Source organism: Talpa occidentalis, unplaced genomic scaffold, assembly GCF_014898055.3.
Source record: "Talpa occidentalis isolate TD23 unplaced genomic scaffold, MPIMG_talOcc4v2.1 talOcc4.6, whole genome shotgun sequence".
Taxonomy (NCBI): Eukaryota; Metazoa; Chordata; class Mammalia; order Eulipotyphla; family Talpidae; genus Talpa; species Talpa occidentalis.
This window is the reverse complement of record NW_023604972.1, coordinates 114,404,208-114,692,565: the sequence shown is the minus strand read 5'-3', so window position 1 is coordinate 114,692,565 and position 288,358 is coordinate 114,404,208. Positions and strand designations below refer to the sequence as shown.

Sequence of the window (288,358 nt, the reverse complement as noted above, 5' to 3'; positions counted from 1 at the left end):
AATGTATTGATGAACATATAATATTCTTATTTTTTCAGGCAAGTGATTTTTTTTTTATAAAGCAATGCAAGAAGAGAATAACAATTCACTTGTCTTAGGGGGTCATTCACCTGGTAAACTTACTTATCTATATCATAGCTAAGAACTTATAGATAAGAAGAAAATGTCTCTTGAGAAGTTAAATAAAAATCCTAACTCTACATCAAAACTTATGTAGCTTCCTAAAATATATCTTCACATCCTATTTATCAAATCCTGTGGATTTGTTTTATTAAATTTTTTCATTAAAAATCTAAATAATCTTGGTGGTTATGATTTCCTGATCTGTAGCTGATGGGAGACACTGTGAATAAATTGTTTGCCTGGGGGATATGTTGTAGGTGTGATTTGGAGTTTCATTCAACTGCAGTTTAGAGGCGCAGATTGAACAGGACTTAATGATAGGTGAGAAACAAGAATTAGGGACAAGGAAAGGATTCTGAAATCAAGCAAGAAAATATTTTAAATGGCAATAATCTGTAGCTATCCATAGCATCATTGCATCTGCTAAAAACACTTCATTTTATTTATTCTTTTCCAAAAAAATGTGGAAGTGTGCATTTTAGAAGGATTTGTATACCACATGACGAAAATATGTGACAAATATTAAAAGAATCGTCAGTTTTCTGCTAAATCAGTCACATAGAATACCTACTGCCAGATACTGAATGAATAAATGGAATACTGCATTTTTTGTTTAACTAGTAACTTGCATTGTACATGCTCAAGTTAGTTCCAATTAGCTCATTTATTAAACAGCGATATATTGTTGCATTTCCAAAATATTTTCCATAATAAAGTCAATAATTCTAATAAATGGCAGGGAACCCAGAGGTAAATAATACAACACTGTTTCCCCCCAAGTGCTTACTATGTCCTTCTATTTTGTACTATACATATGTGGTTTCATTTAAAATTTACAACAGGAGGAAACTGAAGTTTTAGAGTTTGAATCAAGCTAGTAGTATAACTGAGCCTATTTCCAAGCCCAGGTTTGCATTACTAAGACACAGTATGTTTTTCACTGCAATGTTATATATCCACAAGGCTTCTGAATTCTAGTGATTGGCATGAAACATTGAAGCCCTTTAGGGGGATATGTATCGGGTTCATTCAATTGGCTGCTTCTGCTCTTCATTCACTTATCTACTCAAGTGCCAAGCTGCTCTAATCTTTTATCTTTTTAACACTTTCCACTGTCAGAGTGTCTGCAATTTGCTGCCTGGCACTGCTTGGAATAAGAAACAGTTGTTGATACTGTTGCCACCAACCCTATTGTAAACCATTTTCATTGTGGTCAGCTCTGTCACCACTTTCTCATTCTTATAACTCACCATACCAATTGATTACCTTTCTTCTTCCCTAAAAGATCTGTCTACTGTGTAGCTTTTACATGTGAATTGTGGATATAATCTAATTCAAGGTTCCACATTATTCAATAAGAACGAGGATCAGAGTCCACTAAAAATGCCTCAATTTTCCCACCATTTTTGAACCACATTTGTAATTATTGGATATATCAGGACCACTTCACCCATCCAGACTCTTCTTAGGCATATCAGACTAACTCTGGGAACCTAAGGGTTTCTGAAGGCTTGTCTCCTGCAAGATATAAACCTTGCCATTTATTGCTATAATCAGTAGTTTCCAACTGCGACTCATTGAAATATCATCCATTTAGACATTCTTTGAATAAGATTTTTAGATCAAATGAATTTGGGAAATGCTACATATACTAAGGCATTTTGGGGCAGTATTTAAAAATACTTGATATTTTCTAAATTAATACACATAGTTTAAAGCTACAACAAAACTGTCTTTAATTAGAGACTAATTTTCATTGATAAAAGTTAATTCTCATTTACATAAAGAATTATTGATATTGCACACTAGTTGTCACTCTTAATGTCTGTAAGACACATCACAAAGAACTATGGATTTTTAAGGGAAGGATTTAGTGTCATCAACTTTAAATATAACCCAGAAAGATAGCTTGTTATCACCACCCTACCCAGTTCCCGCCTTTCTATCTCTCTTTTTCTTTAGTCACTTTGGACAAGCAAATCCTAATGGTAGCATGCCATTGCAACAAAAGGTGATAACAAATCTGCTCAAGTAGACTAAGCTCAAAGTTTAAACTGCTTTTGCTCTGATCATTTCCCACTTTACTACCTAAATGTTGCTGATAGAATTAATTGATTGTTTCAGGGAGAGGAATTCACCATGTTAGTTAAAATAAAATTTAAAAAGCAACAGCAAAAAGACTATTAGAACTCAACATCTGTAACTTGAGACAGTGTTGGAGAATATTAACTCCTCACCTCTTTTCACCATGAAATATAGTCAGTGAAAATATGTCACAACTACCTTAATGTAATAAAGGCAAATTAAGAACCTAGTTTTTTGTCTTTTCTTTCAATGGATTTATATGAATGAGGTTCTATCAGTAGATATGGAATTGTGTATCACTCCTGGCGTGTCTATGTAACTTGAAGTTTCCAGATTACACAGGAAGAAAGTTGAGAAAAAAGGAAAAAGGTAATTTTAAAAGTGCATTTAATTCGAACCTTGTTGTACAGCTCTTGGTAAAATTTTCAGCTTGACATAACTTTAACCTCTTACAATCATTACTTTTACTTTATTTTGAAGTATTATTATAATGTTTTACAATGGTCGGTATTTTCTTTTGACTTCAAGTACAGGGCAGCATGACAAGGGAGCAACGTGTCTCCACAGATTTATGGGACTACTTTCAAGATTTTAGATAAGACAATGTTTAAATGAATGGGATGTGGCAGGAATGTGTTAGAAAAATGCTTTTTCAGACTTTTTCACCCTAAAAATAAAGCATCGGTTTCTTAAACACTGTAAAGCTTGGTAAAACACTGTAAAGCTCGGTAAATAAAATAGTATTTAAAAAATTTTAAGTTTAAGAATAAAACATTTCTAACTCTTAACCACATTTTCGTGTTCCTCATGTCCTTCAAAACTATGGTCTTGGCTATGCTGGCAAATGCTCTAGTTTAAGCTGTACTTAAAGTGGAAAGCCAAATTGTTAAAAATGTTGATTGTTCTGATTCACTGCTCATTAGAACCACTAGCATGAGCGGTGCTCTGAGAAGGTCCACATGTCTCCCATTCTCAATGCTTCTTCCCAGTTGGACAAATAGGGCTCGCTCTATCTTTGCACACATCTACCCCAACCCTGCCCAAAGGAATGTTTTATGTTACACATTTGACAATCTATATGTACATAAAATAATAAATCATTATATTCAACTTCAATCTTTTAAAAATGATCAATTGTGATATAATCATCCCCATTCAAAAGATGGAAGTCCAGATTAAGAAAAACAACTAATTTGCCACAGTTTTACTTTGCTGGTATTTTAAAAGCCAGATGATCTAAGAATACACACATTTACTTATCTCACAAAGACATAATCACACTGTCATCCATTTCTGAACCACAAAAGATGGATAGTACAACATGGGCTTAAAATGGATTCATTAATTATCAAAATAGATAAGTGTTTCATCAGGTATATACAGCAGATAACATTTATCTTTTCTCATAGAAGAAAAGATTAAAGTAATTCTTCTATACATATTGGGAAGAAGAAAGCTCACTCTGCTGACTTTCATAATGTGACACTAGATAATATGCTTTGCCGCAGATGGCAAAGTTACACAAACATAGATACAGATGACTTATTTCATATTCAACTCGGGCAGCTGAATACAAGAGGAAAGTCATTCATTCCCACCATAAATATTATACAGTATTTATTTTCTTTCTTTACAAACATGGAGTCACCATAAAAGTCTCAAAAAAAATGTTAAAGATTTTACTTTTTCTGACATACTTTTCAGAAACTGCAGCGGATCCCCCTCCTAGAATTTAGCAAGCTGTCAATCGCATTGGAAAGGGCACTACATCTAATCTCCACAGTGACCATAGCAAAGGAGGGCATTGGCCTTTAAAGGGAGTTAGTCATCAATAGTTACATATAGATTCTTTCTGCATACTAAGAATTATAGATAAAAAATACTAATTTTAATTTCTTCTGGAAATTAAATGTCTATGAAGATTTTTTCATTTTTTTCACTATTAAAATTTGCTTTTATGTCACATAGTGTTTTTAAACTCAAGAATTCTATCTACTGAAGTCTGTTTAAATGTTTCTGAATGGAGAAAAATAATAGTTTTAAATCCTGACAATTTTTGTCAAAAACAAATAATTCGGGGGAAATGCACCTATCGGTAAAATAGATATGAAATTTATTTTCCTTTGGAAAAGAACCTTATGTTGTTTAATGAAATAGGGTCATAGCATATTTCGTATGCATTACTAAGACCATTGATAAAATAGATAGCACAAGTTCATTCATTTGCTTTTACATGAGCAGCCTCCAGTTGCTAGATTGTTGATGAGCACTTGACTCTTGATTATGTTTGTTCCGTTTCCATATATCATATTGTTGAGTTAAGGAGCACTCAGATCACATGATTCAGCATATCTGTCACCCTTTCCAAGTGTCTTTACTAAGACTGGAAATATCCTGCAATGCTTTCTATCAAGTGAAAAGCAAATTTTATGTGTAAGAATTGCATGATTCTATTTATACACTTTAATTGGTTTACCTTCTGTGATATTACTATCAGTTTATTCCTGCCATTTGTTAACTTTAAGTGATCTCATTCTATAGAAATGATCTCTGAAAACTGAGGTAAAAAAAAAAATTTGCCTGCTATTGATAGTTTTTATTTTTTTTTTATTGATAGTTTTTAAATATCTGATCAATGCAACATTTATGTATTTGTGGCATCCAGTTTAACCACATTACCTCACTGTCATATTTACACTGATTAAATTCTATGCAATCAAGTAAGTTCTTTTAAACTTAGTGTATATTGTGATACTGATTATGCCAAGCACTTTGAATCGTAACACTATCGAGTACATAAAACATAGCATTCTACACATATGTATAATTCACTAAATACTGTGTTGCTAGGGTGGAGATCTGAGAAATAATTCAGTTGTTAGTAACTACAGTCACCGATGCCAACCTTAGTAAAACAAGTTAAAATAAAAAATATCAGAAATGAACAGTCAGATTTGTGTATTGTTTAATTTTAACTGCACTCTAACAGTAGAAGTGGAGTTTACCCTTTGAATCATTATCATTTGAGGACTCGTATAAACACTGATAAAGGACTCTAGGGAAACATAAATGACAAGAATGCTCAGAACAGGAATAGAGACACTGGTCACAGTTTGGGGAAGACAAAGCTTTTCTTGCTAAGGTTGTACTGACAGTTTTGTGTTTCAATAGATTCTTAATGTTTTAATGGCATTAAAAATGAGATGAATAGGTAAAAAAAGGAGTTCTGCTTATATTTATTTTGTTAAAGTTGAGGTAAATTTAAAAAATATATTGTCTTGAAGTTACTTGACTTCAAGTACACAAATGTACTGGGTACTAGAAACACAATTATACGAAAATTTATGAATTTTTGAAACACTATTTTGGCCAATAACAACCTCTATACCAAAATTACCCATAGTTTACCCCTTGATATTGTTGTTAATTTTGGGCTGTTTAATTAAAATATTCAAATGTTAATTCTGTGAAAAGCATTTTTTTAAAAATGAATTTATTGAAATACCAAATTTTATACTCAAAGAAAATTTTAAATAATGAATAATGATACATTCACTTTGAAAATAATCTTTCTAAAAACCTTGAAACATTTTTTCTTTTATGTTCTATCAAGTCCTCTTAAATATTCTTATCTATGTGTACGGAGCTGGATATTTTAGTTCTAATTCAAGGATTAATGTGCATGAGGTTGTGAAAATTTACGAGATGTGGAGAGCTATTTTATTGATCAAAATGCATATTTTTCTCCTCAGCAAATATATTCCTTCACTTTACAAGTCAGCGTAAATAACGAGCGAGTACTAAATTCACTAATTATGTTAGACTTAGCTGGCAGCAGATTGAGTGACAGCCGATTTTCTGAATCTCTCTCCTTCAGCCTCTCTGCAGATTACAACTGGCACCTTCCCTTATGCAAATGAACATCTAATTAGAGACACCTCCCAGTCAATAAGCCACTTTCTTATCACCAGTTATATTACCTGACAAGCCCTTTCTTTCCAGTCCTGGCCCACCAAGAATCTTCATTCATTTTTCTCTTCTTCTTCTCTGCAAAGTGAACTGATCCCGCATAATCCCTGGAATAATGTAGTTTCTCTTGTGGAAGAGCAGCTTCCCTCTCCCCTTTTACATCAAGCTAATGGAGCCAGTAGGTATCCTATTGATCTTTTCTCTATATGGTTTCCACAAGGATTTGACAGACTTCCTTACAGGTTAAACATCCAGGCTTTCTGAAGTGGCTATAAAGCTTTGTTTTTGATTTTTCTAACTTTTTTTTTGAAACCCTTGCTCATCTGTAATCTTTAAAAGCTCAGTTGATGCCATGCAGAGCAAAGCCTTATTTCTTTGCAGAACTAATCTAGACACTGTCTAGTGTTGAGTACAGTTGTCTGATTCAAATCTTCTGTTACAAAGCAGATGACATCTAGCTAGATGTCACGAGAGGAGCCTAACAATGACAATTCACTTATCCCTTAGAAAGAATCAATTCTCCCACAATGCATCTGTCAGAGAACTCTCACTCAGTAAAAGCAATTTTTCTAGCTGTCTGACACTGTAATTGCTCTTAAATTTTCAATGAACGTTTTACAAGGACTCCCCTGAATCATGATGAAAAACTTAACTTTTTTCTAAAAATGAGAGGCTGACAGGATGAAAGAGGTCTTTCTCTTTAAAGCCTTGCTTGCTTGAGTAGGAATTCTTTCATATCATCAACAAGCTGTTGAATAGAGGATAGATTACTTTCCATTTATTTCATCAATCAGATTAAAGGCTCTCCTTCACAATGCCCTTTAAACAAGAGCTGTTTATGATGTCCTCCCAGGTTTGGCTTTAATGTAGTATTAAATCACTATGGACAGTGGAGTCGGTAAAGAATATAAATATGATGAAAATCTGACAACATTTTAGTATTGCATATATTTTGGTCATTATCTTCATTCTTGTCATAAAAAAAGGTAAACAGAAGAAAAACAGCTATACATTTCCATTCTTTAGTCTGAAAAAAAATCAACACAATTTCCTTTTATGGATCAGTAAGCAGAAATCTCAAGCATAGCTGTGAGTTTTTCTCTCACAGGCCAGTAATTTAAAAGAAAAAAAAATAATTTGTAAAGAAATAGAGATTTCTTTATTTCAATTCTCTTCTATCTATGGATTTATAAGTTTTAAACATAGAACTCTAAGTCCATGTATTCTTTGTGAATTCAAACGATAGGAGGTATGGATTATCCTGTATTGTAAGATTTTCCAAAGTAAAACAGGACCAAATAACTGTTTATGAATTTATCAGTGACATGGTAGTCTTTTCAGAGAAAGCTGTATGTGCAAAAGCTATTATGTGTGAATTTGTGTATTTGATGAGCAAATGACATCAAAATTTAGTAATGTACTTTGTACCTCTCCAATGTATGATGGACCTGTACAAGGAACAATGCAATGCAGCAGATATTTCTCTTCAAAAATTAAGTTTAAATGTCAATCAATCATCTGAATTATCACAAATGAGAGGAAAATTGTAATATAGTTGTAGAATAAAAAAGTGATATTGTAGAAGGGCATGTCATAGCCATATTATCCCATCTTCTCCCATACATGCAGCTTCTGAGTAACAGTTTTGGCATTTTCCCACCTTCTGTTGGAATGTCTTCTGGAATTTCACTATATTCCTAGCCAGTTGATATATTTTCAAAAATTTTTATTTGTCAGTAAATAATTTTCTATTACCGATTCCAGATTATTATTCTGTATGCGATTACCCATTGTTTTGGTGGCCATTATTTTTATATAATCTGAATTTTAAAATATATAATACTTGAAACAATAGCTATTAAAATATTTAGAAAACTATTTTCTTGAAGACAGTTCTCTTGTCCTCTCTACCTTCTCTTTTTATTTTATTATATTTTATCAAAGAAATATTGCAGTATGACAGTATGTAAGTTTTTTAGATGTTCATTATTGAGAATCAACATGTGAGTCTACTACATTAAGGTTTGATACTATTCATCATTATTGGTTCCTATACCACTTTTTCACCTACTCAACATAACAATTTAATAGGAACAGATCACCCAGGTATTTTACTATGTAATCATATTGGATCCACAATCTATGACAGGTCGCTTATTCAGAGAAGGAAAATAAGGCACAGCAAGATCCAATAAACTGACCAAAAGAGTCAACATGTAAGGTCAGACTCCAGCGGGCGAGTCAGGAGAGGTCGGCTGTGCCATGTGGGTTGCTCCCTGGCCGGCTGGGAATGGAACTCATGCTGCAGAGGCTGGAGATTGCCTCATAGTGCAGTGCTTAAACCCTTGCGCCACCAGGGAGGCCCCTGTTGCTAGTCTTTTTTATTTTTATTTTTTTTTTTTAGAGGCATGTTTATTTGTTTGTTTGTTTGTTTTGTTTTGTTTATACATGCACTGGGTACAGTCAGAAGTGCGGGAGGGTGAGAGAATTCACCAGAGCCAGGGTGGGGAGCAGAGCAGGCAGAAGGACCGAAGTACACTGCTGAGGGTAGCAGCGGGCAGCAGGAGAGGTCTGCGCGCCATGTGGGACCCTCCTCTGGTGGCCGGGGAGCAGCCGGGGATCGAACCGGCGCTGCAGAGGCCGCGGGCAGCTTCGCAACCCAGCGCTCAACCGCTGCGCCACCGGGGAGGCCCTGCTAGTCTTTTTTATACCACCAACCCTTTTCTGTTTTATTTTTGATTTTTTATTTCTCTAAATGAGGGAACCATTAGAAAAGTGGGTGTGAGAAAAAATGGTTAGCTCTAGTTGTGTTATAATCAGGAGGTGGCTGTGGATATGAAATCTGAAGATGACTGACAGATATTTCATATATGTGTGTGTATGTATATATATTCATATATATAGTTTTTATCAACTAATACATTTTTTTTTCTATCTCTGCCTTCTTTTTCTCCCTCTCTGCCTCCTTTCTTTTCTTTCTTATTCACACATTTTTGTTAGCTTTTTCTTTCCATAATAAAACTGTGATGTATTATGGCATTCATGTCATTGATAAAATGTTCACAATGGGTAGGGTTGAAAACTGCACTCTTCGACATTCTTCTTAAAGACTTTCCCACTGGCTAGTGTCAATCAATTAATTGGCAATCTTTCTGTCAGTTACCAATTCCCCTGGATAAATCTAGTCGTCAAATTCACTTTTCCTCAATTTGTCAACAAGAATCTCATTAAAGTCTCTATCAAATGCCTGTGTGTTATATACTGTGTGTATGGAATTATTCTATCAGGACCATACCAGAAATCGTGGCTAATTTTGTATGATCTGTTTTAAGTGATTCATAAAAGAAAACAACTTCTTTTGTTTCTCATTAAAAAATGTATCTTATTCAAGGTATAACTTAAACAGACATGAACCACTGGTTTCTGTCTGCCCCTAGTAAATAATATGACTTATACTTTCTGCATATGCTTTAGAAAATCCTAATTCTTCTCAAAGACTCTACTTTTAGGTACTGATATCTTCATGGGGTTTTGGGAGTGAGAGAGTAATTTTTCAACTATGATTCTTGAAAATATCCTTAATTTCATGTATATATCTTTCTGCTTATTATCTTATTTCCTGGGTTAATATGCTCATTTCTTTACCCTTGTTATGACCAAGTTTGGGTAGATCAGTTGGGGCAAAGAACCTTGTTAGATTTTATTTCCTTCAATTAATGTATTCTGTTCTTTACTGTTTTCAATTTTATTACTAAAACAGAATTTCAGTGGAAACTGTTTCTTCTGTCAGCACCTGCCACGTTACAAAGATTTACCTGTCTGAGAAGCACTTGGCAATGGTCTGCTATGGTCACCACTCTTTTGCATCCTCGAGTAATTGTTTCATTTAATAATCCTGTGTCCTATGTTTGTAAACTCTTCCTTGCTACTTTTCTCTTAGCAAATAAAATGGAGATGTAAAACCAAAATTGGGAAAGAAGTAAAACCATAAATCGGTTCAGCAAAGTGGGAGGGTACCAAATCAATACACAAATATCAGTTGCCTTCCTATATGCACACAGTGAGCAAGAAGAGGAAAAAAAATTAAGAAAGTGATCCCACCTGTACTTACACCAAAAACAGTTAAATACATTGTAATAAACTTTAAAAAAAGGAGATAAAGGACCTATACAAAAAGGGAATATATACAATTGGGACTACGTCGAACTGAAAAAACTTCTGAACAGTGAAAGAAAGTGTCAGTAAAATAAAAAATTGACCTACAGAATGAGAAAAAATATTTGTAACCATACCTCTGAAAAGGGACTGATTTCAAAGACATATAATGTAATATATTGAATGCATACAACTTGACCAAAAGAAAGAAAATCAATCAAAAAATGGGCAGAACTAAATAGATACTTCACCAGAGAAGACATACAGATGGCCAGTAGGAGCATGAAAAAAATACTCATCGCTTATTGCAGGTGAAATGTAAATCAAGAACACAATGAATTACCACCTCATACTGGTGAGAATGGCCCATATTAAAATGACCAGAAACAACAAGTGTTGGTGAGGACATGAAAAAAAAGGAAAACTTCTACACTATTGGTGGGAATGTAGACTGGTCCAGACCCTATGGAAATCAGTATGGAGGTATCTCAAAAGATGAAAATGGATCTACCATATGACCCAGCTATTCCACTCCTAGGTATCTAACTGAAGAATACAAAAACACTAATTTGAAAGGAAACATATACTCCCATGTTCATTGTAGCATTATTTATACTAGCCAAGCTTTGAAAACAACTTAAGTGCCCAAATAAAGATGAGTGATTATACTCACATCATTCTATTATTAATTTATTGTTTGTGATTTTGTAGACACAATTACCATCAGGAATAATTTTATTCATTATTTTTATTTGTATAGTATTAGTCCACTATAACTTATTTACAATTCTGAAATCTCTAATTCTCTGTAAAGAAAACTTGTTTAATTACTTTATTTGGTGGCTTAGTTATTTTATTTATTCATGTGAATATATATATATATATATATACGAACATACATATATACTTATGGTAGAGATATATTAATGCTTTTAATTACAATGTTTTGTCTTATACCTTACTGAAGCTGCTATTATGTATACCACATATGGATCATATTTTATTTCTAAAATATAGAGTACCCCCAAATCTCCAAACATATCTGGTATCAAAATTTTCAGGTAGGTGATTGCCAAACTATATCGTATTTGATGAAGAAACATAGATGTCCTGGTTTTCATCTAGATTAGAGACAAGCTTAAAGTGTCTTTGGTAGGAATATTTTGAACTTTGTCCAAAATAAACAAGTAGTTGATCTGCAATGGGGCAGTGAGAAACTGATATATAGCTAACATGGATATATTTAACCATTGGAACAGTCTTTGCTAATATATGTTAGCTGTGAGTTACCCATTTGAGTCAAGCAATTTGTGCATATATTATTTTTCTGATAATGTGACTGAGACTTAGAGAAGGTATGTGGAACTAAGTCCAGTAAAATCAACTGACCTCTATAATCTAAAGTATTTATTTTGTCACTCAATGAACTACTATCTGCTGTCTCATCTTTACTGCTAATGATATATATTTAGGAGTTATTATTTCATTTTTGCATAAGAAGATGTAATCTATTCAACCTATCTCAGTATGCTGAAATTTTTTAAATAATAAATTATAGAGCATCCCTAGAACAGACATTTCCAATTGTGAATACTCACAACAAACATTTAGGGGTCATAGATGAATCCTGTTTATGGTCTTTATTTATTATGGGGTGAGAGACCTTTTTGAGATGTAGTTATGAAATTATAGATGTGCTTTTCTGATTTTAAATTTCCAAAGAAGATTCTCTGTGTGTTTATGTTAGGGTACTTTCAAAAGTCAACCAGGAACATTCTAGAAATGAAAAATGCTTAAGCTCAAATCCCCTTATATTACTGTTAAAAAAAAAAAAAAAACAAAACTGCAGACCAAGCAATTAGAATGTTGTAGTCCTTAAAATATGAGGCCATATTTCTACTTTAGCTAATTGATTTTACATCTGGCATGTTTAAAGAATTTTCGAAACTTGAATAGTGTCTTTGTTTGCACCCTAAAGGCTAAAAATGAATTCTCCCTATCATCATCCTTAAGGAGAAATAATTTGCTTAAAAACATAAAGCTATATCAAAAATAAATCTAGGCAAAAAATTTTTAAACATAATAAATAGGAGTGATGTTTTGAAAATACAAGGTGGGATTAGAAAGCATATCATGTATTAAAAAAACAATGAGTTAAGTTATGATAAGAAGAAAGGCCAGGACAAAGTACCCATGGATAAAATGGCATGTAAGTATTTTAAAAATTATAAAAGAAAATGAGAATTTCTAGTTTTAATTTAAAAACTTTCTTTGTGATAAGAAGAGACTATAATTCACTAAGGTACATATTGATGCCAAGTAAGAAGAGCTTGTATTTACTGTGTCCTTATAATGGGATAGGTGTTGTTTTAAACATTTGATCAATATTTACTATTTTAATCCTCAGAAACACCCTATGAGGTAGTTTGATTATTACCTTCACTTCACAGATGGGGAAAAAAAAAAAAAAGAACCAGAGGCACAAAGAGTTTAAGCACTTGCTTACAGTCACATGGGGTGATGTGGTAGAATTGGGACTCACACCCAGGCAGTCTGGCTCCAGGGCATGTGCATTTAAACTTTATGATATATGGCCTTTTCCAGTATTGAATGCTGACTCTGCCAGAGTAGTTTTAAGGGATTTATATGCATTATATCTTTCAAATTCAATAGAAAAAAGGTAAAGTGGAGGATCATGGGTCTATCCTACATCAATACATGCTCAAGCTGCCCATGGCCATCAGAACCGTCACTCCGGCTTCCACCACAAAATCATTAGGAGAAGAGTGAGATATTTGTAGAAGTTTCTGGCACTTTATTCTCAGAACCATTTCCTGAACACATGTCTTGAGTAGTTTTAGCCAAAACATATAATATTTCCAGGTGCCTCTCTATTAAAAACTACCTTGAGTTGTTCTATAGAATCGGACCATCTTGATTGGAAAAAAAAAGTCTTTAACTCAAAGAAACAAACTTTTCTGTTTTCTTATTTTTCTTGGCATTCTTTTAAAATTCATTTGATAAAGAGATTGAATGATTCACCAGGTTGTCATTGGATTATGGTGCAAATTCTTTATACATCCTGATTCATTAATATTTTTCCCAAAATTTTAAAATTTGATTAAATGGTCACTGGAGCTATATATCAAGATGACTTGTGAGTACTGAACAATGTGTGCAAATAGAGTTTTATAAACTTGTACATGCAAAATATGTAGATAGCATTCTTGGGGTCTTCTACCTTCAATATTTCTTAGAGTAGAAAATATATGATAGAGGAAGTTAACTGAACTTCCCAATAACTTAATCTGAATATTTCATTATTTTTATATCAATGGTATAAATTTATTCCTATCTTTGGTAACAAATTAATAGTGTCCTTTGAAATAAATACCTCAATAAATTCCTTCAGAAAAATTTCAAATAGAATTTTTAAAAATGACATTTCTTGGGGGCAATTAGAAAAGCTATTACTGTGTTAGAAAGAATGTAATGTCTGATGATGAGAAAATTTGAATTTCAACTGTTTTTTGATTTGTACATTAGCTTTTAAAAATTAATATTCACACAGAGTGGAGAAAGAGTGGGAGCATATTGAATCGAAATGTTCTCATGAAAATCAGTGACTTTTCAAAATCTTCTAACTCAATTTAGGCATAGTTGACTGAGATGGCAATATGCATATTACAAAGTCTGAGAGCTTGGAGATAATTCTAAATCCTGAATGTCTTTGAATTACATATTCTGCATTTGTGGTTTTTAAAGTTTAGAGTAAGTACTACTAATTAGGAAGCTATATCTGCTGTAACAAAGTGTTCCTTAAAATGTTGGTATTACAACAAGTACTTACATTTGTTACTCATACAAATATAAAATGAATTCAACTGGAACTTTCTTCCATGTGGTGATTCAGGGACCAAGGCTCTTCTAATGTCTACTTCATGACCCAGGGCCTTCATGTACTGGTAAAAAGGGGAAAAATGTAAGCAAGAGTATTATCCATTTTCCAAAAGTCTCAGTTCATTAGAAAAAATTAGTTTCATTTCCATATCTATATGAAAGGGAAACTGGAAATACAGTGTCTTTCTTTACAATAATCTTCCCAGCAATAATCTTTTTTTTTTAAAGATTTATTTATTTATTTATACAAGCACTGGGTACAGTCAGAAGTGTGGGAGGGTGAGAGAATTCACCAGAGTCAGAGCGGGGAGCAGAGCAGGTAGAAGGACCGAAGTACACTGCTGAGGGGAGCAGCGGGTGGCAGGAGAGGTCTGCGCGCCATGTGGGACCCTCCTCCGGTGGCCGGGGAGCAGCCGGGAATCGAACCAGCGATGCAAAGGCTGCGGGCAGCTTCGCAACCCAGCGCTCAACGGCTGCACCACTGGGGAGGCCCATTCCCAGCAATAATCTTAAACCACAGAGGATAAGAAGCATTTCATGGGAGCTAGCTGTCACTGTCACAGATTCTCACTGAAATGTATAATGTGTTATTTAATTCTTTTCAAAATATTATTTTGTCATTGTTCATTTTCTTTTTTGATTTCTTCTATAAGCCAGCACTGTGATAAGTATTGGAGATAACTTATGAAGTTTACAGTGTATTAGGGAAAGTTCTTAATAGTGCTATTGTAAACTAGTGTGATAATTACTATGGTAAAAGTAAGCCCCATGGGAGATGTGAAATAACATAGATGGGACATCTGTCCCAAACAGAATGATTTGAGAAGTGTATTCATTAGGATGGGAAAACAGAAGCCATTTTAAGGCCAAGTGAGTCAGAGCAATAAAATAGACAAAAACAACGGTGGTCTAAGTGAAGATATTGGCAAATTGACAAAAGGCCTGACCACAGATTAAACAGAAAGAAAGGAGAAATATTGCATGAGTGATTCTGGGAAAGGCAAGGGTGTCTGGTTTGGCAGCTGAGTAAGTGTGGCCATTCACCAAGTTTGGAATGCAGGAGAAGTAACACACTGGGAAGGGTGTGGAGAGGGAAATAGTTTGAACATGAAACGGAATTTCCTTTTGATCATGTGTACAGAGAAGAATGATAGACAAAAAAATGTCTATGTGTGGAACCAGGAGAGAGATAAGGGCTAAAGTTATAGATAAAAATGATTGCTATATGTATCAGAGTTTGCCAGAGAGAAATAGAACCAATAGTGATAGTGTGTGTATGTGCTTGTACGTGTATCTGCATGTGATTTATTTTAACGATTGGTTCACACAATAACAGGGGCTGGAAAGTCTAAAATCTTTAAGGCAGTCTGGCAAACTAGGCAAAAATTGATGCTATCATTTTGAGGCCAAATTCCTGTTTCTCCAGGAAACCTCAGTTTTTACTCTTATGGCCTTTCAATTGATTGAACAAGGCCCAGCATGTTATAGAGATGTTAAAGAGATGTTTAAGATGTTCTCTTACAGTTGACTGATGGTAGATAGTAACCACATCTGCAAAATACCTTCAAAGCAACATCTAGATTAGTATTTGATGAAATAACTGGGTGCTATAGGCCACTCAAGTTAACACAGAAGGGGCCTCCCCTGGTAGCGCAGCAGTTGAGCGCTGGGCTGCGAAGTTGCCTGCAGCCTCTGCAGTGCCGATTCCATCTCCAGCTGCCGGCGAGGGTCCCACATGGTGCTCAGATCTCTCCTGCCATGTCCGTTGCTCCCCTCAGCAGTGTATTTCGTTAGTCTGCCTGTTCTGTTCCCCGCTCTGGCTCTGGTGAATTCTCTCACTCTCCCGTGTTTCTGACTGTACCCAGTGCTTGTATAAATAAATAAATAAATAAATAAATCTTTAAAAAAAAAAAAAGTTAACACAGAAAACTAGCCATTATCCTATGTAAGTGACACATGATATCATCAAGGAGAGAAAAGAATAAATAAATACCAAAGCAGTTAAAAGCTTGGACTTTGAAACAAAAGTTCACCTGGGTTCAATTTTCATTTTTACTAAGTTTATGGGTTGGTTTATTTCTGTAAGTCTTGGTTTTATCAACTACAAAGTGACAATAATAACATTATACATCTTTGAATTATTGGATGAAATGAAACAGGATATGCAAGGAATTTGTCACAAAGTCTGACATGTATTAGTGTTCAATTAACAATAGGTACAAAATAGATTTTTTTAAAAATGCAAAATTTATAAAGATGATTATATACTCTGATAAAATAAAGTCAGTATCAAGGAAGAAGTTGAAGATAGCTAACAAAGAATAATGAAGTAAAATTTGGTATGTGAGTGGACAGAAGAAAGTGAGATGGGCAATATATATGAAAAGATTAGTTTTGAACAAAAAGATAGGGAAGAAGTTGAATGTGTTTATATATGCTGATCTTGATTTCTCCAATAAAAATAAAGATTATTTATTGAGAGATATTGATAGCTTAAAAGGAGGTGATGTTTCTGTGAGTGATGGAAGATAGATTTAAGAAGGGTGTAATACAATGCTAGACTCAGCTAAGTTCTGTATTGCTGGCTAACTATAAATTCTTTTAGGGAGGGCATATCTGTTGCCATTTTCTGGCTGTTTGGCACACCTTAAGTAATTGGTAAACATTTCTTTAATTGAAATACTGTTTTTTTTTCCTACTTGCAGGCTACTGGGGGTATGGAAATGGAAAAACAAATGGGATAACTGATTTGGCTTTCCATTTGCATACCCCCAGTAGCCTGCAAGTAGGAAAAAAAAAATATTAATTAGTGCAAGTGGAAAATACAAAGACATATTTAGCATGGTGATATTTGTCTTTGAATGGCAATAATCAGTAAAATAGTAAATGGACAGGAAAAAGGGCATTACAAGTGTAAGTGCATTGGAGACCACAGAAGATGGGAGGCAGTGGTTACAGACTGGTGTTGGAACAGAAGATTTCAGAAGGAAACAAAGTGAAATAAAACAATTAGTGCAGTGATGAAAGTGGGATTGAAGGGAAGGAACTGGTATCTAGAGAGTCACAAAACTTGGTCTTTGTGTCAAGAAAGGTGAGCAAGGATGAAGGGCCGTGGAGGACATGGTAGGAGCATTCCCAGTGATGGGTAGGCAGGGAGAGAAATGGCATCAGAAACCTGCAAGATGGCTCCCAATCCTTCAGCACCATGATGAAGGTACTTGTTCCATCTCAGTTTTGCACTCCTGTGTGGTGTTGTCTTCAATGCCAAACTGGACATATCAGATCAATGGGTAGAAGACCATATGTTTTTATTTCCTAAAGCTATTTTAGGAAGGTCTATATGTCTTTCCACAAATTCCATCTGGCTAACAGTACTTCCTGAATTGACTAATTTTACTGATTCTGTTTATTAAGATTTATTTTTATTTATGCATACAAGAACTGGGGTGTAGGCCAGATTTGGAGGGGGTCAGAGGATTAACCAGAGACAGAGTGGGGAGCAGAACAGGTGGATCTACTGCAGTATACTGCTAAGGGGAGCAGTGGGCAAGACAGGAGAGGCCTGTATGCCCTATGTGGGTTAGCTCCCTGGCCAGGGATCAAACCCAGGCCAATGTAGTAATAGCACTGAGAGTTAATTCCCTGTGCCACCAGGGAGGCCCTTGAGTACCTTCTTATCAGTAGTTGTCATCTAATCTTAGAGGTGGGTGACAATCAACAAAATATTTTAAAGTTAAATCTTGACTCAGAATAGGGTCAGAAAGCATATAAAAAAGAGGATAATAGTGGAAGAATCAGGAGGAAATTGGAGAGAATAGGAATGAGAGTACTGTTTCATGAATAGTCACATCACCAATTCAATAATATTGTAAAGCTATGTAACTTCACAATAACTGCTATTAACAAGAAGATTATGTGTCAAGATTAATGATCTATATAGACAATACAAAAAATCTGGCTGCTATACTTTCATGCAGAGTTTTCCATTGATTAACAGATGTACTTCTTATGTGGATGAATACTAATGGAGAATATATATGTATGTATATATTTCCAAGATATTATTCTTTTCATACCTTTAAATCATTGTCAAATGTATAATACTTAAACCCATTTAAAATATTATGGAATGAATTTCCATTTGTTAAATACTACCCTGGTGACCTGAAAGAAAATCAATATTGCTTGCAAAAGTACTTAATTTATAACCAGGAAGTAGCTAGTAGAATTTGCTAGGATATGTTATCAACAAAATATTCATTAGGAGAAATAAAAAAGGAAACATATACTTTTCCATAACTTCATAATCAGCGTGTGTGTGTGTGTGTGTGTGTGTATGTAATCTCATTTTCTCACATTATTGGTAATACGTATAATAAAAATGTATTGCCCATAGGAAAGGTGCATATTCTTAATTGACCAATCACTTTTGTCATTTATAATAGCCTATCTATCATATATCATCTTTCTATCATCATCATTTAACCATTTTTCTTCTGCAGATATATAATTCACCTTATCAAAAGCAACACCACCACCACCAACAAAATAACTATATGCTTGTGTCTAAACTAAAAGAATTCCTGGGGTTAAACTCACAAAACTATGTAAAGAGGTAAGATTGAAAATGGCATGAAGCATAAGAGCATAGATAATTTCAGACTGAGTAAATAAGGTCCATTCAATTTGATCTTCTATCTCTGAAACTAATCCTTGCATCTAATTTAGAAAAATCTAGATAGAATATTCATGATCACATAAATAAATATATATATATATTTCTAATGTTCCCCTATCATTTGTTAATAATTATTATCCTACCCATACACAATCCTCTCATTTCATAGGATGAAGAGTTGTATCTTTTTACTTTTTAAATTAAACTTTGTTTTCTTTTTCCAACTGAGTATTTTGAGCCCATACAAATATCCCTTTACTTTTTTTCCCCAGGAAAGAGTAAGTCACTATATATCCCCTTTCATTTTTTTATGGTTTCTAGTGATAAGTGGTCTCCATCTTTACCTTCTCCACACTTTAGAGTCCTACTATAATAAAATTAATCCTTTTATCCATTAGCAAAGAAAAAACTTACGCTTTTCTTTGATATATATTCAGTCATTCTAGGTATAAATGCATCATGAGAGGATAGCATTATGTCTTTTATTTCTGCCATCTTTCCCAAAGCTGCTTAGGATATATAGTGGTGATATTTTCAGGCAGTCTGACATTGTGGGAGGCAGCCGTTCTGACTACTTGATCCTTATCAAATTAGAATGAAGCTTGGATTTTATGTCCCTTTACCTACTTGGAAATTATTTCCCCCTGTCTGATTATTCACAAAAATCTTCTCAGGAATGAATATAGTAAAGAAAATTCCTTGATTTTCTTCACAATTTTAAAATTTTATTCAACTGTATTGAATAAAAGAAATAAAGATAATGTGGGAGAATGAAGTAGGTATGTTTTTCTTCACTCATTTAGTGGGCCAAGGTGACTATAAGAATTTACCCTCAGAGATTCCCTATTTTTTGACTTTATCATTTAGCAAATATGTCCCTCAGTAAAAAGAAAAATAAATCCAAAGATGAAACGTTGATGTAATTCCAAGACCTTTTCCTTAATATTTCATATCAAGGGTGGACAGATTATTACTTAACTGTAGATTCTGGAGCCAAATGTCCAGTTCCAAATCCCGACCTAATCCCTATGCATTCTTAGGAAGGGAGGGCAGTGTTACCATCTCTGTAACTTTATTTTCCCATTTGAAAGAGAGGAAATGGTAGATATGAATAAGGATGTTGTGCATCTAAAATGAATTGAAACATGGGAAGTGCTTAAAACTTTGCCTACAATGTGGTTAATATTCAATAAGTGTGGGTCTCTTTAGTTCAATAGAATAATACAGAGCAATTCTATAAAAACAGTTATGAATACAATGCATGCAATTTTAAAATCCTGGTTATATTTTTATCTTCTCTTTATGAACAAAAATGTTTGCAAGTTTGAAATTCTGAGAGTTCCAGAGTATTTTTATTGATAAAAATATAATAAAATAAAAATTAACCACCTTGAATAAAATAAACATTATTTGATGATGGTTATGAAAAGTGGTATCTAGAAGATATTATTTACTCATTATCATAGATTTTCCTACAATAAAATACTTAAAACAATTTTTAATAAAATAAAATAATTTTGAAGTTATGCTTACATGACAACTGAGTGTGAAATATTTTTAATGTAATATTAACAAAAGTAATGACCTGATGATACAAAACACATGGAAATGATACTTTACAGGTATATTTATACCTTTGATACCTATATAGATATTCTTAGACATAACAAATACGAGTTCATGGCTTAGGGATATAGCTAGATATTGGGAAGTTGTCACAAATAAATTCAAATGAAATGGTTTATTGTTCTTTGTCATGTGTAGGTACTCTTGTAGTGCCTTAGGAAAAAGGCCAATGTTTTGAGTAATTATATATACATGCTCTATCTATATGTATATCTATATCTAGCTATCTAATTTAGCTAATCATTTAATGTGAACTGACTTGTGACATCTTTCCAACATCTAGCTATGTTCCTTAAAACATGAACTTGTATTTGTTATGTCTAAGATACAAATATGATAGAAAATTTGTGGATAGGTAATTATGATGATATATCTGCATTTTTAATTGAACTGTGGAAGTAAATATCTGAAAAATGCTATTTAGAGTCCATATATTTTCCTTGACCATCTAGTAAGCAGCTTCTTAATAGGTACACAGGTTTTACTTAATGAGAAAGAAAATGCATCTGTGTGCTCCTGCAAACTAAATTTATATAGATAACTTTACTGTAAAATAAGACTTTGATGAGATAAATGCTTGAAAATAGAAGAACGTTCAGGAAGGAGAGTGACAATAAGTATCATTTCATGATAAAGGGATAAATAAAAATATGTAACATGGTTTTGTGGCAGATGAAAGTCTGTGTTATTGTAAGCAGCTTATAGATATCGGCACATTATTTACACAAAATGAGTACTTGTTAAAACACTACCATACAATAGATTAATCCATCTCAGCTTCAATTAGCAGCCTCATTTATTACCCACCAAGCTGTGAGACTGCAAGGTGAGGTTAAAGTGTCACTGAGGGTGTCTTCATCACTACAGTATCATTGCCTTAAAAGGCACTGACCAGAAGGAGCAGATGACCTCATTTCAAAATTATTACAGTACAGAGAACTCAGTTTCAAGATTATAATTCATTTTCTCATGGAATATTTCAAATTTATTATCACTTTTCTGACACTTAATGGCTAATCGTTAAGGATAGCCACTTTAACATAATATGAATACGCATTTCTCCATAGGTAATACAACAGTTCCTGCATTAGCATTATTGACTAAGGTACATTTAACTTCTTCACTAATACTTAATGGAAGGTTAATGTATAAGTCAGGAGATTAAATGGCTTTTACTTGAAACAAGTATATTGATTAAAATAACAGTGAGATTTTTAAGGCTGATGATATAAAAACAGTCACACATTTCAATATTTTATTTAATATTAGGAGCAAATTGTGGGACATACCAGATCAAGATTAGTGGGAGTAATTGCATTAATTACTTGTGGAAGTAATTCTTACTCATAGTTAACAAATGGATATTGTATATAGAAAGGCAGCAAATCATCCTGGTTAATTGTACTGTTAGAGGAGTCTCTCTGTTTCAGAATTTCCATTGTTTCTTGCAATGTCCTCCAGGTATGCTTTCCTTGTGTCTTACACCTGGCACCATTGAAAGATAAAATGACCTTCCAAAAATAGAGTGACTATTCAATGTCATTGAAATGTAGCCCTATTTCCTTTCCCCCCTGCATCCTATTATTATTTAAATCAGCATTAAACCTAATACATCTAATGCTTGCAGTGAATTAGCTAATGTTACTTTAGCATTTCCTTTCTTTGCTCAATACACAATATTCCACCAAATACAGTAGACTAACAAATTGGCCTTGTAATAGTATGACACATGATGCCCGAGACTATTCACTTCTTTGATTCTGTTTCTGCCTAGGAATACTGGATTACCTCATCTATTCATCTCTCCTATTTAGTTAGCAGAGTTACACTTGCAGAGGCTTGCTCAGTTTTAACCTCAGCTTTGTATTGGAGGGATTTGATCTCAAGAAAGTCACCGGGGTCCATGTAAACATTGTGCCAGTGTAACTGCCAGGAAAGAACACATGGCAGGCTTGCAGAGTATTTAAGTACAGGGTGGTAAATTAGGAGATAAAATTCTAAATATATACTAAATATATAGTATAATATGAATGCGATTTATGACAATAAAACTGTTAACACTTAAATTGTTCTTAACATGAGCCACAGTTGTTCTATGTGCTTTGGGTACATGAAATCATTTTCAACTCAACACAATCTCATAAAAAGGTCATTTTTACAGTCGCTAATTCACAGATGGGAAACTAAGGCTCAGGAATAAGATACTGAGACTTTCAGCTAGTCCATAAATTGCCCACAGTTATGCAGCTGATAAGAGGCTGAACTGGGAGTCCATCCTGGACCCTGGGGCTCCACAGGGCAGGCCCTTAGCCAGATAGCCATACCAATTCTCAGTACCTGGAAACAGAGAGTCTTCAGTCTCAATCCCAGTGCTGTCATTTACTAACAGCTTGTAGGGTAAGTAAAGTGTCAGGCTTTTCTGCCTTCCCGTCATTAGGACTGATGATGGATCCGTGTGGTCCTAAATGCATGCCTAATGGCAGGCACCTGGAGTAGGGTGTGGGCATGCGTAGGTGGGTACACCTGGGCTAAGACTGGGCTTATAAAGGTGCTGTCACGGGGACGCCAACAGAGCAAAAGAGAGCCTGGGAGAGAAGGCTGGAGAGCCCAGAAAGAGTGAAGACTTGCTGGGGGCTGGGAGGCCTACCAGCCTCCTGGACCCCAGCACCCCTGCCTGCCGTGTACCTGGTAAACTCAATAAAAACCTGAAAAAGCCACCAAGGGCTCCACAACTCTCCTTTACCCTGCCTGCTCTGTCATAGAGATCCTGCTCTGGCCCTTCCTGCCACTATACAGCTTCATGTTTTGGTATGATTATCATATGAATAGATAATAACAATATCTACATTAACAGGTTGCTGTGCGAAGAAAGCAAAATAATAATCCATATTACTAGTTTAGTGTGCTAGCTGGCCCACAGCAAAGTCATAATGAATTATAACTCTTGCTGTTATTATAATTTTAACTTATATATTCAACATACTTTTTACTGAGTTAATGTTAAGTATCTGCTAAGCTTTAGTAAATATGAGCTCTTGGGCTCATGGTTTAATGAAGGGCAACAGACAAATAAACAACCAATTGCAAATGAATAACTGCCATCAGAGATGTATTCAGGCCCAGGGGAGAAAGAGAAACATCTATTAGTATCAAGGAAGGTTTCATTAATATGGCATGTTGCATATTGATACGGCTTACCATCCTAACATTTTCTCTAATTGAATAATGAACAAAACAGCCAACCAATACATTGAAATTTATTCAATTCATCTCTTGATTTGAGAAATCAGGGACTAAAGGAACAACATTAGATCCAAGTTTTATATGCTCTTATGAATGAATTTGATGGATCGATTCTACTAAAGATTTTAGTGATATCCATCATGCCTTTCTAAAACATGAGAATTTTTGTGATATATGAACAATAACTTTGTTCTCAAAGTTTCTTTTGGTTTTGATGTAAATTAGATTCTTGTGAAACATTTTCTTATTTTTAGATTAATATCAACATAGGTGAATTACAAGCAATAAAAAAAATCAGACAGTCATATCATTTTACCAGAAAATTGGTTAAAATATAATTTTGAAGGATAAACACAGTTTATGCCCAAGGCAATTATTTAAATGTTATTAAATAGTCATCAAATTGTTTTAATAGATTTTTTTCCCTTTTCAGAGTATGAATGGATAAACAGTGATTTTATTATTAATGTGTCCTGATGAACAGGCTCAGGTTCTGAATTCTCAAGGATGATTCTATTTGAGTAAAGAACAGTCCTTGAAATAGAGATTTATTTAATAAACCAAGGTTTTAAATAAGCATTTTAGAAAAAAAATCACTCATAATTAAAAGTGAATTTTCAATGCATCCATGAAACATTCTGGATTGAAAAACATTTTAAAAATATGATTTCAAAGTTTCTTCCTTTTCCTTATTTGTTATACATTTATACTCATCACTGGATATTAGAGAAGAGGTGGAAACAACACCTGCATATATTTAGCCATCTCACACACAAGCTTTCTTCTGTTTGATCTATTGAGATTTAGTTCACTTAGACTGGGGATCTTGGTTCCACTAAGATTTCCAATACCTAAATCTAAGAGCAGCTTCTAAATGTGCCAGTAACTAGACCTTAAACCTTATCCTGGCACCAAAAAATAAATTTAAGTTGGAGTATTTCCTATACGTAACATAAAAGCCATGCTCTAGTTCTTGTCTCTTCATTGCCCATGTTTCATTTTCTCCAATATCCCATCTTCTTTTTTTTTTTTTAAGATTTATTTATTTATTTATTTATACAAGCACTGGGTACAGTCAGAGGCGCGGGAGGGTGAGAGAATTCACCAGAGCCAGAGCCACTGCTGAGGGGAGAAGCGAGGGCCGCAAGAGATGTTTGTGTGCCAGGTGGGACCCTCGCTGGTGGCCAGGGATGGAACCGGTGCTGCAGAGGCTGAAGGCAGCTTCGCAACCCAGTGCTCAACCGCTGCGCCACCGGGGAGGCCCCAATATCCCATCTTAGTGGTTCTGGGTTAAATTGTGTGCCTGATATTTCATAGGGAGTCCTAACCCTCAGTTCCTCAGAAGACTGTAGTTGGAGATAATGTTTACAGAGGGAATCAAGTTAAAAAAAATGGAAACATTTGTGTGGGTTCTATTCCAGTGTGACTGGTGTCATCGTATCAAGAGGAAATGTGGACACAGACACAAGGTAGAGGATATGAAAACACCGGGAGAAGACAGTCTATAAGCCACAGAGAATGAGACAGGAAAGATCCATCCCTCACAACTCTGGGGAAGATCCAGCCCTACCTACACCTTGACGACAGATTTTCTAGTCTCCAAAACTGTGAAATAATAAATTTCTGTTGTTTAAGTCACCCAGTTAGTGGTACACTGTTATGACAGCCTGGAAAACTAAAGCATCAGCTGAGCCTTCATGATTCTGTTTAAGAACACATATGTTCATGAGCCCTCAGAGTTAGTCTGCTATATCATGTGCATTTAGAATCAGTGTTTCTTTAAAAGAATATTTTATAGTTTCTATATTATGGAAATACCACAAGGGAAATTTAAAGATATCTGAATTGCTTCCTGAATATTTACATATAGGCATTTAAATATATCTATATAGAACATATCTAACATTATATATTTGTGACTGTACTATGCCTAAATATATTTCTATCTACACACATGCATACATATACACTTAGTAGTACATATATTATATACACATGCACACAGATATATACAAACTTAATATTATAGACATAATTTCTATATATATAATTAAATATAATTAGTAAAGGTGTCTGATAAAATACAGGTACCTAGTGAAAATATTAATACATAAAAATACATTTTTAGTTTGAGTCAAATATCCTTGGAAAAACTTGGAACTAAAAAAAGGTTGCTTATATGAAATTTAATTTTAACTTGGACACTGTACTTTCATTTACTAAATCTTCAAACCATATTTACTAGTAAGGCATTTATTTATTTTTGCTCTTATATCTCCCATCATTATTTTATATTAATTTAAAAATTTTTAAATGTAGCATATTTTTCTTACATTGTTTTTAATTTTCAGATAATATATGATTTCTCCCCTCAGGTGTGATCACTATAGTTCTCCCACCAGCAAAGCACCCATAGTCCATAACCATATTCCTTTGGGCTTTTTTTTTTATGCTTAGTGGTATTATTATTAATAATTTAGACTTGTGTCAAATGGAAATGTTTCTTTTTTTCCATCATCTCTCTGTAACAAATGAGTCTCAAATCCAGGACTTCTACTATAGATAATATCATGATCAATTTTAACCTCTACATTTAGAGGATAAGCTTTGCTATATCTAATTATTTTTCATAATATAAAAAAACCCTGATTTTCTTCTAAATCATATACAGTGTTGTAAACCAATGCTATCTCAACAGAAAAAAATATATAAAAAATGTGAAAAATTAAACAGGTTAAAAATTCATAAAAAATAGCAATATAATTTCAAAGTTTAAAAATATTTTTTTCTGTCAGTTTTCTGCAACATCTTAAAAACATCTTGAAATGTATAATACCTGAATAGGAACCTTTAATTAAAAAAAATAACTGAAGCATACAGAGTGTAATTTATATACTAGTATAATCAAAGACCTTAAAATATATCATCCTGGGGTTTATCAAAAAGAATTAAGGGGGGGAAAGTGAAATAATTCAAGGGGGAGCTCCAGGCATTTTTATGTTAAAAGACTGAAAAACTGAAAGATAACAGTTCACACCACTATAAAATAGCTGTTAAAAAACTGAAAATACTAAATATCAGAAGACTGTGGAACCCACAACTCTCCGATGCACCAAGTAGAGGTTTATAATTACACAACTTTGTTGTTTCGTTTCTTATAAAGTAAAACATTCAGGTACCTTGTGGCACAGTAATTCCATTAAAACATGTGCCCACAATAGACTTGTTCATACAAATAACATTCCCTTTATTATAATAGCTTAGATTTGAAAATAACCCTCAAACATCCAGAAAAATGTATCAATGAATTGTAGTGTGTTTATAGAAAGGAATACTACTTAGCGACAGGGAAGAACAGATTATACTCTTAACACAAAGGGTGAATCTCAAAAATAACGTGCCAAATGAAGAACCCATACACAAAATAGTGCAATTTGTTGATTGCGCTTATATGAAACTCTAAAATACGTAAAACGAATCTACAATAGCAGTTATTAGAAAGTGGCAGTGGGCACAAATGGAAGGAGGATTGGTTTTGGCAGTAAAACGACAGAAGTAATGGAAGTCTGGGGTTACCAGAGTGATGGTTACCTGTCTATGTATTTCTTACAATTTATCAAATGCCCATTTAAATTCTGTACATTTTAATGCATGTAATTATGTCTCAATACAAAAGAAATTTGGGGTGTAAAATTGATCAAAACAAAAAGATTTAAAGCAGGGCCTCCCTGGTGGTGCAAGGGGTTAAGCAATGCACTATGAAGCAATCCACAGCCTCTGCAGCAGGAGTTCGATCCCCAGCCGGCCGGAGAGAAACCCGCATGGTGAAGCAGACCTCTCCTGACTCACCCGCTGCTCCCCTCAGCAGTGTATTTCAGTCAGCCTGCCTGTTCTGTTCCCCGCTCTGTCTCTGGTGAATCCTCTCACCCCCTGAATCTCTGGCCTGCACCCCAGCTCTTATATGCATAAATAAATAAATCTTGAAAAAAAAAAAGATTTAAAGCATTTCAAGGTTTGACTTTAATTTCCAAACAACTGTGTTTGTTTTAAAATGACTCATAAACAGTTTAAAGAATGAAATGATAAAGCAAAAAGATGAGTCCTTTCTTTGAGGGCTGTTTTCTTGTCAAATTGATAGGGATCATTTGCTAGGACTGAAATAAATGCTTTCTAAGATGTGTTCTCCAAGTGTTTTTAATGCATTATAAAACTTGGCCATTCTTAGGTGAAAGGATCTTGAATCTTCAGAATGTCCTTTTATAGAAAGTTTGCCTTCTGAATAAAAGGAATCTTCCTCCTTTATAGACACTCTCATTTTAGTCACTCTTCCTGCTGTTTGTTTTATCAGGTCAACATAATTCAATACTGTAAAAGTAGGTATTATAGATTGCTTCTTTCTTTTCTTGTGGTATATAGGGTATATACTTGCTCTCAGGTAGTATTTAAACACTACATATTCATGACTCCATTTAGGGTTCTTTATCGAGTTGCTTAGGTCAAAGCTCTAATCTCTAGGAATTCATAATCTAAAATAATTAATAAATATTCAGGACCAGTTATAAATGATGGTAAAGACATAAAATTGAAATGGTATCAAACCTACACAACTTAGCAGAATCATTCTGGACTTATTCCTAGGCATGTAAAGTAGGACAGTGAAGCACCCCCTTACCTATATTTCAGTTGCTTTTGGAAAACAAAAAAATCTAACTTTTATAAACATTTAAATTCCTTACATTTTAAATAGTTTAAATGCACTTACTTCTTTAATTCTCATACCAAACCCTTAAAAGGATTTTATTTGTCCTCATTTAAAGATATTGAAAATCAGGAATACAGAAAGAAAAGAATAAAGATAATATTATCTTCTTTAGAGGAGTATTCGAGAAAGTTTTAAAATATGTGAATTGTCTTAGCCTGCTCAGGCTATCAGAACAAAGTTCCATATACTGGACATCTGAACAATAGCTATTCTCAGTTCTGGGGGCTAGAATATGAAATCAGGGTACCTGTGTGATCAGGTCGTAGGGAGGCCTCTCTTTCTGGCAATGGACATCTGCCTTCTCTGTGCCCTCACCGGCTCACAGGGAAGAGAGGAAGACCTGGTTTCTTCCTTCTAAAAGACACTAATCTCATGAAACCCTCCCCTCAAGAACTCACATGAACCTAATTATTCCTAAGGACCCACATTCAAAAACCATCATATTAAAAATTAAATATAGGAATTTTAGGGAACACACATTCCAGTCCATAGCATTCATCTGTGAGAGAGCATATACATCTTTGTGTGTGTGTGTCTGTGAGAGAAATTTCATGACAAAAACTATTCACCTATCTCCAATTATTATGATTTTTAAAGATTCCCAAATCCCTGAATGGTGTCCTTGAGAACTCCTAATGCTGCTTCTAGAAATCCCAATCTTATACTGGATAGGGTTCCTCACTGGCAGGGGTGCTGGGGTAGAATTCATTTATAGATCACTATTTCTTTAAAGGAATTGACCTTGTTTTCATATTGTAGATTAAATATATGTAATAGAAAATTTCTGCATTTGAATGGTAATTGGAAGAATGTGGGTTTGGTCATTTTGAAATTGCACACTAGAAATAGCTTTGCATAAAAGGATAATTATATTACAAAGAGATACTTAAGCACGTATAGAAGAGCCATAACTTTATTTAAATGTAGTTGATTGCCTGGGATAATGGGAAGTTTTTATGACTGAACTTTTCTAAAATGTACTTCTCATGCATATTTTTTTTCAGAGTAAATATTTGAATAGTCATTTAAAAATAATTTTGAAAAATGACTTTTTATATAAATACTCCTAATATTGCATTTATTTTTATACTACATTTAGGGTTTTTAAAACTGCTGTGATCAACTTTTCTCTTTCCTTTGATTTGAAGTCTTAATTAGCAGTAGGAAATAATTGCCACTAAGAACTTGACACTTTGAACTGTAGTTTTATGTTACTTCTGTTCTGGAAGAACAAGGGGGAGATGTCATCAAAATCACATTTATAACTTACTTCAGAAATATCATTAAGACATTTTTGACAACATCTCTCATATATATCTATATAAACATTATTCAAACTTGATTGATATCTGATATTCATTACAGTCGATATATTTTCATATCTCATTCATTATGAATGGAAAAAGAGTCCAAGGACTTTAGCTCAGTCAGCCATGTCCTTAAGATGCTATTTCTCTTAGGAATGATCTGGACTCTGTACAAGTGTAGACTGCAAGGTGGTAAGAACATGGTGTCTGGAATGACTGTCAAGACTCAAGTTCTAGTTCACTCATTTCCTGTATCACTAAATCCACTTAATGGATTTAAATTTGTTTTGCCTCATTTTATTCATCTGTAAAGTGGACATAAATGAGATAACCTCATCATTATGGCATATGAGTACCTGGCACATAATAAACAGAAAGTGTTTATTCTTACAATGATATCTACTGACATCAGTGTAGGTAAACTTGAAGAAATGTATATAAAGGTGGAACAGTTTCATCTTTTTTTTTTTAAAGATTTATTTATTTACTTATACAAGCACTGGGTACAGTCAGAAGTGCAGGAGGGTGAGAGAATTCACCAGAGCCAGAGAGGAGAACAGAACAGGCAGACTGACGAAGCACACCGCTGAGGAGAGCAGTGGGTGGCAGGAGAGGTCTGCGTGCCATGTGGGACCCTCACCCAGTGGCTGGGCATGGAACTGGCACTGCAGAGGCCGCGGGGAGCTTCGCAACCCAGCGCTCAACCGTTGCGCCACTGGGGAGGCCCGGAACATTTTCATCTTAACTGAGGTCTTCATTTCACTTAAAAGAGTGTCATAGTAATAGGTTGGTAGGAATAATACATTTAGAGTGTTCCATGTTTACCTTTCAAGTAATGAAATGCTAATTAATCCACCCTGTAGTCATTAAATAGTGATAATACTTGTATTAAATTCAAACAATGTAAATTATAATTCTTATTATACTGGGATAGGGGTGATAAGATTTAGACTTGATTAGAAAGAAGGAGCACAGAGGATCTGACTAAAAGGAAGAAAGTGGTATGTAAAATTATTTATGGGACTCAACCCCCAAAGAAACGGACCAAAGAGGCCACTAGCAATGGCATAGTTAGTTAGGTGTGAGGTAGTCAAAGGCAGAAAGAAAATCAGTCAGGAGACAGAAGCCCTGTAGTATTTGTTCTAAGTTCACTTTCATTTTGCCTGGATGTTCTGCATGAGTTATGTGAGAGCTACACACGTTGGTGCTTCCACCAATGAGCTTTGGACAGAAATTTTTTACATTACGTCAGGTTTACATTATGTCTGTATTCTTTTAGAAGTCCTGTCCCACATCTGCAACTCAGTCTGTCCCTCCTTGATACCGCAGAGCAACTACTGAACATGCTATCATTGTATCAAGTTGGTAAATTTCTCTTTCCTTGTGTATCTCTTCCACTCAAACACAAGCTCATAAATATGTTAAGGGAGACACTGGACATACCACATGGCCAGGCACATAATAACCACTTACTATTGTTGAATGAACATATCAATCAACTCTTCTCAATCCTAACAAACTTAGACTTCATGTTATATGCTTAAAAAAGCAAACAAGAAATTGTGGCTATGTGGCTACCAACACTTCGAGGTTGTGCTGGCCTTGTGAATAAAGAAAGCACAGTAATTTGGGGGAGAATCTCATCCCCCTAAAGTACCTACAGTGTTAAAGCTCCATCCCTTGGGTTCAAAAAGTGGATGTTGGATTTTTAGGAGACCTCTGTCAAAATGTAAGGCAGGAACGTCCACACACTAGTCCTTTCTCAACTAATACTTTCTTTAGTTTTACCAGTTAATGAATGCAAAGATTTGCAGAAGTGAGATGGTAAAGGCAGGTGCTATTTTCTGCACATATGCTGTATAGTGAGTGTGGTTTGGGATATGTGAGGGGAAGAGTGGATGTGTGTTTACTATGGTATGGTATGTTGTGTGTGTGCGGTGTGGTAAGGTGGATGGCATGGTGTGTGTGTGGTGTGTGTGTGCATTCTAGGTGGGGATATGCTGTAGAGACTAGAGGGCATCATCTGACATGGAGGACCAGAGAGAGGATAGGCAGCAGGTTCTAGGATAAAGAAGATAGCAAAACAATTCTCATCTCCACAAGGTACCTCAAGATGGCCATGGGCCTCCTCCGGTGGCGCAGCAGTTGAGTGCTAGCCTGGGAAGCTGCCTGCTGCCTCTGCAACGCCGGTTCGATCTCTGGTTGCCAGCAAGGATCCCATATGGCGCAGCAGACCTCTCCTGCCACGCCCGCTGCTTTCCTCAGCAGTGTATTTCGTCAGTCTGCCTGTTCTGTTTCCCGCTCTGGCTCTGGTGAATTCTTTCACCCTCCCGCGCTTCTGACTGTACCCAGTACTTGTATAAAATAAATAAATAAATCTTTAAAAAAAAAAAAAGATGGCCTTGCTTCTGTGTGTCTTCTGTCTCATGGATTTGTATGTGCACTCACCTTTTGAATTGAAACAACTAATTTTTCACTTTTGATATAAAAAATGATTCCTCTTCCTTACTTCATCTCTCATCTTTATTGATATGGTCTTCAAGGACTCATATAATTGCTCTCATCATGATTCTAATTAACCACAGGAATTTTTAAAAGGACATAGTTCTCTGCCTTCAAATCCAAAATGAACAAAGCAAATTTCCTTTTTTCTCTCCAAACATTTTTTTATGAAACTATTAAAATGAGAAAACTGTACATTTATGATTCTCAATTTCATTTCCTTGGATCCCTATATTTAGTTTTATGACTTCCTTTCAAATAGCTCTCGGGATCCCCTTTCTGTACCGGTTACAATTAATTGCCACTGTTCTAATGTTGCACAGCCAAATACCCCAAATGGCCAGACAGAGTAAGTGAGTAATACAGTCCATGCAAAAGAAAAAAAAAAATCCTATTTTATTTACATTAAAATATCAAATTTCATTTATAAGCAGAGCCTATTTGAAAGCCAAATTTAGCTCTCTGGGCATTCTGTTCACAGAACCTGCTTTGTGACGATGTGCCCTGTGTGGACACTGAGGAACCCAAGTTTAGAAAACATCCACATTTAGAGAGATTTCTGCTGCCACTGTCTTGGAATACTCTGAGCTTTGAAAAATGAGTCCCACACTATCATTTAGCATTGGGCTTGAAAATTAAGCAGCTAGAGCCTCCTTGGTGGCGAAGGGGTTAAAGTCTCAGTGCTATCAAGCCATTGCCAGCCACTGCAGCATGAGTTCGATTCCTGGCCAGGGAGCTGACCCGCGTGGTGAAGCAGACCTGTCCTGTATCGCCTACTGTTCCCCCAGCAGTGAATTTCAGTAGATCCTCCTGTTCTGTTCCCCACTCTGTCTCTGGCAAATCCTCTCATCCCCCATGCCTCTGGCCTTCATCCCAGCTTTTGTATGCATAAACAAGTAAAATAAATCTTAAAAAAAAAGAAAAGAAAATTAAGCAGTTGGTCCTGCTCAAAATCATTGTTGTACTCCGCCCTGAATTACTGAAACATCACCTCAGCTTGTGGCTCTACCACTGGGGTTTCTATCCTCAACCCATATTACACAGAGCTCGGGGCCTGATTTTTGCAGATACCAATTTTATTATTTTGGCCTCTGTTCTGCTATGCAGTCAGAGCTCCTTTGCTTGGTGCGGATGTCGTTGCAAAGTTAACCCTTCTCTACATTGTGTCCTGCGCTTCCTAACATCCTCTATTGCAGTCAGGTTGGTCTCACCATTTTATTGCTACTTAATCCTAACTCCAGAGTACAGTTCATGCTTCTCATTAGATCTAAAAATGTGACCTTCCTTCTTTTCTGCAAAACATCTTTGTGGGTTCCTATGAGCTCGCTACTAGCTGGCCACTCATGGGCAACTGTGACCTATTTGCTATCTACAAATCACAGCAAATAATTCCTTGACTACCTACAGAGTATAGCTCGTATCATGAAACAGCCCGGGGACGCCCAGGCCGCTATTGACCTGATTACGTGACTGTCTCCATGGCGGTCTCGGGATAACACTGTGTGTGATGGCATCATACTTTGCTGATACAAATGTCTCTTCACGTATGGTGTCCCCTTCCCTATCCCTCATAAAACTTTGTTCCCCATTCCTATCCCATCCTTTGGACCCTGTTCCTCATACCATTGTCACGTGATCAGCTTTTACGAGCCTGCATGCTTTCAATAAATGGCACACTAACTTCTGCTCAAGTAGCAGAGTCTTGCTTTGCAAACCTACTCCATGACTGCTGTCCCTCATGGCGTTCCCCCACAAAGTGGCAACAAATTTCCTGTCCCAACACATCTTCAATATTTTAGGCCTCCCTCTGAGTACTCCACAAAATTTTCATAATTATTCTCATCCCTAGGCATTTATCCAGCTTCAGATTTTCTAGAATTGTTCCAGCATTATACTACTTATCATGTGTTATCAACATGAGAATCATACAGACCTAATGAACACAATCTCAAAGGAAGCTCCCCAAGAACCTGAAATTCAGATAAGTATACCAACAGTCATGATAAAGAAGGTCCGTAAATGATACCAGGGGATACAGATACTACAAGTGTGTTTCATGAAAATTCACCTGTTCCACATTATAAATTCTCACAGCAGAATAATACAAGCAATCTATAATTACCAGCACAATGCTAACTTACAATTACTCGTTTGATAATATTTTAATTACTGAAAAATTTTGAATTGCAGTAACACTAGTTTATAACACTGTGTATGATTTAGAGATACAGCTTCACACCTATTCAAATGCATATTGCCAACCTATACCCACCATCAAGACTCCAAAGTATTTCACCATTGTCCATTGGACACTTCCCCTTTGCTGTCCAGTTTCTGCTTCTACCTCTGGTTTCTCAACTTCACATTAACATTTATGGGGGCTGTTTTTGGCCTGGTTTTGTGTAACCCTTTGTTTATATCCATATATGAGTGACACCCTCTATATTTGTCTTTCTTATGGCTTATATGACTTAGCATAATCACTTCCAGTTCTATCCATGTTGTCCTGAGCTTTCTTTCCTCAGTCAAGGATATATTCCTCTGCCCAGTTAGCTCTCCCCTCCCTATTAGTAGTGCTATGGTTTGTACTGTAGCCTCCCCATGGGTTAGGCATTTTTCTCCACCCAACTATAGTTTAATGACACATGAATGACTCAGGTGTGTGCTGGCACAGTGCATGCTGGTCATCTGTTTACCCCCAAGTCATGAGACCCTCTAGATATAGTGCCATTTTGGGATAATTTTTAAATTATTCTCCCAGGAATAAAGCAAGGACTTTTCTCTGATACCATCTTGGTCCAGTCTCAACACCTGCATTGTGATATTTTAATATGTTGTATTATAAGTTTTTGCCAGGTTAAGAACCTTCTGTAAAGTCTCAGTTCAACTAAAATGCAACTAAAGTCCATTTTAGAAATTACAGAAGGTAAAACACACTTTTCTTACACACACCAAAAAAGAGCTAATAGAACTGAAATTAAGCTTTGAAAGAATATCCAATAGCTCTTCAGAAATATCTTGATGATTTAAATATAAATGAACTGGAATTACATGGATTACAGTCCCATTGAAATATTTATGTGGACTAATACTTGGCAAACTGTTGTTCAGTTTTGGCAGCCCTAAAATGTGGAAAAAAGTAGTTCAAGATGCTTTGGCAAAATTTAAACATCACAGAATTATCCAGTTTCTTATTGCAGAATTTGCCAGCATTATATCCCCAACATGTGGTCTTTATCCCTAGTCCATATACCAAGCACAATAAACCTGTCTGGGTGGTCACCAATGAGCTTATAAAGTTTGTGTATTTATTTGCTCTTTTACTTTAAAAAACCTGTTAGTAGGAATTGAATGTAAATGAATAGAGTGACCAAAGATTTCAAAAACCACGGATTTGTAATATATTCCATAAAGCTAGAACTCTTTGCAAGGGTTTTATAATTATTAATATATAACATGCCTTTCTAGAAGAATTTGATTAATGTAAAAAGATATAAAGCATCAAGATGAATGTTAGACTGAAGTTCTTGCTCCAGAACAAACAGCAGGTGGTCCAGCCATAAGGTGTACATATGGCTGAGACACAGTGCTCCCATGAATTCTGCTCCAAGAAACGCATCTTATAACCCATGGGGAATAGAGTTTCTGCCATTGTGACCGGACTTTTGGATCTTCCTATAGGCAACAGATGCACACAACATCTTTGCATTGAAGAGATTTCTCTTCTTTGAGTCCGCTCCTCTCTTCAGTCGAGAAATTGTTCCTATGACACCCTTATCAGATTATGTATTTCTAATTCACTAATACAGCTAGATCTTCTATTCTTACATATTGAACATTAATTATACTCTGTTACATTAAATAATCCTTTTAATTCCTTATTATGTACATAAGTGATTATGTATACGCAGATTATATATTTTCCATACAACTAATAAATTGGATTCCCATGTTCATTTTTTTAAAAGATGTGATTATATTTACTTACATATATGTATACATATATGCTTACATACACGTGTATATATAATGTAGAAGGATTAAAAAATTACATTCAGCTGTTTACTCTTGAGTAATTTTTCTCCTTTACATGTTCTGGTTACCCATAAGGATAGTGTTGTTACTCTCTCACCACTCTAGTTCAAGGAGAGTGACCACATATCCATACACAGGTATAGGGATTTATTTGCAGGAATGCATTGCACTGATATAATTATTTGTTGTCTCAACGTGAACAATAAATTATATAGTCACCAAATTTCAAAAAAACATAATCATTATTTGACTACTATAGTCACTTATACTCTATCTACTTTCTTATATCCTAATTAGAAATGAGTACTGAAGAGTTAATTATTGTCAAAGATGACCTTTACAAATGTTTAAAAGAAGCCATCTTAGACACTTCAAATTAATTTCCCTTGAACTATGTCAGTGTACATTAGCAGAGAAAAGATGGCAAAGCAGTTTCTTAGCAAATATCATAATCTAACTGTATTATGCTGGAGTAATTATATTACATTTTAAACCTATTATAATGAATGACAGGGAATTGTTTTTTAAGAGAAAAAATTAAGATATAAAAGGAAACCTAATAAAAATATAAGAATAGCTAACAACTCTGGAGTCAAATTCTCCCTAGCACACTTGTCAAATATACTTGTCACTCCTGATAATATATTGAGGTCATATGATGATCATGAACATCTTCAACCCAGTGAGGTTTTTTTACGCAAGTGTGTTTCTCCTGCAATTATGCTCAAAAATATTTAGATCTCCAAAGTTCCGAAGTCCTCAACTCTTTGTCATTTCTTGGTTATACATTTCTCTGAAGGCAAGTAACTTGAAAATATAATTTCTTGAGTGCCTTTCCAGCACTGTTATATTATCTCAAATACCCAAGGAAGACAGACTATGTTTTCCTTTGGCAGCTCTTTAGCTCACTCATTACCTGTGTGCTGATGATTATGGGCTGGTTCTACCTTACCTTTCAGATTCTCATTTCCAGTTGTTCTGGAGCTTCAAAATCAACTACTTCTTCCTTCATTGTCCATTCCTTTTGTGGTTTCTTCCAGCCCTAGATGGTTGAAAGAAATAAATCCTAAGAGGACGAGTCTCTTCAAAAGTTGAGAAAGAGTCTAATCAATCTTACATCATAACCTGAAACAGTAAATAATTATCTTGTGTAAAGTACAATTTTCCACATTAAGAGTGACTTGTACATTAAATTTTTCAGTTATTGTTGTATTTATTCACTTTATTCCAAGAAGAATCAATTACATCTTAGATCCTCAAATTCAGCCTAGCCCAGACTTTGTAAAGAAAGTTTAACTGAAACACAGTTGTGACCATTAATTCACATACTACAATTAAATACCTTCCATAACATTTAGTCAGTTGTATAACTTTAAAGAACATATATATTAATTGACCATGTTTCTAAAAAATACATTGTAGTTATTAACTCACCTATTCATCTGTTGAATATAGACTAACAAAATAATAGTACATTATTCCTATTGAGTACATGTATTGGGTCAACAAATATTCAATATGTGCTTTATATTTGTGCTATAGGTGTTTTATGCCTGTTACTGATGTTAGTCAATTTAAATGTTATCTTTATTTAACATTTGGAGAAAGTGTCTTGGTAAAGATAAATATCTAAAATCTTAGAGCCAGGGGATATCAGAGCTAAGATTCAAATTCAATTATTAGACTTATATCCATTTATCTTCTAATATTTCACTGGCTTGAAAATCTTCAATAAAAGGTTCATGGCCTAAAGATTTGTAAGTTCAATTTACAGACTCATAAAATGATAGAATTGGAGAGTCTCCCTTAAAAAGCATCCAGCTTAGTCCGTTTATTTTACAAATAAGGCTATTGAAGTTCTTCATTTGCATGGAAGTTTTAAAGAAACGCACTTACTCTTTGATTAGCAAATTAATTTACAGTTCAGGTAATAGCAAATACTAAATTAAAAGAGGTAATACTCTTGCCTGTCAATGTAAAATCTTTTTGTAATAATGCAGGTATCTTTCCTTCAGAAATACACTTTTTCTTCCCTATGATCTGAGGTACACAAAGAGAAATTAAAATGTGATCCTGCCTGCCTGTGATTATGCAGGTGTCTTTTTTTCTTTCTCCCTTTCCTCATAATCCTGTCCTTTTAAATGTAAATGAATAAATAAAATGTGATTTGGATCATTTTTCCTATTTGTTGATAAATTTAGGATACATATGCTGATGTCATCAATATATGCTTACTGGAAAAGTAACTTGTACTGCTTATCCCTTATTACATTTCATATTTCCGTGACTCACACAGAGAGAACAAACAGTTCCTTTTAAAAATTTTAAATTGGAATAAACAAATATGATCTTCAAATTTTTTCTGCAAATCAGTAAGAGTATAAAAGTTATTTCTGATAATTTTGAACTCTAATCAAACTAAAGGAAAATGTTATATAGAACAATGGAAACTTATGAAACATATTTACACTTAGGATTTTTCATTCCAGGACTCAGAATTTGCATTGTTTATCTTATATTTACTTGTAGAAAGGGGAGGTCTAAAAAGTACTAAGGGACACAAAAGACATTTACAATTTACAATTTCTATTGTAGCCCTATTTAATTTCCATTAATATTAACATTGGGTAAGTTGCTTGGGTTTTTGCAAGATATTTTATACCATTATTTACGGAAATAAAGAAAAATTAATTGATAAGCCATGATTCCACACCAAGTTCAGATTTCTTGAATTTTATGCTTGAAATTGAACCATAATTACAAGTCATTATAAACATAGAAATAATATGAATGACTCTAAACCTCAGATCACTTTTTAATGAGTCCTTTAGGTATAATGTTATTTGTATACTAATGATGAATTTACACACTTGAATGCCTAAAGAGCATACATTTACTACCTATACACATACTCATATAGATATATCCATACATATATACACACATATACATACAGATACCTATATAGATATAAAATTAATATTTACTCTATCATCTATAAATCTATAGCATCAGTTGAAAAGAAATCTGATAACCATTCTTCAGAGTTCCCACTTTATTTTTCTACTTTATTTTTATAATTGTTCAATTTATTCCTTAACATAAAATCCCAATTTATTCATTTATTCCTTAACATAAAATCCCAATTTACATATCTTTCATTTATTTTCATAGGCAACTAATGTGTTAGTATAATGTATAAATATTTATACAGTATATGTGTATTGTTATTTATTTACATCTTTTTAAAAAGTCTTGTACAAAATTTCTTGCTCATTTCTTATAATAAAAATGTTTAAATTATATATTAATATATAAAATATGGTAATAGAAAAAAAGGTGATATATCCTTTAGTAGAAAAACTGAAAAATATAAAAATGCTAATTCTACAAATTTCACAAGAAAATTATGGAATTTGCACATATTAAAATTGCCCATCTCTATGGAAACAAAGAAATAATTAAAGAACCAATAAAAATATGAAGATGTATATAGCCATTTTCCAATATTAATGGAAAAATCTCTGCAAACTTGAAATAGTGAGGAAGACTAAATCAGAAGTCCCACAGTAAGCCAGATCACCTGCTGGGGGCAAGGTTTCAACCAGAGAGGGAGCATAAGGTTAAGAGTACCTCAGGCAGCAATGGGATCAAAGCTGGGCTTCCAGAATGACTACCTTGTATTTGTCAGGGAGTAAGATAAAGCTAGTGATTAATGCTGGGGACTTGGTATAAAAATAAAGTCACATAATTAAAAAAAATAATAATGTATTTAATTTGAAACTGGAATAATTTTTAAAATTTAAAAATCTCAATTAGACTGAAGGTAATAAGTGATTTAAAATGAAGAGTGGCTAAAATGCAAAAGAATATGGCAGGAATCCAAGATTTCAGCAGTCTCTATCAATATAAATGACTTAAAAGTTACCCTCAAAACTTATACAATCAGATTAGGTTACAGAAGTAAAATCCAAGCCCAGACACTTGTTGGTAAAACCCTTAAGGATTTTAGAAGTCACAGAAGAAATCAGTCCAAAGTACAGGATGTAATAATATTCTCCAGCAGAGACAATGATTCAAGATTCTGGAATCTCAATCCTCTAAAAAAAAGTAAGCTGAAGATGACCGCATCAGAGCATCAAGAAGACAAATATTTTCAACTTTATGTATGTGAATTTGAAGGAACTGAACAAAGGGTCAGGAATAAGATAAAGATACAGATGTCCAAGTAGTTCTATAGAACAATCTCAAGAAACAGTAAAGGGAAAAAGATTGAGGTGTGTAACATTAAGGCGATAGTGGAAAAGAAAGGGTACATACACGAGACAAAGATAATATTTATTGCCTAACAAATATCTCGAGAAAATGAAGTATGCTGTCCTTTCTAGGAAGACATCTATATAATGGGAACTTATCTATTAACATCTGAAATTTTATCAGCACAAGTGTATGACTTAAAATGTTAAATTTTCCCTTGCTCGTACCACATAAAGAGATCTGTTTTATAAAACATAATATACATTGCAACACATACAACTAAATATTTAACATTTTATATTTGGTAAAACATATTACCTAGACTTTTATTCAAACTTTTATACTAATTAATGAAAAACATAGCAAGAAATGGTCAACAGAAGGATGACCTAAAAATAACATTTAAGTGATATTATTGCAACATTGCCCATTTGTTTTATTAAGTTATTAGTGGTAGGAGGAAATGAACACATTGCTTCATTTTAATTATATGTTTAGATTCCATAATAAACAGCTTATTCATATGATGCAAAATCTTAGTGAAGAAACAATCTACATGCTAAAGTAAATGTGCTTGTGAAAAGTGTCAAGTGATATTATTGAACAGAGCAAAAAGAGATTTGTTGAGATTAGATAAACCAAGGTATCACTTATCAGCTCATCTATTTAGAAAAATTAGACAGAAGAGAAGACAAAGCCAATATTCAAATTATCTGTGTGATTTGTTCTTTTTGACTACAAATTGTCAATGTAAGAATGATGGTGAAAAGAGATGGTAAAAGCAAAATGTTACTTTCATTAGCAGATCAAAATTGCATTTTTAATGGTATGGGAGCAACATCAAGCTCTAATGGCGCCACATTTACCCTCTTTTGGCTTGTCAGTTTGCATTTTGAAGTATTGTTTTTAATGACCTATCTAGAGATTTATTTTTTACGAACATGAATATATTTATGTGTTTCATCTATCAAAAACTTTCTTTGCTATTTATTTCATGATCAGACTGTATTCTTTAAGTGTGGTGGACCTTGACAGATAGTGTCAGTTGATACTAAGCCTATGTCTACATGGAGAGCAACACATTTCTGAAACATGCCCTGACTCTAATCTGCAGTCAAATCAATTAGTACTAGCTTACTACATGCTGATTCAGTTGTAACCTGTAATTCAGAGTTTTCACACTAATTTCACTGGTAAATTTGATGGAAAGCAATACTATGGAAAGATTCTCAGAAATGTTTGCAAACAACAGTAGACACAATAAAACTCAGTTAAGATGAAAATAAAGTCAACTCATTTTCTCTAAAGTGTTTGTGGTTGGGGTATAAGAACTGATTTTTTTTCCTGAATAGTTTTCTGCTATTGCTTTTTCCATCTTCATATTTAAGAGGTCGATTATTTCAGTAGCCGCATGAAGTCACTTCTAGAATCTACAACCTAGAATAAAATAATCTCTTCTATAACTTTTTCAAAACTCAAATATTTTGAGTTTTGAGAAATGAACCAAACATAGACCAAAGCTAACTTGAGAGATGAGAAAATCTGCCCAATGAGGAAAAGAGGGAGGAGGAGATGAGGGTGGAGAAATAGTGAGAATGAGAGAGAGAGAGAGAGAGAGAGAGAGAGAGAGAGAGAGAGAGGAGAGAGAGGAGAGAGAGACTGACTTTGAGATTACTAGAAAATTACTTAAATAAATCTCCCTTGCAGGACTCCGGTCCATGTTGAAACCAGAAAAGGAAGAGAGTGGGCCCTGCTGCCGTCCATGTTAAACAGGTACACCTGGCTGCTTAACTCTGCTCCTTGCTCCCAGGAACTCCCCTGCTCAGGACGTTTGGATCATAGCATCCTGAAACTTGTAATTCAAGGTGGCTGCGTGTAAGTGGGGTGAGGAAAATGACACCTTTCCTAAATGGAGGTATTTCTGGAAGTTTCATGACTTTATACATTTATCAAAATTCATTAATATGCACTTCAAATTGGTGAATTTATAGCATCTAAATTGTATCTCAATCAAAATAAAACAAAAATAGAATAAAAATCCCCATTGATGATTCACAGTGATGCTGACAAAAAGATAAAAATCTTTAACATATCCTATATGAATTTTCACTGTTCATTTCATGTTATCCCTGAGATTCAGCTTACATATCCCCTTGTTTGTTGTCCTGTCATATTAGCTTATTTATACTCTTTCTAATTCACCATGAGTTAGTCACTCTGCTCCTGTAACCCATTATAAGTACCCCTACTTGTGAAACTCTTCCCTGACTTTTATCTGAAACACCCATCCATTACTACTCTTTTAATAAGATTAAAAAAAAATCAATCCCCCAGTGATTTTTCCCAAAAACTTTATTACATTAGTTCCCTTCATAAGAGATTTCCCAAACTCCCTCCTATACTCTGAAATGCTTTTCTTTTTTTTTTTTTTTATAAATTTATTTATTTATTTATTTATTTGTTTTGTTTATACATGCACTGGGTACAGTCAGAAGCACGGGAGGGTGAGAGAATTCACCAGAGCCAGAGCGGGGCCAGAGCAGGCAGAAGGACCGAAGTACACTGCTGAGGGGAGCAGCGGGCGGCAGGAGAGGTCTGCGCGCCATGTGGGACCCTCCTCTGGTGGCCGGGGAGCAGCCGGGGATCGAACCGGCGCCGCAGAGGCCGCGGGCAGCTTCGCAACCCAGCGCTCAACCGCTGCGCCACCAGGGAGCCCCCTGAAATGCTTTTCATAAGTCTAAGTTTTACAAATTTTGTTTTTCTTCTGACACTCCCATACACTTTCTGCATCCTAACATTCAGAAGTATGAGAAAAGAGGGTTTGATAATGCGAGGTGAGCTAATGAAAACATAAATTTCTTTAGTACAAAACCACTGGAGAGCTATGCCAACAGCAGGCTAATCTTGATTCATTCTAAGACTAAATTACATAAGAGTCTTCTCCCTTCTTTACTATTTTAACCCTGAGGAACTCTCTATTCATGGAAATGATAAATATCTGAAAATTCACCCAAGAAATTGAGTTTAAAAGAAGAATAAGTGGTAAGGAAAAAGGGAATATAGGGACCCCAACTATAAAGTGTTGATAACATGGGGACATCCTGAGTCAAATAAGACTAAAGACTTTCACATTCTCTTCTGTCAACTATTCAGTCAAGTATTCAGTCAAGGTAATCAGAGTATCAGAATTCGGTGGTGGGGTCGGGGAGGAGAGATGGAGATGGAGATGCTATATGACTTCTGAAGCTACATTATAAAAGCTAAGTCACTGTTACTTGGTCCTCTTAGGACACTTATTTTGAGCAAATGTAGCTGTCAAATAAAAAGTGTAGACTATCATCCTGGAAAGGTCATATGTAGGTACTTGACTGTCAGCTCCAGCAGATTTCTGTTCAACAGTGAACATTATTTTTCAGATATGTGAGTGGCCACTCTTGATATCCTGCCCAGCTGAGCCTTCCCAGTCCCTACCTGCATGCAGGTGCCATAAGAAACCCCAAATGAGAGCTGCTCAACAGAGACCATGCAGAATTTTGGACTCAGAAAACAGTGGAAACATAAAACAGCTATTTTAAGCCACTAAGTTTTAGGACATTTTATTATAAAACAGTGGTAACCAGAAAACAGTTTATTCTCAAATATATTTTTAAAATATTCTTCTGGAAATAATATTTAATGGAAAATATATACTTGAAGATAACATTTCTTCAAATTAACCTGTTCACATTTTTCTCTTAAATGTTATCTAATAATCTTAAAATTTAAAATTTAGGGCCTCCCCGGTGGCGCAGCGGTTGAGCGCTGGGTTGCGAAGCTGCCCGCGGCCTCTGCGGCGCCGGTTCGATCCCCGGCTGCTCCCCGGCCACTGGAGGAGGGTCCCACATGGCGCGCAGACCTCTCCTGCCGCCCGCTGCTCCCCTCAGCAGTGTACTTCGGTCCTTCTGCCTGTTCTGCTCCCCGCTCTGGCTCTGGTGAATTCTCTCACCCTCCCGCGCTTCTGACTGTACCCAGTGCATGTATAAACAAACAAACAAACAAACAAATAAATAAATAAATAAAACATGCCTCTATTAAAAAAAAAATTTAAAATTTACTTAATAAACTTTTATAAACATTACTAACTTATCATTTAAATAAATGTATACTGAAAATATTTTGCTTTTTTAAAAGAACTTTGCATCCTCCATAAGTTAATTTGCTGATGTCATACACCAAATAAATACTTAAATCCCAAGATCAGAAGTCATTTGGGGTTTTAACACAAATTCAAATGATGTCATTTCACCTTTGAACATTCTGAATTTAAGGCTGCCTCTTCATTTTATGATAAAGTAGGAAAACTATAGCTTTCCAAATTCAGATTTTGTATTTTGTGAAGAGTATTAATTTGCTGTCAATAAGAAATTCCAATGTAATGTTGTTATATACCACCCTCACATCACTCCATTAAGTTACAGCCATGATCACATTTTAAGTAAGATTCTTTTTACTCATGGCAGTGTTCCCTAAGGGTATCCTTACAGAGGATCCCTATTTTATGCTTATTTAATATAATCAGTGACAGAGATTGTTTGATAATTTACTCAATAATTATCTAGTGACTTTGTATGAAAATATTTCTAACAAATCAGAGAGAAAAAAGCTTTACATACTTCATCAATTTATTTACTGATGTCACACATCAAAAAATTGCATGTTACTTCCCTGCATTTCAGAAATAGTTTCCATTTTTAACTTATGTTGAAACTTGAACAATATGCGTATGATTATTAGCAAAATTAAAGGTGCTGCTGGTTATAAGTTGAAATGAATGCTCTATCCTATAAAATAGAAACATCTATTGGATATCTAAGAGAGTTTCCATAGAGAATATCCATTTAATTTACTATAGTTCAAAAGATATCCTTCTTCACTGAATGACATCAAAAAGAATTGTAAAAATATCTTGTCAAGCAGCATTGTTGTGCTGTCTAGCTTTTTAATCGTAGCATAATGTTAATGCTATTACTGTATCTACAAAGACATGCAGAGGTCAAGGATGCAGGGAGGGAGAGAAATGAGAAAGAAAAAGAATATGTGTATTAATTTTATTTTCTTGGAAAGATAATGTGAGTGAAATTATAAAACTACATTAGCACTGTATTTGTAGGTGTATGATGTGATTTTGAAACAATTCATTGAATATAAGTAATTCAAGAGACTGATGGACAAGAGTATTTCAAGGGTCAAATATAAGGGTAGGATTATTATTTTTTAAATGTAAGATACACTATGGGATACCTGATGGGAATACTCCAATATTATCTCAGTTAAAAATAAATTAACTAATTAAAACAAAATAAATATAAGGATGTATATGTAAAGAAAAGACTTGGTATATTAAGAAAATATTTGGTTAGTAGTGCGCATATTTAGCATTCAAATTATGTTCCTTACTTTAATTTTTAGAATCAAATCCTTCAATATTATAGCATTGATTATGTAATTGAGAATGAGTCTATTTATCAAAGTGCTATGAAGTAACATTTGGTGTATACATGTAATATATATATCTACATATTGATCTATATCTAGCTCTGTATTCCTTAAAAATGTATACATATGTGCAAACTTTGTACACACATGACTATATACAGACACACATTAATCTCACTTTACTGAAAGATAAATATCATTTACAAGTGTTTGGGCATGCAGTGTTACAATAATTTGTTTATTATTTCAATCTAAATAAAACAATATTATCCTTCTTACTTAAAAATCTATGTACTTACAAGCATTGATTCTAAAATATGTTTACTGATCTTTGAATATGCATGCAGTGTCAGGATTTCCCTTGTGTACCACTGAAAAACTCCAATATAAATTTTGTATTCATATCCTGCATATTTTAATATTGAAAGTAAAAAAAAAACTATCATTGTTATCAAATACATGATGTGGCTGAGAGTTAGCTTCCCTGATTACCTAACTTTCAATTAAAAGGAAGAGGCACCTTATTTTTGCCTTCTTTCATCAAAAATTTCAAGCTCTGTAATTTCCTTGCTGTTCACAGAAACAAAGCAAGCCAAGCTCATACAGCAAGTGTATTCTGAAAGCTACAAATATTTGCTATTCAGAAAACCTCAATGAGGGTTCAGTTATTTAAAACTAAAGAAAGAAAATTACTATTAATAATTGGTTTCAGCTAATGAAATGTTTTTATGCAAATAGGTGAACCCTAAATATGACCTGGAAACAAAAGACTGCTTAACAGTTACTATTAAGCAATACATTAGTAGATCAATTAAACAGAACTTCTTTTTAATGAATGTGCCGTACCCTTGTTGCCATAGAAACCTGGAAAGAGAAAGCTTCAGAAAGCTAATAGCATGAAAAACACAACAAAATGTTTGTAAACATACACCTTGAAATTTGTATGATCAGTTAAGTAATAAAAGGGTGATGCAAAGAATTTCCCAACCCCAGAGGAAGGACACAATTCAGAATTCAAGGTATTACTTTTTTTTTTTTTTTATTATGCAGCTCAGCCAAGAAGCTGCCAAACATCATTATGGGTCACACTCTCAGGCATTAGCTGATATAAGGAAATAGTCTGCTTTCAGGGTTTGAAAGAAATTTTATCTGAAACCATCTAACATTAAGTGCTAGTGAAAAATTCATGTAGCTTATTTTCAAAGTGCAGATGAAGCCAAGATGGGGTTAAAAACAAAAATTTTAAATTCATTATGCCCCTAACATTTTCAACCAAAGATATAATCTGTATGAGCCTTTTTTCCTTCTTTACTTCTTCCTTTCTCTAATTGTCTTGTTTGAAACCTCTTTTACCCTTTTGTTTGGTGCATGCATTAATAATATTTGATTTGGCTTAAACAACTCCTAACAAACTGAAATGTCTGGAGCTCTATAGACAAATACTGTTATTAATGCAAGTACAATTACTGAATTGAACAAGAAAAATAATTTAGGCCACTTTAGGTTCCTGACTTCCAATGATAATTACTCCAATTTGGGTTATACTTTAAAGAGAAACAAAGCAGCTAAATAGCAATTCTATTCAGCAAAGAATTAATTTCTTTCCTATTCACTATTATGACAGAGTACCGGATTCTTTTAAAATCTAATAAATCAGAAATTCCACAACCATTTTGTACCGAATTTCATTCATAATTATTGTGATAGCAATTGGGACAAAGACAACATTCCAGTGTCAGTGAAAGGAAAGATAAGATAAAGAACTTGGCATGGTCCAAGGACATAAGGTTTGTGTCCTATCCTCAGGAGCCTACAAAACTGACAGAGCGTGATTCTCCCTGTACAGCGCTGCCTGACTATTCCCTGATTGGAGAGGAATAAAAAACCTTGCTGTTTCCCCTCCCATTGTGTTTGCTCAAACCGACCTAATTACTGGAGTGTGTTGAGTTCCTGCCAATTGGATAAAGGTGGCCGATGTGTTTGCTGCTTCAGAGAACACTGATTAGAGATATACATTCTAATGATACTTTTCACTCCTTAAGAAAAATCATAATATTTCTCTAAAATCTTATCTTGAGATACTTGGAGGGTATTACATGTATGGGTGCTCTTGTCAAGAGGTCCACGTTTTTTTCTTGCCCACGTGTTTATTCAGATGCCATCTTTGGAACACTAGATTGGGAACGAGGCCTATTTTATAATTATCATATATTAGCTGCTCTTCCAGGTAGTATCAATCGGGAGTTAAAGTTTCAAAGGTCTGAAGGTAATAAATTATGTGTCAAACTTCACATTAAGCACATTTTATCGGGAAAAAAAAAAGCCCAGCACAGATTACTACAATTTACCTATCTAGAATAACCCTCTAGTTATTAACTAAAATGAAAAATTGTTAACTTTTGTCATACTTCTTTTAAATCTTCCCATTGATACAAGAAAGAAACAAACCCTCACATTATTAAATTTCCTGTATGTTTCAAGGGTTAAACATTCCTTTTGGCACAAACGGTAACCATAACCTTGAATTAGTTTGTAACATTTCAAAGCAAAACTTCGATATAAAAGTACATTGAGTCAACCATGTCCATGGTGGCATATCTGTGAATTTGCATCTGCAGATTCAACCAGCTTCATACTCTGAAGACCAAACCTACCATGGCTGTGTTTACACCAAATACATACATTTTTTTTTTCACTCGTCATTATTCCCTAAACAATACAGTATCTTGTATTAAGTATTATGTAACCTAGGAAAGATGTAAAGTTTACAAGAGAATGTGCGTGGTTTATATGTAAACACCACTGCCATTTTAAGAGGTCTTGAGCACTTGAAGATTTTGAAATGGGGGTCCTGTAACCAATCAGTCCTCCACAGATAGGGAGGAGAGACGACTACACTTATAAATAACATGATGTTTTATGTGCTGGATATTGATGTCCAATTTCATTTTATTTTTAAAAATTTCCATTTTTATTAAACACAGAATTCTAATTAGGTAATTCTAATATAATATTTCTGAACATGACCTACCATATTTTACATATCCTTAGACTACTAATATAAATTTAGATAATTTTCAGTTTTTCCCTTATATGAAATGGTGAAGAGCAATTGGCTGCTAGCTGATTTCTCTATGCCATTAAATTATGTTTCCATACCTATACTATTATTGTACTATTTCCAGTGCTATAGTATTACCATAATTTTACTATAAAGGGGATTACGTGCCATGTGTTATTTTCTTCTTCAACATCATTCTCTTCATTCTTGAACACCAACTCTTTCAGAACTTTTCCAATTTCCAGAAAAAAATCCTTTTGAGACATTGAGTAACAGGCATTTGAGACTAGGTCATAAGCTGACAACTTAGAACTCTGCTCTTTATGGATGTTGCAAATTCAGTGCTGACCCACCAGTTAGTTTGTCCCAGTTTAAAGCTATTAGCCATTACTGCTTTTTTCAACTCCCTAATCAAGCAACAAGTTTCTGAACAGAGTATTACTAGTGGCCCTAGGCGGTTTTTGGTGTTTATTACAATTGGAGGCTCTTTTCCTAACTCCCAAATTTATGGCATCAAGCCTGGCTTGTATTTGCATAGGAGTTGAACTTCTAATCACTTCATTTCAGTTCCTACTTATACCATGCATATGGATTCAAGTTTTAGTATATAGTACTCTTCACCATGTTTTTCAAATAGATGTTATTTTATTTTTTAAGTTTTATATTTTATCTAAAAATGGTATATATTTGAGCAGACAGAAAAAAGTGGGCAGACATCACCTTACTAGAAAAAAGTCAATTTTATTTAATTGCCCGAATTGTTATTTTAAGCATATGTATTTGCCTTTATTTGGGAGGAGTGTTTGACTGTTAGTTTCATTGTAATAGGAAGGATGTGAAATCTTTTCAGAGCTACATAATTGTGATAATATTCTGGAGGATAGGACTTGGAGAATGTAGGTAGTATGTTTCAAGAGGACAATTTGTATTATTTCTCCAGGAGTCTGGCTATCAGAGGAGCTTGAAGGAATTGTTGATCAAAGGTCAATAGTGGAATGTTAAGTAGACCGGATGATTTTCCTTAGTGTAAAAGCAGATTACAGTTAGAATAGGGTATTCATTTACTAATATTATTTATTGACCATATAGTTTGTGCCAGATTCAGGGATAGTGTTAAGGCTTGTAGGGAGATAAAATGAGATCCCAAACCTCAAGATACTTATAGTATCCAGTTATTGATTATGAGATTATTTTCTAAGTACGTCATGATTTTAAGATGTCCACTAGGGAGCTTTCCTGTATACAATAATTCAGGAATCTGTTTCTTTTTTATGTGCTTGATGCTGCCATCCTAAACAAATGATCACTGATGTCACCATGAAAGAAGCAGAAAAGACCAGAGAATTGTGCTATTTATCTTTTGAGGGCCACATATGAGAATAGCATATATTGTTTTTGTTCATATACCATTGTCAATCACATGGCCCCAAGAGAAACAGGAAAATATAGCCCTCTAGGATGTTCAGGAATTATACTTGTGACTCTCCAGTTTTATTTTCTGTATATAATCCTGAAATAACAACTATTGGTATAGCAGAAAATAAGATATGTGGAGATAGAAATATCAAGAATCTATTTTTAAGATTGGAAGAATTCAGTTTGTCATTCTTATTAAATTCACTCAATCCAAATACAAATTTTTATGTCATTCAATAGTGTGAATTTTGAGAGGACATCTGAAGATATATTTATCCAATGTAGTCCAATCCTGAATTTTCACTTAAAAATTATCATAATTTTTTCCAGAACTATCTACTGTGTTGAAAGACCTAAGAGTCTAAATAATTGACTAATGCTTCCTATTCTCCAAAAAACAATAAATGCAAGACTATAAATTTTCTACTGCTGCATAATGAATTACCACAAATTTAGAGGCTTAAAACAACACCCATATATTAGCTAAATCTAAAGTTTAGGAACACTTGTCTGGGTTTATATTCAGGGTACATAACAAATCAGAAATTGAGGTTGTCTGTGCTCCTTCTGGAAGCTCTGGGAAAGGATCCATTCCGGGATCATTAAATTTGTTGGAATAATCCAGTTCTTTATGGTTTAAGGTTCCTGGTTCCTTTATGGCTGTCAGGGGTGGGAGTTCATTCTCTTTCCCATCAGACTGCCCATATTCCTTTTCATATGGCAGTCTCCAGCCTCAAAGCTGGCAATAGCATACTGAACCCTTTTCACACTTCAAATCTTTCTGCCTTTCCTCCCTCTTTTGTCTGTAAGGACTTATATAATCAGGTCAGAGTCACACAGACAATTTCTGTATTAAAGACAACTGGGCCAAATAGCATAGCATAATCATAGAAATGATATCTTATCATATTAACAGATCACAGGGATTAAGGTGGCACATAACTATGGTGACGTGGTTTATAGTTCTGCTTATTTAGGAAAGGTGATGAAGAAAATTCATGAAAGAAGGTAATGTTTATGACACAAAATAATTACACTGAAATACAATTATTTGGTTAATGTGGAGGTGATTCTTTTCTAGTAAGCATCAAAAACCAGTGTCTTGATTTGCTTCAATTCTTTGCACTGAACTGTCATTTTATTTATATGGAAACTTCACTTTATTTCATGATTAACTACTCTCATCACAAGTAGTGGAATATAGTATTTTCTCAGTAGGAGATAAGTGTAACACTTGAGTCTACTTGGATATTTCCTCCTGTGCTGTCAGGGCTTGTATAAGAAACAGAGACTTATAGGTAACTGCAAAACTACAAAGGCCATATGTTGTCTTTTGTATACAAGAATTACAGGACAGGGAATCATTTCTGAACATATAAGACCCCCTATATTAAACATACCAGTGAATTACAATTAAAAACCATTCTCTTTTTAAATTTTAAACATGGGATTATGAAGATCAAGAAATATGTAAGCTGAATTCTCATTCCTAATCATTAGATTAAGGTTTATATATATGAAAATATATACAATAATGGTGTCCAGGCATTTTACTATAAGCTAAAGTATTATGGTCTAGTTTTTACCAGAATAATTTCAAAAACCATCAAAATATCTGTAAATACAATAGATGATTTTTTCTATTTTTAATATATAAAATTATGAAACTTGTCATACCTTAAATTTACAGATGATATCCCACAAAAAGCAGAAACTAGCTCTAGATTAGTTGTCAATTTTATGTACTCTCCACGATCATTTCTTGACATGTACATCATTCACTTTGTGTCAGGTCTTCTCACACTTAGCTGTAGTATAAATAAAAACACAAAATTATTTTAACAGCAATTTAAAATAATCCTAATTAGCTTTGAAATTATTTAATACTACTAAAAAGTATAAGGCTTACATGCATAAAGTAGTGAATAGGTACTAAGACTTAGGTATTCAAGTGAGTTTTCAAATAATTATCTCTTTATGATGTCAATATGTTAATTTTTATTTCTCTCATAATTGAATAACATATTTTTGTTAAATTGCAATTAAGTAAAAATATTTTTGCAGCATAGCCATTCAATGGTTATTTATTTATACCCAGTTAAATAGTGTTTTTTAAATTTTATTTATTTATTTTTGCTGTTAGGAGTGGTGAATGTCATCCACTAAGTCCAAAAGGTATTTATTTGCATTGAACATTTTAAGTAGCAGTAATTCTTTTTCTATTGAGAATTTGACTTTTTTGTTTAGTTTGGTGTTAATCCTCATTTCTAAGGTAGTTGAAATTATTTTCTTGGTTTTAATATATTGTATTAATATCATGTTGTCCAAAACAACTTTCACATCATTTCTCTTCCCTCTTTGTATAAAATCCATATAACTGTCTAACTCATGTTCCTTGGCAAAGCCAAGCACTGCTTCCTTTTTTGCCTCTATATATTCCCAAAATTATTAGTTGCATTATCTTGGATAAATTAGCAATTGTAAGCTTCATTTTACTAATTGTATCTACCACACATAGTTTTTGTTTTCTGCACTGAGTCTTTTTTTCAGCACTTAAAATTATTATGAATGTTAATAAAGAATTCTCATGTTCAAACCTGCACTTAGAAACTACTTATATTTTTTTGTAGAAAGTGCATCTGAGTTTTTTTTAACATCAGACTTAAAAATAAGTATATTTTTTACAATATTTTAATAAGTAAAATAATTTCTTCAGTGGTTCTATATCATATTAAATATCAGCACCTTTTGAAAGTAACTTTTATAAAGTTAAGAAACTTCCATTATTTATCTAAAACTCATTACTTTAGCTCTAAGGTTCTATGTGCACAGCAAGAAAGTCAATTAGCTCCACAAAGAAACCACTACCTGTCCTTATTAAAGAATAAGTAGTCTTTGCAAAAGAAAAATATGAGCTATAGTGCTCCTCCATTTAACATGAATAGGAAACCATGGAGGCAAAATGAAATAGTGGAAAAGGTAAATCCTCAGGGAAAATAATAACTTCACTCTATAAAAAAATATAATTAAAGTCCTGGTTATTTTTTTGATCTCAACAGTTGATTCTCTCAATCTCTTATTTATCAAGTTTTACTGTGAAACTTTCTTTGGATTCTTAACTTTCAACTTGATCCTAGTAGAAGATAATATTGTCAGATTTAAAGAAAATATTCATCATTATACAATTTTATTCAACCTCTGAGAAATACATAAATGAAGGAAAGAGTTTATAATTCACCTAATATGTATTTAATTCTCTCAGATTTTCAATAATACATATTGAAATGAGCCACTTTAATAATCCATGTATGAAGTTATCAACCTTTGCATACTGAGGATATTTTTCTAGAATGCCACAGAAAGACTTTCCTTCTCAGTGGTCACATCTAAATAGCTATAGGATGCAAAAAAAAGAACATTCTATCACAATAGCTGTGGTAATTTTCCACTGTTTTTTATGTGGTAGAAGTACCAGTGAAACTCAATATTCTTCTGTAACACATCTCTCCACTTAGATACCAACAAGTAATATTCTGATCATTTCATATTTCATAAATAAAAAGAAGTTGGAGCCTCCTTTTCCATTCCTCAGGGAGACCAATTTCTTAAAAACAAAACATATGAAGTTAGGTCTAGAATTTCTACTCACACCTCACTTTAAGCCAACATTTAATATCCCTTGGTGTCTTGAAATAAAATGAAGAAACACGTTTCCTCCAACATAGCTCAACAAACATTCTGATTTAATTTCCTCTCTGGAAACAGGCAAATAATAGTAAAAGGAACAACTGATATATGAAAAAAAGAGAAACCTCACCCATTTTTAATTAAACAAGAAAATATTGACAATACCAGATACCAAATTGGGAAATGATACTGGACAAAAGAGCAAAGCTGAAAACTATGAAATTTAAACTTGAAGTAAATGAAGATGACAAGGGATACAGAGATACATTCTTAATAATAGAGGTACTAGTTCTGAAAAATTTACCTGGTGACATTGTTATTTAAAATGATAAGATACATGGGCACCAGGAGAAGCGGTCAGTGTCCATTTAAGGATCCAGCTGCCTGTGAACAGGCCAGTAGATCTATCAAAGAAACCACTTTCCCTTATCATTGTACGATCTACCACTGACATGCTGCTACTGGAGACCATTAGAAGTACAATGAGTGCAGGAGAGGAGGGCGAAAGCAGCCTATCGTAACAGAGGCACCTCCATAGAGAGGGGGGTCCCACTGTTACAGGGCAGAGAGAGGGGCAGCCCAGACCCCGCAAACCTGCCTGCTCTAAATAGGTTCTGCCATCCACCGCATCAACACAAAAACAAATGAGACTTTAATGAAAAAGGAACTTTAATACAATTAGGAAACAATACAGGAAAGGCAAAGAATATAGTTTCTAAATCAAGCACCAAAGTTACCCGTCCCCTCATGGGTAAAAGTCCACCCAAGCAGGATTGGCCCAGAGCAAGGCATCAAAGCCTGGCACAAGTCCAAAGCACCTTTCTGTGGGAACCCACAGAAAGGGATCAGGGAGAACCACACAAGTCTGGAAGGAAAAGAGCAAAATCAAAATCAAGACAAAAACCGCAATTGTCACCTCCCCACTGGTCTCTCACCCACATCTGTGTCACCCAGTCCACGACCAAAAGGCAAGCGTATTTCTTCATGTGTCTCTCGGCTCCATGTGCCTCCTTCTGGCTCTCCACCCTGCTTCCTTCCTTCCTCAGTCTCCTCTGCAGCTTCTTCTCTCTCTGCTCAGCTCCACCCTTCTTTTGAGTGGGGCAGGAAACCTGGAACCTCCCCTTTCCTGGGGACCACCCTGTTATACCATGTTCCCGACCCCTCCCAGTGAGGGACTAAGCTGAGTGGCCAGGTGAAGCTATTCAGCACTAAGTTGTGGGAGTTCAAGAGAGAACACTGAGACTCACAGAAGGAGAGAAACATTGAGAAAGGTGAGCTTATTCTTGACATTGGGCTTGCACTAGGGACTTGGAGGACATGGAAGAGACACATGGGTGGGAAGCACATGGGGAGGCTGACAATGACAGCTTTTGTTTTGAATTTAAATATGCTCTTTTCATTCCAGACTTGCCTGGCTCCTTCTGCCCTTTTCCTAGGTTCCCCACCAGAAGGTGCCTAAGTCTTGTGGCAAGCTTTTGGGCCTCAGTGGACCAAATCTATTTGATTGGGCATTTATTCACAAGGAGATGGGTCATTTTGTGTGTTTTCACTGGTAAACTATCCCAATATCTTTTCTTCTCTTCTTTCTTTACATGCACTGATCTTATTAAAGTTCTTTCAGTCCAAGTATATATGCTTTGTCTTTGAGCACATGGATTGCCAGAGTCCATTAGAGTGCATGAGTTTGGGGGTTCCAGGGCATACCTCTGGCTGTTGGTTAAGAGAAAGGAATTCAATGTAGGGCAGGTGGATCACCAAACAACTAGTTACATATTCTAAGCACTACATTCCAGCCTTGACTGTGTCAAATAGTCTTGACCCTTTATTTTCCAGTGAACAGTTCAGTTTATGTTCTTTACCCACAAGTCATTGTGCCTTAACTGTATTCCCCTATAGGGCTTAATGTTATCACCATACTCCCCCATCATCAAAGCCTGAGGACTCCGGGTTATCTTTGACTCTGTTTTCTCTCTTGTTCCTTAAAGTTAATCACCCATTAAATGCTATTACTATCTGCCTCTATGTCCTTCCTCTGTTTCTTCCTTTTCTTTCCCATAGCACTTAATTATTCCTTAGTCTATATCTATAAGCTTCTTGCCTCCATTATCTCCTCTACGTAATCCATTCTGCATAGTGACACTCAATTTGAATTCCTAAAACATTGTTGCAATATGTTACTCTCCCTCTCATGAACTTCTCACTGACTATCAAAAGATCGATCTTTTGAAGCTTTCAGACCATCTATACTCACATTTGTTTAGACTTTCATCTAGGAGAGATCTTTGTATTTTAAACTTTCAGGTCTTTTTTTTTTCCTTCTTGTTTAATGTTTAAGATTTCTTTGTGAAGTCCTCTTCAAATGTTTGCATTGATATTTTTTGAATTCCTTTAGCATATTTTGATTGATGCTGGCCCATTCTGCAACTAGTAGATTTCATTCTTTAAAAAAGAAAAATATTTATTAAGGGTCTACCCTAGTTAATACCATACAAAGAATAAACGAGAATAAAATACCAGAGCTTCCTTTAGGAAATCACTTTTTGCTATGTAAGTATGTGTTGAACAGGCAAATAATCTAGTCACTAACATCAAATGTGTTCTGTGTTTTCAAGTATTTTTTTAAAGATTTATTTATTTATGCACACAAGAGCTGGGGTACAGGCCAGAGGCGCGGGAGGGTGAGAGGATTCACCAGAGACAGAGTGGGGAACGGAACAGGCAGACAGACTGAAATACACTGTTGAGGGGAAGAGCGGGCGAGACAGGAGAGGTCTGCCTCCGCATGTGGGTTTCTCCCTGGCTGGCCGGGGATCAAACTCTTGCTGCAGAGGCTGCGGATTGCTTCATAGGGTGGTGCTTAACCCCTTGCACCACCAGGGAGGCCCTGTTTTTTCAAATATTTATATCTACATTTGTATCTAGATAAATGTGTATCAAAATGCACTTTAAGTCTATTAGAAGCAGGAAGTACACATAATCACATTTAATTTTGTTTAAATTATATTTACTGAGGTAAAGCTGATTTATACCTCTAGATATGTTTTGGGAGTATAGACTCACATCTCTAGAGATGTGTTACTACACCATGCCCATCAAAGAATTGCCAATAATCTTCCTCCACAGTTCATTGAGCTCCTTCACCTATTTACTCCTCTTCTGGTAGCGTCAGTTCTGCAGAAGAGCTAAATAAACATTCTCCAAGGAACAAAGACAGATGGCCAACAGGCAAATGAGAAATTGTTCATCATCTCTCGTCATCAAGGAAATGAAAAATCACAATAAGATACCACCTCATACTAATGAGAATGGCCCATATTAAAACAAACAAATAAGGGCCTCCCTGGTGGCGCAAGGGGTTAAGCACAGCATTACGAAGCAATCCACAGCCTCTGCAGCGCGAGTTCGATCCTCGGCTGGCAGGGAGCAACCCACATGGTGCAGCAGACCTTTCCTGTCTTGTCCGCTTCTCCTTTCAGCAGTATATTTCAGTCAGTCTGCCTGTTCTGTTCCCTACTCTGTCTCTGGTGAATCCTCTCACCCCCCACATCTCTGGCCTGTACCCCAGCTCTTGTATGCAAAAACAAATAAATCTTAAAAAACAAATAAATAAAAAGCCAGAAACAAGTGCTTACAAGTGCTTCTACAAGTATGTAGAAAAAAGAACTCTCTTACACTGTTGGTGGGAATATAGACTAATCCAGCACCTATGGAAAATAGTATGGAGGTTTCTCAAAATACTGAAAATAGATCTACATTATAATCCATCAGCTTCTTCAGAACTCCAGAGGTGCAACTGATCAGCAAGCAGTACTTACGTAATCTAGCAACTCTGCTTCTAGGTATCTATTTCAAGACTACAAAAACACTATCAAGGATATATGTACTTCAGTGTTCACTGCAGTACTATTTATAATAGCCATGTTATGAAACAATCTCAGTGCCCATGGACAGAGGAGAAGACTAAGAAGATGTGTTATATATGAACAATGGAGTACTACTCCATTATAAAAAAAAATTATAAAAGTTTATATATATATATAAACTTTTAATATATATAAACTTTATATATATAAACTTTATATATATATATAAACAAAGGACCAGATAAAAAGAAACAAAAACAAACCTTTGAAAAATAAAACCCTTGTTGTGGTAGATGATGATGACGACGATAATGTTGATGGTGATGACAGCAGTGATGGTGATAATGACCTATTTCAGACTAATTTTATAAATGAATATTTGCAGTTATGAAGATCTGTGCCAGCCGACTTAACTGAACTATAGCAAAAAAGCAAAAGGGCACAGTGTCAGTGCTTTTGTTTTTGAGATATTTAATATAAAGAAATCTCTATTTGGATCTTCTGTTTAATTTACTTTTAATTGAGCAGCACAAGAGTTGGGAGATGAGAGAGGAAAAGAAGGTGAGGGGAAGGAAGAGGATGAGAGAGAGGGTGGTTGTCTAGGATGACTTCTATACCTTCCTCTGTCTCTATCAAATGCATTCCTAGTCATCTTTTTCAGTCTACCTTGTGAGCTTGGGGAGATTTCCCCTAGGAGGTGAATATGAAGTTTAGTTAGTATAGAAGCAAGCTCAGGCTGTCACTGGTGCGTGTCAACTCCACCAGGTCAGTCAAGGCAAAATTCATTCCACTGGGCTCTGAGCTATTTTGAGGATGATTATGCCAGACTCAGAAAGCTGAGGAGACTCAGGTTGGGTTCTAGGACACCTTCATTTAACTGAAACCCACAGGTCTTAAACATGGACTAAAGTCAGAATGTTATTAGGACAGATGTGAGACAAAGATATTGCAAAGAACAATATAAGTCAGAAGGAACTGGATTTGGCTTCTAGTTGACAGAGAAACAGAAATGAGTTCAAGTTGGTCAACAGCAAGAAAATAAAAATTGACTTCCACTCAAACTGGCATATTATTAAATTATTCTCTTTCCAAGTCTGTTAGTAGTTAAGAGGATTACCTGGGGGTGGTGAAATAAAAGTGGCATTAAAAAAAATTAGTCAAATTTTAAAGGGTCCCCGGCAAGAATAAAATGAAGGGGGGTGGGGGTGGGCATTGTGCTTTTAAATCAAATGGACAATCAATCAATGCTGTCAAATCCAACCTAATAACAGCCACTATTCCCTGAGAAGAATGTCAAGAAAATGGAAGTTCTTGTCACTTTCATGTTTGAAATTTGGGGTTTTCCTTTAATGCCTAGATTCTGAGTTGCTCTCAAAATAAGTAAAGGGAGTTGGAATAATAGCACAATTCTATGTTCTGGGAATCACTTGGCTCCCCTGCAGAAATCAGAAACCATCCTAGCATATGAACCAGCACATTTGCAATGGGTGGACTGTGCCAGTACAATCCAATAGCACAAAGGTTTCAAAGTCGAATTACTGTAAAAGAACCTCTCTATAAAATTGCTGCACAGCTGCAGTGAGAGTAGAGATTTGATTTAGGGAAGACACAAAGAATTATATTTATTTCCATAACAATCCAATAAGCATATCTTGAGAGTCTAATACATTCCAGGGGCCGCCGTAGAGGCTGAGGATACCACAATATGGAGGGCAGGTCTAGTGCAAATGGAGGGTGGTAAGTCAGGCAGATACACAATTCCAGGGTTTAACAGGTAGCCTCACCTGCAGAGACACTGCAGGTGTCTCTCAAAGGTGCTCACAGGCTGCAGATGGTTCTGGTTATACCTAAATGTTCAATTGGCTTCTGTGTAAGCAGAGTTAGAATTGATAATTTTTTGAGAAACCCTGGAAAACCTAAACTGAATCTGAACTCTAGGAACCTCCTGAAACGGATTACAACTTCCAGGTTAGACCCATTAACTGATACAGGATCAAGACTTGATTTAAATTACAAATTTACATAGACTCAGAATATCCATTTATCCCATCTCAAATCTCCTGGAAGAGCTATTTAACTTGAGGGTAACTGACAACAATTTTTCAATTTTATTGTATCTTGTAGGTTTTTCATTTTTTTTTGGTTCAAGGGTGACAGGGTACTGTATTGAAATACTAACTTGGGTTATTTTCCTCAGTGTTCTTTATTCTTCCCCTAATTTATTCTATCTCCAGCCAGATATCAGGTAGCCTTTGTGTATTCATTGGGGAAATGATGTGGTCTAAGAAAAAAATATGGCAAAAAGACACCTCTTACTTTCGTTTGAATTGCTAAATGTATTGTTATAAGCCATAAGGAGATAATGTGAGTAAGAATCACCCCACCCACTTATAAATGGAAAAATAGTCTGCAACATGGTAAAATAAAACCGAGCAAAGGCATCAGTGAGCCCCACAAGGAGGAATCACGTACCTTGTTCATAGTGCTGAGCTCCTGAGCTCAGAGGGGGCTAGCACTCAAGAGCTGAGGACACCTGCACCTGTTTGCATGATGGAGTCCCAAGTGACAGCAAACCTCAGGAACAAAATAGCTACATGGTAATCTGGGCAGAGACTCACAGCAATTGTTTCAATCACATTATATGCTGAACTTCATCATCATAGTTTTTTTTTTAAAGATTTATTTATTCATGTATACAAGAACTGGGGTACAGTCCAGATGTATGGGAGGGTGAGAAGATTCACCAGAGACAGAGTGGGGAACAGAACAGGCATACTGGCTGAAATACACTGCTGAGGGGAGCAGCGGGCGAGACAGGAGAGGTCTGCCACGCCATGTGGGTATCTCCGTGGCTGGCGGGGATCTAACCTGCACTGCAGAGGCTGTGGACAGCTTCACAGTGCTGTGCTCAACCCCCTGCATCACCAGGGAGGACCATCATCATAGTATTATTTTAAAATTGATGTGTGTAGTCAATTTTTTTTATATAGTTGTATGTCACTTGGTATGTATCATGACTGTCACAGGGGGAAAAACAATTGGTGGAAAATAGACATAACTCATTAATGGTTTTCTAAACTGCAACTTTGTAGTCATCTTGGTATATAATCTCTCTTCAATATAACTAACACAAATACAAAGTTGCTTTTGGAACTAAAATTTTAAAATGTTCCCTAGGGTAAAATAAATGGGAAGCTCACCCTACCTTGACCATGAACTTACTTTCCAGTCAACACGCGATAGACAAAGTCAGAGACCTCCTCCTTTGGTGTGAGGCTAATTGTGTCTATCATGACCATTCCAAACATAATCAGATAATTACCTTGCAGCAAAATGATACAGCCAAGAAATCGCCCATAGCCTGTCAATTCAATTCAATACAGTTGTATACCCTGAAAATCTCAAGAAACAGTTACTGAGTATTCACCCTGTCCAGGTGTGCTGGTGATAAGAGAATGAGTAAGTCATCAAGCATGAGTTTTGCCTACCATGTCCTGTAAAGCTTCAATTTGAGGGGGAAATAGATCACTCTCTGGGCTAGAACATGGACAGTGTCTACTGAGATTGCAAAAAAAGAGTGGGTCTATTTCTGAGTTTCAGTGATGACCTCTCAGATTGTATGCTAAGAGGAGGGAATAGTTTGGTTTCCTTCTAGGCAGACCAGTAGGAGTTTGTATAGAAGTAAGTTAGGATGAAAAAAGAAAAATTTTGAAAAAATTGTCAAATTTGAAAGGCAAATTTCCTGTGGATAATTTGTTTTGTGTGTAAACAGAAGTTGTCTTCTGTTTAATATGATCTTACAAAAGAAACTGATTGTGTGAGCTCTTCTCTAACAATTATCATTTATAAGGATCTGCCTCACTGTAGTGGGTATGTCATAGTTTTTATCAGCTTCTTTTTTATCCACTTTCTCTCAATCCATTCATACTCCCAGAGGACACCGACATATACTAGGTTCCAAACTACAGATTTCAAAGGGCATCCCAGTGGTTGTGAGGAGAAAAAAAATATTTCAAGAATAGACAAATCAGAAAAACTAGATTTCCTCTCCCCTCCAAGACTTCAAAATACAAATTAGATGAGGAAGAAAGGAGAAAAACAAAAAGTTGTTGATTTTGAATGTAAGAGAATCAGTCAATTCCCCTATTCACTCACATGAAGGTTTATTTATGAAGTTGGGAAGACTGGAGGAACCAGGTAGACACGCAGATACACACACACACACACACACACACACACACACACCCAACCCCACAGGGAAGTTTCTGATGCAAAAAAAGATTGGGGAAGAATGTAGTAATGCCTATCATCCCTGGAATAATTGATGTAAAATCCCTACACATACCACAATCTGTCAGTCAATATGTAGTACCACTCAACTAGGACTTTTAAATGTCCTGTTTGATTTTTAGGTCCTCCAGACCTAAATGTGAAATGCTCTATAATTTTTGCTGTCTACAGACATACTTAAAAAAAAGTGCTGTGATTCAGAGGTTGCTGCCTATATTTGATGCTTTCCTATGCATTTCTCATTTTTTATGCTTTTCCTATTATTATTCTCACATTTAATTCAATAGACCCATTAGAGGTTTTCACATTCTTAGTCAATGATTTTTTAATTATTATTTAAAATATCACACATACTCATAGTATTTAAATTGAAAAAATATAGAAAATTACAAATAATATAGAAAAAAATCAACCATATCCCTTAACAACCATGTTGTATTTTATTTATTTTCTAAGTTGATACATGATGTTTGTCTCTCAAAATTTAGTATAAAACAGTATAAAAATGTTACATTGCATTCCTTAAAGTGTTTTTAATTAATATTAAAATATTTCAAAAGTTTGATTTAGAAATGGGTTATTATTTTATTTAATCATGTGTTTTTGGATGTTTAAGTCATTTTCAGGATTTATATATCTTATAATGGTATTATCATGAATATTCCTGCACATAAGTCTTTCTGAATTTTTGATGTTTTATTTATGGCAGGTTTCAAGAAGTAGATTACTAGATTAATAGGTATATATATCAAGCCATCCTCCCTCAAGCAAAGTTTGAGACAGTCTTTTTTATGAATTATAGAAATCATTTATTTATTTATTTTACCTGTTTTAGGGAAAATATATTTCTTTTTAAGCCCCTTTACCCATTTATTCCCACAAAAAAATCCAATCCCATTTCTGGCAACTGCCAGAAATATATCTGTGAGTCTGTTTTGTTGTTGCTGTTGTTTCTGTTTTTAGAGACTATGTGAAAGAGAGATCTTAAGGCACTTGAATAATAAACTTAAGGTGCTGAATAATAATCGTGTGTGTGTGTGTACATCTTTATTAATTCATCCACTGCAGGACACTTAGGATGTTTCTATTCCTGGACTATTGTAAATAATTTAATGAATTGGGAGGTGCTCTACCTTTTCATTAGTGTTTTCATTTTCTTTGGACAAAGAGCCAAGAGCAGAATTTTGAGGTCATATGTTAGTTCCATTTTTAATTTACTGAGGAATTGCCATACTCTTCTCCATACATGCTGTACCAATTTACATTTCCACCAATAGTGTATAAGGGTTCCCTTTTCTCCACATCATCACCAACACATTTTTTGATCATTCCTTTTTATAATCGTCATGCTAACATGTGTGCAACAATTTCTCATTGGTTTTCATGCAAAGAAATCATCTATTTTTTAAATGAAAGTTTTAATCTTAGCCCTTTGAGGACTATGGTAATGGGAAATTTTAAAGTTTAAAGGCCACATGTATTTCTTGTGTATACATATTTTCTGAATGAATTTTCTTATCATTTATAAAGCATAATAGCCTATCATCATTTGTGTGATGTGCTAATTCATGTAGGTCACCCACCCCAATCTATCAATCATTTTTATGATTAACTTTGGAGCTTACCATATCTTAAAAGTTAGCCTTCGTGTATGCTGGTGTGATTATTCTCCTCCAGCTTACTTAGAATCCTGGTGAAAGTAGTGGACTCTGGAATCAGACAGACATTCTTCAAATCCTAACTCATCACTTTGTAAATATGTGACCTATTAAAAAAAAATCCAGAGATAAATTTAGAATCTAACTGGCCTCATTAAATGAATCTGTTCCCATCTAGCAAACAGGTAGGCTCTGCAAATGGTTGTACAAAATGCAAAGTTTTTATAGTTGGGCATTAAGGACTCCATTTTGGGGTTGGTTGTTTCTTTTTTTAACACAGGAAGTGTTCATTAAAGTATTCAGTAAATGTTGCCTATTATTATTATTATTATTATTATCATCATAACCTCCAACTTTACTATTGAAGAGGGACTTAACAGAGGCTATTAAGGTTAAATGAAGTCATAAGTTTAAGACTCTAATCCAATATCCAATGACTGATATCTTTATAGGAGAGAGAAAGATAGCAGAGACATGCTTGCATAGAAAACAGGCTATTTGAGGACATGGTGTGAAGGCCAACTTCTGCAAGCCAAAGAGAGACACTGCCGAAAAAAATCAATCCTGCTGACAGCTTCATCTTGAATTTGCATTCTCTGGAACTTTGAGATATACATTTTGGTTGTTTAAGCCACCCAGTCTGTGGTTTTTGTTACAGCAGCCCTAGCAGACTAAATTATGTGGTTTCACTCAAATAGGTGAAAATTGTCTTCTACACACACACACACCCCCACCCACCCCCACCCCATTATACATTATATAATTTTGTATATTTCACATCAATTTCATCATTGGCTCCCATCTTTTATCTTCAATGGTTAGTTTCCTGTCTCTGTAAGCTTCCTCAGCCTCCCCAGAATGTTTGACATATTTAAGCACTCTTTTTGTTGAAACCTTTTTCATGTTTGCTTTTTTTTGAAATTTCACTCTTTTCAATTCTGGTGATTATTCCTTTTAAGCTATTGTTGTTAGCTCCTACTCCTCTTTCTCTATCAAACTGATATCTGGAAAAATCACAGGAAAAATCACCAAAACTGATAATGGGTGAAACTGTTAAGTGGTATAATAGCTGTTGCCTATTCTAGGGCTGTGTGCCATTCACATGCATAAAGGTAAACTAATAAAACTCTAGTGTGCATGAAGATTTTTTTTTTTTAAAGATTTATTTATTTTTACAAACACTGGGTACAGTCAGAAGCGGGGGAGGGTGAGAGAATTCACAAGAGCCAGAGCAGACAGAAGGACCGAAGTACACTGCTGAGGAGAGCAGCGGGCGGCAGGAGAGGTCTGCGCGCCATGTGGGACCCTCCTCCGGTGGCCGGGGTGCAGCCGGGGATCGAACCGGCGCTGCAGAGGCTGCGGGCAGCTTTGCAACCCAGCGCTCAACCACTGCGCCACCAGGGAGGCCCTGCATGAAGATTTTTAACTGGTGAAAGATTCAAAGGGAAGAGAAAAAGAGGAGAGAGGGAGAGAGACAGAGAGAGAGAGAGAGAGAGAGAGAGAGAGAGAGAGAGAGAGAGAGAGAGAGAGAGAGATCAGGAAGAGAGGGTTTATAAATAGACTCCTTATCAAACTTATCACTCATGCTCATTTGGGCAAACACCCAGCCAAATAGGCCCCAGAGGGGGAAAAAAAAAAACAAAAACAAAAAACCAAGGCTCAAAAGAAAAAGCTTCCAGGATAATGAATCCAAAGCATTTCCCATAAGGATATACAAGGAAGGGGTTGAGCAAGGCCAAGGGGGCTGGGAGAGAAGGCAGTCAAAATGTACCACCAAAGCTGAATCCAGCAAAGGGTTAAGATGGTGGCTGCAACAGTCCCTGAAAAGAGCCAGATCCAAAAACTGAAAGGCACAAACAGCAAAGAGTAGAAGACTGCTTGCCCACATGTTTTCCATTCCTTCTCCTATTCAGCAATGACCTGCCACTCTTTCTTCCGTCTGAGCAGCACCCTTTTTAGGAAGTCTGTATCATAGCACGCTAGGAGTTGTAGTCAGATTTTAAAGGTGCATAAATATTAAATGTTAAACACAGACTCAAGTCACACTTTAATCCTAGTTCCTATTATCCACTCCCTTTCTTTTTTTTTTTCCTACATAACCCAATGCTATTCTATAGCTAAAAGTAGCATCTATTTGTTGCTACTTTACATCTTTAGCTCTAACTTCTTCCCCTGAACAACAGGCTCATTTAGTAAACTGCATAATTTGTATCACCATTTCTATAATGTAGTTGAAGATTCTTTCTAAAACATATTGATTTTATTTTCTGAGATGTTTGAAATGAGTATTTTTGGGTATGTTTAATCTTTCTTTCAGACCTGGAAGTCATTTGATTTGCTAAGAATAGAATAATGATAACTAAGATTTCAAGACAGATTTTCTATAGGCACCCCAGAGTCCTAGGTCATGTGCTTAAATTGTCTTAGGACATATTTATACAAGCCTTCCATAGAATAACCTGTGAAGTGTTATTTAACTATCTCTAATTTCATTTCTTTGAGGAGCAAATACAATAGAACTGAAACAGCAATGCAACATAATAGAAAATTACAAATTTTAGATAACATTAGTGAAGAGTATATTAATCATTCTAAATTTTATTCATTTAACACAAGTTGTTATTAGTGCATTATCTCTAGGTATTGAAAAAATTCAAAGAATTATTTTCAGGTTGCTTCATTATTTTCCATGTTGTTTCAACTCTTTTAAAAATGCATGAGGATGTATATGTCAACAAAGTTTAAAAATGTAACATAATTCATTTTAAAAAATGAATAAAAAAGCATATGTTAAATTAATGTGTATCTTTTCATACAGAAGAATAAGTGTAAGGCCGATTAGCACTTGCAGCAAAACGCATTGATCAAGACAGGATATACCCTTATGTCTTTATTTATGTGATCATTCTTACAAGTAAATTGTACAGATTATCATGGCTACTTTATACAATAATATCACATAACTATTACTTATACCACTAAAATGAATTTAACTGACAGATGAAACAGCAGCAAAAAGCTCTTGAGATTTCCAGATAAATAATTTACCAAAATGACTATATATTTATTCCATGGACTTTAATGGTATTTTTCCTGTTTAGAATATACATAATAAATATGTGCAGTTAGTTTACCCAAATGTGTACATGAATCTCGGAACAATATTTTAAAAATATAATCAGAAAATCACCCAATATATACTTATCCCATCTCAAATAGTTGTTTCAGCACATTTCTCCCTTTCAGATTTCTTACCGCAATAATGTAGAGTGAAAAGCTCTACAAAACTGTTTTCATATATAAAAACTGTGCAATCTCAATATAAAGAGCTACATTATGCAAATGAAATATTAATATACTAGAAACTATGAAAGGCTAGAGATTTTAATTTTTTGAAAAATCTCCTTTCTACTAACCCAAATGCCTATCCCCAGAGATAGTTCAAGCATATTCAAAATGAACCATTTCATTTTTGGATATAGGGAGTTTGACCAAAACTTCAAGCAATTCACATTTTTTTTATGTTGGTCAATATATGACATCTTGGTTCATAGTATGAAAAATACATGTATGTGTTGTATTTAATCACATTGTATCTGGACTTTCACTTCTATAATAACCACTTACAACTCCTTTAAGCAAATTAAACTTCTTCAATTGATTCCAAAGAGCCAAAAAACAACCCAACAAACCTAACTTCCTTTTTCAAGCTACTGATTTCTTCTTCTCTAACCTTAATATTCCAAACTATGTACTGTCATACTGAATTATGTATTTTCAATTATAGTAAGTTGCCTCCCAATTTAGAATTCTCAATATTCTTTATTTTTTTTAAAGATTTATTTATTTACACAAGAACCGGGGTACAGGCCAGATGTGCCGGAGGGAGAGAGGATTCATCAGAGACAGAGTGGGGAACAGAACAGGCAGACTGACAAAATACACTGCTGAGGGGAGCAAGGGGGGAGACAGGAGAGGCCTGCCATGCCATGTAGGATACTCACTGGCCGGCTGGGATTGAACCTGTGCTGCAGAGGCTGTGGACAGCCTCACAGTGGGGCACTCAACTGCCAGAGCCACCAGGGAGACTCTTCCTTTACTTTTTTAACCCTTTGCTAAACACTCCCCCAAATCTAGTCCACAGAATAGAAATCCCAGTGTCCTTTGATCACTGTTAATATTATTTTATTATTTTATTGAGGTAACATTGGTTTATAACACTGTGATTCAGAGGTATAGGATCATACCTCTATGTCACCACACTGAAATGTCACCAGTGCACCTACAGTCCATCACAGCCCATTGGCCCCATGTATTACTTGAAAAGAGAAAGGAAAAAAATCAAAAGTAATTTATGTATGCCATGTAAGAAAGCAGAATATATTGAGATTCTGGCTAAAGTTTGTTATTACTTTGCTTTTGAGACTCACCATTTAAATCTGTTCTCTTCAACTCCAGTCTTCTTATTAGCATATATGAGAAGATAATATGCTTTTGTAGTTGGTCAACCTCAACTGCACTTCAATCCTGTTGCCACAGTGTTGTATAATTTTAATACGCACATAATGTATGACATTTATTTTGCATTATTTGTTTATATTCAGAAATTATAATTTGGATCAATATTTGTTTATCTTTTATACAGATTTGATTAAAATAAATTGGTATTGGCTTTTGGTGATTGCCTTTAAAAAAACTCTTTAAGCAATAGTCTTTTACTTGTTATATCATGAATGAAATAAGTTTTGAACTCCTCTTTATGTGAACTTTTCTATTCTCCTCACCCATTTTCTGATATTGTTTATTTCACTTAGATATTTCAGACCCAGGAGAATATACTCTAAATTTGTTTACTTTTATATGATTCACCTTCTTGTGTTATGTAAGTTTTGTTCTGAACTTAGACATGGAAAATTAAGTTAATTAAGTTTAAATAAATGGTTGCTTTCAATGTCATTGCCAATCTTGTTCTAATATAGCTTTCCCACTTTTAGCTTATTTTGGTTCCTTTTTCAATCAGTTACACCAAGATCATTGAGACTTTATTCAGGAAAAGTACTTAGATGTAACATTTTTGACCTTATATAAATCAAAGTAGATTTTGGATGCTTTATCCTACTAACAAAGTCATAGAATATTGAAAATTGAGTGATGCAATTTTCTCCTTTATTAATCCACTGCCTTTTGGCATTTAATGTTATAAATGGAGTCTCAAGCAAACATAATTTTATTCTCCTGAGGGTAACATTTTTGTCTCTTTATAGTTTTGTTTTGTTAATTATTAAATTTCAGAAAATGGTAAACATACATTTTTATTCTCTTCACATCAGCTGAAGACTTGGGTGTTTACTCAGCTTAGTAAATTGATTTGTTTCATGACTGATTATTTCCATTTTATTGTATCTGATCTTTTGTTCAGGACACCAACTGTATAAATGTTTAGACTATAATCTGTAGTTATCTTTTTTCATTAATACTTTTACCATTTAGAAGTTCTATTTTTTCACTATATTCTCTGATTTTATGTAGCTTTTTCTGCCATTAATGTATTGATTGGTTTCTTAGCTTTGTGTCTTTTACTAATGTTTATAATATTTTAATACATTAAAGGATGTTTTTTGAGATTTTACAGAAAGACTCCCTTAGCTACATAGATTCAAACAATATATATATTTTATTATCTTTATTTTGGTTTATACTCATCTAGAGGTTACAATCTTACTGTACTTTTTTTTTTTTAATCATTATTTCTTCTTGTGTCACATTCTCTGTGCTTTCATTTTCTTCTTCCTTCTTACTCAAACTGAGAAAGAGTCAGTCAGAAAAATATAACAAATGCCCATTACATCATCCTTCTGAAATCACTATTTGGGTAAAAAATTAAGTACATGTATTTTATTTCATCATGTTTTAAAGTTATGTCACAACTATATTCTAGTATAGTAACTGCTGATGAGAAATTTGCTATTGGCTTTGTGCCATCCTTTGAAAACTACATAAATTTCTTACAGTTTTAGGATTTCTTTTATCTCTGCTATTCTTCAATTTTGTTTTGAACTGACCAGATACTTCTGGACTTCTTCAATATGAAACATATTTCAGCATAGACAATTCTTAGTCATAAACCCTTTGAATAATGTCTATTCAGATGTACCTCCATTTTCTTCTTGTGAAATGTTAGATATGAAATGGAGTTTCTTTTTAATTTTATAATATCTTCTTACATGATTTTCTTTTCTGTTATATTATCACAAGTGGTCAGATTAATCTTCCCCTTAAACCCTTATTTTTAAATATGATTCTATTCTTTAAAGTTCACCTATTACTCTAAAAATATTTTGACTATCCTTTTCATTTCTAATAATTCCAAAGATTATTTTTCACAGAAATCTAACATTTTAAATAATAAAATTTCTCACTTTCCAATGGCTTGTATTTCTGTTATTTCAGGGAAGCATTGCCTCTATTATAGCTATAAAAATTTTTAAACATTCTATGTTAAAGTTCTTTCAAAATTGTTTGATTATTTCTTTGAATATAAATTTATTGACTGTTTTGTTCAATTTCTTGCTTTCATGTTATTGCTTTCTTTATGTGGTTTTATTCATTTTAGTCATTTTGTTTCCTAGGAATTTTTATCCAGGGTGCAACTCTCTATATGAGGATTTCAAGTCATCTAGAATCCAGATATACTACATATTCAGAATAGGACACGTAAGTAGAGATAGCTGGGCATAGATTTTTATTTCTTTTGGGTGAGGCTAGCTACTACTTTCCCACACTGGTTGGGGGATATTCTAGATCCTACTGATGGATGGAGTGAGAGCACAGGCTTCATGTGGGCATCTGCAGGTCTGCAGTTCTGAGCACACAGCATATGTTCTTAGTCCCATTCTTTTGTGGGCTTTGGGACTGGACTGAGATATGTTTCAAGGTCATGCCTCCAGTGCGACAGTGTGGCCATAGTCCTTACATTGTGGGTTCCTTCTCTGTTACTGGTCCACAGAAATTTCTCTTTCCAGTATACAAATTGAGTTATATATTTACAAATTATTTTATAGTCTATCAAATAATTCTAGGCATAGAGAGTAGGAAGATGTGATAAAACTGTCATTTGGCCCAGAATTGTTCTCTCATTGAATTCTTTATTAACAAAATATATATTTACTTATCTCATTTTTATTCATTTTTTTTAACTTTCTCTCAATCTGATCTTTTTTGCCTTGGGTGTTTTCACTAGGAAGACTATTTCAATATAAAAACATCTCATCCAAAAATTCTTTGAATATTTTTATTATATTATTTTATGAGCTTGTCTAAAACAACTTTAAAATTCCTTTACAAACCTCTTAAAGGTAATTTTTTACATATCTGGCTATGATAGCTCTTATTTTGCTAAATATTTATTTTACTATTTTAAAATTTGTTTACTCAATATCAAATACACATTTTTATATGTAATTTCAAATAAAAGATTTTCAAAAGATATATAAATGTTTTGGAAACAGCTGCTTAGCATGCTGGTCCTGGCTAAATTAGTTCAGCTGACTTAGAATGGCAATGTCAATACATCTGTAATGGTACTAACAGGTATTACAGTATATTTTTTACTTGTTGGTAACACTGATATTAAAATTAAGTCATGTCAAAAATCTAAAGCAAAAAGAATAGACTACCCATGAAAAAAACATTTAATTTAAAAATACAATTTGTCACAGTTCTAAAAATGGAAAGTTATATTTCAAGTCATAATGATTTAATATTAAATTACCAAAATAGCTGAAAAGCTTAAATTGAATAGTACTGACTATTCTATTCATGCATTACATGTGCACAGGAGTGCTATGACAAATACATTTCAATATACTTAATGTTCTAAAACCTGCAAAGGCAATTAGTGGCAATAAAATTTGTATTGAATTTGGATAAATTTTAGACAATTAGCCATCTTCTAAATGTGATTTTAGCCAAGTAATCCAATGGGACACATGACTTATCCACATTTATTACTCATTAGAGGAGAGTAATTCCTGTCATAGTTGAACATCAAGGGATTTATTGTCATAAATTCAGATTAGCTAATGGACTGTATAACCCTTTTTGCCCAAGTACAAATCCCTAGGTAAGACATAGGAAGTACAAATTGATCACAGCTATGTGTTCTCATATAGATTGGATGGATACACATGTGACATTTTCCAGCCTACATATTCAAGTATTTCATAGTTTATAGCTGTATATGTATACTATGTGAATTGTATAAATTCATACATATTTATCCTGTGTAGACACACACACACACACACACACACACACAGTTTTAAAAATACATCCAGTCGTTTGTGCCTAGATGACTCTAGGTGTGTGAGATATACTATATAAATATTTACATGCTGTCATATACATATACAAAAGCACATATACACACAATCCCAGTTTTTCAAGTGAGCTTCTCTCTTATACACTATACAAAAACATGGTTACTTATTATCTACCCAGAGTTTGAAACATCATCCCCAGGCACCAACCATATCCCTCTCTGATACTCTTTCCTTCTACCCCCGACCCCCTACCATTGCATCTCTCCTGAACATGTGCCCTGTAGTCATAATGAGCAGAATACTTTCCCCAAAGATTGTTCCTATGTCCTGTCAGCCAAAAAAGACACAAACAGGCTCCAGGAAATCACACATATTCTTCTGGGGCATAGGTCATTTCTGTTTACAGAGGGGCCCCTTCTCATCTGTCTCTGAGGTGCTGATGCTTTGGAAACGGCAACTTGCTGCCTTATTTCCTACCAATGACATTTCCTGTCAGCAGCAGAAATGGGGAACTGGGTTTGATTTTATGAGAAAAGGCCTGTGGCTTTCCATCAAATTTAAACTATGCTATAGTCATGTGTGTGGAAGGAGCCTAACAGAGCTTTTTATTTTATATTTTCAGCTCTATGACATTGTCTGCCATTTCCTTTGAAGACTTTTAAAATAAAAGTCCAAATAATTTAATTACCGTCTTTTAAGTTTTTATTCTAATTTACCTGCATTATAATTTTTGATGTTTTTTTCAAAATATTTGTAGAAGACTGCCACTATGAAAATTTAAAAAATCCTAGTAAAGTGAAGCCATAGGTGTGTGTGTCTATATGTATACTATCAGAAATGTTAAACCATTGAAACTACTTCTTATAAAAATATATGTAATAGCTATAGCAAAATATAAAGCAAGTGTGAGAGAATTCCTCCCACACACAAACTGAGGAAAGTTACAAATAGATGATAAACAGCAGAATGACCTATTTGAAAGTCAGCGTAATACAATTATCCTGCTTTTTTTGTATTCTGCTTAATCATAAGTCAATTTAGTTTTTTTTATGAAGAAAGGAATAATTTATTCTTACTATTTCCAAGAAGGGAATATGGACATATATGAGCTAGTCTATGACTATATAAAAATCAAAATAGAAATCAGTCAGGATATCTACATGGTCTAAAATGTCCCTCCTTACTCACCTACCTATCTATCCATCCACAGGAAAGAACCTTACTTGTGTCATTACTGTTTTATTGATTTTCATTGAGTTATCACCATGTGCCATTTTATATATATATATATATATGTATGCACATAAATTATATATATACATATATATACATATATACATATATATACATATATATATATATATATATATATATATATATATATATACATGTCATATATTGTCTGTCCTCAGCAACAGAATTCACAGATCTATGTCTCCTGGGATTTTTTTCCCTTAAAAACTCTAACTCCTAAAATGAGACCAGCACAATATAGGCCCTTGATAATATATTGTATAATGGATGAAAGAATTAGTGAAAAGGCAAATAAATAAATTGTATTTTATAGCTCCTGATAGTTTAAAAATTCATTCATCTGCTATATCTTTATAGCTAATTTAATTTAATTTAATTTAATTTCTGGTATGACTTTCCTATGTAATTTCTCATTTGATTTTCTTTCTGTTTATTCTTCCCAAGCAAGGTAAACACTGAATAACAATAGATAAATATTTGAACAATATTTTAGGCATGAATAGAAGAGATTTTACTAGAAAGGACCTAATTATAAAATAAATGAGCTTATGTACTGGAAAATAGTGATATAAATTCAGGAAAGCAAAGTCTGGGAAGATTTCATAAAAATAGTCAGCAGCGAACCAACAAAACCTCTCATGAAGTGGGAAGAACAATTAGGGGTTAATTATGAGTACATTTTGCCTGAACTTGATGTTTTTGGGAAATGAGGAAATGGTAACTGGTAAAATGAGAAAAGACTATGTTAAAAACTAAACAAAAAAGAGAGCTTATCAGCAGCGACCACTCTTTGAGAGAATTGGATATGAGCCAGTCCTATTTTTGATTGGAGATGGAGAAAAACTGTGGTACTGGGCACTTCGAAGGCATGAGTTAGTGTCTGAGGGAACTTACTGCTCAGCATGAGGACACTGAGCTTGAGGTACAAAAATGCAAGTACTAGCAGCATGGGAGACACTGCTGAACAGATTATCTGCATGTTGCTATCTGTACCTGGGTTAGTCTTAAATGCTTATTTCACAAGTGAGAGTGACCTCAGAGATCATCTCATTAGGTAATCCTCAACCCTGGCTGCCTGTTAAAATAACCCGGGGAGCTTTAAATAAATACCAAGACCTGGGCCCTAACCCAAAGACATTTGTAAAATGTATTTTGAAATCTCAGTATTGTTGAATTCTCCCAGGTGATTCTAATGTGCAGCCAGGGTTAAAAACCACTGATTCACCCTTCCTCCCTTTGCATGAACGGAATACGGAGATCCAGACAAATTAACTATGACTCAGATTTTAATTTTTATTCATTATTTTGGATTTGGCTTAGGACTGGATTTCCCAGAAAACTACCTCCAGTGGGTCAAAGATAGATCTACTTCCTATAATATCCTGCAGACTTCACCTTTAGCCATATATTACCTCTACTTCATCCCCTCCCTCACTACTGAGAAATCTTTTTAAGGGCAGAATTCTTGACTTTTTAATCCATTCCCCCCCTAAAATACTGCTCAATAAATAGTGATTAAATAAAAGATCAAGTAAATGTAAGACAAGTCCAACCCCACCTATTTTTTAAATAATTATATCAAGGTAACATAGGTTTACATCACTGTGTATTAGAAGTAAAGGACCTCCCCCATCAGGTATTGTTACAACGTACCCACCTTGAGGGTTTATTTTAATACTCTTCCCTCTCTCTTCTCCAGATGATGACTTCACATTTGCAGTGAAGAGGGAAACTCTTGGTTCAACTTTTCCTCAAAGGCACTGAAAACACTGCAGACTGGCTAGCTATTCTTACCTCATATTTTTAAAGAATAAATCTCAGTCATAGATATCATCCAATGTCCTGAATAATAAGGTCACAGACAATCTTTCTCAATGTATGTTCTAGAATTTGTCTTCTGATTATTTCATATTCTTTCCAAAGGTTTATATTCTCTGGCTTTGTACTCTCTCCCTGGATTTCCCTTCCCTGCTCCATTTTCCATCCAACTGAGACCTATCCATCCTTTAAACTGCAGCTCAGATATCACTTCCTTTGTGTAACCTTTTTGTGACCTCTCAGACAGAGCAGATCACTTCCTATTTCATGCTCCCTTAGCACTGGGCACATTGGCCTACACTCAGTGGGTCCCTCCCCCACAACCCTGAACAATGCCTCCAAGAAAAGCTTCTATGGTTTTATTTTCATATTCCCAGCCTTTGTTTTTTAAATATTTGTTGATTAAAAATCAGCTTATTAATTTTTTCCTATTATTTATTTTCTAGGTTTGAGAGTATGGTTATGTAAAGAATCTAACTCAAATTTTAAAATCAGCAACTTGTCAAAAGAAGAAAACTTTATTTTTGAAACCTAATCTTTGTACCATTAACTGGAATTTAAGGTATTCTAGAGTGGTAAAATTATCAATCTCTTCTTTTAATGAGTTTCTAAGCAGGTTTAACAATTGTTCCTAGTTATAAAAACATAAAGGTGACATTCTTACTGTAAATTCTTATTGTAAATTCTAGTGTCTGCTCAGAATTTAACTTCAAGTTCAGGTCACCATCCTTCCTTCACTATTGTGACAGGAATATTGATGCTTTCAATTAATTGTGTGTGTGAGTGTGAGTGTGTGTGTGTGTTTTCACTGGCAGAGTAAATTAATCCATGTATTCTTCAGAACAAATATGTCAAATAAATAAAAATTTTCAATTTAAGCAAGAGGTAGAAAACTGATTATTTTCTTATGTCCAAGTTTTCTTTGAAATGTAGAAAAAGTGCCTCCCTGGTGGTGCAGGGGTTAAAGACACAGTGCTATCAAGCTATCGCTAGCCATGGCAGCATGAGTTCAATCCCCAGCCTGCCAGGGAGCAACCCACATGGCGCAGCAGATCTTTCCTGTCTCACCTGCTGCTCCCCTCAGCAGTGTATTTCAGTAGATCTGCTTGTTCTGCTCCCCACTCTCTCTGGTGAATCCTCTCATCCACCCCTACACCTCTAGCCTATACCACAGTTCCTGTATGCATAAAAAAATAAATCTCATAAAAAATAAATGTAGAAAAAAGGTGCCACTGTAAAGCAAAGATCAACTCAAGCTCAATAAAGCCAATTATTCATTAGAATAAAGTTATTCTCGAGTTTGAAGATATAAAGTATTCTCATTTAGACTGAAGACTCATTGTTTAGTTGAGAAATGAATAATTGAAGAGAAATATAAGGACAGTCTCAAATATTTTCAAAATAATCCAATTCAATAAAAACAACATAAAAATGATCAAAAATGGAGAGGATCTTAGAAACACTTTTATAAATCTGGATAATAAAGACTTAAGGCCATGATCCAACTTGCTTCAGTCTTTCTAGTCATTCTCAGCAGAGTGTGCTTTGGATGTTAAGCTGGGAAGTTGTAATCTCACCATCCATGTGGCTTCTCTTCAGTGAGCTTTATCCAGTTGTTTCATTTCAGATCAACCTTTTGAACAATTGCTTTAGTCCCACGAAGGTCATGGTTCAGCACTTTTTAATAAATATTTTAAATGAAATATGAAAAATTATCTAAGGATATTTCACTAAATATGTATTTTTTTGTGTTTGCCCTTGTATGTATCAGAAGTGATACTAAAATTTCATTTACTTTATGATATAATTCTATTGCCCCATAGAAGCAAACTATTTTATTCATATGTCATATCATATTTCATGTTTGTAAAACTCTGATGTCTCTGTTTGGATTGTCCTTTATACTCCTTTGGGTAAAGCCTGCTGATTCCTGAAGCTTTATGTAAGAGGAAAACTTCTCAAGGGAGGTAGCCAAGTCCTCTCAAAGCATGGCTATCTGCTGTTTATTAATATGACTGTCAATGCAGTATACACGCACATGTCTAATATTTGGGGGCAGTCATGTGTTTTTGTGCTTAGTCCCAGTCTCCCTAAAATCCCCTCTAAAACTTGATAATGCATCTCTGTTCACTTGACTACCTAGAGAACTTCCATTTTTCTTATATGATCTTTACTAACATTGAGTTTTCTAAGGGCTAGTACTTGCCTTGGTAATTGGTAATTCAGTATCCTTCCTTTCCACAATTTATTAATCTATTGGTTGACTTTTTACACATGCTGACTTCTGTCTTCTTTACTCCATTTTTTAGCCATATGGGTTATATGCATTTTATGGGTAATAATTTTCTAAGTATTGAAGAAAATGATGCTATTTTCCAAATCTGCTGGGCAAAAAAACTTGAGTGCAAGATAAATCTTCAGGTTTGGGTTTGGAGCACTGGGTAGTCCTGTGAATGTGGTAGTTGAAGCCATGATGAAACCATACAACAAAAGGCTCAAAATGTAATGGAGTACATACCTGCCTATATATAAATTTTTCTGACATCCAAACATTCTCTGCTGAACTATACTTGTGGCTTTGCAACAGGAATTCCCAGCATTCTGGAAAATGATTAAAAGTAATTTTAGCTGAAGTCTTTTAGCTTTTGGAACTTCACCTTGGTGATAGACTAAGTCCCTTCAGTACTCTCTGAAATAAGTTTAACAAAACATCAATCACAAATGTCAGTTCTCTGGGGCCATGTATTCAACATATATTTTAATTCATTGCAGCATTATTTACAATAACCAAGCTATAGAAACAACCTAAGTTCCCAAAGACAGATGAGTGTATCAGGAAGATGTGGGGTGTGTGTGTGTGTGTGTGTATAAATACCACCCTTCACTTTTATGACAACATTAATGGAACTGCAGGGGATTATTTTAAGTGAACTAGTCAGAAGGAGAAAGACCAAAATCGATAGTGTCACTTATATGTGGAATATAGAGAAACAAAACAAAGGTCAGACAAAACCAAACCAATAATAAACCCTAGATATCAGGCCATAATATTGAGGCTATTAGAGTAGGAGGATAGAGTACAGAATGGAGAGAGGGTACAGTAGACTTTGATGGGTATGATGTGGTAACATCCACTTGAAAGGTAGGATCTAAATCATACAGAATTGTAAGCCAATTTTATCTCTAAATAAATAAATAAATTGTACCCCCCAATATATTAGTCTGTTTGAAATCCATATAGCTTGCTGAATGTCTATTTCTTCTCATCCTTTGTCCCTCAATCTACTGACCAGATCTTTGTCAGAAGGTTGGAAGAATATTTTTTTTTTGGTCAGAATTTTTTTTTGTCAGAATTCTGGAAGTTTTTGTCAGAATTCTGGAAGTTTTTTGTTAGAATTCTTGAAGTTTTTGTTAAGATTTGCTTTTATAGTCATTTGGGGTTCTAAGAAGAGGAAATCAGAACAGATTCCTTCTTATGACCCTCACACATAAATTGTTTGCTGATCTACAGGTAACATTTATTGTTCATTTACATAAATATGAAGGAAAAACACCACTTTCTGCCTCTTCTGTTTTGCCTAAATATATGCAATATTGGATAGAGATAGTAGAAGCAAGTTTAAAATCCTTTCATGACTGTTATGTTTTTGGAAGACTTAGTTTTGTTTAGCCTTTGTTTCCTCATATGTATTGAACAATATCCTGACATAGTGTTCTGCCCAACTGTAAAGGAAGGGACTCATATCAATGGATTTTGGACACAAGCAAAGGGTTATCTTTTCCAGCCACATTGTAGTAATGGCATATAAGTCTGGAGTCATTGGGCAATTTTTAGAAGATAGAAATGGAAGGATGGATGGACAGATGAATGACAGGTAGGTAGAGAGGAGAGAAAAAATTGTGGCTCAGTACTCACTAGGGAAGCTATTAAAGTATTGGATTTCTAAATGCTGTGGAAATTTAATGGTATTTGATTACATTAAATGTTTTTATCCAACAATTTCATATATGCCTTCCTTTATTAGTAATAATATGAATTTATACTTTTTAATCTCTGTTCCACAAAACATACCTCCTTTGTGACAACTGGTAAGAGAATCCAGTACAACCTTCTTTGCTCCATTCTTCTGAGAAGGAATTTAAGAGATTGAGAAGAGACAGTGTCCTCCATCATATATATCAGGATTAGAACTCAGGCAAATATCTAGATGTTTTGACTTCCTGTTGACTATAGCAGACTACATCATCACCTGTATATATTGTCATTGCTTTGAGGCAGTAGAATGTGACATAACCATGATTTCTCTTGAATTATACAAATACATTGCTATTTGAATATGCCTCATGGCCAGATTTCAGGTAATTCACAGAGCTTCATGAGTCATCTCATTAATTCTCACACTATCACTGAGGTAGGGGTGAGAATAGCTCCAGTATAACAAGGCATTTATATAGATCTATACTGAATGCTGTGGTGATGGTGGTGATTACTGGACTCCAGTGCACACATTTTATGGGCCATTGGAAATCCACTCATTCAAAAATGTTATTAATTGAATTTTAATTAACATCATTTTATTTAAAATTAAGTTTGATGACTACTTTCTGATGAGTGGATAATTTAAATGAAATATTTAAATGACCAGGGCACTGAAATAGCACACTGCAATTTGTTTTTCCCATGTTATACATTTTGGGGCATGTTTTCAGAAATTTCTTTCACTGTGTTCATTTTATTTAGAATCCTGGCTGTAAATCTGTAATTCAATACAATAAGTATTTTGGTTAAAACAACACAGAATTTTTTTATTTTAGTTAATGATAAATTAGCTTATAGTTTATAAAAATTACGTGCATGCCAGCAAAGACCTTATTCATGTTTATTTGATTTTCAAAGAGTTGTAACTTAATTGACAGATAAACACATTGCTTAAACTGGTTGATTATGATTTAAAAAGTGTCCTTGAACTAGAGTATTTTAACATTAAATAGTAACTTTCTGGGGAAAAAATCCTCCATATTAAAACGTTTTGAGGGCACAGATATTTTAAAATAAAACATTTTCATTAGGCATTAAAATTCTACTTAGATTTTTTTTTTTAGGATAAGTATAGATGATTTAAAAAATAACCGGTAGACATCATTTCATTCATTTGAACCTGTGAACTTAGAACTTATAAAAATTGGAAAATAACTCTTTTGTTTCTGGCATGATAAGACAGAGAGAGAAACAACAACCATATTTCCACTAATATCCTCTCCAGCACAATGCCAGTAATTCTAGATCTTGTGTAATACCTCTGGTGACTGGAATCATTAATCCCATGTTTTGAAAATTATTTAAGATTGAAGTTGCCACAGTTGTACATATTGGTTCAGTCTCTAGAGCCCTAAGAAAAGATTTAGTGCATTTTCAAAAGAATTTTGCAGGTAGGAGCCCAAATGGATTTTCAACTAGGCCTCAACCTTTTTGAAACCTACTGATGTTGAATAGTCTTTTACCGGTTGCCATGCCAACTGATACCAGAGGAACACTCTGCAGTGTGTTCATCCCCTAGAAAGCTTCACCAGATGTCTTCAACAAATTGCTATGAAAAGACTTTGGTCTGTCAGCCTTGTTAGGAGATAAAAATCAGGCTAAGAGACGTCCCCGCCTCCACTTCTGATAAAACCAACCCATAAAATATGTAGACTTGTTCTACTCTCACAATAAACCAGTAAAATCTCTCACCCCCACCCCAACCCTCCTTACTTCCTGTAGCAGGATTTTTAAAATATTTATGCTCTTATTTCTACATGAAGCAGAGGCCATTATGTGTTGCAGCTGACATTGTCTGGCCGTGCTAAGCGAGAAGCATCTGGCTGGCAGCAAATAAAGACAGCAAGTTGATAAATTATTGATTTACATAAATCAACACCCTTTAAATATTGGTCTTTTGAAGAAAAAGCTTTTATGATTTTTCAGGTTGAAAAGTGTTAAGATGATAAATACAGAATCAGCTGCATCATGATTTTATATTTCTAATTAAACATATACAGACTTTGCATGAATATATAGTGCATGCCATAACTTTGGGAATAAAATAACCAAATTATTGGCAAATAATGGGCAAAAAGAAGTTTTTCTTTCAAACATGTTAAAATATTTTCCCACCTGAATATTCCTGTAATAATAATAAAATTTTTTAATTGAAAACAAAAAAATACTTAAAGGGTTGTTTTCTTTAAAAAGAGACTGGGAAAATAGGACCCACATGGAATATTATTTACATATACCAGTTGGCATCTGTATATTAAAATTGTAGGTTTGCATGTGCAAATGAATCATTAACTGTCAAATTACCTGTTTGCATATGCAGTTATTCCACACAGTATGAAAATGTGTGGAATTTGCATATACAATTGAGGCTTATGCATTTATGAAGACTGATTTTTAAATAGGAATTCAAAATCTTACTGCTAATTATCAAGACAAGGAATTACAAAATTGAATACAAAATGTATTTGGGACTACATTGTGTCCTGCAGTTCAAATTCAGTCCAGATAAAACACCTAAACTTAAATTTAATCATCGGTAATGTGCTATTTGTATTTCCAGGATATTGCCCTTTGTCATTGTGAGTGTTGTGTGTTGTGTGTGTATGATGTGTTTGTAAGTAAATGAGACTCTATCTGATATGTTTTTATATTTGACAAGTACAGATGGAATCTTTTTTTTTTTTTAAATATGAGATAAATCTCATAGTCATATCAATGTCTTACCAAATTTTCCAGGAATTCAATTATTTTGGTCTTAAATCATGTAACCGATGTAATTACCCTTTAATACCTACATTTTGTTGTGGAAGATCTACAGATTCAGATTGATTAGAATTCTTCTAAGGTTTCAAGGTGGACCAGAAGCACAGACATTAATGCCATGACTCTTCGTGGAACGACTAGAAAATCAGAGTTTTAAATTACATATATATGAACAGAATTTTTCAAGACGGAAAAGGAAATCTGGTCACAATGTTTACTTCATTTAGGAGGTGATTTTCACAGAGAGAAACTCTTTCCTCATTACTATAATGACTAACAAAAAGGAATTGGACAGAAAATACGCTACCTTATCTGTTGAATATAACACTATTTCTGCAAATTAAATAAAAATTTGGTCTTGTTTATGAATGCCTCTATATGAATATTAAAAACATCTCTCTTTTTAAAGTCAGATATTTTATGAGAGATTCTGCAAGCAATCTGGACAGGTAAAGAAACTGTGGAACTGAGAAATAAAGGAAGGCATACAATACAGACTGGATTATTAAGCAAACTATCTTTTGGTCAGTTGAAGAAGGTCTGAAAAGTGAAATAGAAAGCATGACTTAAGTTAACCATTTTTATAAATTGACTTATATTCCACATTCATCTTCTCTGACAATTGGAAGTAGAAGTTAGGTCAACATGCACTAAAATGGAAAGAAAGAAAAGACTCAAATGAATATACTAGTTTCCTCGATTCTTTTTATTCTATACATACAATTACCCTATTATTTTTTCAGGATTTAAAGAGGAAAAAGGATGAAGTAAAAAAGGATGTTGTATTTCCTAGGAAGTGAATGCTATTTTGCTTTCCATTTTTATAACATGCCTTTCATTTGCAAATTCTCTCTCTATTCAAGGGAGTTTAAGGAAGAAAGGTTATGACTGAACAGGCAAGTGATTCCCAGCAATGTGCTTGCAACATTAGTTTTATTATCACATAAAAGCTAAACACAGTTATTTTGGAGCAGAAACAGAATTGATCTTATATTTGAATATCAAGCAAATAAAATGGTAAGTAGTCATGCAGAAGGTTGCTCTACCGTTAACTACCTAATCATAATCTTACTATGCAACTTGGAATTTTTGATCAGTTATTTCCAAACATTCGTTACTGAAAACATTGACCTGATTTCTTATAATATGGAGTTTTTGACATGAGACACAACCCAGTAGCAGCTGATTATATTAAAAAAATTATTTTCTTAGTTATTTCTAATATGTTTGAAAAAATATTTTCTTTCTGGAAACAGTCCACTGTGGGCCAAGAAGAAAAACACCTCTATAGATTTTCATTCTGCTCTTCAGAAATACAGAATATCCTACTGAATTTTGATTTTTATGGGGCTAGCAATATTCATTTACCTTTTATTGGGAAACTATACAATTTTCATAAGTATACTTGGTTTTATTATTATAGAAAATGTAGTCATCTTTGTTGATTTTTCTTTTCTTATTCTTAGACTAAAAGAAATTTATTTTGAAATATACATCAATGTAAGAATGAATTGTAATTATTTCTTAAAATTATAGTGGCTTAACTATAGAGCAATGAATAAACTATAGCTATACAAAACAGGAATGATGTAGATAAAGGTAAAGCAATTTTGGGCTAAGGAAGTGATATAAAACAATTGAATATAATTCTATATAAAGTTTAAAAACATGTAAAATCTAATCATAATATTTGGGGGTATGTAGGTTGGTGGTAACACTACAACAGAAAACAAGGAATAGTAGTGGTGGAAGTGGACATCCTTTTCTTGTACCAGGTTTTAGAAGAAAAAATTTCAGTCTTTCACCACTGAACATGATGTTAGCTCTGGGTTTATCATATGTGGCCTTTATTATGTTGAGGTATATTTCTTCTACTCCCAGTTTTTAGAGGGATTTTAACAGAAATTGATGCTGAATCTTATGAGATGCTTTCTTTGCATCTGTTTATATGATTACATAACTTTTACCTTTCCTTTTGTTGATGTAGTGAATAACATTAATCAATTTTTGAACATTGAACCATCCTTGTATTCCTGTTCATTTTCAGCATTATATTCAAGTATTGAAAGTCTTGCTAGCAAAATTATATGAGAAATATGTAAAAAGAATCCAAACAGGGGAAGGAGAAATAAAACTATCACTATTAGTTGATGGCATGATAGTATACACAGAAAACCCTAAAGACTCAATTAAAAAAATAACTGAAATGAAACAATAAATCAGTACAATAATGTGGCAGGATACAACAGTTTGTAAAATAATTTATATGAAAACAATGGTGTATGAGAAAAATAAATCTAGAAATCAATCCCATTACAATTAGATTAAAATGAATTAAATATCTAGGAGTAAAAGTAATAAAGGAGGTGAAGGACCTGTATAATAAAAACTATAAGACATTGTCAAAAGAAAGAAGATCCAAAAAAATAAAAGCTATTCCCTGCTTATGGAGTAAAAGAATTAACTTGTTAAAATAGTCAACTTACCCAAAGCAATACAGATTCAATGCAATCCACAACAAAGTTTCAATGACATCCTTAAAGAAAACCAGAACAAATATTATTGAAATTCTTATGGAACCACAAAAACCCCAAATAACCAAAGTGATCCAGACAAAAAAAGAAGAGTGGTATCATACTCCAAGACTTAAACTATATTGCAGAGATAATAATCAGACAGTATGATACTGGAATTAAAAAAAAAATGGAATATAATCGCGAGTCCAAAAATACATCCACACTTTTATAGACTATCTATGGCAGAGAAGCCAAGTATATACATGGAGAAGGAAAATGTCTTCAACAAATGGTGTTGGGAAAACTGCGGTGCCTAGTATCCAGTGATGCTTATAATCAGGTTTATTACTTAATATATGAACAAATAAATATATGCTGAAAACACAATCTATCTATCCAACTAAGGCTTCATCCCTAAATAGCAGTCTCCAGTTTCTAAATGCTGATTTGAGATTGCTGTTTTAATTTCTTTTTTTTTTTAAAGATTTATTTATTTAATTAAACAAGAACTAAGGTACAGGTCAGAAGCGCCGGAGGGTGAGAGAATTCACCGCAGACAGACCGGGGAGCAGAACAGGCAGATGGACTGAAGACACTGTTGAGGGGAGAAGAGGGCAAGGCAGGAGAGGTCTGTCCCACCATGTGGGTTTCTCCCTGGCTAGTGGGGAATCAAACCGGCTTTGCAGAGGCTGCAGACAGCTTTGGAGCACGGTGCTCAACCGCTGCGCCACCAGGGAGGCCCGCTGTTTTAATTTCTAATGATTATACCAAACACAAGTAGGCTAGAACATAATTCTTATTTTACCATCTCAAATAACAGTATTGTAATTTACTCAGTTGTTCAATTTACAATAAAAAAATAATCACTGTTTAGTTTATTTTCTTCTTATACTTTCTACATGTAACTTATAGTACAATTCACCAGCAAATACCATTGGTTTTATCATTAAAAGATATCTTGAATCTGGACACTTATCTCCACCCTCATCAAATCTCTTTAGAATTGAAGCAATTCTCTTCATCAACATGGAAAACCACAATCTCATTTAAACCAACACTGTCTCTTGCTTGATATCCGCAGGCACACCTCTTTATTGATTTGATTATACTCTCACCCCATCCTTCTGAGGTCTAGTCTTTAGAGAGACATAGCAATCTTGAAAAACTATACTAAAATAGTAAAATTTAATAATAAAATTTTACATGTTCCCCCGAAAGGAAGGTGAGTCACAAGCTTGACCAGCTGCACTGCTTCTATTCAACATGCCTATTGAGTCATTATTAATCCAATAAAACCAGAGAGGGAGACATGTATAAATAATGGCAAGGAAGATAGGAGAGATACTTATCTTCAAATATGATTTTCTACAAAGAAAATCACATACGATTAGTGGGAAAAAGAGCATTATTCATGTAAATACTCATGGCAAAAATTGTTAGTTATCTCCTACTCACTGTTCTCTACCTTTTACATAATCAAAAATACTGGTTTGGGTCCATGATGAACCCTGTAAAGATAAGATTTTCCAATATGTCTTATAGCTAGGATGGCTACGTGGCCAAGTTTGTTCTAGTGAAAAAAAAGATACAAAGAAAAGGGGTATGTGCAATTTCTGGGTTCTGTTTTATTGAGAAGAAAACATCCTTCTCTTTGTCCTTTCTCTTTCCTAGTTGGAATGCATATATGATGGCAGAGACTGAAGTACTTATCTTGGTATAAGATGCAAGCTGAGGATGTCTGAAAAATCATACAGGAAATTCGTGGACCTCTGAACTCTTAGAGTAAAGCTACTCTCCCAACTCATATATTGATTAATACCTTGTAGTTTTGATATATCTATGCTTGCAGGCAGTTTTATATACTACAATAATATATCAGTAAAAAATTTGGGCAAATGTTAGCATTATTTTATAATTGCTTTAACATAATTCCTTTTTTATATAAATAAAATCCTTAAGGTAAAATTGATGCCTCCCATATATTCCTGACCATCTCATTCCCTTCCTCTTAGGTTACCATTATCATGTACTGTGTCTGTATCAGGGACATAATTTATATTTTTATTAAATACTAAAATATCCACAAACTACATAAAATATGCGGTGTTTGTTTTTAAGTTTCTTTAATGTTTCATATAAATATGCAATATTCTATAACTTAATTTCACTTAATAGTGTTTTCAAAATCCTAATCATATTATTATATAGTAATCATATTCATAGATAATAATGTTTTATAGTATATTACTGATTGTACTACCACAATTTCTTTATTGAGACCATGCATTTTTGTGTTATTTTGTTCAATGGCACATGGAAAATAGTAGGCATTTAATAAAAATTTTTTTGGTAGGTGGAATAATTCACCCCTGATTATGGGCATTTGATTTACTCCCAAGTTTTTGTCATTACAAATAAGTCATCTGTGAATGCATTGGAGCATGACTCTGTACTCAAAATAACTGTGAGACTTCTTTAGGAACTACATTCTGAAAGACAACTCATCATTTGAAGGGGATGAGAAGCCTCACCTTTTCTTTTTTAATGAAAAGCTTTATTCATTTAATTTGTCAAGAAAAACAACCACCAAAACAAAACATCCACCACCATCCACTACATTCTTTTTACCCTTACGCCACCTACCCATCCTCTTCATCTTTGGCAACCTCCGTCTTGTCAAATTAGTCTCCAAATTTTATGGGAAGTCCCTGTTACCATATCTTCAATAACACTTGATATTGACCAACTTGTTTCAGCTCTAATGGAATAAATCTGTATCTTTTGACTGTGTTTGATTGAATTTCCTTACTTATTTATGAAATTGAGTTCTACCTATCTTCAGATTCACTTACAACCAAGTGAAAAAATTAGATAAAATTAAGATCATGCATCTTTTTCTAAATATATTGGGCATTTAAATGTAGTTTGTGAGTCATGCATATATCTTTGCCCAGCTTTTATCAGACTCCTTTTCTTATTCTTATTGACATGTAATATCATATTAATTGAATATTAATCCTTTCCTGCTATTGAGAAAATTTTTTTCCTTTGCTTAAGCATGTTTTCTCTCTTAGAAGCTCAAAATTTTGAGTCTCATTTTTAAGTCCTTATCATAATGATTTATTAATTAGTTTTTAGTTAAGAAACTCCTTGCAAATGCATATATTCTAGATGTATACATTTGAGATTGATCTTAGGGTGAATATGCAAAGGGTAAAGACGTATTTCTGAATAAATGGCCCTTTCCTTATATGTAAATGTTAAATGAACTGGTAGGGTGGACAGTGTTGGTACCATGAACAGAGCTCTCAGGCTCCTATTTACTAATCCTGTGTTTGTTCTTTGTTCCTAACATCCCACATATGCAACGCTCTCTGGAAAACTCTGCACAGGATTACTTGGTGTGCTTCAGCTTTGATTGTACACACAGTCAATAGCGTATGAGACATTACCCACCATTTCCTTGTCTCTACTGTTTTCCCCAATTGCCTTCAAGTTTCTTTCAGAAACACTTCATCAATGAGTATATGAGCTGAATTACGTTCCTCCAACATTTATATATTGAAGTCCTACCCGCAGAGTTTCAGGGGGCAACTGCTTTTGGAAATACGGTCTTCAAGGAAGTAATTAGGGTAAAATGAGGTCATGGGGGAAGCCTAATCCAAAATGACTGATATCCTTATAAAAAGAGGAAATTAGGATACAAGAATACACAGAGAGAAGACCAGGTGAAGACACAGGGAGAAGGCAGCCATCCACCTGCTAAGGAGAGAAGCCTCGAAAGAAACCAACCCTGCCAATCTCCTGATCTGTGACTTTTAGCCTCTAGAATTATGAGGAAATAAATTTTTTGTGTTTAAAACACTAAGGGCATGGTTACTTGTTATGGCAGCCCAAGCAAACTAATACAATAAATAACCTGCAATGAGCCCTCATCTAATGTTCTTCTGCACGTGACTTTATGCTTTTAAAAGTACTGTGCTATTATTAAAAAAAAGACTCAAAACTTGTTTATGTGTATGTTTTGATTTACAGACTACCTTCTTAGAAAAATATGTTTGATTTACAGACTATCTTACAGACTACCTTCTTAGTATAAAATGTGACTAAGTATGATTCTTAATGTTTATTATCTTTTCCCTAAAATGAAGAAATTTAGGTATTTTAAAATGTTGTGATGCTTATAATATTTATCGTGGAAATTCAGATTTGTAACTTTATCAGCACATGATTGTGATGTTTCCATCACAATTTTATATGTCTCTACTCAGGATACATTAATCATTTAATTCAAAATATACAAAACTGACTTAAGAATGTTGCTATAAAATAGCTAACCGTCTCTTGTAAAAAGCAATGGTAGTTTTAAAAGCAATGTAATATACAAAGTGTGTAATCATGGGATTTTTATGCAAATATCCCAGACCCAAATAGACTTTTCAAAGTTCCTAATTTTAAATCAAAGGTATAGCGATACTACAGAACCGTTTTTTTCCTCAGTGTCACAGTTGAGGCAGTGGTTCTCATAATCCACCATTTTGCTTCATTCAGGGGCACAAGAATTGAGCAATGAGTAAAGATAACCATGGGACAAGATGCTATTCATGTCTATAGTGTAATCTATCTCCTGCTGCTTTTGCTTATTACTGCCCTGGCTTCATTTTACTTCCCTTTGGAATGTGCATGCAGCTTGGCCAGGGTAGTAGAATTATTACTAAAATCAGTCCCAATGCTGCTTGACCAATGAATAAGACCTTGATGATTCCTTGATCCCTGTTTGGATTTATACATTTTATCAATTGTTAATGTGGCCTCTGCCTGACATTTCCCACCCTCCACCATTATATCTCCTTAGAAAAACGAAATGCAAGTACTTCAAGTACTAGAATGGAATGGAAATGCTGTCATTCTTTCCGTCCTTATATGTTATTTTTCCTTTCTCAAATCCACCAAATAGAAACTATTATTTATAATCAATTATTGGAATATTATACCATTTTGACTGAATACATTGAATTTGTCGGCTTGATTGATTTGTTTCAGCTTCCACCTGAGCTAATTTTTTCATATAATAAAATTTCTAGGGATGTAGAAATTGACAAGGTGTTTATGTCTATTCCATGTGGTAGAAACTTGGAAGACATGGAATTTGGAGACAGAATCTAGGTTTGTATTTCTTTTCCATTAATTGTTAGCTATTTGATTTTGTTCAAAAAACTAAGTATCTTTTCAAAGTATTTAATATTTCCTCAATTTCCTCACTTGGTAAACTGGGAATGATAGTAATCATTTTAAAAGTGAAAAATGTCTTGATAAAAAATTTGAGAATTAAATGAGAAAATAGCAAGTGTGTAGTGCATAGTGAATGCTCAATTTATATTAACTTATGTTCTTGTCCTAAAGATTTTAAGAATTTAATATATTAAAATTTTATAGAAACTACTATATGTTAAGATTGTGCTTTGGTGCTGGAAATATTCAGATGAACAATTCATAGAACATTTCTTGGAAAATAATTTTTCTAAATGAGGAGTCAGACAATACAGAAGAATTACAGTACATCATGGTAACTATGAGAGGTTTATGAAAAAACATAAAGGGCACCCTTTCCATACTATTCCTACATTACACATCTGATACTCCCTACTCAGCTCTCCACTTATTTCTTTTCACAAATCATTATTAACATGTCAAATATATATTCTTCACCTGCTACTGCCTGTATATTCCTGCTAAAATATAAACACATGAAGGAAAGGGATTTCTGTCATTTAGTTTATTGCTGCATTAAAGACTAAAATATTGCTTGACCCATGCAACTTCTCAATAAATAAATATTTGTTGAGAGAATGACTTATCAATGCTCCCAAATTTCATACCATTCTCAGTAAATGGCTAAAAGTTTTCTCCCTTGGGTTCTTCTACTATCTTGTAGGAGAGGATTTGAAATATAATTTCTCAATTTAAAACACTACCATAAGAGTTACAGATAAAGAAATATAGTGCAGGTATATTGTTTTCTTAGAGGTCACAAATCTGAAAAGAAAGAAATAAAAAACACAAGGTAGTTCTAATAAGATGAAATTCAGATGAAATGAGTACATTCTTTACTACGGTCAGCTAGAAAAATATACCGCTAAGACTTTGCTTCATAGCAATTAATGGGTAACAAGAAGTAGGATGTTTAGCTTATTGTAAAGATATAACGAGCCATAGAGCTTGCCAAAATAAGTTGAGATAAGAATATGCCTTTAGCCTGTTTAGAAAATAACTAAAACTTAGCATTTGTACTCGAGAATGTACTGGTTGGGCAAAATTTGTGTTATCAGGGTGATTTCAGGTGTTAAATGTTGACAGTAGCTCTGAATGGTTTGAAGACCAGGTCATATAAATAGGGAGAAAATTAAGATTACTCTCTCTGAAGAAGAAAAGATTCAGGGTAGAATATGATTGCTTCTTTCAAATATTTGAAGAACCATTTTGCATGATCGCATTTTTTCCTAATAATAATTAAGTGGCATGTATAATGGAAAGAACACAGGTATTGCAGTCAAATGGAAGTGATTCCAATTCTAGCCCAGATATGGGTCACTGTATCCTCAGTTTCCCAATATAAAAGAAAATAGTAAACTTACCCATATGGTTGTGGTGATGATTAAAAATAATAGCAGCAAATCTGGCACATACCAGTTTTTTGCAAATGATAACTACTCTACATGGTTTCCAGTGGAGGAATCATGGAGTTAGAACTAAAAGCATTAGAGCTAAACTCAAAATAAAGCTCTTCAGGGCCTCCCTGGTGCTGCAAAGGGTTAAGCACAGCACTAGGAAGCTATTTGCAGCCAATGCAGCACACGTTCGATCCCCAGCTCAGGAGCTACCTATATGGCACAGCAGACCTCTCCTGTCTCTCCTGCTGCTTCCCTCAGCAGTATATTTCAGTAGATCTGCCTGTTCTGCTCCCTCCTTTGTCTCTGGTGAATCCTCTTACCCCCTGCACCTCTGGCCTGTATCCCAGTTCTTGCATGCATAAATAATAAATCTTTTAAAAAAAATATAGCTCTTCAAATATGGAATAAACTTCCTCCTCAGCTGAATTCATTATTACTGGGAGAACTTAACTTCAATGACTAAATGCTCCTCATCATCGATTTCACGATTTTAATTCATACTGTAGTATAGGCACTACATGATTTGAATACCTACTACAGTCTATTACTACAGTGGAGACTGTTCTACGGAAATGTAATACAAAATAAACCCAAATAATGATGTAGAATGTTTTCAAATAAATATTATTATGACTACATATATTACAGAATACAGAGTAAGAGTCGACTTTTATGTATTATAACTTCATGAATTGTAAAAGTCTTGAAAGACAGGACAGGTTCTGAATCCCAGTTGTGCCATTTAGAAGTATTGAACTCTTAGGTAAATTCTAAATCTCCTTTACCTTTAGTAAAATGGAGGTGATTCATTTCACAGTCACCGGGAGTGATTGGCTTGTACTTTGTACATAATCTAGTACATCATGGTTATTCAGTAAAGGATTATAACTCCTTTGCTACTCCTCTAATAATAATTGGGATCATTTCTCTCTCTCTTTTTTTTTTTTTTTTTTTTTTTTTGATTGGGGACCAGAATGAAGTACTGATTTTGGAGCAAAATGAGATTTGAAAAAAATCCCTAGTTGTTTGAAACTAAGAGCAATCAATTTATAGGTGAGCTATAAAAACCAATGGAACAAAGAATCAAGGAAAACAATTTGATGCTAGCCTACTTAGTCTACATTTTGAGCAAGTCTTTGACTCTTACTTCTCCATAAAGACAAATTACAAAGTTATTCTTAACTAAATAAAAGGGAAAAAAACAAGATAAACAAATGAACAATGTATTGTTGCTCATACTGATGGATTTTACATTTCATTTCAAAATGGCCAAGTGTACTATTTGCAGAAATTAACAAGAAGAAATGACAATAAATAGAAACTACCTAGTTATCTGTAAAAGACTGAATTTCTTCCAAACAATAATGAATTATAGTGATCAAGGCTCTTGCTTATAGGAAAAATTGTACTAGCACATTAAAATTTTAAGTGAATCATTTCTCATAGTATGATTATACTATGAAATATCTGTTTGCTTCAATATTTCTAGTCCTGTACAAATATGTGTCCCCTGATTATATTTTGGATGGATAAATTTAATGGAATAGGGTACCTAAGAGTTTGCCCTCAGAGACACTGGCAACCTTTCCCACTCTTTCCCTCATCTGTACCCTAACTGGGCACTAAATCTAACTGCCTCATACCTCATAGACATTTTATGTTAAATTTATTTTTTCTTGATTCAGCTTTTTTTTAGAAACAAAAGTCTCAACAGTGTTCTTACATCCACAGTGTCAAGGAAATAATAGCCACTGAAGCAGTATTCTATGAATGAGGGAGCAGGGAATATGATAATTGATTGGAAAAACAGTTAATGCCAAAAACAGGATTTGGGTGTTATTCTAACTCTGATTGTAAGATATCTCAGCTGTTTCAGCATGGACACAATTTGGCCCTCTTCCCTACATTTCTATTTTTCTCTAGAAACATACTTATACAGAAGAGTTATATCCAAAGTATTCGACAACTGCTGGGGATTAAGCCTTGGTCAGTCAAACTAGGGGTCATCTGTATTCTAGCTAGCCTTTTACAATGCCAACGATTATTTTGTAGATGTAGAATAGTAGGTTGGACTGGAGGGACTGAAGGGTGGAGCCAGCTGGAAAACAAAGGCTGGGGAGGTGATTCTTCAAGGCATGGAATAATGGCTATTTAGACAATGAAAATATTTCACAATCTTAACAAATAATATGGCTGTGCAAAATATACTGGCTGAGGGCCTCCCTGGTGGCGCAGACGGTTGAGCGCCACACTGTGAAGCTGTCCACAGCCTCTGCCCTGCGGGTTTGATCCCAGCCAGCCGGTGAGAATCCCACATGGGGCAGCAGACCTCTCCTGTCTTGCCCGCTGCTCCCCTCAGCAGTGTATTTTGTCAGTCTGCCTGTTCTGTTCCCTTCTCTGTCTCTGGTGAATCCTCTCACCCTCCGGCGCATCTGGCCTATATTCCGGTTCTTGTATAAATAAATAAATCTTAAAAAAAAAAAAGAATATACTGGCTGAATATCAGCTCTGCTTAGTAACATGTATTAATAAAGGAATTGGCACAATGTCAACTAGTTCTACAAATTGGAATCCTGCCAATTATTTTAGACTACCACAACGCTTAACAATCTCTGCTAACATCCCTTTTCTTGAAAAATGCAGACTGGAAAATGAATGGGGAATTTTAGTATCTGCAGAAATGTGAATGGTATAACTCACTATTTTACAGAAGCCTGATTTATGGGAGAGGAATGGGAAATTATGTGTGAGATCTAAAATTGCAATCTCGTGGGATCTTTTCTACTTTTCAAAAGAGAGGCAGGTCAGGTCAGAATTTTATTATTTTTGGCTAAAGGCCAATGAAAATCTTACAATGTGATCTCAACATGTTATAAAGAAATCAAATCAGAACAAACTTAGAATAAGACTCTGAGCACAAAAGTTGGTCATAGTTGAGAATTAATTTCATAATAAGAGATAACGGCTTCATACTTCACTGTTTTCTTTTAACTTGAAGTATCTTAAATTTTTACTTAATGCTTCAAATAGCACACATGAAGAGATACTACAAACTGTAACCATATCAGACCACAAAGAATTCCTTCTACCCTGTTTTTTAATCAAAATTTCACCCAAGAAACTTCTTACAGGATTATAGATTCATGAAGTATAATCCAGGGCTATATCAAGGGAACCTCAACTCAGGGATCCAGTGTTACTAGTTTCCATGGGTCCTGTGCTCTTGCCTTTAATGATAGCACTTGCCATCATGAGATTGTATAACTGAATAAACTTAAAGCTGACCTCATAGAATTATCAATTTCAAATTGCTTTAAATAATTTAAAACAGGTGAAATTGGAGTGTTCTGTCTCTTATACTATTTTTTCTTATAATTTTAATGACATCAATTAATTAATGGTAAATTAACTGGTAAATCCTTCACAGTGCATAACCAAAATAGTGTTTCTTAATTTAAATCACATTATATAATTCATAATCAAAATGTATTTATATAATATATAATTTACATTTTAACAATTCCTCCACAATTTGGTAAAAAAAATAAGCAAACACATACAAAGTTCTGAAATGAGACTAAGAAATTTGTTTGAATGTGAGCATTGTAAAAGAGATAAGAACATATATAAACAGCTATGAGAACATTTTTAAAACTATCTGATAAAATAAATTCCTATTAGAAATGGCAAATCATGGGATCTCAGTTTATTTCTTACTATGGTTATAGGGTGTTTGATTATAATATTCTCATCATTTATTTCTTGAATTTTCACAATTTCTTCATGGATTCCTAAACAAGCAAGTTTCAACCAAATTTTCCATAACATTACATCAGGAACTGCTAGTTCCTGAAATAGTTTTATGATATTTCAAATAGACATTCTTTATAAATAGAAATTTTTTTTTTAAAAAAAGAGCTAATAAAGAATGGAAAGAATGTTTATTTCTCTGATTTGTATTAGCAAGCTAAAAACTCATTATTTTATCTGTAATAATGACAGAACAGTGAATATTTAAATCAGGGAAGAAAATAGAAAATGGCACAGAAATATAGCCTTTCTAGCTAGGAACTGAGTTCAATGCACTCCCCCAGAGGGTACCATGTTGATTTGTGAGGTAAGTGGTGAACAAGGAAGTTTTTCTCCTGTAGTTTTCAGTCCTGCTCTATTGAATGACTGCAACCACGAAACAACTGCTTGGAATTTCCGTTATGGGAGAGAAAGTAATGTACAGGTCTTATTATCAACTTATATTTAGTGAAAGTAGTCTCATATCAATAATATATTTTAGCTTCAATTCCATAAACTCCTGGCTTACTTCTTTTATGTTCTGGATTATGGGGCCCACATTCCTTAGCTTTGCATTGAGATTTTGGTTATCATACCAACCCTAATCTTTCTAAAATTTATTTACCATTAATACATTTTCTGAATTCATTACTTTGCTGGTACTGATCTACTTATACTATTACTTTCGATTATAACAAGACACATCTCTACTAGTTATTGCTAAAAATAACCTCAGGGAAAAATGGATCAGGATCTGAATTATTAATTAAATCCCATATTTTATTCAATATGTCTATTCCAATACTTACAATGCTATGTTTTTACATCAAGAGCTTTCCTTCCTTCAGTGAAAACCACATGAGAGGTGATCTATTTGTATATTTTGCGTTACTGCCCCTTCTAGCAAAATGTAAGGAGCTAGAAAGTGCCTGATGAAGTCTGGTATACTTTATCTGTGTCTGCATCCCTTTCCAAACTATTAAAGTAACAGTGAGAAAGGGAAGGGATGATGAAAATTGAATGTTTCTGGTTTGTAAATATTAAGGGTAGCTTCTACATTTGCAATGAAAAATATAACCAGTAATAAGAACAAAGGACAAATTAGCTAGTTGGTAGTTATAATGCTGATTTCCATTATTTCTGGCTCTGTGCCTTCCAGGAATGTGATAGGATAGCATTTGCTGGCCATTCCATAGTTGGGAAAGATGGTACCTCTGGCTTGTGAGTTGTAAGTGAAGGTATTACCTCCTGAGAAGATTTATTTGTTAGGCAAGATTACAACTTTTCTTTTCTGTGGTTTAGCAACAAGCACTATATGAGATGCTGACCGCTCTATCTCATGAAGGGTAGAACTTCCTTGCAAACCCTGAATGAGAGAGTAGCATTAGCAAATGTCTGTTATTTTAAGACCCTGAAATTTGAGGATGTCGTTACCCCTGGATAATTTATCCTACTGCATGCAAAACTTTACCTCTATTTCAGATCTCATTTAGTTAGTTTGGTGCACACATTTCCACATTTTGTATACACTCATATAAAAAAGAAATGCAAACACATCAATGTAAATATAGGGCACCTTTACAATCAAATGGCATTTTACCATTCTCACTGATTTGCAGATGTTTACAAAAATAGGGTGACATTATATACATTATATTTTAATTCTACATAAAACATTTATATAAAATAATTGATACACACATATTTTATAATATTGAGAAGTGCTGCTTTTATAATTAAGATAGAACTTTTCTTATATTAAAAAAAAGGAAATTTGCAGGAAAAATTGTACCTTTGCAAAACTTGCTGATAATTTCGGAAAGTAATTCCATTCATCATTAACTTTAACATGTAAAGCATTTATATTTTTTTCTCACTGTACATATTCTTTTCTATTTTGAATTCTTTTTACTTTGAAATATATGAAAGATATACATAGGGAAATGTAATTATCAAGAAAACCTTTATAAAAGTTTTTAGAATTGTATCTAGTAAACAAAATATTTTACAATAAAATAGTACTCAACTTTTTATCTCTGAGACTATTTTAACCTATTTAAATTTCATGTAAATAAATTCCTTGTAGTTTCATAAATACTTTCTTGTATTTTTATAAGTTTGATAATACCTTATGTGAAATATTATCAAATTATCATTTGATCAGGCAAACACTGATGGGAACTCAGTAAGCTTCTATATACAATATCATTGGTGGACAGATGGTGGCTTGAAAAAGTCTATGTCTATAAAAAAATGCAAGGTATTTTTAAGAACACAAGATCTATGTTTGAAATAATTTAAGAACAGGAGATTAAATAATTAAGTGTTAATCATTGCTACTCATGATATTTTAGAATAAAATTCCTTTACTTTTAGATGTAACTTGATTTTCGAAGAGGGAAATGCAAAATTGAGGTAGCTTTAATGGAAAAAAAAAAGTATTTTAAGATGATTTCTATAAATGTGTGGTATTTTGGGTACATATTACATAATGGCATAAGAAAATCAAATCTGTAATAATCACCATTCCCTTGTGATTTAGGCAATGCAAAACATAACTGAAAAGTTTAAGTAGAAAATTTAACATTTCTTAAAATCTAATAATTAAAATTATTTGAAATGTAATTTTACTTTTAGCTGCTAACAGAGTGCTAATTAATACTGAGATACAGCTATGCATATAATTTATTTTTACATTATTCAAACAGTAATACAACCCCAATTATCAGGCCTTTTTTTGGCTGTTTACTTTATAGCATTATGTGTTTGTTGTCTATAAGAAACACAAAGACATAGAGGCACCCTCGGGCAAAAGAACTTTTATTTTCTTACATGTTAATCTTTTCTTTTTTTTTTTTAAAGATTTATTTATTTATTCATACAAGCACTGGGTACAGTCAGAAGCGCGGGAAGGTGAGAGAATTCACCAGAGCCAGAGCGGGGAGCAGAGCAGGCAGAGGGACTGAAATACACTGCTGAGGGGAGCAGCGAGCGGCAGGAGAGGTCTGCGCGCCATGGAGCAGCCGGGGATCGAACCGGCGCTGCTGAGGCTTCGCGCAGCTTCGCAGCCCAGCGCTCAACTGCTGCGCCACCAGGGGAGGCCCACATGTTAATCTTTTCAATAGTGATTTACAGGACAAAAAGATTTTATAAGAATATGGCCCTCCACCACAATAAATTATTTTTAAATTAGTAGGAAACATATAGAATAAGGGTAGAAATTTGGTTGACTCTTTCAGAAAGTTAATTTCATTGATAAAGGGCATTGTCTAATTTAATATGACACATGAACCCTAGGAGGGGCACATATTTAGATTTTTATGTTTGGTCAATGAAAGCACAATTTCTTTGTTAGAATGACATGCGTTCATCCAAGCCACTGAGGGGCCTAAGCCCCATTTCTTTAAAGAGAATCAAAAATATAAAAATAAAGATCTTAAAGTAGGATGCTTTTACTATTTTTATATATAAAATATTCTTGCAGAAAACTACCAACAAAGAACCAGCTTTAATAGTATATACCAAAGTATTTGACCACTTATTTTCCAAAAATGTTTTCCTTAGCAGTAAATTTCATTGCTTACTTCCAATGAGGTGAAAGAAATAAACCTCTAACTCCCAGGGGTTTGTTTAAAATAATCAACTGAATGCCAAAACTGATGTCTCAGAAAGGAAAGTTTTCGTGCAGGCACTAGTGGAAAGAAAAGTAGTTAGCAGGTAAGACATTTAGGACAGGAGACAAATGATTTGCCATCAGGGTGATTAACTTTCCTCATAATGTTCCTTATCTATTTCTCTTGTGAGCTGAGTAAACTTACAAGAGTATCACCTTGTTGAGAACAAGTGAGAGTCTTTTCGAAGAAATTTGAGTTATAGTTGAATAGCCGGGCAAAAGATCATGTGAGCTACCATTTTTAACATAACTACATACAACACAAATGTACATAGATATAATAAACATAAATGTGATTAATGTATAATATGAGCTCCAAATTGTTTCTCTTGCTTATTTGGTCATTTAATTCTTAGTGGGAAAAATTTCTTTTTCGTGGTCTGTTTTTATACACCTACTGTATGTCAGCAAGTACTGTTAGTTTACATGATCTTATATAGTCCCCTCCTCCATCTTCATGATTTATTCTTCTTAATTTACACATGGTGAACTTGAGGCCCAGACAGGTTAAATATACTGTCCAAGGTCATGAAGCTAGTAAATAGTAGAGTCAGGATAGACCGTTGGTTTAAACATCTCTATTTGTTCCACTGTCTCACACTGAAATGAATTCAATATCAAAATAAACATGGAAAATAGAAAAGAATTATTTTTATTATATTAGCTGACACTTATTGTGTATTATGTGTCATAGACTTAGCAAAAATATTTTTCTAATATATTATTTACTTATCCCAACACCTCAATATTATTTCCACTATTTTAAAATGGTAAAAAAATACAAACAAAAACTACTGAGGCACAGACAGGTTGGTTTACTTGCTCTAGTCTCACAAGATGAGAAAGTGTTGCAATTGTAATTAGACCAAGACAGACATAAACTAGGAGCCACAGGATATTTTAAGTGAAGTTAAGATTCTGGATATAAACACACAAGAAGGATTCGAACAATTGTTTAGGAAATTTTCATTTTTTTCATACCAATAAGTCTACCAGGTAGCTATCTCAATATTCCACTACACTTTCCTTGTTCAGATGGCAATAAAAACATAGTGTAACCACTACTAAAATTTTATTGTTCTTTTATGATCTAGAAAATTATGCAGAACTCTACTCAGAAAAAATGTTTACCCAAATGATGGTGTTCTGTTTTGCTTAAGGGCTACTATAAAGCTTTTATTTTATTTATTTATTTAGTTAGTTAGCTAGTTATTTGCCTTTTCATTATTTATTTATTTATTTATATTAAGATAACATTTTATATGATTACAGATGCAGGATTTCCCCCTTCAGATCTTTTTATCACACCATCATCAAGATGCCCATTGTCCTCCACTGTAGTCCACAGTGCTCCTTCCACTCTTTGCTCTCTCCCCTCTTCCCCTCTAGTAACCTCAATTCTACATTCTGAACTAGGGTTTGTTATTGGTTTAAATTTATCAGACCCTTTGCTTTATTTCTCTATATTCCACATGTAAGTGACACAATCCAGTATTTGTCCTCCTAAGTCATTTTACTTAGTGTAATCCCCTCCCCTTCAGTTTAATTTTCAGTTTAATTTTATAGACGTGACCTGAACTCATGGAAAAAGGAGAGGCGAGGGAAAGATACCAAAAAAGATTTTTAAGAGAGATTCTTATTCACTTATTGTACACTTATTCTTAAGTGTACAATTCTTAGATATAAGGGGAAGTGGAGAGCTAAAAATAATTAAAAAGAAGTACATGTAGCGAAACTTCCTGCAGCAGGTGCTGTAGACAGCAACGCATGGAGTGTTTTTTTTTTTTTTTAAGATTTATTTATTTATGCATAAAAGAGCTGGGGTACAGGCCAGAGGTGTGGGGGTGAGAAGATTCACCAGAGACAGAGTGGGGAACAGAACAGGCAGATTGACTGAAGTACACTGCTGAGGGGAGTAGTGGGCCAGTCAGGAGAGGTCTGCTGCACCATGTGGGAAGCTCCCTGGCCAGGGAACAAACTCCTGTTGCAGTGGCTGCCCGATTGCTCATAGGTTGTGTCTTAACCCCTTGTGCCACCAGGGAGGCCAGAGAGAGTTCTTATGGTTGATTTTATGTGTCAATTTGGCTAAACTATGTTACCCAGTTATTTAACCAAACACTAATTTAGGTGCTGTTGTGAAGGCATTTTGTAGATGCGGTCAACATCTACAATCTGTTGACATTAAGTAAAGGAGATTATCGTTTACAATCTAGTGCACTACATGCAATCAGTTGTAGGTCTTAGGAGAAAAAAAAAATCTCATGTTCTCTGGAGAAAAAGAAACCCACTCTCAAGACTGAAGCCAAGTCCTGTTTGAGTTTCTAGACTGCCCTACATGTTTCCTGCTTGCCAACTCCAATAATGGGATGAACCAAATCTATCTTACCGGTTCTCTTTCTTTGGAGAATCCTGACTGATGCAAGTGTTCATTTCAATCATTCTAAATCATGTTGCCATTAATTCCCATGAATAACAGAGAATTTTGAGATTATGGTCAACTGCAGATAAGTCTTTCTCCCAGCATCTGTCATTATCTGTTAATCTCATCCAATGTTGGGATTCCAAAGACTCTGTTAAAAATGTAACTTATGTAATTTTCAGAATACCAACCCTATTTTCAAAAACAACACATTTTGATTTGACTATTGATCAACGGGGGTTCAGCTTCACAATCTATGCTATTAGGGGAAACAAATCAAAGATGTGTCTCTGGAATATTTTTCTGGAATACTGAAGAAGTTTATTAATACATTTTTCTTATAGTAAATGCTTTTTATACAAGTGGATCTAAATATAATGAAAAGGTTAAATTTGAAAAGTTATACCTTTATACTAATTTTTACTGTTTAGGATTGTCTTTTTTTAAGTAAAAGTGTTAACCGGTTTTTTGTTACTTGTTTATACAATAAGGTTTTACACAAATACCACTTTCATTGTTACTTTTCAAATTTCAAGAAGGCTAGGCTTATGAGCCTTATATTAAAATGTTTTATTCCAATGTTCTTATATAATGCTAATAATTTTTGTATAAAAGCTGTATACACCAGTATGATATTTTTATTGAAGTATGACAAAATATTTTCCATATATTTATTTTGCATATCAATTATTAGAGTAATAAAAATTACATGTAACCTAGATTCTCTCTCCATAGATAAAAACTAAGTGACCTATTTCTTCGGAAGACCCCATCAATACAGATAAATACTGCAAATAAAAATCAATGTGAACAAATTACCTCGTGCCCTGCACTGTGCAAGACATCTAGTTATAGAACAATATAATAATTCGTGACATTTTTTCCCTATATATCACGGTGGCTTTAATTGGAATTACATTTTTTTTAACTTGAAAAGGATCAAGCAACACAATGATAGCCATTCTCATTAGTTAAAAACTATTCAGCAGGAATAGTATTTAGCTATCAAAGAATGAAAAACTAATTGCACTTATGCAAAGCATTTTTTTTTTTTTTTTTCCATGTGACAGGGAATATGGGGGCTATGGAATCACACTTCCTCCCTCACCTAGAATGATTTGATTTCCATTTTTTTCAACTTTACAGTGGTGCAAAATCCACTCCTATTCAGTAGAAACGTCACTTCCAATTTTGAATCAAGGCACTCTGTTTTTCATGTTCAGTATCCAAATTATACGTGATATTTAACACTTTATTATAAAAGGCCTATGCAAAGCATTCTTATGAGCTAGATCTGTGAAGGAAAGAAGTAAAGTCTCAATACATAAAGTCATAAACAGTCACTGTCCAGGACTGTGTTTAACCCAGTATTTCTTCAATTTATTTAAGATGAAACCCCAGATTAGGGTGCCCTAACAACAAAGTCAGAGTTAATTAGTCTTAACTAACAGACAAGTAGTAAACTGCTTGAGGTCAGCTCTACCTTCAAGAAAGTAGACATTAGTGAGAGGTTTTAAAGCAGTGTCTGTTTTTATAGGCAGTGCAGGGAAAGGCTAAGCCAATAAAATGTAATGGTTCCAGTCTATATTTTAATAGCAACCTCCAAAGCACAGAACACTTCTCTGAGATTTGAAGGCAAAGCCTTGTACCAAGTTAAAAATGATATTTGGGTAAAGAAAATTGCTGTCATTTTAATTTCAACCTTTGGACTCTAAGCAGCAAGTGAGTAACAACCAAACACATACCAATCATTGGTTTGGGGGGAACAGGACCACTCATGCATGGGTCTTCTAGAGACCCCAGGGATTATGTTGAAGCTCCCTCAGTTTACCCAGTGGATAAATCAAAGGAGGCTCACATTCATCTGTGTTTGGAAGGGAGAAAGAAACACCAATCTAAGAACCTTGGGATGCTGTGGGGAAATGTTAGGCTTCAGCAGCTGTAGTCAATTACGACTTCATTTTTCTCTCCAGTCGTCTTTGGTTGCATGCCATAACTGCACAGGGCACTGAGGTTTATGACTCTAAAATAGCCTTGTCATTTTGTGAAGCCTAACAGAGCAAGGAGGTTTGATAAATGGTTAAAAAAAAATGGTACTTAGAAAGCTGCTTCAATCAGATTAATTTTCTGTGGGCTCTTTTTTCTCTTTTTTTTCTCCCAGAATCCCAATAGTCCTCAAGCATGTAGTAAGTAAACATTGATTGCACAAAATTGATAAGGAAAATAAAAGCTTAAAAATACCCATGTCTTGCTTTGTTTATAAAGTGTTTCTGCTGAACACTATGGTAAATTAATCCAATAAATGGTATAGTTTACTCTTAGATTACTTACCTGGAACACAATGGCAAAGGTAATAAATTTGTCACTAAGAAGATATGGGTTGCAGCTCCCAGCAGGTTCAAAGTTTTCATTTTACTTTCAACCAGAAATACTACTGATTTGTTATATTGTCATATTTTTCATTTAAAGGAAAAATTATAAAATAAAATATACTTTTTATGTATGACAGTGCCAGAAGGCTGAGTAACTGATACAATTTATTGACTAGAGTAGGAAAAGAGATGGACTGACAGTGCTGAAAACCAGTCAGTATATATCCTGTTAAGTATCTAGCCAAGCTTCAATTTATTGAAGAAGAAATCATGGAATTCTGGAAACCAAAGACTTGAAAATTTTTAGAATTTGCTGTAGACTGCAGGTGCAATAGGCATCTTTCCACTGGTGTTCAATGTAATTGCAACAGTGATGGGATTCAGACTCTTCCCCATGTGAAATCTGTCTTTCATCCAATCAACGAAAACAACAAATGCACTGCAAGGTATATTATATACCATCCACTTCCCAATAAAGTCAGTGGTATCCAATCAGACACCTATTGTTAGCAGAGAATCTGAAATTGATACAATCATCACATTGATCGGAAGTTGTCAATCATCCACATCTGTTCTTCCTTCTTTCTCTCTCTCAGAATTTACAAATTTCAATGAATATTATCATATTTACTCCAACTATTAGAAAGTAGTTGTTGAAATCATGTTTGTCAAATTATTAACAAATATAACATTTAAACAGTGCTTCCAAAAATGCTTTCTACTTGGCACTTAATACTTCCACAGATGTTATTTACTTTTCACTGAAAACTAGTTTTACTTTACTTATATATATTTATCTATTCATTTTAAAAGTATTATATAACATATTACCTGATAAACTTTTGTGACACAAAGATATCTTGATATGTATTTATATATGGGGGCAAAGCTAAAAGCTATTACATGTATCATTTCTACAACAATTTGTTCATAAAAATCCATATTTTCCTACTACGAACTCCTTAAAGTCTTCAAATGAGTAGATTGCAAGGTTGTTAAAGGCAAGAACCTGAATTTGATGTTCTTTGTATTCATAACCTAAGTATGCAAGATATTTTGGTATAATGCTATATGGTGGAAGGAAATAGCTTTCAGGCTGTTACGTACATACCTCCCTTACTGTCACTTACTTCTGAAGAACTGAGTTTATTATTCATAGTGTTTGAATTTAATTTCTCACAGTTCAGTGATGTCAGTTCCTGAAATGTCAAATGATGTCAGAGGACTGCTTGGACCAAATGTGTAGATTGTACATTGAAGACATCTGGTCCCAATGTAGTAGTAGAAGCATTCAACATTCTCCTAGTCTTTTGGCAGTGAGAACGAATCATAACTTTCATTCACATTTATGCACCCATCTAATTAGCTCTTCGACATCATTTGTAGTGCAAAGATTCTGTATTGCATTTATTAGAGGATATTTTAAAAAGTTTATTTTCTTAGATGCTCTTTTATGCCCAATCAAAACAACAGCTAAGGATCTAGGCAATTGTATAGAAATAGCAAATTCCAAATGATATATTTAATGAAATGGATCAATTTTACAACAAACATGAGATGAACATTTAAACCTATCTTATGCTAATCTTATATGTAAAAGTTGGAGAGAAGAATGCAGTCAAAATGTCATTTTAAACATTCCAACAATTAGTTTGTTTTTACTGTTCTTAAGAGAACAGAATGTATGAAAATTCTGAAATCTATCTCCACTGTGACTCAGTGCATTCAAATTTTCAGAGAGAATATACTAAACCATTTATAATAAACAATTCATTAAACAGATAATCAAATCAATGTGTAACATGTACATAAATGCAAATGTGTTTTTAGTATATCTGTGTCATGAACAGAAAGAAAATTACCATTTCTCAGATTGTGATTTCCTTACTCTCAACTCCAGTTGCTGTTACAAAATTTGTTATTAAGACTATATATATAATAATATATACATATTCTTATATACACATGAATATTCACATTAATGTGCATATCAATGGCATGGAGAGCAGATGCCACCCATAGGATAAATGATGTCATTGCCATTTGAGCTACTAGGTAATAAACAGTGACAAAATTAGGTCATTACTGACCAGGGCTATGCACATGTCACAAAACTGTTTCACAAAGAGAAGAGTTGTAGCACCTGTTTACAGAGTTGCTATTAATATTCATATATCCATCCAGAAAATTGTATGTAAGCAGATGGATGAAATTTGAAGCCTGTCAAAGCACGATTTCTTAATTGCTTTAAATAAAACATTCCTACAGTTGGTGGAGAAGCAATTAAATGTGTGCTATATTCATTTCCATTTTCCAGTGTTATAGTTTTCATAATTAGGAAAACTAATAAGCAAGATATGCATCATACATTGGTAATTGGTACAAAATCCAGCTTTCAAATCTTCCATGGTAATCGAAGAAAATCTAGGTATACAAAATACTCAGTGTGACAAAGTTGATTAAATAACATGCCTTTAATTTCTAATTTTTTTTTATGTGTGGATGGAAAATATCAGAACTGGAAAATATAAATGGTAAATTAATTTAACCTATAATTTGAGCTTATATATTGAGAAATTTGTATTTTTTAACCAGAATTTGCTATCTTATGTCCATAAGTTCTATATTAGGTTGTCTTTGCTTAGTGGCAAGATAATAATGTAATAATATAATAAGGTAGCTACTAGCATTAGTTTAACTTTTGAAACAATTTCTAAACATTCACACTTTCAAAAATAATATTTACATAGTCATGTATTAGTTATTACATGCTAATTTTATAAAAATGACCCACAAAATCAACTCATCTTCATATTCATTACAATCTTTCTCTCTCTCAGTCTCTGCTTATCTATTTATTTCATTCTATCTCCAACAACAAATCAAAATTAAACAAAATTAAAAGGAAGACTATGGTCTACATTAAATAGGAAATACTACAACACAGGAAAACAACAGACATCAATATGTTTAAGAGCTTGCTTAAAAAAATTTAAAGAACAAATTAAAAAAACTTCGGCAAATTAAGTTTTAAGTTAAATTAAACTAAGTTGATTAATTTATAGAGAATACATGACTTTAAAATATTAGACAACATCATATAGTTAAGAGTGATTATTTGTTAAACAATATTATACTGAAAAAAAATAAAATTACTTTGAAAATAAATATTGAGGAAATTTTGAACTCAGTAAAACTGAATAAAATTATAGAAAGCTTTAATAGTGTCTGAAACTATGGAAGACACTGGGTCTCCCCTGGTGGCGCAATGGTTGAGCGCTGGGCTGCAAAGCTGCCCACAGCCTCTGCAGCGCTGGTTCGATCCCCGGCCACAGGTTCGATCCCCCGCCACAGGCTTGATCCCTGGCCACAGGCGAGGGTCCCACATGGCGCACAGACCTCTCCTGCCGCCTGCTGCTCCCCTCAGCAGTGTACTTCGTCACTCTGCCTGTTCTGCTCCCCACTCTGGCTCTGGTGAATTCTCTCACCCTCCCGCGCTTCTGACTGTACCCAGTGCTTGTATAAATAAATAAATAAATAAATAAATAAATAAATAAATAAATAAATAACTCTTAAAAAAAAAGTGTCTGAAACTATAGAAGACATTGAAAAAGTAGTAAAAAAGACATTGAAAAAATATAACAAAACAAATTCTGCATCCAGATAGATTTGAATATTCTTAAAATTTTTCAAATACTCCTTTTCTTAAACCATGTCCTACTCATCAGTGCCTATACTTTGGAATATATTGGAAACACAATAATTTCTCATACTTTATTTGTGAAATGAGTGTTATATTTCAGAACATATATAAATATGGGAAATTTAACTATAAAGTTATTAAAATCTGTGCACTAAACTGAAAAATTGTAGCAGAAAAAGAGAGCCAAATATCTACTAAATTTATAACTGTATGCAAAACCTGAAGTGTATACGCAACAAATCAAGGATAAGCAGTGTTTTCCACAGAAATCAAAACTACTGTGATAATGGGGAACACATCACTAAAATATAGTATTTGAAGCAGTTAAATCTAAAAAAGCAAAATCACATTAAACAACCTGAAAGCCATCTGATAAATTTATTACCTTTCCTGATTTTAAAATACAAAATGAAACAAAAAATACACACACACACGCCCCAGAATTACCTTTCTAAAATAACCATCAAGGTCATTTTAATTTTGATTAACTTCAACTAATCACATTAAAACAAAGAAGAAGTCAGGTATACTATTTAACATTATTATTTATCTAATAATGTCATGAATAAATTCCATGCTAGAATCTGAAAGAAAAGTTTTAAACAAGGTGGAAGGTGGGAAAAAAATGGAATGGAGGAAAACTTAGGTGCTCAGCTAGTTATATACCACCTTCAATGTTCTCAGTGTTTATAAGTATAGCTGTCTGTAGCAGTGAAAAAAATTTATACACTAATATTGTAAAATCCAAATGATCAAAATGTCTTTGTTCAGTCTGTTTGTATTCAGTCTTGTAGTATTATGTAATACTTTAAATTGTGATTAAGAATTTGTTAAATTGTTATTAATTGCTTATATGCTCTGCTGCACATTTTACTCTGTAAAATTGATATTGATCTGAAGATTGAATTGAGGAGCAAGCATTGAAAGGCTAAAGCACTGAAAACGTCTCATAAATCAATTTTTTAAATTGTGCACCTAAATAACATGATTAGATAGGTATCTTGGAAAATAATTTTAAAAAACTGAAAAATTTGCAAAAACGATTGCATATTAAATGAATGAAATTTGATAAAGTATACTTTATTGAGTAATAATCATTTTATAAATTTCATGAGAAATGTATTATACTTTGAAGGTAACAAAATATATAAAATACTAAAATTGTTTTTAAAGAAATATGTAGAAAGCCCTCAAATTAAAACACTTCTGGGCTTCCCTGGTGGCACAGTGGGTTGAGCACAGAGCTGTGAAGCTGTCTGCAGCCTCTGCGGTGAGGGTTTGATTCCCGGCCAGCCAGGGAGATACCCACGTGGTGTGGCAGACCTCTCCTGTCTCACCCGCTGCTCCCCTCAGCAGTCTTCAGTCCGTCTGCCTGTTCTGCTCCCTGCTCTGTCTCTGGTGAATCCTCTCACCCTCCTGTGCCTCTGACCTGTACCCCAGTTCTTGTATGAAAATAAATAAATTTTTAAAAAAACACTTTTTAGAAATGTATCTTTAACTAAGTGTAGAAATATTTTATACTATAGTACAAGTACTCTAGAGAGCTTGTAAAGCAAAATGTAAATGTCCTATACTCAGACGCAACATACTTAGTGGGTGGATCTGAAAAAAGAAATAATATTTCTTGACCATTAGTTATAAATAAAAGAGTGGCCTGAAATAATCCTGGAGAGGAAGGTAGTGACACTAATGAAGACTTTGTATTTTATTCCATGAGAACTGGTCTTACTGAAGAATTTAAAGATAGATAACATGGGAAGATTTTTAATTTTTAAAATGACCCTTCTACTGCATACTTTCTGAGCTGGAAGCCGAGTAATTGATTAGGATGTTCTTTCAACTGTTAAAGAGAAAATGATGGGTATTTTAGACTAGATATGGGTTGAAGAAATTGATAAAAAGTGGTATTTAGAGAATATTTGGGTAGCAAAATCTGAAAGAATTATCAGATGCTTGGTGAGATGCCACTATTCTGACTTACATATTTAGGAGGTAAGAAGAAATGAGGATTACTGGAGGAGGGAAATTTGAGCATAAGAAAAAATCAATTCAGTTTTGAATATGTAATGTTTGAGATAATTGTGAAATATCTAACTGGAGAGTTGACTAATCAATTAGGTATATTTATTTTGGCAATCTAGTCTGAAATATAAATTTCAGAAATAACACGAATAATATTTTAATGCACAAGCATGACCTTGCTCACTTACACATATGCAATTAAAAAGAAAGAGCACCAATTATCCAATCCTGAACATCCCTATATGAAAAACAGGAACATAAACCAGAATAAGAGCCTAAGAATGGAAAACCAATGAGAATGAGGTAAGAGAAAAACGAAACACGTGATGGTCTCACAGGTGCTCAATATTGAAAACATTTCTAAAAAAGAGAGAGGTCAATTCTGAGGAATATAGATTAGGAATTAAAACAGTCCATTACATATGGTAGCCTAGAAGCCATAGATATAATTGTTAAAAATGGCAGCTTTGGAGGCACACAAGAATAAAAAAACAAATTTGAGGGATTGGGTGTAAATAGGTAGAAAGAAAGCAAGTAGACAACTTGAGAAAATTTCAATGTGAAGTACATTTTTGAAAAGTAGAATTTAAAGGATAGGATGAGCCAGAATTTTTGGAAGAGAAGAGAAAATAGAGCATTTATGATTGCAATAAAGGCAGAAGGATCTGGAGTCCTACAAGAGAAAGGCTTTAGTTATGGTGAGGTCTTGAAATACACAATAAAAAATTAAGTTAATTGTGTAGCAAAGTTCCAAGATGTTAATTTTTCTTGATATATACTCCATTATGTAAAGAAAAGTAAAATGTGCTAGAAGAAACAATAAAAAACAATGTGAAAGTCCACGTGTTATATTATCAAGCAATACTGATTTAGCACATAATATGTGCTAAACATCCTTCTAAAGAGAGCTGAGAATACAATGGTGAACTGAACTGAAAATGTTATGTAGCTTACATTTTACTGGAAGAAGTTAGCCTAAAAATAAGTTTAAAAAGTAAATGATAGGGCCTCCTCTGGTGGTGGAGTGGTTGAGCGCTGGGCTACGAAGCTGTCTGCAGCCTCTGCAGCGCAGGTTCCATCCCCAGCCGCCATGGAGGGTCCCACATGGCGCACAGACCTCTCCTACTACCCGCCGCTCCCCTCAGCAGTGTATTTTGTGTGTTTGCCTGTTCTGTTCCCCACTCTGGCTCTGGTGAATTCTCTCACCCTCCTGCGCTTCTGACTGCACCCAGTGCTTGCATAAATAAATTTAGATTTAATATAAATCTTAAAAAAAAATTGCTAAAAAAAAAAGTAAATGATATCATTTGTTATGTTATGAAGTAAAAGAAAGCAGGAAAGAAAGAATGAATATTGGGAGAGGGGAAATTTTGAAATGATTAGGAAAAAAAACCTTTTAAAAAGCTGAAATTTGAGACAATCCTACAGATATTGATAGAATGAGCCATAGGAATAACTGAGAATGGAGAATTCAAAAAGCCTTAATATGTAAATATGTTTGGAATGTTTAAAGAAAATAAGACCAGTGTAACTAGATTAAGTCAGCAATGGGAGAATGGACTAGATAAAGTGAGAGGAAATGCTAGTGAGTTGGAATATGATTATGCAGGGCTACCTCAGACCACTGTGATTGTGTAAGCTTATCCCTGATAATAGGGGAACTGATAATAGGGCAACTATTGGAAAAGTAGTCAGATTTTGGTTAAATGCAGGAACTTTGAAGTAGAAACAGCACAATTTGTTGCAGTATTTCACATAAAGGGTTAATAAGAGTGAAACTGGCTTCCTGGTTGGGAGGCTACAAACTATGAAGACACATAGGGTAGTGGTTAAGCTTCCCATCTGAGGAGGCAGAATGTCAACATTTATATTTTTACCCCAATCTCTGTATGTCCTGGTTTCTTCATTTGTAAAACTGGGTTATAATCATACTTAGAGTATTGTTATGAGGCTTAAATTTGTTATAGGTGGATCTGTTCAAGCCCAAACCCATGAAGACTTACTACCTAACCTATTGCAAGGCAAGTTTAGGAGAGAAAAATAGGTTGCAAGACAGCATTTTTTTTTTTTTTTTTTTGCTTTTTGCCTTAGTAGAAGGTAAGTAACAGCAACTTTGTAGTTTTGTGGGAAATTTATAGTGAATAGGGAAATATTGTTATACAAGAAAGAGGAGATTTTCTAGAACAAAGTCTTCAAGGAACATGAATAGATTGAACTTACTGGCAGATTTGGCCTTTGCTAAACTCATGGGTCACTGATTCTTGATAATAAAAAAGAAGATACAGATGTAAGAGAGTGGATAGAGAGTTATGGAGGTACATAAATTGAAATAGAATTGATTCAAATTTCTAAGTGAATTCATATGAAAGATAAAAAGTTGAACATGTGAATGGGGAAGAAAATATTGAAAATTTAAAGAAGGAAGAACAAGTAGAAGTAAGAACAAGTCTAGGGATATGAGAGAGACAGTGAACTGGGAAATACTGATTGATTCCCAAAAAGCAGGACGGATACTCAACTTTGGTTATCATGATTTTAAAATAAGGTATATGATTATATTTGTGTTTTTTTTTTATCTCCGGTCATATACAATTATTAAAATGAATGGAGCAAACACAAGACTGTGGTTTAGCTGAAAAAAAAAAGGCACTAGTTTGATGTACTACAAATTCTTTATATTCTCTTTTGTTTTCCTTGCTATTGAAGACAAATCTACAAAATCACTGAAGCCTATGTTGTGGAGTAGTTTGCCTATTTTCTTCTATGTATTTTAAGGATCCAGGTCTAACATACAAGTATTTTATACATTTTGAGTTCATTTCTGTTTATGGTGTGACACCTGTGAGAATGGTCCATATCAAAAAGACTAGAAACAACAAATCTTCGTGAAAATGTGGAGAAAATGGAACCCTCATACACTATTGATGGGAATGTGGAATGGCCTGGTCCCTTTGGAAACAGCATGGGATTTCTCAAAATATTAAAAAATCGATCTACCATATGATCTATAAATTCCACTCCTGCATGTCTACCCAAAGAATTAGAAAACATTAATTTGAACTGATCCATGCATTTCTATGTTCATTGAAGATCGATTGGCTATGAGACAATCTAGGACCCCAAAGACAGATAAGTATATATTGTGTTGCATATATACATACACAATGGAATACTATTCAGCTATCAAAACTGATAAACTCTTGCCACTTGTGACAACATGAAAGGAAATGGAAAGGATTATGCTAAGCAAAATAAGTCTGAAGAAAGACAAATGCCAGATGTCATTTATATGTGCTATGTAGAGAAACAAACAAAGGATCAAATAAGTTTAAACCAATAACAGACTCTAGAAATAAGACTGTAGAATGAGGTTACCAGAGGAACAAGGGGAAAAGCAATGTGAAAAGGAAACATAATGGACTTTGGTGGAGGACTATGGATGCCTTGGTAGTGGGTATAATGTAATAACATACTTCAAATCTTATACAATGTTGTAAACTAAGGCTACCACTATTAAAAAAAAAAGGAAAAAAAAAGTTGAGAATGAGAACAAGGAAATAATTTTAATGGCAACACTGGAATTCAAGTTAGATTAGAACAGGATAGCTGTGGGATAATGGAATCATTATATGAGGGTATAATCTCCCTCAGTTTATATGGGTTTATGTCCTGATAAAAATTCATTACAAGTTGAAAATGTCTTAAGATGAAATAAATTAAATATATCTAACATGCCAAATATTATACCTTAGCTTAGTATGCACAGAAAATTTACATTAATCTACAGATGGGCAAAATCATCTAATAGATAATTTTATAATGAAGTATTCAATATTTCATATACGTTCTTGAAAACTGCTATGAAAGTGAAAAAAAAACCAGACTGGTCTGATTAAAAATTTCAAATATGTCTTCACACTATTTTAAAATTGAAAAAATCATAAGTGGAACCAATGTAAATTGGGGACCATATGTATTTTGGAGTGAATGTGATTTGGAGGCAAAATAATGTAAGATAGGAACAGCAAAGATAGAAGCTGATAATGACAGAGTAGGATCCTTAAAGTTGAGATTATGCAGGTATTTCATATATTAGGAATAAATTAAATTCTGGGAAAGAATCATGGGAATAAGTGTCTGAGGTAAGACTGAAGACAAAATGAATGGACAACTAGAGATCAAGGAACTGAAAGGCTGTGGTATTGAAAGAATCATCTGTAGGGACAGCAGAATCAAAAAAAAAATTATGACAGGAGTAGTTTGGAGAGAATGACAGTGAGGGAAGTAAAACTTCAAGTAAGTAAGAGGAGTGAATTACAATTCTATAGGTGTTTGTGAAGGAGGATTATGAGTGAAGCACACTGATGACTGAGTGCCATTAAAGTGCCTTTAAAGAAAGCTGAAAGCAATATTAAGAATCCAGAATATATTTACCATTTGAAATTTTTGAAAAGAAAACCTTTACCCTTGAGAAGACTTCAAGAAAAGCAGTGATTCAGAGGATAGCACATTGCTTTAGAACAAAATGGCCAAAAGACTTCATAAAATAGGCTGAGTGGTTATTTAATTAAATATTTGAAAACTTTGATAATGAAAAAAATTCTTGTTAGCTGTTTTTACTAAGTGGCAGATCAGTTCCATAGAAATGAAATCATGGATGAAAATAAATCTGAATTATTTACATAGAGGTTAAATTTAAGATTTTTGAAAACTCTCCTAGTCCAAAAACAAAACAATCACATGGAGAAGAATTATAATATAGCTGCCTTAAAAAAAGTATAAATAGGGCCTCCCCGGTGGCGCAGCGGTTGAGCGCTGGGTTGCGAAGCTGCCCGCAGCCTCTGCAGCACCGGTTCGATCCCCGGCTGCTCCCCGGCCACCGGAGGAGGGTCCCACATGGCACGCATACCTCTCCTGCCGCCCGCTGCTCCCCTCAGCAGTGTACCTCGGTCCTTCTGCCTGCTCTGCTCCCCGCTCTGGCTCTAGTGAATTCTCTCACCCTCCCGCGCTTCTGACTGTACCCAGTGCTTGTATAAATAAATAAATAAATCTTAAAAAAAAGAAAATTAAAAAAAAAAGTATAAATAAAAGCATCCTAATATAATAAAGGTTTCATAATTTAATATACATGACTCTTAGCGATTAAGAAAAAATACCCTCATAGAAAATAAAATATCCAAAATTCAAAAAATCTTCCAAAAATAATTTTTAAGTAAAGTCATGATTATATGTTTGTTAATACATGACTTTAGAATTGATACTATTGTGAGAACAAGCATCGATTCTACTAATTACTTGCTGAGGGACATAGGACAACTTCTATCATTTCTTTAAGCTGCAAGTACTTCATTGTAAAAGGATAAAAATGATACTATATTTCTTAACTCATATGGATGTGTTATGTTTAAGTAATATAAAGGCACAGTGCCAGGCACAAAGAAAGCATTCACTAAGTGTTAGCTTGGGTCTTTTGATAGTAATTGTTGATATTATCCTATTATTAATAGTAATATTGATATTAAGTATCTTATTCATCTACTCTCTCTATAAAAGGCATTACAAATGTAGTCAATCAATAAGGTTTTGCTAATTGAATAAATTGGTGTCCAATCCAATTGACAAGTGCATTATATTAAACATTATCATTATCAAAGTCTATTCATTGCTCACCCAGAAATTGATGGTCTCTAACCAAAGTACTATGTAATTGTGGCTAAAGTACTCCAGAATGAGGGCCTCTCATAGGTTCAACTTGAATTGACAGCATAAACCATACAAAGTTAAAATAATAGTGTAATTATACACAAATCATGTGATAGTCATCAGAAACAGAATCATTAGGAAGATAACATCTTGGATGCCTATCAGTTGAAGTTCCCATAGAAAACAGAATTCCTCCATAACTGACTCCAATTAAAAAGCGAAGAAAGAACAATTGACAAATATGAATGGATAAATGAGGTGCTCCTGTATGGGAAGCAGAAAGAAGCTGACCTCATTCTCAGAGGTGAAGGGGTGAGGGAGAAAAGTAGTGTTCTCAGAGCCCAGTGAGTGCTCAACCATAGAAGAGTGCCAGCAACAGGAGCTTTATTATTGGAGGGACACAGGCAGAGTAACAGCATTGGAAGAAGGAGACAGTGAGGTAGTATTCCCTCATTATTTGCCAGTATGTTTCCCATTCACTAAACCTAAGTGATAGCCAGCCATCAAGGTTAGTGCTACTGTGCATGGACCAGGATTACAACAGGCATAGAATGAATCTAGGAGTGTGGATGTGGAGGGCTGAAGTCTCAGTTGAGAAGGAATCTTTGCAGACACATAGTGTCTATAATATACAGTGTTTCCACTACACCTTTCAATTTTTCCTCATTACTTTGATTTCTACAACTGCCACAGGGTATAGTGTGTATTTTGCTATTCAGAATAGTGTGTATTTTGCTCTGAAGAATGGTGTGTCGATTATCAGCAAATAGTGACACTGGCCATAATGAGTGGAGCTCATTAAAAGTTCACATTTACTTCAAATTTGAAGAGGTTTGAATTTTAGTGACCTTGTTTTTTAGGCTCTTGAATAGTAATAGTGAGTCTAGTCCTGGTCAGTAATAATATATTCTTGTCTGACATAGAATATCCTGGCTGTTAGTCATATCAATTCAGTCTCAGATGTTCTTAAATGTGACTAAAATATTAGCATTCATAGAAGGCAAACAGACACAATAACCTTTATACTTAGACATATTCTAAGCAATTCATGGGGAAAATTTTTCAGCTTCTCTCTTTCCAGGGTAGACAACAAAAAAGGCTGGACATAGAATCTATGTTATTCTATCAGCTTTCTGTCCTCTTGGAATATATGTAAGCAAAGCCAGGCAGATAAAGGTTCTGAGCTTGTCTGAATGAGAGATAGGGAGAAGAGGGAAGGGCAGGAGAAGGGTGGGGGGAGAAGGGAGGGAAGGAGTTGTGGGGGGCAGAGAGAGTGAGAGAAAGAGAGAGAGAACATCAAAAGCTATGTGTGTGTTTAAATGTTTTCTAATTTATATTCTTGTATATATTCAATGATATTTTATATTCTTGACTAAAGTGGATAATGACTATACATGCCACACACCACTGTCTAATATATGTTTAATTAATATTGCATAAAAGGCTTGCTGTGGTTTTTTATGCAAATAGGACCATAAGTATATCTGTAGGTTTTCTTTTCTTTCCTACTTTTCTCTTTTGGAGTTTTGCTCTCCTGAGGTACAAAACTGAGCAACAAAATTACCTTAAAGAGGGTTTATGAATTACAAAGGAGAATTCTTTATGTACCTTGTTTCCATATGAAAGTAGCAACATTTGTGCATAAATGGCTTGCATCATTTTTTTTTTTTTATGAATTGGGCCTTAAGTGCTCGTGATTGTCCTTGGTATTCAGTTTTTAGTCATTAAGTAGCGTTGAAACAACAGGAGGAGAAAAAAGGAAACATTTTGTACCTGTGGTACACACTTGGACAACACAGTTTTAGGAAAATAGCTACACTCTTATTCTTTTATATGTATAAATTATGCAAGGACAAAGACAAGTGTGAATTGATGAAAAGGCAAATAATATATTTCTGAAACATTAATAGTCAAAGCCACACTCAGGATTAAAAAAATGCATTGATTTTCTTATTTGATTTGTGTGCACTCTCATATTTTGCCAATCTATATGGCTCTATTGACAGAATTAGGTTGCTCTGTATGAAGAAAAGAATAATTCTCTTCCTAACTCTAGGGTAATAAGTTACCTCTTTTACTACATTATCTAATAATCACCCCAGTGACTGAGAAAGAGGGGCATGACATATGGATTTTTAAAGCTTGGCTATTTAGTGCTTTATTATTTTATATTGAAGACAAATGTGAAAGGCTTAGGACAAGAGAGATGTTTCTTAAGGATGTCTGAATATTATATAAGAGAAAAATAGAGGAATTTCACTATTTTTCTCTGTATTATGGGCTATAATGTACCCCACTACACCAAATTGGTATGTTGAAATCTTAACACCTTAATACCTTAGGATATCACTACATTTGGAGGTAAGAACTTTAAGGAGGTAATAAAGTTAAATGAGGTCATTCCCTGATGCATTATGATTACTGTCCTTAGAAGAGATTTGAACATAAACATACACAAAAGGAAGATGATTTGAAGACAGAGGGAGAAGATGGTTATCTGCAAGCCTCTCAGGCAAGCAACTCGGCCAATATCTTGTCCTGACATTTCTAACCTTCAGAATTGTAAGACAATAAATTGCTGTCTTTTAAGTCATCCAGTCTGTGGTATTTGTTATTGCAGCCCTAGTTAACTAATACAGTCTCCAATTCCAGGTTACAAAGATAGTGTATACAGTTGAGCAAAAATTTTCCCCTGCCCATTAAGGTTAATGGAAGAGAATGTGTCTCCACCAGAATGCTAGAGACAGATCTTTATAATACCTCATTAGCTCCTTATTCATATATTACAGATTCAGAAAACATTTTCTTATTATTCAAACTATTATCACTGACATGTTATTTAGATTTGCCATGTAAAGTTGGCTGTGTTTCTATTGTTGTAGGTGGTAAAGCAAAGGTACACATAGCTATATTAAGTAAGTTCAAGCATGATCTCAGTATCTCTATGTCAAATATTTTCCATCTAGATCCTGGTGCGTCTTTCAATTGCTTGAAACACACTTCAGGAAATGACTATGCCTGCAAATATGCTTCCTGAGAGCTTGCACTGAAGTTTTTGCAAAGCTGAAAGACTATATAACTCTATATGATACACATTCAGTAGCTACAGAACTAACAAATGAACAAAACTTTTCCCCTGTCAAGAAGCTCCCAAATAATCAAAATGTGAAATACATTCAAGGTTTACACAGGGCATAATAGCTATGATTGTTAAAGCACAGTACCATACCCTGAAGAAAATAATTTCTCCATTGCAGTCTACAGGGATACTAACTTGTTTTTTTGACTTTCTCTTCACTTATGATCAACTTTTTTGGTTTCATTATCACCACAAATATATCATCTAAATCTATGTTATACTATTTCCAATTCCCAATCTCACTTAACATTTTTGTCTCCAAACTAATTTAAATGAAGATAAGTAGTAGGTGAATAAATAGGTGAATGTTGTTTTATTCTCTCAATTGCTAATAACACAGGGGTTTCTTGGAATCATGTCACATTACCTAGGAAATGAAGCACAAATAGTGAAATTTCAAATATTGTAACAAGCCTATAGAAGGATCTTCCAGCTCAAACCCTGGAGATGATTGCAAAAGAAGCCACTGTGTACATAACACTGGACTAGTAATTATATTACTATAGTGCTTTGTAAGCTGTTGTTAAACTATGACAAATTAAAAATTAAGGAAAGATAAATGCACAGGACAGGAGAGATAAATAATATGAAAATTAACTACTGAATTTTAATGGATATAATTGCATATTAAAAAGACTCATCAGGAAACAGTGAATGTTTACCAACTTTTAGAAATTCAAGGGCTAATAATAGAAAATAATGGAGTTATTTGATGTAGCAAAGATCTGTTAAAGTTTTTAGTTAGGCTTCCATGATGCATCTTTTATATATATCTTAAATAATACCTTGTATTTGGGGACTGTTTTGAGTTTTGGCGGTATATTATGAAATCAGTTAGAAATGCGAGATTATAAATTCTAGCTTACAACTATTTTATCAGCATTTCATTATCTTTGTTTTCCATTCATGCACTGCTGTTGTTTTGTGTTAACTTGAATACTAATGCTTCATACCAAATTTATACATTCAAACATCTAGAAGAACTGATAGCAGAACAATAATAATAGTAATACTAACAATAAAAATAAAAATTGTGATAGCTAACTTTTACAAAGAACTTTCTATGGGCCTGGGCTATGCAAATTCTTCTGAATGCATTATCTTTTAATTTTCATAAACCCTATTGGTAACCTTGCTTTAAATATGCTCCAACTGAGCATCAGACAGGAAATTTCTCAGATTCACACAACTTATAAGAGCAATACCATGATTTGAACTAGATTATTTAGTTCTAAGTAAAGTATGTTTTCTCATTCCATAGAATGAGACACTAGAAAAGGTTCATAACATATGGTAAAGCATTAGATTATAAAATTAATGAAATAAATTAGTCATAACCAATAACAAAACCAGTTAATCCAAAATGCTTTGTGTGATTGGTTGATAAAGAATAAGGGTCTATGCTGAATTTCCTACACCCTGTGTTGCTATCAAACTCTGTTCCATTTTGTTCTCACAAGTTGACAACAAATAGATCTGCTAGATTTCAAACAGTAATTGTCTTAGGAGGAGTCTTTTTTTGTAGATAATTTTAATTGATATGCTTTCTATTAAAATGCCAATTAACTTTAGTTTTCATCCTTTATTATTTAAAATAGGTACTGAATAATTTTGTTGCAAATATAAAACCTGCAAACCTTAAACGAGGTAAATCACTTATGGAATTCCTGCTTAATTAGTTCAGTCACTGACTGTCATTCTAAATTAGATAACTAAATTTCCTACATTTGTAGAACATTACAGTTGGTATGAACTTAACAGTGACAGCCATTAGTTTGTATCCCATGACTACATTTGTGAACACACTTATAAAAACTTGACTTTGTAAATATGTTTGACCCACATTTTAATTTCAATATTAATGACTGTTATTTTTCTGTCAATTTATGGTTTAGTCAAAATATTCCTTGATATTTGATTTCTTTTTGCTTAATGAACTTTAATGTCAGTGATTGAATCTGTTATTTTTATCTTTATCAGGCAATCAAATATTTTATCAAAATCTACTTTTTTTAAAAGAAACCCTTGGGATGTTTACAACATCCTTGTCTACTTACTTTGATTTCTGTTCAACATGATCTCTATTTTCTGTCCTTTTTTATGTGAACTAGATTAAAACCTGAGCATATAAACTCTCAGACTTTTACTCTTTTTGCTAGTTTAATTTAGCTTTATTGTATAATGAGGCTGCAGCTCAAATTGTAGGTCTAAAATGTAGAAGAGCTATATTATGTTAAAAGTAACTCATATTAGGAAATATAAAAATCACCCTCTTACATTTTTTGATCTTTGCATTTCATTGTCAGAATAGGGGGTAAAGAGATTGCCTTTTAAATTTTAAACTGATTTATTTTCCTTATTAAAAGACAAGGCACTTAAGGGTAATGTCTTGACTCTTTTATAAAGACAAAATTAAGAGTTTTAAAGACATTTTTCTAATAAAAATCAAATAAAACAATTATATTATTAATCCTCCTTTTCAAAACAGAATAAAATATGAATACATATATGAATTCTGATTTATGAAACTTACTAAACAGTAAGTCTCTGGATAATATGACTTGTGGAAAAATCATAGGTTTGAGGAAAAGCATTCTAATGGAATGAAATTTTAATTATAATAATTACTGCTTAAAGGTGGTCTATATAGAACATGCAGGTTACAGTTTAAATAAACTTGCACAACTTTCCAGTTTCACAAAGTTGTCCAACTTTGTGATATGTGAAGTACATGTTAAGGAATATATTTTTAATATTTAAATATCTTTATTTCTTTGCTACATTTTAAAGAGCACAGAAAAAGAAAAATATCAGGGTGACAATTTCAATAGATTCTGGAAATTCTTCCTGGTTTCACAGATCTATCCCCTTTCTGGGCATGTAGCCGACTACATTTCCCAGAATCCCTGGCATCTGAGAGGGGCCATGTCCTTACTTAATGTGCTTAGTTGGTAGTGACAGGTATCATTTTTGGGCTGAGGCGGTTAAGATCAATTCCTCTTCTTCCCTCATCTGAGAGTCTGAGGCTTGCATAGATAGCTCTGAAACATGAGGAGAGGACAGGGTCACCAGATGGGAGATGCAGTATTTGCACAGATGGTGTGATGCGAAGAATGAACCCCATCCTGACCCCACTGTCCACTGCTGCATTGACTCTGACATGCGTGAGAAAGGTTAAGTCACTGAAATGTGGGAGTTATTGATGTAGCAGTAAGAGTATTCTGAGTTACAATAAAAAAGTAAGAAGACAATGGTATGGTCAGTAACAACAACAACAAAAAACAAAACAAAAAACACACACGCCCAAGTAAGGATACACACCCAAGGTTAAACAAAGCAACTGAACAGAGTATAAACAAAGCAAAACAGAGACCTAAAATTGATACAACAGATTTGCAAAAAAAGAGACAAAACCAACATAACCCAAATGTGTATTATATCTTAAAAGACATTTACAGATATTAATTACTTGGAGATGATGTCAATGATTAAAATTTATTATATTAAAATTTACTGCAAAAGTTACATTTTAAGATTATGATAAAAAAACAAATAACTTTACAGTATTAAAATATTTTTTAAAGAAAAAAGTAAAGAACACATGCAAATTCCATTTTCTAATAATGTTTGTGTACAAATACTGCAGAGCCTTAATTAGAGACTACAGTAGGAAGCTTTTTATTGCTGCCTACTTCCCTGCTGCCAAGCCTTTCCTTCATTTATTTTCAAGAGAAACTTAGTAAAAAATAAAGGCTAAAAATCTTGAAACATTGTAAGAAAAAATAGAGTTGCAGAAATAAAAGAGAGAAACATTTTAAGCTTTATTTTCTTGTTCACAAAAGTAAAATAAAGTCACACTTTAAGAATGCTACCAGCAAATTTGCAAATCTAATATTAGGACTAATTATTGCAATATAATCATTAGTGAAAGAAAGCATTAGCAACTGCAATGCAGACCAAAGTTTCATGATAAAAATAATTCATGTATATATGTATTTAGTTACAGTTTGTTATAGATAAACAAAGTCAGGAGTATAAGCAATCATACAAGGGGAAAAGTTTATTATATTGCCAAAATCACTTTTTCATAGACAATAAATGGGATCAAGTTATTGTGATAAAAAAAGGAAAATATTCAGAATGTAATTGAGGAAGGAAAGGGATGCTGATTATATCAATAACCAGTATTTACCTTAGGAGAAAAGTTGGTTTAAGTCTTAAAAGAAATAGTGCAAACATAACTAAAAATTAACATTTCCTATACCAGCTCTGTGGTAAAATTTACTGTAAAATTTATGCACGAACAATCATAATTTGGCATCTTGACCACTGCATGTCAGTCTGTTCCAAGAATAGTCACTTACACCTCATTCACAGAAGAGAAAAACATTCATTTTGGGTGTTTCTTCTTCCTCTGGTGTTGTGTTTCCTTTTCTAAAAGATGGATCTTCTGCTCAGTAAGTAGACTGACTATATAGAAACAATGAGTGTTCAGTGAACCTCAAAACTTAATACAACTATTAGACTCTCAAAATAGAAATTACAAATAACTAAACCATCTGATGATGATTTTGAGATCAAATTTCTTTAAGGGAACTAAATAAAAACCTACTTTGAAAAAAGTTTTATTATCACAATATAATTTTCTGACATTACTACATGACTACTTTCTAAGAATTCTTCCAGATTTATGAAATGTATGAACAAAAGACAACCATGCAGGTTAGATTATATGATATATATATTCTATATAATTTGTCAAAAAATGCCTAAACTACTTTTTAAAACACAGTTGGCTTAATAAAATGATCACAATTAAACCATAGTACACATAGTAATACATCATTAGTTTTGTTTCCTAGTACATTAATATGTACTGTTATATTTCCAACCTTCAAAGGTCAGACAGGATGAAAGTGGTACAAACTGACTCATTGTAATTTAAAATTTTATTTGAAGTCAATTTTTAAAATATTGTTATTTTCTTATTTTTTCATAAAACTATATCATTAAATGTTTCACATATCAAAAGAAGAAATATGTTCTTTTTTTTTTTTTAAAGATTTATTCATACATACAAGCACTGGGTACAGTCAGAAGCATGGGAGGGTGAGAGAATTCACCAGAGCCAGAGCAGGGAGCAGAGCAGGCAGAAGGACCGAAAGAAACTGCTGAGGGGAGCAGCGGGTGGCAGGGGAGGTCTGCGGGCCATGTGGGACCCTCCTCTGGTGGCTGTGTGGGACCCTCCTCTGGTGGCTGGAGAGCTGCCGGGGATCGAACCTGCACTGCAGAGGCTGCGGGTAGTTTCGCAACCCAGCGCTCAACCGCTGCGCCACCGGGGAGGGGCCCGAAATATGTTCTTTATATAACTATTTAGCTAGAATCCACTAGGGTTCTAGGTATTCCTGGATATAATTTGGCACATTTTGGAAATAAGTTCTTTCTGTTGAGAATGAAATACTTTTTTGTAATTTATTAGTTCTTTATCTTAAATTCAAACTTTTCAAATAAGGACAGTAAAATTTGACACTTAAAATATTCATGTGTATCTGACATGTTTTTAAATATATATATATATATATACACACATATGGATATATAAGCACTACATATTTATTATCAGTATTAAATGTTTTCATTTCAATTAAATGACAAAAATATGCATTTTGATTTTGAGAAGATATTATTATAAATAATAATATGATAATATGAATATTATATATTTGTACACATATATTATAAGACTAAATCATTTTGGGGATGTACACTTTGGATAATAGTTGTTTTGCCATTGTTTCTTTGTATTTTAATGTCATTGTTTTTCACATTTTGGGAACAGATTTTGAAGAAACAGGCTAGCACATCAAGATGCTAAAAAAGCAGTGGGGAACTTGACAATAAAGGGATGCGGGAACAGGTGACCTTCCTGGGACAGCGAGCCTCTTTTACCATGAGCTGCAGAACTCAAGTTGCACCACAGGCTGAAGAGAAGATAGAATCATGGAATGTCAAATGTCAGGGAGAAAAGGTGGGGAATGGCTTCCTGTGAGATAAACTGCGATTTTATGAATGAGCCTGTATAAGAGGGTTGGTCTAAATATGCCATGGTAAAAAATGTTTAACACCATTACACTTTGACACTGAGATTCTATACCTTCAGAAATGATTTCATTGTAGCAGCAGTGTTGTTTTTTTTTTTTTTTTTGGCATGTCTTATTGATTTTATTTGTTTACCCCATGGGCGCTAAAAACTAAGAAAGGAATATGTCACACTTATACCTATACAAGCCCCATAATCAGTTCAAACGTGGCATGAGAGACTGGCAAGATGTAATATAATTTTTAATTTCTTAAATTATTTAAAGTATTGTATAAATATTTGATTGAATAACACATCAGAATTGTGAATTATAGGAGACATTTCTTTATTTTGGACAAAAAAAACTTGTATAGATTTACTACTACAAAATAAAAGTTAGCATAAAGTAATAGAAGTGAACACTCACATTTCTACAGCTTGTTATTGGTGTCCATAAAAAATATTGAACTTTGTATTTTAATAAACTACTAAGTTATTCACAAAAAAGACTTTTAGTGCTTTGGTGAGTAATATTTTCCTCCAGCTTTTGTTTCAGAGAAAAAAATTCAGAAATTTATTAGAAAGATACTTAAAAAAAATATGCATATGTTACGTATATTTAAAATGTTGTGAGCTATGTGTAAACTACTTCAACATAAAATGCCCATGTCAAGACTTAAGGTAAATTGTTGGTATAGAGTGACAGCTATTTTGAGTTCTGCAAATATGTACTGTGTGTCTGAGCTCAACTTTTGATCTAGTTTTTCTATACAAGTTGTATTTAACATCTTTGATCTCGAGTTAGTGATCTAATCTGCTGTATAACTTAGCTTTTATTGATCTGTTCTCATGCTAAGCAAATCAAGTCTCACTTTTATGGGGTAGATTGAAAAAGATAGTAAAACTGCCTCTGAAAGAGCAGTTTAAGTCTGTGCAATAACAGTGAAAGCAAGAGATAAGACTTTTATTACACTGCCAAACTTCACATGAACTCAAAGTGTCATTAAATAGGTATGTGTCATTTGCCACAGATATTTATTTTACTAGCGAGCATAGTTACCACCCATTTGGAAGCAATGTAGTATATTTTCTACTGTCATAGAATATATTGCTTGCCCAGGTACCTACATTTATAGTGACGTTCAATGCATAATATAACATCCTTTTTGAATGAATTATTTATTCTGATTGAGCACTGTTGGCATCTCCTTATTTTTTTTTTCTTTCAATGTAGTGTCAAGAGCAGTAGAAAAGAGGTTTATTTTGGGTTGGCTTTGTAATGTTTGCTTTTTAAAAACTGTATTCAGGGGAATAAAAAGCCAATAATATGATCTGACTACCTTCATCTGTCCCCTATAATATTATTCCTGCTGTTCCAAATGATATTTTATCACAAAGTGGAAGAAAGTGATGCAAAAATTGAAGCTCAACTAACTAATATTGACAGATTGTAAATCGTACTCTAAAGGATACCTTTACTGTTAAAGCTGGAATAAAAAAAATTTGGAAAACAAGGATGCAGAAATGGTGACAGTTTAAAGATATGTTAGAATTGCAAATAATAATAACAAATACATGTTTGCACAGAGGTTTATGTCTCTATTTATGAATGTACTTTTAAATTATACTACAATAATAACAAATAATAAATAGATCATCATTAAATAACCTATTATTGTATGGTGTATATCACAAATGGAAAATTATGGAGAAGAAAACAACCTTTGTGGTAATTCCAAAACTTACAGAAAATCATCATAAGAAATTTAACATTTCAATTTCTGTTAATTACCTTAGATTTTGAAATATATTTTGTTTAAAAAATAAAATGATGAGATTGATAAAAATATTAATCCTTACTTTTCCAGTACATCTTTAAATTTATAGTTTTTTTAAAGCTTTATAATGTCCTATCGTATAGATACTGCAATTTACTTTCATTTATCTAATGTTAACCATTAGGTTTTTTTTTTTTTAAGTTAAATCCTGCTACAATAAGCATTGTGTCTAAATCTTTTACTGCACTTCAAGATTTTACTTTAGATTTTTAAGAATGAAATGAATGGACTGAAGAGTACAAACATTTTGAAATGTATTGCCAAATTGATTTCTAGAAAATTTATATAAATTTTAGTACCTTCTGTCTTTTGTAACTGAAGGTCTGACTGACTTCACCTCCCTTCTGCTACAAGTAATGAACTATTACTTTCCTGATTTGATAAGCAAAGGAAAGCATTTCATTGTTAATGTTTTTCATTAGTACTAAGCTGAAATATTTTCATATGTTCATTTTATATGTTCATTTTATATGTTCATTTTATATGTTCATTTATATGTTCATAAAACCTATATAGTTTTATGACTTTTGTGAATTACTTTGGTATCTTCTGGAATCTCAGCAGGAATTTTATTTTCACGATTAACTTTAGACATTTTTTGTTTGATAACCAGGAATCTATCTATATTTGTAATGATTAACAAAATATTTCCCTTTGTTTTTAAAACATTCAGGATCATCAAATATTCTTCCACCCAAAAAGTAATGGATATCATGCTATTTTTTTTAGCTTTTCTTATTTTTAATCCTCAGAAGGATAATGCAAGACTTTTTCAATTAATTAATTTTTAATTGAGGTAATATTTGGATACCTCCATCAGGTATTGCCACCATAGCACTCCCAACCTTAAATGTTTGATGCAATTTCACTTTTTTTTTATTGTATGGTATATCAATTCAAATTTCTTTGGATACTTACAGGCCTTACCAAATAGTTGGTGTTATTCATTAAATGAGGTATTAACAGTAGCTCAGTTATAAGAGGGTTATAATTATAGTTGACATACGCTATGTATACCACTTTTCTATATATTGTTATATCAAAAAATTTCCATTGCTTTATGGTCTTCAAAGCTGTCATTTTTAGAGCCTGCAATGTATTTCTTGCAGATGTAAAGGATCTGTAACAATTTAATAGACCCTTATGTCTAGACATTTATATTGCTTTTAATTTTTCAGCAATATAAAAAATGTTGACATTAATACTTTCTGAATGTACTTTTTCCACATTTTTCACTAGAGCTATACACCTCATTGCCAGAGATAGTATAATGAAAATAAAGTACATGAACTTCCATTTAGTATTTGAAACATATTGACAAATGAATATGCATATATAACAATATATAATGGCAAATATACATATATAGTAATATACATACAATGTTATTTACAGTGTAACTAAATATCAGTTTCACTGCATCTTCTCTTTTTCCTTTCCCATTGATGGCATGAGAAAAACCTCATGATTCATTTAATTATTTTCCCTTTGAACGAACGAAGGTTAATATTTTTCGCACACTCTTTTGCCACTGTTTGTCTTTTGAAAAATGTATTTGCTGTTCATTTACTGATCTAGGGTTCTTAGTGACTTTTATTTTTTATGTTTTTTAAATAACATAATTGCTTTATATGTAATTTAGCTATTAATTTAGATTGCAGTAGTTGCTCTATATTCATTTTTACTTTGATTATTCATATAAACATGTATATTTTTGTATTATCCAATATGTTCACCATTCCTTTAAATAGATTGTCTCATACTCCCAAAAAGTTTAGATGAATATGTATTTCTATTCTTTCATTTGTTTCATAGCTTATTTTTTAAACTATCACTCTAGACTATTTTAATGTGTTATTAAATAAAGATCAGTTACTGCATGATTTTTTACTTGAATAAAATTCAAGAACTTTCAAAGTTCTGTGATAAGACAATGATCATTTCATTTGACTTTTGTTATTAATTTGACAATAAGTAGAACCCAAATTCAGTGAAACATGATAAAAAAATTATTTTATATCCAACTGAAGGTAGATTAACATTTAAAAAATATAAATTTATAGTTCACATAACTAGAAAGTCTAAAATGCTGGACCCAACACTCAAATGCTAATTTCTAGCTGTGTGTGAATTCTATATTCTGATTTTATTTTGCTATGTTCCCAATCTCATAGCCAGCCCAGACTGGTGACTATCCTAGAGAAAGCAGTACACCTATAGGAAGCTAGAGTAAAAGTTCCTACTCCTGTGATAGAAAAGGCAGATCACCTGACCAATACTCTATATAGATATGGTGATTCTGATAACCACATCAAGATGTCTACTTCCATCCAAAACCTCATGCCAAGGATCACCACATTTTTCCAAGACTCTTTGTTAAATTTAGATGTTTACTACCTGTCTCTCAGGTTGGTGCTAAGATCATTGGTAACTTCTACCACACTGATATGTCTTCAAAAATAGAAACCTAATTCAGAGTTCAATGTTAAGGTTGTTTGAAGAGAAGTAACCTTGCATATAATTTTGAGGTGTTTTTACTTAATGACAGTAAATTGATGGTGTTTTACTACATCAGAAACACTTATTATCTTGGAAGTTCAAGAGAAGAAGCTTTGCCAAAATATCTTATAGTTTTTCAGCAGAATCTACAATGTCAATATTAAGACTTTGAAATGGGTCTCTCCTAAGTCAAAAAAATCTACAAAGTAAATCAATCTGAATAATTTTTCCCTGTCAAATAATAATTTCATATTCTTGAAAAACTTCAAATGTAATAAAGTAATGTTAGACTTATTTTGGTAAAGAAAAAAATGTTGTTATATCTGCTAGTATAAAATAATTATAAAAATGATATTCTTATTGGACTGACTTACCAGATCCACAACCAAAGAAAATTGTAGCTAACCTTTTCTGCTTTAAAATATTCAAGGATGTCATAAACACTGGAGTAGGTGGCACCATTTGACTAGGTATTGCTTGGTACTGTTGCCTATTATTAAAATATCTATAATTCTTCCCCCCTTGCCATAAGAATCAAAATTATTTCCCTACCTTCTGAATCTAGATTAGCCATGAAAGTCTAGGATTATGAAAGGATAACAAAAATTATTTGAATATATTAATATGTCAATTTTGTTTAGTTTATATATTTTATTCACTCATTCATTTTTACCTCAATCTGTGTACATTAAAATACTTGACAAAGTTTATCATTTCCCAAGTGTAAGGTTACTGAAAAGGGGTTCAAAACGTCAGGAAAAACCTTTCCAACATTTTATGTACAAATTACATCTTGTTCCTGGCTGCTGCTGTTGGATAGTCAATAAGAGTGTATATCAATACTAAGTTTAGTTACTTTTATTCATCAATCATAAAGCACTTTCAATGATTCTGAAACTTGATGTTGCAAACTTAATAGGCCTTCATAGTTTTTTTGTTTTTTTTTTTTGGTATGTGGGACCCTCGATGGCGGCCAGGGACGCTGCAGAGGCTGAGGCCAGCCTCGCAGCCCAGCGCTCGACCACTGCACCACCAGGGGAGACCCAGGCCTTCAAAGTTTGAAAGCAAACATTCTAAGCAGTCTGTATAATGCAATTACTAAAATAACAATGTATTGTTGTGGTATACTAGGCAGCACAATTTAAAAGAAAAATGAAAATTATTTCAATAGTGAAGAGCTTCATTTCAAGTTTACAAAATTTAATCCAAGTGGCAGATTTTAAAAGTTATAATAAAGCTGTAGTTAGACCAATACAAAAATTGAAATTTTAAAAACACTTGAAGACCCTTATTGAATTATTTGCAGTCATTCCTACAAAGGTTAGCAGTATTGCAAAAGGGGTGGCTTTTCTGTGGTCTCAAATGAATGCTTGAGGTACTTGGGGAGGTTTCCATACTCTATCAAGATATCAAATGTCTCTCAGCCCAATATGACCTCTGGTATCTTCATTTTTCAGTCTCCCTTTGTACATGTTCAAAACAACCTTCATCTTAGGTCAGTGCACCAACCTTTATCCTCAATTTCTGAATCTCTTCTGTGTACAGATTCTTCCCTTGCCCTACAAATTTTGTCTGCTTCTTAAGCATCAAGCTTAATATCTGACTCCTCAATTATGTGAGTCTCAATTAAGCTCCATCTCCCTGCACTGCATTTAACAAAGTATCTCTAGGAAGAAAGTTGAAGCTAACATGAAGCTTATGTCCTGTATTTCTCTTGTATCAGGCACCCCAGTCCTAAGATGCCTGCTTTTCAATGTCTGAAAAAAAGTAACCTCTTCAATTTTGACCTCATTTATTTTATGGTTGTTTATGCCAGGAAAGTAAGTATAACATCTGTTACTATATTATATCCAAGTGTATTCTTAGCAGAAGATTTCATTACTGCTTCACCTATAGACAGTGCTCACTCTTTGATTTTTTTTTTCTATACTACTAAATAGAATTCCTGGTTAGTCTTAGCCTTAGTATTTGAACTCTGATGTGCAATCTCAATGATACTAGTCAATCTCAATGATTACATAGTAATGATACCATCTTATTACTATATTTCATTAATCAAACAAACGGAAATGATTAAGTGTTACTACTACTGATTTCATGGTTTCCATTATGATATAAACCTGTCTCATCATTTTCATGTGTATGTACATAGATACACATGATTTTCATAGGCATATCTTAAGGATATAGATATATTAAGAAATAAATAGGAAAGAAGCAGAAGAAAGCTAATAAAAACTGATTTACATATTAAGTTACAATAAAGATCCTATTCTTACTCATTTAGCATCTTCCAAAACATAGTGTTGAATGTGAACATTATAAAGACTAAATGATTGTTTGTTGAATTTTCATATATGTATTCTATCTTGAGATTCTCAAATGAGACTGACTTTACCTTCTAGAGAACACTAGAAAATGACTGGAGAACATTTCAGTAGCTGTAACTAAAAAAATTCTAATGGTATCCAGTAGATGGTATTTTATAACATTTTATAATTTCCAGAAACAGTCTTAGTCTACAGTGTGCAAGAAATATATAGTATTCCTGTAATGTATGTATATGTACTTGTGTGTGTGAGAGAGAGACAGAGAGAGAGAGAGAGAGAGAGAGAGAGAGAGAGAGAGAGAGAGAGAGAGAGAGAAGGAGAGAATGAAAACTGCTGAGTGACTTTAATAAAAGAAGTTATTTCTATTAAATAGGTGAAGGAAAGTTTATATTATACTGCACTCCAGAAATGACACCGACTTAACTAAATATGCTCTTGAAAGCAACACTTACAATTTAAACATAAAAAAAACTAAAAGAGAAATAAAAATAACCCTAAATAGAAATGTGTGGAAGAAAAAAAATCATCATATTTAATAGATAGGTGTAGTCATTTAATCAATGCAAATGTTGACATTGAAAGAAAGGATTGCACACTTCAAAGTCTTATTTCCAGTCTAACTCATATAAATCAAGTGGAAATTGACATTATGATATGATAAAGCAGCCAAAACCAAAACTGAAATTACAGAAGGCTACTTTGTTTTTACCCACATGGTCCTTTTATTAATCTCATCTGAACCAAGGAAATGAGAAATGTGCAAAGGACTTTTGCTATTACTTATAACTTTCCCCCTAAAATATTGATATTTTAAATATGATATTATTGAGGCCCAGAATTATTTATGACATGCCCAAACCAGGTGGCTAGTTAAAATTTTCTGATTTTATTAAACTTTTCTACTTTATTAAATATTACCATGAAATACATTCTGAAGTCCAAATATTATTTTAGAATAAATAAGAGCAAAACTAAAGAAATGATACTATAATATAAAATGGATTTACTGATGAGTGTTAAGTATTTCCATGAATATCTAGAGAATTTTTTTCTTTTAATATGCCAAACCTGAGAAAAATGATCACTACTGTCTCTGAGGACAAAATTCCCTTTTGCCTCATTTTTAAAAGATTTAAAAAAAATGTTCTATTCTGTGTTAGTATGGAGAGAAGAAACACATAGAATAAGAAACTGACTCTGGGAAATATCTGTTTGCTAGAAACAAAGAAAAAACCAAACAAATAAAACACCCTTCATTAAATAATTTAATCAAACTGATAACCTCTTCATTTTAATTAATTACTAGGAAGCAGGAACCAATCAGCATATCTATGTAAATGAAATAATTTCTTTGTATGTTTGTGTGTGTGGGTTTGTTTAGCCCCTCCTTGGGGGTGGGGTTAGAGTTTAGAAATGGAATTATAAATACTGAGAAGAAGATCAATTAAGATGCTACACTCATAGCAGGAATTTAGAAAAACTAAATAAGAGCCAGGAAAAAAGACTAATTAATACAAAGCAAAAATCAAAATCAACAAGCAACTATAAACCAGAGACACACGGGGGGGGGGGTGGACGGGAGGTGGGGGCTGCGGTGGGGGGGAGAGGTGGGGGGAGAGGAAGGACTAGGGTCAAAATAAGGGAGGGTGCAACTGTATGGGAAATATAACCAAATGATAATGCATACATTGTGCAAAAATGAAAAATGATGTAAGAATTATATAAAATAAAATATTAATAAAAAATAAAAGACTTAATATATTTAAAAAAAAAGATGCTATAGTTCCACTGGAAGCATAATGAATGTTACATCTTAACTGGATACTCTGAGGTGACATGTAAAGGCACGTTTCAGGGTTTTGAAATGACTGTTGCTAGCCATACTTATATCAGAGACTTCATGAACAGTTCATTGAGATGAATGCCCAGGCTCAGAAGGAAAGCTTCCCAATAAAGTCCACCAAAGTGATACTAGGAAGAACCACATGCTGAAAGTTTTGTCAGAGAAGTAACACACGGAGGAATTTGATGAGGCTCACAATTTTTGATTTAATTGTAACTTACTTCTGCTGGTTTAGTTTATGATTTTACTGAGTCAGAATTCTTATTGTCTAGTAACACAACTTTGAAGTGGGTTATCTAGAGAAAGTTATTCTGATTTTCTCTCACCAACACCCAGAACTTATTTAATCTCTTCAAGACGGAATAGAGTCCACCATACCACAGAGTTTTGAGGTGCCTCCAGATACATAGTTAAGAACACAGATATTGTTTAACTACAACTGTTTTAAGAGTAGTCATTGAACATAAATAAATCTCATCAAATGTATTCACATATATCAAGTGGCTACACACTACATACTGCTAAGATAGATTTTTGTGGGAATTGTTCCAAGATATCGAAGATATAATCTCTAGAGGTATTTACCATCTAGTTAAGATAAAAGGACATGCAGACCCAGAAACCATGAAAACACAATAGTCTCTAAAATATCTTAACACATGAGCTCCAGCTAAATATTTTCTACTGTTGGAGAGAAACAAGCTAAGGGTTTGGCGCTTTGCTCCAAGGCTGACCCTACATTCACCAGTGAAATTATCTCACAGGATGTCCCCAACCTCTACACACAAGAAACAATCCTGCTTCTTACTGGGTGGATTAAAATGTTATGTATGTAGCTTTACTTTGCCTGTTTAAGAGTTCTTTTTCTTCTTCTTTTTTTTTTTATTTCCTGTTAAAAAAGTGTGTGGATTTCAGGGGTAAAGTTAAAAAAGGAAAGGTCAGAATGGGGTTGGAATTTAGGAGACAGGGTCACTTAAAAAAGTCCAGGAGCATCTTGATCCTCAGAAGCACTAAAATCCTTTGGGAAAGATGAACTGAGAGGTGAGAGAGAGACAAGAATTTTGGAAATAAATTTTGATAAGCAGATTCAAACATACAGCATGCCTATTTGTCTAATATTCCAAATTCAAGTATAGAAAGCAAAATATTTGGCTAATAAACACATACAACTTATCAAGTAAGAAGTGGTAATGTTTCCTGAAAGAGTTTTTAGGGACTTTTTTTCCTGCCCTGGTTGTTGTTTAACTCCTTGTTTACAATATTGTCCATATTTTTTTGAATCTTCCTCTCTCTGTCTCTTTCTCTTTCTCTCTCTCTCTCTCTCTTTTTTTTTTTTTTTTTTTTGGTTCATAAGATCATATCACTGTACTTTGAATATGGCAAATGATTCCTGAAGTACTAGTTAAAATACACTTGAACCCACTCTGAGACAGCACTGAAAACTTAAATGAATGGTGTTTGGTGATCTCAGCTCAGTCCCCAGTAAATGTCCACATCACAAAACCACAACACTTTAATTTTAGGTGATTGATTATATCTGCTTAACTTAAACGCAGGCTAGAGTCAGCTAGAGGGCTTTATTACCCTCCATTCCTGTGAGGGTGGTCTATCCAGGTCAAAGTCGAGGTCAATAATAGGGCAGGAAGGTACTGACGCTGCCAGTAAGTGGGCCTACTCTCCACCAGAACAAAGAACTTCCCTCTTTGGAGATGCTGTTTTGTAAACAGATATATCACCAATAATAATAAAAGACTACAACAAACACAAATAGTATATTTGATCAAATGAAATATTTTCATTTTACAGGATTTGTTTATATCTAAATCTAGGGAAAAAATCTTAAAAATCATTAGCTTATTAGAGGAGTTAAAATTACATTAATCAATTCACCAATTCAAATATCTATTTAAATATTAAAAGTTAAACTAAAATTTTAAAAGTAAATTTTAATGGGAACACATAGTTATAAATAAACTCAAATTTAAACTTGTACACTAAGAGTATACAGTAGAATACCTACAATCAGATTCATAATTTTTTGCAAAAAAGAATCTCATATTTATAGTTAAATTGCTAGAAAAAGCACATACATGCTCTTATTTCAAAAGTCACACTTTTTGTATGGGTTTCTGACTTTACAACTACATAAGGCAACACATTAGCACCAAACTTACATATTTTATATGTAAAAATTAATGAAATAAATTTAATGAATATTTATGACAATAGGAATACTGATTTTAATAGTAACTTAAAATCAGACACTAAAGTTTGCTATCTAAAAATTATATCCAAATAAATTAATTTGACCATTAAATACTATTAATTAGAAAATCAGGAATTAGCCCATTAAATTATGAAGAGTAAATACTTTAATATATTTTTGAAATAGAATCCATATTTTAAAGAAAGCATGAGTTAAACTGAATTGGATAAAAATGAAGATAGTAACAAATCAGCAGGGAAACATACACAATAAATTTTTATAGGCAGTCAATGGATCTTTATTTATATATCACCACTAAGTCTTATTAATCTTTGAACATTCCCCATGAGATGCTAAGCTTTGGTAGAGGATGTAAGGGAAATAATTTCTACTACATAGACTTGTAAAGAATGAAATTATTTAATAAATGTAGATGGGAGCATATGAGGTGTCACTATTCAATAAATATCAGTTTTTTTTCCCATATAAAGTTCTCATAGAAATGGCTTTAAAGAAAAAAATAGAACCAAAGACTTCATGTCAAGCCAGTTGCTGTTTTTTTTTTAGCTTCATTATCTTATTTGTTCTGTAATAGTTTATTTTCTAAGTAACATCTAATTTAGTAAACATAATCTTGATTTTGTGTCATTCATCAATTAGAAAATTAGTTATAACAACTTAAATGGGGCAGTAGACATTGCAATTTTTTCCTGTTGCCATGATATAAGGTAGTGTAGCTGTGTCTGCATGGGTAGACTGAATGACCCCTGGCTGTCTTTACAGTCCATCTTAGAATCTTAACAACGGTGCAGACTACTGCAAATGCAATTCAGCCATGGCAGTCAATTCATATCATTATGACAACTAAAATAGATCAATCATGTCCTGATAATTTTAGGAAACCTATAAAGATTCAGATTAAAAAAATGGCTTTAAAGGCAAAGCAAATGTTAATTCCTATAAGGAATTAACTCCACTTGGCATATAATCTCATTAGATATTAAAAAAATCTTAGTTTTTGTTTAATTTTCCATTTTTAAACATAGAAGCTTTTCTGAGTGTGAGTTATGTATACTTAACATTTCACAATATTTAAATGGAATGGTAATAGTTATTATCCTAAGAGTTGCAATATTTTTAACCTATTTTATGTGTTCAGTAATGGTAGCTATTGATATTACTTTGTGTCAGCATACTGTTTTTTATAACTTTAAAAGTGCATAGTATTGAAAATATATGCTATTCTTAGTTAACTAATTTCTTATTGATGGGCATTTGTATTAGCTTCATTATATTGTTGTTATATTAATACACTAACTTGAGTATGATTCTTTATTTGCTGCAGTGAATTAGTGTTATAAAACAATTTCCTACTTGTAAATTGCTTGATCAAGCAATGAACACATTTATAATTTGGTAGATACTGTCAAAATCCCCTCCCCCAAGTGACTGCATTAGAATATCATGAACCGTGTAGAAGAATATCTGTCTCTCTTACTATCCACAATGCTAGTTATTATCAAAAATTTTAATTTTCAGGACCTCCCTGTTGGCTGCAGGGGTTAAATCTCAGTGCTATTAAGCTATTACCAGCCACTGCAGCATGAGTTCCATCCAGCCAGGGAGCTAACCCACATATGGCACAGCAGACATTTCCTGGCTCACTCGCTGCTCCCCTCAGCAGTGTATTTCAGTAGATCCACCTATTCTGCTCCCCACTCTGTCTCTGGTGAATCCTCTCACCTCCCACACCTTTGGCCTATATGCCAGTTCTTGTATGCATAAATAAATAAAAAATAGTTTAAAAATAATTTTAATTTTCATAATGTTGATTAAATGGGATAATGTATAATTACTCTGGTATCTATTTAATAATTAGTTAATCACAAACTTAATAGTGCCTTTTCTTTTCTATTATCCATTCAAATCCTTTTATTTCCTGCTCTCAGGTTTCTATCTTTCTACTTTTATTCATTTGTTATATTTCTTTGCATGTTAAGAATATTGACCATACTTTATATCAGAAAATTCGAACAACCTTATCAAAATTCTCAGCCATTGCTTTCTCTTAACCATATTCATTGACACAGTTATTTTTGATGACCTTAATTTTAAAATAGTTCTGAATGCATATTGTACTTAATTAAAAGCATATAGCTGCTAGTTTTACATTTGTTCCCAGGATATAAATCACTATTTACTTGGTTACTTTTATAAAATTCAAATTGTCACAACCAATAAAAAAATGAAAACTCTTCTATACATCACAAAAAATCTAAGGCTAAACACTCTACAATGAATCAATAATTGCTTTTATTTAGGTTTACCTAAATGTCATCATTTGGGTTCATAAAATCTTAAGTCATAAATGTGATCATGTTTAGAACTCTTTTAGTAGCTTCTATTTGCAAATGCTTAAGGTGGCTGACAAGGGGCTAATGTATGAAGAGGGCGGCAATATCACAGTATCACAGTATCTGAGGCTTTATCAGAAATGCATATTCTAGGACCCCATCATCACAGACCTACTGAGTCAGATTGATGCTGGTTTGACAAGCACAAAACAAGATTCTGAATGAAGAGAATGCCATTTTTCACTCTACTTTTGTTTTGTTCTGCGCTCTTAGTGATAATTGTACACCAACCACGCTGGCTTTCTTCAGCTACATCTTCCTATCCATTTCAGATCTTTACTGTCTTTTTGTAATTTTTTGGTTCTATTAAGTCTTTTTCATCATAAATCTTACAACTTTAATGCTACCTACTCTAAGCAGTTTTCTTCTACGATCAAAGCATAACTCCCCTTATTCTATGTTTTATTTCCTTGTATTTTTGAACAGTATAGGCTCTGGGAATTTTTAAATCCACCAATCCCTGCTGATTGCTAGCCATAACAGAAATGCTTGTTCTGGTTCACACTCAAATCTGCAGATCTTATCACAGTACCTGACACAAACTGAATCTCATTTAAATGTTACTTGAAAGAATGAATAAATATATGAGTGAATAAAATCATCCTCAAAGTGTTTTTTCACTAATTTGTGAGTCAAATATAAACTCAAGAGTCATTTCCTAAGAAGGAAGCATTTCCTGTTTTGATACCTTCCTTTGCATTATGTTTTAACTGGTCAAATGCTCTTGCTTTTCTGCTTTTCCTTAACTGTAGCGATAACGCTCCCTCTTATCCTGCCCCTCCTCACCCACCCTGTCTTTTATTTTATCCCTGGTGACTGGAGCACAGCAGACCTTCAATGAAAACTTTGTGAATTAAGTTACATGAATTTTAAGATAGACTCTGCAAGAAAGTTGTGCTGAATCCTAAGAACAGTTAAATTTTCTATATTTTAGTTAGCGTACTTATAAAATAAAAACAAGTTAGGAGAACTTTTTGAAGTAAGATGTTCTATATTTCCACAGTGGCAGTGGCTCCCAATGGTACAAGTTCAGGAGCACTCATCAAATGGTGCACTTAATATGGGTAAAGTTTGTTTATATGAAATACAATTATTTTAGAAGGAGTTAGAAGACAAATGAAGTCAGGGGACTAAATGATGAACTAGTGGTCCGAACGTTATATTTGGTATGGATTTAGAGTGGGTTTCATTTTGAATTTTAAATGTTTTTAAGTCCAAGACTCACCTTCATCTTTCAGACCCATCTCTATGACTGCTTTACAGCAGTAAATTCTCCCACTTTTATTAACCTCTAAGACCGGAGGCTCTTTTTTTCCCCCATTCTGAAAGGAACTAAGATTTTTATGATTCTGCTCCAGAAACATTAGACAACAATCAAGGGTCTTTTCTGAATATGATACCCACCTGAGGATGATGTAAAGCCTTAATTATCTAATTACGGGACTTCCCTGAGGATATATGTCACTGACACCCAAGGATTTGTATTTAGTAACTGCAGTTCAAGTGCAATTTGGAATAAATTTGTTCTAATATTTAACTCCATTTTCAAATCATTTTTTGCATTATAAAAAGACAGTCCATTTTTTTTTCCTGTGATGATTATAGTATCTTGTCAGCCAAGAGTATCAAATATATATTGTATTTTATTATATCATATAGCATTATATGCCTGATTTTCTGATCTTAACTTTCACATTTTGGGTTAGTAGGGAAAAAAACGGTATACAAACATAATATATAAAATTCTATATTGAGAATTATCTATGTAGAATTTTATATAGGTAAATATTTATAGCATTCTTAAAACAATCTAATGTTTATTTTCAGTTTATATTAATCGTTCAATGTTTATATAAGATCTATTTCATGTCTAATGTGCTGTTTGTAAAGTAACATTATTTAGAAACCCACATACACCTGTCTGGCCTTGCGGGTAGGTTATTTTTAATTTTATTATGCCAGGAAATTGTTTTTACTTCCCATGTGTCGGTCCTCTTATCACCCATTCCATCCTACACTTCCAAATCCATCCTGACTCTAATAGGCTAAGATGATTAATCATCCCAGAAGCTGACATGTCTAACACAGAGTAATAAAGGAAAAAGGAAACAAAAGGAGTTTGAGTGCTGCTCAGTCACCTTTGATAAACATGAGAAGTGGACACAGCCTGCTTTCAACTGCAAAGGAAGAACTTTGCTTTTATAAAGAAAATTTTAACCTTTTATTTATTTTTTCCAAGTTTTTATATTTTCATTAAAGTAACATCACTTCACATTATAAAAGTTCAAGTGTGTATCATTAAAAAATCAACATGTGTTTAGACTGCATTAAGTTAACCTCTAAAAGTTCAGTATAATCCTTCATCCTACAATTGTCTGCTTTGCCCGATACCCATTGCCTTTCCCCTCCCCTCAACTAACCACTAATCAGTCTTAAAGTCCAAAAGTCTGTTTTTGTTTTATATAGTTCATTTGTTTGCTTGTTTTATATCATTTAAAAAAATCATCCTCCTTAAACAATTTAGGAACATAGGATAAAATATATTGTATAATTATATATTTTAAGAAGTTAAAATATAAATACAGGATTATTCAGTCTTATTCAAACTATTCACTCTCCTTCATAGTTGAGCCAAACAATCATTTCAATCAAATGTTTTCATAATAGAAAACATTTATTTCATATTAAAAATAGGCAATTTTTCCATTTGGCTACAAAATTACATAGCTGGATTTACCTCATAAAACTTCACGAACCACTTTCCTAGTTAGAATATTAGTGCACATTTAAACACAATCAAGAGGTGCTGCTTCTGCTTCAAGTAAGATATTAAAGAAATTATTCTAGTTCATTTAGGAACAGGTAATATTACCTCTGAGCTTGTGCTCAGTTATCTGGGAGAACAAGAATGCTCTTCCCAACATCTCCACAAGTATGTTATTAAGTTCTTACTGTCTTTTTTGAGTGAGATACATGCTGAGGCCTTGGAAGTGATTCAAGAACTAGGCTGGAAAGCTTTTGAAGAATGCAGATCCCTGGGCCCCAAAAAACAGTCAGCATTTCAATGGAATAATACCTTTTTACAAGTCTAGTACGCAAGAGTGATGGATGGAAATGGGCTTCACACTGGAACTAAATGACTTGCATTTGAGGATGCTAAATACATTTAGGGTCTAATCTTAACTCTACAAATTTGGGGTAGTAGAGGAAAGAAGTATGTAAAAGGATAAAAGATGACACACTCAAAGTTTCAATCATTTTGATAAGGATGAATCATTTTAAATTACTTGATAAAAAGGGCATTTTGTAATAGTTTTTTAATGAGTATATTTAATTCAGGTGGCTGTTTTGCATTTTGTGACTATAATCTGCAAATGCAGTGAACAATAGGGAGACATAGCAAAAATTCCCTAATTCATTCGTACTGCCTAGTGTTTTCCAAATTTGAAAGATTTTTTTTTAATGGCTACATAAAAAGAAGAGGAAAAAAAAAAAAAAGAAGAGATGACAAACAGTTCTTAAATGCTTGGAAAAAATACAGGGGAGGGGAAACAAATAGTAAGAAAATAACTCATTATTTACCAGTGAGCTTATAGTATTATAATCTTTGGCAGATAAACAAAACAAAAGCCAACCCAGAGCTTCAGTGAGTGGATAAGTAGGGGGCAATAGCATGAATGTGTGAGAGGTGGCTCCAGCAGAGTATTTGAGTACAGGGAGTGGGTCTGTGTGTGCGGTGAGCATGTGAGAGAACCACAGAATGTGAGAGAAACAGAGGATAGAAATGAGAAAATATAAGTGTGGAAAGAAAATAGGAATGAGGATGGCAGACATACAAAGGACTAGAGCACTGACGAACTGTGGTGGAAGAGAAATTTGTGAGAGAGAGATCTAGAGACACTGATTTTTTTAAGTTTTAGTGATATTTGGTAGTGATGGTAGCAGGTATAGTCAACATCCTCTCTCCCACATTGATTAAGTTATAGCAAACAGTATCTTCTTTGAGACATGTCTAAGACAGGTGTAAGCCCAAATTTGTAATGTAGAAAAAAAATGTTTCTTGCACTTCTGTGTGGGAGTGGGACATGGGATTGTACCTATGGACCATGAGAATATAGAATATTGTTAACTTCTCCAACAAATATTTATTGAGTTCTTACTACGCACTAGAGGATAACCTGTGAAGAAGAAAGAACCAGCTCCTGTCCTCCTCCAAACATATCAGTAAATACTAATAATTTGGAAGATCCTTGCCAAGTACTACACATTCCTGAACTTTCATCTGTTTGTTTTTTTTTCACTGCCTTAAATAACATTCCATATGTTTTGGTGATAACTCAGAAAACGGTAGACTATACCATCTACTATACAAGAAAGCTGAGTTTTATACATATTACTTTATTACAAGTATACTAATTATGTCCTATTAGGAATTATGGGGTAAAATCACAAAATGTGTATATGAGTATGGATAAAAAAATAATAATAATAAAAAGGTCTATAACTTAAAGAGAAAAAAGCCTGGGGGTAAAAAGTGGCTCAATATATTTGCTCATATGTCTGGTGTGATACAAAGGCTCTAAGTGGGAAGTTCATTGAATTCCACACATGGAGTGATTTGTTGATGAGGGACAGATACAAGCAATGCTATACCTCCTACTGAAGCACTTGTATATGACCTTTCTATGTAATGTGAACTCTTAATTATTGGGTTCTAATCAATACTTAATACTTTCCTAAATGCATTAAATTATTTAATTATATTATCTCAGCTTTACAGATACTATAATTTCCATTTAAAAGATATGGAATTGTGGGTCTCCCTGCTGGTGCAGGAGGTTGAGTGCAGCACTGTAAAGCTGTCTGCAGCCTCTGCAGTGTGGGTTCAATCCCAGCTGACCTGGGAGATACAAGGTGTGGCAGACCTCTCCTGTCTCGCCTGCTGCTCCCCTCAGCAGTGTATTTTGTCAGTCTGCCTGTTCTGTTCCTCACTCTGTCTCTGGTGAATCCTCTCACCCTCCCACACATCTGGCCTCTACCCCGGTTCTTTTATGCATGAATAAATAAATCTTAAAAGAAAAGATACAGAATTGTGATTCAATAATACAGAAATTTGTCAAAGTCAGGTGGGTAGGAGGTAATAGAGTAAAAATTCAAGCTAAGGTCTGAGTGCATAGACTACACTCATTCAACACATTAATCTCTTCTTGAATAAGACCTTTCAGAGAGATATTTACCAACATTCTCAGATAAAAAGGATTTGCTTGCTACCATGTCATTCTTACATGGCATCAGAAAGCTATATAAAGCTGGTGACCCATTGTTAACAAATCATACATACACTGAAAGATTCCATGCAGTGAGGACAAAGATATTTCATTCAGATAATCTGTAGTAACACCATCTAATTGTGGATTCAGGAGGAGGGATTGATCTAAAATACAATAATCCAGGAAGACTTTCTGAAGAAGGTGACTCATGAGTGATACCACAGTTCCACTTCTAGGTATCTACCTGAAGAATTCAAAAACACTAATTTAAAAGGACACCTACAATCCCATGTTCATTACAGCATTACTTTCAATAGCCAAGACATGGAAACAACCTAAGTGCCCCCCAATCGATGAGTGGCTCAGGAAGATGTGGTGTATACACACAATGGTATATTATTCAGTGATCAAAATAGATAAATTCATGTATTTATGGCAACATGAATGAATCTGGAAGGGATTATTAAAGTGAAATAAGTCAGAACGAGAAGGACAAACACCAGATGATGTCACTTATATGTGGAATAGAGAAACCATACAAAAAGTGGATTAAAGAAAAGCTTAAAAACTAACCCTTGAAAGCTGAAGTTAGAACTGAAGCATCCAGAGAGGTAGAGATCATATATATATATATATGATATATATATATTTAAAAGGTTTATTTATTTATGCACACAAGAACTGGGGTACAGGCCAGAGATGGGAAGGTGAGAGGATCCACCAGACACAGAGTGGGGAGCAGAACAGGCAGACTGACTGAGATACACTGCTGAGGGGAGCAGTGGGTGAGACAGGAGAGGTCTGCTGTGCCACGATCCTGGCTGGGGACCAAACTCATGCTGCAAAGGCTGTGTCTTAACCCCTTGTACCACCAGCGAGGCCCAGAGATCACAGATTAAAAAAAGAGAATTTATCTCAGCTTGGAAATTTTAAGTTAATAAAGGAAACAGCAACAAAAAGAGAGCAAATCACAGGTTGAAGTAAGTTCTAATGCAATGAGCCATCCCAACAATTTTAAATTTAATGGTAGAAATACAAGACTGCAAAATGTAAAACTCATGACTTCTGTTCTTTACAGGTACCCATATATTTTCATTAAAATATTTCCTATATTTTAAAAAATAGTTTCATATGTACTGTCTATATAAACTACATCTTAGCAGTAATGACATATAGACACTGATAAATTTTAAGTTAATAAAATGGTGTTTCTGAAATATAAAATAAAAATGCTTAAATATTTATTTCAAAGAGTATGATGAAATGATCACATGATTTTCACACTTATTTACTCCCCTTGAAATATTTAAAATATATTAATCATGAATGAATGTATAATACTATTAATATATATGAGGAAAATATGGAGAAAAGTTATCTTTTTAAGATCAGGAGCTGAGAGAGATACAAGTTGTATGGTCAAGTAGACCTGGAATACCATGTAAACATTTGTACATTTGTTCAACTCCTTAATCTGGGGCTGTGTATCTAGTGATTTAAGACTTCTTTTTAACCTCTGACTTTTAATAGCATCTGAAAGTCCTCTGTAAACCGAGTATCTACCATAAAAAGGGGATTACATTTGGGTTTTCAAACAGCAACTGAAGGAAAGAGGATGAGTAATAAAAGGTATGGAAGATAAAATAGCCTGTTTTTCACTCTAATTGTTAGACTCTTTTTGAAATTTTTTTCTACTTAGCAATTTTGAAATTTGGAGATGTCTGTCTAGCACAATTTTTGAATAAAAATGAAAATAGATGTCTTAATATTTTATATTCTCGGAAGAGGCTATTTTCATTGCATTCTTAAAGAAACTCTGAATTTCTAAGAATTGAAGCAATGGTAAAAAAAGGGGAAATAAAAGGTTAAAACTATTATGTTGCCACTGATTTACATTGCTTAGTTTTGCCTTGATCTCTTTTCTAAAAGCATGATTAGATAAAGCAACAAGCAGAGCACATGTGTTTACATTTCCTTATTCTCTTGTGTTGCAGTAGGCTGGAGTGAGCATTTCCTCCCACCAAATCATGCACATTAAACTATAAAATAGACTAAAAATGTATCTAACAAAGTATGTCAAGCTTACCATATTAAATATCTAAATAATCATATTAAAATAATTTAAATTTCTTTGAATTAATATTAAGGATTTTTAGGATTATGGTCAAGATTTTAGCCATGATTCCTAATTTGTAATATAGGAGACTTTACGTGTTGACTCCTACCCTTTACATTTCCTAAATATACAAACCTGAGGGAAGTAAGTGATGCTTTATAGCTTACTACCAATTCCATATATACACAATTATCAATGTTCATGGGAAGGCCCATAGCCCTCATTTTTACTAAACTCCAGGTAATTTCACATCCATACTTTTCTAGAGCTGCTGTGACAAATTTTCAAACTGGGGGGATTTATTATAAAAAGGGAACAAAAAGTTCAGTTTTGGAAATACAATGTTCAAAATCAAGGTGTAGGCAGAGCTTTTTCCTTCTGAGGACTGTGAGGCTAGATCTGTTCCAGACCTCCCTCCCAACTTCTCCCTAGTTCCTCACATTGTCTTCCCTTTGTTGATATCTGTCCCAATTTCCTCTTGGTACAAGGACATTGGTCATACTGGATTAGGGCACACCTTGATTACTTTATTTTAACTTGACTATGTCTGTAAAGACCTCACCTCCAAATAAGGCCACATTCTAAGTAAGGTATGGGGTTAGTACATTAACATTAAATTGTGGAAAGTCACAATTCAACCCAAAATACATGTGAAAGTTATCGAAGTAAAAAAGTAAACAACCCAAGGGTTCAAACATGTGTATATCTAATTCCAAAACCTCTATCCTTTACACAACAGAATGCAGTTTCTTAAAGTGAAAATAAAGTAAAAACCCAAGAGGATAAAAAAAGAAATATAAGGAATGGCACATTAAAATTATCATATCATATCACTACCTATTAGAGTGGTTAATTTTAAACTATGGAACATTTCAGTTGAAATTCTCATCAATCTCTGGTACAACATTAAGTTTTATAGGCAAGTGGAAAAGATTTGACAGTTTCTTAAAAAGATAAACATACACTTACCACATGATCCAGAGCTCTAACTCCTGGGTATTTATCCTAGAAAAAGAAAAACTTGTGTTTACACTAAAGTCTGTGCACAAATGCTCATAGCAGTTTGATCTATAATAATCAAAAACTGGCAACAACTTAACTGTTCTTTAGTAGGTGAATGGACAAACAAACTATGATACTTGCATACAATGGAATAATATTCACAGTAAAAACAATGGACAATTGAAATACGCAATTTGAATGAATCTTCGAAAATAAGCCAGTCACAAAAGCTTATGTACTGTATTATTTCACTGATATGACATAATTGAAAAATAAAACTACATAGATGGAGAACCCATCATTGGTTCCAGGTTTTATGAGTGGAAGGGAACTTGACTGTAAAGGATTAGCATTAGGGAGATTTTTGCATGGTGGAACTATTGTCTGTCTTGTTTGTGGTTGTGGTTACATAAGTCTGTTCACCTGTTATAGTTCAGAAAATTATATACCAAAGAAAAAGGTGAAAACAATGATAATTTTAAAAAACATAATTAAAATATCTTCGCCCCCAAATGTATTTGAGATTAAAGAGATACTAATTAAATCTCACTAATCCTATCTTCATTATAAGCCTGAGGCTTTTATACTTTCTACAACTAGTTAGGAGTTGCTTTTTTTTTTTTAAAGCTTTTTTTTTTTTTTAGATTTATTTATTTATTTATATAAGCATTGGGTACAGTCAGAAGTGTGGGAGGTGAGAGAATTCACCAGAGCCAGAGTGGGGAGCAGAGCAGGCAGAAGGACCGAAGTACACTGCTGAGGGGAGCAGCGGTCGGGACCCTCCTCCAGTGGCTGGGGAGCAGCCGAGGATCGAACCAGCGCTGCAGAGGCTGCAGGCAGCTTAGCAACCCAGCGCTCAACCGTTGCACCACGGGGAGGCCCGAGGAGTTGCTTTTTTAAACTTAATTTACATCATCTATATAAGCAAGTGATAATAAAATAAATAGATATGATTCATATTCTAAAAGATAAATTATAAATTAAAACTATATCCTCTTATTAAAAAACTATATGAATTATTTTTTCAATTATTTCAAGCTCATAAGAATGTAATCTTTTGCAGCAGCCCTCCTGCCTGCCTGTGCCTATGCAGGTGCTCCTCTGAGCCAGCCTTCTTTTGCAAAGCAGCAGAAGCAGCTCTCCTCCCAAGACCGCCCACCTGTGACCATGCAGGCCTCTTTTAAACAAACCTGTCCCTTTCAGGGGCAGCTTTCTCTCTGCCTGCTTGTGTTTATGCAATTGTCCTTTACTCTTCTCTCCCTTTGTATAATAAACCTGTCTTCTCCAGATACACTGACATACATACAAATATATATATACAATATTGTAAATCAAAGTAAAAAGTTAACTTTATAATTTTAAAAACATAATTAAAATATTTTCCCCTGAAAAGTATTTAAATATTAAAGAGGTTATATATATATATATACACACATATATATACACATATATATTTATGAATGCAAACTTTTAGTCTTTTTTGCAAAAAGTCTGTTTCACTTTCTCATATAATAAGAGTCTGGATAGACAGAAAATTCTAGATGTTAGTAATTTTCTTTTAGCATCTGCTATCATTGGTTAGAAAATTATAGAGAAGTCTAGCTCTGCTTTATTGAGGGTAAATTTGTCTTTTTGTTGCTTGCAAGATTTTGGTTTTGCTAGCTACAGAATCATAACATCAATTGTTTTTATCTTGCTCAGAACTGATCTTTCAAATTAAACAATTATATTCCTTTAATTATGGGGAAAAAATTGGCATTAACTCTTTGATTAGTCCTTTTCCTACTCTTTTATTTTTGGTCTTCTAAGAAGTTGCCCATAAGCTATTTTTAGTCCTCAAATAGTTTTCACAGATTAACTATAAACTTTCCCAATTCTTCATTCCACCGATATATGGATATTTCTAGCATCTGAGAAAAGATGCATGTCAGAACTTTAGAGTTTATGCAGAGACCCACTTTTCAAAACTGTGGTCATGTCTCCTCACTGGCATGGTCATTAGAACTGAAATCTTAGTGCTCAGATCCTGAGCCTCTTCCAAGCCCATCTCAAAGGGCTACTGAAGTTTTAGCCTTCTTTTTATCACTCTGGCTTTGGATTTTCTCCTTAATTTTTAAGACTGTATATTTTCAGTCATTATTTAGAATTTAGCAATGAATAGCTTTTTCATTGTGTGTGTGTGTGTGTGTGTGTGTAGGGAAAGGCACTTTTATGGTGCTTCTATTTCAATTCTTTCTACTATGATGACACAAGGATTGAAAATAGCCTTAAAATAATGTTGACTGTAGGTCCATAGAAGATAACATTATATTTAATTTTATTTCCCATCACCGCTACACACACCTATAAACACAGCATTTTAATAGTTACACGGACTTATGTGAGGAGGTCCTCAATAAATAGTTCTGCAATGAACGATTGTACGAGTAAAGAATGTCTAGGACATTGTTACAGTAATGCGTGGAGCAGGGATGTCAAAGTTTTCTAAAATTTATTTATAATGTGCAACTACTTCCATTATTTATGTACCTAACAAACACATGTATTAAATTCTATTTGCTATATATAGATTACTGAAGGTTCCTCACAGGCAATATCAATAGAATTGAAACAGTATATAAATAGGAGGCAATAAGGGTGTCAGGCAGTAAAGGATGATCATTTCTGGACAAATGAACAAAAGCACGTGCAAAGGGTAAAAAGAAGTTAATATCACTGGAGAAAAGCATATTTCTTTTGTATTAGCAGAGCTGGCTAAGAAGACACTATGGGAGGTAATTTCAAAATTAGAAACATTGGCAGAGTCTAATCATGAAGTCATGTTCCATCCTAAGAGGTGTTGTTTTGGTGATGTGGAAGACAATGTGTCATTGAGAGATTTTTAAGGCAATGATATGATCCAATTAGGGATCTAAGGCATGCTCTTAGAGCAGTGTGGAGGTGATTTGGAAATGAAAGTGACTTAGTCATGAGACTGGCATGAAGGAGGTCAATATGTATGAGATAGATTACTGAAATAACAGGGGATCAATTCCACAGGGTGTGGTAAAACCTGGATATATGAGTGGAATGAAAATAGTGATTCAGTCAATAAAAAAAATTCCATTATCATCCAGTTTGAGTCACATTTAAAAACTGAAGTTGAGTCTCCAATGAGAAGGACAGAAATTATTTTCTGAGGCCCTGAGAAACTCTTTGGGTTCACAGTTGATACATCGGCACTGACTTTAAGTTATCTGAAAGCAGTAATGCATGGATGGTTTTGACATTTAAAAAAAAGTCAACCCAGTTAAATTTGTACATAACCAAGATGGTTCCGTCTTGCTGTAGTTCTAAAATTGCACCTAAATGTGAATTGTGAATATATTTGCTTTCACCAAATTCAGGCAACCTCATTTACAGTAGCATCATCTGCAGACAATGTTTAATTGCATTTTCTTTCTAATATGACTGAAACTACCCACATAACTTCAAAAAAAAAAAAATCAAAAGAAAGACATGGAATTTTAAAGTGCAGCTTTTGTAGTAACATTTTCAGCAATTTCTGGAAGCTGAAAAATGCTGATTGGTCGCCTAGAGGGTTATGCTAAGGAAAACAAGACAGAAATCCAAGCTGCAGAATTCATGAAAACCTTTGTCAAGGCAAACAATAGTGAAACCCAACATTGCCTGGAAGGGGAAATTTGAGTCTGCAATCTGTTAGACTTTATGCACTGATAAGTGATAAGATTCTGTGCTGCATTTTGAAAGGAATACAGTAAACACAATTCTAGACAGATCTGCCTCAGGCTTAACATGACACTTAAGTGCTCTGTAAGCAAAAGAAAAGGCAATTCTGGACACATTACAAACTGCTTTTATTTTCTAGCATTAAAGTCAAAGATGTCAGGTAATATCAATTAACAGGAAAAAGTCCTTTTACTGAGTTTCATCTAGTCCATATAAACTTTGATGTAGGGAGAAAAGCTAATAATTATTTTAAGTAGGAAAATATGTAAGTGTCTGATAATTTGATCACAGAGTCACTCTAATTTTTTAATGTTACTGCTCCAAAATAAACCAAACATAACTGCAATAGAATATGTAAATAATTGTAAGCAAATTAGAATCAAAATTCATTTTCTACAATAGAAAGTAGTAACTAACTAATGACTACATAATTGTTAGTTACAACCATGGCATCTTTATACATTGCTTTCCTATAGGAATCCACTAGCCAGGAAAGGAGAAACAGCAATAGCAACAGCAGCAGATACAACAGCAATTATCATTACGGTGGGTCAAGTATTGATGACCTAAGAAGAAATTATCTTGGTTCCCAAAAGCAAAATTTCAAAAGCAAAATTAAAACGAAAATAGTCTGTGGAAATGTACACTGTTACATCTTCAGGATTTCCCTACTTAGTTGAAAATTATAAAGAAGAAAATGGAATGATTTATAGACATTAGGTAAAATTATCTTTCACTGTCAGAGTGTATTAACTTCCACAGAGTAGACCATAATATAAAAGTTGTTTGACATTTGTCTTAAAATTATGGAAGATTTTTGGTTGGGAAACAAAGTTAATTTTCTAGCTTGATATTAAGACAAATTTTCTTCCCTATTTATAATCCTAAGTAGTAAATTATCCATGTAGAGTTCACAATTACATGTATACAATACATTTAAATGATCAGGATAGGAAACTCTATGAGTTGAACTGAAGAAATATATTTAATTTCTTATTATCTCAAATCATCTAATTTTCTCCTATGTATTAGTTGTAGAAGCACATTTGCTAATTAAGAGAGCTGTATTTATTCATTGACATCTTTAAATATAAGATAAAGAAATCTGTAACAAAATATTTATATTTATTATTATTAAAGAAGTTTCTTTTTTAATTTAAAACATTATGTAATTTTGAAGTTATTCTAATTGTGTACAACATAGTAAAATAATTTAATATCATACACTGCATGATAATTATTTCTCTAAATGTAAAGATAGAATCCACCAGAAAATTCCACTTAATTTATGAAACCTTAGAAAAGCAACTTTTTCTTATACTATTTTAGTAGAAATTGTGTTTTATTTGAAAGAGAAACAGACACTTGGGATTGATTTCTAGTTTTATTATCACAGCTTTTCGGGCCTGGGAAAATTAATTAATATTTAATGAATGAAAAACTAACCCTACTCTTTTCAAATGTGAAATAGAAATAATAGTAAGAAAAAGAATAAATTTGAAAAATTTGAAAGTGTATTAAGACTGAGAGATAACATGTATAAGGAAATTATCAAGGCAGTCAGCACATAGCAGGTTTTCAAAATTTAACATATGTCTTAGTATTGAAGTTATATTCATTAGTAAAGGTATTACCAGCAGTATAATTGAATATAGAATAGTTACATTTATATTCTTAGTAGAACTACAAATATCTTTAAAATTATTTTAAATTCTTAACTCTGTTTTGATATTTCTACTCTTTATGATAGTTTCTCCCATTGAAGAGAATTTTTTGCCATGTTGCATTCATAATTGAGACATATTATATCAGATACCATGCAAATGATGGCAATGCAAAACTGCAAAAAGTCTTTCCTATAAAAAAGTCATAATCTATTTAAAGAGATAAATATGCATATAAAGGATTGACTTTCCCAACATGTTCAGGCCTTCCTAAGAGATACCACTTTGGCATATGGATTACGTGGAGCTAAGTTAATAAAGGCACCACAGGCTCAGGAGAAACCTTTACCATTCCTTTACCTATTTAAAAGAAGAAAGATGAAGATTCAGTGATGAGTTTTAGTCAAGGAGTAGTATGATCAAATTTTCATCAAAAAATATGAAAGTTGGGGGCCTCTCTGGTGGCACAGGTGTTGTCTCAGCATTATCAAGCTATTGCCAGCCACTGAGGCCACTGTGGCACAAGTTCGATCCTGGTCAGGGAGCTAACCCACATGGCACAGCCGACCTTGCCTGTCTCAATTGCTGCTCCCCTCAGCAGTGTATTTCAGTAGATCTGCCTGTTCTGCTCCCCACTCTGTCTCTGGTGAATCCTTTTAGCCTACCCCCCAACCCCACTCCACCTCTGGCCTATACCCCATTCTTATATGTATAAATAAATAAAAAATAATAAAGTGTGTTTTGGACAACGAAGTACAAAAGTTAAGGACAGAATTTGCAGAACAAAAGCCAGGAGCCTTGATTTATGTAAGAGATAGCAAACCACCCCGTTACATTTGAAAATCATGTAGTGAAGTAAGTCAGGAGAGAAAATATATTTCATTTCAATTTACTCACATCAATATTTAAAATCATGATTTTTTTCCACTACTCATAACATCTCTTCACAATAAGAACAAAAATACTACTAATGTTTGAAACAGACTAAATTTTTCAGTTTAAACCGTCAAATTGTAAGTACTTGGTATAATTTTCTTAGCTAACCACTACTTAGCTAATGACACTTTAATTGCCTTATAAATTTCTAATTATGAAATAAAATGTTCTTGCTAGGGAATATGTGAATATTAATTAAAATATGTAAAATGAAGAAAATAGAATTTTTCAATAATATACTCACAGAGAAATCAGTTTCTAATTTGTTGTTTTTCCACATGTATTTGGTTCATAACTGCAAATGACATTGTATTATTGGGCCTTTAAGCATTTAGCCAATATCTAAATGTTGCAAACTGAAATTAATTTTGATATTCTTGAAATTATTTACAATAAGATTCACCATCATTCATTGATGATGGTGATCATCAATGGAAACAACTCTGATAATTTCTTTAGTATAAATTTCACATCAATGTGTAAAGGAATTTTTAATACATATGAAGCTGTCATAAGGAAGGAATGCAAATTCACTGCTCACTTTTTCACAGTGCTAGACCTTACATCGATCTAAATATTTTAAAATTTAATAGGAAACAACTACTATGTTGTTATAGTTATTATAGTTTAAATTTTCAGTCCTTTTATTACCAATAAGCATAAAAATATTATCCCTTAGAATTTGATAAGACAGAATTATTTGTTATTTTTTCAAAACTTGAAAATAAGAAATACGATAATTTTTTTTTCAAGAGCACAAGGCATCTGAGTAAAAGACTATCAACAAAAGTTCAAACCATAAGGCACACTCTTTTTTCCTCCCTTACATTAACTGTTCTACTTTCTTGTACTGAAATTTTAAGAAGTGCAAATTAGCTTTAGTGATATATTTTTGTTTCAAAGAATTGAAAATTTGAGACACATTAATCAGGTTTAGTCTCCATTTATTGAAGAGGGAAGAGATTTTTGTTGGGAATAAGAAGAAATCCATAAAACAGTTTTAGTACCTTTCTTTTGATTCTAATAAACAAGATAATTATCTTGTAGGAAAAACTTCTATTACAAATAGCATCAAGAAAGAATCATCAGTAGTTATATTCAAAATAGAGATATAATCGAAGTATATAAGCCCCAGATTTGGAAGGAAAGAGGGAAGGAATTGTGACATTAAGTGCCCACAGCAGTAAATGTTAAGAAAGTTTCCCAATGTAGACCACACAAAGTCACCAGAGTGATTTCCACACTTTGGAAAAGAAACCTTAATAACTAAGTCCAGAATCCAGTCTAATATTCTGTCATGCATTCTACATTTATATTGAAAGTTCAGAGCTATAACATCTGGAGATAGAGTTTAAGGAAGAGGGGAGGGTATAATAAGAATAAATTTTATAACAAGTTAACTACCGTTTTGACAAGTGTTTCTATCTAGAAACTCACAGGACTGAAAATTAAACTACTACCATTAAGATTTAGGATGAGATCAAAGTTTTACAAAATGTTCTAACTAGAGGGACTGTTTTGAATATAGAATTTCAATTTTATAAATTGTATTTAGAAATCAACATAATTGTCTATAGTGGGTCAATGAGGTTATGGGACACTGATAATTTTAAATTCCAAAACAAAGAAAATAAAGAGTGAAAGTTAAGTGCTAAGGGAATTTGGAGAAACAATGTCCCTATAGGCTCTATTTGAGGATAAGTCCTGAAGATGACATGATAATTTAAAATGCTGTACGTGGCATTTATTTATTTTTATTTTTATTTTATTTAATTTTTATTTTATTTTTTTTTGTGGGACCCTAGCCGGCAGCCGGGGAACAAACCGGCGCTGCAGAGGCTGCGGGCAGCCTCGCAGCCCAGCGCTCAACCACTGCACCACCAGGGGAGGCCCTGTATGTGGCATTTATTAACAGCAAATAAAGTAGCAAAGGACTACAGCCTGCTTAGAGCCATTTTCACACCTATCAACTTTTTAAACCTACTTAATATGTATTTATCAGCAGAACAAAAGAACAATATTCCATTTCCTTTATGGTTCCTACTTTTAAACTTTAAATTGATAGAATTAAAAATTTTTTGATAATTTCTGTCCCTGAATAGGGCTAGATTTAAACGGACCATCTTTCATTTGATAACTGTTCAGGAAATGCTCTTTGAACTGAACTGAATTGAAAGGATTATTATTTTGTTCTGACAGTCAAAGTTTGCATTTTCTGCTGTGCAACAAGGGAAATTCAGTGCTGGTTTGTTAGTATACCTCCAACATTTAGATTAACTCCTAGGGTATCTTATCAGTATTACAGGGATTTTATGATTGCTGTACTCTATTAAAATTTTATATAAATTATAATTTCAAAACAATGGATCATCAAACAATAAATTCCACCATCTGTATATGAACCTTAATAGAAATATCATTGAAGAAAAAATGAATTGCCCATCTAGTTAACTAGCAAACTTTATAAAACACTGATTTTAATGCAACCTCACTGCAGTTTCTAGTCTGGGGGGCGGGGGAACACAGAAGCTATAGAGAATTTTAAAGTTGTCCTGGTTATTAGCTTATCTGCGTAAGCTTTGGCTTATCTTATCAAACTAAGGCATCACTTTTGCTTCCTTCTGCTAATAAGGTCTAGTGGAGAGCCTCTTCTAACAGTTTAGTAATTCCTTTTGTAGACAGAAGTGTTCCTTCAGTCTGTTGTCTTCCCCTCATTTATCTCTCTCTTCTGTTTTTTATCAGGGCAGTTAGACATACAAATCCATTTTTTTCTGAGTTGTTAGAATTTTAAGAGTCTAAAGAAAATTAGGTAAATTTTCCCCCCTCAAAAATCTCAATTCTGAATAGACTTTGATTTTCTGAATGTCTAAGTGATTAGGTGGGGATATTGATTATTGAGAATATCATAAATCATGGTTTAATTATGATTGAAACATCATCATTATTCTGTCACTTTTGTCTAAGACAATGGTAACATTATGTTCCTCTCAGTATCTCAGTTCCCCTATTTGTAAATTGGTGATGAAATTAGTAATTCACAATTTAATTGCGAGGATTAAAAAAATTAATATGAGCACAACATAACTGCATGTTATTATTACTATTCCCATTAAGTGTGATAATTTATATTAAATATCTGGTACACATAGTATTCTCTTTGTTATTATTTTATGTGAGTTCACTATCTCAGCTGAAGAATAATTATCATTGATCTACAAATGACAGTTTTGGAAGACAGATTTCAAAATCAAATTGCTTTAGCAAATATAAAGGACATATATAAATTGATTACTGTTCAATCAAGATAAAGTTTTAAATTAGAACACCTGATGAATAGGTAGGTGATAAGAAGGAAGGATTCATTGATTATACTTGAGAACAATGAGCAAAAATTGGGATGAAGAACCCAACTACAATCAAGCAGCAATGTAAGCATCACAGTTTAAAAAACAAAGTTATTTGTCATGGTACAAAATGAAGGCCATCATAAGTAAGAACTATGAGGTAATCTTCCTAATGAACAGTGACTTGTCAAGCCCTTTCTGGAATTCTGCAGCATGTGAAGACTCCTGATCTTAAAAGGAATGTGAAAACCTGGAGAGGGTTCAGAGGACAGCCACAAAGATAATGAATTGGTTGTAAAGTAAGACCTACAAGAAGAGGTTAAAAGATCAGGAATTATTCAACATGGAGGCAAGAACTTAGAAGCTATTTAAATCCTCAAGTTAAAAATATACAGTTCCTATCTCAAGCTTCTCCATGAATTAAAAGGAGGAAATCAGTTTAAATCTCTGGATGGGAAATTTATGGAATTTCAACAATAATTTAGCAAACAGATTCATTACACATCATTAAGGGCTCCTGAGACTGGTTTACAAAATGTACATGCTCCTTTGCGTTGTATAATTTATTTACATATTTATTTTAGTTAGCTCTGAAGGTGCAGTCTTTGATGAACAAGAGAAATAGCCTAAATGACCTAAGAGGGTTCTTTGCAGCCTTAAATTTCACTGAAATCCAGAGTTAAGTATTAATAGTCCACTAAATCATTCTCACATTTCTAGCCTTGTCTCTCACTCATTTGTTTTAGGGCTGTGGGAGTGAGAAGGAAATTGAGGTTATTTGTACCAAGGTGAGTCTGAGAGAAAGAGAAGAGACAGGGAGGGAGTGGAGAGGAGGGATGGTGGTATACTAGGGAGAAGGACCTTCCAAGCAAAGAGAACAATAGTTTGAAGGCATAGAAGTAAGAGAGAGATTGTAGCATATTCAAACAATATGGCATAATTTGGGTGTGTTGGAAACATAATGTCCATCGAGAGGATGGTAGGAAATGGAGATTATTGGAAAATTGGCTGACATAACCATGTACATGTTTTAGATTCCTTATGAAGTTGGTCTTCCTCTTTTTGGTATGAAGATTTGAAAAATGTTTAAGAGAAGAATATTATGATCAGATTTCTGTTTGGGGAAAATCATACTGAGACTAATGTGAATGATGGATGAAAGGGAAGAGTCAGTATAGGGAGAACTGTGTCTATAGACATACAGTCCATTTGAGAAATAACAAGGATCTGAACTAAGTCGTAGTGAGATAAGGAAAGAGAACAAAGGTGAAGGATATTTAGGTAAATTAAAGTATATTAAAATGAGGTAGAGTCCGTCCATATGGGTGGAAAGTTTGGGACTGAGAGAGGACTGGGTTTGGGATTATTTTTAGTTCAATACCTCTAGTATCTGAGAGAAAAATAATAATGGGGATATTCAGTGATAAATATTTTTCATTGAGTTATTTGCTTATTAATTTATTCATCAAATAAATGGCTATTATGGAGCAGGAAATATATTAACTACCATATATAAAGGATACCAGAATATTTATCAGTAGGTAAGCACTGGACAGTTCTGGTTGAGATTCGATATCCTCATCCATTGACAAATACAAATGTGTTTTGTCCATTGACACAATAGTGTCAAATAGTGTAGATAAAGGCTGGAATATTATTTAGCCTTAAACAGAAAGGAAATTCTGAAACATGCCACAACATGCATGAACTGTAAGTAAAATAAACTGGTCACAAAAAAGACAAATACTAAATGATTCCACTTTTGGAAGGTAATTGGAGTAGTGAACTTCATGAAGACGGCTGCAAGAAGAAATAGTAAGTTACTGTTTAATAAGTACAGAACTTCAGTTTCGCAAGATGAAAAGTGCTGTAGACTGGTAGTGCAACATCATGAATATATTTAACACTATTGAATTTTAAAATGGAACACTTTAAAATGATTAAGATGGTGAATATTTGATATACCTTACTACAATGAAAAAGAATTCAGTTTTGTTCAGAACCTGAAATTCTCTTTGTTTTTTAGAAAATAATAAGTGAAAAATTGTATATATGTTGTGGCTTGTTAATTCTCTGGATTTTTCCTACAGTGTTTATGATTAACAACATCCGTTACCTTTCCTTTGAGGAAATGAATTTTATTGTCCATTGACGTTCAAGAGTAATTTTATGTTGATATCATTTTTTTGTAAATTAGATATGCAGGTTGAGGGGGGTAGTCAGTCCTGTGGTTTCCCTTTGGTAACATCTACTTGAACCTGTTGATGATAAGCTTGGATAAAGTACATCAAACTTGTATAAGATTTGGCCATAGCAGACTATTGGTTCCTAGAACTATGAGATAAGGGATATCTGGGGCTCAGTTCATGTGGGTACAGCTTATGAGTTCCTGACTGGATGGACTTAATGGCTTTGAGAGTTAACACAAAGCATTTTTTTTTTTTTGCGTGTGTTAAAATCTTTAACCTCTTTATTAATCATCAATATATAATCTCCCACTTAGATTGTGGATTTGATCTTTTTCTTTAAATTCTATTAATTTGTTTTCTCTGTGCTACTAGGTAGTGACAGGTTTAGGACTAACATACTTTCTTTTTTTTATATATTTTCTTTTATTTTATATAATTCTTACATCATTTTTCATTTTTGCACAATGTATCAAAATCAACAAGCAACCATAAACCAAAGACATACTAACGGGATTGGGGGAGAGGGAGAAGAGGAGGGATTAGGGCCAAAATAAAGGGGGTGGGTATTGTATAGGGAATATAACCAAAATTAAAAAAAAAACACAGCATTTTTCTTAGTCAAAGTATCTTCAAAATTCTCAGTGATATCTGCAAGAGCAGAAAGGGGGACATCTATCACGCTATCTTAGTATTTCTTACTATATTTACCACCTCAGATTTAAGACAATCAATAACAAAAGTGAAGAGGACAATTGTATTATGTTCTCCCCGACTGTAACCAGGATACTTTCTGAAATGCTAACAAGGTGGATTGAAATCTAAGCTGCATTAATTTCTTTCCCTGTACACAGGACTAGATTTTTGACCAATTTTTACAGAAAAGATCTCATCTAAGATCTTATTCTATTTCTATTTTTGTATCTATTTTTGACTAAATTTTCTTCATATAATTCATATCACTGATTTTTCCAACCAAGTTTTAAATTTCTCTGGTCCTGAAAGAGGAAATTCCTGGACAAGGGCAATACTAAATTCTTTGGTGACTTTTTAATTTTTACTTGTTAGGGTTAGGAAAGCCTCTAGCTAACATAAATCTAATCTTGACTAAGGCTTGACTAAGGCATAAAGCCAGCAAGTATGGTATTTTCTGCAACTACAATACATTGTAAGATATTATAAGACATTATAAATAAGAATGGACTAAGAGCAGTGCAGGTATGTGGGACAGGTTGCTAGAGGTAAAGGAGAGGCTTGAAGGGACAGAAAGAATACAAGATACAAAGCAAGGGTTAGATAGTGGGGACAGTGTCAATAAAGAGGAACCCAAGATAAAGGCTTAGAAAATGTTACATATAGCATTTGAGTCTGGGAGAGGGGACAGATCAAGTTTAAATTTTAGCTTTTCCATGTAGGTACCTCCTTTCTCAGAATGACCATTTTAGAATTTTTCTGTAATTTCAAAACATTCCCTATCAATCAAAACACAGCTGACCATTGAATATTCTAAAGTCTTAGTATCCTTTGATTTCTAAGAGATCACTCAGGTAAGTTATTTTAGTCATTAACCAAGTTCCTGAAGTATGCCACTGACGTTCTGTATGGTCTTTAATAAAATCCTGAAAGAGCTTCATATATTTGATGCTCTTATCACTATGATTCTACATATAACCCAGATAATAACTCAGGGGTACATTCAATTAACGGTTACTATCTATATTCAACTTATGAGGATAAAGACGAGACTGATAACTAAAACCCCATAACCACCTTGTTTGTCATAGCCCTGAGAAATGAAGCAAATCAATCTAGACAAAAGTAATAAGGGCTGAGGTGATACTCAACATAGGAGAAAGAGGAGGACTTACTCAGTTGTGCAGGAATAACAAGAGACTCCTGTTACTTGTGATACTATAATCATCCTGACTGATCAAGAAATGGGTGTAATTGAAGTGGAGTGACTTAACTAGGTAAAATGAAAGTTTACCAGGGCAGTAATAAGCAGACATGTGAGGCAAAGATAAATAAAAGCTGTGTTGAGAGCCCAGGTCCCTAAAATTAATAGGTGACACTGATAATATTCCTCTGAAGCAATATAAATATAGTAACCGAAATAAACCAATCTGAGACATTTTGGATTCCATGCTTATGGGGCTGTGAAGGTTTTTCCAGATCTCAGCATTAACCTAAAGAGATTTTGCTGGAGAAGGGAAATACTCACTCTTCTCCCCTGTGAGCTGATGCCCTAAGGGAAATCCCATAACTCCTCCCAACTAGGGAGCTCAGGTTAGTCTCCCAAATCTTGTGTTGGGGTTTTGTATCCCCCTTTTTTACTTCTAATTGAAATATGTGCTTGTAATTATTGTAATATGGGTACTCTAGTAAATCACAATGAAAGTATATGTGATTGGCTTAAGTCCTAAGTGAAACCTCTCCATCCAGGTGGGTATTAGCACATGGAGACCTGAACTACATATCACAGTTCTAAGGAGAGATGTCAGTGGTCTCCTGCATGTACCATTTTTGTCCAAGTGGCCTAGGCTGAGAAGCAAGAGGATCTAAGTCCATTCATGTGATAGCCACTATGCTTTTATAAGAAGACATCAAGGTTAATTTCTGAATAGAGCTTCAACTAGTGTAACAGGGTGGTCCTCAGGAAAGGGGGAGGTTCCCTGCCCCACCCAAGGGAAGGTGGAGCTGAGCAGGTTGAGGAGAAGCTGCAGAAGAGACTGAGGAAGGAAGCCGGATGGAGCCAGGAGACCTGGAGGAGGCGCGTGGAGCCTAGAGACACGTGAAGAAACTGCGCTTGTCTTTTGGTCGTGGACTGGGTGACACAGATGTGGGTGAGACCCATGGGGAGGTGACAATGGCAGCTTTTATCTTGATGTTGATTTTGCTCTTTTCCTTCTGGGCTTGTCTGGTTGTTTCTGACCCTTTTCTGTGGGTCCCCACTGGAAGATGCTTTAGACTTGTGGCAGGCTTTGGGGCCTTGATCCGGGCTGATCCCATATAGATGGACTTTTACCCACCAGGGGACGGGTAACTTTGGGTGCTTCATTTAGAAACTAGACTCTTTGCCTTTCCTGCATTGTTTCCTAGTTTTATTAAAGTTCCTTCCCATTAAAGTCTCATGTTTTGTGTTGATGCAGCGGATGGCAGAACCCATTTAGAATAGGCAGGTTTGCGGGGTTTGGGCTGCCCCTCTCTCTGTCCTATAACACTAGTTGTTTAATCATGAAACTAAATGAATTTTACCATCTCATTAAATATAAAACATGTAATAATATTGAGCTAGTTGAACTTTGCTATCACTGGTTTACAAGTAATGAATTTAAAGTTGCCAAAATGAAGGTAGTTAGAATTTAACAACAGTGCAGAGTCAGAAAATAATGGCAGCAAATGGTGCCTAATGATGGTTGGTTGTTGTCCTGTGTTTTCTATCAAACATACCCAAGAAAGGAAAATATTCTATTAAGACAGGAGAGAGAAACATAGTTTAAACATAGCTTATTTTTAAGACTTTTTTCTCAGAAGAATATTTTAGAATAGCTCATAATTTGCATTGGTGGTATAGTGGCAAGCATAGCTGCCTTCCAGAATAGCTCATAATTTACATATGAAATATCAAAACATTAAAGTTTAAATAAATTTGTCTTGTCTATTAATTTTATAATATGCATTAAGGAAACTTATCAATAAAATTTTTAAAATAAATGTACATTTTTAAGTAATGTACATTTCATTAAATTTTAATAATAAATTTCACAAATATATGATTGACATAATTTAAAAAGAAAAATTGATATGATTGTTTTCACAAATATCCTCCTGAATATCTGAAATTTGATGCAAAAGTATAATATAATACCTCTAGATTCTTTCATATTTAATATATACACATCTCAAAATCTGAAAGCAAATTTATTTTTATTTTCTTGAATTGAGGAAGTGCTTTTTTAAGTACAAAAGAAAAGGAAAGAGCATAATATTAAATAAGATCAGAATCTTACTATAAAACAAATTCCTAAAAGTTGGATAGAAATCTCTAACTCCAAGTACAGAATAAGGAAAACATAACAAAAGAGAAATACAAATGGCAATAACATACAGACTAATATTCCTTCTTACTAGTGTTTAGTAACAAAAGTCCAGTCTATTTGATTTTAAAGATCTAATTGACTATGAAAGGATTCATGAATTGAGCATGTAGAAAGTCACTGCAAAAAGTTGTACAAAAAGGAAGGTTTTTATAGTCGGACAAGGTTATTAACAAAAGAAAAGAAAGATTATTTCAGACAAAGCCACCTTCCCTTAGGGAAAGACTAGGGCTTATCATGCAGATGACCTCACAAGAGCTGACCAGAAAACTCCAGATTGATTGTTTTAAATTTCCACTTTTGGAAAAGAATGAAACTGCAAATAGGTTAGATATTAAATCTTGGTGAGTGTGAACCTATTCTTTTCTTTTTTAAATGATAGTAGCCAGTAGATGCAAAACAAGACATAATTTTCTGCATATGTCTCAAGGAAAGACAAGTTCTCTTGTTGCTTTTGACCAAGACTATGACTTTTTTCTAAGGGGAAACTTGACAGTATGTATTAAGAGTTTGGAAAAAAATGTTGCCTTTATAATATAACAAATGTATTTTTAAGAGCTTATTCAAGAAACTAATCAGCTACAGAAAAAAAATGACATTTTTAGAAATATTAGTTCTATAATACTAAGAAGAAAAATGTTTTTTGAAATATATTTAAATACATATGACAATAAAATCTAGGTTAACTAAAAGTTAGAAGGCTAAATTCTATGTACTACAGTATCTTAAATTTATCCAAATATTTCCTGTTGGTTTAAAACAGACCTGGAGGCAAGATACTGAAAAATAAAATGGACAATGATGTAAAATAAATTAAAAAAAGCTACTGAAAAATAAAAATGGTGATTTTTTGTACTGTTTTGGAATGATTTGTGATTTAAACTTTTTTACTCATACCTCTCCACATTTTTAAATTTTTCTAACTATGTATTATTTCTCTAACCATAATTTTTTAAATTATGAAAATCTTTCTTCCTGCATATGTTAAGGAGTATTTATTAGATATAATATTACAAATCATCCTTCAAATTATTTGCAGAACTTGTTAGCCTGATTTATCCTTTAACAATTAAAAGACAGATATATACATATAGTTACATATACAGATACACATATATGATTAAATGCATACAGACACATTTATGTATGTATATTTATAAATATATGCGTATATTTATTTATTGGAGGTGTGAAAACATTTGTGGCATTAGCACCTAAATAATTACAAATAGCTGTTCTATTCATATTTTAGAACTCCAGTGAGATCTATAATTTCAAAATTCATTGACATGTCAAGTATTTGTAGATTATGCAGTATAAAATGTGAAAACAAAACAAAGCAAACCATCATGTAAAAATTCAACATATATGATGGAAGAATTATTTCAGGATCATAGCTTGTTGTTTTTAACTTTTCTATTAATGTATGGCAAAATAGTTCTAGGGTTGAAGTCCGAAAAACAGAACAGTTGTGATGTCATCAAACATTACATGGGAAAATATCAATTTCTTACTATCTGGTCATCTACTAAGTTTAACGAGAAGGAAAATTTAAACAAGATATATTCATAGTGAGTAATTCTGCCAAAATCCTTCCCAGTAAAGCAACTGCTCCCGCAATTTTCACGATTAATTACAGTGGCAAGCGTTCTCATAATCTGTTCTTAATTTTAGCAATCTCTGAATGAACTTGGCTCTGACACATTTCTTTTTATTTCCCCACTACCAGTAGGGTGAATTATTTGTCCAGGTCATGCTGTGTCAAAGAAGTGATAATGTGTTTATTTGAATGCTGCAAGCAGCACCTGTCTTGACCACATTGCATCGTTCCTTTTTTTTTTTTTTTTCAGTCACAGTATTTAGAACACTTATACTTTCTTGGTATAGGTATGTAAAAGAGGAAAACACACAAATTGAAAATTCCTAATAATGACAGAAATGATATTATTTTTGCTGAAGTACTGTCTGTTAATACAATGTTAAAACCAATTACTTTCCCTCATGTGTTGCTTTTCCAGTATGTCCACTACTAAATAGTTAGAAATTTCAGTTTTATTTCAAATGTATTGAGAGCAATAACTGAACTTATTTTTATTCTTTTCCCCAATATGTAAGCTGAAAATGAAAATATGGCTTTTATTTGATATATTTATATATCTATATCTACATATCTATCTTTATATGTTTCTCTTTTTTTCATGTGTAAGGTAATTCATACGTAGGAATTATTTAAAAGGAAAATGCATAGTTATGACTAAGCTTTGCTAATATTTCTGACCCCCTCAAATTATCTGCCTGATGAATGAAACACCTTTTTCACTTATGTAGTCCATGCTTTTCTTATTTATATTGTATAAACTATAAACTGTATTTTAAAATAACTTATATCAGCTTCAAATGTTCGCATGAAAAAAATCATTTTCAATTCCAATGAAAATAAGCATATCTTTGATGTCCTCTATTAGCTCTTTAAAGAAAAATAAGCTTAGTAATTGTCACAGTTTTCCAAATATATATAAAATAAAATCCATTTCAACTAGTTGTATGAATTTTCAGGAATAAACCGTTTTTCTAAGAAATTATAAAATGTTGCAATTTTGATGAACAATGAAATAAAAAGCGGAAGTTAATAAAAATATGTGAAAAAAGAATCAACAGTATTTTTTAAAAATGTAGGTAAACTGTTCTGTAATAAAAATTGTACTCATAAACTTGATAAGTTGAAGCTGGTTTAGGTTCATTAGCTTTTTATTACTATCTTATAAATACAACAATCTTTTATGGTATAATGTGAAAAACTTGTTAAAACTTTAATTGTATTATCATACTTTCAGTTGCAATTCACTCATTTTATTAGAAGTTAATATGTTCATGCTGAATGGTATAGCAGATCAATTCCTTAAAATGTTATAAGAGAATTGGGATTCGATAAAATGCTATTTCCAAACTGAAGTATGGAAATCCAAAGCCTAAATAAACTGGGCATCTTAATTCAACAAAGTAGGTTAGAAATGTAAGAAAAAGTTTCAAAATAATGGTGTAAATTAGTTTTTGAAATGTTGTGCCTTAGAGTACACAGGACAGACTTCGTTGAGAACAAGAGACAAAGAGCTAAACATGCACAGGGCCGTGAACTACCCTTGGTAGTAGGCATATGCTTGGGCCCAGAATAAGGGTTAAAGGGCCTGCAGCATCTGGAGCCTAAAGTACTGTAGAGCAGGTTTCAATTCTAAATGCTACCATGGGGCCCATAGTAACCTTCATTGTTGAAAAGGAGTCACCAGCTGGATCAAGATTTGTAACCACATTAGAAGCAAGTTTGCTAGTTGTGAGTGCTTGGGGCAAAAGATTGTAAGAAGTGAACAGCTGTCTCCTTAGAGAAAAGAGATCAGCTTTGGAGAATTCTGTGACAGTTATGTCACTGATTCGGGGGTTGGTAGGGGTCACACAGATAAAGATCTTAAAATGGAGCTTCAAGGTCAAAAGGGAAAAATGAAAGTAAATTTTGAATATTGCTAGGATTATTAGGTTAAAGGAAACTAATGTAAAAATAATTCCTGCAATGTGTGTTCTGAAGAGTGGCATGAGAATACAATTGGATATCTGTGGGTTCTGACCGCAGGTAGTGAGTTGTTATGTAGATGTGGTTCTCTTTCTCATGTGCAGGCATTGCTTTGAATAATAAGTTTACTATTCTAACCTAAAAATTATAACTGAAGATCCTTTGTTCTATGTCAAAAATATTCATAGCTCTAAATAAATGTGAAGAACAATATTACAAGGATACAGATTTCTAGAAGTGCACAGTATAAATAACATAATTTTCAGCTAATTTCTCTACTGCACATGCAAATTGAAAAATTTAATGCTTTTTTCTTTCAGAATTACCAAAATGGTGAGCTAAACAAGTATATGAGAAGAGATGTGAGAAACTATGTGGGATTTAAGAGTTTCTCTGGAGGAAGTTAGAAATAATATATGAGAGATAGATAATAAGTGAGGAGAGAGAGAGAGAAAGGGGAAAGAGAGAAAGAGAGAGAGAGAGAAAAATGGAAAGATATTTACACACCCAGGAGAAACAGACTATTTTTATTTTACTGGTATTTCACTTGGGGTCTTTTTAATCCTGTAAGACATTCATTTCCCATGTATGTGTTATGAGGGAACTTTTTTTTTTTTTTTTAAGATTTACTTATACAAGCACTGGGTACAGTCAGAAGCGCAGGAGGGTGAGAGAATCCACCAGAGCCAGAGCAGGGAACAGAACAGGCAGACTGACGAAATACACTGCTGAGGGGAGCAGCGGTTGTGGCAGGAGAGGTCTGTGCACCATGTGGGCCCCTCACCCAGTGGCTGCCGGGGGATCGAACCAGGATCAAACCGGCACTGCAGAGGCTGAGGGCAACTTTACAGCCCAGCACTCAACCGGTGCACCACCAGGGGAGGCCCTATGAGGGAACTTCTTAAGCCACTTTTAAAAAAAAGTTTTGTCAAGTAGAAGGCTTTTATATACCATGTGCATTAAACAGGGGTTATTTTTCAAAACAAAATGTGTCTGTCAGCACTAATGAGGTGCTCTGAGTAGCTTAATACTAGTAATAATACCACAGGTAGCATAGAGTTTAAGGCATAAATTGGTCTTCACATATTTGTCTCTTCTCTAAAAAATAAAATGTCTTCCTCAACACTGTTTCACCTGATGTTATGTGACCATTTTCCCATTAATGTAAGGGTAGCTCTACTTTGATGAATGTTTTTGCTGTAATTGGGGAGATAAAAAATAGGCCAGATCATAATCATTTGAGTTGTGTTCATGAAAAGGAATGCTATAGTTTCTCAAAACATTTTACTCGTTATTTCTAATGTAGCTATTTTCATTTCATTGACTTTTTCTACAATCCTTGTTGCTAGATGGTGTATTTGTTGCACTGAAACATGTGCTAATTTCAGATTGTAAGAGACAGTTAGATAAAATTGAATGAAATAGGATTATTAATTTAATGAGTATGTTATATTTAAGATATGGCAATAATCCGAAAAGCAGTCTAGCGGTTTCTAAGAAGCTGAACCTAAAAGCAAAGAAAGCAAGCAATAACACAGAGGAATGAAAAAAAAAAGCCAAGAGTGAGTTTTACTTTTGCAGAGTAGGCTTGGAAATTACATACATACATATGAGTCAGTTGTATAATAAATATATAATCATGTTAGGATATATAAGAGCTTACTAAACTATGTGTAAAATTATTGAATCAAATAATATGGTCACTCGGTGAAGTTTAAGATCAAGAGAATTGCCACTACTAAATTCTAATGAATTACATAAAATATTCTTTGTTTATGCTTGATAGTTTTTTCCAAATATCTGATGCATTCTTATCTGTTATATTTGTTTGGAATTTCATCTCAGGCTTCTTTTTTCCTTTAGATTACTTGCTTGAATATCCCAACTTGAAATTCCCAAGAATCACTATTAGTATTCAAAACAACATGATAAAGGACTGTGATTAGAAGAAAAGGTTTAACCCTGTTTGTGATATTCCGTGATCTATTGCGGGGAAGTAAACTGGAGCCTGCAGGGTCAAATTCAGAGCTCTCCTGTTTTAGCAGATAAAGTTTTATGGAGACAAAGCCAAACCTATTTATTTACATATTGTTCAATGACAGCTTCCTCACTACTAGGACAGAACTGTGTATTTGAGATGGAGAAGTTATGTGCTGCAAAGCCTAAAATATTTACTCTCTGGCCGTTTATAGAGAACATTTCCTGATCTCTGATTTATTATACTGAAGTAGCTAAGTTGTCTTAAATCCTACTCTTCATCCCCCATATCTTTTCTTCTTTCATTCTTCATTAGAAAATACCTAGATCTTATTCCTTTGCCACCATTCATTCACTGACTAGATGGGCTTAAAATTTTCACATAGGAAATTTTAAAAAGGAAAAAAACCTAGGGCAAATTTCAACTTGAATGGTATTTAGAGATAACAAAGCCTAAAGCCAATTTATTAAAAATAATTTAAATAATAATAGCAATATGTACAGCACTTATCAAAGTCCAATCATATTTCTGAATATATTGCTTATATGAATTTAATTTATACCACCCCCTTGGAGAGATGTATCATCGACAGCCTCTTTTGGGAAAAATAGAAATTTGGGCACAGAGATCATAAGTAATTATTTAAGTAGCATACTAAGTGGGAAGAGAAACGAAATTGGAACCCAGGACAGCTAGATAATCACCAAGCTCTATGGACTTGGTGGACAGATAAGAATGTATCAGATCTTTGGAAAAACTATCCATATCTATATTTATTAGCCAATGAAGATAATTTACATTTTAATGAACATTATCAGGCCCCTGAAAATATCATTAACTGTTGTTCCCATTTATTATCATAAAACTATAAATGTAAGTCAAGTGATATGTTGACAATTCAGTATGAAGTTTTCAGTTGACATATGATAACATCTGAGGGTTCTAACTTTCTAGTGCTTAGTAATTCTCAGAAACCAATAAAAAAGCACTTAACTGTGGAGGAGAAGGAGTGGTGATACCTTAGTTTTTATGAAACATTGAATGGAACTGATAATAAAATAAAATATTTTAGAAATTGTAGAATTTCTTTATTAGAAAGAGATTGGTCATTCCAAGTTCTTTCATCACATTCATACTAGAAAATGTCAGAGATAAAATAATATTACTGTTACATGTTATTTTCATATGAGACATACACTGATGAGTCAGAAAAATAAATGAGCCTATAGCAATAAATAAAAGACAAATTTAATTGATGATGGCTATCAGAATCAAATTCAAAAGAACATATAACAAAAGAACAGAAAAAACTAAAACAAAACAAACCTAGAAATCTGACTGGAGAATTGGGTTTACCAGAGGGGCAGGAAAGGGTGTTTCAGGGCAAAGGGTTTTAAAGAAACTGTCACTGGGTCAGAACCTCTCTCACGAGTCTGGTTCCACTCACCTGCTGCCACAAATGCAAATGAAAGGGATTTTGTTCCCTCAAAAGAAAAATAAAGTATTCCAACAAACACAGTAGAGGAAGAGGGAGAACCTGCGGAGCAGAGGAAGAAGGAGGAGGGCCAGTGACTGATGGTGTGTGATGAGGTTGCTACTATGGGAGCCAGCAAGGTGCAACAGAGGTCTGCTGCTTCTGAGGTCAGGGGCTCCCTCTGCCTGGGGGTGTGAAGTTTACTTTCCACAGCAATTCAGAAAGAAGAGAGTGAGCCTATGTGCACTGCCCTTATTAAAGGTTCAAAAAAATGGTCGCTCAGCACTGCCCCTTTCCTAGCAGTCCCCTTGCTCAGAATGTCAGGGGGACAATTCAGCCCATGGCACCCTACAGGTATGATCCTTCCATCTTGGGGGTACCAGAGGTCAGGGCCGGAGTTTAGCCCCTCCAACAAGGGTTGGGAGCAAAGGGAGTAGGGGGTCCAATAGACTATGGGTGCTTTGGTAGTGTGTGTGGTGTGGTAATGTACATCTGAACAGCTGTGAACCTAACTCTTAAATAATATATAGTGCTGTAAATCAATGTTTCCTCAATGAAATAACACAATTAAAAAATAAAAAAAGAAAGAGCACATTTATTCACCTACAGAAATAAATCACTGAAAAATCTCTAAAAGTCCAAGGGAAATATATTATTTAACTTTATTATAATTAGTCAGCATAATAATTGGAAAAGGAAATATAAATTGGAGTAAATGGCTCTTTAATTTTATACCAAGCCATGTCAAGTACTCTAATCATAAATAAAACTACTAGGAAAACATATACAAGATATGAATCTCAGGAAAACATCTTGAGGATTTTCTATTAATTATCATGGATATACCTAAAATTCTCAAACATAAAAAATTAGCTCCCTTTTAAACTCAATTTTTTCTTGTTAATCTCTTTATAATCCATTTTCTAACAATCCCTTCTTACTCAGTCTTTGATTCACACACACACACACACACACACACACACACAAAATCTACCTTTATAGGACATGAACCAATGTACTAAATGGAGAGCAGAATTAATGTTTCCTTTTTAGAGGTGAGCTCTGAAAGGAAATGAATAGTTATTTCATAATATGGCTAGTTGTCATTTAATTTTATTCTATATGATTGCACAGTCATCTCAAAAATGAAAAAATGTTATTAGTCAAAATATTATTGCCTTTCACATTAATATTGACTACTTATATCAACTTTGAAACAAAAATAAATTTTATAGGATTAAGATTTTGTTACAATAGCTGTATTTATAACACTCATTCAAAAACACTTAAACATTCACATCTGATGGAGGGATAAATCTGTTTAAAGGGGTTGAAAGCACAACCACTCACAACTAAGCTGGCCTTTGTCAGCATGCACTTGACATCTGAATGAGTCTATTTTCTGTGTGGTGAGGGGTCAGCACAATAAAATGGCTGTCACTGAAGCACTGAGTGGTTTTGGAGAATACTACCAAAATGCTGTCTAGGTGCTCTGACACTGATCTGTAGAGAGGTCACTTTCACCTGAGTGACCTATGAAACCTCATGGTCAAGACAACACAGAGAATGGTTAACAAACCCAGTCAGTAAATATCGAAGCAGCTATTTCTTGACCAATGCTTTGTATTTAACCAAAGTCCTCTACAGGTGTATTGATAGATCTGTTTTAAAACTATGGAGAGAATGTGAATTTGACACCTTTGGATGCATGAGAATTTTCTGTCCCAAATCCATCTTGATTCAATCACAGGAACCTTATTGTGTCCATTATTTTGATGTTGTTGCTTCAAATGTTTAAAATACATAAAATTTCCAATAAAAGAAAGGGATTGGATAGTTAAATTTAGATTGAGGAAAACATTGAACTAAACAAAGAAATTAATTGCTGAGACTGTCTCAATATTCAACATCGTTATAATTAAATAATTTATTTAAATTTATAGGTGGTTTGATAGAAGATGACTTTCTAAACAGACCATTTTCTTCAAAGTTTTCTTAAAAAATAGGGAGAATGAAATAATCTACATTAATTTCAGGATTAGATATGACAGCTTTTTCATTTTAAAATAATGAAATTATTTAGATTTCATTTTTTTTAGAAAGTTCTATTAATTACTATTGCCAATAAGGAAAAAAAATGTGTAACACAGACCCAAAGATACTAATGATCATCTTTAGAAAATAGATGTGATAACACATGCAGATAACTATTACTGTCCTGCTTTACCAAAAAGATATTCAGATTAATTAATAAAAAATGGCTTATAATCAATCTCCAATAAAATACTTTAAGACTATAAATCAAATAACTGATTACTTAGAAGTTAGCATACTTTTCATAGAGTAGGAGTCTTCCAGCATGCCTTGACAAGGTACTTTAAACATGAAGAGTTCTCATTTGGACATCAGATATCTGATCTCTTCCTCAATTTAACTACTTCCTTTGACTTTTTACTCAATATGACTCTGACTGAGTTCATTATTTAGGTAAGTGACACAATTATGAGCCAAGAAACTCTTTTCACCCTTTTGGTCTTACAAAACCTTCATTGGTTAGGCTATAAGAGGATGATATTGAGGGGATGCTTAAAATCGAAATTTTAATATGTGCCATTCTTACTGGTGTAAGATGGTATCTCATTGTAGTTTTGATTTGCATTTCCCTGATTATAAGTGGTGCTGAACATTTTTTCGTATGCCTGTTGGCCTTTTGCATTTCCTCTTTGGAGAAGTTCCTTTTTAGCTCTTCTGCCCATTTTCTGACTGGGTTAATTACTTTGTTTTCGTTGTGTCTTTTCAACTCTGTAGATTTTTGTGATCAGCAACATGGATGGAGCTGGAAAGGATCATGCTCAGCGAAATAAGCCAGAAAGAAAAAGAAAAATACCGGATGGTCTCACTCATAGCAGGAATTTAGAAAACCTAAATAAGGGACCAGGAAAAAAACTAATTATAATAGTAAAAATCAAAATCAACAAACAACTATAAATCAGAGACACACTACGGAGGAGGGAGTATGGTCAAAATAAGGGGGGTGAGAATAGTATGGGGAATATAGCCAAAATAAAAATGCATACATTGTGCAAAAATGAAAAATAATGTAAAAAATATATAAAAGAAAAAAAGAAACGTTCTCATAATAAATGCATGCTAATGAAAGGAAAAAAAGGGCCTCCCCGGTGGCGCAGCGGTTGAGCGCTGGGTTGCGAGGCTGCCCGCGGCCTCTGCGGCGCCGGTTCGATCCCCGGCTGCTCCCCGGCCACCTGAGGAGGGTCCCACATGGCGCGCAGACCTCTCCTGCTGCCCGCTGCTACCCTCAGCAGTGTACTTCGGTCCTTCTGCCTGCTCTGCTCCCCGCTCTGGCTCTGGTGAGTTCTCTCGCCCTCCCGTGCTTCTGACTGTACCCAGTGCATGTATAAAATGAAAACAAACAAACAAACAAATAAATAAATAAAACATGCCTCTATTTAAAAAAAAAAAAAAAGAAAGAAAAAAAATCAAAATTTTATTTTTGATAGGTAAACTAAACTTGGATATCAAAAGTCTTTTTGAACAGATTGTTTTGGACATTGTGTATCTTGAAGTCACCAGGTGGGTGGTCCGGATGAAATGAATTTTCTGAAAATGTTAAATTATTGTAAATTAAATGCAGAGGAAAAGTTCTAGCTGCAAGGTATAGACTTGGCCATTTTGTTACAGAAATTAGATTGGAATTTTCTATGATATATTAGTCATTTATATTCCTGCTTCCTCTCCAACATCCTAGATTCAAAATATGAGAGAAACTCAAGGAAATGCCAAAGGAGTTAGTGTCAGTTCTCTTTCTGGGAGAGACAGAAAAGAGTTAATTTAAATACAAAATGAATTGTCAAATAGGAAAATGAATTAACTATATTTTGTATTCCTCCAAATGGAAAATATTTCTTTAACCCATTTTTTTTTTAAGATTTATTTATTTATTTATACAAGCACTGGGTACAGTCAGAAGCGCAGGAGGGTGAGAAGATTCACCAGAGCCAGAGCGGGCAGCAGAACAGGCAGACTGACGAAGTACACTGCTGAGGGGAGCAGTGGGCACAGCAGGAGAGGTCTGTGCGCCATGTGGGACCCTTGTTAGTGGCAGGGGATCGAACCGGTGCTGCAGAGGCTGCGGGCAGTTTCGCAGCCCAGCACTCAGCCGCTGCGCCACCAGGGGAGGCCCCAAATGGAAAACATTTATAAAGAACTAGAGATTTTGTTCTAAGTCTCGAATCAGGAAAAAAAGGAGATTTTGAAAATGACAGACCACAATTTACTGAGGAGTCCTGTTAGAGAGGTAAGGAAGGCTAAAGACGAGAGACACCTTTACCTGTAAGAGGTGAGAAACCCAGTACCTCTTATCAAAAAGAATAAGAAAGTTATTAGCAAGGGATACAGTTATACAGAAATCTGAAAAATAGGACACAGAGGGGCTAAACCTTAGAGTAATTTGGTAACAAAGAAATGTGTGTCTAACAAATGGAGAATATGTCAAATGCAGACTGGCTAGAGAAAAGGCCAGGCTGAGTAAAAAGCATGGCTGGCCTAGAAAAAAATTTTGTGGATGCAATTTTCTAATTAAAGTTTTCCTTTTATGTGCCAATCACTGTATGATTCCTATAGAGATTAAAGCATAATTCAATTTAATTAGTATGTACTAATAAGTAAAATTATTTTAAAGTATGATGAGATTCCCTATTTTCTATCACTAGAAAAATTCTGAGGCAGGCTGTATCTCTGAATTCTCCAAGGTGTGAGAATTTTTCTTAGTGATTATCCTAGAAGGGCCAATTGTTTCACACAGACAATGTAAATTTGAGGTTTGATGAGAACCACAGAGTGTGGAACCAAGTTTTATTTTGTATGTTGTTGAAATGTTGATAGCCAGTCCCCACAATGTGTATGTGCACTGCAAATTACCTTAACAAATGTACTTCTGATTGTTTGGGGGTAAAGTGTTTAATTCAACATGATGGTTGAAGTACCTTTTATGCATTACATAGAATATAAATGAGCAGTTAGAAAAACTAGGAATTAAGGCTTTCTTATACTAAATGTAGAATTAAGTAAAAGGACACAACTTACGATTTTTAAAATGTTGAGATAATCCTTCAAAACAGAGTCATCTCTAATATTAAAGAACAATATAGGCAGCCAACATCCTAAATAAATGGAAAGATATAAGCTGGTCCTTGGACACTATCTGAATGGATGGACAAGTAAGAGCCTTAACAACCCTAAGCCATTTACAAGCAAAGGATAAACGCCAACACTACATTTCAGTAGTTCCCTTCAATACATTTTCTTTAAAACTTGTTTGTGCTTTTTGCTTTCTGCTGCTATTTTGTGTTTTGTTTAGAATTTTTTCCTCTTCCCCAGAGAGAAAGGTAGAGTGGTGGGAGAGCTGAAAAATCTCCGGGTTACAGGATAAATCCCGCTTGGCTGCATGTGACTGCCTCATTTAGCAGCTGGCAATTCTGTGGAGCAATGCTCAGCATTCGCTCTTACAGTCTTTTATGTAATATAATATATATTTTTAAAATTGATTGTAATTTTTTTAGCACTTTGGGGGCTGCTGGTGGTCTCTTTTTCAGGCTAAATAGACCAACTGCTGCTGCTAAAAGAGTTTATTCGACCACCCACACTCAGAAGCACAACCTCCTTCTCCTGGTGTCCCCTGAAGTAGCAGTCAGCAAGGCCTGTGCAGTAATAACTGCGAGCAGCCTTCAGGCTCAGAAAAATGTCACAGCTTGATCCCCAGAGCCTCCAGTGCCCCCATTCAATCAGCGCTCAACTGCATGACGCACCCTGAAACTTAAAATGAAAGCCCTGGATTCATGGCCAAAAATACGAACTCCCTACCGGCTCTTCCTGTGGGAGTTATTGAAGTTCTCCCTCAGCTCACAGGGGCTACCTACTCTGTCCTTCTGTCCCAGGTAGCAAGGAAAAAAGGCACAACTGTAACATTTCTGAACAAAGGCCTTGACTGGGAAGCAGAAAGACTTCAAAACAGCAGGCATATACTTTTTAAAACAACATTTTGACAGATAAAGTCAAATCATAAAATGTAGTGAATTTATAATTACCTCTGCTGTTGGAGGGGATAGCCCAGAACAGGGGTATGCCACCAAATTAAATTTCACTTCATTAGACTCTGAAATCACAGAATCTGAGAGAGAGAGAGAGTATGTGTCCAAATTATGGACACATAATAGTTTTTTTATTGAATAGTTTAAAATTTTGTTATAAATAGTTCAACTCCATTCCAAGGCAAATATGTTACCTGAATTTTGATTAGGCAGGTCCAGTACAAGTGATTAGATCAAGACGTTTTAGTCACAAAAAATAGGGTAATAAAGACATGTAGAAATACATATTGAAATCACTAATCATTAATATTAGTAGCCTTTTGGATGACTCAAAGCCCTTATAATCTCTTACCCCTTAAGGACCTCTCATATACTGAATTTATTTTATTTCCCAATAAAATCTTATTTTCTAAACTTTTGGACTATGCTGTCATTCTTGCAGAAGAGATCAGCAAGGAGTAAAGTATTTCTTTTTCTTGTTGCTGCTTTTTAAAATTATCTATTTTTCACATAGAAACAACACATTCAATGGAAGAGATGTGCAAAGAAAGATATGTACACATTGGCCATTTGTGTCAAATCTCTTAAATTTATCATAATTGAACTTTAAAGACAATACCTGCCTTCTATCTAACAAATTATAAGACTCAATCAGACAAACAAGTTGCAGATAGAGCCTATTAAATTTAGAACCAGACTCATGGTTTATTTTTGTGAATGAAACTTGGATCAGTAATTGGCATCCATAACACCTGAGTTCATTTTAACCTTGTTGAAATTTCTAAAGCACTATTCTTCTATAAAACATTTTCATATGTTGATTAGGAAGATTAACAGGTTAAGAACTCCTTCCCTAACAAGACTGCCCCAACTCAAATGCCAACAGCAAACCCAATCCTCCCCTACATTCTGATTAGCTATAAATTGGGGGTTCCCACAACTCTGTCCTCAGGTTTGACAACTTATTAAAGCAGCTCATAGAATTCAAGAAGACATTTTTCCTATTAGGAAACTATTACTGGTTTATATAAAGGATATAAATCAGGAAGTATCAAAATACAAGGTGTTTGTGGAGTAGGACATGGAGTTTCCAGGTATGTACATAGGGATGTACCCCAAATATACCACTCTTGAAGCACCTCAGTGTTTTCCCCAATCTCAAATCTCTCTAAACCCTAATCTAGTGTTGTGTTTTTTTTTTAATCGAGTTTTCACTACATACAATTGATTAAATAATTGGTCATTGGTTGTTCAGGATTAAATCCATTTTCAGCCCCTCTAATAACATGGTTGATTTCTCTGACAACTAGTCCCCATCCTGAAGCTATTTAAGGGCCCACTAAAAATCACCTTATTATTGTGCACTCAAGCACAGATGAAGGGCCTAATTATGAAAAACAAAACAGACTCCTGTCATTGCTATCATTTAGGACATTAGAAAGATTTCAGAAATTCTATGCCAGGAATCAAGGGATGAAGACAAAATACATATTTCTTATGTTATATCACACATAACCTTTAGTTTTAGAGCTGTAGCAATGTTGGCTTAGTTATAGGTATCTAAAGGAGTAAAGATATTGTTCTATGAAGACTGAAAATATACTTTAGAGAATATGTTTTAAAACACTGTAGTTTCTGGTATAACAATTACTTTGAAAGTCCATTCCAGGCACTTTTTTTTTTTTCCATTAAAAAATACTTACAAAAGTTGTGTTTGTGGTACAGTGGGGCAAGATGGCTGCTACATGACTGACTGAAGGGCCTGCTTGCCATAATAATGGGAAAAATCTATAGCCTAGGTCTGGTCACCACACACAGACTAGTAGGAAGCTGTGTTCCCATTGTGCCATTTTATGCATATACTAACACTCCTGAAGAAGAATGATGAAAATGAGAGCAGCTCAAATAATACAGGTCAGAGACTTCAAATTTAAATAAGCAGAGTATCTACGTTTGGTGTCATTTGGAGGGGGTCAGTTATGAACCTCCTAGAATAAAATGGCTATACCAAACTGAAGTTACAAATTTACTTTTCCTATCATCTCTGTAGGTCTTTAGAATTTCTCCTATGTTGTTATCCTCTAATGACCCATCTCTGATAACTTCCCCAACATTCATTTACCTATTGGTTTGTCATTACTTCATTCTTAACTCTCTTTATCCATACAAACACACACATATACAATATAACAAACAGAATGATAACAATCTAGAAGGTGAATTATATGTAGATTGTTATTGTGAAAATATTTCCTTTAATTAAGATGAATAGAATGAATGCCTTAGAGACCTGTGTTTGTAGAAATATTCTATAGGACCATTAAACTCTATTAAGGAATTTTGAAAGAGTCCTATTAATAATTTGTACATTTATTATGAGCAAGCTTGTAGTTCTAGAACTCATAATTTTCAAAAGGTTTTCATATATTAGTTGAGATTAACAATTATTCATTAAATTAGACAGGAAAAAAATCTCAGCATGTAACATTTATAATACAATATTTGGGTTTTTGATGATTATGAAATGTCTGTTAACTCCAATTTTTTTTTCAAATAAGGGACTCTGCTTAAGGATATGTATGATGTTTTCCTCATACTGTTTGCTAAGTCTTGATATATTAGGAAGAACTGATAAAATGTACCTGTCTAAAACATATATCTATTGTTGAAGTATATTCTCAATTTTTTTTGTTTAATTTATTCTATCTTATCAGTTTCTATGTATATCCTGGACTCACCCAATTCATTTTCCTTTCGGAAGATATGTCTTTCTTCTATTATACTCCAATTGAAAGAATAAATCTTTATTGTTAGTCTAAACTTTCTTCAGTTTTAGTTTTTTGAATACTCATCTGAACTTTATAAAATTAATTTCTAATTGTGCTCTCCTGAACACTGTAACAAAAATTTCCTGTTCATAAGATATTTTAATCATACAAAAGTTGTCATTTTGCTGAGTATCTATGTTTAATTTTATGACTGTGATAACCAAAAAATGTGATAGTTATTTGTGTATTTATACAAAGCACTCATCGCTGAGAATACTGGAGGATTTATTTAATGAAATAAATAAAATTATATGCCTTTATTTTAAAGTAGGGAAATAATTTTCTCATGAATTCATTATAAGGTGAAAACTGGTATGATTAAATGTGCACTCACTTTTAAACTAAAGATTTATTAATAAATATCGTGGGCAGAATCTTAAAAGTATATAAAATAAATTCTTTAGATTCTTTGATAGATAAAACCAACATAAATGTAGTTTACATCATTTATGACTAACCTACCTTAATTTTAGTCACACATATATTTTTTACCTATACTTTTTCAGTAAATTATCTGCCTTTGAGTCTATGCTTCCATGTTTGCTATTAGCCTAAATGCTTTTCTATTCTTTGTTGGCTAATGAAAAATATGAATCTTATTGATTATTGCCCTCCTTTGAAATATTAATTCTGAAAATTAAATACAAACATTATATGTAAAAAAATTTATACAAGCCACAAAGTTGGACAAGATTTTATCTGTCAACCTTTTTGAAAAGAAGATTCTCTTATATTATTACTTCATACATTTTATAAGGCTAAATAAGATGCATTATGAAGAGTAATTTACAATGTGCATGCATGTGTTTGTATCAATTATAATGGAAAATGTCTATGTTTAGAGTCAGAAATTCTAAGTTTGGTCCCAGTTCTTATAATAATGTGACCTCATTAATAATGATTTTTAAACTCCGTAAACTTTGTTTCTTCATTTATAAAATTCTTATGTTAATATCTAACACATCGTTGTGATATATACATTAATTTTGTTACCCAAAATATAACCCTTCTGCTTCTGGAAATAACCTCCTGTTTTATATTGTTTGCAAAAATGGCCACAATAATTCCTATTTCTGTGCCCATCACTTTTGTAATGTGACTTTGTGAGTACAAGGTTTCTTAAGAGAGCCTGCAAACTTTCTCTTCATTGTTTTGGAATTCTAAAGTACTAGCTGACATTGAATAGTCTAAGGTAGTCTTCTGAGGATGATATACCTGTGGAACAGTGACGCTCTTGTCAAACTATGTTATTTTAAATTAGTCAGTTCCAAGATAATTTGGCAGACACATTGAATGATTATAGTTAAATGAGAAAATCTATCAAGTTGAGGTAATCCCAACTGCAGGACCACAGATGCATGCCCCCACCCCCAAATAGCTGGTGTTTTAAACAGCAAAATTCGTTGTATCTCTTTATACAACAGAGTTTGTCTGAAAAGCCCTGAATTTTGTAATCATCAACATTGTTCAGTGAAGAGGCTATGTTTCAACTTTTTCTGATGAGTATCCCCAGTGAGATTTTTTCTGTAACTCCTGGGACAGAGAAACTCTTTTTACACTGAGATTGCTGTCCTAACAGAATGTCAGGTAAAAGACTTAGCTCCTTTGTCACTATGAGGGGAGAGCAACTCAGAATAAAGATATCTTAGAGAAAGTACAAATAAAAGGTGAATGGTGATGAATTATTGATGGCATTGTTTTGAGTGTGCAGAACTAATATGCCTGAAGCTAGCATTACTCATAATCCTTTCAGTTTTGTAAGTCATTAATGTAGGTTATAATATATGTGAGTTTAATTTGTTGGCAACAAATGGTCTATAAAGGGACATATATTAAATATTTTAATTTTTTTAGGGAAGAAGTTCTTTTGTAACTATTCACCCAGATCATTACCATGGGAAAGCAGCCATAGATAATAGATAATAATAGATAATAGATAATAATAATGGAAATAGATGAAAATGACTGTGTTCCAAACATACTTTATTTAGAAAGATGGGCTAAGTGAGTGATGTAAGTGAATAGCAGAGTAAGAACTTCCAAGAATCCTGTCCTCCATAAAAGTGACAAAAATCTAGCAAAATTGTCTGAGTCAACTTTTTCAGTACTTTCCAATCAAAGACTTGCAGCAATCTAGGGAATTTTTGAAATTAAAAATACATGACTGACTTTAATGCCATACTGTTTTGATTAGTTTTGTTTTAGAGTATAATTTAATCAGAAGCATAACACTTTTGTTTTTTCTTTTTCTCTGAATTGCTTTGTAAACTTGTTTTCATTTTTGGTTCTATACAAATTATTTGCCCTATTTCTTTGAAGAAAGTTATTGAAATTTGATAAGTATGGCATTAAATCTGTATATTGCTTTGGGTAAGATGATCATTTTTAACATTGTTAATTTTTCCAATCCATGAGCATGGAATACTTTTCCATTTCCTGTTTTCTTTTTAGTATCTTTTAACACTGCCTTAGAGTTTTCTTTTACCTCCTTTGTTAAGTTTATTACTAGGTACATAATTCCTTTTAATGCAATTATAATTAAATTGTTTACATATAGGAACACAACAGACTTCTGTGTATTGATTTTGTAACTTGCCACTTTAAGGTACTGATTTGCTATTTCTAATAGATTTTTGGTAAAGTTATTATGGTTTTCATGTACATTATGTCATTGTCAATTAGACACATAGGTTAATGCAACAGAATTGAGAACCAAGAAAAAAATTCCACATTGTCTCAGAAACCTGTAGTGTACCATTAGGCGTGCCAACATCCACATAATATAAGGCCCAAAGGATACCAGAGAGTGATACAAAAATTATTTGAAGAAATAATTGCTGAATTATTCCTAAATTTAATGGAAATATTAATGTACATATCCAAGAATCTCAGTGAATTCCAAGTATAATATTTCTAAAGAGATCCACACTTACACACATCAGAATCAAAAGGTTGAAAGTAAAACGAAGAGAGAATCTTAAAAGCTGCAAGGGAGAAGAGATTCATTACTTACAAGGAAACTTCAATAAGAGTAATAGCTGAGTTGTCATTAGAAATCACCCAGGACAGTGGTTGGGGGGGATGGCATATTGAGTTAATTGAAAGATAAAAACTGTCAATGAAGAATTCTATGCTAGCAAAACTACCTTCTAAAAATGAAGGAAAATATAAGGCATTATGATTTTAAAAATATAAAATTTCCAAAATAGAGAATTTGTTGCTAGCTAACCTGTCCTATCAGAAATACTAAAGAAAATCATTCATAGTAAAATGAAAGGATTTTGGATAACTTGAATCTATGTGCAGAAATAAAGAGCATTATTAAATATAAATGAATAGGTAAACAGAAAAGACCACATAAACATGTATTTCTTTTATAATTTTTTCCTCCCCCAATTTAAAAGACAGCTATATAAAACAACTAAAATTCAGTGTTTATGGGCACATATTATATAAAGTTGTACATTTTTTATGCAAGAATAAATGAAGGGGAAGGAACTGCAATGCTATAGGATTTATATTCTGTATCCTGTCGAAGTCAAACAGGTTTTAATTTGAACTAGATTGTAATAAATCAAGATGTTAATTTTAATAACTAAGGAAAGCCACTAAGAAGTAAAAGGATGTAACGAAAAAATGATAAGGGATTGAAATGGTACATGAGAAAATATTTATTGAAAAGAAACATAGGTGATGATGGAAGAACACAAATAAAGATAGAAAATATCAAAATAACACAAGACACATGAAGATCCAATTTTGTCACTATTTAGATTAAATGAAATTACATTTAAGTTTCTAACTTCAATTGCTCTGGGAATTGAAACTCTGGGTGCTCCCTGGTGGTGCAGGGATTAAAGACAGTGCTATCAAGCTATTGCCAGCCACTGTAGCACAAGTTCAATCCCCAGCCAGGGAGCTGACCCACGTGGTGCGGGAGACCTCTCCTGTCTCACCCACTGCTCCCCTCAGCAGTGTATTTCAGTAGATCTGCCTGTTCCACTCCCCACTCTGTCTCTGATGAATCCTCTTACCCACCCACCTCTGGCCTACACCCCAGTTCTTGTATTCATAAATAAATCTTGAAAATATCACCAGCAAAGAAGGATAACAAGATATGTGCAAAAACTCATTTGGGCTTCAATACCAATATTTTAGCTCATCTGGTGCTCAATTTTGTAGATCTTTGCAAAGACTGAACAGGTTTTCTTCTTCTTGTTGTTGGAAATTTTATGTGTTCTTTTCTGCGATTTTCTCCTTTTCTCAATTTCTGTTTGAATTGCTTCATAATAGTATTCTTTGTTATAATATTTGATTTTAACATTTTCTTAATTCCTTATGAAAACTCTTTACCTTGACTACAAGGTAAGTGATTGTGAGCAGAGACGGAACTTCTAACCTTAAAGGAGCACATAATGTCCTTCAGTACTCACAACCCATCTACATTGGGCTCTCCACTATGCAATTCAGCATTTACATACTGGCTTATGCAACAATGCAATTAAACAGCAAGGAATTCTGACACAGGGGTCTGTTTGTCAGAATGATTGTGTTGGAGACTCAGATTCTAGTGTAATATACAAATAGTCACCTGTACAAAGTGGCTACATATTCTCTTAAACATCATGTTTCATATTTTGAAATCCCCTCTAGAATGTAAACTTTGATTTGTTTCTTCATTTTTTTAATTTGTCACATTATTCTCAATGACTAATAGGGCCTGGTATGAAACAAATGCAGAATTGATGATACCTCTCAGGGAATGATTAATTTGATTAAAGCAAAAAAAAAAAATTCTGATTTGCTTAAGGTTTTATAAGTTTTTTCACAATTAAGCTAAAACAAAAAGTCATGAATAAAATACATCTTGATTATTTGACTTATATAACTTTTGGGTCAATTAATCGTGACTTTCCAAATCATGGCAACACTCTTGTGCTTTAAACATAAATCATTTCTATTTACAATTTCCTCCATTAGCAGTGTTTTGAAAAAGCTCTATGCTTTCCAAGATACAATTCTAGGCTGAGTGTCTTTATAGCTAAAATTTAATAAGATTTCAATTTTTTACCCTGTTTTCCATTTCTCTCAGAAGCTGTCAAAGTAAACTACATTGAACTTGTTTTATCAAAGCAGCTCAAAATCTGTGGCTTAGTTATAGGAAAATGAAGCACAGTAATGCAAATGGAAATTGACATCTTTACTCCCCAAAACAAAAGTCTAATTTCTGAGGTGCCTGCTGTATGTGAAAATTTTTCCCACACTGCTCTACGTCATTCATGTAGAAAACTTTAAGATTCTTTAAAAGTATCTACAAAATTAGGTGAAGGGTAAAATTATGAATTTCCCACTTGGAAGAAAGTGGCTTAAATTCTATCCAATTATTTGCCATGACAACCAGCTAAACACAAAAGGGCTAGAATGGATGTAGAGTACTGCCTCTATAATCATCACTGTATGTCCTTCAAATCATGGATATGCAGCACCACTATCCCTGGCTACTTCAGGGCCATAAGCCTACACGGTAATTACATGCTTTGGAATACTCCACTTAAGTGCATCAATAATATAGTGAGCGTACGTGTTCTTTAATTCTGCACCTGTAAATGGGGGGAAAATAAAGAAAATATCTCTACAAGAAAAAAAAGAAAAATAAATCAGACAGCTAAATTATTTTTAAGCTGCTTTGTGAGGTCTTCCTTTAAAACTCAGATACTTAATTAATGACTCAAAGTTTTCCATGAATGTAATCAATTAACAGAATTACTCTGCTTATGTGACTGCAAAGTTTAGGATATAGTAAATTAAATGATGAAAAACAAAAACTCCCAATTAAGCTTAATATTTTATCTTTAAAGTGCCCATCTTGACTGTGCAATTCAAAATCCCTGATTATTTTTCTTTTTATTGCCATATCTGTATATAAGGACTATTAATGGATTTTTAGAAGATACCACCTACTACTCCATGATTTCCAACACAAGAGTTAACACATCATTGCATTACACATATATTGCTCTGTATGTTGTTTGTTCATTTCATATATTTAAGAATGATGTGTGTGTGTCTGCATTTTCTTATGGACTTGAAATCCGTATTTCTCCCAGGAATGATTTTTGAAATATAATCAACTAAACAAAGAAGACTTGAGTAGATAAAAATCTTAGGGAGAATAAGTAGCTGGTGTAAAATTGTAAGACCTTTCTCCCACTCACATATTCCAAAAAACAAAGTGGTTAGTTTCTTAAAATAAAAGATTTCTTCTGAACCTATACAGTTGAGCAACTCAGTTTCTATATTCTTGTGATTTCAGAGATAGTCTTATGAAAACTATATCCATTAAGTAATAATAAAGTTAGTATTCTTCTACTGGAAACAAATCAAGTTTTTAAGTGGGTCCATCCTAATTATCTGCACTTAGGAAAATAAGAATCAAAAACTTAGGAAATTTATAAAGATGCCAATATTCCTTATGCAAATGAGTCAACATTTTTCAACGAAGATGCTCAATGCAAAATAAGATGCTGAATATTGACTTGAAAACAAATGCTATTTAAACAAGAAGACCTTGTTGTATTTTCACAAAATTCAAAAAAACTTGGAAAAATAGGATATGTAAAGTTCCAGAATTCATAAAAGAAACATAAAGATGTACTGAGTAACTAGAAAGCATCTTCTTTAAAAAAATTGTTACTCCAGTGTAAAGCTGTACTTGTTTTTCCTTATCACTTTAGTTTTATAAAGTGATGGATGTGCATGTTTTACTAAAGTAGTATTAATGTCTGAGTATGACTTTGTTTTCTGCTAATTTCTACACATTTACTTCTTAGAAATGATCATGTCAAAAAACTTGCTTTTAGAATTAAAACATTTATTTTCTACATTACATAATCAATATACTGTCATTTCTTAATAAATACCTCTTGTGAAAAATATGGAATTTGATTTACGACATGGCAATGCTAACTAAAATATTGAAATCACCCTATCTTCAAAACTACAGATAGAAAATATAGAATTTTCAACAAATAGTTATTAGGATTATGTATTGAATATTAACTGTCTTTGTAATCTCAGACTTTTGGAAAGTTTGTGGCTTAGACAGTGAATTTTGAATTTTGTATGCAACTCTTATTACAGAGGTAACTGGTTACCCAAACAGTATTTTATTACATAGGGAAACTACTGTTTTAAAGTTTAAGGGAATTTTCAGGATGCTAATTATATTAGTTTGGCAATGAGTCATTAGCATACTAATTCTGAAATGAAATATCAAAATTTTTTGCATACTAATAACTATAGTTTCTTTTTTTTATTGACATGGAGATATGAGTAGGCCAACTGTTTACAATCATGTAAATATATATATTTCAGTCATTAAATTAAGAAATGTAGATTGGAGTGAATTATTTTTTGAATTTCAAGTCCTTGTTAAGGTTTTATAGTAGAAACACTGGAAGAAACTTTCCAAAATCATAGCAAACTAGTCTCCTGGAATACCTTATTAATGGTACTTACAGCAAGACACAGAATTGACAATGTTTACAGTTGAGTATTCAAATGACCCACATCCAGTGTTTTTTGTTTGTTTGTTTCTGTTCAGTTTTGTCATCCTGATTCCATGGCAATTGGTATATCAAAGCAAGGCAACTCTAAAAACTTAGATCCCTTAAGTTGGCCTACATCTGCAAGATTAATGAAAATCTGAACAAGACTGTTCCCTTTGAACAGCCAACTGAGTGTGTGCTATTAATCAGACATATAGAAACTATCTCTTGGTGTCATCTAGTGGTTGTATTTCATCACTGCATAAAAGATATGCCTTACTGGTTTTCTGAGTAAAGATGGTTTTATTACATTTGTTTCTGACTGACTGGAGTAAAAGAAGTGCCTTTTTTAACAGACAAGGGAAGGTTAGTGGCAATCAAGCTTTCTGGGCTCTTCACCCCAGCCCTTTGCTGTGCCATCTTATAAGGTCAAGACACATCGATGAAAAGCTCAGTTATCGTGCTCTGGTGTGAAGGTGCTGTCTGCTGCCCCATTTAGGCTGCATGGCTGAGTGACTGGGTGTTGTTAAGGGACATCCACAGCCAATACACAAGGTATTTTCTCTGAGCTGGCTGAGCAGCACTCAGGGGATTCTGACAGACTGAGCTGACATGATAACAATCTGATTGCAGATGGCAATGGTAGGAGCCTTCGCGTGAGCCAGAAGAGTCCCCTGACCCGCCTGTCATCTACTCTTAGTCTCTATCCTAGGACAGAAGCACTGCACAACTATCACAGAGAGAGGTGACATGGTGAAAATAACTTACCCACAAATATGCGGAAATGTCATCTCTAATGTTATCGTTCCTTTAAGACAAACTATAATTTCTAATATAACTTTTCAGTTTTGAAAGGAAAGGGCACCAAGGCTGGGTTGACAGAAATAAATTATCCAGATAATTAAGGCTAACTACACTACTTTCTCCTACTCTCTGGCCCGCTTACAGACAATAATAGGACTCAATTATTTATAATTCAGGAATATTTTTTTTCTTTAAAAAACAGGATTTCCTATAAAATTGATGTTTAAATGGCTCAAAATTATAATAATCAAGGAACCAAACTATTAACAAATTGCGATCAGGTAATTTACAAATTTTAAATTATCTTTTTTCTTTACTATGTCTAAAGTAACAAAGATAAAGCACAAATAAAACAGAAAAAATAATGGTGACATTTCATTCTCATTTTTCCATAATTACCTCATATTTCAGATAAATTATATTAGGTTTTTAAATGATCTTAATGGATTTATCAATACTAAGCAAAATATTCTACCAGATACATATAGATTTACTTTATATTGCAATATGAATATTTCTTTGGTTGTTGAATTTACTTACTGTTTTTATTGATTTTTGCTTTTTTTCTTGTCTATAATCTTTAATGTCTACATGTATTAAACACAAGAACAAATTGGAAAAGATAATTGAATGAGAATATTAAGGGATATGAATTTCCTAAAAATTCTATATGCCTTTGCTCTAAAGGAAGTTGCGACTGGTAATACTCTTGAAATGGAAAAGTATGTACAATACATGGAGATATATAGATGTCTATAAGCATGTTGTGTATGTGTGTCTATACATAATTCCTATATATACACATAGAGATACAACTATATATTATAGATTTTTTTCATTGAAGATATATATATCTCCAACAGAATTACTATCAATTCATATATATTAATCCAAAAGATATATGGCCAAATAGTGTTCAGCATATCCTCTCAAATATATGACATTTTCTCTAAGCAAAATCATAAAACTAGATCACTTAATCTTATATCTTGTATGCAAGAGAATCAAGTTTGGTTTATGGTTGCTCCAATTCTGACCATTGTGCTATACATTATTTTATTTTTAGAGTAAGTGATCGAGAATAATGATATCATTATGTGGGAGTGTATATGTTTGTAGCCTCCATAAATCTCACATAACAATTTGATTTTACCTATAGGAACTATCCCAAATCTGAACCATAAAACTTAAAATTTCCAGTATATTAATATATTTTCAAAACCTATTTCCTGATACTACAGCTAAATCAGAGCACAGAAAAATGATTTCTTTGATAAATAAACAGATCATTTGAATATCTTGTGCAAAGAAAATAGAGTTCCATCTTAATCATCTCACCTTGATTTCCTGTTTCCCTTCTCGGTAAATATAATATAATAAGGAAACAGATGAATGTTTACCAGTCCTAGCAAAGAGGAAAATTGGGCTTCTTCTCTGTTAACAGAACTAGTTTATACATACAAACAGGAACAGTAGCTGAAGAGTAGCTTCAGTAGCTGAAATTGTTGATTAATCATCAACAGATCAAGTTAATGTCAATTTAATGTAATTCATTATTATTATTATTTTTAAAAGATTTATTTTTTATTTATACACTAGCTGGAGTACAGGCCAGAGGCACGGGAGGGTGAGAGGATTCACCAGAGACAGAGTGGGGAGCAGAACAGGCAGGCAGACAGAAAGCACTGCTGAGGGGAGCAGCGGGTGAGACAGGAGAGGTCTGCCTCACCATGTGGTAATCTCCCTGGCAGGCTGGGAATCAAACCCACGCTGGAGAGGCCATAGTCAGCTTCACAGAGCTGCGCTTAACCCACTGCACCACTGGGGAGGCCCCAGTAATTCATTATTATTATTATTATTAATATTATTTTTTAAGGGACTCTACTAGGAGATCCCTTTGTTGCTGTTGTTGTTTAAATATTTATTTATTTATTTATACAAGCACTGGGTACAATCAGAAGCGCAGGAGGGTGAGAGGATTCACCAGAGCCAGAGCGGGCAGCAGAACAGGCAGAAGAACCAAAGTACACTGCTGAGGGGAGCAGCGGGCACGGCAGGAGTTGTCTGCGCACCATGTGGGACCCTCGCTGGTGGCCAGGGATTGAACTGGCGCTGCAGAGGCTGTGGGCAGCTTTGCAGCCCAGCGCTCAACCACTGGGCCACCAGGGGAGGCCTGTAATTCATTATTATTAACAGATATCCTTCGATATTTAAATTACCTATGCCTTAGTGGCCTTATAAGAGAGATTATTTTGTTCAGTTACATGAGAATACCTTTGAGAACTAATTCATCCATGACAAGTGTACTGAAATTCCATTTTAAATTTTTGATAGTGTCTAGGCAAATTGTGAACAAAGTGATAGGTTAAAAGACCTATTTATTTTTTTATCTTACCACTGTTACATACTGTAGTATACAATGATTTCAATTACATATTTGTCCAAATGCTATTGTTGATGTAAAACTGGTTTTGTACTCCTCACTAGGAGTGTTCACATTGTACTCCTCACTAGGGCAAAATCATGGTCCACTCTTTAGTAAAGGAATACAGCTATCATAGTGTAGTGTGATATTTTGTCTCCTATATCCCTCTTTGTGTTTTCACTTAACTTTCCCAACAATGCCTATATATTGGAATAATTACCAATATTTTACAGATTACAAAAACAAACTGATGTTCAGAGAAGTTAAGCATCTCTCTCAAATAAATAATAAATTGTAGAAATGTGATTTGAGGCAATGTCTGGGGTTCTTTATAATTTTGGAAGTCTTTTTTAGCTATATTTGTTGAAGTCATATTGGTTTATATCACAGTATATGTCTTAGTGGTATAAGTTGACACCTTTACAAATGTATGTTATTCTACCATGTCTACTACCAAAGCCCCAGCAATGCTCCATTAGACCCCCTTCTTCTTTTTGCTCTCACCCTAACATATCCCCTTTCTGGTAGGTTTAGTCATAGTCCAATATGCTCTTCCCCATCTTGCTTTCATTTCACTCTTCCTTCTTTCCTCCTCCCCTCCTAGCTGCCTCAGATCTATGGTCAGTTTTCAAGGTTTGTCTTTGTCTGACCTTTTGTTTGTTTTTTCTATATTCCACATATAAATGAAACCATTATGTATTTATCTTTCTCCTTCTGACTTATTTCACTTAGTATAATTCTTTCTACACCACATCTTAACCTATTCATCTGTTTTGGGACACTTAGGTTATTTCAATATTTTGGCTATTGGAGACAGTAATAAACATAGGAGCGCAGATTTCCTTTTGAATTAGTGTTTTTGTGTTCTTTGGGTATATACCTGGGGTGGAAATACTGGGTCTTATGGCAGATCCATTTTTAGTGTTTTGAGAAACCTCCACACAACTTTCCATGGGGGTGGGACCAGTCTACATCCTATCAATAGTGTAAGAAGTTTCCTTTTTCCTCTACACCTTTGCCGGCACTTTAAAAAAAAAATGTGGGCTATTCCTTCTCCCACATATTACATGGAAAACCCATAAAATTGTATTAATCTATTCCCCTATAACAGATTTCATTTAAAACAGGCAGCCCAGTGACTTGATAGAATTTTGCTTCTCTAGATTGTCAAAATCCTTCCTTTATTCAAACATGCATGAACTAGCTTAGCTATGTAGCTAAATAATGGCCAAGGAGATAAAAGCACAAAAGCGCTAGTGTTGTGTACTTCTGGTTATCTTAAACAAGAATGGATGTGCCCTCTTTCTTCCTTCTGTTTACAAGTGGACATTAAGGTTGGAGTTTGAGCCACCGTTTTGCATCGTGAAGTGACATAGTAAGAATGGCAAAGCAACAGGCTGCTTGGATACTAGTGAATCAGAAAATAGTAGTCCTGGGGCTTATTCCTCTCTGGACTACTTTCACATGAAAGAGAAATGAAATTCCATCTTGTTTTCTATTGCTCCTTAACAAATCATCATGAGTTTAGTGGACTAAAATAATAACCATTTATAATTTCAGATTCCCACTGGTATGAAATCCAGGCCTGGTTAGCAGTGACCTCTGCTCAGAGTCTCGCAAAATTGAAATAAAGGTATTACATGGAGTTTCAATCTTAGTTGATGCTTCAAGTTCTTTTTCAAGCCTCCTGGTTGGTAGGTTCTGCTCATGGTAGTTGTAGGCTGACTGAACTTTACATTTTCTTGGACTCTTCTGTCAGGGATGGCTCCTAGAGCTGGGAGACAGCCTGGAGATATTTACTCCATGATCTACTACATCAGTCCTCTCACCGCATGGTAACTAATTTTTTCAAATCCAGCAGGAGAATGTCTGTGTGGTACCTCAAATCTCTTCCTTTAGGACAGACCTAGTCCCCTTTAAAGGCTCACCCCTGATTAGGTCAGACCTGCCCAGAATAATCTCCTTTTGATTAACTGAAAGTCAATTGATTTGGTACCTTAATAGTATCTGCAAAATCCCCTCACCTTTGTCATATAGTATAATGCAATCATGGGATTGAAATTCATTATATTCATAGTATCACACTCAAGTGGAAAGGGTTATACAGAGAACATGTATCAGGGAACAGGAATATAGAGGGCCATGTTAGAATTCTCCCTACCACTCTTGTTTGGGCATTCATTATTTTGTTATATTGTAATATATAGTCATTCTGCATTCTAAATAATGCATCATATGTTACATTTACCTCTGAATTTTATACAGAAATATTAGTTAAGACAAATTTGTGACCAACCCATGGCAGAATTATTTACCAAGTATCTATAGATGTATTTTAATTTTTGTTTTAGATGCCAAGAAATTCTGTTCTAAATTTATATACACACACATTCTGTGCACAAATACAATAATAATTTTGAATCAATTATGATACTTGTCTCCCCTTATATTTTAATGTCTTTCTGTTTTTTAATAACCTTATCTACATTGTCCTTAATTTTTCAAATCAACCAAATTGTTTTTAGAATTTAAAAATATACAAAAAATTTAAAACATGCTTTATTAGTTTAAAAATGGATAGTAAGCTTCATGGGGGAGGGATGCAAAGGAGTAAGGTATGTTTCTTTCTTTTTAGACATTTGTAGTTTCTGTTCTTACATATTTTAGCTAATCCAGTATTTAAAAATAACCTTGATTGGTAAATGATATTTGCCTTTAATTATCTTTTGATTCCAAAGTGAATCCAGATCTCATTAATTTTTCCTTTTTTCCTAAAGTAAGGAAGTGATATCTTTCAGATTTTATTTAAAAATACCTCGTATATTTTTATTTCTTCATAAAAAACCCAAAACATTCTTACTATGTCACTTCACGATGCAAAATGGTGGCTCAAAATCCAACCTTAATATCCACTAGTAAACAGAAGAAAGAAAGTGCTTTTGTGCTTTTACCCACTCCACTCTTATTTGCATCCCTACCCCTTCACTTTGAAAATGAAAACAGACATCTTGACCCAAGAGGTCCAAAGAATTCCAAACAAGATGAATCCAAACACACACTCAAGGCATATTATAATTAAACTGCAAAAACTAATGGATAAGAATATTGAAAGAGAAAAAACTAATATATATGTGAATCCCTACTATTATCTATGGATTTCTTAATGGAAATATTGCAGGTCATAAGGGAGTGTCATGATATTTTTCAAGTACTGAAAAAAATAATTTCCAACTAAGAATTATTTTATCCTATTAGAGTATCAGTCAAAATTTGAAGGAGGGATAAGGAGCATTTACACACAAAAAAATTAAAAGAATTTGTCACCACTAAGCCGACTTGCAAGAAATACTAAAGGGACTCACAGGAAATGAAAAGAAGTTCTATCTCGCAGCAATAAGACACCAAAACATACAGTGTGAAGGCAGAGTTTTAAAAATATATACCATCAGTACAAGTGTGAGATCAATCTGTTCAATAGGTCACAAGTACAGAACTGTACACATAAACCTCAGGATAACGCTAAACAAAAATCCATAGAAGCAGCACATAAGAAATTGTAAAGTGAACCCAAATAACAGAAACAAGATGTCAAATCACAAGGGAAAGGAATAAGAGAAAAACAAAATAATGAAGACAAAGTAGAAAAACACCAAAAAGACTCATAACAAAATGGCAGTAAATACTTACATTTCAATAAGTAACTTAAATGTAAAATGTCTAAATTCACAAATTAAAATGTAGAGAGTACCTGTACAGATCAGGAAAGAAAAGTCAACATTTTGGTGTTTACGGAAAATACATCTTTAAAAATAAAGACAAGCTAAAGTAAAATACTGGAAGAAAATTCTGCAAGTAAATGGCAATAAAAAAAAGACAGGTATAGCTTATATCAGATAAAATATACAGATAAAAAGGCAATGAGAGGTAAATACGGACATTTTATAATGATTATGGTAAGTATGGACATTATATAATGATTAAGGCTTAATAAAATAAGAATACATAACACATTAAGATATATTCACCAAATGATGGACCATCAATACATAGGCAAAAGATAAAATACTCATATCCAGAGGGTAAATGTGTACTAGATAGAACTTTGTTCTGCATTTGCACATCCTGTTCTATCTTCTTTCATTTCAAACTCTACTTAGAGATAATTGACATTGTGTTTCATGAATTTAATAGGTATGTTGTGCCCACCCAGAAACACTTCAGTGTTAATGAACTTTGCTATGTTGTTATTTTGATGATTCACATTTATATCAAATTTTCACAGGGCAGCTGATCTGTGCTGAATTCCTGAGGGGAATGCAGACAATCATCCGACTCCTAAATTTCAGCCAGGTTATAATTCTGGATACTTTGTTTTTGCTATGCTTCCCAAACTGCACACCCAGGCACAGAGCAGAGTGCACTCAACTCATAGGGGTTCCACAGAATATTTTAAGTATTACAATTTTTAAAGTTTGAAAGAATCATGGATACTTGATTCCTGTTGAAACTAAATGAATTATAAGCCTCAAATAGTTCACAGTTTCTCTATTAGATGGTGCTAATAGATAAGATGTCATCTTATTCTCACAAAGCCTAGATTTTTCCAGTGGTTCCTGTAATAAAAAGAAAGCATCTTATATATATGAATATATAAGAAAGCATCTTATATATAAATATATATGTTTGTGTATATGTGTGTATATGTGTATGTACACACGTGTGTATATGTATACACACATATATTTATATATATATCAATATGTAAAATATGATGTGAATGTTGTGACATCCATTCTGATTCCAATGTCTCAGACATTGTGCAATGCCCCAAAGATTCACATATCTCATTCCTGAGTAATTATGCTTTTTTTTTTAAGGATGAATAACAAATTACATTTTCTTTACAATTATGTGTATTATTTATAACTACTAAGCTGTTGGAACAAAAGTACTTATTATATTGTTTGAATTTCACTGCATACTAAATGGAATGATATTTCTTTTTGTCTGGAGACACTATGAAGAAACTGATTTGGAAAATAAGAGGTCTGTGAACAGAGAAAATTTGGAAACCTCTGGTGATGGTCATTTCCCCTAATCTCTGAGCTGCAATGGCTAGGGACCAAGTCAGCCTTGTTTACTGTTCCATTTCTAGCACCTATTACTGTATGTGGCATATCATTACCATTCATATTTATATGTTGAATTTTTTATTCAATAGCCAAATGACATAAATGGTCTTGATAACTAAGCCAACTGCTACTGCAGGCATGGAAATTAAGAGAATTTAAGTGTTCCATGAAAGATATATGTTTCTTAGTAAATATCAAAGATATGGATAAATTTAAAGCAGAAAATCAATTTTGGCAAAGTCCTGCATATATTCTGTGAATGACTCCACATTCTGATCTTTTCAGAAATCTGAGAAAGCAGTTTTGGAAATCATTTTTTGTGGGTGTTTCTGTGAGTGGTAAAAGGCTCATCAAAATGAGCAATAAAACTACTTGAAAGTCAAAAAAGCAGGTAAGCAGGTAGGTTCTTGCTTGTACATATGCATAAAAATTTTTTATTCTTAAAAATGTGTCTCAAGTCCAATCCAATCTTTTGTACTTACTTAATCTTTCCATGAAGTAACAGGTGGTAAATGTACCACTAAAGGGAACAAACTAGTTTTTTACAGTGAATAAGCGGTCCAGTATTATTAGAAGATGATAACTATTATCTATTGCCACACAATAAGCACTGTAAAATGTAGGAGCTTAAAGTAAAAATTGACTGATCTTTTAAAATTATGGTGATTGACTAGATTCAGTCAGCCCATTCTTGGAGTTGCTCAGGAGAAAGCAATCAAGTATTGGTTCGTTGGTTGTGCAAATGCAGAACAAAGTTCTATCGCGTACAGCTACATCATGACCTTAGAGCCAACATCAGAGACAGTAGAGTGGGTCAAGAATTATCTATCTCTTTGCCTTCATCTGAACCTGTTATTCATTAGTTATATTAGTTATCTGTTTTCAGCATATCAAATTACCATACATCTAAAGTTTATTCAATAAGATTCATGATTTCAGTTCCTGTGTGTCAGGAGTCTTGTATGGCTTAGTTGCTTCCACTACTTAGGGTCTCACAAAGCTGCAGTCAAGGTGCTTGCCCGGGATAGGTTCTAACACGGAGGCTATACAAGGTGAGAGATTCATTTCTAAGGTCTCTCAGATTGCTAGCAAAATTTATTTCCTAATGATTGCAGGACTGAGGGATTCACTCATTGGTAGGTGTTGGCCAGGGACTGCCCTTAGCTTTGAGATGATGCTCATGGTTCTTTGCTTTATGGACTTCCTCAAACATCTGCTACTTCATCAAATTAATAATATTTGCCTAGCGTGTCTTCTATAAAAAGAGACATGTGATGTAACAGAAGGACAGGGACAATCTATCACTTTGTGTTATATTCTAGGAAGTAGAAGTAGTAGAAGATGTCCTGTCCATCCTCAAAGGGGAAAGGTTACAAGGTGGTAGGAAGACCAGAAGGTGGGGGACATGGGAGGGAGGCACCCCGAGACTGTCTCACACACCATTGTTAAGCTCCGTCTGTAGTAGACTACCAAAGGTTCTATATTGTTTTATATATTATTTTTGAGCATATGCTTCTCTTCATTTTGATTATCATTTCTGTGCCATTGCTAGGCAAGAATTAATTCATCCCACAAAATAAAGCTCTATTATATAGTTGAATAATTTTGCTAAAACTTTCCTTGAAAAAGTGCAATCTATTCCTCTTTTGAACCTTTTGCTTTCTTTTTATTATTCTTATCACTTAAAATACATTACACCAAAATTTCTTTAGCAATATGACTCTTGCCTTTGTGGGATTCTACAAAGATGAGATTGCATCTTAACTATATTTTCATTTTCAATATTTACCACAGAACCTAATGCTTAATAATTTGGTTTAATGAATACTTCAATGATATCTTGGAAGAAGAACTCTTCCAAATAGTCTGTGTGTTGACTGTGCATTTATTAAAGAGGTAAATACGATTCACCTTTACCATGTCAGTTTACTTTACATTGGCAAAATGATAGATCCTGTTTTATATAGTATTCCTTGCCTCTACTTTTTTTTCTACAAACGTAGGGTGACATTTCTTATATATGACCCAAATGGACTCCCTTTGTCATCTTGAATAGTAAGCAGTTTTTCTCTACAGCTACAGTTTGAGTAAAAATGATAGCAAAAATCTCCCCTAAAATAAACTACTCGCAAAAAATATGTGAGGAATCAGACTCAGTTCTCTGAAAAAAGCCATTTAATAAAAATCATTATTAGCTTATTTTGCAAATATTCACAAAGATAAGGGGGCATATCTTCTTTTCATACCAGTTTAGGTTCTGTTACAGCAACTGTTTTGAGATGTATTTCAATGAGCTAATAGATATAAGAATCACATTCATTCTATTCATGGCTTCTTTTTAGGTTTTATAGAAACATTTCCAGAGTATTCTTTATGTTCAATTCTGATTTTCTACTCATTGAATACTGTGATAATAGAACCATGGAAAAAAAGAATCAGGTGAAAAAGCATGAAATGCTGAGATATGTGTTTAAAGAATTGTCTATTATCAGAAAATGTTAATGCTGAATAATAATTACCACAAAAATCTATGGTTTCCATCTCTTGTTTCCTTGTTAATGCTTTTGAATATTTGAAATCACAGTTTTTCAATCAGTAAAATGGTAAACTTCTTCTTTCTCATCAGTGTACAGAACCAACTGAAAAATAAGTATTGATAAACGTTGGAATGAATGTTTTGACTTAGGAAAAACTATTTCCATAGAGATAGCACTTACTAAATCCTTATTCCTACATCAAGGAGTGGGAAAATATTTCTTTAAAAGCACATTCATATCCAAGAAAAAAAGAGAAGGAATAATAAATTAAATACTTTAAATCAGCTTTTTTTAAGAATGAGATCATTTCAAAAGTTTGGATCAAAGGTTGTTATCTACTTGGAAGGTAATTCAAGAAGCTAATGAAAAAAAAATATTTTCAGGGAATAAACCAAGATGGGAAAGAAGAATCCCTCCTTTCAACAGTGGAGGGAAGAACTGGAGAAAATTTTATTCATCTATTGATAGTTTATTACATTGACTGTACATTCTTTTGTTTCTCTCTGAAGTTGCATCTAGTTTTGCGACTTGCTGTGAGATTTGGGAAAACTACTTAGTATCAATTTCTCTAAGTATCAATTTCTTTATACATAAAATTCTCATGAAAATAGTACCTACATTACAAATTCGCTGTAAGGATTAAATGATGTACTTCATGTGCAGTTGTCATAGTGCCTTATTCATGATGAATTTTCAATATACAGTAGGGCAAAGTAATGTCTGCACCATATGCAGGATGACTTCACAGGTACTAGAAACTGAGTGATGTTTGATCACTTCCATTACAAATTGTCTAAACTAAATATGTCTAAATTTACTGATATGCATGCTTGACCTGGGAGGTTAAAGTATTAAGAAGAAATAGGTTGGGGCCTCCCCGGTGGCGCAGCGGTTGAGCGCTGGGTTGCGAAGCTGCCTGCAGCCTCTGCAGCCGGTTCGATCCCCGGCTGCTCCCCGGCCACCAGAGGAGGGTCCCACATGGCGCGCAGACCTCTCCTGCCGCCCGCTGCTCCCCTCAGCAGTGTACTTCGGTCCTTCTGCCTGCTCTGCTCCCCGCTCTGGCTCTGGTGAATTCTCTCACCCTCCCACGCTTCTGACTGTACCCAGTGCATGTATCAAACAAACAAACAAACAATAAATAAATAAATAAATAAGACATGCCTCTAGAAAATTAAAAAAAAAAAAAAAAAAAAAGAAGAAATAGGTTAGTCCATTATTAGCCCTTAGTTTCTAGTTAAAAAAATCTGACTCTTAGCCAAAAGGAAAATTACTATAAAAATAGGATATCACTTTGAATATCAAAAGAGATATAAAGAAATAACCAACTGCTGAGGGGTCAGTAATAAGAACTGATATGTAACTGAAATGAAGGAACAAATGTCAGCCATTTTTTTTCTTTGGATTCCTTGGCTCTTTAGAGAGAAAAAAATCCATTTGTCTGTAATTAAGTCATATTCTTTCCTCTTGGCTTATATGGGTAGTGAGAAAGAGGTTCTAAAGTTAATATTTGAAAAATAGATTTTTCTTAGAGAGAGGACCCAGCAACTTGATTTAGCAAACTCAAAATTATGCACAATGGAGAGGAAATGATTTCTCATATGGGAATTGAGGGATGTTAGAAAAGTCTTATTGGTTCAAGGTTACCTGAAAGCAATATGTAGCTACAAACTACTGTGATGACCTTGTGCTTGTCAAAGATCATTTAAATCCTAGGTCAGATGATTTAATGGAGAGATTGCTCATGAATGTCAACCAACATTGTTGTCAATATAAGTAACACTTTTAATAAAAGATTCATTTTTTCCAAGGTAAAACTTTTCATTGGACAACACATTGGATCCTTTATCATTTATATTTATGGAATAAAAACATCTGTTCTATCCTGATAGTCTAGTCTTAATAAGTTTCTAAGAACTTTAATAAAATAAGTTAATTTCCATTTCGGGTACAATATGACAAAATTGACTGCTATGGCTAAGTCAGCTAAGTCATCATGAATTGATGGAGTGACTGACTTAGTTATTAGTCATCAGTGATTTATTGGAGATATTGTATCCATTTGAGTTATAGGGGAGTTCTTAGGGGCCTTAGGAATTGAAGATAACTTTAGTAACTAAATATAACTAAGTCCTAACTCTGTAAGGCTATGTTATTTCATATTTGATCTTTGACTTTTTAATTCTTCAAAGTGTCCTAACTATAATGTATTCAAATTTTCCTAAAGTGCTATTTATTAATTTCTAGGATAATAAAGCTAGGGTGATATTGAAGAAACAAGTCTACATTTTCTAATATTAAGTACATAGCATATTTTTGTTTTATTGCAATGGCTTTTCACACACACTCCAAGAGGAATAGATACCATAACATTATTTTCCAAAATGTTACTTCAGAGAGTCATTTATAAAAATAGAAAAAGAAACAATGTATAAGAATATTATATATTTCTTTTAGATTGCTACATATATTTTGTGGCTTAGAGTTCATTCAAGTGTTATATTTACACTGCCAAAAATTAATATTTCTATTCAGACAAAACATTTAGTGCACTTTAAAATCTCTTTATCTCACTCAATTAAAAAATTATGTCCAAAATGTCAGAATTCTTATCAAATGCTAAGTAATATATATGGAGAAAGGAATTTCTGAGTAGCTAAAAGCTACTCAGGAATTAAATTGCTCCTAGGCATCAATTAATATACAAAACAAAATACCTTTGTTATAACTCTACTTTCTTACTATTTCAGTTTTCAAAAGTTGGTTTACCTTTCCACTTACTTGTGGATATTGTTTAAATCTCAAATGAAATAAAAACATTTATAGAAATAAATGTTTACCTTTAAAATTTTTTGTCTTTACATTGGGTTGAGACAAAATCACTATATTCCAAATGCCCACTAAAAAGCTTAAAAATCAATGGATTAAAATGTAAATATTTTCTTTGGTACTTGTGATGCAAAAATATAAGAGTCTTTGAATTGCCCTACTGTTCAGGGCAAAGTAATGTCTATACCACATCCAGTGTGATCGCATGAGTACTAGAAACTGGAGAGTTTAAAAGCCCTTCTATTCTTTCCCTTTCAGTAACTGCCTTCCGCCTTTGGGGCCACACTTTCATGTGCCAGGCCCAAGGTAGCTGTGTTAACATTAGCACAATCCCCCTGACAGAAAACAAGATCGATTATAAGCCAGTTTTTTACTGAGGTAAACAGCTTTAAGGGCTGACTGGAAATCCACTTGACAAAATAAATATATATTTGCTTTCCTGTCCTTCTTTATTTCTCATACCTGTAATTTTTAATGACATAAAGGAACCCAAATCTTAATTATAAATGTAACAAATAAAAAAAAGTCTCTCTGCTTCACCAAATTAAAACTATCTACAATTGGTTTTTAAAAAGGCAGAAAGGAACTTTCTGCTCTCCTTTCTTTCATCTACTGGGCTACCCTGTATGACAAAATCCTGTCATTCCCATTTCATTGATGAGTCATTTCTAGGACAAGAGACATCTGTATTTCTGTAAATGATTATCTATGAAACCCCACTTTGTCTCATCTCCTTTATTTTCTACAGCAACCCTAGGAATAGGACATTGGTTCAATCTCACAGAAGAAAAAAATGAGTCATAGAAGTATTCAGGAATGCAGTCCAGGACAAGGATACTTAATACTTAGCGGAGCAACTGGAGTACTAACTCAGGTCCGTTTAACTACAAACTCAGTATCTTTTCATTCTTCCACTTTGTCAGTTGGATGTTTCTATCAGAAGTGTGTATGTGTGTGTGTTGACCAAAATCAACCATAATGTGTCTGGTCTAGTTAAGAGTAGTGTATTTCCCTAGTCTGAACAGTTTCTGGTTTTCAAATAAAATCTAATTTATCTCCTCAGACGAAAGAGAATATATTTACACGAACTCATCACACTTGAATAATAAGTAATAATAATACCCTAAGTTTTGTACAACTTTACAGTTTCCAAGGTACTTTCACATTTAGTAATTTCATTTTGTTTTTCAAATGGAACTATACGTAAGTATTATATGCACTTTCAAATCATTTTCAATTAATGCCAGTAAGACTGAGAAGCTTAAAGGTGCTTCAGGTTTAGTGATTGAAAAAATAATTATTACATCAGCCAAAACAAATGAGAAGCAGTATTATATTACAGTTCTAGAATTTTTTTGCGATTTGTACCTAGACACGAACACAGTGCAAGAATACCTTAGTCATTACCTCTCAAGGGACCAGTTCCTTCATCTTTAAAGAAAGGAATTAAATTAGAGATAATTCCTGAGGTTTCTAATAGCATTCAAACTCCATATTAGCACAGATGCACATTGGTCTAGATAATACTGCCCACAAGTGTGAATCTGTGCTCTGTACTACAGATGCCAATGTCTTCCCATGCCATCCCAGAGCATATCTCTTCCAGGGCACTTAGATGTCCAGGTTCCTCTTTGTAAGTCCTGGCCCTGGTTTGTATTATGTCTACCCAGGTGTGAAATTCTGCCCCTTCCTCAGTGCCAGCAATAATACAAAAGGTAAACAATGAGCAAGTAGAAGAACGGTAGGTTTTACTGCAGATGGGGGGGGTGTCACAGAAGGAATCTCGTAGTGCACACTCATGCACACACCCCATTCAATCTCACATTATACATTCCTTTTCATAACAGTCATGTTGGGCACCTGCCAACAGCAATTTTTCATTCATCTGCCCACACCTACCTTTTCTTCTATGTATTAATCACCTCATACTGCCCTAACAAGATACCACAGACTGGATGGCTTAATGGCAGAAATGTATTTTCTCACTATTCTGGAGACTAGCAACCCAAGATCAAGGGCTAGTTTCTGCAGAGATTTCTCTATCTGGCTTGTAGACAGCCGCTTTCTCACTGTGCTTACAGTTTCCAAATCCTTTCCGCTGTACATGCATGCACACATGGACACAAACACACAGGAGCATTCTCTCTAGGTTTTCTTCCTCTTCTCATAAGGCCACCAATACTATTGGATTAGGATCCCACCATTATTCCCACCATTATGAACTCATTTATTTTTAATTATCTCCTTAAAGGTCCTATCTCCAAATAGTCACATCAGAGACTAGGGCTTCAACATGACTTGGTGGGGTGGGGAGAGAAGGGAATACAATTCAGTCTGTAATAGTCCATTACTCAGTTCTCTCTGAATTTTCTTCTCTTTTCATTTTTGCTCCAACACTACTATGCTACTACCATGAAACATCCAAATTGTTTTATGCTCAAAACTTTCCAGGCTATAAATTTGCATTGCATTACAAGTTCATGGGGAGAAGGGAGAGAAAAGAGGGAAAGAAACAGAAGGAAATATAGACTTCCATTGTTAGATCAAACCTTTTAAACAGTAGTTGTATATACATGACATTTTTTTCTCTATTGCACTGGTTCTTTAAAGTGATATCACAGGAAAGTGATATAATAAATCTCCCAATTTAAATATGTAAATATTATTGCTAGGACCTCTTCCTTTTATAAAGTTTTAGTGACACAATGAAAGAAAGAAAGAAGAATATAAAGGATTGTGAATTCACAGAAAGAATATTGTAATGATACAAAGAGTAAATGTCCAGGCTTCATTGATACAGTGGCTACATATTCTGCTTTAAAACCTGGCAAATATTAATGGACATGCTTTAGTCAAGCAGACAGAATTTTTACTTTCAGAATACATCATAATTTTGTAATTGTTGCAGTGCCTAGTACAGGGATAGGCAGATAGGAGTTATTTAAATCAATACTTATGAAAAGAATGAGCTACTTTTCACACTGAAAAGCGTGATTCTATGTCCTAAATTTACTAATTTTATTTTGCTACACTGTATTAAAAAGATTGAGATTTATATATATGATATAATATATATATAAATGCCGCTGTCTTACCTTCAATCAGGCTTGTGGTAAAATGCATGTTAATGCTTTGTTGACAGGCCACAATATAAATTAGAGGCATTATGGTTCAAAGAAGAGGAATTTACCTACAATTTCCTTTGTGGGTGCTCTACATGATGTATGGGTGTCAACATCCATTTGTCCCCACCTGGGCCCAACTTCAAATATGTGTGGGTGCTTTTTTTCTGAATTGCATCCAGTCTGAGTGGATGGCAAACCCTCCGTTCTCTCTAGAGTGGGGATTTAGTAAAGCAGTTGGGTTACCTACCCTCCTGGCACAAAGAACAGCAACACAGCTGAGGAGGATTGATGCTAATTTTCAGCCAGCAAGAGAATTTCCAAGCATTCCTTCCATGAGAGGCCTATAGAAGCAGCTTGAAGTAGTTCATTCAGGTTTGTTTACTCTTGATAATGATTTAAATTTTCTGGTTAAGCTAAAAACATTAAAGACACGTTTAAAGGTCTCAAAGTTTTTGGAACATCAAAACATTCTTACTAGAAAATGCTTGAATGGCTTAGTCATACATTTTCCAAAATATTTTGAAAATTTTGCTTGAAATAATATATTTCAAGTAATTTTTTTAATTAGCACATTCATTGGACTGCTGGCATACAGTGTCTGTATTTATAACTATAATTATATAATCTAATTTTAAGAGGTTATATCTTAATATACATGAGAGAGACATTCGGTTTTTATAATCAATTAAGTTCATCCTGACTTTTTACCTTTAGTCAAAAAGTTTTAATTCATTAGAAGTTTTAATAATCTGTAACCGGTGAGAGGTTTGAATAAGGACAGTGGCACCACTAAAGGTTCTCAGTCTTGTAACAAAGATAAAAGATTTTACCAGGACACCATCCTTTTTCATAGGAAAATAGCTTAATATTGTAGTTTGTTCAGCTTCTAAAAAGAACTCTGATATCCAATTCAGGCTCAACTCCTGCTGAACTATTCTCTATCTGGGTGTCATTGCTGATTTATTTCATCTGTGTAAGCACCAGTTTCTTCATTTGTTAGACAGGGAAGAGTGCAGCTAATAATACCCAATGCAGCAAGTTGCAGTGATTGCATAATTTAGATAATTGATGACAAGCACAGAGCCTTACTAAGTGCTCGATAAATGTGAGTGGTGTTATAGTTATAGACATGGATCTATATTTAGTGATATCATAGAGTGGTGGGTCATAGCCCTGCCTGCACATTAGACTCACCTGGGGAACTTCTAAGAAACACCAATGCCTAAGTCCACCCCTGGAGAGATTAATTAAGCTTAAATCTCCTGAGGTGATTCTAATGTTCAGTCAAGGTTTAGACCCACTGCTATAGACCCTCTGATTTTCAAATCTATAAGGACTTTTATTTATTTTTTAAAGGTTTGTTTTTATTTAATTATGCGAACAAGAGCTGGGGTATAGGCCAGAAGTGTGGGGGGTGGGGGGTAGGTCATGAGAGGATTCACCAGAGACATAATAGGGAGCAGAACAGGCAGATCTACTGAAATACACTGCTGAAGGGAGCAATGGGCAGACAGGAGAGGTCTGCTGCACCATGTGGGCCAGCTCTCTGGCTGGGGATTGAACTCATGCCACAGTGGTTGGCAATAGCTTGATAGCAGAGACTTTAACCCCTGCACCACCTGGGAGGGGAGGTCTTTTTTTTTTTTTTTTTTTTTAATAGAGGTATGCTTTATTTATTTGTTTGCTGGTTTTGTTTTGTTTTTTTTTTTTGTTTTGTTTTGTTTATACATGCACTGGGTACAGTCAGAAGCGCGGGAGGTGAGAGAATTCACCAGAGCCAGAGCGGGGAGCAGAGCAGGCAGAAGGACCGAAGTACACTGCTGAGGGGAGCAGCGGGCGGCAGGAGAGGTCTGCACGCCATGTGGGACCCTCCTCCGGTGGCCGGGGAGCAGCCGGGGATCGAACCGGCGCCGCAGAGGCCGCGGGCAGCTTCGCAACCCAGCGCTCAACCGCTGCGCCATCGGGGAGGCCCCTGGGAGGGGAGGGCTTATAAGGATTTTTAGTGATGAAGAAACCAATGTTCTCAGTTTATAGATGGAACTAGGGGGTGGTATAGTTCAATGATTTATCAAGTATGATTTTTATTAAATGTTAGAGAATATGAACTTCCTGATTTTAATACAGAGGACTTTCTTTTTTGATGGGATAAATCAAAACCTGGTATATGTCTTTGGATTATTTTAGGGACTTTGTAATTTATTAAATGAACCAGTGATGAGATTTTGTAACAAGATGGTTCAAAGAATCTCGCTGGTGTACCTTGCTCCTTTGATAGGACTGTATCCTAGAGCTTTGTTGTGCTAGGTCTCTTCCTGAGAAGCCATAGCATATAAGACAAATGAATTATTTTATTAGAAAACAGAGCTATACACATTGCTCATTTGTATGTATTCTTTGGGAAAATATTCAGTTCCTTCGATCATTTTTAATCAGATTATTTGTTTTTTTATTAAGTTGTTTTTATTGAATCATTTATATATTTTGGAAAGTAATCCCTTATCAGTTTTTTATGGTGTGCAAGTATGTTCTCCCATTTGTGACAACATGAATGGAATTGGAGGGCATTATACTGAGTGAAATTAAACAAATACAGAGAAAGACAAATACTGATCTAATTTATATGTGGAATCTAAAAATGCTGTGGAAATAAAGTACAATAATGGTTACCAGGGCTGTGGGTGTAGAGGAGAGGGAAGATGGGGAGATTTTGATTAAAGGCCATAAATTTCTAGTAAGAGGATGAATAAGTCCTGGGGATCTAAGGCAAAACATTGTGGTTCTAGTTAACAATAATGTATTTATAAGCTTGAAACTTGTGCAGAGTAAATGTTCTCATTACAAAAAGGAAATGGCAATTACATGTTGTGATGGACGTGTTAGCTAAGGCTACAGTAGAAATCATTTGCAATATATGCATATCAAGCCAACATGGAACACCTCAAACTTACATAATATTATATATTTCAATAAAGCTGGGGAAAAATGAAAAAAGGAGTTATGTGTTTGATCTCCAAAGTCATGTTCTTTTGGGTAAATATCCTTAGGACAAAGATCCAAAACATTTCTCCACTGTGCTGAGTTTCTTAGGTACGTAGTACAAGTATCTAACTGGCACAAACTGAGCTCCAAAATTCTCAATCCGGGAGAGTAGCTTTACCTCTGTCAACTTTCACAGCTGCTGCCTCCCTCATGGTGCTCTACTCACACAACTGCTGGAGCAGCACCACTAACTAGGTGATAGTCCCCCACCATCTGGATGACACTGTGCAGCCCATTCCTAGTCTCCTCTCCCTCCCTCGGGGCCCTCTGTTCACTTGGTGCTCATTGTACACTATGCTCCTCCTCCTTAAAAGGCTCTCATAAGACTTGTGGAGATACCCACATGGCGCAGCAGACCTCTTCTGTTGTGCCCGCTGCTCCCCTCAGCAGTTCTTTCGGTCTGTCTGCCTGTTCTGCTCCCCATCCTGTCTCTGGTGAATCTTCTTGCCCTCCCACGCTTCTGGCCCATACCCCAGCTATTGAATTAATAAAAAATAAATCTTTAAAAAAAGACTTGTGGGGTGCAGTGGATGGCAGGTGCCACACAGGAAAGTGCCAGGGTCAGTTCAAGCAAGGGGCTCTGAGTGTAATGTGACAAAGAAAAGAACAGTGAAGCTGATGTTTTATGTGACTACGTTGGGATATCTTCTCAGGCAGCAGTAAGATTCAATAGTCTACAGCATGGAGACTACACGTAATAATAGTGTACTGTTTATTTGAAAGTTGCTATGAGAGTAAATCTTAACAGTTCTTATCACAAGGAAAAGTTTGTAACTATGTGTGGTGATCATCTTGCAGTACGCACCAGTTATGTTGTACATCTGAAATGAAAATGTTTTATGTTAATTATATCTCTATAAGAAACAGTTGTTTTACTGTATTTGCCAACAAAACTGTGTGAAGATTGCAAACATTCTTGTGCAATAGAGAATTTGCACAACAATAGAATATGCCTTGCACTGTATATATTGTAAAATACACTCTGCTTTCCTTATATTTTCTGTGATAGACAATCAGAAGCATTTAGTGTTGGGTAGAAAGAAAGATCCAATATATTCATTAGAATGACATTTTCAAGCATTTCTGAATAGAAAATTTTTACTGAAGTCTCAATAGACGATTATCTATCTATCCATCCATCCATCCATTCTTCTACCTATCTACTCACTATTCACCTATCTATCTATCTACTCAAGAAAACATGTATCCTAATGTTTATTATTTCAAGAACCATTGAGTTATATAAGAGTGTGTAATAAGAGTTGAAATTACATTTCATTTTTGGATGTGATACAAAGTTAAGTTTTATTTAATAAATTGGACAAACCATTACTCTCAAAGAAATTGAACTGCACTCAGACTAAAATTTTCAGATTCATCCTCCTTCTGCCAAATGTTATTAACACCAAGTTAAAAGTGGGCCTGCTGTCACTGTGACCTCAGATGACCTCTTAATTTCTTGAGTTCAAGTCCAATTAACCTCTAGGAAGAGGCACAACTGTTCTAACCAGACAAGTCAATAGAATCCAATAGTAATCATTTCATTTTCTGCCTTGTCAAAGGGTGGTCCTCCCACTAACCCATTTCACACAAAGGTGGTCATTTATCACAGTTTAGAGAACTGTACCGAGTGGTGTCCAAGCCCAGCCTGAAGTTCATTCATCAATTGCACAGACAGGAGCTGGGGTGTTCCCTGCTTTGGGAGAGCGTAGCAGAAAGTGCGGCTTGAAAACCTGCCTTGTCTGTCCAACCTGTTGGTGTGCTTTGAATAACAGCACCCAGAGTTTGGACCTAACTGAAAGTGGTTAATGGGTAATGTATTTCCTTCAAGCAAAGCTATTTTCTTCTTGATTAATAAAGTCTTTCTTTCCAGGGCAGTCAGACACAGTTATAATTCTTTTAAGAAGACCCACTTTGAAAGTAAATAGTGAAAATAAACATGAAAAAGGAATTGGTGGATACAACCAAAGATAGCTACTGCCTAAATTCATGCTGGAAAACTGAATGAAGAACATGACCTATGCAAATCACATAAAATAAGTTTACCTTAAAGCAATTTGTGGACAGTTATTTACAAACATTCTACCATGTTTATTGTGATACACGTATTCCAGAAGCACTTCTCTGAATTTTTTTCTGGAATAACTTCTTTTTCTCTAATATTGATATTTATAAACTGGTTTATTAGAAATTGAATTCTAAAAGAATCTAAGAACAGATTATGTTCAAATATTTTCAGTGCCTCCAATTAAATAAAACATCAATGTGGAATTCTATGTGTACACATCAATATATATCATGATATACATATATACCGCTGTGATATAAATATATGCATTTCTATAGCATATACATACATCTCAATTAATTTTCTTTAACTTTGATTTTTATCATTTACATCAATGTGAAATATTGCAAATAAAAATCTGACTTTTGAGAAAAGATGTAATGCCTCTACTCTGGTAATCATTTAAAACTAACAGACAAAATTTCTTAATACAGTTTTTACTTCCATATTGGATCTTTGGGGGATCTGTAGCTTTATTTTTTTTTCTCAAAAATGCACAACTGAACTAAAGGTCAAAATCTTTGGTATCATTAATACAGATCCTCATATTTTTTTCTTTTGGACTTTTTATTTATTTCTCTTTTATACTTCTACTTTTCTTATTAGAGAACACTGATTGTAAGATGCAGGCAGGGTATGAAATTGGGAGAATGAGCAATTTCAGTCTCAGAGCAAGTAACTCAGCAAATATGAGGTCACTAAACATGTAGTGAAACCTAAGGTACATGGAATTGAGTTATTGCTTTCTAGAGCAACACTGTCGAGTAGAACTTTCTGTAAAGAAGAAAAAATTGTATAAGTCCCTGTCTAATACAGTAACCTATTGGTTATAGCTCCATGTGGCTTTTGACCACCAAACTAGGACGAGTGCTGCTGATGAACAGTATCAATTGCCTTAGTTTTCACTAGGTAGCAATGAGCAGGTATAATCTGTCTTGGTTTTTTTTTTAATAATTGTATATATATATATTTACTCCATTGTTCATTTTTGTACAATGCATGCTTTCTCCTCTCAGGTGTAGTCCAAGCAGAATTCCACCACCAATTCACTTGTGCACCGTCACCATAGTCCCTTGTCCTCTTCCCTCCCCTATTTTGATTGCTCTGCTTCCCTCCCACCTTGCAAAATGTCTCTGATTTATAACATCTTTGAAAATTAGCAAACAATCTTAGTGTTTCAAATGTACAATAAACCTTCAATTGTTTCTGCCTTTACCTTCTCATTGAATCTGTGGCTTTAAACTGTATACATAATAATCCGTGCATGGACAGAATATGTTGTTCTTAATCTCACATAAACATGCCTGAGCCTCAACATGGATAGTACCAGATATATGTGGGAATTGCAAATGTTTTCAATAGGAGTTAAGACAGAAAACTGTTTATCTCACAGACTTCCAGAAGGATAGTCACAGGATGATGTGAGCTTGGTATCTATGGATTAATTCACAAACATGTAGACTTCAGTGATTTTTGACACAGGAAACTATTTTGCATCATCTTTCATGCATATATTCCTTAGAGTTATCAGAATGCCTAATTCAAATAGATTGACGCTGAATGTAAATACTTCAAAATCTCTACAGAGATTGAAATAAGTAAAAATTTATACAACTTTGAATAATTTTTATAGATATGAAATATTGCTTATATGAATTATAAACTGTCTACCATGACTGTTGACATATATGAGACAAAAAACAGCAGTGAAAAAAATCTCTCTAATTTAGTTTTTCAGTTTCCTACTGTCTTGTATTAAAAGCTACCTAATAGAATTTATAGTTGGAGAAACCTTTTAGGCAGCACTCTTTGTATTTTTTATTAAGTCCAAACTCAGAGAATCTACTTAATGTCAATTTTGTACAATGGTTATACTGCACAGCATATTTTATTTTAAATCTGCAGGACATAATGATAAATTGATAATTGACCCCAAAGCCATTGTAAATAAAGAGGCCCTGTTTTTCATTAGTACAGTATTACCTAGTCATAAGGGAGAGAAGACCAATACTAATTTGACCCTGAGAAGTGAACAATCAAAAACTCATGGTTTTAAAACACATATTTACAGGAGGCAAATTTCTAGTTGTGAACAGTAAAAGAAAATGCAATTATAGGAACATATGCTTAGAAACATGCTCAAAACAGTTTGTGTTATATGCTGATAAATAGAACATTCTTAATTGTGTTTACTTTAAAAATGTCTAGCTGAAAAATTAACTAATGTCAAGTAATAAAGTTCATGGGGATATTTTTTGTTTAGGGATATCCAAGAATAATTGTCTCACCTTGACATCCCCACCCTAGGTGAGAAACAATTTTCATTAAAGTTCATTCATGTGGAGAAGTCATTTAAAATACGTTGACCATATACACTTACATCACAATATGCAGACTACCTGGATTAGCTCAACTGGCTCTTGTTTCTTTAAAAAATTAACAAAATGTGTTTGGGGATTCTTGCTACAAGCAAGGATATCATGGATATTGCAGTCTATAAAACTCATTCACTGATTTTGAGAATTCAAATATAGAGAGAATGAACACTTCCAGAAAGTAAAACTTTATAATAGCAGATATTAACCAAGTGTTCTTTCCATGCAAAAATGAATAAATAAAGAGATATCATGAATTTAAGTGAGCTAAAAGAATATCAAGAAATACATGGCATTTAAAATATTCTTGAAGGATGAGCAGATCATTTAATTGGTAAGACGGGGGATATTTTGTGTTTCAAGGATACTAGTAACACAACTAACAAAGTCAGAAGACATAATGGGAGAAATATTTTAAATTTGTACAATTAATAAGGAGCTAGTATCTCTAGAGATACACTAATGTGCACCAAACAAATGAAAAGATATTCAACATCTTATTTATTTGGGAAGTGCAAGGCAAAACCACTTGTAATCAAAGAAATGGAAATCAAAACTACAATGAGATACCATCTTACACCCGTAAGAATGGCACATATTAAAAAAAAACTAGCAACAACAAATATTGGCGAGGGTGTGGAGAAAAAGGAACTCTCCTGCACTGCAGGTGGGAGTGCAAACTGGTCCAACCACTATGGGTATGGAGAGCTGTGTGGAGATTTCTTGACCTACTAAACATAGAGCTTCCATATGATCCAGCAATTCCACTCCTAGGTATTTACTCAAATGACACAGAAACATTAATTCCAAAGGGCACCTGCATCCCTATGTTTACAGCAGCACTATTTACAATAGCTAAGCTTTGGAAACAACCCAAATGCCCAAAAATAGATGACTGGATCAAGAAGATGTGGTACATATATACAATGGAATATTACTCAGCAATCAAAAAAGATAAACACATGCAGTTTGCAGCAACATGGATGGCGCTGGAAGGGATCATGCTCAGCGAAGTAAGCCAGAAAGAAAAAGAAAAATACCGGATGGTCTCACTCATGGCAGGAATTTAGAAAACCGAAATAAAAGACCAGGAAAAAGACTAATCAATACAAAGTAAAAATCAAAATCAACAAGAAACTATAAACCAGAGACACACTATGGGGGGGCAGGGGGAGGGAGGGATGGGGAAAGGAAGGACTAGAGTCAAAATAAGGGGGGGTGGAATTGTTTGGGGAATATAACCAAAATGAAAATGCATACATTGTGCAAAGATGAAAAAAGATGTAAGAATTACATAAAATAAAATATTTAAATAAAAAATAAATTAATTAAAAAAAAACCACAATGGCATACCACTTCTTACAACGTGGCAAAAATAAAAAAGACAATAAACAGTGTAGGAAAGAATGCGGAGAAATTGCTGCTGGACTATAAAATGGGAAGCTAATTGAGAAATAGCTTTTCATTTCTTGAATAGTTAAAAATAGTTAACATATGATTCCTAAGTATTTACGCAAGAAAACTGAAAATTTGTGCAAACTAAAACTTCTATATAAATATTTATGTTAAAGTTAGTTACAATAGCCAAAAAATGGAAACAACTCAAGTGTTCACTAAGTGATGAATAAATAAGCAATAGATATATCCATGCAATGGAATATTATTCAGCTATAGACAAGAATGAATATAACATGAATGAATTATGAAAATATTTTAGAGAAAATAAAGAGATCACAAACAGTAGAATATAACAGGAATGAGCTTTGAAAATATTTTAGGGAAAATAAATAGTTCACAAATTGCATGATTCCATTACATGAAATATGTAGAATAGATAAATACATAGAAACATAAAATAGATCTGTGGTATTCAAGAACAGGGAAGAGGAGTGAGTAGGAAATGATTCCTAATAGGTAAAGAACTTCTTTTGCAGTGATAAAAATATTCTGAAATCAGTGGTGATATTTGCACAGCTTTTAAATGTACCATAAACCATTGAATTGTATACTAACAAGAGCATAATTTAGATAGGAGAATTATATTTTAATTTTTAAAAAAGCAGAGGGGGTTGGAGAAAATGAGTAGGTGGTTTGAACAAAGGACAACAAAGATGAAAAAGAAATATACCATATGTTATGATCTTAATTATAGGTTAAAATACATACACATATTTGTATCTATATAACCATATGTTTGTATGTATGTATGTATGTGTGTATATATATATATAATAGTAGAAGGTGAAGCTAACATGTCAGAGAAAGGAAAATTCTGTGAGAACTTCAAAGGATAGGCAAAAGAGTTTGGCATTCATTTGTTGATATTAAGGATATTAATTGATTTTGAAGTAGTGTTATTTTTTCTAATTTGAAGAGAAAAAAACTGAAAGAGTCAAATCAGCTACCTATAATACCCAGCAGTTTCCCTAAAAGCTAAGAAAATATATCTAGTGGTTAAGTGGATGTGGAAGAGAGTCAAGGGGTGTGGGTTGAGAAGTCAGGAATGACTGAAAGAAGCAGTGTTCTTGAATCAAGAATTTCCTACTGACCAGAAGGTTTCTCTGTATGTACTAAGTAAAATGGAAAGTAATTTTTAGAAGTACAAGAAGAGGAAGTTTGTATTTTACATTAGAAATTTTATTAAGCATCAATTATGATCTCTTGAGATAGTGCTAATAATTCAACAAAGTCATTCTTTACAGAAAAAGTGACTCATCAACTGTGGTAAAATTTAGTCTTAAAGTTAGGGCTTTAGCTAAATTTGTAAAGTAACTAGAGACTAAATTAAAACTGGTAGTTAAGTATGTAACATCTATGGACAAAAATATTCCTGCTATGAATATTAGATATGCAATTTCCCTTCACAAATAGAGGAAGTATGTTAATTTCCATCCGTCGAAGATTTTAGAGAGAGACTACACATGATACACACAAGAAAAATTAAACAAAGGACTCTTTCCCCTTATAGGCACCAGCGGTGAGTTGAACAGCAAGTTGTCCTCTGATACCCAATACTCCCCACTTCATATCCCAGAATTTTTCTGGCTCTGAATATATTGCTATGTTTAATGATTTGCATGGACAACAGTAGACAATAAAGTTCTAAATTATTTCTGTTTATGTTTCAGAGAACACAATGGACCAAGACTAAAATAAGGACTGAGTTTGCCTAGAGAAGCTAAGGTCACCTTCGAGATAAGAGAAGTAAATAATAATAAAAAGAGCATTCTGTGTAAATATATTCCATGGCAGGAATGGACTTAGCAGGAAAATGACATAATAAAAATCAAGCTTAAAGATATCCAGCATGACAAAGAAGGAAGTCAAAGTGCCACAGGGTGAATAAGACACATGGGTGCCTCACTACCAGTGACATTCCAGTAGCTGTGGCTCAAAGTTGATTTGATAGGGAAGACTCACACGTGATCCCAAGAGGCAACAGAGCCCTTTACAAATTCAGGGGCAGTAAAAATGAAAACAGAAGTTGAATTGAGTAGAAGTTTGAGGAAGGCATTAAATGCAGCTGAATCAAATGCATAACAGTATCTTATGGACAGCCTTGGATATCAGGAAGAATATTTGATACGATAAAGATAGAAAAGATGGGTGAGAATAATGGAGGAGATATACTCCCACAAGGCAACCACAAAGTTCTCTTTTTGGGTGTCCAATAAAATGGTGGTGACATTAACAAAGAAACTGAAGTTCAGAAAGGAGACACTGATAGCATGTATCCATTGATTCAACTAACACAATGCTGATTTTCTTCTGTATTCCTTGTGTTCAGTCAGTCATCAAGACAGCAGGGAAGGAAACAATAGTCTCTGCTGTTCAGGTGTTCAAATTCACTGAGATTTTCTGTTATTGAAAGCAACTGTAATAAAATGTGATAAGCATAAAACTGGGAGCAAAGGACAGTTGGTGGAAGATGATTCAAAGAAATTGTATTGGAGAAGGCTCTCTTTAAGGTGTGTGCTAAAAATTAATAGGTGCTCACCAGGTCAGAAAATCTGAAAACGACTTTTAAAGTCAGAAATTATACTTGTAGGAAGGGGGAAACCAAGAGTATAGGGAGCATTCTCACTAATGAGAAATTTGTTGAGGTCAGACCCTCAGGTACCGGGGACGGAGAAGATGCTAGAAGAAATGGTAATAATACCAACTTAAGGTTTCATTCCAATGATAATGGGGAGTGAGTAAAGACTGTACAGCAGGAAAAAACCAGGATTACACTTACTTTCTAGAATGATTAATTTTGTGGTGGGATTGAAGGTGAAGGGGTGAGGAGGTTGACTAGGATTTTTGCTCTCTTTTGGAAGAGAGGATGAGGACTTCCACTGGGGCTTGCAGAGGATATGAGAAAAAGGAACAGACTCAGGAGCTACTTAGGAGGTTGTTTTAACAGATATAAGTGATGGGATACAGGGAGAAAGTGAGAGGGAGTGGAAACTATCAAGGAAGACTGCAAGGTTTCTGGTTTATGTGACATAAAATGGATGTGTCGGTTACTGAGATATGGAAGACTGGAGGAGAAGCAGGTCTCGAGTGGAGGCAGGGCAGACAATCAATTCACATTGGTGTATGATGAAGTACACTCCTTAGGGGAAAAATTCAGAGACGTGACTTTTCTTCCTCTTCACCTTGATGGGGAAAAAGGTGATTAGCTTACACTTCTTGCATCTGTGGTGAGAATATGATACATATTGTTCCACCAGGTTTCTTAGTGCAATTTGTTTTAGAGTTTTTCATTTTTTGATTTAGGCTATTTGGATTCCCCAAAACAGCCATGCACATTTTTGTACTTTGGATTGTTCATTTTTTTCTGTTGTTGGAATTGGACGAGTTATTTACTGTTCTTTTATTGATGTAATACATGAGGAGGAGGAACTAGTTGGGCATTGGAAATTCATTATTTGGTTAATGATGTCTGTTCAGTGGCCTAACAATATTTACATACAGCAACTCTAAAGAATGAGGCTCATATTACAGGTTCCAGGTATTCAGGATATATGGCTTGTCTTATGATCCAACTGTTACAATTCAAATTAAACATCTGGCTTTGCCAAAGTGTATTTCCAAATGCTATGTGTTATTTCTTTATAAACACATCAAGTAATTCACTGTCTAGGTGGTGAGATTTTACTGAGATTTTCTTTCTCTTTCTTCCTAAAACCTTTATATATATTTACATATATTGAAAGCATGACATTATTTTAAGCGATGGACATTTATTATGTGACACAAGGATACAGTCTTTAATTTCCTATCTGCTGACATTGATTTAAATTTACATTATGATGGATTTTGTTGAGAAAATGGAGGAGAAAGCACTCAGGAAGCAGGTACCTATGAAGGAATAAAAAATCAAAGGGAGGTAACTGGATGTAAGAAGAAAACTGTGATCTTCCAAATGCAAACTTTGTTCTATGACACCACTGCCAGTATCTCTTAGTCTAGGTCTCATTCAACTGATGAAAGGGGATTTCTTTTTGTCTAGTGCTTAGTAGAGACCATAAGGGAGTGTTCAGCACATTGTTTTGTCTTTGTTTGTGTATAAAGAGTTTAAAGAGATAGAGCTTCCCTGGTGGTGTAAGAGGTTAAGCACAGCACTGTGAAGCTATCCGCAGCTTCTGAAGCACAAGTTCAATCCCCGGCTGGCCAGGGAACTACTCACATGGTGCAGGAGACCTCTCCTGGCTCGCCCACTGCTCCCCTCAGCAGCGTATTTCAGTCAGTCTGCCTGTTCTGTTCCCTACTCTCTCTCTGGTGGATCCTCTCATCCCCCACACCTCTGGCCTGTACCCCAATTTTTGTATACATAAATAAATCTTTAAGAAAAGAGTAAAGGAGATACAAAATTAGTGGTAAAGGGGTAAGACTAGGGGTCTGAAACTCCTGTTGCTGATATTAACCACTGAAATTGCCACAGCTTGAATGCTTAAACTTAGGCAATTCTCTAACTGGAGAGGAGCGTGAACAGTTATATATGAGGGAAACAAGCTGAGTAGTAATGATGGGGATGATGGCGAATATTACTTGAGGCATTTATAAAATATAAATTTGTGGGTATGTTTAATAATATCTATATGTATCTTTTGAGACATCTAAAGTCAAACATAATAGGGTTACTCTTTGGCACTGAATTTTTAAAATAGATCATTTCATTGAATTTTAAAAATAATCGATACATATTACAGACTCTGATACCTTACTCAATCTTTGAATTAATAAAAGAAGAACAAAAGAAGGAAAAGATGAAGGAAGGAAGGAAGGAAGGAAAAAAACCCAACATTTTTATGAAGGGACTTTTTTTAATTTGGAGATCAAAGTCCCAGTGATCAACTTATTAAATAGGTGATAGTAAATAGTAATTGAATTAAAATTATTGATTTGTATTAAGTAGCTCTTCAGTTAGACTCTCTCCCATATTCATTTCTACCGTGTCTCAGCTAAGCTGTTGTCACTGAAATAAGTGTGAAATAAGCAAATACAAGCACATTTTCTATGGCAAACAGGCTGCCCAGAATCTAATTAGACAAAACTCTGCCCATCTGCTCTGCATTATCATGGGGCCTGCTCAAATGGATGCTGTTTCATTACTAAAAGGCAGAGAGATGCAAATTGAATTGAACTGGACTTCCTCTCAGACAGACACCAGGGCATGAAGTCAAACCCTTGCTGTGAACTAACAAAGCACTACTGGGAAAAAGGGGGATAAGAGGAGATTTCTTTTTCTAAGGCCACATGTCTAGTACTTAGTAGAGGCCATAAGGGAGTGTTCATCCCATTGTTCCGTACAAGGCAACATGAGTCGCCACAATATAAACCTTGTTCACTATGCAAATTGTTGATTTTGGTACTTAGTCCCTTGTGACAGAAGCCCTTTTATTAGCTGTATGTCACGGCATGTTGAAATACATTTAACATGAGCAAGACAAAAACTAGCAGTACTGATGCAAGAGTTTATTTCATAAAGTTAGTAATTTGCATTCAGCACTCAGTTATACATGAAGATGAATGAAAATACTTTGACAAAACTGTTGCTCAACAGTCCCTGGTCTGCAACAATTTGCAGTGCCCCTTTTATGTGATGTTCCTGCCAGAAGGTTTTAAACTAGTTTTGACAATTTCTCTATTAATAGGGGTAATTAATTGTCAATGTTCTCAAAAAGATTGAAAAAAAAAAACCTTCAAGTTTAAAAAGTTGTAGATTTAGAGTAGCTAAACAGATAATATATTGTATTAAAAGTTCCACATTTTGAACTTGGAAATAGGCTTTGAAATGACATTTTTCTCCATATGATGAATTTGTGCCATTTTCTTCAGTAAAAGCTATTTTCCTGCATAAATGGATGCATTTTATCCTGGATTTTATTCATGCTTATTTTTTAAAATGTTTATCTCTTTGTGGAAATGCACTCTAATCAGGATCCAGTCTTCCAAGCTTCAATAGGAGCAAAAAAATTAGGCTTTATGTTAAATTTAAAGGTTTTTCCTGTAAGTATTTTTCCTAGTAAAAGGTTCCCTATACAAAAGAGAACTACAGACAACTGGTAAAATATTAAAAACTGGAGACCTGTGGTAACAGATTCAATGTTTCTTCTGTGACAGGTAAGACTGAGGTCAAGGGCAGGGAGGGAAGTTCTGTGCCAAGGTCTTCCCTGATTGGGCTCTCTTCTCCACTTTAAGGGTGCATGCTCATGTTGTTCTCAGATACAAAAGTCTTCGCAGCAAATAAAAGTTAGGCTCCTTAGAGAAGAATAAGATAAACAGCTCTATCCTGCAAGAATAATTAATGAGGTTTAAAGTGTTGTTTCTGACAAAGAGAAACCCCACCAACTGGGAGAACATTTTTGCACCCAACACTAATGATAAAGTACTGATCACAAAAATCTGCAAAGAGCTGATGAGACTCAGCAACAACAAAGAAAATAATCCAGTCAAAAAATGGGCAGAAGAGCTAAAAAGAAACTTCTCTGAAGAGGAAATGCAAATGGCCAACAGACATATGAAAAAATGTTCAACATCACTTGCAATCAGGGAAATGCAAATCAAAACTACCATGAGATACCATCTCACACCAGTGAGAATGGCACATATTAAAAAAACTAGCAACAACAAATGTTGGCGAGGATGTGGAGAAAAAGGAACTCTTCTGCACTGTTGGTGGGAGTGCAAACTGGTCCAACCACTATGGAGAGCTGTGTGGAGATTTCTGGACCTACTAAACATAGAGCTTCCATATGATCCAGCAATTCCACTCCTAGGTATTTACCCAAAGGACACAGAAACATCAATTCCAAAGAGCACCTGCACTCCTATGTTTATAGCAGCACTGTTTACAATAGCTAAGCTTTGGAAACAACCCAAATGCCCAAAAGTAGATGACTGGATCAAGAAGATGTGGTACATATATACCATGGAATATTACTCAGCATTCAAAAAAGATAAACACATGCAATTTGCAGCAACATGGATGGCGCTGGAAGGGATCATGCTCAGCGAAATAAGCCAAAAAGAAAAAGAAAAATACCGGATGGTCTCACTCATAGCAGGAATCTAGAAAACTTAAATAAGGGACCAGGAAAATGAATATAAGAAAGTGAAAATCAAAATCAACAAAAAACTATGAACCAGAGACACTTTTTGGGGGGTGGGGCGGGAGGGGAAGGATTGGGTCAGAATGGGGCGTTTGCAATTGTATGGGGGAATATAAAAATAAAATTTAAGATTAAAAAAAAAAAAAAAAAAAAGTTCAAAAAGAAAAAAAAAAAAATAAAGTGTTGTTTCTGTTACACTTCCTTTAAAAGACTGAAATTTTACTGTCTATACATTGGAGTCATTATTTCTATGAGGGAAGGAGACACCTGTGGTCTTGGGACATCAAACACATGTGTCACGTGATACAGTTCAAACCTCTTGGTAGACATCAATGAATGGCCATCAGAGTCTGTCTACCTCATACTCTCTGTATACATTGCTATCACCATCTTCTGGTAAGATGAAGATTTGCTGATATTCTTTCTTTGCTATCTGGAAGACCAACATTGAGCCTCAATCAGAAGTGGTTGTTTGAGCTCCATGAAAGTAAACTCATTGGTTTGGCTGGAAAGTCCAGAAGAAGCATTTCAATGGATGTCACAGTGGTTTTCCTGTTTAGTTAGATTAAATAAAGTACACACCAAATAGTGTTCTCATCTAGCAATCTATTTTGTTTACACAGCTTCCTTAGACTCACCCCTATCTTTTGTAAATCTCTACATTGTGTTATCTGTGACCTGAACACCTGGGGCCAATATTGCCTTTGGGTTATACCATTTGGCTTGTTCCTTCCTATTCATACAAGGATGGTCCGTCTGGACTCCATGCCTTTAACTATCCGCTCAGTTACTATACTCCATTCCCTCTTCTCTGTTGTCACAGGTGTACGCTGCTCTTCTTGCTTGTTCTAACATCCTAGTGCGTGTGTATGTTTTGATTTATTTTGGTTGTAGCACTTTCCCTTTTTCTCTTTGTTGTTATGCATATAAACCTGTATCTAGTTACCTTGCTTACATAAGGCTCTGCCTGCTTAACTGACCAGATTGTTCTATTATGGATTTCTGTGTTTCTAAAAAGTTTCTTTGGGACTGTGTTTGCTTTGTGGTAGCATACATCTGAAGGAGCATGATCATATATCTGGAAGTTATTTACAGTATTGTAAACCAGTATCACCTCAATTAAAAAATATTTTATCTTTGTGTCCAGAACACAGTATACTTTCTGACTCTTTCTTGATGACCTCTCTGTCTTGACTCCTTATAATAACCTAACTCTTGTGTCTAAATTTTAGCAAGACAAAAAGCAATGCTATGTTAAGTCCTAGAAATGAAATTATACTTTGGGTATAAAATGATGCTGTGTATTGGCATACCAGGGGAAATAGCACCTTTGCATTGTCCTTGACATTGCAAGCATAAGCACACATAAGCAGCAGCCTTTGCTACAGGGAATCAGCCCTTGGCACAAGGAAGGAAAGATTGAAATGATTAAATTTTAGATGGCATACTCAGATACTGCCGAACTAATTCTACATCTTTATTACAAAATTATGGAAATAAAATCATGAACAACAAATGTTTGATTAAGGAAGTGGTTGATTCATTAAAAAGTTTAACTAAAAATTTTATTTCTAGCATATATTCCATTGTTATAGATATTACCTTCAATTTGTTTGAATTATAAACTAAAGTGTGATCAGACTTTCAAATATTTTGTTAACAGATATATTATTTCAGATCTGGGAATATTTGAAGAAGAAATTGGGATAGTAGACAAGAAAGAAAATTACCCTTCAGCTAGATGAAAGAAACATGCACAATTAATTCCATAGTTGAGTCTTCTGGGAAGACTCTACCCAGAACATGGACTTAAAACTCATATATCTCAGGAGGCTAAGTTTATGCTATAAATAAATAAAATCAGCTGGGTGTGGCAAATAGTTAAAACTAGAGAGGATGCAGCCTGTCATTCAGTTCTACATATTTGTGGTCAACTTCTAGTATTTCAAAAAGAAGACTGAAAGCCAGATTATTATGTGAAATCTTTCAATTTTCAAGCACCACATCAAATATTTCAAAACTCTATGAGTTCCTCAAAATGCCTGTAGGCTGCAAGCTGCCAGTTTATCTCCTCAGATATAAATTTAAAAAAAATTTTCTGCCTACACAAACTATAATTCTTGCATAGAAAAACCTTCCTCCAATAAGGGATTAGTGTATTTTAAATTTGGTTTCATTGAGGCTGTTATAAAAATAGCTCAATAGATATGTGTTGAATGAATGATGAAAACTGCCTATTAAAATAAAATAATAACTTCCTTTTACATTCATTTAATGCATCATTTAGTGGATTATTAGAATGGGTCTACAGATAGATCAATTCTACCAACCATACTAAAATTATAGTCCAACTTTGGTTGAGTATGGGGAATGTGTTGCCTCTAGGTGGTTTTAGTGCTTTAGGCTAAAATTAGAGTGAGTGAAGGTGAATGGCAGAAAATGGGACTAAGATGGTAAAGGAGTTATCAGATCGCCAAATCTTAAAATCTAAAAGCAGTAGGAAGTTTTCTAGTAGCAAAAAGTTTTGTGTATCTGAGAGAGTTGCTGCAAAAATAAAAGAATTTTTGAGTGGGTATTTATTACAGAACTGTTTTTACATTGCATTAATAATGGCTGATATCTAACAGTAATTTTTTCCTGCCTTAATGACTGTGGTCATAAGACATATAAGCCAGAAAAAAATAGGATTAAAAAATAAATGTGAATTATTTTCATGGCAAAAAGAAATCTCAGTGTAAAAAACACATCTAAGAGATGAGCCATTCTTGCGCTTCAAAGTCTGTTCAATTTAGGGTCACAAATATTTCCTTAGACATGGTTAACTAAATGAAGTGTAAATATGATATATATATATTTGATTTCTATAAAGATATGTTTCATTTTCAAGAAATATATACTATCTTCCTTCATTGACAATAATTCAGTATCTTAATTACAGCAAGATTTAAAGGAAATGTAAAACTTCTGAAATCAAATTATAATTGTGTATCATAAGTAAAAATGACAGATTGTTTTTTACCTTATGAAATTTATTTTCTGAGAAAGGACTTGTGTTCATAGTTTAAAGGAAATAACTGTCTTTCATATTTTTTGTACAAGAGCTCATTGATAATGTCCAGGAAATAAGAATTGTAATGCCAACCTGACTGGATATAAATTGCAAATGTGATGGTATGTGCAAAATACCACCAAAGTGTCGAGAAAAATCTATCTGATCAATAAATGTTTATTTCTCTTTCTTACCTCCACTGTGGCATCTTACTTCCCTCTATTATTCCAACCTTCCTCTTATTAGGACTATGTGTAGTCAGTATTTACAGGAAATAGTAATTGGTTAGTTTCAAAGATTACTAGCTATTGGCTACCTTTAATTGCTTGAAATATTTCTTAAGCAAGTTTATAACATGTATTTATTTTATAGGAAGAAAGAACCTTATGCAATTCTTATACCCCCAGTTCTCTTGGGCTATTAGAACCACAAATGATCACATCAAGTTTTCCAAATATCACAAACTTTGTAAACTTTGTAAACTTTGTAAACTAAATTGCTTTACTGTTTTGGTATTCAAAGTATTTGAGGATATCTTATTTTTGTCATTTATAGTATATTGAAGTCATCACTGATAATGACATTTTTTTAAATAAAGATCATGTTTCCTTTAAATTTGTACCTCTGGTGCTTAACACAAAGTCTGGCCTATAACATATATGCAATTAATAGTTGTTGAGTAAATGAAGCCATTGACTATTAACCAAATATAGAAATCAGAAGAGGAGCTGTACTTCCAACAATGTAGGTTTCAATGCTGATATATCACCTGAAAAATGATGGGTGGAAATTGGATATATCAAATACACTAGGTTATAACCTAAGATGATGTGTGATTTTCAAAATTCTAGTCAACTCAATTTTTGCTCCAGCCACGAAACATATGAGAATGACAGTGGGAGAGAGTTGTGATATTTAGAAATAACCATGAATTTATTAAAAAAAAAAACAAGAAAAGCATTGACAAATATTTCTGTGATTCCTTCAGACACATGTTTCTAAAAGGAAATGCTCATCAGGGAAATTTCCCTGTAATAGTTAAGTATATTACTATTTTTGTAAAGAAATACCATTGTTGTTTAGATGTATGTTAAAGTAAGCAGCATTTCTCAGAAATTATTAGGTTTTTCTTTTTGCTATATTGATAATACTATTTCATTTTTGGAAATCCACAATGAATACTGAAGTATATAGAAAGTTCTGAAACAGAGGTATAACGTGGTAAATAGCTAACAAGCATTTGCATTAGCTTGTGCTAATTATAATCATCTCTTATCTTAGTCCTGAAGTTTAACTTATCTATATTTTTAGTTAAACCTTTGATTTTCTAATATTAATCTGGAATATCACCTGCTAGAAGATTCTCAAGCCTACTGAGAAAATAAGACTGTTGCTTAATTATAGAGGAATCCAGCTTTCACCCACGTAGGAGGGAGAATGGAGAAGCAATTACCTCCTTGAAATAACTAAAACATTTTGGCAGTTTGAGTAATTAATTGTCCAAGTGTATATTTCCACAATGTTATCTATTTGTGCATCATATTTTTTCCCTGTCCTATAAGGGAAGAGTTAACAGAACACATGATTTAATACAATGTACCCCCTATCCCACACTACTAAGTTTAACTCCTTTTTATGGCATTAGTCAGGATAGGTTAAGTTATGCCAATGATGTGTAACAAATCCAGAAACTCAGCAGTCTATGACAAAAAAAGGTCTATTGTTTGATCATGCTACATATCTGTTGGGAACTAGGGACTTCCTTCTGCTTCCACTACCACACACATTCTCTGCCAAAATGAGTAGTACCCACATATAACATGAAAGGAACAGCAGAACAGAAGTTGAAAAAAGCTGTATTTAGATCTCTACACTGAATAGGAACAATGCCACCATATTAGTATTTATGAGATTAAGTGCCAGATTCAAATAATTACTTAAAATAAAATAATGGATTTATGTTTTAAGGTGAGAATAATGATTGCAGATAGTCTATCCTGTGGTTACTAGGAAGAAGGGCATTAAAATCCCAGAATGACAGCAGTAATAACTATATTACACATCACCAGAGATTTTTACAAATAAAATATGTTACAGCATACCAAATATTGCTATAAACTTTCTGATATAAGGTGTTCTGATTGCTTTAGTGTCTCCTCATAAAATCAATTTTTCAAACATCCTACTGAGAAACGTTTTTGCCATTTGTACAGCCTTTTCAAAATCTTAAAACTCTAAATTTTTTAATGGGTGGGATAGATATGGAAGAAAATCAGATGTAGTCCACAAAATCATTTAAATGCTCTGCCTTGAAAATATTGCAAATGTAATGACATTTTACAGGTTCTCATTTACTCTTTTGAAAGTGTCATAAATAGATCTTTGGCAAAGAGCAGTTTCTATTCATAGTACATGAATAATTTGAGAAGGATGATGAAGATGTTACACTAATGTAGCTATAGACATGTTACTAATGACAAGGAAAATGATAATGAGGGTCAAAGAATGCCTAATTTAGTTTTGTGAAGCAAGGTAGAGTAACTAAAATTTAGTCCACTAAGAGGGGCGAAAGCACTCTAATTTATAAGTGGAAGACTGTTCTTTTGTTGGAGTTCTGAACTTTTAGAGGCAGAATGTGTGGTGTTAATTTAGGCAAGCAGTACATCCCAAACCTGAACCAGGACCCCGGTTTGCCACATATTCTGAGGGAATATCGCCACCTACTGGATTTCCAACACCGTTCCCTCAGGTCTTATACTTGATGTAAATGTAGTGCCTTTAAAACGATATACTTTAAAAACAAAACTCCATACTGTCTAGAAAACCTTACTACATTTTTCAATAGATCCTCACAGATGTGAAATCATTTTAGTCATCCTACAGAGAGTGCTGAACATGACCTACTTCAATATTTGGCTGCCTCTACTCCTTGTTCTGGGGTCACCCTCACAGTCACTTGAGGTTGTACCACAGTTAATTCTAGATTTCTAATTGTCAAGTAGGCATCAATCCTATATTCTACCTCAATCAAATCCAAGTGTCACATTGCATTGCCTATGTTGAAAAGAAAAAAAAAGAAACATTATATTAAAAAAATTATCTGGCTGAAGCAATTCTAATCATTTTTTAATCTTTAAACTAGTTAGTGGACTACCTATTACAGATAAATGAAAAGAAGGATAGCAATGCAATTTAAAATGTATTCATTTGAGCAGCAAAACTGTGAGTGATTTCTCTGGACAAATGGGGTAGAACTGAAATCATACATCTCTATTAAATATTCACATCATAGCCTTTTGTATGCATAAGCAAGAGATTTTAGTCTCTGTCTTTTGAACATTGGTGATGGAAGGATGGCTTTGAGGCTGCTTACAATTCCACTGTCAATTTTTAAGGTAAAAAAAAGTGTTTTGAATATTAGTGAGTTAATATACACTGATGATGTTTTAGTAGATCTACACGAAAAACATGACAAAGAAAAGATTTGAATGCATTTAGTAGGAAGCTTGCCAACTGGAAGAGTAGATCTAAAATGAGAGAGCTCAATGAAGGAGAAGGAAAAATGGAATAGAAGTAAACGATTAAGGATATTCATTAGGAATGATGGTGAAAAATAAAACTGGTAAAAAACTGCCATTAAACTTAGCAAATACCCTGATTTCTTGCCATGATTGTAGACTTCTCTACTTTGGTTTAAATGTCTTCAATCAATATTAAAAAACAAACTATAGCTTTTCCTAAAAATAAAATGTATACTCCTTATTTGAACATTTAAGACATTCCATTATCTTGCACAACTTGGTTTTTAACAGAGTTTTCTTTTAGCTTTGATACCCTCTTCCTGATTGCTTTTCTACAGGAAGACTGTTCATATTTTTCTGTCTGCTCTTCAATATCCCATTCTTACCTTAAGACCCTGATCCAGTGCCAGTTTCTCTATGATCCTTTGTTCAATGAGAGAACAGCTAATCTAGAAGTTGCCAGGTGCAGTCTCTCAGGGTACCAGAACATCCCTAGAATAAATTGGAGCTGTTTCTAACTAAAAGGAGATACACACACACACACACGTACATACATATATAGTCAATATATATGTATATACATACCTACATATATATTTATATTTATACATGTATTTTCAATGATACATAATGTTTTGGAAGTCATTCAGTTAGTGCCTCAAGATCAAAGTAATACATGATATAATTCTGCTTATTCAAAATGGTGATCTATTTTACTGTCAATATTTCAAATTTTCCCATGTAGTTATCTAATTCAGGATAAGAATTTAAAAAAAATAAGAATTAAACAGATGGTAGGAACTATAATGAATGAGTAAACTAGTTTCTTTCTGTTTTTTTCTCTAGAACAGTGACCCTTTATTGGTCAATGGAAGAAAGTGAATTTATTTCTCTATATTATTCACAGAAAAAATGATTTTTTATTCACAGAAAAAAATGATTTCTGCCTACATCTAAGTTACTACTGAACAAATAATGAAATACTAATTTTTGAAAGACTGTAAATGTATTAGCCTGCTCAGATTTTCAAATGCTAGGTTCTTCCAAATTTATGTTTCATACTCTGTTATCTAGTTTCAGAGAATACAAATACAGGTTTGTCTCCAACTAGGAATATAGACTCTTTGTCTTAGACAACTTTGTGCTAGAACAGAAATATGAATAGTTGTGAGAAATTGAAGTCAAGAACCTTACCCTCTGATTAGTTCCTGAGTAGAGAGGATAGTAAAAACCAGCATGTTCCCATATATTTTTTTTCATAGATGCTACATTTTAAATAAGTTATAAAGACTTAAAAATAACAATTAACTTGAATTTGAGGTTATTTTATTATAACCACTGGCATGAAAAATTCAAGATTTTATGCATGCACACATATTCACACACTAAAATTCAGATTTAAAGATAGAAATAAACTGTTTACCTAATACAGACAATTGTGTTCATAAATGTAAGTGGTAAAAGAAGCAAATACACCCTCAAAGCAGCTGTGTGAGTTTTCTAGTTTTTTTCCCATGAATTTTAGATTTATAAAAACCATGTCTCAGCTGCTACCTTTCAACAATTTTACTCTGAGGCAATAAATAATTCAATGTGCTAATTTGACAGATGACTCTCCAGGAGCCTCCTACCATTACTAGCATCATTAGGCCATAATATGCGTGACGAGGATGGGCCATTCAGCAAATGTCCTTCACTTGTTTACCCCTAAAGAGCTGTACTCTGCACAATTAACTAATGAAGCATTATGGGCCTTTTTTTCCTTCCTCCTATTTCAATATATCAATGCAGAGAGTCTGAGGGAAAATATATTCTGTTTCCTTTTACTAAATAAGTATTTATGAGATGGTTTAAGACTCTACCATAGCTCCCAAATGAATAAGGAGAAATAATAAGATAAGATGGTCAAAATGCATCATCATCATCATCATTACTTCCTTTCTCTTCCATGTTTGTGAGGAAAATGTAAAAGCAATTTAGTGTTGAAATGCCAAAAAAAAGAAAAAAAAAATCAGTGCTTAAATCATCTGCTTAATATTTGCTGGTTATCAAGAACTTGCACATAATCTCTATAAAGTTTGTAAATTTTATTCTCCACTAAAAATTTAATCATATGTGAATTTTCTCTTGTTTGAAGTTAAAATTTAATTTCCATTTTGAAAAATGCTAAAATAGCTCTGTGGATATTCTAATTGGGTTTTTGTGTATATGAATCTATCCTTACTATCCAAATCAACAAAACACGTGCCTACAGATGTTCAAATCACAGTCTATTATCTAAATAGTTCCATCTCACAAAATTGAACTAAATGACAAGGAAACATCAGCTGACTTGCCTGTTGTTCTTCTTTCACTAAACATTTGATTCCCAAAACATTTTGTTTGGGGGGGAAAAGATGACCTAAAATGGAAATGATTTGGGAGATCTCTTCCTTGCATTTACAGTGTATTACAGGTTCTTATTTAAGATATTGCATCTTTTACCATTCTTGCCATTGTTTTATGTTTTAGAGTGTGGAAAATGAACTCTATACAAAACATGTGAACTGGAAGACAAGTGTGAGGATTCTGGGACTAGAGCACTTACATTTTTCTATTTCTAATCTTCAGCTCAATGGACAGAGATGATGTTATTTTCCATGGGTAATAATAGTCACACCCACTCTTCCTAAATGTAAAACCATTTTTTCCAATTGACATCACATGTTCAAAGACAATTATTAATAATGTTCCTCTTCGCACAAATAAAAATAGTAAATGATATTCATCGTTGTAATATGAACAATAAAATAGCTATGATTCATTAGAGCCAATTCTGTTAAGTCCTTTTTATCTATTACATGTATTAAGAAAATATGAAATGAGGGTGTAAAGGGCTTCTTATTTCCTCTATGAACCTTGAGATACAGAAAATATTCATGTCAAAAGAGAAAACCATTTATTTTAAAAGTTCTACAGATAAAATCTGTATGATAAATTAGTATTATATTACCTTTATAGGATTTTGAAATTACTTAATACTGTAAGCCATATGCCATATACCTCTATACACTATCCCACTTGAATAATCTATTCATTGCTATACAAATTTTAAACATGCTAACTCAATGAGTAAATTTAGTGGAAAAATAATTCAAACACTTTTTCATTATAAATGTTCCAGGTAACCTTATGGTAATTATAGATGCATCCAAAGTCTAATGACATTCCTGATATTTTGCATTTAATAACTTGGAGATGGCTCAGCTTTAAAATATTTTTCTATCCACATATAAAAATGGGATAAAATTCTATGGCATATGTAAACCTTACTTTTCATATGTAATTAAACATGGAAAAAAAATCCTCGAATGCTGGGGAAAGCAGTAGTTACCTTGCTTTTATATAGGAGAGAAGGTGATGCGTTAGCTTTAGAAAACTGATCTCAGCGTGAATATCTGAGGAACATCAGTAAGAAGTAGGAACATTTCCAACAAATGAAAATGGAGGAATTTCACAAGAATGAATATGTATGCTATGATTTTTTTTTCAGAAAAAAGGAAAATCATATTTTTATACAAATGCTCCTCCATTCCATGCAAAACTATTCACACAAGTTTAAATTTGTTAAATGTGATGGAAAATTATTTCACCATTTGAAACATATACTGAAATTCTTAGTCTGTTATAGGCACAATCTATAAATTAACCAGATATTCTACTAAGTTAAAAAGAGCTCAAGTTAAGGAATAGCCTATAGAATATTTAAATGCTTCATAAACATAAAAAAGGCAAACTTCATTTTAAATTGGTGGCCATATATCCACCAAAGCTATCTAGCAAAAACAGAAGGAGTAATATTTCAACTAATGATTAATAAAATTACCTATCCAATTTTAAGATTTTTAGCTTTTGAAATGTTCCAACCATCACTAACAAGCACAGCAAGTTACCAGCAAATGTTGCATAGTGAGTTTAATATATGGTTTCCTCACAAAACAGCTGATATTTAATAGTCATTTAGTCACTAAGATTAAAAAATTACAAGTATTCAACAAATACATATCAGTTCCACCTTAGTTTATTTGTAATCAACAGAATTTATTCAAAATTATCTCAAATCTTATTTGAATTCTAGTGAAGTAAATATCCTGGCTTATTGCAAGAAAAAAAAATAAAAGCTACATGTATTTTTTTTCTAGAGCTCATTCTTATGTATTTTTTTCTTTTTAGTATGACTTGGCTAAAAATTGAATAATGCATTATTAAAAAATCATAACTATACTAAATACAGCCCAGAGAGCCACACTCCCATCGATATGTCATTTCACCGCAGGATCACAGTTCATCAAAGACATTTCTGTTTATTTTGATATCTTTTGTTAAAGAAATCCACAGTAACAATGATGACCAGACAAAGGGAGGAAAAAAAAAGCCATTCATCCATTCATGGGTAATTGAATTCCCTCATATTTCATAAACAGACTGCCTATCTGTAGGGTTGTGTTTTCTTTGAATAACTTTCTTGAAAATGCTTTTCCTTATAAGAAGAAGAATTACAATGATGTTTAAGAACTCAAGGTCAACACATTTTTAAGTTAGTTTATTTGATGAATGCATTGCCATGAGAGGAGACACCCTCCTTTTCCTCTCCCCTCTCTCCCACAAATTGCCTTTAGACTGGATGTTTATTGCCCAATGGGAAGAACAAAACAGGGAGGTAATTAAGCCTAGAATTGCCTGCTGGTGCTTATGACAGTCAAGCCACCGGCCTAAGCCTGGTAGTCCTCCCAAATCCACAAAGAAGGAGGCCTGGTTCTGCAACAAAGCTAAGCAGCAAGACATCATTACTGTTAATTACCTGATAAACAAAGAAGACTTGGTGTCGGTGGCAAAACACCAAACTCGGGGCAGCAGCTGATGCTGTAAAAGACAGTTGGCCTTACTTTGTCCTGTGGAGCATTGTGCTGTGAGATGATCCACCTCCATAAAGAGCTCAAGTAATTAGACTCCAACCACTGTGTTTATACGCACTGTTCTCTGTGTGGTGTCCTAATAACAACAAACAACCTGTCCTCTGGAGACAGGTGGCATCTGCTAAACATCAAATAGATAAAAAAAAAAAAACAAACAAAAACAAAAAACCATACTTTCAAATAGTAGTTCATTAATTTATAAGTCAAAGGACAAAGTATAAGAGGGCAAGTGAGAAATATGGAAGCACTGTGAAGTGTGTAACTCCCTTAATAAATAAATGTAAGTAGATAAAATGAGATCTACTTCAAAAAGAATAGCCAGCCTTGAATATAATAGCATATAAGAAGTATTTTAATAAGGATTTATATTAAAATATCTATATGCCATTTTATTTTGATCTTTTTTATTACTATTGTTATTATGAATCAAGATCAACTAAAAACTTCAGTTAACAGAGTGAGGTGTCAGACATGATAAAGTCAAGTTCAGACAAGAGAACACCCCAGAAGACCTATGCCCACAGAAGAGCAGAACATAGAGTTGACTGGATGTGAGTGCACTAGAAAAAGTGATGTGAGTTAATGTCATCATTAGATGCACCTGGTTTGCTCTTTGTCAGTTGGTTTGTCTTAGGTGACTTAGACTTCTTAATTTTCATTTTTATATGTAAAATAAAGTCAGTAAATTAATAATGCACTTGTGTTTGCATTGTTGTGAGGACTAACAGACACAGTATATGTACAGGTTTATAGTGCCTAATGCACATTAAGCTCTCAAAAAATAGTGATTCTAATAGCTGACTTGGAATAAATTGCTCATGTTTGAGGCAACTGGCTATTTAAGACATTAAGAAATACATAGTGGGTTGAACTACAGCTGATTTGGTATGTATGTGTAGGCAACTCTTACATTCTCCACAATCAGAAACCCTATCAGTTAAAGTAAGAACACAAAAACGTTCCAAATCCAGGAATCTTTACTACTTTACACATTCCGCACACACTTTACAGGATCATGTTAGGTTAAAAGCACTGAGTTTGAAATTAGCATGACCTTGGTACAAATATAAGTTTTGAGCTTGCTGGTTCTGTATTTGCTTGGAAACTAATTTTTACTTAGTGCATGTTCTCACCTATAAAAGGGGCTGTATAAGGCTAACCCTTACATAACATAAACTAAATTTGAAGCACAACTTCACTATAGTTATTTTTATCTCAGATTTATCATTCTCATCTATAAATTGGGGATAATAATTACTTTATAGGTTGTTGTGAGGATAAAATGAGTCATTTTCTATACACCTTAAAATGGTGCCTATGTTATTATTTGCTCTCATTTTCTGCTACCTAGGAACTTTTGAGACCATTTTCAGTTTGAGGCCTTAACTATCTGTGATATTAAATATTTCTAATAAGCACTATGTGCCCATGGATGCCACCATCACAGCCCAAATACTCCACATGTTTTTTTTTAAGATTTTAAATGGTACCTTATGCTACCACAATTGACACGACACTCTCCCTATATTTTCTGTCATCTTTGGTTTGCCCCATTTCATCAAAATATATTCTTTTCTTAAAAGATTTATTTTTTTATTTATACAATAGCTGGGGTATGGGCCAGAGGCGCAGAAGGGTGAGGGGATTCACCAGAGACAGAGTGGGGTACAGAACAGGCAGACTGACCGAAAAAACTGCTGAGGGGAGCAGTGCGTGTGACAGGAGAGGTCTGCCACGCCATGTGGGAATCTCCTTGGCCGACCAGGAATCGAACCCACACTGCAGAATCTTTAACAGCACTGTGGTCAACTCGCTGCGCCACCGGGGAGGCCCTCATCAAAATGCATTAATGATGCTGCTTAAAAGACACTCTGTTGCCACTCTTATCATAAGATCTCAAGTGTCCTTCATTCAAGGTTGTTAAACCTTTTTGATCATGTAGTGGGTTCCCTGCAAACATGGAGGAAAGGCGTAAGTCTGCAACTCTCTGCACTCTTGGTCACCTGGACCCAGAACACTCTTCATTCCCCAAGGCTCACAAAGGCTAACAGTGTTAGCTCCTACCTCCTATTTCTCTAGGTCTACAACCCAGCCCAAAGTCAAACCCAAGGTCAGCATTTCACTATCATCCTCTCTCTCCTCATACACTCCAGAGCTGGAATGACATAATAATTAAATTACTGGTTGAAATGAAAAAAATCGTTAATACAAATTAAATGTCTCATGATATAGACCCACAGATCAAACTAAATTTGTGTGCTTGAAGTTTCTGAGACTGATCATTTCTGAAATCCTGCTCCTTTGCTAGAAAGACAAAATTCTTGCTTGCCTTTCATGATAAAAAGATTATTCTGACATAGCACTCTATTCACTACTATATTCTTGTGTTGTAAACTTTTCTGAGGTTTTTATGACTGTCAATAATTTACAAAAATAACTAGAACATTGAAGTGCACACACTGCAGTTGTAGGGTAATGAAAGTGTTACATTTAGGTTAGTAAGTAAGCATCCGAATTAGTAAGTGAGTTAAGTAAGCATTAGTAAGTAAGCATTGGTAAGTAAGCATTAGTAAGTAAGCATTAGTAAGTAATCCCCCAAGAAATAATAAAAATAACTCACATATTGTACTTTATATGTATAATGTACTTTCTGTGTACATTATACAATTTAATCTTAAATTTAAAAGTAGTAATTAAACCCCAAATTCTAAATTATTTGTAATCTGGAGGTTATCTCATTCATTTTTTCAAGAACAATCTTACATTTTAATAAAGTAAGTTGTTTCAAAAATTTTAAATTTCTTACCAATAACTCCTATTTACTACTTAATAATCTTCAATTTTGATATGTTCCTTAAAACCTTTATCATAGAGCACATTTGTTATAATGTGTACATATGGGATTTCAATAAAACGTATACCAACAGTATTTGTAAGATACTGGAAATGTAGACAAAAAGTTCACTATATTAGCATATATAAACATTTGTCTGTAATACAAATAACGTAAGTAAGTTGTGTTAAAATGGTAAAAGAAAGCTGTTGTCAAGTGATAGAAAGGAGTTTTCAGTGTTAATCAGACTGAAAATGTTACTAAGATACAAGATGCTTAGATGTATATTTGGCACAGGGAAATAGGATCTTGAACTTTTCACAAAGATGGGCTATAAAGATTGCAGGAGATGATTCTGAGTGACTACAGTCAGCACACTTATCTTTGGTCAGCTAGAGAAACACTCAGCAAGGTGGAAATTATCAAAAATTTTCTTGGTTCCTGATGTCACTTCTACAATAGTTTTCCATTTTCTTCTTTTTTTTCCTCACTATGCAATTTACTATCATTCTTAAATTCATTCTGTCTTTAAAGGAACTTTTATAGCATTTATAATAATAAAACACTCTAAACTTGGGAAACAGAAGTTGTATTGTTAATAAACATTTGACATTATATAAATTCTTCTGCAGGATCTTGGTTCAGATATTTTCCACAATCAAACCAAAGCTACAATTTAAAATTAACCATTTTGAGGGATTATCCAAACTATAACTGTCTTAAATTTCAACATTTTTATTACTTTTTAATTAACCTAACCTATATACTCAAGAAGGCAGACTTTTTTGGGTCTTAACCATGTTATTTATGCTGAGTCATCAAATATTTACTGCTGTTTTTGTTATGTGCCTCATTCTATTTGTGTTAAATGACCTTTAGTCTCTAGTCTAAAGCAATAAAGTGAATGCTTCCTGTTCTATCGATTAGGAAAGGCCTATTTTCACACTAATAAAATGAGAAGCCCAGTTTAATGAAATACTTTTTTCTGCTAGTAGCCCTAGGTGAACTAGAGACTTGAAAATGTTGGCAGAGGTCAACCAACAGGACAGAGGTCAGATCTGCGGTAAATCAACTTCCAGGAACAAATCACTGGACACTATAAAAATCAAAAGTGGTTCTTTAAGAGACCAGCTTGACCCTCCTTAACCAGAAAATAACATCTGACCTGGCAGTGAAATTTATCACAACATTTCAATTAAAACTTGGCAGACACACTAGCAACATACTGTTCTTCTACAGTTGACCTTGTTACAGAAAAGACAGAGAAAGGAGGGGGAAAAAATGGATATTCTGGCTGCAAACAACAACAAATATGATCCGTAGAATAATAGTTTCATCCACCACATGAAGTTTTCTGGACACTAAATTAGCATGTCAAGTGTGGGTAACACATAACTTCTTGTCAATTATTATCTACTCAGATATCCTTCAGATATCTACTTCTTTATGATATTACAAAACATTATCAGTTAAACAATAACCTTCTTAGTATTTTATTTAATTTACATAAAAGTAGATACTTGGAGTTTGGCATATTTTCATGATAAAAACAGATATAAATAATATAGTTTAATATGATAAATACTATATTTTAAACTAAAAGTGAATGCTACCATTATAGTTGATTTGAGAAACATGTCCACTAAAATCAAGTATTAGAGAAATTTTACCACAACTGTAATTAAATATTTGTAATGAACAGATTCTTAGAAACATACATTCTAAGATTGAATCAGTAAGAAATAGGAAGCTTGATCAGACCTATAGTGAGTAATGGAACTTAAATACTAATCAAAAGTCACCCCAAAAATAAAAGCCCAGAAGCAGATAGCTTCACCCATGAATCTGTCACATTTTCAAGGAAGAATTAATACCTATCCTATTTAAACTCCTGTGTAAAATTGAAAAGGAAGGAAAATTTTCACAATCTGAGAGTCAACATTGCCTTAATTCTAAAACATGACAAGGACATCACAAAAATAAAAAGAAAATACAGGCCAAAAACTCTGATGAACATAAATGCAAAAATCCTCAAGAAAATCTCAGCGAATTGAATTTAGCAACACATTAAGAAACTCACACATCATGAACAACTGGGATTTATTCCAGGAATGCAAAAAAGGCGAGTGCATGCAAGTCAACAAAGTGAATATAACACATCAGGAAAAGGATGGCCAAAAGTCACATGATCATCTCAAAAGACACAGAAAAAAGTATTTGACAAGATTCAACGTATTTCAATGATTAAAAAACCCTCAACAATAGGTATATAAAGAAAGCCCTCAACATAATAAAGGTCATACTCAACAAACCCACATTTAACATCTTACTCACTGGCAAAACTAAAGGATTTTCTTCCTAGATAGGAACAAAACAAAGATAACCATTCTCATCACTATTATTCAATATAATGTTGGAAGTACTATAAAAAGTAATTAGATAAGAAAATATATGAATGTTATTCAAATAAAAGAAAAAAACTATCACTATTGTAGATGGCATGATAATACAAATAGAAAATACCAAAGATTCCAATAAATGTTATTAGAAATAATAAGCTAGCAGTATAGCAGCAAGCTAAAAAATAATATTAAAAAATCTGCAGTGTTTCTATACAGAAATAAAGAACTAGGAGATAGAGAATTAAAATAATCCCATTTATAATTTCACCCAAAAGAATTAAATACATTGGAATAAATTTACGCAAAGAAATGAACAATGTGCATATGACACTGTTGAAAAAAATAGAGGAAGACACAAAGAGATAAAACAGTATTTCATGCTCATAGATTGGAAGAATTATCATTAAAATGGCTATGTAGCCTAAAGCAACATACAAATTCAAGTCAATCCCTACCAAAATCCCAAAGGCATACTTCACAGAAATAAAACAAAAAATTCTGATATCTTTTTTTGAAAAACAAATGGTTCCAAGAAAAGGGAAGAGAGTAGTTATATCAGGAAAGAAGGTACAATGTATTTGGAGTTTTAGTGATAGACTTAACATAGTATATAAAATTGTTGATTCTAAATGATAAATGCCTTAAACTTAGGTTATAATGCAATGTTACTTCAATAAAAAGTTAAATAAATAAAATAAAAGATAAAAGTTTTGATTACTGCATGTATGTAAAAAATAAAGCATTTTTAAAAATAGCTTAACTCCTATATTTAACTTGTCTCATTTTAGGATAATGACTTTTACTATATCCAAGACAGTCAACTTAAAATTTAAAAGAAATGCCAACAGTTTTTATTAAGTTCACAGATTATAAAGTATTCAAAGTGAAATAACTTTCCAACAAGCTGTTAATAACCTACAGAATATTAAAATGGAGAAAATCATTCACCATAACAACAAAAAAATATAATCTACGAAATAACCTTGACAAGAAATTATAAATATGTATTAATAAAATTTTTAAGACATTGAAAAGCAAGTTGTCTCAACTTAAAATGCAAAAACACTAATTCTAAGACATATACTCACTGTTCATTGCAGTATATTTACAATAGCTAAAATATAGAAATTATCTAAATGCCCAAGGACAGATGAGGGGATTAAGAAGATTCATACATACATACAGACATGCATATATATACATATCTATGTGTATACATACACAGTGAAATATTACTCAGCTATAAAGATGAAACCCTGACATCTGTGACAATATAGATGGAAATTGAGGGAATTATGCTAAGTAAAATAAGCCAGAAGGAGGAAGACAAATACCACACAGTCTTAATAGTATGTGGAATATAGCAAAATAAAACAAAGCATCAAACCAAAACAAGTCAAAAACAAATCCTAGAAATCTGACTTTATATTAAGAAGACTAGAGAAAGAGGCAGTGTTGGGAACAATGGGGCATCAGAGGGCAATGGAATATAATGGAGAACTATGTGTGCCTGCTGGTGGGTGTGGTGTGGTAACACACATACGAAGAGTTGTGGTCTTACATCTCTGAATCATATATAGTTTTGTAAACCAAAGTTATCCCAATTAAAAAAATTAAAAATTTTAAATGCTAATTATAAATACATATGTGAAATGTGATATAAAATGGAGAATATATACATATGAACATGTACACATATATATGTAGTTATGTAGCAAATGTCCATTGATGAGTGAATGGATAAAGAAAATTTGATATGCACATACAAAAGAACACCATTCAGTCTTAAAATATCAGAAATTTCTGTTGTATAAAACAGCACAGATGAATCTGGAAGACATTATGCAAATGAAACGTCAGGCACAGAAGGACAAATACTGAATGATTCCAGTTACAGAAGGTATCAAATTATAGAAACTCAGATTAGGATGGGAGGGAGAAGGAATTATGGAGTTGCTTCTCAAAGGGTATAAAGTTTTAAACAGATGAGTAAGTTTTAAAGGTCTTCTGTATAACACTGCTGATAGGTGACACTTTTGCATGGTGGGCTTATAAATATTTTAGTAAGGTAGTTCTCATGTTACCACACAAAAAAAAAAGAACATCATAAATATCATGGTAAGTAAAATAAGAGATATTTAACAGTATATACACACACATATTTTTTATATAAAACTCTAGAAAGGACTAACATAATATTAGTGACAAATTAGTGGTTGTTTTGTGTGAAAGCTGGGACAGGTCTTAACTCAAGAGTGACAGGAAGGAACTTTCTGGGGCTATGGAAATGTTCTAAGTTTTGAATACCAGGTACATCATCATTGATGATGATGAGTATATAAAACTGTCATTACTCACAAACTGTATAATATTGTGGTTTATAAGAAATAAATGTGTCATTTACATGACTAAGATATATTTCTCATCTAAATTTGGTATTTTCCCATAGTTCCTGTATTGTTGTCTGCAAGATCTTTGTAATTTCCTAAGCAATAGGAACAATGCAGTATCTTTTGTTATAATTTTTGGTCTTTTTTCCTGGATTCTTGAGATTGCTGAAGAGTAGTAAAGAGGTGTCTTGTTTTTCATAACAATACCCTCTACCACAATTGGGTTTAGGTTAACGGGGAACTCACCTGAGGATAGAGGCAGATTGTCAGTGAGGTCAACCACTTGATTAAGGTTTAGAACTTTCACTCCCATCTCTATCTCCACCAACTATACCTGAGGGGAGAGGAGTTAGAGAATCATGTCAACGCCAATGACCAATGATTACATCAACCATGCTGCTAATGAAAACCCATAAACCCCCAAAGGACAGGGTTTAGAGAGCTTCTAGGTTTATGTGGAGATTTGGAGTATGTGGAGATTTGGGGGAGAGTAGTGCACTTGGAAAGGGTACTATTTTCCCCATATCTTGCTCTATGTATCTATTCTACATTGCTATTCCCCATGAGTTGCTCAAGGATATTAAATAGTCTTAAGAACGAGGTTGTTGGCCCTTCAGTTCTGTAGTTCATGAGTGGGAAACACAGATGATAATCTGGGCTTATGAGTGACAGCTGAAGTATGTGTTTACATGAGTGTGTGGGGGGTAGACTTATAAGACTGAGTCCTTAAACTGTGAGATCTGATATTATCTCTGAACTATGTAGAAACATCTCCCACCACAAACACCCTCCCCAACATAATCATCATAATTTAATGTGAATGCATAAATTGCTTACTCAGAATGAGTGCATTTCATTTTATGTATAACTTAAAAATTTTTGCATATACAATACAATCCCTACTTTTATAAGTGTAAAATTAAACTGAGAATTTATTCATTAACAAAGATTATAGTTTACATTGATATCATGGATAATTTTTTGGTTTAACCAGCTTTGGGGAGGATTTGTCCCTTACTTTTCTTCATTGATTGTATAGCAATACTTTATTTAAATTGACAGACTACATTAATATATTTGAGGGAAGGAAAATTTCAGTTGCATGGTGGATTTTCCATGGTATTACTAAGTAAAAAAATAACTTGGAATTATTTAGAAAGTCATTTGGGATTTCTGAAAATACTAACTCTGGATTTTTCCTGGAGTTTCTTAATCTATTAATACACTTTACAAAGAATGTTTGCTATAAAATTAGACTGATAAAAGAAGAGTAAATTCACAGAAATAAATAGCAATTCTTAATGACCAAACAACTTGGTCATTGAAGATGAAGAACTGCTTGAAATAACTTGGGATTTGTAAGTGTGACATATCAGAATAGCAATAGCATAATGATAATACAAAAATTCCTCTAAATTCATGGTAGAGTGGATGACAAATGACATTGAGAATTATATTAACATGTATAATTAAAACAACATATATTTCATTAACATATATTAGTAAATATGTGTTAAATAATACTTGATGCAATAAAGTAGAAAAAAGCTCTCATACCACAGATCCTTAAACTAAGACTAAGAGACATATGGACTCATTTTTAGTAACCAGTGAATTTAGGTTAATTGTAATGTTATTTTTCATAATAACTTAAAATGTAAGATTTATGAGGGCAGTGATATTTTCTTATTCATCCAGTACTAGAGAAATAGCTGGAGCTTGAGTATGCTATAAATGCATGCTAAATAAGTGACTACATTAACTCTAGTCAACTTCCCCACACATATTCTTAAGTATTATTATTATACTAAAACAATAATAATGATATAGGACATACTAGAAAATATCAGTTGATTGCCTTTAAGAGATAAGAACATATATGCAATTTCATTTTATTTTACTATTATACTATGCTGCTTTGACCCCCCATATTATTTCCACACTTTCTACTTCTCCATACTTTATCCTTATCCCTGGAGAACCAAGGCAAACTAAATCTAGTAGGGACTTAAGTCTAGATACCCATCACGTTCTTAGTTGGAAGTAGAGTTGACTTTTCCATTTCTATAAAATGTTCAATTTTATTTCATATTTAAAAGAAATTTTGTCTCTATATGTCAGTATAACCTTGTAGTATACACTGAAATAAATCTTTTTAAAAATTAAATGATTCTTCATAGATGTGGGAGGGTTTTAATCTTCAATTATTCTATTACATCCCTCAATGTCAATTTTCCAGGAGGGATTTGTTCAATTTTCAACACATATACAGCATCAACACAATGACAAAGAATGTCTCTGTCACAGCTGGTATATCCCAATGGAGCTATTAATATCTTTTTAAGTCATGTTCCTTTTGTGACATAGGCAGAACATACATAAATATGTTGGGAGAAATGATTTTCATAATTTTAATATGCTAGCTACATTTGTGATAACAGCCATGATCAAATATGCTCTCACTTGCTAAACCAACTAAACAGATGATCTATAATTCTCTTGGATGCAAAAATCTAAGCAATATTTAAAAATCATGAACATCTACTTTAGGATTGATACTGAATAAGGTTACTCTAATTTTCAAGTGAAGTCCAAGTGTTGTAACAATTATGGCTCATTATGTTGTCAAAGAGAGACCTGTATTCAGTAACTATTTCCAACTCAAGACAGACTGTGTTGTTGCCAACAGACTTTTCAATAACCTGTGACAATCCAGCCTGCAGAGGTTAGAATTTAGCTACTACACTGTTATCATTTTGTCTCAGTCGCTAAATCATCAGACTTTTTTTTTTTTTTGCAAAGATCATAGATAAATCCCTTGTTCTTGTTCATTCTTGAAGAGTTCTTCCTCTTAGTGCTCAATAATAATAAACATGATTTTCTAGTCATGTTTTGCTCATATTACTTATGGCTTTCATCTAGTGCAATATATAAAGACAGAGAAATGAAGGCAGCATAAGAAGGGAAAGGAAAAGGGAATCCAAACAGAATACACTTATTTTTCCTTAGCTTCTAGAAGGCAGGAAGCACAAGGTCTTTCATTTAAAATATCTTATTCATGTCCTTGACAGTGTACCTTGTTATTTTATGATCATCTCATATGACCCTGTTTATATAGGGTAACTCTGGACCTCTTCCTCTCTACGTTATGGTCTGACAATCACTAACTCATGTGTTTCTGATAAAAACATAATGTATGTCCTGTTCAAGAAACATAAGTAAAATCATTGAGTGATTACTATTTTTGATCTGTCACACAAGAATTCAAATGTAAGATTATAAATTAAAACTACAGTAAAACTGCTTTGTTTAAAAGTTCATTCCTTTTCTCTAATTTGAAAATACAATGCCATAAAAGTTTAAGAGCAAAAAGGTACCCCAAAAATGTTTAGATTACTTGGAATAAAATGCAGTATACTTGTTCCCAATCATAAAAAGAGCACTCAAAGAAAAAAAGGAAAAGGATGAGTGTTTCCTTTCATTTATCCCTGCTCTCTGGTGCAAATATTTTATGTTTGGGGATCTAAAGAGGTCTCTTGAGTTGGGTTAATTGAGATGTGAGAAAGTACATAAAAAGATAACTACAGCCCTTCAAATGAAATAAGCCACAAAATCACCATCCTTATCATTAGAACTATAATCACATTGGATTTATAACAATAATTATGACAGTGGTGATGTTAATGAAGGAGGAGGAGAAGATGGAGAAGCAGCAGCTGCACTGTGAACATTATTTTATTTTATAACTTGACAATGTCATTTTTTATGAGCCCTTCAGTGGAACAAACTTTTCATGGAAATTTGCCCTGCTGAATAGTTACAGCAATTACTATTAAACATATACACATGCATCTCTCTATCTATATAGGTTCACTATACATGTATAGTGTGTATATACTTAAGACATTTAGACTTGAAAATGGTAGTGCTTTCATTTTAAAAAGGGCTAAGATTAATTTTGTGAGAAAAGGGGAATAAGTTTGATTTATTGAATATTGCATAGGCAACTGAAGAAAATATTGAAGGTGCAGCCAAAACTTTCGAATGGCAAAGACTAATACTCTGATCACAAATAAATTTATTTTTCTTGTTTCAAGAATTCACATTGTTGATCAAAGTGAGGAGGAATATTGGGTTGATTAAAGTTTATTTACTGGCTCATAAACTTCTGTTCATTTGATGATGTGTAAGACTGACCAGCACAATAACCAAATCAGAAACATTGCAAGGCAAAAAGCAATTGTGCAACTGAAAATGTTACATATTTTAATTCCCTATATATTTGCATTTCTATTATGCTTGACTGTACCTTCTGAATACAGGCAGAAATAATATGCTCCTAACTCCAAAAATGCTATGAGACCCCAGTATTTTGCATAAAATGAGTCTTAAAAAATGCCAAATCCTGTATCTGCGACCTGTAATTTCTATGTTAGTGAGACACAATTTTGGCATTAGGTTCTAATCTATATTAAAAGTAGCTGTGCTTAGAAGAGGTGATACATTGAATTTTATCAGTGGTTCATTCTCAGCATGAATCAGTTTATCATACTTTGTCCTGAGGATCTATAAATAGGAGAAAGGAGAGCAGAGTGCTCCACAGCGCTGAGTGGCTGAGAATTGAGAGAAGGCCAGCAGAGGGGAGGGGGAAAGGAAATGGAAAACTAACTTGGCTTATTTCATTGATATTTAGCCTGTGCTGCAAAGCAGGCAAGGACACTGATTTACTCTTTAAACTAGACAAACTGGCATTATATTCTGAGGCACATGGGCATTATTGACAATGCCTCGTTGACGTTTTGTGCTGTTCTTGGACATTTGTCTCTGTTAGGCTAGAGAAAGTTATCATTATCTTCAATGCTCTTCTCCATCCTCAATCCCTACCCCCAGTCTATGAAGCGTGGTGAAATAAAAACATTTTTCCTTAACTCTGAATTATTTAAGAATAGTAAATGAGTTAAAACCCAATTCTTGTAAACGATACTAGGTTCTACGGTGTGATATATTTGTTTGCATATTCATTTGCCAGATTATGAAGAACTAGAAGAGCAGAGGTCAAATCAGTGTAAACATAAGGTATAGGATGTTATAGCTGGAGACAGCTTCACAGATGAGGGCTGACTGTCACTGACTATGCAACTGTCATCTCTATCTTGCTTAGGCAATATTAAGTGGCATGACACTTTATCAGGGCATGTTAATTCAGTGAGGAATGATAAAAACTAAACTACATGCATGCTAATCTGGAAAGTGTTAGGAGAGTGCTTTGTGTAGCCTATGGTTCTAGTTTGAGAAATAGCAGTGTCCACTTTGTTATCATAACAAGGGAAAAGGAGAATTGTTTCAAAAATTGCAGTTCTTAGGTGGAATTTTGACATTTTACAGTTGATTTTATTATTAGTTGGAACCAAAAACAATGGGGATTAATAATACAAAGCAAGGTGTTTTTATGTGTTGCAGAAAGTAAGTGAAAATCTCATTTAGAGTTGGAATAAAAATGTACGTGGAGAATATATCTGAGAGATTTATCCAGCCTAGAATTCAAGGTATCAGGAAAAAGGATGATTCCAAAATTAAGCCATATAATAATGAAAAATAAGCAACAGAAGTCAACAATCCTAAAGCAATTATGAAAACATATAAATAAAAGATGATTCTCCTGCTTTTTAATAATAGACTTTTTTTCCCCTCTTGGGAGAGAATATAAAGGCAAGGTTTAAAACTCACATCTTTTAAATTTTCATTTTTTTAAAAAAGGCAAATAGTTGTTTCTGAGAACTTCACAGTCCAATTGTGACAGAAACTGATGATAATGTGGTCTTATCAGGTAAACATTCAAAATAGAATCAGAGATAAAAATTTTAATAGCATTCAGGATGGAATCTGACCACAGATTAAGTAATGCAAAACCAAAGGAAAAAAAACTTGTGCTTCTACCACAATGGGACAACACTGCTTACTTGAGTGATATAAAAATAAATACACAAGTCAAATGAATATATTTTTCCACTTTTAATGACACATTTCATTATTCTCAGGAAATTAGTATGGTTGATGATATTTTGTGTACGGTGACTTTTGCTAGGTCAAATCATTTCCCAGGAATGTTATCTTTTGCCTTAATGATTTCGATTCATCTCATTTTTTAAGGAAATGGTCAACTAAAAATGTGTATGCTATTTTTTAATAACATCTTTTGATTCTTGGATTTTGAGTCAGGTCTTGGACAACAAATCAAGCGACTTTGATCAAAGTCTTTGGAAAATGTAATGTTTTAAGGACACATTTAATTGGATCACAGTTTGAAGTGGTAGCAAAGTGAGTTTGCCCTTTGTCATAAGGTACCTAGGAATCCTGATCTATATTCCTGATTGCTATTGATTTTTTTAGATTTCATTATAAAATCAATAACTGTTGCACAGGGTAAAATAGTTTACAAGGGTTGCAACATACTGTGGACTTCTGAAAACATACTGAGCTCGGTGAAGCCACCCAGGCAGCCAATTAGGAGAAAACATCTATTAGGTAAAAACAGGGCAGTCCCATTGACTGCTATTGATTTCCTTAGCCCTGTGAAAAGACAATCAATTAGATAAAGAAGGCTAATGTTACAGCTGCAATTTAATAACCCCTAAAAAAAGAAGGAGAGCTATTGATTCCTGACATGGAATGTTGAGGCTTATTGAAATATACTGAACTTCACCTGTCTTTTAATCAGGCCTGCAGAGACAGAGAAAGCTTGCCTTTCTAGCCTTGTGGTACAGAATTCCACTTATTAAAGAGCCTTGGTGATGCCAGACCTAAGAGATGCAAATGAAATAGAACTTTAGAAGAAACACAAGCCTAGATTGAATACTAAATCATGGAAGCTATTGACAGAAACTGTCTTGGTGAAGGTTGTTTCTTTTTCCATACAGAGCTCACCAGAGTACCACCTGTCATTTTCAAAAGCAAAGTCAGTTTTGCCAACCAGCCGTGAATGACAAATAAAGCTTTATGTGAAACACAAGGGCATATTATGTGCTATTGTGAGTTCTGCTAAGTGCTAATTTATCTGGCTTGTTCTCTTCAGCAAACACAGGCACGGACACATGAAATAATCCGTCTAATTATGTAGCTATTTAGGAGAAAAACAAAACAAGGTGTTTTTGTGTGTTGCAGAAGGTACATGATACAAGAAAGGTTTTCATAAAACCTAACATAGCTAATGAAAATAAATGAAATGCTGTAAGCTGTAACAATTTTAGAACAAATAAACTTTTGCTAGTTTTGGATTTAGGGAGTCCCAGCTGCTTTTCATAAATAGATGAGTACTTTCATTCATTTTTTTTTATAGTCCCTAATTGGAAATGGCTAATAGGCCTTGTCCCTTTCAAGTATAAAATCTGGGCTAAAATACCTCATATAGATATTTTCTTTATGCTTTTCTTTTCTATTGCATGTATTTGATCCTTTCTCCCTCATTATATATATGCCTTTTTACCAGCAGACAGCTGCTATTCACAATAATTGCTAGGGCAGTCAATTATACTTTAAATAGACCTACTTGAGGACAAATGGTGGTCTAAATTGTACTAAAGGCATACCATACACAAAGACTATGTCATTTCTAGTATCTGAAATATTCTAAATATTCCTGAGCAGCAATATAGTTTGTGCATCTTACTTCAACATATCAAAGGCTTTCTCCAAAATACTTCTAGAATATAAGTGTCCTGTTCTGTAAGCCATTACCAATTACTTAAATTTCTATTTATAAACAGAATATATTGTTAATACTCCATATGTATTTAGAGAGTATAAGTAAGCATTGTAGGGAATCAATTTTGTTGATAGTATTCTCTCTTTCTCTTTTTTTATTCAAAAGCCATGTGAATTCTATATGCATGTGTGCTACTAATCATTAATGAGGAGGTTTCTTTGAAGGATGTGTTTTTCCTTAGGAATTACACTTTCGTAAAATAATTATGAACAAAGAATAAGTTTCGGAATTTCAGGTCACAATCAAAGATGAGTAAGTGTGTGTTATGGCATATATAAAGTTAATATTATACACATTATTAGAGACTGTCACAAATTAGAACATCACATTTCTGTTTATAATAGTATAGCACTAATATAATAGTCAATATATTATTGATTGGCAGGGGACTACAATCTATAAAATCTGAAGTGCCATGGTTATAGATAAATCACAGTAATAATATTTTCAGAATAAAAATTTTGGAATATGAAGTTGATTGAATTTAAATATTAAACATATAATTTATTCAGGCTCTTAGAACATTGTATCAAAATGAATTATTCTCTCACTTTGCTTAGCATTTTCACTGTGTTGTATATACGTCACTTATTCTTAAAGTTATGTTTTGCTGTTAAGTAGAGAGACTACAACTTTATTCTCATCTAGTCTCACATGTATCTGGGCTAAGATGTCATGCCTCACGTATCCTGGATGTATGTGTTCTGGACTGTATTTTGATCTTAAAGGTTTAAGATAGCTCTCCCACTGTCATATTAGCATAAGTGAAAAATATACATGTAGCATAAATAAAATCTTGGTTATAAAGGAAAAGAATCTATCAAAAGGAAAGAATTGAGGGTGCATATTTAAACATCAAGATAACATTTCGACACTTACAACTCTATTGAAGTATTGAAGTAACATTTAGCTGTCCAACATGCAATAGAAGAGTCCTTCAACTCAGACATCTTCCTTCAATTCTCTAAGACTGCAAAAATAAAAACTTTAAAGCATATGGCTAATGTAGCAACAAGGTCAAGTTACTTTTTCAAAATCTGAAAAAAATGGTTTATGAATGAATGAGTGAAATGAATTAACTAAGAATATTTTAGTGGGGCTTTATAGGGCACGCCTTGATAGTAGTCTTAATGCCACATCGACTGGGTTCAAATTCTGCTTCCTCATTTTATAATTGTGCAATTCTAGGTAAATTAGTTAACCTCCTTACCCATTCATTTCTCCCTGCCCCTCAGGCTTCTCATCTGTAAAATTAGGGAATGATATAAATTTTAAGTTTGTTATGCAGATTCTAAAAATAATTAGCAAAGAACTTAAAGAGATGTAATTTAAAAATTTGGTAGTCAAGGTTATGAGTATTATATGCATGTTATTTTATTAGTAGTATACTAAAGTATTTGCCCTAAGTACACTTAAAAACTATTTTTTTAAATCTCACTGATGACTTACATTGTGGCTCTTAATGATTTATAGCCACGTTAAAGGGAAGTACATGGAGGAATAACGAACCACTTCAATATATGTACACACTTTGTTTTCACTCCATTACCAAATAGCATAAAATAATATATATTTTAAAGCAAAAAATGGATAAATATCTATGAATATCAAATAAGAGATCTGGTTGATATGAAATGATATACTATTTGAAATGGATTAAATTTAAAAATTATTATAAACTTCAGTTACTCAAAACCTTCATGAAGCAGAGTTGATTGTTCTAGTTCTGACTTTATTATAAAATAATTGGGGCAAATCTTTTTTTCTTTCATTTATTTATTGTATACAAACACATGGTTAATGTGAAAATACTTCCTACGAACACGATAAGAAATAGGTAGTGTTCCAGGTCAATTGATAAGGGTCCAGAATAAGTAGAACAATGATTATTCTCTGTGGGAATGAAAAACACACTCTTAGACTTTAAGAACAAAATAGTGGTCATCAGAATGGAAGGGGAAGGAGGGTGGGCAAATCAGGTAAAATGGGTCCATTGTATGGTAAGGGAAGAAAATAGACTTTGTGTGGTGATTTATAACACTGTGCACCTGAAACCTATATTATTATAAGCCAATGTTACTTCAATATTTTTTTAATCAAAGCAAAAATAGATATTAGTTTAAATCAGTGTTTCCTAACAGGAGGTGATTTTGACCAACAGGAGGCATTTGGCAATATCTGGATTCATTTTGGGCATAATAATTAGGAGACAGTGCCCTAGAACCTAGTGGATAGATACTAAGAGTGCTGATAAATATCCATAATTCACAGAAAAATTCCACAAAACAAATATCCAGTCCAAAATGTCATTAGCACTGCTGTTAAGAAACCCTGACTCAAATGTATGATCTTTACTTTCATTCTTGTATAGCCATCATTTAATATTTACATGAAATAGAGACACCAAAGAGAAGCCAGACAAAATTCCTTTATAATTCAGACAACAGGAGGCTAAATATTATCTTGGGAGTGCCGTGATTCCTTTTGTGGATGGAATCTTTCTTCAGTCCTCTATAGGTCTTGTGTGTGAATTCGAAGTACAGGTTGTAGGAAATTACTATGTTAAATTTTTTTCATGACATAAAAAAAGACATTGACAAGGGAAACCATCAACACATTGTCTATAATTAAATTGTAAGAGATGTGTGTGTGTGCGTGTAAGCAGAAATTCTATTAAAACATCCTGACCTTGATTTTTATAGAATTTCTATCATCTCCAAAATTCAAATGTATGTCATAAGCATTACATTTTCCTTGATATAACAAATGGCTATATTGCAGAATAAAGAGCCACAAAGTGTGTGTGTGTGTGTGTGTGTCCAAAACCATTCTGGAGATGTGGAAAGGAAAACACATGTTTGAAAGAATCTCATTTCCCTCATTCTCAGAATGTTAAACATTCTGTTCTTTTGTTGCTGTTAACTTGATAAGTACTGTGCTTCTGAACCAACAGGCTGACAGGCTAAATACTGAATCTCATCAAAATTTACAGCTAAGCTCTAAAGCATGTCAGTTCAATGCAGTTCCTCCTGTTCTCACCTCCATTTATAGAGACATAGGCTCTGGACCAATAAATTCACAGGTTACAATTAAATCAAAAAAAGTGTTAGTCGGAATAATTTTTAAAAATTTGATTCTCAAAATTAGCATAACTTATTCTCAAATATTTTATTTGTAACACTTTGAACTGTGGAATAATATTGGAACTATATATAACTTAAGATAAATGGAAATGTATCTAATTTTTTGACAACATATAATTAGAATTAAATATCACTTCCAAAACTGTTTCCATTAAAAAATAAGTTAAAATGGGGGCCTCCCTCATGGCGCAAGGGGTTAAGCACCAAACTATGAAGCTATCTGCAGTCTCTGCAGCATGAGTTCAATTCCTGGCCGGCCAGGGAGCAACCCACATGGTGCAGCAGACCTCTCCTGACTCACCCGCTGCTCCCCTCAGCAGTGTACTTCGATCAGTCTGCCTGGTCTGTTCCCACTCTGTCTCTGGTGAATCCTCTCACGCCCCCACATCTGGCCTGTATCCTAGCTCTTGTATGCATAAATAAATATATCTTTAAAAAATAAATTAATTAAAATGATTAGGGTAGGAGAACAAATTGAATATAAACTCACAAATATGGGGATATCCTTTTAAATGCTTTCAGGAAGATTTTGTTTTGTTTTATTTTTATTCTTTACTTACCCATGAAAAACAGCACTGACAAATGAGGGAGGTTTATTGCCCTGAAGCAACAGAAGCAGCGAAATTACTAATACATTTCTTTTTTTCAGAAATAATTTCTCTCAACTGAACATTGATTTGTTGAGCACTTATGTTTATAGTGCTCTGAAAAGATCTTCAAGAAAGACCAATAAAATTTATGGCATGTGGAGCTTCTAACTGATGAAAACTATAGATTCTATTTGGAATTACTTAGTAAATGCAAAAAGAGACAAAAATATCCTGTAAAATGTTTCGATGATCTATAATATTATTTCATTTTTAGACTAATTTCACTGACTTTTTCCCCTTCTTTACGGCTCTGTTAGCAAAAAGTTCAAATTTCTATTATGTAAGTTCAACAGTTATGTATGTAATTAAAAAATTCATAAGAATGCATTATAGATCTGTTGATAATTGAATAAATAAGGCAATTAACAGTATTTTAGAAAGCTTGTTATTGAGGAAATACCAAATTATGAAGCAATATTTAATCAGCTCATATACTTATGAATGGTAATATAAAGGATTATATTTAATCCATACCCAACATTTTTTGAAAGAATTAATATTGTTTGTCATATTTTTCTTTAATTAATACCAGAAATCCTTGACTATTTAACAGTATTACTATTTTGTTACATTTTATCTTCCTATATAGTATTAGACTTGATTACATATTTATTTTATTAGAAATGACATTTTTTGGGGGGAAAATAGTTCAAATTTATCTGTGTTCATACTCAGAATACATAATATAGAAGTGGATTTCAGCATATGCTTGTTAAATTCGAAAATACAGCAACAATAAAACTTTGTGCCCATGGACTATGATGGACTGTGTTCAAATAAAATATAGGGTACTTTGGTGGTGGGTGTGGTGTGGTAACATACACCTGAAGAGCTGTGAAACTTTATCTCTGAAAACCAGTGTTACTTTGATTAAAAAAAAAAGAATGAATATATGACTTGCAATTTCTTGATGTCCCTATATTATTTAAGCTATAATGTTCAGAGAAGTAAGTCAGAAGGAGAAAGATAAATTCACATTTTCACAAGTGTGTGAAATCCAGAGAAACCAAAATAAGGGTCAGATAAAGCTGACTATAGAACTGAAGCATCCAGTGAGGGGGCGGAAGCACAGTGGACTATGGTGGTGGACTGTGGGTGATTTAGTGGTGAGTACACTATGGTGGGCATACCTCATGGGAGAATCCTAATGTTAGCATAATTTTAAATGTAAATAAATAAATTTATTTAAAAAATTTAAATTGAATAGACTAGAATGAAGAAAATAATAAAACAAGGCCAATAAATAATTATATAAGCAAATGAACATTATAGAATACATAGTAAACCAAAAGCTATTTCTTTGGTAAAAGATCAATAAAATCAATCAAACATTAGCCAGATGGATTACAAAAATAAAGAGCACTAACACTAATTACTACTGTCTAGCATAAGAGAATATCATGATAGATCTTATAATCCAAATCTTCCCACAAAATAAACTTCTGTTCTGGGCAGCTTTAGTAGTGGATACTATCAAATTATTTAGCATAAAATATCAAGCCAACTCAAATTCTTTTAGAGTATTTAAAATATAGGAGACCTTCCAAATACTTTTATGAGGCCAGCATTACCTTCAGATCAAGACCAAATAAAATGATTATAAAATAGGGGAATCACTGGTAGATATATTTAATTTAAACACACAGAAAAATGCCTAATATTAGAAAATTAAATTCAGCAAAATATGTAAATAATTGATAGCATAGTCATGTGGAGTTTATCCAGTAATGGAGAGTTCCTGCAATAGAAAAAATATATTGTTTTTCTCGTGGAAGAATAAGAGGCAATAACGTTGAAGTATTTTTTTTACCAAGATGGATAAATAGTGTCAAACTATATATGATATAGATTATAAAAGTGTGCTATTGGAATAGGAATACAGGAGGAAATATTGGCTAAAGAATAACAGTAATTAATATCTTGGTGTGTTTTGTAGTTGTAAAATATAAAATATATAAATTATGATTGAAAAGAAAATGTTTCTGGAACTCTTGAAAAATATAACATTGCCTAAAATTCAGGTAGTTCATATTTATAATTAGTATCAAATTCCCTTCAAAGACTACTGTTGAGCTCAAATATCAGATTGCGTGTTTTAGAAGCAGGCCACTAAGCAAATGAATTTATTTAGATGGGATGTTTGAGCAGCTTGAGTGCTCATGTTTTAGAATGTCATGGAGGATTAGGATTAGGTAATAGAGGGGTTTCAGGTAGGGTATTAAGCAAGGTCAAGTTGGTCTTATTCAAATCCCCTTTAGTAATCAAGGAAATTTTGATTGGTTCAATAAGGAAATGGTGTTGAATACCAAAACTGTCTATGTTTATACATTTTGTCAAGACTTTTTTGTGGCAAAACTTGGAAAACACACAGAAGATTTATCCTATGTGGACAAATACACACAATCCTCTGGAAAACAAGCTGGGGCAATTTATAATGCAAACATGATTGCTGATATCAAGGAACACAAATGATTTCAGTACAATATATGACCCATTTTTCTTATCAATAATAATGTCTTGGGAATGTAATAATGTCTTGGGAATGTAAATGTAATGTCTTGAAGTAAATGACATCATTCATAGGTATGGCTGACATGAAAAAGAATTCTTATCAAAATCACAAAAATAATAGGAGTGTTGTCTTTTTTTTTGAGTTATTCATCACTGATTTGGGATAGAAAGTTTGTCTCTGTAAGGCATAAATTTGTTTATGTTTGTTTTATTTACTTAGGGATATAGTTGTTGGTGTCTAGTGGTAGCTGTTGTTTTTTGTTTTCTGTTTTTACTTCAAGTCTGTGAATTCCTAAATTGGATATCTGCAAAACATTACCCCATTAGTTAATTTTATGTTAAACTGTAGAACAGTGAACATTACCAAGCTTGCTGAGGCAGTCTCGGAGAGTAAATAACAACTCCCACACCGTTCCCAGAGACCTTTCCCCTCAAAGCGTTCCCTTTCACACTCCCTCAAGGTCCTCTTTCTCTCATCCACTGTAGCTGAGCCTGCTAATGTGAGAAGTGAGTGAACTCATCAGACTGTAAGGAAAACTATGAATGTGAAAAATTTTAACAAGAGCAATGACCTAATGATTCACAAAAGGCAGTTAGGTGAAAAATTCAGAGGCGGTATGATCTTGGAACTGAAGCAGAGAGTAGAAAGGTTCATACAATCAGTTTTTTTTCCCCAATTATATCACTGTTATCTGTAAGGACTAAGTCAAAATATAATGTTAGTGTATATCCCAAATCATGGAAACCAGAAACCTAGATAAAAATGAGAAAACTAAGAAAACAGATTCCTGCATTTAGCATAAATTTTCCATTACCCACAAAATAAGTGATGCAGTAGTACAAAAGACCCAAGGTTCTAAATAAATGAAAAGCTATTCTACTTTCATGAATGGGAAGGCTCAATATTATATCAGTTCTTTTGAACTTCATCTATAGATTCAACACAATCTCAACCAAAATTCCAGCAACTTAGCTTACTGATATTAACATGACTGTAAAATTTACAAGGAAAGGCAAAATGACTATAGTATTTTGCAGAATAGTAAACATGCAACTGAACTACAACAAGGTCAAAGGACTGACTCTCCTAATTTCTAGATTTTCTATAAAACTACAATAATGAAGGCAGTGCAGTATTGGTAAATTAATAGGTAAATAACAATAATAAACAGAAAAGGAAGCCAAGAAGTATAGTAATACAAGTAATCAACTGAAATTTTAAGAATGAAAAAAAAAATTCTGTGAAAAAGCAGTGTCTCCAATAAGTGGTGCTCAAGGAACTGGACGTGCACATGTAATAAAATGAATCTAGACACAGACCTTACACATTTTACAAATATTAACTCAAAACTTAACATAGATCTAAATGTAAAAATCAAACCTATAAAACTCTCAGAGGATAACAAATAAAATGGGGTTGGCGATGACTGCCCAGATTACAAACAAAAAGTATGATCTATGAAAGAAAAATTGGATTTTTGATAAATTGGAATTCATTAAAATATGAAAACTTCTACGGTGCTATAAAAATCATAAGAAAAGAGGAGACAAGCCACAGATTGAAGGAAAATCTGGTAAATCTGATAAATGATTGCCATCTAAAATATACAATTTAGCAATAAGAAAACAACCCAGTGAAAATTTGGGTAAAGGAGTATATAAAATGACATTCGACATTAAGTATCATTACAAAAAAGTAAATGAAAGTGAAGTAACACAGGGCTTCCCTGGTGGCACAGGGGTTAGAGACTGCTATCAAGCTATCACCAGCCACTGCAGCACAAGTTTGATCCTGAGCCAGCCAGGGAGCTAACCCAGATGGCACAACAGACCTGCATCTGTCTCATCCGTTGCTTCCCTCAGCAGTGTATTTCAGTGGATCTGCCTGTTCTGCATCCCATACCCCAGTTCTCGTATGCATAAACAAATAAATAAATAAATAAATCTTTAAAAAATTGAGATAACATGATACACCTAAAGAATAGGAAACCAAAAGACCTACATCTACAGACACTAATAAAGGCCTGTCTTCTAGGTTCTGCTTCTATGTCTGCCTGTACTCTGCCTTGATTTCTCCATGTTACCGCCCAAGGGTGCCATTACTTCCTCCAGGACCTAAAATTAGCAAACCTTATCTCAACTTTCCTTATTGTCTTTTGCGAAACTGTATTATATTCAGGTTCCTATAGGCTTTACTAAAGCACTGACATCACACTTTTGAAATCCTTCTCATCCTTCAAAATATCTAACTTCCACTTCTGTTACCAGCTGAACTCTCCAGTCATCCAGACAATCTCTGTGTCTTAAGATCAACTGATTAGTAACCTTAATTATATATGTAAATACTTTTGCCATAGAACAGTCACAGGAGTAAAACCAGGTGGTTAAGATCACAAAAACATCTAAAATTTCAACTTACTAAGTTATGGCAGAAGTGTTCAGCACTCACTCAAACACCTAGACACACTATTATGAGCTTTCAGGGTTCCACAATAAAACAAAAACCTAAATATTTTTCTCCATAGAATAAACTAAATTATTTTTATTTATTTATTTTTTAGATTTATTTATTTATTTATACAAGAACCAGGGTACAGGCCAGATGCGCAGGAGGGTGAGAGGATTCACCAGCGACAGAGTGGGGAACAGAACAGGCAGACTGACGAAATACACTGCTGAGGGGAGCAGCGGGTGTGACAGGAGAGGTCTGCTGTGCCATGCGGGACCCTCACTGGCTGGCTGGGAGGGAACTGGCGCTGCAAAGGCTGCGAACAGCTTCACAGCACTGCGCTCAACCGCCTGCGCCACCAGGGGAGGCCCTAAATTATTTTTAAAGGAATGAGAATAACATTGACTTCAACTTCTCACGCTAACACTGACTACTTTAGGATAGAGGAGAAATATCTGCAAATTTCAGAAGAAAAATATCTTTTTTTTTTCCTGAGGTAATATGGGTTTACAACACTATATCTGATTTTAAGATATAAGATCACACTCTTCAGTTGTATATTACCACACACAGGAGATACATATATTATATATCATATATATGATTATATAAATAGTACATGAAGCTCCAATAAGCATTTAGGACATGAAAACACCCAGAATATTTTAAAATAATAAAACATTTTCTGAAAAATGTACTAGAGAATGTAGAGCACATTACAAAAACAAAAAAAGAAAAATGAACTAGAAGAAAATTCAAAAAGCAGTGGAAAAGTAAGAAAGAAACTCATTTTTTGTGTTAAAGTGTTTATATACATATTATATATATAATGCATATATGTTTATGTTTATAGCCACATATTTGCATTATATAGCACAAAACTAATAAAGCTTTGAGAAGTAAGCAAAATCACAGAGTATATATTTGCAAACAAATTTCTTCAAAATTGTCTAATCTAAATGTATCAAAAATATAATATATTGGAACAGTCCTCAGGGTATTTATCCTGAAAAAGTTGACCCCCTGTCAAGGGTAAAATGATAGATGACAATGAGTCATCAAAAGAATGTCTATTCAGGACATTACAATTTGTTAAAATAACATGCTCAGAAGGAATCCTAGTATGACATGCAGAAACAGATATATGGGTTATTTTCTGAATTTTTGAGTATCAAGAACAGTTGATTTACATGGAGAAATTATATATGAAACACTAAACCAGGGAAGCAAATACATCAAGTAATAAAACTCTAAATAGGAAGAGTAAGCAGAGGCACTTTATTTATGTAAATCTGGAGAGATATTTTTAGTATCTACAGGTATAAAACAGAGTATTGTTCATTTAATCCTCTTACTTTTTTCATCCATGAAAAATTAGATAAACATATTTCCACTTTACACCTATTATATTACTTTACATTTCTCTTGTAGTACCTTTATAATTAAGCTGGCTTGGATTTCTCATTAAAATCCACTGCTACTATATTTTTTGCTGCATATGCATTACTGACATTATAAGACAAATTAAATAAAAAGATGTTTAAAGAAGACAAACACCAAGTTTATGAAAATATTGATAGTAGTATAATTAAGAGGTACAGAAAGTAAATTTTATTACTAATGAAGGATTTCTTCTTTCTATTAACAATATATTTTATCAAGATAACTTTGGTTTAAAATACTGCATATGAATTAGAGGTATAGGACTACACTCTTCAGATGTATGTTACAACATCTTGACTGAAATAGGATGGTCTAGCCAGAAAAAATTAAGGTGGCTTTTTAAATAATATTTTTTACTGAATTACTATTACAATAAAACAATATTTAAATTTCAGGTGTGCATTACAGTGGTTTTTGGATGCAGTATGATCACCTGTAGAAAGGATCTTTTAAGGTTTGCCGTTAACTTGGACCAGTTTTTGGATTATTTTACTGAAAAACAGTTCAATGTCTTATGAGTAGGGAATAGTCAAAAGGTAAACATGTTTGGAAAATGTACATATTTGAAAACATGTCATTTGTTCACAGTTGACCAAGGAGTTGCCTTCAGACCTTAAAGAGGAGGTTTCCAGTGCTCCTGTGATCTTTGCTTTCATTAAAGATAGAGCAAAACATTGTCCAGGAGAAAAACCAGGGGAAGCTACTGAGATTGAGAGGTTGTTCATTTATCTGATAAAAGTTTACAATTCAGTTACTTCAGGGAAATTAAGGATTATAGGAACTCACTTTTCAATGCAATCTAATACCTTTGGGAGCTGCAGAGTGACAGAACATGCCCATGGCCAGGTAGGAGAAAATAATGCAGAAAAGCCAATTTACATCCTAATTCCAGTCCTTTATGAAACAGGAGGTAATTTTTAGAATTAGGATTTCTATAAATAAAGATGAAGATTAATATCCTTTGAAGAAGAAAGCAAGTGATTAAAAGCTTGCAAAATTGAAGTCCAACTGAGACTTGGAATGCGAACCAAGATGGGAAAAATTTTCTATTATAATGGATATTGTTTGGCTGCAACTTAGAAACTTAGAGTTCTCATTGTTAGTGATTTTTTAAGAGTCTGTAATCAGTTTATTTTTGGCTGTGATTCAAGAGTTATTTGATGTTTTTAAATTACTAAGCAATTGAGATTTAGAAAAATTAATTTTCTGTTTTATTTTTCCTGTAGGCAGAAAAAAAAGCCTATGTAATTTGTTTCCTTATAATTTCTTTATGGGTATGGGAGGTGTTTTAAAATAAATATTTGTATGTTTGGATGCTGGGAAAGGGTGAGTTATTTTCTTAAATGGAGCAAATATAAATATGCAAATATGGAGGGTAAAATTTTGATTTTTAAGCCAATGCATTTTTCTCCTTCAGTTTGTTTACATCAATCCTGCACTCATCAATTGGGCTAGGATAGTATACTTACACCCTCTTGGCAGAGATGCACAGCAGAAAAGCAGGAGGGGGAATAAAGTTCAGCTTTTGAGTTTTCATGAATCAGATGTTAGTCTACAGAGTGAAATGAAATGTGATTCCAGCAAGGCATGGCAGGTGGGATGTTACATGGCTTAAGTAAGTTAAAAAGTCAGTCACTGAAAATCACAGATCTGCTTCATTAAAGAGATATCAGCATAGGATCTTGTGACATCCATCACCATAAGGATTTTCAAATTCCTATCAATGATTTTTTTCTAGCAAATTGAAACCAAAGGATTTTTATTAAGATTCAGGAACAACTTCCATCATATTTCAGAGTTTGCTCTGTTAATTTAGATGACATTTCCATTAATCACAAAACCTTGGAGAACCTGATGGAATCAGAATCTGCCACTGTGTCTAGCACCAAAACTATTTTTCCTTCAATAGTGTCTGGAAGTTTCCACCTTTGTCTTCACCCACAAAAATATATAAAGTCTGTTCTCATTGCTATCAACAAGATGGATACACCATACCCAGCTTTACTGCTCGATAGTTTTGTATTAAAATATTTTTCTGATTCATCTAATACCTGAAACCTTTATCAAATGTCAAGGAAGGTTGACTGTATAAATAATGTGGGATTTGAAAGACAGAGACATTTTTCCAAATGTTGAAGAAATGTTGCATTATGTAAGCTAGATACAAATGACAGGAATCTCCTAAAGTCTAGTCTTTGATTGCCAACATCAGCAAAAACAGCTTTAATATTTTAAAAAGTCATAAATAAAAATATGAAACAAAAATCAACTGCATTTTAAGCAAAAACATATCTAGTTTCAAGCTTGCTAAATCCAGTTATTCTAGCAGATCATTTTACCGTATACCTTAGGAACTTCAGTATACATAATTATGTTATCTATGGATTGAAACAACTTTTCTTTGTTTTTTTCTTTTTCTTTGGAAAAGGCAAATTTGTATGCCTTTCTTTTACCTTATTAAACTGGCTAGAACCTTCAATAAATGACTGAATAGAAATGGGGAGAATGAAAATCTTTGCACTGTTTCTCATATTAGGGCAAGTATTAGGCAAGTATTCTTTATGTTGCTACTAAGTAAATTCTATGATAAATTTTCACAAATTTCTTTATCAGATTCAGAAAGTTCTCTTCTATATCTAGGGGTTGGAATTTTATCACAAATGGATGTTGAGTCACATCACATGGTTTTTGCCCTTTCTACAAATATGACCACATACTTTTCCCTTTTATTCTATATGCATTGAATGACACTGATTGCTTACATTCCTTGGATATGTTTCACTGGTCATGAAGTATTTCCTCTTTATCTATTTTTATTTGCTAATACATAGTTTTCATTTACGTAAGAATGGTCACAGTATGTAAGAATACTGTGTCATCCTTAGCTTCTCTACTCCCTTGATCTGAAGAGCTATAGAATTATTAACTTCAGTCTAAAGAAACATTATATATCTCCCTCTAAACATTGTTTTATCTGTCTCCAAAAAATTCAGAATTTTTTAAAATTTATATAGTTATGCATACAAGAACTAGGGGGTAAGCCAGAGGTGGAGGGTGGGGGTGAGAGGATTCACCAGTAAGAGTGGGAATCAGAAAAGGCAAATCTACTGAAATACACTGCTGAGGGGAGCAACAGGGGAGACAGGAGAGGTCTGCTGCGTCACGTGGGTTAAAGGTCCCTGGCTGGCTGAGGATAGAACTCATGCCACAGTGGCTGGTAATAGCTTGATAATGCTGTGTCTTTAACCTCTGCACCAACAGGGAGTCCCAAATTCAGAAATATTTTTAGTGTCATTTTGTTCCCACTCTTGTGCAGATGCTGACAACTAGACTACCATTCCTTTGCTCATGTACAAAAGTAACTCTTATTTTTCACCTGCTACTTTATTGCTGGCTCCTGATGCTAAGATTTAGGCATAACTTCATTTAAGCAGAGCCAGGGAAATCAGCAACAGATATGTTTGTAATTACTAAACAGCACAACATCTTTCATAATGTTCCACTGACCCTGAATCCAAATATAATGCTACTTTTATGATAAATTTTTAGCCAGAAGTGTGCCCCCACCCACACCCAGGCTACTATAGAATAGGACTTAGTGAACAAAATATGTCATTTAGATTGATCTACATATGCTTGAGCTTTAGATTTCAAGCTAAGACTTCTGTAAATATTCATGTGTCAAAAAATTCAAATAGGGATTTTGTTAGAATATTGTTTTATAGGGGCCTCCCTGGTGGCACAAGGAGTTAAGACACAACCTATGAAGCTATCTGCAGCCACTGTAGCACGAGTTCGATTCCCGGCCAGGGAGCAACCCACATGGTGCAGCAGACCTCTCCTGTTTCGCCCGCTGCTCCCCTCAGCAGTGTATTTCAGTTAATCTGCCTGTTCTGTTCCCCACTCTGGTGAATCCTCTCACCTCCCACACCTCTGGCCTGTACCCCAGTTCTTGTATGCATAAATAAATAAATCTTTCAAAAAATATTGTTTTATAATAAAGTAAGTGAATCTTTACTTTTATGTAATAGTATTTTCTGTGACTGCACTTGCTTTGTTCTAAAGCACAGCCATGATAAAGATTAACTCATTTATTTATTTTAAACATTTTCAGAATCTTCCCTGAAGAGTTATCACCTCTCAGCACTTCCTCTAAACATCTTATTATGGAACCTATGAGAACCTCTCATGGTAGTCTCATCTAAGTCCACCTGTCTTTCCTGCTACATTGTAAGCTCCTTTTAGCGGACAATGGTCCATATCTGTTGAAGTGTCTCAGTAACAAGTATAGTGCCTTGAGATAGCTCAGTCAGTCATTTATTAAATTGAAGAAACAGGAATTATCTGTCTTAAAATAGAGAATTCTGATTATCAAATAATATGAAACATTATTTTATGCAATATAAGTTCCATTGAAGGTGTGCAATGTACACCCCATACAAACCAGGATAGTTTTGTTCATGTGTCTCTGAGCTTGGGACATTAGGCAGAACGCTATGATACCCCATAAATATTTACTGAATGTTGAAAAAACATTTTTGGTAAAATTTGACTATCTGCTTGCTATTTACTCATGATCATGTTTTGGTAATCACTTACGGATGCTACAGAATTTTACACACCAGGTATTGATGTAGTGCATTTCTTAGAGATTAAATATCCTCTCTCAGTCCCTCACTGAAATTCATATATAAAAGATAACAAGTTTTATATTAAAGCTATTAGTAAATTATAAATAGGTTTTATTTACATACTAAAGAGTGTTATAATTTAGGTATAATTTGTTGACTATGTCCTCATTATGCAGTGTGAAAGCACACTGCAAAGTTCTTCGTATTAAATTCATCGTCTCTAATCCACAATGTATTTGATAAAATCTAGTCAGATTTTAACACTTAAATGTAAATAAATTCTTTGAAGAACTCAAAGGTGTTAAGTTTTACATTTGAGCCAATTCAGTGTTAAGCATAGATAGTGTGTGTGAGAACACACAGCATACCTGTAGAGTCAGAGTGATCTTTGGATTGCGATGGGTCCAAAGACTGGGGATTCAAGGCAAACCAATATAGGCAGTCATGTCAGGTGTTTGAAAGGGCGAAATAAATGCTGACTAGTTCTGACAAAGTGGAAAACCTGGGGTCTGAAGGCATGGTTAGAGTGGTCAGTAGAAAAGGTCAGTGCGAGCATCCTGAACTCAAATACTAAAAAAGAAACTTAAAAATCCTGGAACAGGTGGTTCTGGGAACTGTGAGCAGCATGATCTCAATGTGTGCTTGTTGCTTCGATCGAGACTAAAATTACAAAGATATAAATATTATTCCTTAATAAAGCATGGTAGGCAAAGTGATCTCTGAACAAAATGTGGTAAGATTGCTTTAAATAAAATACAAATCTTTAGTTCAGCCAAAGTACCTAAAACTGCTTTTGAGAGCTTCCCCAATAGTTTTCAACTAATCAGGACAACATAAGACTGTTGGCTCCCGCTATAGCTGTTTGGGACTTTGCTTCCTGCTTACAAATAACGTGAGACGGTAATAGCTAAGTCTCTTGAATGGAAAATAATACTAAGTGACAATGTCCATCATACTCTAACAGGGATTGCTCCATAAGTAACTGTATAAAAAGTAAATGATGGCTTGGATAACGAAAAGTTATCCTTATGTACAGGGAAAAACAAAGAGACGCTCAGGGATTTTCAGTTTCTCTTAAGAATTAAAGTTTTCATTATAAAAGTGATCCGTCTAAAAGACTTTTAAAAAATTACAAAATTACATCAAATGAGATATACCCAGTGCACACAGAGATGTCCCTATTTTTAAGTCTAATTCATGTACAAATTTTATTTTCACATATTTTCTCTAATATATATTTGAACCTAATTTGGTAATATTTAAAAAGATAGTCAAAAATATCATTCACTGAAGCCAACATATCATAGGATCCTTCCATTATCTGACAGTTTTGACAGATATTATTGATTTGGGCAGCAACTGCAGCTAACCAGAAGGGGACAATGTGACAGTTTTATGTAACAAAAGGCACAGTGTCATGTCAACTGAACTAAATGTTGTACAAAGTGACAGCAGGACAAAAAATCCTTTCAGACTTAATTTTCTGCTTCATTTTTTTTTTCTACCATCAATACATACGGCAGTGCAGTAGGTGACACAAATTAGCAGGATGGAGCAAAAGGTCTATCCCTGCCTCTGTGGCTATACTTGACTTCTTCTACCACAGAGTGGCAATTATTTTTAAGGTGAATGAACAAGAAGAGCAGCTTATAGTAATCAAACTACCCCTATAGGAGAAAATATATGCCTTATCAAGATGCTTTATATATTTCACCTAGGTGGCTTTTGGGGAAAGATGAAAGGAAAAAATCCCCATCTGCTAGGTCATGCCTACAAGACACATTCTGTCAAGTCTTAAAAGCAACAACAGCTTTGCCTGTGGGATACCTATAATTATTACGTGGAGCAGCCCAATGCCTGCTGCAGTTCATTGTTCTGCTAACACAAGACCGAATGAGAACAGTGGCTCCAGGCTGTGAGTGGATAAAGTGCAACTTTTCGATTTTGCTCTTCTAAGGATCCTGCATTGTGTGGCGTCCATGAGTGACAACTTTGGCCTTCCTTAGGGCTCAGCAGATTGAATCAGTCATGCTGAGTTAAACAATGAGTAGGGGACATAACCTTAGCAGTGCCTGTCATTTTTTCCAACTAATTCAATCTACATTTAATCAATGAAAGTAATTTCTTGTTTGTTTAAGTCTTATATCCAATGGATCTTGAGGATTCTGAAGTAGTATACCTTCACCTTGACCTTCTCTCTCTTTTGACTTCAACCACTATATCAAAATTGGGTTCTACAAAATGGCAGGCTGCAAAGGTACCCTGTCAGGAATTCCTTCTGTGATTTCCCTGATATGTATTTTTTTAACAGAGCTGTGGAAATCAAGTTATCTAAATGATGAGCTGGGGAAAATATTTTTTAAAGTGAAATAAAAAGAGGGACAGCAGCAAGAATAGCATAATTTGAATTTCTAGAATACTGATCTAATTATATAAACTTGAAACAATGCTTACAGGGACAAAAGATATTTTGCCAGGTTATTTTTTGTTTGTGTAGTGCTAATAGCTTGAGATTTCACTTTTGGCCTCCCACCATTATTGGGAATAGCTAGTAGTAACTAATGCAAGTTCAAGGTTTTTATTGATCGGTTTAGTGAATCTTAATCAAAATTCATCTTCCCTTCCACTCATAGTGATTAAAAAAGTATGAGAGAGCTTGACACTGAATCTCTGACTTTTTATAAGTTCGTAGAAAAGTGCTGGCCAGTTGTCAAGCTGGGGAGCAAACTAGAAGATAAAGTTTTAAGGAAACTGATTTACTTGACTATATACAATTAATTAAATGTCATAATAAAGACCAATTATCATGGTACTGAAAATAGATTAAAGGGTTTTTGTATTTCAGTTTTGTAAAGATTATCATTGTTGAAATGTCAAATAGAGAAAAAAAACTACATAAAAATGTAAGAGAAAGTCAACAAGATGGGGTAAAATTATGGTGGGACCAAGGACTGTTTGGAATAGATCTGGGAAGCCTTAGAACTTAGGATGTAAGAGGAAAAAAAACTGCAAGTCAAAAAAATTATAAAAAGTAAACCCCATGATAAAAATGTGAGTTTGATACCTTTTTGTAAAAATAACTAAAGTTTTATTTCTAAAATAACTTTGAAAAAATTTGGAATGCTGAAAACAATATAAATTTTAAAAGTAACATTCATATGTAATTTCAGTGCTTCCCTTGTGACTAAGAGGAAGATAATACTTCAGTAATCATTTAGCTTTTAAATGATGCATAAAAATTGACTTAACATTTTATCTACACATCACCTAAATAATTTGGGAGAATGTATTTATTTAAGAAATAAGTTATGTTTGTTTGGCTTCTCTTCATCTTTCTATTCTTTCATTTAACATTTGTTGACCTCCTACAATGTATTCAGCATTGAACCAAATAAGAGAAGGTGCATGACTTTAAGGAGCACAGGATCTACTTGAACTATGTTTAATGTGCTTTATCATTTAAAGGAATAGAATTTCATGCTTAAAAAAAGCTTTAAAAAATGTTTGATAAATTGTGCTTAGTGTCAAAGACTGAATAAAGTCAGATTTTCAGGCACCCTGGCTCCTGGGGAGCTCTCGGCAAAAACATCTATCTACATCTAAAACCCAACCTCCTCTGCTCTCTCTCAGAGACTGCCCACCTTATGGAGGTTAAAATGAAAACTATGCAGAGATGAGATCATTTTTCAAAACCAAAATACAAAAGTCCAGGGCCACATGTGAATCCCAAAGGAAAAGAGAATGTGATGATGTAGACATTTATATGTAAATATGGAGATGGACATTGTAAAATTGGAAGATAGGAGTCTGTAAGCCAGATTAAAGTGTATGAGAAAGATCTGTCAGTAACTGTTGAGGTCAGACATGATTTACAATATGCTTTTATGTGTCAGCTAGAGAATGGTAAACATCAAAATCCATCTAAATTGCTCTATGGTTTAACACTGACTTCTGGCTCATTCCTTCCTAGGCTCCTCTTTCTTTCTTTCTTTCTTTCTCAGATAGACTTCTGACTTCTAGAAAACCTCATCAGTCTTGTTTGTGAACCCTGCTACAGATTTAATTGTGTCCAACTTTAGGAAATAAAGCTTCATCTGATTTTTGGATTTCTGTCTCAATTCAGCTCTCTCATATGAGACCAGACACTTATAAGTCTGCTATCATTATTAAAATTTATATTACTTTTCAGACAATGAACAATCTCTAGGCTTTTTTTGTAGGGGTGTGTGGGGGGGGGATTTTTGTGTATATGGTGCATCTCCTCTATTCTGTGTTAAAGATGACTATCTCAAAAATGAGTGAATTGTCAGTAACAGGATAGACTAAACCTTCTCATAGGTTTATCTAATCACAATTAATCAAATTAATCAAAACCAGGATAATATGTCTCCAATATAAAAGTAGATTACTTTGAAAAATCATATCACTCTTAGGTCTAAACTGATTATCTTTTAAAATTATTATCTGCTGTCCAGTTCACAATAATGAATGAAATCTGGATAATTGGTTCTGACTATATTCAAAGTGGTGTTCTTTTTTAAAAATTGTCTAAGAAAGTTGATTCTGATTGGTGGAGCTCTTTGAGACAGAACTGCAGGATATGATAGCATAGATTATCAATCAGTTCACTCTGAAGGATCATGAGCAAGTTGGAGCCATGAGTATCCCCAGCAGGATGCATCACTGACTTCTCTGAGTGGATCTAATTGTAGAGTGAACCCCTACTGTGACCTTCCTGTTACCTAAACCAATCAGCATAGCCATTTTCACCTAACCAGAGCACTTCAGTGTGGAAATAAGAATGACTTCATGAAATAGAATAGTTATTGACCCCAGGTGGGTGGTTTTTCTCTTATTTTCAGACAGATTGTTGGCTGGACCTAGTTTCTTCCATAATCCAAGTATCAACAGGGAGTTTCTAGACTAATCAGAAAGTAGTCCAAGTGTAGGGAATAAAAGTCTAGGGAGAATATTTATCATAAAGAAAAAATAGATTAAAACTACTTTAGATAAATGAAAACAAAATTTTTGGAGGTTAGCATAATGTAGTATATACAGATGTTAATTGATATATAATTTTTATAATATATTTATAATGCTATAACAATAAACTTATACAAAATTATACAATGTTACTACAATAAAATTTTTATAAGTTATAATAACATACAATATAATGCATATTAAATAGTAATTAACAGAAAGTTAACTTTTGCGATTATTCAACAGACTGAGAATTCAGGCAATTCTCCTCATAGATAGTAAAGTAGTGAAGCAAAAAGAAACATATATATATATATATATATATATATACACACACACACACACACACACACACACACTAATTTGAAGCATCTTCTTGCTATTTATTCACATACTTTTTCAGCACATCATTATTGACCATCTACTAGTTGCCAACCACTTTACTTTCTGATGGAAACGCATGGTAAATTGGAATAATTCCTCCCCATAACATAAAAGAACAAAAATAAATTTCAGATAATTTAATCTCAGATGCTTGTTATATGTGTATATATGTGTGTATATATGATATATATGTAGTTTTTCACATTTTATGTATCTCTACATACACACACACATATACACACTGGGATGAACAGGGATGAACATTCATTATTGTAGATGATTTTGCATAGTTTCTCATATTTTTTTTAGTAAGTACCATAATTCAACTATCTGCACTCAGTGTATCTATGCTTTTTGTTGCCATATTATGCCCAGATTTATACTGTAACTGGAAGTTTATATCTTTATATATTTCTCCATTTCCTTATCAACAGTGAATATGATTCAACAATTAAAATGTTGCTAAATACATGATGAAAATATAAAGTCTTTTATTTGTAAGTGTGAAGATGGAGCATATTTCATGTCATTATTGATATTTAGTATTTCCTTTTTAGCACTTTTCTTTTATTATGCCCAATTTTATATTATAGTGATAGGCATTTCTTATGATGTAATTTACTAAAAACTATAGTGAGCCAGGTCATACTTTGGGTACTGGAAATAACATTATTAAAATGAAAAGAGAAAAAAGATAAAAATATGACCTCCTACGGTCATATTTTATTGTATTGAAAGAAAATAACAAATAAATGCCAATTAAGAAGAACGACATAGATAAATACAATTAAAAATAAAACAAGAAAGGGGAGTTAATGCTTGTGAATATTTAAGGAATGTCACGCATTTGCTATCCATGTATATTAAAGTTTTACTCCACTGATAAACAATGTCAGAAATTGTTACACTAATAAAGTATTAAACAGAGATGATTCAAAAATTTATAATATTTAGGTTAGAATAATTATAGAATAATTATAACTAAACTAAGATCTTCAATGTACTTAAGACAATATGGTTCCTTTAGCAAGATAGAGCTCATGAGCTTTATTCAAATGTCGTATTTTCTTAGGACAGAAATATGAGAACAGGTAGGAATAGTCTCTAGAAAGGGGAAATGTTTGGTTATGGTGTAAATATATTAACTAGTTAACTCTTGTAAGTCACAGACACAACAGTACATCATTTAACAACAAAAGGAGGCATTTTTAAATTGGTAACTTAGAATTTGTACATATGCTCTCAAGGGGACAACAAAATAATGCAAATTATTCCAAATTCCACATTTTCTACCATAATTTTATTTAAAGTTATATGAGTAGTAATAGCAGCTCATAATTAGATATTATGTCAGAGGTCTTGTAAGGAGGTTGTCAGATATCCTGGAATCACCTTATGTTCAAAATTACCACTTATATATAAAGGAGCTAAAGAATTTAATAACAAAGTCCTTTAAAGCATTCCTCCAAATTTTAATTTCCATAAATACAGCCACTTAGTAAAATTTGTTGCATGAAATAATTCTTTAAGACTGATTATTTACATGATTTAAAATTTATTCTTTAACTTCTATAGTTCATCAAAAATTACTTTATAGGTATTTCTTTCATTAGTAAAATTTTTGGCCACCCTGTTTCCTTCCCCTTTTTCTCCATACTTCCCAAATAAAGAGAGCTGTAAGATTATAAAATTTACTACTGTAATTTTATAGAGTAACTATATTTGTGAAGATAAATGATTATAATATGATCCCATCTTACCAGAAAAGCTGAGTGTTCTACAATATCCTGCAAAACTAAACTTTGTGCAACTCATTCATTTTTTTTAATTGGGAGTCTTTGGTAATAATAGTTTTTTTCCCTACATTTAATTTGTACTAACTTAATGTCATCTGAAGATCTTCCAGGAATCTCAATTTGAGTTTGCATTTTGTCCAAAAAGGTAGCGGTCCTATTTTTCTTGTTTGAGTATCTTTGGAGTGAAAGTGTCCAGCTAAATATTGTGTCCCTGTAAATCTTTTGATCTATGCATTTTCTACATACATTTTAATAAGTTGCTCCCTCTTTAATTTTTTATGACTATATTTATATTGATTTTGGTATTATAAGGTCTAATAAGAACTATGGTTATTCATTCATATTTGACAGATGTTTATGGAACATCCACTATGTGGAAAATACTGTGCCAAGCATAATTCATTCTTTTCTGACAGAGTGTTTATATTTCCTTTTTTAAAATAATCAATTGTAGTAGATAAATTTAGATATTTTTATGAGGATAATGAAATGTTTATAGTTCAGAGAAACTTACTATAGTTATAGGCTATAAAATACCAGGGTGGTATTTACTCACTGTTAATAGAGCAGGCAGTCTATAACATAATAATAACAACAAAACATTACTAGTAACAAATTTAAAATTCATGTTTTTCCAATGGCCTGTCTCACCAAACATCAAATTATCTGCAGTCACTGGGACATCTAAAACAAACTTCTTAATACTTTATTATATGCTTCTATCAGTAATTCTCTAGTAGGTGACTATTTCTCAGAGGACATTTGGCAAAGTGTGGAGTCAATGTTGATTAATATGACTGGGGGATTGGCTGGGTACTATTGGCTTCTAGAAAATAAAGGCCAAAGATATTCCTAAATATCCTGCAATGAACATAATAACAACAACAACAACAAAAAATTTAGTCCAAATAGCAAAAGTTCAATGTTGGGAAATCCTGACTATATGAGCAAAATATAAATGCTTTATTGCTTCATGCTGTATGGCTAGTCACAAAAGCTAAAGAAGAAATCAATGCTGAGTTGAATTTTCCAAGCATAAATAGACCGAGAAAGCTAGAATTATTATTTTATACATTTACCATAAATATATAGTATTTATTCCCATTTTTCCTTTGCTTTGCAACAATTTTATTAACTTACATTTGCAATCAGTTAAAACCATTAAGTGCAAATCTGATTGGCTTCTCAAGTATCTAAAGAGACACAGCTGGAATGAAAACAAATGAAAGGTGTAAATGAGAAGATTCAATTAATACTTCTCTTTTTAGCACATGTTTCACAAAGAAAATCCCCTGAGATTGAAAATGAGACCTTTTAATAAATACTGAGACTATTCCCATGATAAAAATAAAATCTTTTAACAGTTTTACATCACTGCGTTTGCAGACTGAATATTTGTCCTGAGGGTCAAGTCACAAGATGGTAACAAAGAATTTTTAAGATAAGAGCAACGAAATTATTATACATTAGAAAACTATCCAATTTTGTGGAAACCTGATTCTTTCAGGAGTCTTCCTCTATTTCTAATAGCATTATAATTGTTATTATTAGATTAGTCACTATGAGTCCTAAGAATGAACATAATAAAAACATACCATTTGTAATAGTGCTAGCAATTATCCTGCTGTGCCTTCATCAACATCTAAAGGGATCAATGAAATGTAGTTAATAAGATCCATTTGAAACATCCTTATTTTGAAAATTGAATGCCTCTTTGAATGCTAATTTAAAACAAATTCTAAAATTAAGTTTGACCATTCAAAGTATGGTTGAGATTGTTTTCTAACTGTACCGTAAGCATCAACAAAGGGCTGTGAAAAAAATTAGTTGATAGCATAAGAAAAAATTAGTTGATAGAAGAAAGGTTATGTATTCGCTAGTCAATTATTTTAATAGCTCAAAATATTACAGATTATTTCTGTGTAAAATACTGTAATTACACATGCATTATTTAGTAAAACTCTTTTAGATTAAGAAAAAAGATGGGGGCGATATCCTATATTGTCAAAACTTTGGAATAGAAGCAAAAGAACAGATGGGGCTACAAGTAGCTATAGACCCTTTCCTTACTACACAGCAGTGGCTGGGATCCACTAGCCAAATGTTGTCCATTATTTTCATGAGCAAGCTATCCTTTGTTTCTGCTTGTACTTTTACTGCAATTTACTCCTACCATTTCTTCGTGGGGGCTTCTCTGCTAAAAGGTGCCATATAGGGCCTTCCCTGGTGGCGCAGCGCTTGAGCGCTGGGCTGCGAAGCTGCCCGCAGCCTCTGCAGTACCCGTTAGATCCCCGGCCGCTGGTGAGGGCCCCACATGGCGCGACAGACCTCTCCTGCTGTGCCCACTGCTCCCCTCAGCAGTGTGTTTCTTCAGTCTTAGTGTTCTGTTCCCCGCTCTGGCTCTGGTGAATTTTCTCACCCTCCCGCGCTTCTGACTGTACCCAGTGCTTGCATAAATAAATAAATAAATCTTAAAGAAAATAAATAAAGGTGCCATGTATCTTATATCTCCTATTCTACTTTATTGTAAATTACTTTTTTGTGTGACTCCCCAATAAGAAAGTTCTGTCTAAGTTGGCGATTTACCAAACAAAAGAGAGAATACTTGGTGGTTAGAGTTTCCTATTCACAGACAACTGGCTCTAATGTTTATTCTTTTTTTTTCTTTTTTCTTTATTAAAAAATTTATTTATTTATTTATTTATTTATTTATTTATACAAGCACTGTGTATAGTCAGAGGTGCGGGAGGGTGAGAGAATTCACTAGAGCCAGAGCAGGGAACAGAACAGGCAGACTGATGAAGTACACTGCTGAGGGGAGCATTGGGGGGCAGGAGAGGTCTGTGTGCCATGTGGGACCCTCACCAGTGGCCCGGGGATCAAACCCGCGCTGCAGAGGCTACGGGCAGCTTCACAGCCCAGCGCTCAACGGCTGCGCCACCGGGGAGGCCCTCATGTTTATTCTACAGAGAAGTTGAGGCGTGATTATGATAGGCACTCAAAGCTTTACAGATTTCTCTTGAGTTTATCCAATTATCAATAATTGTGATAACTCAAATTTTTTATTATCATGGTTAGATTCTTTATCTTTTTTTCCCAGCACAAACACAGTCCTTCGCTCCCACAAATTAAGCAGTGAAATTTCTCATATCTGGGGTCAGCACAGTGGGAGCTCACTGGAGGAGCCTTGCCCTAGAAAACCACCTTCCTGATCATGGTGTCTCCCCTCCTGGTAAAGGACATTTAATCTTGAAAAAAAAATTTACCCCAAACAAAATATAATCAAGACAAGATACAGAGGATATTATAAATACTTAATAAATATTTCATAAAGCAACTATTAGCACACCTTTTTTTCCAAAGCTCTGACAAGCCCACAACTGGATTCCATACAAGTTTTCAGTAAATTCCATAAAGAAGACATGATATAATCGAAATCATTCAGGGACATAGAATGGAAATGTGTAAATAGTTATGGGGTGAAACTTGATATAAGAAGACAAAGAAAGACACTACCATAAAAAAAAAAAGGCAGATGTCAGAAAAATGATCTATTGGTTATGGAAAAATAATGGATAATAACAAATGAGATATTTTGATAATGCAATGATTATGGTCAGAGCTTGCCAAGTATCAACATTAACAGGGTGAATCACTAACTGCGTTTGACTAAAATAATAAAAAGTGTAATCAAGTTATGTTTTTTCAACTGGTAGAATGGTGTGAGGTGCCAGTGAGAAATGGTGTGAGGTGCCAGTGAGGTCCATAATCAAAAAGACCAGAAACAATCAAGTGCTAGTGAAAATGTGGAGTAAAGGGAACCCATCCTACACTGCTGGTGGGAATACAAACTGGTCCAGCCCTTATGGAAATAAAAAAAAAAAATTAAAAAAAATTAAAGGGGAAGAAAAATCAATCAACAAAATGTCCATAAGAAACAAAAGAGAATATTTCCCTGACCATGAAGTAGGAAAACAATCTCTTATAAGAGACAAAAACATTAACCATAAAAACAAACAATAATACATTTGATTTTTTTAACATTCAGGACATGTTTTTTTTTCCCATTTTCAATAGGCAATTTTTAAGATACAATAAAGAACAAGTCATTAGCTATGAGCAATATGTATGTCCAAAGAGAATTCATATCTAGAATAAAGACTTTTTCCACATCAAAAAGAACAGAAAATTTAAAAATCAAAGGAGCAAAAACTTGTTCAAGCACTTCACTAAAAAGGATATTCAAATCAACAATAAGTACACCTTATTTGATTTTAAACATCAAAAGTCTCCAGTCTTTATACTAACTGAAATGCATATTAAAACCCTTTGGGTTGCCACCACATTTGCAGCAAGATGGCTACAAGTAAATAGAACATCAATACTAAATTTTGATAAAGCAACAGAACAAATGAAACCCTCATATTTTGCTTTTGGGAATTATATTGGTCCAATGAGTTGGGTAAACTGAGTTTTTGAAAAAACTAACCCATGTGTATCCTAAGATCCAGTAGATTCAACAGAATTTCACATATATTTGGCAAAACTAATGATTATAACCCCAAACAACATGCAAAAATATGTTTATAGTAACTTTGCTTCTAACAACTAAAAAACAGAAACATCATAAATATTCAGCAACATTAAAGTGGATTTAAAAACGTGGTAATTCAGGCTGTGAAGGCTATCAAGCAATGAAATGAATGGCCATGATTCTTGCAACAGAAAGGATGAAATTCACATCAAAAAAAAAAAAAAAAGAATGAAAGTAGCCAACCCCCAGAGTTAACATTGTAAGATTTAATTTACACAATGTCCAAAACCAGATTGAACTATGTGTGGTGATAATAGAATCGTGGTTATTTTTATTTTTGGGGGTGGGGTTCAGGGAGGAGAGTGTTGACGGAGAATTTGAATAAGAAACCTTCTAGATGCAGAAATAATTCATGTTGATCTCATATTTTGATGGTTTACTTTTGTAAAAACTTACCAAGTAGAGCACTTGAGATTTGTGCACTCTTCTGCATAACTGTACTGCAATAAATATTGAGTTTAGAAATAAAATTCACGAACACTTATAGGTTTATTTCTTTGTGCTAAGCATTACTCTAAGCATTGCACCCTTATTAATTCATTCAATCTTAACAATTCTTTTTGATGATTCCACTCATCCCTGCTTTTTATGTCCGAGAACCTGTAACTTGCCCAAATTCACACAGTTAAGGGGTAACCCTAGAGCTCAAACTGAGGGATGGTTATCTGAGTCTAGAATTATCAGCAATACACTATAGTCTACTTTAAAGAAAGTGACTGAAATTATAAAAGTGTTAATGTGTATGTAAATGTTAGATTTTAAGTACATGACTTATGGGTTGTCATTATAAAGTACCTTTATTAACATCTCTCTTATTACTTCTCTAATTACTATTGAGTAACAAAAAAAAGTTCAAAAGTTCATTTACTCTAGGTTGTGTAATAGAGTCTGAATTCAGTAATTAAAAAGCCCAATCACAGGCAAAAAACAAAATTCTAAAATTGATATAAGTTGAGGGGTCTTTTCTTCACCACAAGCAGGTGTGTAGCAGGGCTGACTACTATCTGGGACTCAACAGAGGTGGGGCTTGATCAACTATTCCCTATCACCCTACCTTGTTTTCCCAGTATGGCAAAATGGATTTCAAGGTCCATACAAAGTTGGAGCAGGAAAGAGGACAGTTAACACTTGGTTGATAATGCAAAGGAAATCTAGAAATCTTGCTTTTGTCAGAAGTTTACAAGTGACTCTCAATTATATAAAAGATGCTTTTATACATTTTCAAAGCAAATATTGTTCTTTTATTAAAATTTCCACATATTATCTACTCTCGTGATGTAATTACCTAAAACAAAGTCAGCAAAGTTTTTCATTAAAGCATATATATTAGAGTTTGAAGGCATAAAGTCTGTCACAATTACTGAATTTTGCTGTTTCAACACAAAAGTAGCCATCAAATTATGTAACTGAAGGATAAAGCTATTTCAATAAAACTTTTTTTTTTTTTAACCAAAACAGACAGGGAGCCAAAACTTGCTAATCTCTGACCTAATGGATGAAGAAATGTAAATGTAATAGTAATCAAATTTACAAATTTTCATATTATTAAATATATATTTCTTAAATACAATTTATTAATGTTTTTCATATGTTCTCTAGTGAGTTGTAGAATTCAATACCACTCATTAGCCAATGAATTACCAGGCCTCTGAGTCATATTTTATCTCTCATACATACCAGGAAGTGTGCCATATGAGGAGACTAAAACTAGAGTCAGTTGTAAACTTCTGTCAAGCTAGACCTAAGCACATACAAATTTAAGAGCATGAATTGTTTCATATTGTAAAATTCCTCAGACATCATATATGATTTTTGCAAAAAAAAAAAAAACATGCTAATTTGTAGGTACTTTTGAACAATGAATCAGAACACAAAAAGATGCAAGAATATGGAAATGATATTTCATTATGCGAGTTTCTATTGAATTTATGCTCTCTGAAAGGAATGATTTGACAGGTTAATTAACTTGTCTTTTCTCCTATCCAAGCCCTTCTGCTGCTCAAGTCCTCCCAGCACTCTGAAGCATTATCTATCTCTGAAGTTGGCAGCAGCAAAACCCACAAACCTTCCTGGATGACATTTGGATACAGTTGTCTTTTGTTTCATGTGCATCAGGCTAGAGATGTGCAGGAGTGGCCAGGAACCCATGTCGTGTTGGTCAGGAGAGGGACCAATGATTCTCTGGATTGAACCATATTAGCACTGGCCCATGCAGGGATGAATGCTACATCCTGAATCACAGGGAAGGGAACATTGCTACTTAGTTGTAGATGGAGAACCTGCTGTTAGCTGCATCTAGTTTTTACCACTAAACTAGCATTACCCAAATCTCAAAACACTATTGTCAAAAAGAAAGCAAGAAAGCAAGAAAGCTTAATGTATAAGGTGTGCCCCCCACATTAATTCATATACTAAGCCTTCAATGAAGATTGGGATGTGTGTGCAACTGTCTTTTTTTACAGAAATTTCTCCAGAAAATTCTACTCTGAATTCAAGTCTGGGTACCACTGATTGGTTGTCATTATCTAGATCACATAAGAGAGAGAATTGATAGATCTTTTAAAACTATGATATTATTCACCTAATGCAAGATTATTTCTTTGAGTAAAGCTCTGTTACCTTGATTATACTACTATATTTAATACTCAAGAGCTTCTCATATGAATTTCACCCTGCCCTTCACAGGCTCTAGGGAGAAAGTGATTCTGAAAGTGACTGAATAAAACATCAAAAACACAAAAAACAAGAGTGGATGAGCATATGGAGAATCATCATACGCTACTGATGTTAATGTAAATTGGTTCAGCCCAAATGAAAAGAGTAAGCAGTTGCACAAAAATTTAAAAATGGACCTATGATATGATCCATCCAGCAATTCCACGTCTAGATATCTAGTCAGAAAACACAAAAACACTAATTTGAAAAGATATATGCATCTCTATGTTCATTGCAGTTCTACTCACAATAGTCAAAACATGAAAACAACTTCAGTGTCCAACGTTGGATGATTAGATATAGATGATATCTATATATACACACACAGTGGCGTACTACTCAGTATTTAGCTGTAAATAAAATAGATGAAATCTTGCTATTTGTGACAACATGGATGGAACTTGAAGGTGATTACTCTAAGCAAAATAAGTCAGAATGAGAAAGATAAATACTAGATGATGTCATTCATATGTGGAATTAAAAAAACAATCAAAAATAAACCCATAGACTCCGATAACGACTCCGATAACAAAATAGTAGTTACTAGAGGGTAAGCATGGGGGGGAGGGGAATGAAAGAAACAGGTAAAAGGGGGCAATTGGATAGTGGTGAATAGTAACAAGAACTTTGGTTGGGGTCTTATTGTGGCATTTACATTTGTAAGGTGTGAAGTTTTACAGTTTTGTGAACCAATAATACATCAATTAAAAACAAAAAAGATATGCTGACCTGCTGCCAAGTCCTAAAAATCTTTTTGAGTAACTAAAATAAATTAATATGAGACTAGACAACTTGAACAGCTATGGGGGACTCTTGGCAAATATCAGTTCTCCCTTTGGGAGTACTAGATGAAAATGTGTTAGCATGGCCTGGTTAATTACAGCTCTGGGATCAACTTACCATGGAAATCTCCCTTGATAGCTCAATAAATAAGGCAAGGGTTTTATATTCTACCTTGTGGTTTTCTGATGATTTTTTAAAATTTGGGTTTGGTACTATCTTCTGAATTTTATGCCTTTTAGAGAGAGGGAGACATTGTCTAATTATTCACTGTATTTTTAGTAGTCAGCACAGTCCCTAATGCACAATAGGTGCTCAATTAAAATTTAAAACAAGTATGGGAAGTATATAAGTTCTTAATGAGAACCAACTTAACTCAGTACTGCTGAAAGAACCTTCCATCACAAGAGGAGAAACAGAGATATTTGCTCTTCAGTGGTGGTAGGTAATAGATTAAGAGTGGTATTAGGGAAATCTCTGCCGCTCTAAGGGGTGCCATCACTATTAGCTGAACAGAAGGTAGAAATCAAAGACATTGTTATATGTATTCTTACATCTTAAACCCATAAACTGTTAGGTTGGCATGGGAAACTCACTTCGACTCTGGAAATTTGGGTTAATAACTTTGTTTTCTGTTAGTACATATAAATCGAATGATTGTAGAGTTAAATAATTTAGAAAAGCATACTGGGCTATTTTCAAATGTGGAATATAATCCATGTGTTTATTTGTAGGTGGATCATAGGCTTCAGTGATGACAGTGAGTCTAGGGCAGAAAGGAGGTTCCAGTGAAGGCCCATGCTATTGGAACCCTCAATAGCTGCAAATATACTTAAAACTCTGATCTTGAATTACGTTAGATTGTTACTGAAAATTGTTTCAGAACATTGCTTCTTTGTACTTATTTTATTCTATCATTAAATTCAGATTTAAAAGCCTCCCTAGTCTCCTCTAGGCACCCCTAGCCCTCTTCACCTCTACCCACTCTACCACTTTCTCTTTCTCCTGTGTTTTACCTGCCATCTGGAACCACTTCCCTGCCTCTCTGGACTTAATTGACTCTTTTCAAATAGCATCTCTAGCCTCCATCTCTCCAGTCTGCCTTATGACTCCTAACCTTACAGAAACAATCAACCTCTTCTCTGTGAGCCTGGCCATTTCCCTCTGCTGAAGTTTTTCTTGTCCAAGCCAGCCTTTCCAGCTCTTCTCCACACAAGTGGCTATTGGTAATCTCTATGCTGATGTGTTCCTTTCTTAAAGCTATTTAAGGAAGCAACTGCAAATGTCATTGCATTGTTCCATATATACATGTACACATGTGCAAAGCCACACAGAGGCACATATTTAATTGTGTTGCATCTTATGTAATCAGTATGAGTCACTGAAGTAAAACCCATTAAGGAAAAATGATTCTCTAACAAGTTAGAATATTGCACTTGGGTGTCTTGGTTAGGAAGCAGAGCTGACTTCCTTGATTCATAATGGGTTTAAAAAGCTCAGAGAGTGCATTTCAGTCAGGGTAGAGTTGCAATATAAGCAAAGCCTTACAGAAATACTCAGAAAGCAGCACCCTGTTGCAAAAAAGCATGAAGATGTGGATTTGTAGTTTTGTTTTGAAATATAAATGAGTGATTAAAAATAAAAGCCCAAGATATTTATAAGTAAAAATATAACTTAACCAAGTATCAGTAAGCTCATCAAAATTTATAACTTTAAAAATTATTTACAAAAATATAAACTGAACCAAGTAATTAAATATTAGCATTGAAAGAATAAAATCCTTTTAGGTAGCTTTAATATGAGAAAAATTTATGTTGGTCAAAGTAGAAATTCAGGCTTTGCTGCACTCATTTAAAAGTCCTCAAATATCCCATTTTGAGGGTAAAACAAAGTTTGAAAATCTGTAATGATGTTTACATGTTTTCAGCAATTCTGAAAAAAATAATTTAGACTTCATTTTAGTATCTTTGTCAGTGTGCAAGACAACCGAAATAGGACTTGTTGATGTTCACTGGAAATTCATGTTTTGAGAACTCATAGAATCTACCTTATACAAGGTCAACTTTGATGAGAAAATTCTTCATACTGTTGGATCCTACAAAAAAATGATTAGCGCATTCTAACTTTGAGAGCATACCCTTTGCCTCCTCATGGGAACCAAAATTAGGTGTAATAAGAACAGTACAAAAAGCCCACATTTAAATACAATTAAATCACATATTTGAGTATTTTTATTTAGAGTATTGATAAAAGAGTTTATCAAAAATATGAAATAGAACTATGAGCATTTTCTTGTAAGATTATTAAATTAATCTAATAAATAATTATGGTCAGGCATACAGGTGAGTGAGTAGAAATTTGAAAACCCCTTCCAGCCTCAATACTGCCATTATCTATAGAGAAAAGAAAATCACTGTGGATTATGGTAAGTAAATCCAAACACCACACAAGATTAACTACTACTACTAATAATAAATGTTCAAATTTCTGCAATGAGTCCCTCTCATTCATAAATATATTAAATATGATAATCACAACAAACTACAGCAGGTCTTTACTGAAAGATCGGTCAGTACCTAGCTTAAATGAGGTATTTAATACATATTCTGAGAAGTGATAGAGTAGTGTTACTTGGGATGTATCAAATTTGTTTTACTTCTATCCTTTTTTGTGTTATTATCCAGGGTGACAGATTTGTCCTTCATCTTTGTGGATTACATTGAAAGAAAAATAAGAGTTTATTTGTTGGAGTAACTTCATGCACAGATGGGCTGCACACTCACCTGCTGGCACTAGCTCTGTTTTTGATAGAAATTTTCTAACCATTTTTTTCCCTTTCTTTCTCTTTTACTGTAGGCTTGTTACAGGGATAACACAGAGCGCTATCATAGACTCTCATCATGGCAAAGCAGATGTTTCTCCATCTTATGTAATCCCCACCTGCTCTCCACTGGATGCCCCTGACTGCAAGAAACACAGTCAAGAGATCCTAATGTCTGTCACTTGTGCTTTCTACAAGTGTGGTTACTATTTTTCTTTGTCTGCTTTAGACAGTCACACTAAGGGGAAACGGTTTATGAATGCCAAATAAAAGAAAAAGCAACTAACATCAGTAGCCATGCCTTTTTAGCCTCAGAGAAGTCAGCACTTAAGCCAGACATTTAGTGCCTTGTTTTTTATTCAAAATTTATGACAGACTTTTACACAGATAAATGATTGCACTGTCAAGACCCTTTGGGACACTAAAGCATTATTTATAATTATTGTTCAAGTGCGTTTTTCAAGTTGAAGGTCTACTTGTACCTGCCAAAAAACTATTTTCAAAGAACTTAATTAATTACACTCATGCTTGTATACTGCAGAAATTCTATAGGATATTTAAATTATAAGTAAAAATAGGATTGAAGACAGATGATAGAAATTGACCATCAAGTGATTTCCTAAAATCTGTATAAAGTGAAATGATAAATTTTATCAAGAAAACACGGGGTAGGTCATGTTAATGTTTCTTAATCACAGAAAGGAAAAACAATTTAGTTTCCTACTTAAATAACTGGTACCCTTAAATCATATCTTTCTACTCAATTTCCAAGTTAATGTTAAGTCAAGAGATATACAAACTCTTGGGACCCTGAAAGGATAAACTAAAGAAAAATAGAGAAAAAAGTGAAGATTTAAGTATTTAAAAGTTCTTCAATTTAAAAGTTAGCTACAAGAATATTTTATTGATTTATCTCCCATGCTATAGACATAATAGTTTCCTCTTTCATAAACCTTTAGTAAAGTTATAACATAGTGGGCTTGAAGGGGATGGGTGTAATGTGATTTATTTGTGACTAAAACAATTTAATTTCTTACCAGAAAAAAAAATCTATTTGATGGAATTCAAGTCTTTGGAATAAAGTTTTAATTTGTAAACAGAGATGTATATGAAAATTAAGAAATGTATATGTGAGTAAAGATATTCAGTGTAACCCAATGACAATATAATTTATGCAACTGGGAAGCAAATCACACATATTGAATACTTGGCATAACAGGTAAAATCTGAATTTTATAAATTATGCTTTAAAAATCCACATTTGTATAATTCATCATATTATATTAGATATATAATTATTTTCATTTTAGAACAGCGGTATTTTTTCATCTATTTTGTAATGTGAACTTATTAAATTTTATCTTTACAATATCACACTTGAAACTAAATGTTAAAATGAGCACAAAAAATTTAAGTTATACTAAATCTAATAGTTAAAAATATATAAACATTGAATTTTGCCTCTATGATAGTAGTTCCACAGAAGTTGGAGAAATCCACTTCCAAGTATATTCAGATTGAAATATTTAATTGATATAAGATATATAAAGTACATAATACTAACTTTCTATTACTAATCAAATCTTATTTATTTATCCTTATATACAAGGTATATTACTTTGGGAATAACAGTTCCATACCTTGATATGAATAAGAGATTCACTTACCCGCACCAGTTTTAGTGCTATCATACTATCAAATTAATCCCCTCTGCTTATTGCTCCCACCGCTCTTACTATTCCCCTCTGGTAATCACCACTTTTCCACAAAATCTAAGAATTATTTATGTTATATGTTGAAACTTTATTTGCTTTAGTTACTTATATTCCACATTTGAGTAAAACTATACAGTAACTCTCTTTCACTTTCTTCCTTATTTTACTAAGCATAACTTAAAGTTTCATCCATGTTGCACAAAAGGTAATATTTCATTTTTCAAATAATTAAATAGTAGTTCACTGAGTATATATGCCACAACTTCTTTATCTAATCAACCATCTATATAGGCAGATTTGTTGATTCCATGTCTTGATGATTGTGAATAATGCTGCTTTGAACATAGGGGTTCATTTGTATTTTTGAGTTAGTATGTTCAGATTCTTTGGATAAATTCTTAGGAGTAGTATACTCTTAACTTCCAAAGTACTGTGAAGTAATAACTTTTAGACATCATTTCATTATGAACTTATAAAATTTTAAGAAATTTTACATTCTATCTAGAAAATTTACTAAAACTGAAAAATGAAAGTTGACTTATTTTTCTTTGTGATAAATAAGCTGAACTTTATTATGTCATATATTGAATATGTACAGACTAAAGGCTTTTGTGAATGTTTTCAACTATATGATAATGATGATAAGGTATAAGTAGATATCAAAAATATAAACACCTGCTAAATTTATTCATACGTATAGAATTAAAGAACTTAATTTTATTTCTTTTTTTAAAGATTATTTTATTTATTTATGCATTCAAGATCTGAGGTGCAGACCAGAGGTGCGGGGGTGAGAGGATTCACCAGAGTCAGAGTGGGGATCAGAACAGGTAGATTGACTGAAATACACTGTTGAGGGGAGCAGTGGCAAGATAGAAGAGGTCTGCTGTGCCATGTGGGTAGCTCCCTAGTTGGGGATGGAACTTATGCTGCAGTGGCTGCAGATAGCCTCAGAGTGCTGAGCCTTAACCCTGTGCCATCAGGGAGGCCCTTAATTTTATTTCTTATTAGTATGAGCCAATTTGGTGCAACCAGTATTTTTTTTTGGCTAAGAGATAAAGAAAACTACAATTTAAACATGTATTTCAACTTTTGGGTATAAAAGAAGTGTGTGTGTGTGTACTTATAGACATAAGTTGTTATCAAGGATAACTGCAAAGTCATAGTAGATGTTCAGCTTCTTCTGATAATCCTCCTATCTAAGCTTGTTGAAACAGAGCAAGGAGAGAGATGCAGTACTATGTATTAAGCAAATGAATCAGTTGTACCAAGGAAATAAAATAATCCAGAAAATTGTTAAAAAAAAGTTTGTGCACATAAATTGTCAGTAAGAATGGAAAGATACTACAGGAGGACTGTGAATATCACCTAGCAGTGATTTAAATGTGGAAGTAAGAAAGTACATGAAGAAATTTTGTGATTTCAAGTTTGTTGAACGGGTGGATTAATATCACTCAGGACTAGAGGAAATACAATAAGATCAATTTTATACATACTATATTGAGGTCATTTGTCTGCAAAACATGTTTGTGTTCAGTGATTTGAATTCAGGAAATTTTATCCCAATGAGGGTAACTTTGGCAGTGCATGAACACATTCTTGATTTCATAAGGGAGTGTCATTGACATTTAGAAGTTAGAAGCCCAGGTACTGCTAAGACCTCGCCACGATTCAAGCAACACAAATTAGTTTTGGAGTGTCTCTGGAAAAATAATTGAATTGAGAATAAGATATATACACATATGAGAGGAAAGGATTATTCATGCCACTAATTATTGTTCATTCACATTGATATGCATTATTGTTGTAGGTTCTGGAGATAAAATAGTGAAGAAGACATCAGATATGCCTGCTCTGAGAAAAGTTACTTTAGGTTGGAGAGACAGATAATACCTATGAAAATGAGTGTGATAAACTAATAACATCAGTTAGTTGTAAAATATATGAATGAAATGAAAACTTGCTGATGTGATTGAGAGTGACAATGCAGAGAGGGGTTTATCTAGATTGGGGAATTAGGGAACACCTATGATATGGTGAGACCTGAATGTTAGCAATTCTCAGTAAAAGTCAGGGTATTTAAAATTCTAAATTGTACTGGATATACAATTTGGAATGTAATAATTAGGTATGAGCTACAGATATATGTATAAGTATCTGCAAAACTAGAAGTCCTGAAAAATGAAAAAAAAAAAATGTTTAGGCACCTGGCTAGGAAAATACCTAGCAAAGATTTATAATGCAACAAAACAACTCCCTCAAACTGTAGAGTAATTCTATATTCATTCAAATAATCTGATGAACAATCTTCAGTCCTTGTCTAAATAATATAATTTTGGTTTGGGATAATTCAGTCTGGGAAATCTCAGAGATATAGAAAAGCACTTGATTGGCATTTGATATCAAAGAATTTCCTTTATGGAAGTCAATCATTACCAGTATTTAACTGACTACTTGAAAAAGTATATACATTTTATTAAACATCATTCATATAATTATAATGGAGAGGCAGATATATATAAAGTGATTCCAAGTTAACATTTGGTATTGAAAAAATATTAATGCACTTTAGAATATATATGTATTTCATATATTTTTTATAATATATATACGTGTGTGTGTGTATACTTCCATCATACATTTTGTCCTTAAACTCACTGGGGCCTCCCCGGTGGCGCAGCCTTTGCGCGCTGGGCTGCGAAGCTGCCTGCAGCCTCTGCAGCGCCTGTTTGATCTCCCGCCACAAGGGAGGGTCCCACATGGCGCGCAGACCTCTCCTGCCGCGCCCACTGCTCCCCTCAGCAGTGTACTTCGGTCCCTCTGCCTGTTCTGCTCCCTGCTCTGGCTCTGGTGGATTCTTCACCCTCCCGCGCTTCTGACTGTACCCAGTGCGTGTATAAATAAATAAATAAATCTTTAAAAAAAAAAAACAAAACTTAAAAAAAACCTTAAAAAAAATTTAAACTCACTGGTTATCTTTTGCTATTATTTTCAGAACTATTCTGATTTATGCAGGAAGTTATTATAGTAATAACATTTTCTGAAGAAGTGGAATCCTGTATTTCTGAATCATATACTGTGTTGCACACCAATGTTACCTTGATTTAAAAAATCACATTAAAAAGGATTAGTATAGAGAAGAATCTGTTAAAATATTTCTTTTGTAAGAATAAAAAGGTTCATTTTCCCTGAGAATATGTGAGAGGAAATAAAAAGAGAATGTGAAAAATATTCTATGTTGAATTTATATATATCATCGGGGTCTGCTGGTAAAAATAATGCTGAAAGAGAATGATCAAATCCATGCAACACTAGCAATTTTCAATTGTTTTTTGGTTGGCAAGTTGCTAGAATGACTATTTTATCTACAATAATTGTATAAATTAAAAAACTATTAATATTAATGATAAAACTTTGTTTTACCTTTTTTCATATAACCTATACTGGAGAGACCCTCACTTTTTCCTAGCTAAAAGCATATTTTTATTACCTATGTGTGAAGTAAGAAAATGTATGAATCATCTCTAGTTAGGATGTTTTGGATATTCAAGCAAAACGGTTAATTTATTAGTGAATAACACACTCTATGATTTTCAGTTCCTTTCCTCTGACCAGTCTACAATTGAATTTGATGTCACTGAAAATTAACACAGAAGATTGTAGAGATTTTTCTGTTACTAACAGTTTAGTGGAGACACTCCATCATCATTGTTCAGAATTTTAATAAATGTTTGTGATTTTCAGTAAAATAAATGTAGAAATATGTATTGGTCATTTAGCCAATTCTTAGAGGATAGCATGCTGCACCCAGTAAAATAAATTACAACCTCAAAGAAATCTACTACAGTCCTTCTCTGTTTTATAGTTGGTTTTAGTATTGTTTTATGGAAATAAGGTACTAATTAAAAAAAACCAACAAATATAATAAAATACATACTGTTCACTAATTAAACAGCAAGACCCAACTAACATTAAAAGTAAGAACTCAAATATAGGAAATGATACTTGTCCTTAAAAAAACTAAATCCTGTTACAATTTTTGAACATCTCAATATCTAAATTCTATGTTTATCAGGGTGTAGGCTTTGTAGTATATGTCATTTAGACTTTCAATAACCTAGCCACTTAATGAGAGAGATGAAAGCTGGATCTTTCGATCTCCCAGATGTAGGTGATTGATTGAGGATATATTTCAAGACACTGTTCATTCAAGTACCTGAAAGCCTTAGTTTAACTTATGTTATCAGTTCTGGGAACATATCCTTATGACAAGTTTAATGTTAACACTTCATATTTGTTGGTTCGCTTTATATTTAATTACAGTAAGACTACACCTAATTTACAACCTTGAAAAACATAATGTCCACATAGTCTCAAACATATTTTCTTAAAAGCTGTTTTATCTCCTAGATGCTATAAAGAAGCTGTAATACATCTTCAAATTTTTCATGTATTTTATCTTCTATACATACATTCACTTCAGATGGTGAGCTAAAGATAATGCTCCGCTAGTTTTAACATAATTCTTGATTTGGAAGTACAAAATGTTTTCCTATAGTAAAAGATTTTGTGAAAGAATTATGTACCATGTAATTTGATTTAAATAAATAAAGGAACAAGTGTTACAGAATAATTAATTCAGGGGAAAGTTTAAAAATAAAGAAATGATAAAAGGATATTTCTTTGGACATCATTCTAGGTAGTCTTTTATCCTCAATATAACAGAATAATAGAAAATTACACAAAGGTATTTGTATTTAGCTTATAGCCATTGGTCCTTTGATCTTTGTACAGGCATATTAAATTTTCTAATTTAAAACATGTTAAACAATTTATGGAAAATGGCAATAGATATATCTGACAAATATTAATTCTAAAAACTTTGTAATTCAAAAGCTGTTCCATTCAAAATAAGTGTGTCCACTTAAAAATATGTATTGAATTTTAATTTAATCAACATGAAGCTATGAATTTAGTGCCCCTAAAAAAGAGAAATTAAAGCTGAACAGAGAGAGGACATTCCCATGCAGCTTTGCTAGTACATTTAATATTTCACCCGAAGTGGCCACTCTCTAATACACTGAACAACACTCTCCACATGGTTATTAAAACCTATGGACAACAAAATAATAGACCAGAGGATTTCACTTTGGACTTTCTTTAGCTCATTAAGTCTTGGGCTTTTCTTATGGAAAGTCAGACATGTTGTATTTTTTTACAGTAGGGCAGTCAGCTTACTGAGTTTGATAAAGAGCTACCACCTATATCAGTTTATAATTTTGACTTAAAATCATTTTTCATAAAGAAAAGAGCCGAAAATACTGTCTAAATGCCTAAATGTCACTATGGAAAATCTAGGCATAAAAATATATACACAGACATGAAAAATTGACTTAAGAGTTAGATACATAGAAACAAACTTTATGGTTTAACCAATGGAAAAAAAACTAAGACTCATCAAAGTAGTTATTAGAGTATTTTTATACTGTATTCTGTAAGACTCCCATTCTGCAAAGGCATTGTTTGACATCCAAAATGAATTACATAAACTTCTTCATTTCTTTAATGATCAACAATTGTGAGATAAAACCTGGCAAGGAGGGATGCAGAAAATATCTTTGCTTTAGATAAGGAATAAATACCACATCAGAACTGGTTCAAAGCAACCTTTTACTTTTTCAGTATGCTGTCATTTAAATACTAAGCCAATTGTTTTGATACCACCAGGAGAAAGAAGGCACTTGTAGGAAAAAGTTTGTAAGAGACACATATTAGCTAGATGTCAGTATGTCACTAGGCTCATCAGTGCAAAATCAATTGCATTCTAATGAAACTACTCCATATAAACCAGGTAAAAGTCCAGCTGCCAGGGAGATAAAGTGTCACAAACTATCAATGAAGAGCAAACAATCAATGAAATGTTAGTGGGAAAACAAACTTTCCTCTTTACCTTCAACTATGCAAACAGCAGGCCTTTCAAAAACTACAAAATTGCAATCCTACTGATAATGACAAAACAACAGTGTTGATTATTCAGTATGCCAATGCAGCTTCAAAGTTTGCCGATTATATATAATCACTTCCACTCATAATGAAATGTTGACTTCCTTTGATTTGTGTTTAATCCTTATCTTAGAATATGTATAATTTTCAAACAGCATAATCACACACACTTCAAACACTCATTAAATTCTTTTTGTAACAACTGGATGGAATAACTACACTATCAACAGCTATTTCAAAGTTAGCACAACAAACTTTGGTGATTGATAAAGACTAGTCATTGTAAGAATGTGGTAGGCACCATTGATTAAATTCAGTTCAGATATGCAGTGTTCAAATAAGAGCAAAAATGGTCAGGAACAGGATGTATTGATGTTTTTATACGTGATTTTTAACCACTTATGGTTATTATTGTTATTCACAGTGAGTACAAAACTACAAATAACTAAATGTGAAGAGAGCTGAGAACTTAGAACTATCAAAATTTAGAGATAGGAAGCTTATATTTTTATAAATTTCTCATTTTCTATATAGACTGCTGTTCTATGTTCTTTTTATTTTTCTAATTAAATGTATTAATTTTCTTAAATCATTATTCATTTTGTACATATTTGATTTCTCCCCTCAGATGTAGTCCCTGTAGTTCCCCCACCACCATAGCCTTGTGAACCATCACTACAGTCCCAGGTGTTCTAAATCTTCTTATTTTGAAGATAGTAACTGAGGGTGTGTAGTGGCATATTTGCCTTTCTGCTTGAATCGCAGAGGCAGAGTTAGGTAAAATTATTGATTCAAATTTTTGATTCAAATTTTTCTTTCTCTCCTACCTATTCGGAGTTTGTCATCACAGACTCCATCATAGAGTAACAAATTGTGAAGGATTCTCTTCTCTCTGCCACATAATTCACAGTAGTTTTTTTCTACATTTTATTAGCATCCTGTAAATGTTTTTAACCAATAGAATGATTGGGTTATTGTGTCAGTGATTGTATTTGGTCACAATCAGGTAAAGTATAGGCAAGCTATACTTTTTATTACACATATTAAAAATATGTTGTTATGCTCCTACCTATTTTGATGTCCTTATTTTCTTAAATTAGGGCTAGAAAAAAATAGTAGTAGTTCATATAGCTATGAACTATAGCTTAACAATGTTCTTAATGTGATAGGTCAATGTTTTTATAATGTCTCAATAAGGATACTGTGAGAGTTTAGATTTGCATATATTTACTGGGGCACTGAGTAGGAAAGAATAGGAGACATTATTTTTAGATATACCTGAATGACTTTTTTTTTTTGGCAGAGAAACACTTCCACTATTGTTAAAAAAGGGAATATTTTGTCAGTGTTTTGGCTTCTTTTGCAGGTGGTGAAGCAAACGCTTTTAATAAATTCATAAAGGTATAAAATTACCAGACTTAGATAAAACAAGTGCTAGAATTCTGAAAAAAAAAATTGCCAATGTCATTGTGAAGCCATTATCAATAATTTTTGAGAATGGTAAAGTTTTTAACTATAGCAGAACAACTGATCTCTTTTACCCAATTTATCCAGATAGTTCCCCCTTCCTTCCTGGTACCATTTACTAGCTAGATAGTTTAAAAGTTTATTTCTGTTTTATTTAGTTCATTTTTCTTTGATTTCTTTATATACTACATACGAATGAAATCATATGGTGTTTGCCATTCTCCTTCTGACTTATTTCACTAAGCATAAAAACCTCAAGGTCCATTTATATTGCTGGAAATGTCAGGATTTAATTGTTTTTTATAGATGAGTATTATTTTATTGTTTTATATTATACAACTTATCTCACAGACTCAGATTTCTAGTTTTCTTGTTTCATCTGGTTCTCCCAGCAATCGTTGATAAAACACCTTGGTATTATGTAGTATTTATAGTCACCATTCAATTTACTTTGTCTATAAATAGCAACATTATTGAGATTAAAATGTTACCTGTTTTTGCCCCTTTTTGTATGCTAAAAACAAAAATAATAATTTACCTAACACATTTACATATAAAATAGATTCACAACATAAATGCACTTAAAATTCATATTTATGATTTTGATTTTATATTTTTATAATTTTATATCTTAAATTTTTATACTTTTATATTGTTAAAATTTTTATAGTTAAAATTACTTTATATTATTATAATTTATATAATTATATGATTTTTATTTATAATTTTATAATTTGTAACTTTTCTAAATTATAAATTTTAAGCATCAGTAATGTTCTTGTAATTCTTAAACAGAAGTAAACATTGTACAACTACTACAGAAATGCAAGTAAGTTAAAATTAGATCCTTAGAAAAAATTATAATATATGTAACACTTATTACTGGCTCAGGGGATAATAAATCAATAGATTGTTAAAGAACATCATAATTGAATGAATCAAAGTTGAAGACATACATATTTTGGAATGATGATATGAAGAAATGTGGGGAAAATATTGTATTTCAAATTTGGGAGTCAAGAATATATTTTAATTTATGTGAAAACCTGAATAACATTGTAATAGATTTGAGTATTATCAGCTCTAC

General features: G+C 33.6%; 2 long non-coding RNA genes across 2 annotated transcripts; both read right to left on the bottom strand.

The window, feature by feature from the left end:
- Positions 1 to 37,344: 37,344 nt before the first annotated feature.
- LOC119260210 (uncharacterized) lies at positions 37,345 to 64,187 on the bottom strand. Its single transcript, XR_005128720.2, has 4 exons — positions 64,060 to 64,187; positions 56,533 to 56,720; positions 52,272 to 52,402; positions 37,345 to 37,427 (listed from the first exon to the last, which is right to left on the bottom strand). It is a non-coding gene; the product is annotated as an uncharacterized LOC119260210 (long non-coding RNA).
- A 20,613-nt stretch (positions 64,188 to 84,800) lies between these two features.
- On the bottom strand, positions 84,801 to 246,146 carry LOC129144710 (uncharacterized). The gene is made up of 4 exons (XR_008549162.1): positions 246,066 to 246,146; positions 237,671 to 237,758; positions 145,859 to 145,894; positions 84,801 to 84,823 (listed from the first exon to the last, which is right to left on the bottom strand). It is a non-coding gene; the product is annotated as an uncharacterized LOC129144710 (long non-coding RNA).
- Between the last annotated feature and the right edge of the window lie 42,212 nt (positions 246,147 to 288,358).